This window comes from Phyllobates terribilis, unplaced genomic scaffold (genome assembly GCF_046119375.1).
Source record: "Phyllobates terribilis strain yellow unplaced genomic scaffold, ASM4611937v1 Scaffold_11__3_contigs__length_659146591, whole genome shotgun sequence".
In the NCBI taxonomy this organism is placed as follows: Eukaryota; Metazoa; Chordata; class Amphibia; order Anura; family Dendrobatidae; genus Phyllobates; species Phyllobates terribilis.
This window is the reverse complement of record NW_027362771.1, coordinates 548921566-549209923: the sequence shown is the minus strand read 5'-3', so window position 1 is coordinate 549209923 and position 288358 is coordinate 548921566. Positions and strand designations below refer to the sequence as shown.

The window sequence follows — 288358 nt, the reverse complement described above, 5'->3', positions numbered from 1 at the left end:
AGAGTTAAAGCTATTTAAGAGGAATCACTTTCCCCTTGATCTATTATTTTTATAACGCCTTCCTTTTTTTCCCCTGGTACCTTCTCATTAGGGAATCCTATAGATTCGAAAGGGCTTCTTATAAACGGGTGAAAAAAAGGACAGAAAGCCTTTCTTCCTAGCTGCTGACTTTTCTAATAAGTCATCTAGCATAGCCCCCCCCCAAAAAAAAGAAAGTAGTAGGTCTTAGACGGAAAGTCTCCCATCCAGAGGTTTAGCCAGAAGCACCGTCTTGCAGAATTAGATAAGGCACGCATGTCCAGACAGATAATGTGACTGCATCAATGGAGGCATCAGCTAAATAGTGAGCCTTTCTCAATAGTGGGTAAAGCAGCTAATAACTGTCCTCTTAGGCATTTATTTTGGATCTAGCCCTCTTGACCTAACCAGAGAGTTGACCTAACCAGACAATAAGGGACCAAGCAGTACATGTAGCTGCATTAAGTTTAGAAACAGATGCCAAAGAGTCCTACGATCTCTTGAAAAACCCTTCGGATCTAGGGAATCTTTAGATGAACCCAAGTCATCAAGGGGAAGTGCTGATTTCTTCTATATTTTGCAAGTCTGCAATATTAATTTTAGGGTCTTTTTCCCAGATTTCACAAAATTCTTCTTCCCAAAGGGGTATTTAGATTTAAGCCCACTGGAAATATGACTTATCAGTTGTGGTTTTTCCCCTCTAATAAAGGAGCTAGATGCTTTACTACTCTGTGTCTGTGTTCCTCCATGTGTCTTCCACTGAGAAGCACGGATGACCATTAGCTGAGGAGGAAGATGTAGAAATACTATCTGGTTTACTCATCTCCAAGACATCCTCGTCCTCAAAACTAAACAGATTTGTAGGAATTAGGCTCCTTAGGATCACGCAACTTTCTCAATTTTTTCATAAGAGCTCGGAAGTTTAGATCTCCAATGGCACATTCTACACAGAAGAGAATACTATTAACATACATTTCATGAGAAAAGGTATCTAACCTCTCCTTAGAACATAAAAACTACCATGCTAGGAACAGGGATGGTTTTTTTTGTAGGGTCACTCTTCGGTGTTGAAGGTCCACTACCGCTAAAGTGCTGAGGTCAGCTCCTAAAAACCCTTTGCTGAACTGCACGGTCATTCAAATTTCACGCAACTGAGAAACAAATGCGTCTCCGACCAAAGGTCATTATGTGACCCTGCGCACTACGTGTTTACGTCACCATATGCGACACATCCAATCCCGCGGTTCCAGAAGCGACCAAGAATGGAGTTACCGATGTGTCCATCCCTTTTCTCCAGGCAACTATCCAGGCGTGGCTCAGAGTCACCTCACACTTGGTGCCAGCGTTCCGACACCGGTCACGTACCACTTAAAGAAACTACCTCCAGGTAAGATAGTCTTTAGGATTCACTCCGGCAGCTGCCAGAGACTGTAGGCTTTCCTCCAGAAAAAAAGAAACCACACTGAGGTGTTCGAAGAGGCCTGATTTTTTTTTCCTTATTCTGTAGGTTTCCTGTTCCTGGGGGGTGGATCCTCATCTCTTATGTGGTGCGGTCATGATGTAGGGAAAAATACATCTAATATAAATACCTATTAGTTATTTCCGGATAACACAGTCCCTTTAATTGTAAAATAGTCATGGTCTGGCAGTATTATTTGGGTCTTGAATAGCGGTATTATTGGTGTTTGCATAGCAAATGTGGGTACAGTATATAGTGTGCAATTGTGTTGTTGGTATTAAAAGTTGCCCAGGACTAACCTTTGTATAAAGCCGTCCCAGATGAGGCCATTGTAGCCCTGTCCTTCAGAAATATCTACTAAAGGATCGTAAAGAATGGCAAATATACAGTGTGGTATCTATTGTGCAAAAGGTCCCCTGTAAAATGCCATTGCTTTATTGCACTAGTGATATAGGGTATACCTTGCACAGCAGGTATGCCATCAACTAGTTGTGTGTAGTTGTCAGATGTAATAATACTAGAAGTTAACTAGAGGGTAAAACAAAGTATATGGATAGAAACCAAGAACAAGAAAAATACCCAAATAACAGAAAGTAGATGTATAAATAGCACAGTGCAAAAATAATAAAGGGTATTTAGTTAACATAATTTTGATCAAAATAATGTGAAAGCCATCCCGCTACTTCACGGCAACCCTTATGGGACAGTCCTAACTCTAATATTAAAAACCTTACCATTTGTCAAGTGACATACATATGGACAAGGGCAGAGAGACTGATCCCTAGTGTAAGCATAAAGCCGAAGCAGAATGAGCGTCTCAGCCCAGACAAAGGGCGGCCACACCCTTTTATATGCACTAAAGCATACTGACTGCAAAGAAAAAACCTGAAGGTCTGAACTGAAACGTAAGTTGATGTGCATGCAAAATGTAAATGCATGTTCACACAAGGCCATTAAACAGAGAGAAACCAAGAACAATAAAAATACCCAAATAACCGAAAGTAGATGTATAAATAGCACAGTGCAAAAATAATAATAAATAATAAAGGGTATTTAGTTAACATAATTTTGATCAAAATAATGTGAAAGCCATCCTGCCACTTCACGGCAACCCTTATGGGACAGTCCTAACTCTAATATTAAAAACCTTACCATTTGTCAAGTGATATACATATGGACAAGGGCAGAGAGACTGATCCCTAGTGTAAGCATAAAACGGAGGCAAAATGAGCATCTCAGCCCAGACAAAGGGCGGCCACACCCTTTTATATGCACTAAAGCTAGCTAATTAGTTGGACCAGTCAATGCATAGGTAATCTTTGTGGTTCTCAGGTCTCCTCTGTGGTCGTTTTCTTGAGGACCAAACCCAGTTGACTAATAAGACTACTTTTACTTGTAAGGGAGAGGAGGGTATATCTCAGGAACAAGGCATAGGAATTATTAAAAAATAAAATAAAAAACTTGTAGACTGAGGGTCCTCTCTCCTCCTATAGCAGTCAGTGACTTGTATTGTTCATGATTATTGTACTTGTTTTTTATTAAGTATACTCCCTTTTCACATGTAAAGCACCATGGAATAATAAATAACATTCAGAGCAACAATAATGACACCAGGAAAAACAATTACATATCGCAGGCAAGTGATAGACTTTCTTTAAAGCCAATTTATGACCAAATGATAGTTTAAAAGGTCGTTGGCAGTCACTGGTAATAAACAAAAAATACTAAAAAGTCCACAGCTCACCCAGATCGTGCGCAGTTTGTACTCTCTTGCATCCTCTTGTCAGTCCAACCAGAACACAATTCCATAAAATAATAGGATTTTTAATCAAAATACATTAGTGGATTAAAGGGGTACTCCGGGGAGATAAAGAAAAAATGTATCCTGTTCCTGCACTCACACACTATAAAGATGAGATGATCAGTGCAGGTTTATCATCTTTATAACCCCTGTAATTCTGTGTGACAGGATCTGCTCCCCATGCTCCCCCCTGTAAGGAACAGGCAGCCTGAGGAGAGGGGGCACGGCCACTCCCCCTGTACTCTGCAGAGAAACAGCCATTAGACTGGTTGATAATAGTAGGGAGCTACTTCCAGATAGAGGGGTGAGCAGTGCAGTGAGGAGAAGCTTCTGTCACACCAATCTACCAGGGCTACTAGATGAGAGCAGGCCACGCCCCTCAACTCAGACAGGAGACATTATCAGGGGTCTGCTACTAGATGAGAGCAGGCCACGCCCCTCACCTCAGACTGGAGACAGGAAGACATTATCAGGGGGTTGCTACTTAGCAGGGAGCAGACCGCGCCCCCTCAGAGTACTGCAGACAGGGAGAAATTATCAGCGGCTGGTGTGACAGAAGCTGCTCCTCACTGCTCTGCTCACCCCTCTGTCTGGAACATTGCAGCAGTGTGCAGTTCCCCACTGTTATCAGCCAGCCTAATAGCTGGTTCTCTGGAGATAAGAGGGGGAGTGCCACGCCCCCTCTCCTGGGCTGGCTGTTCTTTACAGGGGGAGCAGCACTTAAGTGTATGATGTAATGACCGAGGGGGGGGGGGGGGGAGTCAGTGAGGAGCAGATCCTGTCAACCGGAATTACAGGGGTTATAAAGATCATACAACTGCACTGATCATCTCATCTTTATAGCGTGTGAGTGCAGGAACAGTACACATTTTTTTTATCTTCCCGGAGTACCCAGTTAAAAACATATGCAAAAATAGACAAAAAACTAGATATAACCACTCTGGGCTGACGCATTTCTCACCGTTCTGGTACTTACTGATAGCCTATGGTTTACGAAATGAACACACACCTAGGAGGGCAAGTTTGTGCCCCCTAGGTGGTGTGTGTATGTGTGTGTGTATATCCGTTTGTTCACAACTGTAAACCGTGGACTATAAGCAAGTACCATAATGGTCAGAAACGCATCAGCCCAAGACAGTTTTCTGCGTTTTTTCGTCTACACAGAGGCTTCAGAAACCAAATGAAGCAAATTTTTCATGAAAGCAAAAAAAAAAAAATGAATTTTCTTTAGCTAAAATACATGTACAAAAAAATGCCCCAAAAGTGTCCGTATCCTCTAAAATATATACTGGAATATAAACCAAATACAAAAAAAACAGATTCATCAAAGCTTTTACACCAGAAAACATGCGTAAAAGCAATAAAAAAAAGTCGCATATTTTTTGTGCAATGGAGAGTTGCGCAAACGATTTTTGAAAATTTTGGAGATATACACCAGTTTGAATCAAAATGGGCGGAGTTGGGGCGTTGCCATGCTACCATCAAATTAATTAAAAAATTTGCATGACATCAATGTTGCATGCCATTAATGCTACAGGGGCCCTCTCAATGAATTTGGCGCCTTGTACTCTATTCAGACTGGTGTGTGTTACGTCAATCTTGATGAATCAGCCATGAAGTGTTTTGGTGGTTTTATATAGGGTCGAAGGGGAAACTGTTCTCCTTATGGAGAGTGACAAGCCAGGCCTGGCATGTCAGAGTGAGGAGACTTATAAGCCATGTATGCTCCTCTGGGAAATTAAATATGCAAATTGTCTCTTCAGAGAGGAAGAGGACTAGAACTCTAGCGCCATCTATTGAAAGTGGCAATCTTAAAAGTCACCATCAACGCTTTAATGAGCTTTGCAATATGACTTCGGTTTTATAGAAAGGACGAAGCATACCTGGTACACGGCGTTTAGCGTTTTTTGGGGACGATTTTTCAATAGGTCTTGAAAACTAATATATAAAAAGCGTTACAGAAGAAAAAAAATGCCACAAAAAAAGTATGTTGTAAAATATGGTATTAAAAACTGCTTTTCAGGAGATACACACAAGTCGGAGATCGAGAAGTTTGATGGATACCAGGTGGTAATGTGAGTTGGATGAAGAATAACGATGACGAGGGTCTTGTAATCCAGGTTTGAGCAATCCCTTCCACTAGAATACGGGTAGTCTTACTGCTACATAGTGCAACAAAATTCTACACATGAGCAGAATTTCAGCTTTGTACCTAAAGTTTGGGCACACAGATGTCTTATTGCACCCAGACCTGGATCTCCCCAAGTTCTTAATGGACAGAAATGCCCTCAGCCCCGCGTCATAGTCTACTGGGTTTCCAGAAAAGAGAAGGCCATTCCTGAAGAAACCAGGAAAAATCTTCGTACTGTTACACGATGCACTTGGCTTACTCATGGGGGAAGTTGTACATCACAGGTCAAGTTTTTCCCTACAAATACTGAATGTGGACCTTCAAGAAAAGAACAGACACCAAATCCTGATCCTTCCATCTGCACGGAGCAGCAGACAAGGAGATTTCTCAGACAGCTTTTGCTAATCTTTAAATGACCACATTTGCCAAGATGAAGTCCACTATAACCCCAGTAAGCCCTCCACTTGGACGAGCAGAGTATTCAGAGATGCCCGTCTGTATGGCCAAGACCAATGATGGTAACTATATGTCTGTAAGGGGAAATCTCTCAGTAGGTTTTTGATATATAATCTGAGCACAGCATGATATAGGGGCAGAGACCCTGATTTCAGGGATATGTCACTTACTGGGCTAGATGTTGCAGTTTCAATAAAATCAGTGTTTTATCAGCAGGAGTTCATCACTAAAGGACTAGGTGTCTCCTGCCAGGAAGTCCTCCTGCTCTGTATAACTCCGCCCCCAACAGTGATTGGAGGCATTCTTCCAATCAGTGGTGTGGGCGGGCTATACACAGCAGAGCATTCAGAGCACTGATAGATCTGCAGCAGAGAAAACCGGGATTTTACTAAGAACTGTAGAAAGAAACTCAGTGAGTGATACATTGCTGGAATCAGGCTCTCTGACCCTACATCATGATCCTGTTAGATAACTTATCAAAAACCTGGTGGCAGATTCCCAGTAAATGTCAGATATACAACTTGGATCATAAAGAGAGACAAAAGTAAAACATACTTTGGTATTTTTATTAAAATAGAGACTTGTGAAGCTCAGGCTCACAGTATTAGACAGTATTTCAGTATACAGATTAAGACATAGAATAAAATAACTATACAGGCATTAGTGGAGAATAAGCCCTGAGCCTGAATCACAAGGATCGCCCATACTGGATCTCCACACAATCAGTTTCTGCTACAGTCTCTGGTGTCAGCCTCCTGTGGGCTCATATGTGATGGAGCAAAGTAACAGTCTATGTGGCAAATATCATGGGCACAGAGATCAGTGCAAAATACAGACAGCTCAGGGTGCAATGAGTAATGTTCCCTTATAGCGTAATCTAGGAGTGTCTGCGCCAGAAGACCTGACCTGTTAGCAGCTCTGCCCCTTTTAAAATGATTGATCAAAATAGTAGCTGTGCAGAGGGCTGCTTTCAACATAAAAGGGGTTGTTTAAGAAAAAAAAAAAAAAAAAAAAGGCTAATCCCTGCCCCAAAATAAATACAAAAAAAAAATCTGCACTGTACTTGTCTATGGGCTATATCTGGTATTGCAGTTTTATCCCATTCGCTTGCATGGGACTCCAATGCAATACCAGCCACAGCCAATGGACAGAAGTGGCGCTGTTCTGCAGACCCTTTTTACTCAAATCTCAAACAACCCCTTTAATGGAGCATTTTGGAGCAACCTGGTTTCTGGAAACTTCCTGTTTTAAAGATATACAGTGGGGAAAAATAGTATTTAGTCAGCCACCAATTGTGCAAGTTCTCCCACTTAAAAAGATGAGGTCGGCCTGTAATTGACATCATAGGTAGACCCCAACTATGAGAGACAAAATGAGAAAACAAATCCTGAAAATCACATTGTCTGATTTGGAAAGAAATTTTTTTCTAAATTTTGGTGAAAAATAAGTATTTGATCAATTAGAAACAAGCAAGATTTCTGGCTCTCACAGACCTGTAACTTCTTCTTTAAGAGGTTCCTCTGTCCTCCACTCATTACCTGTAGTACTGGCACCTGTTTGAACTTGTTATCAGTATAAAAGACACCTGTCCGCAACCTCAAACAGTCACACTCCAAACTCCACTATGGTGAAGACCAAAGAGCTGTCGAAGGACACCAGAAACAAAACTGTAGCCCTGCACCAGGCTGGGAAGACTGAATCTGCAATAGGCAAGCAGCTTGGTGTGAAGAAATCAACTGTGGAAGCAATAATTAGAAAATGGAAGACATACAAGACCACTGAGAATCTCCCTCAATCTGTGGCTCCACACAAGATCTCACCCCGTGGGGTCAAAATGATCTCAAGAACGGTGAGCAAAAATCCCAGAACCACACGGGGGGACCTAGTGAATGACCTGCAGAGAGCTGGGACCAGTGTTACACAGGCTACCATCAGTAACACACTACGCCGTCAGGGACTCAGATCCTGCAGTTCCAGACATGACCCCCTGCTTAAGCCATTACATGTCTGGACCCACCTGAAGTTTGCTAGAGAGCATTTGGATGATCCAGAAGAATATTGGGAGAATGTCATATGGTCAGATGAAACCAAAGTAGAACTGTTTGGTAGAAACACAACTCGTCGTGTTTGGAGGAGAAAGAATGCCGAGTTGCATTCAAAGAACACCATTCCTACTGTGAAGCATGGGGGTGGCAACATCATGCATTGGGCTGTTTCTCTGCCAAGGGACCAGGACGACTGATCCGTGTACATGAAAGAATGAATGGGGCCATGTATCGTGAGATTTGGAGTGCAAACCTCCTTCCATCAGCTAGGGCATTGAAGATGAAACGTGGCTGGGTCTTTCAGCATGACAATGATCCCAAGCACACCGCCAGAGCAACGAAGGAGTGGCTTCATAAGAAGCATTTCAAGGTCCTGGAGAGGCCTAGCCAGTCTCCAGATCTAAACCCTATAGAAAACCTTTGGAGGGAGTTGAAAGTCAGTGTTGCCCAGCGACAGCCCCAAAACATCACTGCTCTAGAGGAGATCTGCATGGAGGAATGGGCCAACATACCAGCCACAGTGTGTGCCAACCTTGTGAAGACTTACAGAAAACGTTTGACCTCTGTCATTGCCAACAAAGGATATATAACAAAGTATTGAGATGAACTTTTGTAGGTGAACAAATACTTATTTTCCAACAAAATTAAAAAAAAAATTCTTTCCAAATCAGACAATGTGATTTTCAGGATTTGTTTTCTCATTTTGTCTCTCATAGTTAAGGTCGACCTATGATGTCAATTACAGGCCGACCTCATCTTTTTAAGTGGGAGAACTTGCACAATTGGGGGCTGACTAAATACTTTTTTCACCCACTGTAATTGCTGAACAGACTTTTTTACATCACAGATTGACTGTAGCAGAGCTAATTTGTCAAAGCTGGCCAATAGTGCACCATGATAAACAAATAGCTGTAACTACAGGCGATCAGCTGTAGAAAATTACAAGCTCTGCTACACGTGTCCTTTTTATTACAGTTGTTGGACTTTTTTTTCTTTTTATCTCAAAAAGTTAAAACTATCATATTTATGAAAGTTTCTGCACTGTCCACAGGAGGCGACAGAGGATAATAACCCAGTGCAGTCTTAGCATAGATACTGGGTGCTGATAATGGACGGAGAGTGATAAATGACTGTATACATAGATAACGTTGGTAAATGGAGCGGAAGGCAAGGTAGCATATATGAGTATATGGGTTATGCTTACGCTGTACGCTCACGGAGCGGAGCAGAATCTTACAAACCCAAATGATCTGGAACATGGAACATCTGAACTAAAGGCTTCAACTTTTCAATTTCTTTTTGTTTCTGTGAACTTAAAAGGGATTTTCTCACCTTCCTTCTTCAGGAGCGCACTGCTCGCCTACCTTCCTGCTTGTTGTGTGCTCCTGAAGACTGACAGCTCAGACCAGCGACCGCTGCTCCTACTAAGTGCACTCTAATTCTGCAGCATCAGAGAAGTGCCGAGATACAGAGGCGGGCCAGGGACCCAGCGATCGGGCCGCGGACCCAGCGATCGGGCCGCGGACCCAGCGATCTAGAATCATCTGGTGAATGAATGGATGCATCATTCCAGCAAGTGAAAGCTGCAGCCAATCAGTGGCCTCAAGTCACATATACATGCATCACTACTAAGGCAAGCAATTGGCAGCAGCGGACACATGTCATTGCCCTAAGAAAAAGGAAAAAGATCTTATGGTGACCACCTATCCTTGTCCGAGCGTTGTTGATGGTGTGAATAGATACATAGATTTTTCCTTCTATGCAGGTAGTTATATATGCGCCTATAATAAGAAGCCATAAAGAATGGATGGAACATGACAAATTGGGTAGTGGGGTGAGATTACCACCTCTCAAGGCCCCTTTATCTAAAAGGACAAGGATAAAATGTAACACCGAAACTCGCTGCGCCCGTCTCCTAGTCATCGGAGACTGAATTATTTCCTGCCAAGTCCTGATGTATTGGAGCAACCTAAGTGGCATCTGAGAAATAATGTGGGGCTTCCGTTCACCCATGCAAATGTGCGCAGCAGACAGTAATGGACAATGCACAATTGGCGTTAGCACACCAGTTATCACTTTCTATCGGAGCATCTAGATATCCGGCAGGAAGAACGGGCCGTGTTATGTGCAGCGATAAGAGGAAAGGAACTCAGCAGACAGAAAGCTAAAATGTGAGAATGTCTGAAGATTATTTCATACAAAGGCACTTTATAGACCGTACTGTCCGGGATGCCCCGCTAGCTTTTATCAAGTGATTAGAGGGTCCAAGCGGGAAGCCACAGAGGGTACTTGAGGACAGAGTATTACTTTCCTGTATGGGTAGTGCGGTCCCAGTCTGTCCCATCACAGACATGCGTATATTCTGGATGCAGTGGTGTAGACATCACCCTAGCCCTGGCCCTTCTGTGTCGTTCGCCATCAGTCATCGGCTACGATGGATAAGGCGCGCAGCTCGGCTAGTTTAGCCTCGTTTTCCTTCTCTCGATCAGCGTCTGACAGCGGCACTTCATCCACTTGCAGAGCCAGCTCTCCAAACACCCGAGACATCTCGGTGTAGTACACCACCTGGGGGAGAGATGACACGAGAAGGATTAGAAGAAAGCCGGCCATACACCTGTCCATGGCGGCCGGCCGAATGGATTCTTCCAGACCTTCCAATACACAAACTATCAGCTGTACATCCATGTATACTCACAGGGTAGAGGGAAATAAGCCGAGGCCATGAAGCTCCTCTGCAAAGGGATAGGATCGACATGCCCAGTAGCTTAAATATCAGTGGGGGCAGAGGTGGCGTCACTCCGGGCCACTCTCACAGTGGGGGCCACCTGAAGAAACCACCACTCTTATCAGTAACGGTGTGTATAGCATACCAATACAGTGGCATGTAAAAGTTTTGGGGCCTCTGGTCAAAATTACTGTTATTGTGAATAGTTAAGCAAGTTGAAGATGACATGATCTCTAAAAGGCCTAAAGTTAAAGACGACACAAGATGATATGTCATTTTTTACATTTTAAAAATTACAAAAAGGAAAATGGGCCGATGCAAAAGTTTGGGCATCCTGCATGGTTAGCAGCTAGTAACGCCCCCTTTTGAAAGTATCACAGCTTGTGCACGCTTTTTGTAGCCAGACAAGTCACTAAATTCTTGTTTGAGGGATTTTCATCCATTCTTCCTTGGAGAATTCTTCCAGTTCTGTGAGATTCCTGGGTCGTCTTACATGCACTGCTATTTTGAGGTTTAGCCACAGATTTTCAATGATGTTCAGATCAGGGGATTGTGAGGGTCATTGTAAAACCTTCAGCTTGCATCTTTTGAGGTTGTCTATTTTGGATTTTGACATGTGTTTAGGATCATTATCCATCTGTAGAAGCCATCCTCTTTTCAACTTCAGCTTTTTTACAGATGGGGTTATGTTTGCATCAAGAATTTGTTGAAATTTCAATGAATCCATTCTTCCCTTTATCCGTGAAATGTTTTTTTGTGCCATTGGCCGCAACAAAACCCCAAGGCATGATTGATCCACCCCCATGCTTAATGGTTGGCGAGATATTCTTTTCCTTAGATTCTGTGCCCTTTTTCTCCACACATACCTTTGATCATTGTGGGCAAAGAGTTCCAGTTTAACCTCATCGGTCCACAGGACTTGTTTCCAAAATGCATCAGGCTTGTTTAGATGCTGTTTTGCTACTTCTGAAGCTGAATTTTATGGTGAGGATACAGGAGAGGTTTTCTTCTGATGACTCTTCCATGAAGGCCATATTTGTGCAGGTGTCTCTGAACAGTAGAATAATGTACCACAACTCCAGAGTTTGCTAAATCTTTCTGAAGATCTTTTGCAGTCAAGCGGGGGATCCGATATGCCTCTCTAGCAATCCTATGAGTAGCTTCTAACTGAAGTTTTGCTTGGTCTTCCAGACCTTGTCTTGACCTCCACTGTTCCTGGTAACTGCCATTTCTTAATTACATTTTGAACTGAGTAATGGGAATTGTAAAAATGCTTTGCTAACTTCTTGTAGCCTTCTCCTGTTTTGTGGGCCTCCACCATTTTCACAGTGCTAGACAGCTTCTTATAAGAACCCATGGCTGCTGTTTTTTGGGACAAAGTTAAAGGAGGCTGGGAAATTTGCATCACCTAACGATGATAGTGAACAAGCCATAACCCTAACAGGCTAATTAAGGTTTGAAACCATGGTCAAAGTTATCTGAGCACACAAATCTCGAAGGGTGCCCAAACTTTTGCATTGGCCCATTTTCCTTATTATAATTTTTAAAATGTAAACAATGAAAATAGATACATTGTTGTTTTTTCCCTAAAATACAAAGGAAATGTGTCATCGTTAACTTGAGGCCTTTTAGAGATCATTTCATCTTCAACTTTCCTAACTGTTCATAATAACAGTAATTTTGACCAGAGGTGCCCAAACTTTTACATGCCACTGTACAGGTAAACTCTGGTGGAGCAGGGAACCATGGTCTCCGTGCTTTACCACTCTGATCTGTAGACCGCTTTATGCCTGAGAGATACAAAATGTACAGGACGTGATGACGTCCCTCCTACATCGGGACGCTGAAAGTGCCAGCTGGACTCGCCAGGCTTCTGGTGAAGGTGAGTATATACATATATGTATTTATTTTTTTCAATATTCTGGTGCATTATTACTTTCTTTTTTTTTTTATTGCTACTGTACGTGGGGTGGCTCAGTGGCCATTATTACTCTACGTGGCGGGCCTCAGGGGCCATTTCTGTATGGAGGGTTCAAGGGACCATTATTACTATATGTGGGTGCCTCAGGGACCATTACTACTGTATGTGGGTGCCTCAGGGACCATTACTACTGTATGTGGGTGCCTCAGGGACCATTACTACTGTATGTGGGTGCCTCAGGGACCATTACTACTGTACCATTATTACCCACCTCTTCAACCTATCACTAACCTCTGGCACCTTCCCTTCTGCCTTCAAACATGCCACAATCACTCATATCTTCAAAAAGCCATCCCTCGACCCAACCGCTATGTCCAGCTAACGCCCCATATCACTGCTCCCATTTGCCTCCAAACTCCTTGAGCAACATGTTCACACTGAGCTTTCTTCCCATCTCTCAAGTAACTTGCTCTTCGACAACCTACAATCTGGTTTACGTCCCCATCATTCCAATGAAACTGCCCTGACCAAAATTACTAACGACCTACTTACAGCCAAAGCTAACAGACAATTCTCTGTACTCCTCCTTCTGGACCTGTCCTCCTGACACAGTTGACCACTGCCTCCTACTACGGATCCTTTAGCGTCAAAGACCTTGTCCTATCCTGGATCTCCTCATATTTTTCCAACTGCACATTTAGCGTCTCCCACTCCCACACTACCTCCTCACCCGCCCCCTCTCTGTTGGAGTCCCTCAAGGCTCTGTATTAGGACCCCTAATCTTCTCCATTTATACCTTTGGCCTGGGACAACTCAAATTCACATGGCTTCCAGTATCACCTATACGCTGATGGCACTCAGATCTACCTCTCTGGCCCAGATGTCACCTCTCTGCTGTCCAGAGTCCCAGCATGTCTATCAGCCATATCCTCCTCCTCCTCTCGCTTCCTCAAGCTCAATGTGAACAAAACTGAACTCATTATCTTTCCCCCATCTTGCATATCTTGCATATCTTCCCCACCTGATTTTTCTATCACAATAAATGACATCACACTTTCCACTGTACCGGCAATCTGCTGCCTTGGAGTAACCCTTGACTCTGCCCTATCCTTCAAACCCCACACCCAATCTCTCGCCACCTCCTGTAGCCTCCAGCTCAAAAATATTTCCAGAATCCATCCTTTCCTCAACCCTCAATCTACTAAACTGCTTGTGCATGCCCTCATCATCTCCCGCCTGGACTACTGCAACATCCTCCTCTGTGGTCTGCCTGCTAACACTCTCGCACTTCTCCAGTCCATTCTTAACTTTGCTGCCCGACTAATTCATCGCTCTCCTCATTACTCCCCCGCTTCTCCCCTCTGCAAATCCCTTCACTGGCTCCCAATTCCCCAGCGTATCCAATTCAAACTACTAACACTGACCTACAAAGCCATCCATAACCTCTCTCCTCCGTACATCTCTGAAATAATCTCCCGATATTTTCCCTTACATAATCTCCGGTCCTCCCACAACCTTCTTCTCTCCTCCACACTTATTCGTTCCTCACCCAATCGTCTCCAAGACTTCTCCCGAATATCTCCCATCCACTGGAATTCTGTGCCTCAACACGTCCGATTATCCATCACATCCGGATCCTTCAGACGGAACCTGAAAACCCATCTCTTCAAGAAAGCTTACAGCCTGCCATGACCTTGCTGCCTCCTCAACACCACCGGACCAGATCCTCATTAACACCGGAGCTACTGCAATCCCCAACCTATTGTCTCCTTCCCTGTCCCTGTAGAATGTAAACCCACAAGGGCAGGGTCCTCCTTCCTCTGTACCAGTCTATCATTGTTAGTTTGTTTACTGTAAGTGATATCTGTATTTGGGATGTAACCCCTTCTCATGTACAGCACCATGGAATCAATGGCGCTATATAAATAAATAAATAATAATGTAAAGTGGGCACTTAAGATACAATACCCTGAGTGCTCCTGTAATGTCACTGTTAAAGGAAGCATTATTTATTTTGACTTTGGAGGGGTGGCGGGGCACTCACAGAGAGAAATAATATTTTCTAAGGGGCAATTTTACCATCTAGGAAGGTCCAAAAGGGAGTTTCACTATGTGAGGGGCACAGTGGTGGCATTACTACCGTTTGGTACAGTCTTCTACACAATCGATGGTTTGGCTGACAGTCATCTAAGGAGTATGGCAAATTTTAGCAGTAATACTTAAAAATGCGTATATGTTACAAAAATGATAAAAAAAAATAAAAATTGTATTTAAAAAAAAAAAGACAAAGTAGAAATGTAAAAGAAGAACAGATCTCATTCATACCTGTGCTCTGATCAATGACTGGAAGCTGGGCTTGAAGAAATCGATACGACTGTTATAAAACTTTGGCATCTCGTCCAACAGCTGGCGGTTCTTCACCTCAAAATCCTCCCGGATGGGGCGCAGCTCTTCCCGAGCCTGTGGGACACAAACATGACACCATGTGAATCTTACAACTTCAGGGAGTTCAGCATCATAACACTAGAGGGCAGTGTTGGGCATCCTACAAAACTAAACTTTCCGATGAGAGGTGTCAAACTCACCGTAATAGGGTTTTCTTTCTATATGAACACCATTACCCTATACACCTCATCATCCATAGCTGTCTCTATCAGCCCATTCAAAATCATATATTTATATATGTATAGAGATATATATATATATCTCTTAACACATCTGTACTGCAGTCCCAATGGATAAAGTCGATATAAAAAATAAAGTCTACACACCCCTGTTAAAATGCCAAGTTTTAGTCATTTAAAAAAAAGTCATATGAAGAATCATTTCAGAACTGTTTCCACCATGTATCTGTACAAATCTATTTTTAAGGGGGAAATAAAAAATAACAAAACTAAAATAATGTGGTTGCGCAAGTGTGAACACTCTCTTATAATTGGGGATGTTGTCATGTTCAGAATTAGTCAGTCACATTTACACTCTTGTTACATAGTAGTCAGTAGACGGCTGCCATCATTTATAGTGATTCTGATTAACCCCATACAAAGTTTCGCTGTTCTAGTCGGATTTTCCTGACATTTTCTTAGCTGCATTTTACAGCTAAAGCCATAAACAGCTGACAACACAGCAAAGAGATCTCATTGTTGAAAGTTATCAGTCAGGAGAAGGGTACAAAAATATTTTCCATTGCGTTAGATATTGTGTAACACTGTGAAGATGGTCATCAAGACGAGGACTAAACTTGGCACAACAATAACATTACCTAAAACTGGACGTCCCCCAAAAATTGATGAATAGTCAAGAAGAAAATTGGTCCGGGAGACTGACAAGAGGAATGCAACAACATTAAAGGCATTGCAGGAATTTCTGTCATGTACTGGTCGTGTACTACATGTGACAACAATCTCCAGTATTCTTCATATATCTGGCTTGTGGGGGTAGGGTGGTAAGACGGAAGCCTTTTCTTACAAAGAAAAACATCCAAACTTGGCTATGTTTTGTCAAAACCTATATCAAGTCTGCCGAAAGCATGTGGGAAAATAGAATTAGACTTACCGGTAATTCGGTTTCTGATAACCCACCACGACAGCACACAGGAGGATGTAACCCCACCCTAATAGGGACAGGAAATACCTAGAGGTTTAAATAGCCCCTCCCACATCCTCCCTCCAGTGATATTACAAAGGACCACAAGAGTATAGATGCTTCAAATAAATTTTTATTTCTACTGATCAAGCTGTCGTAGAAACAATAAGCGAGGGGGGGAGGGGGGTGGGGGGGGATTACCCGTGCTGTCGTGGTGGGTTATTAGAAACCGAATTACCGGTAAGTCTAATTCTATTTTCTCTAATAACCCCCCACGACAGCACACCGGAGGTATACCAAAGATATACTAGGGAGGGACAATAGCCTGAAGAACCTTCCTCCTGAAGGCTAAATCTCCAACAGACATTAGGTCTAGTCTGTAGTGTTTGGAGAAAGTATGAATTGAGGACCATGTGGCAGCTCTGCAAATCTGTTCGATGGATGCGTTGGCTTTTTCAGCCCAGGAGACAGATATCGCCCTTGTAGAATGGGGCTTGAGCTTTGCAGGAGGAGGTAGATCCTGGATCTGGTAAGCCTCCGTAATCGCCCTCTTAATGCAGTTGGCTATTGAGGATTTTGCTGCTTTCTTTCCTCTGTTTGGACCTTGTGTATGGACAAATAGGTTCTGGTCTTTCCTTCCTTCTTCTGTTTCCTGAAGATAGTGCAGTACTATTCTCCGAACGTCCATAGTGTGGAATTCCATCTCTTTTTGTCTTTTGGTTTGTCACAAAAAGATGGAAGGATTATCTCCTGAGATCTGTGGAAATTTGAGACCAACTTAGGTAGAAGTGAAGGGTCAAGTTGGAAAATTAGACGATCTTCCAGGATTCTCAGGTAGGGTTCGTTGACCGAAAGGGCCTGTAGTTCACACACTCTTCTGGCTGTAGTTATTGCCACCAGGAAAGCCGTTTTCCAGGTCAGCCTGTCCAGTCTTATGGTTGATAAGGGCTCAAAGGGAGGAAGGGTTAACCCTTTCAGAACAATGTTAAGGTCCCAGGGGGGAACCAGGTCTCTTACTCTAGGGTGGATGCGGGTGGCTGCTGTCATAAATCTTCTCACCCACTGATGTTCCGCTTGTCTTTGATCGAAGTATGAACTTAACGCCGCTACCTGGACCTTAAGAGTACTAGGTCTGAGACCTCTGTCCAGACCTTCTTGTAAAAAGTCTAGAATCTGGGCCACATCAGCCCTATGAGGGTCTGGGCGAGTGGGTGCACACCACCTTAAGAAGGTTTTCCAGATCTTATGGTAAATGGTGTTCGTTACAGGTTTCCGGCTCTTCTGGAGAGTTTTGATGACTTTCTCTGAGAGGCCTCTTGTTTTTAATATCAGGAATTCAGAAGCCAGGCAGTTAGGTGTAGTCTCTCGGGATCCGGATGGTGAATCGGTCCCTGGAGAAGGAGATCCTTGATGGGAGGAAGGATTAGAAGCGGTAGGGATGCCAAGATGTCCTCTCTGGGGGTGCCTGAAACTAGGTGTTCCTCCAGTTGATCTAGCCAACAAGCCATTGATCGAGCTACGCCCGTAGAGACTGTGTTGGTGCTTAATAGTGTTGCCGAGGTCCCCCAGGATTTTCTGAGTAGTCCCTCCATTTTGCGCTCCAAGGGGTCTTTTAATTGAGAGGAATCTTCAAAGGCCAGTGTGGTTTTCTTTGCTACTCGTTGCAATTTGGATATCCACTCTTGGGACTTCAGACCAGCATTCTGCCGTCTCATTGTCTACAGGAAATCTATCCCTCAACTCTGTAGGGGTATTTAATCGCTTTTCTGGAGATTCCCACTCTTCTAAGACTAAGTCCCTAATACTCTGGTGTATAGGGAACACCAATTTTTTCCTGGAACGTAGCCCCCCAAACATCTGATCCTGTACAGTTTGGGGCACTTTTTCTTCCTCGACCTCCATAGTTCTCCTTACTTCCATGAGGAGTTCCTCCAAACTATCTGATGGAAAATAATATCTCTCTCGTTGGGAGTTATCAGGGGTTGGACTTAGTTCACCTTCCTCTGGAAGATCTTCTTGAGATATATATATCTCCTCTTGAGAGTCTTCCTCCCCTCCCTCGGCCGGGCTAATCTTCCTCTTTTTGGCTGCTGAGGGAGTAGATGTAGAACCCTGACTAGGTGAGGGCGTAGTGAGAGAGACCGAGGCTAAGGAGGATTTGATCTCCTGACGTACAATCCTCTTTATCTCCTCCATTAAGGAAGGTTGTTCCTGCCTGATAATCTTCTCCGTACAGTCCTTGCATAGGGGCTTTCTATGGGAGGACGATAGTTTTTTGTACAGATGGGACATCTGCGTGACGGTTTAACTTTTTCTCCAGATGCAGGTTCCTTGTCCCCCTACAAGAGAGGGGAGAAGGGGAGGGGAGCTATAATCACTATTTCCTGCATCTGGGAGATGGACTACCAGTGCCATACTTACTGGGACCGGATCGGCGCTGGGCTCTACAGATGCAGAGCAAGAAGCTTCAAAAGACATGGTTTTGTCCTACATGTAGATGTCTTACTGTCCAGGGCTCCTTTAATGGGCGACCGGACCAGCGCCTCCCTCTGTTTAGAGGGCTCCTCCCCCGGTGTCCAGGTGAAGATTTCTGATCACCGGCGGCATTCCGCTCTTCTTCCCCCATAGCTTTTCTTTTTGATGCGGTTCACAGTGGAACGCAAACTGCCGGAAGTGACGTCATCATCCACTGCCCGACGTCACTTCCGGCGCCGCGGCGTGCGCTCCACATCCGGAAGCCGGCATCGCCCGCGCATCCAAAGTGGGAGAGGGGGAGGAGATGGACCGGAGAGCTCAGAGAGGCCTCCGGTCAGAAGATCCTGCAGACCTTGCCCGAGAGCGCGGACTGCAGGAGGGGGTCCCGAATCCGGAGGAGAATGGAGCAGTGCCCTGAGAAGGAGAGGTAAAGACCGCTCAATCCTCCGCTGCCCAGCTAGTAGCTTTCCCTCAGTGCCTGTCGCCGGCCCAGCACACCGGGGATGACCTCTTCATCCCTGATAGGGACAGGAAATAACACTGGAGGAAGAATGTGGGAGGGGCTATTTAAACCTCTTCGTATTTCCTGTCCCTATTAGGGTGGGGTTACATCCTCCTGTGTGTTGTCCTGGGGGGTTATTAGAGAAAACGTGTTATGGTCTGATGAAACCGAGGTTGAATTTGTTGGACATAATTCCAAAATGTATGTTTAGCGCAACGCAAATATACTGCGCATCACCAAAAGAACACCATACCCACAGTGAAGCATGTTGGAGGCAGCATTATGCTATGGGGCTGTTTTTTTGGCAGCTGGAACTGGGGCTTTAGTCAAGGGAATTATGAACAGTACCAAATATCAGTCAATTCTGCAACAAAACCTTCAGGTTTCTGCTAAAAAACTGAAGAGGAATTTAACCTTTCAGCACGACAACAACCCTAATTTACCTCCAAATCAACAAAAGAATGGCTTTACTAGAACAAGATCCAGGTTTTGGAATGCCAATTCTAGATGTTCCATGCTGATAGACTCGTTCAAAAAAGACTGAATGCTGTCAGAAATTCAAAGGGTATTTCAACAAAGTATTAGTTTTAGGGTTTGCGCACACTGGTGTAAAATCGGATAAGTGCAATACGAGAAAAAAAAGGGATCAATGTTATTCAAAGAGGCAGTGCGGATCAGCATATTTTCTCTCAGTTGTAATCTGCATTAGAAAAAAAAAAATCACAGCATGTGGCGATTTCACTCCGAAATCAGCACTGTGAGAAAAGAAAAAAGTTGTTGTTTTTCAATGGATCTCTACAGATTATGGGTGATTATGATGATGGAAAAAGTTCTAAAATTATTCTTCTTGGTATGATTTTTTTTTTATTAATATGACAAAAAAAAATGTCATTAACAGGGGTGTGTAGACTTTTTATATCCATTGTATATACTAGCATTCACAGTTTACATAATTCCAAATGGGATTATTTATTTTTACTTTATTTTGTAATCCTTTTAGGAGACTTAAACCTACAGTAATGCAGTATGTACTGTAATTGTGGTTCTCCTATGACGACTAAGGTAACCCATTGGCTCCCCGAGATTGCATAGTCAGGGACCAATGGAAACTCAGTTTTCAATATAGCCCTCCGGTTGTTAAAGGGAATCTGTCAGTAGGTTTGTGCTATGTATATATGATATAGGGACAGAGATCCCGATTCTAGCGATGGGTCACTTACTGAGCTGTGTGCTGCCATTTCAATAAAATCAGTGTTTTACCAGCATGAGATTATCACTACTGGACTAGGTGTCTTGTGCCTGCTGGTCAAACTGATCTGGGTAACCCCGCCCCCATCACCGATTGGCTGCTTTCTGTCAATATACCTTGTACACAGAAAGAGGCCAATCGGTGGTGTGGGTGGGGTTACACAGAGCTCAGCATTTGAGCACTGCTAGATCTGTAGCAGAGAAAACAGGGATTGTATCAAAATGACAGAAAGCAGCCCAGTAAGTGACACATCGCTGGAATCAGGGTCTCAGACCCTACATCATACTGCTCACAAAATCCTGCTGACAGATTCTCTTTATGGGGTTAAGCTACATTCACATAAAACAGATCTTCGCTAAGGGGTTGCTTCCTTGGCAGCACACTTCTGTCGTGTTGTATGCAGGAAAATGTATTTTTCAGCGTCAGGTTGAATTATAGACATGCTCCACATAGAACATATAAAATGGCCATTTTTTTTTTCTTGTTTAAGAAACCGACTTGAGAGTTTTTATACATTTTCTTTATGTGAAAACCCCTTTAAAGTATCTAGTAAACAGCAATTAAACACATATTCAGCACACGGGGAACGGCCAGGGTAGTACCTATTCAAGAATTTAGAGAAATGTGAGAAAGGAGAAAGCATTCAGTGCCCAAGGCCAGCGCTGAAACAGGAAGAAAACAGCCCAGAAAATGCACACCCCCTCCGTGTCCGGTGGCAGACACCAAGCCCACGATCAGTACCTGTCACATGCTGCCGATACTCTCTAGGGAATATTTATAGTCAGTGAAGGGGGGAATGGCTGCTTGAAATAGGCTTGAAAAGGAAGTGGCAGAAACAGAAACTGTAACTACATGTTAGAGATGACAATTTTGTCTAGTGCCGCTACGTCACCCATTACTACTGTGGAACAATACATCTCTGTGAGAGGAACTACATTGGGTGATACACGGCAGGCATGACGACACCATCAACCCCCTCACCTGGTGTAATTTGGCAATCACTTGCCCCGTCCTTTCCTTTTCTTCGTGTTTCTCAACTTTTAACTGAAGTCTCTTGTATTCCTGCAGCGCCTGCTCCCTGCGCTTCACTGCCATGTTCAGAGAGGGGAACACGCTGCTATACCTGTGTGCAACAGATCCGACAAAATTCATGGAGGTTAATCACACAGACTTCCCCTGTACATTGCAATTCTGAGAAATGGAGGATGAAAATACCCCTGCTTAAAGGGAATCTGTCAGCAGGTTTCGTCTTGTAATCCGAGAGCAGCATGATGTAGAAGAGATCCTGATTCCAGCAATGTGTAACTTACTGGGACAAGATTTTGCTGTTTCAATACAATCAGTGTTTTATCAGCAGGAGATTATTACTACAGGACTAGCAGTTTTGCGCCTCTTGGTCAAACCACGCCCCCAGCACTGATTGGCAGCTTTCTGTGTACACTAACAGAAAGCAGCCAATCAGTGGAGTGGGCGGAGTTATACAGAGCTCTGCTAGATTTACAGCAGAGAAAACTGTGATTCTATCACAACTGCTGCAGCCTGTAAATTAGGTAATACATCGCTGGAATCAGGGTCTCTGTCTCTACGTGTCTCAGAATACACAGCAAAAACCTGCTGACAGATTCCCTTTAAAAATCTCCTACCGTTTTGGATCCACAGCTACTATGCCTCCTTTGTGTCTCCAAGGTAAATGTCCCTTTAGACCCCCTGTTTACTACTTCTTGCTATCCACCTGTATATCAGTAGGCAACATATAAAATGGGGAAGGACTACAAGGTCAGACTACAGTGTTTTGTTTGCAGTATGTAACCATAGAGATACATAACTTTGCATTTGAGCTGCAGACAAGGAAGACTTTCCTACTAGCAAAACTGCTTTATATTTTCAACAATTGGTTGTAAGGAGTGAACATGCCCTTTAAGAAAACGCTTACCTCTTCAATGGATCCATCACAGTTTTCTGAATTTGGTTCACCTAAAAAAAACAAAAAAAAAAACAGGAAACCCGCACAAGTAAAGCACCTGGCTGATAGATCTGAAGAAACGCATTCAGCACCCTAAATCTAGTACCTACTTGGGGAAACTTGGTCACTTGAAATACACTACTGGTTTTCCAAAAAAAAAAGTTGGGAGACCACCCTAAGGTTAAACTTAACTAAAAAACAGAGAGAGCAGATCGTGAGGCCTTATGAGGCTGGTGTATTCATTTTGAAAAAAAAACATGAAAATGAATGTAAAATCCTTTGCAATAAAATTCAGGCCTAAGGAAATAAATGAGTATTTTATACAGCCATTCAGATATGGATTTTCAAAGTCAATTCAACAGTCTCAACAGGTCTAAGATCTTTTTAATAATGTATTCGGGCCTAAGAAAATATATGAGAATTTTATACAGCCATTTAGATGTGGATTTTCAAGGTCAATTCACCAGTCTCATCAGGTCTAAGATCTTTTTAATAATGTATTCAGAAATAGGAATATAAATGAGCATTTTATACAGTCATTCAGATATGGATTTTCAAAGTCAATTCACCAGTCTCATCAGGCCTAAGATCTATTTAATAATTTTTACAGTTTACATTGTGATATCTGGGGATGGAAGCACTTTGAAGGCTGCTCATACAGATTAGTGCATTACCTTTTCTTGGTTAAAAGCATCCATACGTTTCATTGCAGTGTCCAATGCCGTCACCATGGCCAAGAAATCCTGGTCCGGCTCACACAGGGGATTGCCAAGAAGGTCAGAGGTGATCCTGACAGCAGACTTAGACATGGCTGAGGGAAGATGTAGAAAAGCAGAAGTATTAGGAGAGGGGTAATATTTTTACTATTAAGAAATCTAACTTCGAACGGAAAAGACAAGACAGTACACCTAGGTCGGCCTCTATACTTTTCTTCATGTCTTTTTGGAGCTTTTTGGTTTGGTCTTCCAATCTGTGGAGAAATGAGGAAAGAGAGACCTGCAATCACTGGACGAGAGCAAAAAAGTGCAGCTGTGAATGAGCTGGGGGGTATCTGGGCACATTACTCACTGCTGGAGCTTGCCACACTCTCGCTCAAAGTCCCGCTCTACCTGGAGAAAAGGAGAAGACTCATGAGCGCCTCACGTCGTACAAAGAAAAACAATATGAATGGGATTATTAGACTAAAAATGCAGTTATCTGGTATTTTGAAGGGATTTATCTTTCCCAATCCTAAAATATTAACTGAACACTAGTGATGAGCGAGCACATTGGAATACTCGGGTGCTCGACCCGAGCAACGAGCCCAATGTAAGTCTATGGGAAACTCGAGCATTTTTCTGGTGGTCCCCCCCGGCGGTCTGCAGAAGATCAAAAATTGGCCAAATCGATGGGAACGGTGCTCAATTAAACGTCAGGCAGGCAGAATATATAGGCAGACAGGCAGGCAAGGTATATAGGAGGGTGCATGAAAAACATAGCAGGGAACTTGGAACACACTAGTGCCCTCCGATTCTCATGCACCCGTCTCTTTAAAAAAGCCGGCAATTCATCAGCGGCATACACCGGTACCCGACAATTTAGAACAGAAAGAATAGAGCATCACACATAGATTAGATAGATATTATATATGTGACTGACCTGTTTCTAAGTACAGCGACAGTGTTGGTTACTGTACTTGTTATTTAGTGTTAAAATAAAGGATTTATTAAAAAAAAAATAGTGTTTTTGTCTCTTTAAAAAAGCCGGCCGGCAATTCATCAGCGGCATACACCGGTACCTGACAATTTAGAACAGAAAGAATAGAGCTTCACACATAGATTAGATAGAAAGAAACATGTAAGTCACATATATAATAAGTACAGTGATAGTGTTGATTAATGTACTTGTCATTTAGTGTTAAAATAAAGGATTTATTTAAAAAAAATAAAATAAATTGGCGTGGGGTTCCCTGTAATTTTAGTCTCTAGCGGAGGTTAAGCAGACGGCTGGGGCAGATGTTTAAAGCCTGGGAAGGGGGTAATACCCACGGAGCTACCCAGGCTACTAATATCAGCCCCCAGCTGAATACCTAGCCTTTACTAGCTATTAAAATGGGGGAACCCCAAAAAAAAAAAAAAAAAAAAAAAAAAAAAAAAAACAGACCTTTCCATGGTTCCCAGGATGGCTCCAGCTCTGCTACATTCATATGACAGGCTGGATCGCAGCTGAAAGCTGCCATCCAGCTAGCCATGCCACAGACACTGAGAAGCGAAGGCATGCTTGCACTCCTCAGTGTCTGGCTGTGACTGCATCCAGATGAGCCGAGTTCATGTCCAATGAACTCAGCTCACCTCATGCACATCACTGACAGCGTGGGAAAATTCTCCTGCGTTTGCCATGAGCGCAGGAGAATCCTCTCACACTCACCGCATGCGCAGGAGAATTCTTAGTGTCACTTAGTGAAAAATAATAGCTTGTTCAACTGATGTCCTATAAAAAGGTGTTTCATTTCCAAGGTGCCACACAAGAAACATCTCATGATGGGTAAAACCAGTGAGCTGTCTCAAGACCTACACAACCTTATTGTTGCAAAACATATTGATGGCATTAGTTACAGAAGAATTTCTAAACTACTGAACGTTCCAGTGAGCACTATTGAGGCCATAACCCGGCCACGACCAGGTGCTCCCCGCAAGTTTTCAGACAGAGGAGTTAAAATAATTATCAGAAGAATTGTCCCAAGAACAAAGGACCATCTGTCGACTGCTACAGAAAGACAGCAGTTACAATTGTTTCAAAGAAAACTATAAGTAATGAACTCAACCTCCATGGCCTGTAAGAACGCTCACCACGCAAGACTCCACTGCTGAACAAAAAGCATTTTCAAGCATGTTTAAAGTTTGCTCAATAACATTTAGACAAGCCTGTGAAATACTGGGAGCATATAGTCTGGTCAGATAAGACCAAAATTGAACTCTTTGGATGCCATAATACACACCATGTTTGGAGGTCAAAGGGCACTACATATCACCCCAAAAACACCATACCAACAGTGAAGTTTAGAGGTGGGAACATCATGGTGTGGGGCTGTTTTTCAGCATATGGCACTGGCAAACTTCAGATAATTGAAGGGTGAATGGATAAATGTACCGAGACATTCTTGATAAATATCTGCTGCCATCTACCAGGATGATGACGATGAAACAAGGGTGAACATTTTAGCAAAACAATGATCCCAAACACACAGCTTCTAGAATGGCCCAGCCAACCACCAGATCTGAATCCAATAGAAAATTTATGGAAGGAACTAAAGCTCAGTGCTCATAGAAAGCGCCCACGAGACTTTCAGGATGTGAAGAGTGTTTGTGTGGAAGAATGGGCCAAAATCACACCTGAGCAATGCCTGCAACTAGTTTCTCCATACAGGAGGCGTCTTGAAGCGGTTATCACCAACAAAGGCTTTTATACGAAGTACTAAATAAATTTCAGTAAGCGTGTTCATTAGTTTTTCCCGGTGTCATTTCTCATTATTACACATAACTTAATTTATGAACATTTATGGTGATTTCTTTGCCTGTGTGGATTGGATGGGTTGTTACCGACATCTGGTGAGAATTTCATGTTAATAGCACATTTAGAAATACAGTTACTTTGAAAATTGGTGACGTGTTCAATACTTATTTCACCCTCTGTACATGTATGTATGTATGTATGCATGCTGTTATGGGTGTGCGTCCAGCCAATTACCACTGATTGGATAGTGTCAGCGTGTGTAAGGACATGCCTCAAAAGTAGTAATATCCAGTTATCAATTTATTCCCCAAATTTGTGGGAGGAATAACAATGCAGAGCTATAAAGAAAAAAAATGCTCTGTTATAATGGGGAATTTGACTCTTTCCTAAAACAGATGACAGCTCCTGTTTACTATGAGCGGTCTTCACTCTCTACTGTCTACATCCGGTCTTAGATATATTTAGGAAATCTGCCAGCGGAACAATACTAGGGATTATTTCACAATCCCCATTGTGTGTTATCTGACCGATTAGTAAATATCTATGTTCCATGACTTTGACCTTCCTCCTGATTCTTACAGCGATGGAAAGCAGAACTCCGTAGTGAACGGCAGTAATGGGAAGTGCCCGGTAATCTCCGTGCCCATGATGTCAGAGCTGCGCCTGCCCACTCTCCAGTGACAGAAAAGCTGGGATGTCTGCAGATGAGGTGGGTGAGAAGGTACACAGTCACACACAAAAGGAGGCTTTGTGGAAGATGGGAGTACAAATCCCAAAACATACAGACGGCATCATCTACCCACTCTGCATGGTAGAAGGGCAAGCGCCCACCAGATCATGGGCATAATGAGCACATTGTCAATGTATGGAAAGGTCCTGGGGGCTTATCACACCTGATAGCATTTCATGTTCAGTAATTACAAACGGCACTAGGTAAAAAAGGACCAACAGAGGAAAAGGCAATAGGGGACATATCACCCCCAAAACACCATACCAACAGTGAAGTTTAGAGATGGGAACATCATGGTGTGGGGCTGTGGGGGGGCAGGTCAGGACCTTATATGGACCTTCTATGTTTAACCAGTTTAAGACTGGGTAATTTTACCCCCATACGTGACCAAGACTATTTTCTATTTTTCATACATGCAGATTTAAAGCACCACTCCATCGTTCTGTTTCTTGTTTTTTTCACCACTGGAGTGGTGCTTGTAATCTATGGTCCCTGACCCTGCTCTTATACTCACCTGCTGCCGTGTTCACATTCTATCACCGCCGCTCCCGTCGGTCTCCAGCAATTTTTGAACTGCCAGATAGTGCCAGTGTTTCCTGGCGTGCGCCGGAGGTCACTCTTCAATGCAAGTCTGTGAGAGCTTCATTCAGGGTCTCATAGACTTGCATTGAGAGCTTGTGATGTAACTTCTGGGCAGTCAGGAATGGAGTGGAGCCGAAAAAAGGTGAAGGAGCCGGAGGGAAAATATAAGACCGGGGGCAGGGACCTTACTTTAGAAGCCCCACTCCAGTGCTAAAAAAAAAAAAAAAAAAACATGCTGGAGTGGCGATTTAAAGGGGTACTCCGGGAGATAAAAGAAGAATTTCTAATGGATATGCCTTCATAAACTATAAAGCTAATATCCATAATGTTGTTTGTAATCCTTACAGCACCTGCAATTCAAGAGGATCTGCTCCTCAGTGCTACCTCTCCCTTCAGGGATGTTACATCACATATCGGGGGCTAGGCCTGCTCCTGGCCGCTACTGACAGACCACCCCACCTGATAACATCTACATCCATGTAGTGTGAAATCAGGGGGCATGTTCATAACAGCCAGCTGTCTGATAATACCACCTTCAAGGCGGTCCGAGACCAGGGGGCATGGCCAGCCTCTGCCAAGCACTGAGCTCTGCCTGCCCTCTCCACTCAAGAACTATGCCTGCTAACTTCACAGCTTCTTTATTACAGTCATAACGCCCTCCATGCTCCTGGACATGTCATAAAGAAGCTGCAAATAAAGGCTGCAATCCACTGCAGAACAAACTCACGACAGTGCGCAATGTGTACTGTCGTGTCAGGCAAGAAGAGGAGGCAGAGCGCTGATCTACATAGGCTTTACATTGGACAAAGAGGAGCACTATACTTGGCTCTGTCAGCTCCACAGGTTTTCAGAGGAGCAGTGCATGTGCGACTGTCATTTCATTCCTGTTTTTGTGGATAAGTGGGAACGACACCAATTTAACCCCCCCCCCCCCCCCCCCCCCCAGCAATGAAACACTTATCCATCCTCAGGTCAGATGATGAACTGCGATTCTGGGGACACTCTTTAAAGGATTAATCTACCAATTGGTAAGCACTACCATGATAAAACTCCTAGAACCTGAGAGTGGGGACAGTATACAGTGCCGGGCATAAAGCTGAAAGGTACACTTAGAAGGCCAAACCCATCTGCACAGACTAGGAAAGGTTGACATGAAACATGTGCCAATTAGATAAACTGAGCATCTCTTGGCTCGTAGGAGACTGAAGACTTCGGTACGACGACTGATCCTCTAATAGTGGAAAAACAATTTGTTGTGCTTCGATACATCTATTATCTCTTATTTACTTACTGCTTTAGGAACAATCTGCCTTTTTGGCCCAACCTTAAAAGGGTTCCTAGAAGACATAAAAACAAAGTATGAAAGCAAAGAAAACATACTGATAAAGTGAGCTCCCCCTAGTGGCGGCTGCAGGTAGCTAGAATCTTAACCACATTACTGTATTTTACAAATCTACACAGAATTTTGGAAGAATAAAAAAAACACGTTTTATCCCGTTATCTACAGTGGGAGGACACTTCTGATTCACCATTACCAAGCCTTTTCTAAACATTTATCCCCACATCAGGCTTCAGACCAGACAGAAAAAAAATATGGTACGCGAGAGACATTCCTTCTTCTCTCATCTTTGGTGCAAAATATACGAAACCTCACAAGCTAAATTAGGTCCCGGCACCTGTACTGCGGGTGCATGCAAGGAAAGACTGTGTATGCCAGGGCTGGAGGTGGCAGGATGGCCCGACTGCCCACTGGACTATGGATCTTGTTGGCAATTCTGAGGCCCCATATTAGAATTAAAGGGGTTTGTCCAGGACTAAGATATTAAAGATGTTTTCTTAAAATAGGTAATCAAAATCAGATTGGTGCAGGCCATACTAGATTATCTAAAAGGGGTTGTCACACCGGATGCAAACCTTGCAAATCCACAGAATATGCCAGAAGGTCTAATATGGCCCCACCTGTAGGATTCACATTTATTTTGAGAATAGGGCCCCGATGCGCCCTGTCGGGAACAAAGAGGTTATGCTATGTTCATACGTTGCATTTTTGCTTTTTTTTTTCTGCAGGAAAATCTGCTCTCTTGGCAGGAAAGAAGCAGCGTCAAAAATGCATGTTTTGGTGCGTTTTTTTGACACGTTTTTGGTGCATTTTTCAGAATCCCAAAGTTCAGCTTTGCTTCCACCACAGAAGAATGAATACAGGTCACCAATGGCAGTGCATTGAGTTTGTAGGACACTATTTACTTTCCCACTTTGAACAATGCCTGAGCAACTCAATGGCAGACCAATTTCACACCTTGGTCGGCCACCAGCATTTTTCAATTTCACACCTTGGTCGGCCAATGTTTATTTTGTACAGTATCTCAGGTGACCAAGACAAGATGGTAAACATAGGAAAATTACAAAAATAAATGGGTATCACATACTGCTGCACTTGCTTTTTCTTAAAAAAAAAAAAAAAAAACACACACAGCAAAACCTGATACCAGCGTTTTTTTTGCAGCATTTTTTTGCACCACCCATTGCTGTCAATGGGTGAAAAACGCTAAAAAACGGTGAAAAGTAGTGACATTCTGCAAAACCCAAGGTTTTGCACAAAATACCGAGGATAATTATAAAAAAAAAACAAAACAACAAGCTGTGTTCATGAGATTTCTGAAATCTCATAGCCTTTGCCGGAGCCATGGACAACCGATGTAGTAGCTGGAACAGGATCCTGTGAATCTTTGTTTTTTTACAAACTCTAGTGAGTGCATGCCCCTCTCTCTTTATTCATTTGTATGAAGCTCCAGTGAAAATCCAAAAAAAAGTGAATGGAGAAAGCAGCCCCCTCCATTCCTGGAGTGTGTGAGAAAAATCCAATTCCCAAGAAAAATTTGGGACCCAAAAGTGAGCTCGCATCTATCCAGACATTTATATTCTGTGAGTGTGCTAATGATGTCTGAGATCAGGAAACACCTTCTAATGCTGCGATTCGATGGGCAGAGAATTGGTGAATGAGAGTCTGTTCACGATTATTGGCTCATGTAAACATGCCAGCGATGTAAGACGGAGAAGCAGATGATTGGACCGTCTATGCCACATGTCAAACTCTAGCCCGCAGGGTGAGTATATTTTGCCGGTGACGCCATATAGTATAGTATAGTATAGTATAGTATATTTGGCCCGCATTTCACGCGGCACCGCACTTTCAACTATATCAGCATCCTAGATGCCGATACAGTTAAAAGCAAAAGGTGGAGGAAGGAGCGACAGCTGACACTCTCTATCCCATCATTCCCCCTCTGCATGTTACGTCTCAGCACAGTGCCCGCAGTACCGAAATATGCACGGGATCTGAAGACACCATGGAGAGACCAGAGCAGCCGGGAATGGGCAGAGGTGAGTATTTATTTTTTTTAATGTGAGGCCCATTATACTGTATGGATGACTATGTGGGGCCCATTATTCTGTATAGAGGACTATGTGGGGCCCATTATTCTGTATGGAGGACTATGTGGGGCCCATTATACTGTATGGAGGACTATGTGGGGCCCATTATTCTGTATGGAGGACTATGTGGAGCCCATTATTCTGTATGGAGGACTATGTGGGGCCCATTATTCTGTATAGAGGACTATGTGGGGCCCATTATACTGTATGGATGACTATGTGGGGCCCATTATACTGTATGGAGGACTATGTGGGGCCCATTATTCTGTATGGAGGACTATGTGGGGCCCATTATACTGCATGGAGGACTATGTGGGGCCCATTATACTGCATGGAGGACTATGTGGGGCCCATTATACTGCATGGAGGACTATGTGGGGCCCATTATTCTGTATGGAGGACTATGTGGGGCCCATTATACTGTATGTTGGGCTGTGTGGGGATTACAGTTAAAGAATCATACTGTGATGGGGTCACCATACTTTGTCGGGGGGAATTGAGGGGTGGGTACAGTAGGTTCACTGTGGGGGTATCATACTGTGTTTAGGGCAGTTTTATTATTTGCATCTTAGGTTATCTGTATTATTTCATGTTTTTTATCCTTTATTATTACATATTTAAATTAGGCCATTGGGCCATATGCTTTTTACTGCTCTTACATAAAATATTATTCCAATATTTTATTCTATGATCTGTTAATTAAAATGTACTTTATTCGTAGGACAACCCCTTTAAGTTTGTTTCCATATGAAAAAAGTTCATTGTTATATTTGATAAGGAAAAATTTCCTCAATTGTAGACATTTTAAAAAAAAAAAAAAAAAATATCAAGGTTAGCCGGTGACTTTGTCCAAGCTTTTAAATTTTGTCCTTGTGTGTATTTGTTTGACATCCCTGGCCTATACAGTCATAAAAATCATCCTTCGCAGCGCACCACCCCGTGTGACCAGGGGAGGTGCTGCCGATAACGTGATTGGCTCGTTGGCTTGTGTAAAGGGGCACCGATCCCATATAGTTGATCGACGCAAGTTAATGGGCTGAGATCAGTTAGTCTAAACTAGAAGCTCCATCACTTTATGCCTTATAGGTATTGTCACTCCACATACCACACTTTGAATTAGGTAGAACTCCAAATCCTTCACCTCTCCCCCCGCCCCCCACCCCCAGGCTGATATTTGCGTGAATTCAGCGTTTTTATATTATTTTATAGGGGATTTCCAGTTGTGACGCTGCATTTATTAATAGATTACATTCTTGTATTAACACATCTCACCTCGAAATCCTCTATAAATATCTAGTAACTAACAATACTTTCTTTTCCATTACACCGATGTTGTAATAAGCTCAGAGTGGAAAAGCAGAGCAAGCGTGGGGAAAAGAGGAAGAGGGGTGCGAGTATGACCGCTCCGATAGCACGCCGTTAACCCTAGCTGCTCTTTTCCTGTCTGCTCTTGCACAGTGGAACAGACCTGTCTGCTTACTTACGATGCAAAAAAATAAAACAAAAAAAAAAACTTTACTAACTGGGATGTGGTTACCGTCTGATGTAAGATTAGACAAAGCAGTCTGAAAAATCACCAAATTCACCGGAGGATAAATGAGAAGATACTTTTGTCTCCCTTTATGCCACCTCTTGGGTGACTGACTTTGCTCCACTTCTGGCACCTACATTTTGGTGACATTGCCACATTTAAGCCTAAACCCTTACCTGTAAGCAACAAGTCATGGCAAAAATTGTAAAAACATGATAAAATTGGACTAAAACTTGAAGTGACTTTACGCACCAAAAAGTGGCAACTGAGGCTATGTTCACACTGCGTTTTAGGCTACGGTCAGGGTTAAGTCTAAAGTTTTTGAAAAAGGGAATCGTACGTTTGAGCTATTGGGGCCATTGACTTTAAGGATGCAGATATTGTTGTTTGTCAGACATAATTTTTGGCAATATCCACCTATTTGGCCATGTCTTGGTGAATGCCTCAAATAGGTGGATGCTGGAGAAAATCACGTCCGATAGAGAACAGTGCGGCTCCGACTACATCTTTAAAGTCAATGGCTCCATCAACGAAAATAGCCAAATCCTGTTTTCCAAAGCTTCAGACGTAAGCCTCGATGGAGCCCCAGACAGTAGCCTAAAATACAATGTGAAAGCCTAATGCACGGATGACAAGTTTGGTCTAGCTCATGCAGAAGGGTCTCCACCAGAAGGACGACATTGTGTCCTAAATTGGCAAGTTCGGTGGTGCCAAAGATTATTTTGTACATTAACATCTGTGTTGGTCGATTCCATTGTTCTGCTCCATAATCGGAACATAACGAAATTGACAATGTGCCGGATCCATGATACAAAATGTAAAAAACACCGGAACACGCAGCAATTTTTATTTCCCGCAAAATTTGATGGACTCTGCAATAAAGACTGCTGACAACGATGTGCGTGAAGTCTCAGCATAATTATTACTTTAATTTCACGACAACCAATTAAAGCTTTCATACAAAAGGACGTTCAAACTGCCGGCCTACAGCCCAAATTTGACCTTCTCCGACAATTGTAAAAAGAGTACAGGGCGCCCACCCAGCTTTGGATCGAAGTGTAGAGGTGCTGCAAAGAGAGGTTCTCCTACTAGAGGACTCAGCGTCATACATGGTCATCTCTAACAATACGTACCAATGTTTGGGAGACGCCTTAAAAAGGGGGAAAATCTGAGAAGAGTTGGCAAATCTCCAACGTGTAGCTCTGAGACCTATATGAATAGGAAACATTTTGGAGGAGCCGATTTTCTGATGCCCCCAAACGAAGCCCTGGCATCAAACAGGGGCGAGAGAGGCCATAGTATAAAAGTTATATCATAATTTAAATGTGTGCTACTGCCAAACAATATGGACGTTGTCCTGATGCCTTCAGACGGGCGGTCACCATTCAACTGCTGTTTTTGGAATAAGCAGCTATCCAATGAAAACATTATTCTTTTTTGGGTGCCCCATGCAGTCTTTGCATTAGTGCAAACTAACATTTACAATATCCTTAGCTAAATATAAAAGGGGATCCTTGAAACAAAATCCACACCAACATCGCCACCATAATGAACTGGACTCAAACCTGTTTAAGGGTCATATTATCTGTGCTAAAATACTTGTAAATGCAAATGTAATAAAATGTGAAAATACAATCCAAAATAAAGAAAAATAAAAAATATCTGTATTGCTTCCCAAAAACAAGATTTGTTACTTTAGAAGTATGGAAATGTGGCACAGGAGAGATTCACTAAAGTCTATGCCAAGCGACATATCCTGAACACATGGGTAACAATGATATAATGTAAAAGTGCTGTAATCTGGAGACAGATGGTCCGGAAATATTACTATACTGCTAATCAAGAACGGAACGAAAAAAAAGAATCCATGTACTAGAGAATAGCCTTAAGGGACCCCAACAAATAAATACGATTGGCTGCAGCAGGTTTATTATTTTTACAACCCAAGAAAATATCTTCCATGGGGCTCTCATCACAGATTAGCTCTTTACTAAGGAAATTGCATCTTGATCAGCCGATTGTCACAAGTCCGGCTGATCTTTCCTGCTCATTTTTCCTGCAGCAGCCGCTACAGGAGGAAAGAGGTATTACATGCCTTCAAGTACAGTGAAGGAACAGTTGTCTCCTTCTCACCCAGCATCTTACTTACGGTTTTGCAGCCCATTCCAGCTTTGTGCAGATCCGTGATCTTGACCCTGACATCCTTAGAAAGATCTTTGGTCTTGCCCATGTTGTAGAGGTTAGAGTCTGACTGATTAATTGAGTCTGTGGACAGGAGTCTTTTATACAGGTGACTATGCAAGACAGCTGTCTTTAATGCAGGTAACGAGTTGATTAGGAGAGTCTAACTGGTCTGTAGGAACCAGAACTCATAATGGTTTGTTGGGGATCAAATATTTATTTCTCACTGCAAAATGCAAAAAAAATTATCTAATTTATACAATGTGATTATCTTGATTTTTTGGGGGATATTCTATCTCTCAATGTTAAAATTAATCTACCCTTAAAATTATAGACAGTTCATGTCTTTGTCAGTGGGCAAACTTACAAAAACAGCAAGGGATCAAATACTTATTTCCTTCACTGTATAGGGACAGATTGGATTCACCAGAGCTAGAGCTTGTCAGCAGTGCTCCTCTCTGAAAGGAGTGAACACTCACCCCTATGACTTCTATAGAGTCATCAAAAAGTGACAACTGCACTGAAGTCTAAGCTCAGGGAGGAGAAGCTAGCTACTTCCCCTCTCATTGCCAGGCATATACATTTCCCCGAATTCTGCGGTACATTAGGCTAAAGTCATGCATGTTTCTAAACTAAGCTTAACAGCCAAGAAAAACTGGAAGTAGCCGATAATCTTTGCCAGCAAATACAGTTTACATTAACATCTATCTGACAACTGGCCGTGACTTGGTAACACATGCTATTTGCTGGGGGTAAGGGAACATTTTACAACCTTACATGCAAAATCTTGGCGTTTATTGGTGCTTAGTAACATTATTAGGGCTAGATCTGTGTGGTGACATATGGACAGGCTCCACACCTACCCATCTACATGGTGGCTTTTCTACATTGATGTGATAGCCCATGGCGGGTGATGGAATTCAAGCAATGCAGAAGTCATTATCCAAAAATGACTTCCAGGACGAGCGTGTGACTTGCTTTTCGGCCATCTTTTCTTTAAATCATGTGCACAACAAAGTAGCAAATCAACTGGACAGACAACATTCCCTTGTGTCAGACTCCTGGCTTGTTCCAGTAGTCACAGCTGCCCTGCCTATTCCCAAGTAACTACATCAGCTCCTTCCCCTCTCTTTCTTAAAGAGTAACTTTCTGTTTTAATTTTTATTTCATAAATCAAGAGTACACATGAAAACAAGCAACTTTGTAATATATGTTATCACAGAAATCTGTTTCTTTCTCCTCCCAAGTTGATCTTACTCTCTCAATTCAGCAGTAAAATAATCTGTGCTCAGTGAAGATAGATTTTCCCACTACTGAGACAGGAGATGACAGTTGGTGCTTTGAAAATTCTATGGAGGAGGAGGAGCTAGAGGAAGACACAGACATTCCGCTGCAAGTTCTCCTGGAATGGCAGGTACAGTTCTCCATAGAACTTTGAGAACCAAAATTGTATCTGTGAATTGAGAATGAAAGAGCAGTCCAGAAGAAAGAAGCAGATTTCTCTAATAAGATTTATTACAAAGCTGCTTAATTTCACATGTACTATTTATTTATGATAAAAAAAACTACAACTATGGTACTCTAACAGTTACAGTGGCACCCACCTCCCCATTAATAAAAAACAACAAAACCCTAGCTTCTAGGATCCTCACAATTAGCTGGAATATCCAAAATAACTCTTTCTGCAAGAAAGCTGGAGCATTACACGGTACTCACTGAAAAACTAGACTAAGACTAGCGATTGTGGATGAATAGCCCAGTTTAGGCTAGTTTTCTGAAGAACATCTGCACCTTTTTTTATCTTAGAAATAGTTTGACAGATCTGTAGAAAAGCTCATCTGGACTTTTTTTGGTCACAAGATGGAAAACTTACAGACGTTGCATGATTCTGCTGTTGGAATGGATTTCCATTGAGGTTTATGATTGCAAAAGTCGTGTGCATTTATTTGTTATGTTTTGCTTATATAGTGCTATCATATTCCGCAACGCTTTACATACCTCATCATCGCTGTCCCCATTGGGGCTCACAATCTAGATTCCCCATCAGTATGTCTTTGGAGTGTGGGAGGAAACCAGAGAACCCGGAGGAAACCCACCCAAACACGGGGAGAACTCCTTACAAATGTTTCCTTGGTGGGATTTGAAGCCAGGACCCCAGCGCTGCAAAGCAACAGTGCTAACCACTGAGTCACCATGCTGCTCCCATGTGACCACAAATGTAGTAGTTTTTAATTTTTTCATGACTGTCACGCGACAGTCTATTCCTCCTTGTTGAGACCTCATCTGAAATACTGTGTCCATGTGCCAGGCACCATATTTTAAAAAAAAAGACGTAGAAAAACTGGAGAAAAGTTAGGAGAAGAACTACCAGGATGGTGAGCGGACTGCAAACTATGTCCTACGAGGAATGGTTTAAGGATCTGGGAATGTTTATCTTGCAAAAAAGAAGACTGAGAGGAGACTTAATATTTGTAAACAACTATCTGAAGGGATGTCACAGTGTAGAGGGATCATCCTTATTCTCATTTGCACATGGTAACAGGAGAAGCAATGGGATGAAACTGAAAGGGAGAAGATACAGATTAGATATTAGAAAAAACTTTCTGACAGTGAGGGTGATCAATGAGTGGAACAGGCGGCCACGAGAGGTGGTGAGTTCTCCTTCAATGGAAGTCTTCAAACAGAGGCTGGACAGACATCTATCTGAGATGGTTTAGTGAATTGAGCAGGGGGTTGGACACGATGACCCTGGAAGTACTTTCCAACTCTAACATTATATGATTCGATTCTATAATTTTAAGTCACAGGTCATCACATCATTAGATGCGATCTCACTGTGCATCACTAGTTTTAGGGTTGTTCCACCATCACTAAAAGTCATGATCGTGCACAAGTGCACTACAGCCCCATTCATTTTCTATGGGACTGCCAGAAAAGGCCAAGTGCTGTACTCGGCACTCTTGAAGAATGAACGGCGTGCTCCATCCTCACAGGGCATTTCTGAGTCGCTTTGGATAAGTGATAATTTCTCAGCAAAACTAGACATCTGCTAAGCGCCTCCTGTCAGACACCATGATAATCGTCCTTTTAACATGACATCAAGGCCACAAGCAAGGTCCGCTGCTGCTGCTGCGTTTGGGCACATATGCCATTGTTTCAGATTTAAAAAAAAATATATATATCAAACTAAGCATGAAGATAGGAGATACCACCCTCAGATTTTACAGAAATATTTTATTACTCACTATATAAGTGGGTCATACATTGCTAAGCTTTTTAATAAGCAGGGCAGAGAAGCTGATCAAGTGATGGTTATACACCCACGGGAAGATGAGACTTCACAATGAACGGCGCTGAATGAGAGGATGAACAGAGCGTCTACGCCCGTGTACAGGGGCATCTCCAGAGATCTGATCGGCAGACATCCGAAATACCATAACAAAATGTAATAAATGGTGAAACACATTGGATTGGGCCAGGTCCTCTGTGTCTACAGTAGGGTGTAGCTTGGAAACACAAGAATGTTACCAAGTGTGAATTTAGCCTAAAGCACACTGGTGACTCCAGACCACACAGAAAGGTGTTTTCTCAAAATTTTACACCCCTGACAAATCTACTGCAAAATGTCTTAAGCTGGTTAGATAGCTGTAGGCTGAATGGTCGTTCGGCCTACAGCTCTCTCTCTCGATTTTCCCATACACAGGGACACTCGGCACGGCCAAACATTTCCGCTTCTCTCTATGAGAGAGCCATTCCCTGAATAATCTTGCATCAGTTTATCTCCCAAAGAATAAAAGGATCAGGCGATTAAAAGGGAATCTGTCAGCAGGTATTTGCTATGTAGTCTGAGAGCAGCATGGTTTAGGGACTGAGAGCCTAATTCCAGGGATGTGTCACTCACATAGCTGCTAGCTGTAGTTTCAATAAAATCAGTGTTTTATCAGCAGGAGATTATCACAACAGGACTAGGTGTCTCCTAATCAACAGCTGTGTAACCCCGCCCCTACCACTGATTGGCTGCTTTCTATGTACACTGCATACTGACTACTAATCAGTGGTGTGGGCGGGGTTATACACAGCTCAGCATTCTGAGCTCTGCAAGATCTGCAGCAGAGAAAACAAGGATTCTATCAAAATGACAGCAAGCAGCCCAGCAAGTGACACATTGCTGGAATCAGGGTCATGCTGCTCTCAGATTACATACAAAAAAAAGTTGCTGACAAATTCCCTTTAAATTCCAACTGCCCGATCTTTATGTCCACCGACATCATCTGTCGAGAGGACAGTCAACAGGCTACCATACACACTAGATGGAGATAATATTTGTTCGTATTATCCAATCCACAGTGTAAAACGTGATGTTTGGGTCCATTAGACCTTCAGACATACACAGGTTCTGGATAGAATAAGGCAGCCATCCCTACAGAATCTCTACCCAGTATGCGTTATTCTAGTAACGTATGCGTTATTCCGTGCAGGTCTGTTGAAGGTCTCAAGGATCGAAATGTCCCATTTTACACTGTGGATTGGATGAGACAAAAATAATAATCATAATTATTTGTATTATTGATTCTACGGGATAGATTGCCCTCTCAGAACACCGAATACAGCAGGAATACAGTATTTCCAAGTGAATATGCATACAGTTGAAACCAGAAGTTTCTATACACTATATAAAAAGACACATCCGCATGCTTTTCTCAATATCTGACATGAAATCAGAATAAACCTTTCCTGTTTTAGGTCAATTAGGATTACCATCATTTTTAATATTTGCCAAATGCCAGAATAATGAGAGAGAATGTTTTAAGGCATTTTTATTACTTACTAAAAAGTCAAAAGTTTACATACATTTCATTAGTATTTGGTACCATTGCCCTTAAACTGAATGACTTGGGTGAAACGTTTGGGATATCCTTCCACAAGCTTCTCACAATAGTTGGTCGGAATTTGGGCCCATTCCTCTTAACAAAACTGGTGTAACTGATCCAGGTTTGTAGGTCATCTTGCTCAGCGCTCGCAGCCTTTTCAGCTTTGCCCATAAATATTCAATAGGATTGAGATCAGGGCTTTGTGATGGCCACTCCAAAATATTGACTTTGTTATCCTTAAAGTACACCCGTCAGCAGGATTGTGCTCAGTAAACTACATATACTGTCAGGTAGGCGACATTACACTGATTAAAATGATACTTGGTTGATGAAATCCATCCTGTGGTTCTTGTGTAATCTTTACTTTCAGTTTGGAGATAATGATATGCTCGTGCTTCGGGGCGCCCTGTGGGGGGCGCTCTATCTGGTGCTCTGCTTACATATTCATCTGTATGTTCTTATGACAGGTCTTATGGCAGGTTCACTGACCTGCTTCCTATTTTACATAATACATCTAGTAGTGCAGGGCTAGGTAAAATAGGAGGCAGGTCAGTGAAGGCACAGTGAGCGGTCATAAAAGAGCATGTATATGAATATGTAAGCACCAGATAGAGTGCCCCCCACAGGCCGCCCAAAGCATGAGCATATCATTAACTCCAAACTGAAAGTAAAGATTACACAAGAACCACAGGAAAGATTTCATCAACCAAGAATCATTTTAATCAGTGTAATGTCGCCCACCTGACAGTGTATGTAGTTTGCTGAGCACAATCCTGCTGACAGGTGCGCTTTAAGCCACTTTGTTACCATTTTGGCAGTATACTTAGGGTCATTGTCCATTTGGAAGACCCATTTCCGCCCAAGCTTTAACATCTTGGCTGACGTCTTGAGATGTTACTTCAGTATTGCCACATAATCTTCTTTTCTCATGATGCCATCTATTTTGTGAAGTGCACCAGTCCCTCCTGCAGCAAAACAACCCCACAACATGATGCTGCCACCCCCGTGTTTCACAGTTGGGATGGTGTTCTCAGGCTTCCAAGCTTCTCCCATTTTCCTCCAAAACGTAAAGATGGTCATTATGCCCAAAAAGTTCAATTTTAGTTTCATCAGACCACAGGACATGTCTCCAAAAATTAAGGTCTTTGTTCCTGTGTGCATTTACAAACATTAATCTAGCTTTTTTATGTTTCTTTTGGAGTAATGGCTTCTTCCTCGCAGAGTGGTCTTTCAGCCCATGTTGATACAGTACTCGTCTCATTGTGGATATTGAAATAATCTTACTAGCTCCCGCCATCATCTTCACAAGGTCTTTTGCTTTTGTCCTTGGGTTGATATCCACATGTCGGACCAAAGCACGTTCATCTCTGGGACACAGAACCAGTCTCCTACCTGAGCGGTATGATGGCTAGACATTCCCATCTTGTTTGTACTTGCGTATAATTGTTTGTACAGATGAACGAGGCACCTTCAGGTATCTTGAAACTGTACCCAAGGATGAGCCAGACTTGTGCAAGTCCACAATTCTCTTCCTGATATCTCGGCTGATTTCTTTAGACTTTCCCATGATGCTACACAAAGAAACAGTGTGTTTCAGGTGTGTCTCTAATTAACTCAGATGTTGCCAAAAAACAGAATCTTCCAAACACATGCCATCATCATATGGACAGTCCAGAATTGTTTAAAGGAATAGTAATCTTAGTGTATGTAAACTTTTGACTTTGCAATAAGTAATAAAAATGTCTTAAAACATTCTCTCTCTCTCATTCTGGCATTTGGCAAATATTAAAATGATGGTAATCCTAATTGACCTAAAACGGGAAAGGTTTATTCTGATTTGATGTCAGATATTGAGAAAAACATGCATATGTGTATTTTTATATAGTGTATGTAAACTTCTGGCGTCAACTATACATACTAGATTGGTCGGCCGATCACACAGAAATACACATGTTTCGTGGACTATTAATTAATGGGTACGGGCTTTACAAGTGGAAAAATTATGTGAAATGGCCAAAGGACAAATTAGCAGCAAAATCCTCAGTAAGAGATGAGGACCCACCTTACAGCACAATCGTAAGGGGTGTAACTATTAGTCCACCTTTTCTGGTGAAATCTGGGATTGGAGGATTCCTGGAAAATCCTTGATGAGTTAATAGGGGTTACTTAGTCTAAAGCTTAGTGGACAAATAATGAAGAAATGGCAAAAATTGTATGCGTTTGACACAGCATTTCTAGTTAGTGCTGATTATACAACTTGGATAACAGATGCTCATGAGAATGACTGCTACTGCTCCCAAACCCCCAAACACATGCACACTCCTCTCGGGTAAGTGTGCATTTCTTCTTAATGTGTAGAAGGAATAAGATACTGCTAGAAACATCTCGTGGTAGTTTATTCCTCTTCAGAACGTGTCACCCGATGATGAAATTCAACATTTCCAATCCTTCTTAGTCGGGACAGGCAGAGTCGGGACAGGCAGAGTCGGGACAGGCAGAGTCGGGACAGGCAGAGTCGGGACACCCCACTCCCCCCTTCACCGTACACATTATCTGAGCCAAAATCAAGGAGAACAAGGGGGTTAAGTTTACACAATGTGTTTAAGAACTTTTGCATAATCTGTATATGTTAAGCAAAGTCACAAAAACCCATCTTGTAGAGATTTGGTGATACAGTCAGAATTCTTCCGTTTGCCTCTAGAATCGGTCAACAAAGATCTAATCTCAGAGAATACAAAACGTGCAATATTCAGCAGCTGCGATCACTGGTGAAGTAGGAAGGCCTCGTATAAGACTGGGGAGTAGAAGACGAGAGGGGACATTGATGTTTCACACATCCGCGATGCACAGACTGGCTGTGGATCTCCTCAACCGGGTGAGTCAGATCTGCGAAGTTCAGGTCTGGAGACCTGCAGTCAGCCCATGCATCGTGGTCAGAGTACAGACTGCTAAACACAGGTGTGTGGAACTGGCCTTAGGGTTGAAGAGTTGCTCCATTACTTTCAATATCAGATCGGTGGGGGTCCGACACCCCTACTGATCAGCTGTTCTCAGTGTCAACACAGCTCCATCAACTGTAGTGGCATCTGCCGTGTACTGCAGATCAGACCCTATTAGAATGAACAGGAATGAATCTGCAGTATCTGGCAGATGATTGGTGGCAGTGTTGGACCACCATCGATCAGATATTGATGATCTATCCCAAAAATAAATGTAGGGGAGCAACCCATTAAGGACTAAAAGGGGTAAGGGAAACCTTGTGATGGGTAGTGCCAGGCCTGCCAGCTCATGGTGGTAGATCCAGGCCAATAGCTACATTTTGTAGCTGGCTTCCAGACCTTGAATAAAGGGAAGCACAGGCAATATGTAATTCCTGTGCTGTAGTAATAGACTTTAGTCTCTGCTCTTAGTATTTACTCCTGCCAGCCATGTAGTAGAATGAGCTCCCGGCAGGCCAAAGACTTCCGATCACTTATTCCTGGCTCGGTCTCACCCTCCTTCCGTCTGTGCCCACAAGTCATACAATTATGGGCAGGTAATCGCTGGCTGCGGCCTGGACTCCTTCCTGTTTATTGTTACAGCACAGGAGGACACAGACCACGTCACTCATGGGGAACGCTAAATAAGATCCCACTTCTGTGTCAGGAGGATTGTCCCCAGATCCTCACACTCCTTCACTGCCAAAATGTCAGGAAAACCTATCAATGCCACTAACTTCTCCACGGCAAGAAACCTAAAAGAGTCTAATGAATGGGAACACATTGCATCATAGCTAAGCCAGCTTGTCTATAGGGGCCCAGCCTGGACCCCAGTTATTCCTGAGCCAGAGAGATACACAATACATCATAAATTACAACTGAACTGACTGAAGACTTAAAGGGGTTCTCCGGGAATAGTTGTCAACAGGAATAAATTCCTAAATACATTTTAAATGACAAATCACGCTCGTTTTGTCTATTCACTATAGTATGGGGGAGGGAAATTAATTTTCCAGAGAGACCATCTGAGAGACGATGACTATTGTAGATGGCTGAACCAGTGGCTGAAATTAAATCTGCTCAATTTTAATATTAACATAAGATCATTATTATTTTATATTAAATATAAATTCTATCAATTAATATTGAGCAGGATTAAGTCTGGTGACTCGCTGCTACTGCTAATACATGTTACGATAGGGCTTAGTATAACCTGTATTCTTACCAGAAGCAGCTAATCAAATCCACAGAATTTACAGCTTTTTATAAAATGAATAAACAAACACCAGTAAATCATCCTGCCACCATTATTCACCTTAATCAACAGCTCCCCACACAGTAAGATGCCCCAAGTCACCCCACAATATGATGCGCCCCCCGCAGTTTGATGTCTCCATAGCATCACAGCCACCCAAACAGTATGATGGCCCCCACAGCCCTCTCACACACACATAATATGATGGCCCCCACAGCCCTCTCACACACACGTAATATGATGGCCCCCACACACGTAATATGATGGCCCCCACAGCCCTCTCACACACAGTATGATGGCCCCCACAGCCCTCTCACACACACATATGATGGCCCCCACAGCCCTCTCACACACACGTAATATGATGGCCCCCACAGCCCTCTCACACACAGTATGATGGCCCCCACAGCCCTCTCTCACACACGTAATATGATGGCCCCCACAGCCCTCTCACACACACACATAATATGATGGCCCCCACAGCCCTCTCACACACAGTATGATGGCCCCCACAGCCCTCTCACACACACGTAATATGATGGCCCCCACAGCCCTCTCACACACAGTATGATGGCCCCCACAGCCCTCTCTCACACACGTAATATGATGGCCCCCACAGCCCTCTCACACACACACATAATATGATGGCCCCCACAGCCCTCTCACACACAGTATGATGGCCCCCACAGCCCTCTCACACACACATAATATGATGGCCCCACAGCCCTCTCACACACACATAATATGATGGCCCCCACAGCCACACACATAATATGATGGCCCCCACAGCCCTCTCTCACACACATAATATGATGGCCCCCACAGCCCTCTCTCACACACATAATATGATGGCCCCCACAGCCCTCTCACACACACATAATATGATGGCCCCCACAGCCCTCTCACACACACATAATATGATGGCCCCCACAGCCCTCTCACACACACATAATATGATGGCCCCCACAGCCCTCTCACACACACATAATATGATGGCCCCCACAGCCCTCTCACACACACATAATATGATGGCCCCCACAGCCCTCTCACACACACATAATATGATGGCCCCCACAGCCCTCTCACACACATAATATGATGGCCCCCACAGCCCTCTCACACACATAATATGATGGCCCCCACAGCATGATGGCCCCCACAGTCAGAGACACTTGATGTTCCACAAGTAGTGACCCAACGATGAAAATGAAAAACAAACAAATACTCACCTAGCCCCATTCCACCAGTGCGCTGCTCTGGTCTATGTTGTGTGCGGACTGAAGGTCCACACAACAGGCACCAACTAGTAACAATATTGAACCTGGTGACATAAGGATTGCTGAGGTAAGAAGAGGCTGCTCACGCTGCTGTTCACCCCGTATCTGATCTAATGCAGGAGATACCAGGCGTGCTGAGGTAAGACGAAGCTGCTCACACTGCTGTCCAGCATGTGTATCGGATATAATACTGGAGATACCAGTGATGCCAAGTAAGACGAGGCTGCTCACACTGCTGTCCACCCCGTCTATTTGAGCTAATACTGGAGATACCAAGGGTGCTGAGGCAAGAAGAGGCAGCTCACACTGCTGTCCTACATGGGTATCTGATCTAATACTGGAGATGCCAGTGGTGCTGAGGCAAGAAGAGACTGCTGTCCAGCATGTGTATCTGACATAATACTAGAGATGCCAAATAAGAAGAGGCTGCTCACACTGCTGTCCACCCTGTCTCTCCCACAAGAAAGCTGTTTTAACTAACTACAGTGTTTAGTACCTTCGACAAAACAAATGCGATTTGCTAATTAAAGGCATTTAAAAAATTAATAACACTTATTTTTTACTTTTTTTTCTTAGTCAGAAATGCAGTGTAAAGTACTTTAGAGCCATGTTTACATGTCGGGGTGAAATCCAAAACTGGCCCATTTATTTCTACTGTACATTCGCATGAAAATTTTCTGATGCACGTGAACCAAATTGTAGCGACCCCATTAACTTTAATGCAATGTAAATATCACAAACTTTGCCGAAAAATAAAAATCAATGTGAAATAAATGTGAACATACTCTAAAGGGAAATCCGGTGAGACAAAAATAAAAATTCTCATGAGTTCCTACCTGAAATCATGATGTCTGAAGCCAGCAAGGCTTCTTCTGTCTTTCTGAATAAGGAGATATCAGCTGGGATATGTTGCATAGCAACAGTCCATAAATGTATCAGGGACATGGCAGCTCCATCATCTTGTGTCCTTGCCACAAAGATCCCTAACATGCCAAGAAATAACGCTGCCCGCTGCTTGTGAAGACTATCGTGGTATCTGCAAGATAAATGCGGCTGGAAGTCGATTACAGCACAGGGAGAACATGGACAAAACTTCAGCCACACAAGTTACTGCCACCTCATTCTGGAATTTAGTTGGGCCCTTGAGAGGAGGCTCCACTTCTTACTTGCCTTAATGGGGTTGTCTAAGTTTGGGATGAAAGTCTGCAGTCACTCTGTGACTGAAGACTAATGAATTCTCACAGCCGAGAGCGGGCGGTCACATACGGACTAGACGTGCGCTGCCTTTTACTCAAGTCACTTACATTGAGTGAGGCCGAGAAAGTCGGATTGTGGAAATCGGAAACTTGCGCTCACTCGCCGCCAGAAAATCCTGACAGTGTGTACAATGTGAAGATTCATTAATCTGCTGACATGCAGACTTTCATCCCAAATCTGGACAAGCCCTTTAATAGAATTAGTCCTAAGATAGAAAGATATCACCTATCCAGCGTTCCCAAGAAAAGTGCTTTGGAATCCAGCTCTGCATAGCCCCGTCTTCAATGGAAACTTCATTGTCTATGGATTAGTGATGAGCGAGTATGTTCTGTGAAACCTTTCGGCGAGCATGCTCGGGTGCTCGCCGAATATCTTCAGAGGTGCTGGGTGTTATGTTTTCGTCACTCAGTGCTCATGATTTGCGACTGTTTAACACCTTTAATACATGTGAGGAATGCCTAAGAAACAGTCATTCCTCACATGTATAAAAGCTGTCAAACAGTCGCAAATCATGCACACGGAGTGACTCAAACATATCACCCGAGCACGCCGAAGATACTGGGGAAACACCCGAGCATGCTCGTAAATCTCGAGTAACGAGCATGCTCGCTCATCACTACTATGGATCTTTTGGAGAAAGGAGCACAGCACACAGTAAATGGAGTAGAGGTTCAGCATGCGCACCTCCACCCCATTTGAGACGGGACCCTGAAGGGCTTTTTCACAGGTTTCAGTGCTCCATCCTGGGGATTGCAAGGGATGATCTTAACCAATCAAAAAGTTATCCCCTACGCTATGGATAATTTACTATCTTGAGATTAACCCTCTGGACAGCATAGACGGACTAGAATACAATGTAAGGGACATCATAATATGCTCTCCTATTAAGCAAAATATATTGTGGAATTTTGGCTAATAAGATTTAATGCAAAAATATTCGTCTCAGAGTTTGTGAGTCCAGTGTATTCTTAAGGAGAGTCCTCACAGTGATTGACAGGCTGTGGTGAATGCACATATGGGAGAGGGGCTGATGGGGAGGAATGGAGAGACTCATTAATTGAGTGTTTGATCGATCCTATTTGCAGAGGAAAAACACATCATAAGATAGAGAAGCTGAAGATAAACGTAATGATAGATGTCCACTACATCCTGTATACACACATTGCACCGCTCATCTGCGCCCCCCCCCCCACTAACCATGGACGTATCACCGCCACCTGGAAATAGACTTTCTATAAACATCGGATCAGCTCACCGTGGATAACAAGCGTATAGTTATAGCAGACAGGAAGGGGAAAGAGATCGAGGAGGAGAACAGGAAGACGTGCGGGTGTCAGGAACAGACTGAGGTCTAACCACTAATGATTACCTATAGACACAGCCAGACCGACACATACACACACACCATGCCCGTCATATCAAGAACTAGCCTCGGGGTATAGAGTCATCCAGCATTTGTATACACCGTCAGTATATAGCGTCTACCTTATCATTACCAACCCTGACCACTATTTGCCAACCATGACACAAGACGGCCATGCCGCAGCAGGCGCTCGGATCACGTCTCTCCTCCACTGCTCACAACTTTAGTCTTCATTCTCCCTCGCCATACTTTTTTTTTGTTCCCCCTCACAGTCGGGATGTGCCCGATTCTGGCACCGTCGGTTATCTGGCAGCAGTGGATAATTAAAAAGATAAAATAATTATAAAGAAAAAAAAAAAACACAGTAGATATGCACATGGCAACCAGCTCCCCATCAGCCAATAGGATGTCAGCGGTGGCTGGACGGCGTTTCGGAGGCTGGCTATGCATCGGTATATTTAGAAGGCCTGACTCACAGCTTGTTTACAGTACAGATCTCCAGATGGACTCGTGGAAAGCACAATCCACTGCAGGGAAAATACACAGATATATTACTGCTTTTTAACATCTAGAGAAGAAGGCTGCGTTAACCCTTCCTACGCTGTCCCGTTAACTCATGCATCGGAATAGTGCACGATAAAATGGGCGCAAAGTGTTAAACGCCTGCACAGACCCCAACCAGGAGAACTGAATCCTGTGCAGGGGTATGTGTGACGGAAGTGGCACTAGTATCAGTCCCGGGCTCCTCAGATCAACCATAGTCTAGGGATGAAAAATCACCACCCCTACAAGTCCATTCAAATAAAAAACCTCTCTCGAAATCCAGGCGCTCAGAGCGGTAACAGAAATGGACGAGTGAGGCTTCTTCCATGGAGATTCTTGGCATGGTGGAGGGCTGCAATCTGTTCTCCGAGCAGAGTAGGATACAGCAGCTTGTGGTAACTTTATAATGTATGGATCATGGCGACATCTCACAACAATAAAAATGCAAGAGCCTAGAAAAATTTACATTTATCTGTTAACGCCAAGGAGTTCCATTACCAAAAGTGCAAGACCTCGGGCTTGGGTAGACGACCTACTCAGCCAGGTCTTAAGTGTCCCGTCTGGAAGCTGGGAACTAGATACCCAATGCTTCCTTCTGCTAAACTAATGGGATGAACATACAAAATAGGCAAAAGTTGGCTCAATTGGTTGTTTTCTGCGGGGCAGGGTAACTCTACTCCTCCCCTACATCCACCATCAGCCAAACCCACAGAGTTCATAGAGCTCCAAACAACTATGTAATGGGAAAGATTTACTAAGACAGGTGTTTTATATGGCAGTCTGAAAAAGATAAAAGTCATTAGAGATAAATGTCTTTTAAATTAATTTGCCCTATTAAACCACTAAAACGTTTGGAAAATTTTGGACTCCCCTTAAATCGGAAAATAAAATCTATAACTTATGAGCAGGTACAGAAATGGGATACATTTAACCACATTTTCTGGCATAAAGTTTCATAAATCTGGCTAAAACTTGTCAACTTCTAGTACATCCCAACCAAAAGTTCGGGTACCCATTGTTTTCAATGGGGTTCAGGTTTTGGTTGAAGTTCGGGTACGGTTCTGCTAGCTGAACCAAACTTTTATATAAAGTTCCAGTTGGGTACCAGAACCCGAACTTCCAACAGGTCCGCCCTTTCCTAGAAATAAAAGACCAACAGAAATGTCTAGCAAACCTTTTTCGGCTTCTTGTTAAGAATAATTGCATGCTCAGCCAAAAGGCATCTATCTAAAGTGCATGGGCACCTTTATGGTGCAGTCAGACGGCCGTATACATCGGACTGACATCGGACTGCAGTGCTCAGACTGGCCATGGCTCTCCCAACTCGAGCGTGACAGCTGCATAGGAATATATGAAGCAGTTATGCTCGGGTCAGAAAAAACACCGGCCAGTCTGTGCCAATCTGAACCTGGTAAGACTGCGCCCTTACAGACTCTCACTTCACAAGAATCAGCCCAGGAGGACCTGGTCAATGACCTAAAGAGAGCTGGGAGCACAGTCTCAAACATTACCGTTAGTAACACACTACACCGTCATGGATTAAAATCCAGCAGGGCACGAAAGGACCCTCTGCTCACACCAGCAGATGTCCAGGCCCGTTTGAAGTTCGCCAATGACCATATGGATGATCCCAAAGCAGCATGGGAGAAGGTCATGTGGTCAGAGGAGAAAAAAAAAAAAAAACAATAGAACTTTTTGGTATCAACTCCACTCGCTGTGTGAGTACAACCCCAAGAACACCGTCCCAACCGTGAAGCATGTTGAGGGAAACATCATCCTTTGGGGGTGCGTTTCAGTAAAGAGGACAGAACGACTGCACCATATTGAAGGGAGGATGGATGAGGTCATGTAGCGTGAGATTTTGGCCAAAAACCTCCTTCCTTCAGTAAGAGCATTGAAGATGGGTCGTGGCTGGGTCTTCCAGCATGGCAATGACCTGAAACACACAGCCAGGGCAAATAAGGTGTGGCTCCGTAAGAAGCATTTCAAGGTCCTGGAGTGGCGTATCCAGTCTCCAGACCTGAACCGAATAGAAAATCTTTGGAGGGAGCTGAAACTCCATGTTGCCCAACGACAGCCCTGAAACCTGAAAGATCTAGAGAAGATCTGTATGGAGGAGGGGGGCCAAAATCCCTGCTGTACTATGTGCAAACCTGGTCAAGAACTACAGGAAACATCTGACCTCTGTAATTGCAAACAAAAATTTCTGTAACAAATATTAAGTTCGGTTTTTCTATTGTATCAAATACTTATTTCATGCAATAAAATGCAAATTAATTGTGTAAAAATCATATAAAATGATTGTTTTTTCTTTTTAGACTGTCTCTCACAGGTGAAGTGTACCTACGATAAAAATTACCGACCTCTTCATTCTTTGTAGGTGGGAAAACTTGCAAAATCGGTAGTGTATCAAATACTTATTTTCCCCACTGTATACAAATTAAATTAATTTGGTGCATTTTACCCAAATTATCTTTTTTTCTTTCTTTTCAGTCTGGTATTTAAAAACACCTGTCTTCGTAAATCTTCCCCATTAAATGGTTGTTCGGAGCCCTAGGACCTTGGTGGGTTTGGCTGATGGAAGAGGTCTATGTTTTTTTCAGATACAGCAAAAGTGATAAAACTAATTAGTAAAATGCTGTATGATAATGCCCTGAGGAGTCAAGTGGGCGTCCTCTGGTGTGCAAGAGTCACACTGTCCGGTGCCAACTAATGCCCCTCCAATGACATCCCTCCCAGCCCCAATAATCACCACCACGCTTATCCAAATCTTCTGCATACCTCTTTGTCATGGACTCATCTAGGGGTACTGCACTCAGGTATGGGTGTTTTTTTTTTTTATTTTCTCTCTTTTGTTGCATTGGAAAAAAACAGACAGGGCATGTTCAAAAGAGTGTCAGGTCATCTATTATGGCATGGTGGAAGTACAAGGCAGTCACGTGAACTGATAAGTCCCCTGTAAAGGAATTTTCATTGCTTTATGAAAAAGTGGCCAAAAAAAACCAACAACCCAAAAAGAATTCTTTGCTGACCCAGTGCTGCCACTTCAGAGGTTGTACATCATTGATGTGACCACTGCAGCCGATCACTGGTCTCTGCTGGTTACATGTCATACATAAGAATATCACTACTGTTATTTAATTAACCTATTCCCTGCTCTTGATCACCTTTTTGATAAATCTTAAAAAAAAAAAAAAAAAACACCATTTTAAAAAGAGTAAAAAGAAACCTGGCTGCATCGCACTAACATCAGCTTGTTTCTTCAGAGTGTTTGTACGGCCATGTAACCCTGTGAAAAAGTAACCAGCCCTCATTCCTTCCAAGGTGACGCTGCCAAAAACGGGGACGTAATGCTGTTGATCCGGTACGGGTGAATGTAGAACTAGGTGAATCAGGGCTCGGAGAAGAACGAGGGAGGAGGGAACTTCACATGGATGCTGTTTGCGGAGCATATTTGGCTACATAAGATATTTTTCTCTAGGAGCTGGAGGGTGGCCAAAAATACCCAAGAATGGGCTGTGCAGAGCGTTCTGCGCTGTCAAAGCTGTGTATCTCTTGTGCTGCCAGAAAACGCACATCTCCAGGCATGTAAAAATGCCCTGCTTATGTAAAGTAACAGCTCTTAAAGGGAATGTCCTACGACAATCTCTTTTTTTAATTTAACTTTTGGGACAACCATTGAGTAAAACAAGGAGCTCTCAGTCCCTATTTTTTGTTTGAAAGCAAGATAAGCATGTGCTGCCCCTCTCAGTAGAATAGGGGGGGTAGAAGAAATAGCATCCTTAGGGTCATATTGTTCCAAAGTATGTCAAAAAAAAGTCCCTTTGGTGCACATTACCGAGGTATTTAAACTGGATGGAATAGCAAATTTGACTATTTAAGACTGAAGCATATAGCAGCCTTTTTTCTATCTTCTACCAAATGGGACCCAGTGGGTGACACTTGCCTCTCTCTGTGCCTCTACGATGGAAAACATGGGAGATATACAGTGGGTACGGAAAGTATTCAGACCCCTTTAAATTTTTCACTCTGTTTCAATGCAGCCATTTGGTAAATTCTTAAAAGTTCATTTTTTTCTCATTAAAGTACACTCTGCACTCCATCTGGACTGAAAAAAAAAAAACAGAAATGTAGAAATTTTTGCAAACTAATTAAAGAAGAAAAACTGAAATATCACATGGTCATAACTATTCAGACCCTTTTGAGCTAGTACAGCCATGAGTCTTCTTGGGAAAGATGCAACAAGTTTTTCACACCTGGATTTGGGGATCCTCTGCCATTCTTCCTTGCAGATCCTCTCCAGTTCCGTCAGGTTGGATGGTGAACGTTGGTGGACAGCCATTTTCAGGTCTCTCCAGAGATGCTCAATTGGGTTTAGGTCAGGACTCTGGCTGGGCCAGTCAAGAATGGTCACAGAGTTGTTATGAAGCCACTTCTTTGTTATTTTAGCTGTGTGTTTAGGGTCATTGTCTTGTTGGAAGATGAACCTTCGGCCAAGTCTGAGGTTCAGAGCTCTCTGGAAGAGGTTTTCATCCAGGATATCTCTGTACTTGGCCGCATTCATGTTTCCTTCAATTGCAACCAGTCGTCCTGTCTCTGCAGCTGAAAAACACCCCCATAGCATGATGCTGCCACCACCATGTTTCACTGTTGGGATTGTATTGGGCAGGTGATGAGAAGTGCCTGGTTTTCTCCACACATACTGCTTAGAATTATCACCAAAAAGTTCTATCTTTGTCTCATCAGACCAGAGAATCTTATTTCTCACAGTCTGGGAGTCCTTCATGTGTTTTTGAGTAAACTCTATGCTGGCTTTCATCTGTCTTGCACTGAGGAGAGGCTTCCGTCGGGCCACTCTGCCATAAAGGCCCGACTGATGGGGGGCTGCAGTGATAGTTGACTTTGTGGAACTTTCTCCCATCTCCCTACTGCATCTCTGGAGCTGAGCCAGAGTTATCTTGGGGTTCTTCTTTACCTCTCTCACCAAGGCTCTTCTCCCACGATTGCTCAGTTTTCCTAGACCTGAACATCCAGCCAGACTTCTGGTGGTCCCAAACTTCTTCCATTTAAGGATTATGGAGGCCACTGTGCTCTTAGGAACCTTGAGTAATGCAGAAATTCTTTTGTAACCTTGGCCAGATCTGTGCCTTGCCACAATTCTGTCACTGAGCTCCTTGGGCAGTTCCTTTGAGCTAATGATTCTCATTTGGTCTGAAATGCACTGTGTGCTGTGAGGCCTTATATAGACAGGTGTGTGCCTCTCCAAATCAAGTCCTATCAGTTTAATTAAACACAGCTGGACTCCAATGAAGGAGTAGAACCATCTCAAGGAGGATCACAAGGAAATGGACAGCATGTGACCTAAATATGAGTGTCTGAGCAAAGGCTCTGAATACTTATGACCAGATCATATTTCAGTTTTTATTTTTTATTTTTTTATAAATTTGCAAAAATTTCTACATTTCTGTTTTTTTTCAGTCAAGATGGGGTGCAGAGTGTACTTTAATGAGAAAAAACAATGAACTTTTTCGAATTTACCAAATGGCTGCAATGAAACAGAGTGAAAAATTTAGAGGGGTCTGAATACTTTCCATACCTACTGTACACGAAGGATGAAGAGAAAAAAAAACTAACTCTGATGAAATGATTTAACATGATGTGAACTGAGCCTTCGCAAAATGTCGCAAAAATCTCAAACTCCCTCAAACAATTAGGAAAGGTTCCCACGATGGCGTAGTTTCTCGTTATTATGAATGCAATTCCTGCTGCTTAGCCACAAAACAGTGCAGCAACTAATTACTCTGATAACTGCACCAACAATTAACACAAGATGTTGGCGAGCTAGAAAGTTCCCGTCCGCATCGTGGCAGCTCCACGTGGCCTTACCCTAACAGACCGAGTCTCGTGGAGATCTTTGTTTCATTCTGAACCGCTGAATCAGATGTGAGGCCCAAACTGACTGGTAATGAGGTCATGTAGCAGATGGACACATACATAGATGGGTAAAAAAAACACATATTATAACAATTATACCAAGCAGTTTTGCTCTCTGCCCTTCATGCCAGGGTACATCCATCGGAAGCCAAATAGATTTTGCACTCAACCTAATTTATCTCTGTGGGTGTAAGAATCACAGACCACTCCACCCGTGCCGACATCTCCACTACCTTCAGTCTGTGCCTAACGGAGAAGCTAGAGAAAAGGGCCTGCGTACTGGCGAAGTGCTGCCAACTAGATATGTATAGTTTCAGTTGACTCCATGAGTGGCAAACCTTAAAGGGTTTTCTGATTTCACAATGAAATCATAGCTAATGCTGATGTTGCCAATATCCTAATGGTGGATCTGGTCGTTAACTGTTTTGTATGAGTTAGTGATCAGACCTGGCTTAGATTTGTGAGTAGGGAGCCATTAGTGATTTTTGGGCAACTCCCCTTGTATCATAATTTTGATTGATTATAGTTTTCTGTTATAGCTGTAAAGTGATCATTGGTAAAATTGGATGGGGTGGGGCCATACTTTAAATCAGCCCCCTATTGCTCCTAAGGTATCTACTGGATAGTTGTTGTAGTGTTTTATACATGATATTTTGGACTGAAATAAAAGATGCATTGCAAAGACCCTTAAAGGTCTACAAGTATAAAGAGGGGACAATTCTCATGAAAACAGAAAAAAGACTAAATGATATCAGCACTGATGGGCTCATCCCATAATGATACGCCAAGTGTATATGTCTGCAACGTCCCCTCTATGAGTACCTGCAACAACAACTCCTACTCTGGTGGATTTCCAGGACTTTAACTCCATCCCGCTTCATGACGTCTTATTGCATAATGGTGCGGGTGTATAAAGTGGGTTCAGGAGCAGAGACGACTCCACTCAGGGCAGGGGCGTTACACAGCCAGCACCTACTGCTAACAGCAGCAACATGAAACAGCGCCAATCACTGCTGTTTAACCAATTTAATGCCAACGGTCAATCTCTGCCAGCAACAATTAAGTCATGAAATGCAAAAAATAAAACTCTCTCAAGCCCAACAAAATAACAGCTGTGGATACCCAGATAAAGAACAAGAGTCAATTTAAAAAAAATAAATAAAATGAACGCTCACAGCAAAAAATACCAAGTCTCTGGGTTGTGAGGATAGAACCCATCAGATCAAAGTAATGAGAAGATGCCGAACTGCAAAAATAGAGCCCAACGTCTGTAGTTGCATATCCTACAAATTGAAGGCAGCCGAACTGTGAATTTACCAGAATATCACCCTAAACTAATGTGCATCATAGAGGTGAAGGTAGGAGAACCAGCCAGGGCTGTAGAGTCATGCAGTCGGTGTCCATTTTGGTGGAGTCGGTATAAAATGGACCAACTCCGACTCCTAACATATATAATAAATTGGGTCCAGTAGTTCAATGCAATTTGTGGGGAATATTTTTTCATAAGAATTTGGGAAAGTTATGAAATGTCCTATAAATGTCTGTCCTATTCCTGATCTAAGGGTCTAGACTTTTAGCTGAGATTATTCTGTGCTACAGTAAATTTATCACTTAAACATGAGCCATGTATGAGGGAGTCGTGGAGTTGGAGTCATGGAAATTGAGGAGTCGGAGGTTTGGCTTACCGACTCCACAGCCCTGGAACCAGCAACCACAATCCTAATAAACTCAATGCATCATAATCTTTAAGAGTTAATAAGAAAATTATATTAATCTAGACCACATCGTCCAAATTAAAGGCATTATTTTTAGTGTGAACTGTCCATTTGAGGCCTCATGATGTCCACTACACTACCCGGACCATGGGGATCACAAGTTGTATCTGTGATACCAAAAAGTAACAATCTAGTTTCAAATGCTGATAAGTATTTTTCTATATAGATACCCTCTTATGTGTGATACAGTAGCAGTTTTAGGGATTTGTAGATGAGTGTCGCTCAATTTTGGTCTCCGGTGTATAAAAAGGACGTGGCTGCGGGTGCACAGGAGAGTGACCAAGGTTTTAAGGGAATGGATGGTCTGTAATAGCAAGACAGGTTATCAGACTTGGGGGTTATTCAGTTTGAAAAACGACTGCTTAGGGGAGATCTTAATACAATGTACAAATATATGAGGGGACCGTACTGTACAGAGACTGTATAATGATCTTTTTACACTTACACAAGGGGCATCCTCTAAGTCTAGAAGAAAGTTTTATTATAACCAGAGGCCAGGGATCCGCTGCCGAAAGGGCGGCGAGGCCAGGGATCCGCAGCCGAAAGGGCGGCGAGGCCAGGGATCCGCAGCCGAAAGGGCGGCGAGGCCAGGGATCCGCAGCCGAAAGGGCGGCGAGGCCAGGGATCCGCAGCCGAAAGGGCGGCGAGGCCAGGGATCCGCAGCCGAAAGGGCGGCGAGGCCAGGGATCCGCAGCCGAAAGGGCGGCGAGGCCAGGGATCCGCAGCCGAAAGGGCGGCGAGGCCAGGGATCCGCAGCCGAAAGGGCGGCGAGGCCAGGGATCCGCAGCCGAAAGGGCGGCGAGGCCAGGGATCCGCAGCCGAAAGGGCAGCGAGGCCAGGGATCCGCAGCCGAAAGGGCGGCGAACTAGTTCGATTGCCGTATGTGGAGTCGGGAAGGACTTTTTCCCCTAATATAGAGCAAATAACATCCGCCTTATGGGGTCTTTACCTTCCTGTGGATGAACATGTTAGTGTATTGGTTGATGGACTTATATCTACCTTCACTCTTAAAAAACTATGAAACGTTTTCTGACAGAAGGAGAAACCTGTTGGCATCCCTATACAGTGTGGCTTTGATGGGTTTCATGCTTTTGTTTATAGCTAACTTGTGATATGGTAGTTTTAGAACATGTTTTGCTTCTGTTAGTAGACTAATAACCTCGCATTATTAACCTTTAACGGGTTATGATGATTACTGAAGCTTACTGCGATTGCGGGTGCAATAGAAACTAGATCTCCCACCTACACAATAAACATTAGGCTGGGGTGATATTAAGGTAAATATAAGGTTTGCCTGAATATTCGAAAGATACTTAATGACCGTACATCAAGCTCAGTTCTGGGAAACTAGTATGCTCTATTTTTTTCTTTTTTTATAATGGTGTATTAAAAGTTCCGTTGTAATGTTAAGGAAAAAAAATGTATTTAACCAAATGCAAACAAAAAGTTGACGTACCCCAAAAGCCTATGTTCTCATGCAGCCAAAACCTGCTCTCTTTGGCATTAAAAATACTGCGTTCTGAAGGCCCATTCTGCAGTATTTCCTCCACTTTTTTTTAAGCTTTTTTTGAGTGCAGATTACATGTGAGCTTTGTGTACAGTATATGTTTAATAAAGTTAGTTTTATTCACCCAAAAAACTTCAAAAACGCAGTGGAATTTACAGAAAAAAAGTTTACATTTTTACTGCGTTTTTTTTTCTCATTCTCTATACAGAAAGTAAAACGGTGAAAAAACGCTGAATGAATTAATATACAACAGATTTTAAAAAAACACAGCAGTTCTCAAATCTAGTCAGGAAAAAAAAAAAAAAAGAGAAGCATGTGCTTGAATTTCTGAAATCTCATAGCTTTTGCTGGTACAGTAAAAAACTGCTTTTAAATTTGCAAAAAAAAGCCGCTGCGTATGAACACAGCCAAATAGTATCATTAAAAAAATAACAGCTCAGCCACGGGCCCTTAGATAGATCCATTGAAGGACACAATTTTTATTCACGTAGGGTGAAAATATATTTTATACACACAAACACTTTTTTTTTTTGCACCATACAAGTGCTATTGCTGTAAATGTGCTGACCTGAAGAATCATACTGTCGGGTCATTTTTCCGCACAACAAACGCCATAAAAACAAACCCCCAAGAAACAATGGCAAACTTTTGGGGTGTTTTTTTTATTGCACTATAAGGTAAAGGAAATGATGTGATTCAAAACCACAACTCATCCCACCTCCCCCCAAAAACTAAAAACTCACACAGCTAAGACGAGAGAAAAAAAAAAAGTTATGTTTCTCAGAAGAATAGTAGAAAAAAAATTAAAACAAAAACTGGCTGTGTCCATAAGGTGTTAATAATGATGATTAGAGATGAGCGAACCCAAACTGTAAGGTTCAGGGTTCATACTGGTGTCCGGTGCTGAACTCCAAACACGGCCTTCTCCTGGAAGTCCGTTTAGAGTCTGGACACGTGAGAGAGAGATTTTTCCAGCTCTACAGTTCGGGTCCCTGTTGATTTCAATGGGGTTCAGGTTGAGGTTTAAGTTCAGGTACAGTTCTGGTACCCGAATCAAACATTGGACTAAAGTTCGGTCGGGTACCAGAACCTGAACTTCTACGGGTCCGCTCATCTCTAATGATAATATATCCTTAAGGAAAGACAATATCAGATCAGTGGGGGTCTCACTCCCAGGAAAGCCATTCCTGAAGTGATGCGACAACTTCAATTAGCTGATCAGTAGTGGCAAAAATTTGACTCCAAGCGATCTATCATCGAGTAGCTTAAGGGGTTGTCCACAACTTTTATATTGTTTATTTGGGGCTAAAAATAATTTTTGCAATTAAAAATGTTGCACCATTTCCTATAGCCTCAGTATTGCACTGTTTAATTTATTGACTGCAGAAAGAGCTAACGGAGAATCGGTCAGCGAACTCACTACGATCTGATAGTATGTAACTCTTTCATCTCTTTCTCTGAGCTCCTCCCAGATGACTTATAACCGCATCAAAGTTGCATTTGTGAGTTATAATGGGGATCATAACAGTTATGAGCTGCATGTCCCAGATATGTGACCTGTTGTATTGTCAGACTGATCAAAGGGGAATTAAAAGGGGTTGGCCATATTTAGTGATAGTCTGGAAATATATAACTATTACAATGTGATGTAGGACTACAAGTCCCAGCACCCTCTGCCCACCTAACAGTCATATATGCTGTACAGATAGCGTGAGACTACACATAAGCACAGTAATAGGCTGCAGACATGTCAATACTCACCAACTCATCTTCCCCTCGGGACTTGAGGACGTTCCCAAGCTCTCCCACTCTTCTTGTTATTATCCTTCTATAACTTCCGGGTTTGTGTCGGTCTCCAGGAAGTTGACATTCCTAGTAACGCCCAAGGCGGATATGACGTCACACAAGGGGCGCGGTTTAGCAGAGTAAAGCAAAGTGAGGCGCAACTTGTAAGCGTTTCCATAGTGACTCTTTAAGATCAGTAGGGCGCATGCGTCCGGCTAAAGGCGGGAAATAGCAGTAGAGGGAGGAAGGCGCAGACAGATCAGTAGTGCGCATGCGTCCGGCTAAAGGCGGGAAATATCAGTAGAGGAAGGAAGGTGCCGACTGTAACTGTCATGGCGTCGTATTTCTAGCTCCCTGTTTTCTTTATCTTGATTTATTATTATTGCTACTAAATTACCCAACTAACATTTAAAAAAGATAATATTTTGTCTGTAGGTGACAGACTGAGGGTTTGGATACATAAATCACAGGTCAGCTGACATCTGTGACAGAATGTGGTAGCACCTGTCCAATTCTTCAGCCCCACCTTTGGGGGAGAGTGAAGGGATTGGCCCAGAGCTATGTTATTTTAAAGCATTTTAGTGCCAAGTCATTTTTTTTGAGTCTTGTGGTATTCCTTCAGATTCAAAATGGCGCTGAAGTTCATGAATTTTGCTAAAAGTTATCTTTATTTTTATCCTTAGCCTTTTTTTATGCAGCTTTTTTTTAGCACAGAAAGTAGCACGTTCCGATAAAACGTTGCAAACAAAATTTTTGATGTAGATAAAATCAGTCCCAGGATAAAAGCCCCGTCTGCTCTGACGACGACGAACGGAAAACAAATTCATATAAAGGCGACTTTAAAGTCTCTTCCTTTCTTTTGATCCTATTTTGTCTCGTAATAGAGTTTAACCCCTTCGATTTTGCATTTTCGTTTTTTCCTCCCCTTCTTCCCAGAGCCATAACTTTTTTATTTTTCCGTCAATTTGGCCATGTGAGGGCTTTTTGTTTGCGGGATGAGTTGTACTTTTGAACGACACCATTGATTTTACAATATAGTGTACTGGAAAATGGGGAACATAAATCCAAGTGCGGTGAAATTGCAAACCAAAAAATTGCAATACCACAATTGTTTTTTTTATTTTATTTATTTACCATGTTTACTAAATGCTAAAACTGACCTGCCATTATGATTCTCCAGGTCATTACGAGTTCACAGATACCAAACATGTATAGGTTCTTTTTTTATTTAATAAAGCGAACCTGTCAGTGGGATTTTGCTAAGTAAACTAGGGGCATTGTCATGTTGGGGCTGCTGCACTAATTAATATGATATCATAAGACCTCTGCGCAGGTCTTTTCTTGCTGATCTGGCCTAGAGCACCAGGATAAGACCCTGCCTACAGTCCTGCCCTGGAGCACGAGCATCTCATTAACTCAAAACTGCAAACACTGATTACACAAGAACCACAAGATGGATTTCATCTCAGATATCATATTAATCAGTGCAGCAGCCTCAACATGACACTGCCTGTAGACACTGCAAACACTTGATATACCTAAACCACAAGACGGATTTCTTCATCTCAGGTATCATATTAATCAGTGTAGCAGCCTCAACATGACACTGCCTGTAGACACTGCAAACACTTGATGTACAAAAACCACAAGATGGATTTCTTCATCTCAGGTATCATATTAATCAGTGTAGCAGCCTCAACATGACACTGCCTGTAGACACTGCAAACACTTGATGTACAAAAACCACAAGATGGATTTCTTCATCTCAGGTATCATATTAATCAGTGTAGCAGCCTCAACATGACACTGCCTGTAGACACTGCAAACACTTGATGTACAAAAACCACAAGATGGATTTCTTCATCTCAGGTATCATATTAATCAGTGCAGCAGCCTCAACATGACACTGCCTGTAGACACTGCAAACACTTGATATACAAAAACCACAAGACAGATTTTTTCATCTCAGGTATCATATTAATCAGTGCAGCAGCCTCAACATGACACTGCCTGTAGACACTGCAAACACTTGATATACAAAAACCACAAGACGGATTTCTTCATCTCAGGTATCATATTAATCAGTGCAGCAGCCTCAACATGACACTGCCTGTAGACACTGCAAACACTTGATATACAAAAACCACAAGACGGATTTCTTCATCTCAGGTATCATATTAATCAGTGCAGCAGCCTCAACATGACACTGCCTGCAGACACTGCAAACACTTGATATACAAAAACCACAAGACGGATTTCTTCATCTCAGGTATCATATTAATCAGTGCAGCAGCCTCAACATGACACTGCCTGCAGACACTGCAAACACTTGATATACAAAAACCACAAGACGGATTTCTTCATCTCAGGTATCATATTAATCAGTGCAGCAGCCTCAACATGACACTGCCTGTAGACACTGCAAACACTTGATATACAAAAACCACAAGACTGATTTCTTCATCTCAGGTATCATATTAATCAGTGCAGCAGCCTCAACATGACACTGCCTGCAGACACTGCAAACACTTGATATACAAAAACCACAAGATGGATTTCTTCATCTCAGGTATCATATTAATCAGTGCAGCAGCCTCAACATGACAGTGCCTGTAGACACTGCAAACACTTGATATACAAAAACCACAAGACGGATTTCTTCATCTCAGGTATCATATTAATCAGTGCAGCAGCCTCAACATGACACTGCCTGCAGACACTGCAAACACTTGATATACAAAAACCACAAGACTCATTTCTTCATCTTAGGTATCATTTTAATCAGTGCAGCAGCCTCAACATGACACTGCCTGTAGACACTGCAAACACTTGATATACAAAAACCACAAGACTGATTTCTTCATCTTAGGTATCATATTAATCAGTGCAGCAGCCTCAACATGACACTGCCGGCAGACACTGCAAACACTTGTTACACAAAAAAACACAAAACGGATTTCTTAACCTCAGGTATCATATTAATTAATATTAACAAGACTCTTCCTGTAGTTTACTTAGCAAAATCCTACTGACAGGTTCACTTTAAGTGGTGAAAAAATAATCCAAAGTTTGAAAGGACAAAAAAATGTTGCCATTTTCTAAGACCCGTAGCGTCTGCATGATCTGGGGCAAAGTGAGGGCTTATTTTTTGTGCGCCGAGCTGACGTTTTTATTGATACCACTTTGGGGTAGATACGATGTTTTGATCGCCCATTATTGCAATGTTGCAGCGGCCAAAAAACATAATTCTGGCTTTTCTTTTTTTTTTCTTGTTATGCCGTTTACCGATTAATTTACTTTATATTTTGATAGATTGGACATTTCTAAACGCAGTGATATCAAATATGTGGGTTTTTTTTTTTTATTATTATTGTTTTATTTTGAATGGGGCAAAAGGGAGGCAATTTGCAGTTGTGTTTTTTTTTTATATTTTTAAAAAAAAAAAATTTACTTTCTACTTGCTGTAATAGTCCCCTTAGGAGATTTAAAGCTGTGATCATCCAGTCACCTGTGCTACACATAGCAGGGTCTCAGCCTTGCTATGTGTAGCAAAAATCACGATCTCCTATGAACGCCAGCTGTCATGACAACCCATCGGCGCTCTGCATTCACGTGACAGGAGTGCTGATGGGCCTGTCTTGTGATGCACTTCCTATTAGGGTGTGTTAAATGCCCCTAGCAGAGATTGACACTGGCCAGCACGGTGGCTCATTATTTAGCACTGCAGCCTTGCAGCGCTGGGGTCCTGGGTTCACATCCCACCAAGGACAACATCTGCAAGAAGTCTGTATGTTCTCCCCGTGTTTGCTTGGGTTTCCCCCAGGTTCTCCAGTTTCCTCCCACACTCCAAAGACATACTGATAGGGAATCTAGATTGTGAGCCCCAATGGGGACAGTGCCCATAACGTCTGAATTGTAAAGCACTGTGGAATATGTTGGCGCTATATAAATAAAAACATTATTATTATTGACAGAATTTAATTTGTTAACAGCCATGGGTGGATCGCGAATGCACCCGTGGCTGTTAGATGCACTTGACAGCTGATGTGCAGGGAAAGATGAAGACTCAGCGCCCGCATTAAAGGCAGGGACATAACCGATGACATGTCTATATGTCATCGGTCATGAAGGGGTTAATCTATTAAGGACCAGGCAAACTTTCAGGCTATGTGCCCACGATGCAGAAATGCTCTGGATTTTTCCTGAGCGTTTCTGCATCTCCCTGGCAGAAAAAACACATGCGGATTGTACATGCGTTTTTTCAGCCAGGGACAAGCGTTTGTCACGCATTTTGCACATGCGATTTCGCATGCGAGTTGTCAAGCGCTTTCCAAGCGATTTTAGCATCACTTGGAAAGTGCTTGACAATTTGGTCACACTATATAAATCCATGCAACCAGCATGAATTTTATATAGTGTGACCAAGTTAGTTAAAAAAAGAATAAAAATGTTTTTTAAAAAAAACATTATACTCACCTTCCGATGGCCCCAGGTCTCCTTCTCCGGTCTCCCCAGTAGCTCACGATAGTCTAAAAGGACCTTCCATGACGTCATTTAATCATGTGACAGGTCACCCGACCGCTGACGGTGGTCACGTGACCTGTCACACGACTAAATGAAGTCATGGAAGGTCCTTTTAGACCATCGCGAGCTGCCGGGAAGCCAGGACGCATCGCTAAGGAGACCGGGGGCCATCAGAAGGTAAGTATAATGTTTATTTTTTTCTATTTTAAAATCTTTTTTTTTTTTTTTTTACAGGTACTATGGTACCCGAGTCTGGAGGAGAGTCTCCTCTTCTCCAAACCTGGGTACCATCCGCACATTGAATCGCTTAATATCCCCATGTGTATGTGTAGTCATGCGGATATTAAGCGATTCAATGCAAGTCAATGGCGGCAAAAACGCCACCCTTACGCAAAATAATTGGTAGTGCTGCGGATTTTTCCCCAATGATTATCATTGGGGAACATGGCAGGCCTTCTACCAAGCATTTTTTAAGCGTTTCTGCTGCGGAATTGACGCTTGAAAAACGCATAGTGGGCACACAGCCTAACTTTTTTTTCGGCCAACATAGCCATATGAGGGCTTGTTTTTTTATCTGGGACAAGTTGTAGTTTTGATTGACATCATTCACTTTAGCATATAATATACTGAAAAATGGGGAGTAATTACCAATATTGAGCGAAAAAAAAAATATAATTCCATCATCGCTATTTAGTTGTTTGTTTTTTTCGGCGTTAAAAATGACAAGGCGATATGATTCTCCTTATCAGTATGATTACGGCGATACTGAACTTGCATAGGTTTTATTTTATTATTTCAGTGGCTTACAAAAAATGTTAATTTTGTAGGACAAAAAAAAAAGGTTTGTTGCCATTTTCTTGGAACTTTTTTATTTTTTTAGTTGATTAAACTGTGTGAGGGCTTGTTTTTTGCCTACCAAGCTGAAGATTTTATTAGTACCATTTTGGGAAATAGCACATGCTATCTATTGTTCACTTTTTTTTTTGCATTTTTTGAAGGCGGTTTGGTGACTAAAAAGAAAAAAAAAAAAAAAAAAAGCAATTTTGCTATTTTAATATATGCTGTTCTTTATGACATTTCCCGTGCAGGATGTTCTATATACTGTATTACCACAGTTTAGCGGGTCGTTTGGGGGGGCAAACAGGCAGAATCGTGCCGTTTAAATGCCCCTGTCAGTGGTTGACAGCTAACAGCAGCGATTGGAGCTCAGCCCTGATTGCTGCTGTTGCAGGCAGATGTTGGCCCTGTAACACAGCTGGCATCTGCCTTGGGTGGAAAGGGCGGTGCGTCCCAGAGGCACTGCGTCCTCACTGTCCTGGATTTGGCAGTTTTTTTAACTGGTTGCAGCAACAGCCTTGGTATGATTACATAAAGATAATGAAGTCTTACCCCCTCTGTCCATTAATATTTGAAAAGAACGCTGATCATTGGGAGATTAACCCCCTTCCGGAAATTTGCCATACATGTACGTTGCAGCGGGACACCCTGCTCTAACGGTTGCAGTCGGTGCTAGCACCAACACTCATGCTGTCACAAAAAAACCCTGCCTGATGGAAAAAATCCGAAAGCATATTTGGATTCAGCACGACAAACTATGAATAAGCTCTTCCAGACCTGTTTCTGGATACTCACCTCCATGTGCCCAAACAGTAGTTGCCAACCACATACTTCATGTGGGTCCATTTTCTACTGTAACTCCTGTGAAAAGTCAAAATTTGAAATTAAACCAATATTTTTGTGTAAAAAAATCATTTTTTTGTCCCAATGTTATAAACTTTTGGAAGCACTTGTGAGTCCAAAAATATCAGTACACCCCTAGATGAATTCCTTGAGGAGTGTAGTTTCTAAAATGGTGCCCCTTGTGGCTGGTTTAAGCTGTTTTGGCACCTCTTGGGGCTTTGCAAATGTGACATGCTGTCCAGAATCAATTGCAGCCAAATTTGAGCTGTAAAAGTGAAATCGCTCTCCGTACCTTCTGTGCCATGCCCCCCCAAACAGTTGATTCTGACCAGTGATGGGGTATCGGCGCATTTAGTAACAGTTGCTTAACAAATTGTTCTATGTATCCTTTCTCATTACAGGTTGTGAGAATGAAAAATTTGAGGCTAAAGCAACATTTTAGTTAAAAGAATGTAATTTTACATTTTTCACTCCACTTTGCATTATTTCCTGTGAAGCACCCGAAGGGTTAACAGACTGCCTGAATGCAGTTTTGAATATTTCGAGGGGTGCAGTTTTTAAAATGGTATCACTTTTAGGGCCTTTTTTTATATAGGCCCCTCAAAGTCAATTCAAAACTGAGCAGGTCCATAAAAAAGAGATTTTGTTAATTTTGTTGAAAACATGAATATTGCTACTAAACTTTTAACTCTTATAGTACCCTAACAAAATATAAAGGATTTTAAAAAATTATGCTGATTTAAAATAGAAAGATGATGAGAAATGTCATTTATTAACTATTTTGTGTAATATGAGTATCTGTTATAAGGCCATGATCATTCAAAGTTAGAAAATTGCTAATTCTACAATTTCTTTGCCAAATTTCCAATATTTTTATAAATAAATACAACAACCTAAATTTACCACAAACATGAAGTACAATGTGTCACGAAAAAAAGAGTCTCAGAATCACTAGGATTGGAAAAAGTATTTCAGAGTTATTACCACATAAAGCAGGGGTGGGGATGACCTTTTCTCTGTCCACCGCGCATCCCAGTGTACCCCCTGATGTATATACTACAACCCACTGTACCCCCTGATGTATATACTGCAACCCACTGTACCCCCTGATATATATACTGCAGCTCAGTGTAACCCCTGATGTATATACTGCAACCCACTGTACCCCCTGATGTATATACTGCAGCTCAGTGTAACCTCTGATGTATATACTGCAGCTCAGTGTATCCCCTGATGTATATACTGCAGCTCAGTGTATCTCCTGATGTATATACTGCAGTCCAGTGTACTCCCTGATGTATATACTGCATCTCAGTGTATCCCCTGATGTATATACTGCTGCTCACTGTACTCCTGATATACATACTGAGGCTCAGTGTATCCCCTGATGTATATACTGCAATCCACTGTACCCCCTGATGTATATACTACAACCCACTGTACCCCCTGATGTATATACTGCAGCTCAGTGTACCCCCTGATGTATATACTACAACCCACTGTACCCCCTGATGTATATACTACAACCCACTGTACCCCCTGATGTATGTACTGCAGCTCAGTGTACCCCCTGATGTATATACTACAACCCACTGTACCCCCTGATGTATATACTGCAGCTCAGTGTACCCCCTGATGTATATACTGCATTCCAGTGTACCCCCTGATGTATATACTTCAGCTCAGTGTATCCCCTGATGTATATACTGCAGCTTAGTGTACCCCCTGATGCATATGCTGCAGCTCAGTGTATCCCTTGATGTATATACTGCAGACCAGTGTACCCCCTGATGTATATACTGCAGCCCAGAGTACCCCCTGATGTATGTACTGCAGCTCACTGTACTCCTGATATACATACTGCAGCTCACTGTACTCCTGATATACATACTGCAGCTCAGTGTATCCCCTGATGTATATACTGCAGCCCACTGTACCCCCTGATATATATACTGCAGCTCAGTGTACCCCCTGATGTATATACTGCGACCCACTGTACCCCCTGATGTATATACTGCAGCCCAGAGTACCCCCTGATGTATATACTTCAGCTCAGTGTATCCCCTAATGTATATACTGCAGCTCAGTGTACCCCCTGATGTATATGCTGCAGTCCAGTGTATCCCCTGATGTATATACTGCAGCCCAGAGTACCCCCTGATGTATATACTTCAGCTCAGTGTATCCCCTAATGTATATACTGCAGCTCAGTGTACCCCCTGATGTATATGCTGCAGCTCAATGTATCCCCTGATGTATATACTGCAGCTCAGTATACCCCCTGATGTATATACTGCAACCCACTGTACCCCCTGATGTATATACTGCAGCTCAGTTTATCCCCTGATGTATATACTGCAACCCACTGTATCCCCTGATGTATATACTGCAGTCCAGTGTATCCCCTGATGTATATACTGCAGTGCAGTGTATCCCCTGATGTATATACTGCAGTGCAGTGTATCCCCTGATGTATATACTGCAGCCCAGCGTACCCCCTGATGTATATACTTCAGCTCAGTGTATCCCTTAATGTATATACTGCAGCTCAGTGTACCCCCTGATGTATATGCTGCAGCTCAGTGTATCCCCTGATGTATATACTGAAGCCCACTGTACCCCCTGATGTATATACTGCAGTCCACTGTACCCCCTGATGTATATACTGCAGCTCAGTGTATCCCTTGATGTATATACTGCAGCTCAGTGTAACCCCTGATGTATATACTGCAACCCACTGTACCCCCTGATGTATATACTGCAGCTCAGTGTAACCTCTGATGTATATACTGCAGCTCAGTGTATCCCCTGATGTATATACTGCAGCTCAGTGTATCTCCTGATGTATATACTGCAGTCCAGTGTACTCCCTGATGTATATACTGCAGCTCAGTGTATCCCCTGATGTATATACTGCTGCTCACTGTACTCCTGATATACATACTGCAGCTCAGTGTATCCCCTGATGTATATACTGCAATCCACTGTACCCCATGATGTATATACTACAACCCACTGTACCCCCTGATGTATATACTGCAGCTCAGTGTACCCCCTGATGTATATACTACAACCCACTGTACCCCCTGATGTATGTACTGCAGCTCAGTGTACGCCCTGATGTATATACTACAACCCACTGTACCCCCTGATGTATATACTGCAGCTCAGTGTACCCCCTGATGTATATACTGCATTCCAGTGTACCCCCTGATGTATATACTTCAGCTCAGTGTATCCCCTGATGTATATACTGCAGCTTAGTGTACCCCCTGATGCATATGCTGCAGCTCAGTGTATCCCTTGATGTATATACTGCAGACCAGTGTACCCCCTGATGTATATACTGCAGCCCAGAGTACCCCCTGATGTATGTACTGCAGCTCACTGTACTCCTGATATACATACTGCAGCTCACTGTACTCCTGATATACATACTGCAGCTCACTGTACTCCTGATATACATACTGCAGCTCAGTGTATCCCCTGATGTATATACTGCAGCCCACTGTACCCCCTGATATATATACTGCAGCTCAGTGTACCCCCTGATGTATATACTGCGACCCACTGTACCCCCTGATGTATATACTGCAGCCCAGAGTACCCCCTGATGTATATACTTCAGCTCAGTGTATCCCCTAATGTATATACTGCAGCTCAGTGTACCCCCTGATGTATATGCTGCAGTCCAGTGTATCCCCTGATGTATATACTGCAGCCCAGAGTACCCCCTGATGTATATACTTCAGCTCAGTGTATCCCCTAATGTATATACTGCAGCTCAGTGTACCCCCTGATGTATATGCTGCAGCTCAATGTATCCCCTGATGTATATACTGCAGCTCAGTATACCCCCTGATGTATATACTGCAACCCACTGTACCCCCTGATGTATATACTGCAGCTCAGTTTACCCCCTGATGTATATACTGCAACCCACTGTATCCCCTGATGTATATACTGCAGTCCAGTGTATCCCCTGATGTATATACTGCAGTGCAGTGTATCCCCTGATGTATATACTGCAGTGCAGTGTATCCCCTGATGTATATACTGCAGCCCAGCGTACCCCCTGATGTATATACTTCAGCTCAGTGTATCCCTTAATGTATATACTGCAGCTCAGTGTACCCCCTGATGTATATGCTGCAGCTCAGTGTATCCCCTGATGTATATACTGAAGCCCACTGTACCCCCTGATGTATATACTGCAGTCCACTGTACCCCCTGATGTATATACTGCAGCTCAGTGTATCCCTTGATGTATATACTGCAGTCCAGTGTACCCCCTGATGTATATACTGTAGCGCAGTGTACCACCTGATGTATATACTGCAGCTCACTGTACTCCTGATATACATACTGCAGTCCACTGTACCCACTGATGCATATACTGCAGCCCAGTATATCCCCTGATGTATATACTGCAGCCCAGTGTATCCCCTGATGTATATACTGCAGCCCAGTGTATCCCCTGATGCATATACTGCAGCCCAGTGTATCTCCTGATGCATATACTGCAGCCCAGTGTGTCCTGTGATGTTAATGCCTAGTGTCCCCTATTATACAGTGGCATGTAAAAGTTTGGGCACCCCTGGTCAAAATTACTGTTATTGTGCACAGTTAAGCAAGGTTAAGATGAAATGATCTCTAAAAGGCCTAAAGTTAAAGACGAAACATTTCCATTGTATTTCAGGCAAAAACAGGCCTGCAGTTCCTGTAAATTCCAGGGCTGTCTAGCATGAACTACGCACTTGAGATCTCCCCAGAGTGGCTCAATGATACTGAGGTCAGGAGACTGAGATGGCCACTCCAGAACCTTCACTTTGTTCTGCTGTAGCCAATGACAGGTCGACTTGGCCTTATGTTTTGGATCGTTGTCATGTTGGAACGTCCAAGTACGTCCCATGCGCAGCTTCCGGGCTGATGAGTGCAAATTTGCCTCCAGTATTTGCTGATAACGTGCTTCTTGACTGCATAAGACCTTCAGAAATATTTAGCAGACTCTGGAGTTGTGGTACATTGTTCTAGTGTTCAGAGACACCTGCATAAATATGGCCTTCATGGAAGAGTCATGAGAAGAAAACATCTCCTGCGTCATCAGCATAAAATGCAGCTTCAGAACTATGCAAAAGAACATCTAAACAAGCCTGATGCATTTTGGAAACAAGTCCTGTGGACCAATGAGGTTAAAATAGAACTCTTTGGCCACAATGATCAAAGGGATGTATGGAGAAAAAGGGCACAGAATTTCAGGAAAAGAACATCTCACCAACCATTAAGCATGTTGGTGGATCAATCATTCTTTGGGGTTGTGTTGCAGCCAATGGCACAAGGAACATTTCACGGATAGAGGGAACAATGGATTCAATGAAATTTCAACAAATTTTTGATGCAAATATAACACCATCTGTAAAAAACTTGAGTTGAAAAGAGGATGGGTTCTACAAATGGATAATGATCTTAAACAGATGAGGGAAAAGGGAAGGATGATCCAGCGTATCAGGCTAATTTCTTAAAATAAAACATAGCTTTTATTGTGCCCCTTAAAACATTGCTCCACACCAATTGTCCATATGGTATGGTGCACTACAAGGATCAGGACCTACACGTTTCGATGTTTAAGTCTTAATCATGGTCTCACTGACCCGAGTGCTGACCGACATATAAACATAGTTAATGAAAGGCATTAATTTGCCACCTGTGTGCACCATGTGCACATAGCCTAATATACAGTACAGACCAAAAGTTTGGACACACCTTCTCATTTAAAGATTTTTTCTGTATTTTCATGACTATGAAAATTGTACATTCACACTGAAGGCATCAAAACTATGAATTAACACATGTGGAATTATATACTTAACAAAAAAGTGTGAAACAACTGAAAATATGTCTTATATTCTAGGTTCTTCAAAGTAGCCACCTTTTGCTTTGATGACTGCTTTGCACACTCTTGGCATTCTCTTGATGAGCTTCAAGAGGTAGTCACCGGAAATGGTTTTCACTTCACAGGTGTGCCCTGTCAGGTTTAATAAGTGGGATTTCTTGCCTTATAAATGGGGTTGGGACCATCAGTTGTATTGTGCAGCAGTCAGGTGGATACACAGCTGATAGTCCTACTGAATACAATGAACAAATAACGTAGCACACTGTAATACTGAGTATGTAAATATGAAATATGAATAGAATAACTGCTGTAAAAAATAGAAATAAATGAAAAAAAATTAGAAAAATTTTTAGCGCATGTAAATATGAAGTATGAAATATGAATAGCATTGCTGCTGTAGAAATAAATGAGAAATCTTAGCGCATAAATTGGCCAATTCATGTCTACCTGACAGCCGCGGTAAGGCGTTTCTTGATGTCAGGACCTACCAATGTGAATACCTCTCTAAGAGACCTCCGTCTGCTTATGTGTGGGAAAGTCAGATCCTGATGCATTTAAAACCACCTGCGGCATGGGGGTGGGGGTGGAGTGCTCAGTCAATGCTAAATCTAGTAACAAAGAAAATGACGGCACTTCCACTTCAAGAACTAGGTGTGAACAGGTGCCTACTAAGAGGAGCTACCTCCATATACAATGAACAAATAACGTAGCACACTGTAATACTGAGTATGTAAATATGAAATATGAATAGCATAACTGCTGTAAAAAATAGAAATAAATGAAAAAATTTTCATTTATTTCTATTTTTTACAGCAGTTATGCTATTCATATTTCATATTTACATACTCAGTATTACAGTGTGCTACGTTATTTGTTCATTGTATATGGAGGTAGCTCCTCTTAGTAGGCACCTGTTCACACCTAGTTCTTGAAGTGGAAGTGCCGTCATTTTCTTTGTAGTCCTACTGAATAGACTGTTAGAATTTGTATTATGGCAAGAAAAAAGCAGCTACGTAAAGAAAAATGAGTGGCCATCATTACTTTAAGAAATGAAGGTCAGTCAGTGCGAAAAATTGGGAAAACTTTGAAAGTGTCCCCAAGTGCAGTTGCAAAAACCATCAAGCGCTACAAAGAAACTGGCTCATATGAGGACCGCCCCAGGAAAGGAAGACCAAGAGTCACCTTTGCTTCTGAGGATAAGTTTATTCGAGTCACCAGTCTCAGAAATCGCAGGTTAACAGCAGCTCAGATTAGAGACCAGGTCAATGCCACACAGAGTTCTAGCAGCAGACACATCTCTTCAACAACTGTTAAGAGGAGACTTTGTGCAGCAGGCCTTCATGGTAAAATAGCTGCTAGAAAACCACTGCTAAGGACAGGCAACAAGCAGAAGAGACTTGTTTGGGCTAAAGAACACAAGGAATGGACATTAGACCAGTGGAAATCTGTGCTTTGGTCTTATGAGTCCAAATTTGAGATCTTTGGTTCCAACCACCGTGTCTTTGTGCGACGCTGAAAAGGTGAACGGATGGACTCTACATGCCTGGTTCCCACCGTGAAGCATGGAGGAGGAGGTGTGATGGTGTGGGGGTGCTTTGCTGGTGACACTGTTGGGGATTTATTCAAAATTGAAGGCATACTGAACCAGCATGGCTACCACAGCATCTTGCAGCGGCATGCTATTCCATCCGGTTTGCGTTTAGTTGAACCATCATTTATTTTTCAACAGGACAATGACCCCAAACACACCTCCAGGCTGTGTAAGGGCTATTTGACCAAGAAGGAGAGTGATGGGGTGCTACGCCAGATGACCTGGCCTCTACAGTCACCAGACCTGAACCCAATCGAGATGGTTTGGGGTGAGCTGGACCGCAGAGTGAAGGCAAAAGGGCCAACAAGTGCTAAGCATCTCTGGTAACTCCTTCAAGATTGTTGGAAGACCATTTCCGGTGCCTACCTCTTGAAGCTCATCAAGAGAATGCCAAGAGTGTGCAAAGCAGTCATGAAAGCAAAAGGTGGCTACTTTGAAGAACCTAGAATATAAGACATATTTTCAGTTGTTTCACTCTTTTTTGTTAAGTATATAATTCCACATATGTTAATTCATAGTTTTGATGCCTTCAGTGTGAATGTACAATTTTCATAGTCATGAAAATACAAAAAAATCTTTAGATGAGAAGGTGTGTCCAAACTTTTGGTCTGTACTGTATATATATAAAAAAATCTGAATATTCTGCTTGTCATGTTACTATCATATTTTATGTTTTTATATTTGTATGTGGTATGTGTAATGTTTGTGATACGTATCATACTAATGGTTTTATTTTGGATGCATACACGCCCATCACAGTGACCTCATGTGCTGGTGAACAGGTGGCACATCAATGCCTCTCATTAACTATGTTTATATGTCGGTCAGCGCGTGGATCAGTGAGACCATGATTAAGACTTAAACATCGAAACGCGTAGGTCCTGATCCTTGTAGTGCACCATATGGACAATTGGTGTGGAGCAATGTTTTAATGGGCACAATAAAAGCTATATTTTATTTTAAGAAATTATCCTGATACGCTGGATCATCCTTCCCTTTTTTCCTCATCTGAGTTACTGCGGCTTCTCTGACCAGATCTGGGTGAGGCAATTTGGCTCCACACTCCAAATGGTGAGAGGATTCAGTTGTGCATTTAATGATCCTAAACACATGTCAAAATCCACAATAGACGACTTCAAAAGGCGCAAGCTGAAGGTTTTACAATGGTCCTCACAGTCCCCTGATCTGAACATCATTGAAAATCTGTGGCTAGACTTCAAAATAGCAGTGCATGCAAGTTGACCCAGGAATCTCACAGAAGTGGAAGAATTTTCCAAGGAAGGATGGATAAAAATCCCTCAAACAAGAATTGAAAGACTCTTGGCTCGCTACAAAAAGCATTTACAAGCTGTGATACTTGCAAAAGGGGTAGTGTAGTCTTCATATGTGTTCGGAACAACTTACTGCTGTGAGTTCTTTACAAAACTTAATAATCACAAAGAGCTGACTGCACTTCAAATCACCACAAATCTGGAAAATAAGTTACTAGTAGTATCATCAATATCACCTAACATCGCACCAAAGAGAAGTAGCTCCAGCCTTCACATTAGGGGTGAGTTAATTGTTTGACCAAATATAGCAGGATCATTTCAAGTTGATAATTTTGTATGGCCCCTGAATGATGGCATAAATATCCAAATGGCCCTTGGCAGAAAAAAGGTTCCCCACGCCTGACATAAAGTGATACTGGTCAGATTTGAAAAATGGGGCTCTGTCAGACTTTCATAGTTAGTGGTTATAGGGGTTTTCCACTTTCAACAAAGTACATTTCAAAGACAGTTATGTAAAATAACAAAACCAGATGGCACTTACCCTCCATGGGTGACGACACAGCTTATAATCTTAATCAGCCAGAAGATTAAATTTGTTAAGCCAAGAGAAATACACTATTGTGCTTGTGTTGACTTGTAAATGTATGTGTATTTCTGTGGCTGGTCAAGAAGGACAGACCAGTATTTGTATAACCCTGAATGTTGTCTTCTATTGGTCTGTGAACAATGATGTTTGTTACTATACTAATTGCATATTATACTAAGATAGCTAGTTTATTTAGAAGAGCCCCCTGCTATACCAACTATGTAAATTGATTAAATGCATAAAAAATGAAACCTGAGCCCTGTGGAATAATATCATCCCTAATCCTTGACCTGTGGATGTGTACTTAAAAGGACATGTGCTTCTGTAGCTGGAAGACTTTAGAAGGAGAATCAAAGGTCAGAGACTCTCTCAGACCAGCAGCTTGGAAGCAAGGCTTTAACCAAAGAGACACAGATTTGGATTCTACATGATTCAAGCCTAAGGGTATATGGCCCTGACTGGAAAGATACAGATCTGCTCCATTGACCATCAGAGAGCCCATGGATACATTTGAGGAGACCAGGTTGGGATGATGAAGTCACTTGGCCCCATTGGTATGTTGTTTGGGGTTGCCAGGTGGGACCCCCCCAGTCGCCTGGAACCCATGGAGACATTCGGAGAAGCCAGATTGGGACCAGCCAGTCATCTGGCCCCATGGAAACTCTCAGAGAGTCCAGGGTGGGACTCTCGGGTCTCCTGGCTTTGTACCTCGATGGACTGCTAGCTTCCTAAGCTTGCCGCTACCTTCTCTCTGTGGGGCCCGCCATAAGCAGGGGGGCACTGGTTGAGGTAGTTGGCCCTGGAAGTCCCAAAGTCTCAGCTATTCTATCCCGGGCGTAGCGGAAGGTGACACTGTGTAATGTCATACGATCTTGGGTATTTGCTGGGACTGTTCTATCTGTTTTTTGTCCATTTGGTGGTTCAATAAAGTATTGCCACACTGTTTTACCATCACCCTGTTTAGCATTGGCGTGTCTGCCTCATGCCGGGCAGAGACGCCGTTCCCCTCACCGCCGCAGTCCCGGTCCAGCGTCTTCCTGCTCCCCTGCTGCTGCTGCTGTGGCGCGCACCGTGCGCAGCTTCCCGGGCACTGTGCTTAGGGCGCGTGTGTGCTCCCTCCTTCTTAGAGGGGCTGCGCGCGCCGTCCTAAAGGGTCGCCGGCCAATGGCCGAAGGACTTCTCCTATATAAGGCACCTCCTCCAAAATGGAGGTGTCTGTGCAAGGTTGTTGTTTGTGTGCTAACACGTTCCTCAGCCCTCAGGTCCCGCTGCCTGTCAGTCCTGCCCGCCAGTCCGTCTGTCAGTCCAGCCCGCCAGTCTGTCTAATAGTTCTGCCCGCCAGTCTGTCTACAGCCGTGCTCGCCAGCCTACTTACTAGGAGCTCCTGCCAGTTACCTGCCGTGCCCGTCAACCTGCCTGCCTGGAACTCCTGCCAGTTACCTGCCATGCCCGTCAACCTGCCTACCTGGAACTCCTGCCAGTTACCTGCTGTGCCCGCCAGCCTGCCTACCCTGAGCACCTGCCAAGTAATCATTCATGTCCGCCAGCCTGCCAACCTGGAGCACCTGCCAGTTACCTGCTGTGCCCACCAGCTTGCCTACCCGGAGCACCTGTCTGGCTATCAGCCGTACCTGCCTGCTTATCTACCCGGACCACCCGCCAGCCTGCCTGCCGTGCTCATCCGCTGTACCGGTCAGCTCCTGTCATCTGACCCATGGGAGTCTCCTGCTCTCACACAAGGTCGGTCCCAAAGTGGCACCTGGTTCACCTGCCCGGTCCCTCCTTGGTTCACGGAGTCGACTAAGCCACCGTGTGACCTGGGTCAGTCTGAGTAGACACTTAGTTATGCCCCTCTGGTCCCTCCTTGCACCGAAGCACAGAGGTTCCACCACCAGGACCCGTAACAGTTTGCATAGGCCATGAAATCCGGTGGCTCCCAGGCTCCTTCGCTCTCTGACCTATACCAGGAGGTCTCATGTCAGAGATCCCAACAGGAAACCATCCTGTCCTATCTGCGGACTGTCAACTAGTGATGAGCGAGCATCCTCGCTACTGCTCGGTGCTCGCCTGAGCATCTCAGTGCTCGAGATGCTCGGCGCTCGCCGAGTATTTCCGGGTTGCTCGGGCGGGAACTCGGGTCCCCTCCCTGCATGTTTGGCGCTCTTTAGAGAGCCAATGAACATGCAGGGATTGCCTGCCATGCACTGTAATGCCGTAGCCATGTTGGTTGTGGGCATTACAGTGATTGGCTGGCCGCACAGCGTCATCAGGTCTATATCAGACCTGGCACCGCCATCCATACTCGTCACAGTCACTCCGGATCAGACAGTCTAGGGAGAGCTGCTGCTGTGTCAGGGAGAGATTTGATCGTGTATTAGGTAGTGTAGGGAGAAAAACCGTACATTACACATATCCATCTTAACAAACAGTCCTTCTGAGGACTAATCCATCTGCAGAGATATCAGGCAGGCAGGGTGTATAGGCAGGCGGTGTGTATAGCAGACTGCAGTGTATATAGCACAAGAGGCTCCATTCCAATTCTGCCTTCTGCTGCTGTTAGATATTTCTATACAAAGGCCCAGGTGTAACATACCTGGTGGCGGGCTTGCATGGTGCACCATCTCCCACTATGCAAGACCGCAAACTTGATCATCAGTCCAGTATGCTAGCCTGGCTTCTTTCCATGCTGTCTGCCTCTGTTCTGGCTGCTTAGGGCGGTGGCCCGGTCACTTCCTGTGTAGCTGCTGTGGGCACACCCCTAATGCGTCCTCAGCCTATTGCTGCTAGTCATTGGATATTTAAACCAGCTCCACATACAAACTGGTGCCTGAGCAACTTTATCATTCAGTGTGCTCCTTGACTCTGAATGTACCAGGTCCTGTTTCTCCTGCCTGTCTGCCTTCCTGGAGGCTGTATTTCCAGGCCTGTCTGAACACGCTCCTTGCCTGTTCGTCCCGCCTTCTAGGGGCCATATACATAGATCTGTTATCTGTGTTTCTTGCCTGTCTGTCCGCCTTCCTGGAGGCTGTATTTCCAGGCCAGTCTGAACACGCTCCTAGCCTGTTCGTTTCTGCCTCTGAGGGCCGTATACCCAGGCTCGTTCCTGTATTTCGCTGCAGTAACAGTTCCTGTCTGAACTGTCTCCTAACCTGTTACTTGTTTTGTTTCTCTGTCCGTTTCCTCCCTTTTGCTGCAGTGTCTGAACCAGCACTTAGCTATACCTAGGCTCGTTCCTGTATTTCATTGCAGTACAGTTCCTGTCTGAACTGTCTCCTAACCTGTTACCTGTTTTGTCCCTATGTCCGTTTCCTTCCTTTTGCTGCAGTGTCTGAACCAGCACTTGGCTATACCTAGGCTCGTTCCTGTATTTCGTTGCAGTACAGTTCCTGTCTGAACTGTCTCCTAACCTGTTACCTGTTTTGTCTCTTTGTCCGTTTCCTCTCTTTTTCTGCAGAGTCTGAACCTGCACCTAACTCCTACTTGTTGTCGCTGTACTTCTGTTTGTGAGTTTGGAGTCCACTCGCTACTTCTTTGCAAGTACCTTGTGTGTATCTGGTTCTGCCTTTCCCTTCCAGTCTGTTCCGTGTGAACAGAGCCCTGTCCCCTCTGCTTTGTCTTTGCTCACCGCGTTGGCGGTTTATCTCTGTTCTGCCTTACTTACCGCTCTGGCGGTTTCTGCCCGCTCTGCTCTGCTTTGTTCACCGCACTTGCGGTCTCGCTCTGCTCAGCCTTGTCCACCGCGCCTGCGGTTTCGCTCTGCTCTGCCTTGTCTACCGCACTTGCGGTTTCGCTCTACTCAGCCCTGTCCACCGCACTTGCGGTTTCGCTCTGCTCAGCCCTGTCCACCGCACTTGCGGTTTCGCTCTGCTCAGCCCTGTCCACCGCACTTGCGGTTTCGCTCTGCTCAGCCCTGTCCACCGCACTTGTGGTTTCGCTCTGCTCAGCCCTGTCCACCGCACTTGCGGTTTCGCTCTGCTCAGCCCTGTCCACCGCACTTGCGGTTTCGCTCTGCTCAGCCCTGTCCACCGCACTTGCGGTTTCGCTCTGCTCAGCCTTGTCCACTTCACCTGCGGTTTTGCTTTACTCTGCTTCATTACCGCGTCTGCGGCTCTGAACCCGTCTCCTAGTCTGTACTGGACCCTACCCAGCCTGTGCTCTAACCTGCCTGTTCCTGTATTCCCCGGTGTGGGTCAACAGCCGTGTCCGGGGTCTGACCTGGAGTCGCACCTGGTCCCTCTGCTCGGTTCCTCCCTGGTGCACTGGCGTCGTTAGCCGTCGTGCGACCTTGGTCGGATCGGGTAGATACTTAGTTACGCCCCTCCAGGCACTCTCCGGTTCATGGTCCAGTGGGATCACTAAACACGCACATGCCAGTCAGTCTGGGCGTGTGCATAACACCAGGTCTCAGGGGCCAGGAATACTTTTCTTTGGATCTTAATCCTCATTATTTGCTTAAAAACCAATCCAGACAACACCGTTTTTCTGTGCCATTTGCTTGTTTTGGGAGAGGTGCTGCTGCGTCAGGGACAGATTTGCTTGTGTATTAGGTAGTGTAGGGAGAAAAACCGTACATTACACCTATCCATCTTAACAAACAGTCCTTCTGAGGACTAATCTATCTGCAGAGATATCAAGCTGGCAGGGTGTATAGGCAGGCAGTGTATATAGCAGACTGCAGTGCATATAGCACAAGAGGCTGCATTCCAATTCTGCCTTCTGCTGCTGTTAGATATTTCTATACAAAGGCCCAGGTCTCAGGGGCCAGGAATAATTTTCTTTGGATCGTAATCCTCATTATTTGCTTAAAAAGCAATCCAGAGAACACCATTTTTTCTGCGCCATTTGCTTGTTGGCACTGCAGAATACAGCCAGGTCCTTTCCATATTAGAGCGCTAGAAATCCAGCTATTTAAAACTGTGTTTTCTCCGTCAAAATACTGCCATTTCTGGCCTCCATTAAAAATTTCCTTTAGTGTGTCATTGGAGCAATTCACAGCAGTTTGCTGTTCAAACTACTTACCTACAGGCCAGGTATTTAAAACTCTGTTTTCTCTGTCACACGGATCACATATACGTTGTCAGAAAATACTACCATTTCTGGCCTCCATTAAAAATTTCCTTAAGGCTGTGTGCCCACGATGCGTTTTTTAAGCGTTTCCTCAGCGGCAAAAACGCTGCAGAAACGCTTAAAAACGTATGGTAGAAGGCCTGCCATGTTCCCGCAATGATAATCCGATTATCATTGCGGAAAAAAACGCAGCACTGCCAATTATTTTGCGGAAGTGCTGCGTTTTCGCCGCCATTGACTTGCATTAGATCGCATGGATTACGCATCACTATATATGTAGATGCGCATTCCATGTGTTCTAATGTGCTTATGGTACCCAGGTCTAGAGAAGAGAAGACTCTCCTCCGGACCCGGGTACCATGGAACCTGTAAAAAAAAAAGAATAAAATAAAAAATAAATATATACTTACCTTCTGGCGGCCCGCTGTGCGCTCCTCCTCTCATGCCAGCAGTTCGCAATGGACTGAAGGACCTGCGCTGACGTCATAGTCATGTGACGGGTCACGCAACGCTGACGTCGGCAGGTCCTTCAGTGTAACGCGATCTGCCGGCAGCCGGGACGGTGAAGCAAGACTCCGGGGGCCATCGGAAGGTAAGTATAGATTTATTTTTTATTTTTTTACATTCTCTCGAGTCACACTATATAAATCCATGCTGTTTGCACGGATTTATATAGTGTGACCAAGTTGTCTAGCACTTTCCAAGTGATGCTAAAATCGCTTGGAAAGCGCTTGTCAACCCGCATGTGGAAATGCATGTGAAGAACGCTTCACTTCCGCATGTCCCATGCAGGAAAAACGCATGTACAATCCGCATGCGCTTTTTCTGCCAGGGGAGATGCAGAAACGCTCAGGAAAAATCCGGAGCATTTCTGCATCGTGGGCACATAGCCTTAGTGTGTCATTGAAGCAATTCACCGCAGTTTGCTGTTCAAACTACTTACCTACAGGCCAGGTATTTAAAACTGTATTTTCTCCGTCAAACGGATCACATATACGTTGTCAGAAAATGCTGCCATTTCTAGCTTCCATTAAAAATTTCCTTTAGTGTGTCATTGAAGCAATTCACACCAGTTTGCTGTTCAAACTAGTTACCTACAGGCCAGGTATTCAAAACTCTGTTTTCTCCGTCACACGGATCACATATACGTTGTCAGAAAATACTGCCATTTCTGGCCTCCATTAAAAATTTCCTTTAGTGTGTCATTGAAGCAATTCACACCAGTTTGCTGTTCAAACTACTTACCTACAGGCCAGGTATTTAAAAATCTGTTTTCTCTATCACACGGATCACATTTAAGTTTGCTCCAAACTCAGTCATTTGTAGTGAGCGTGGAAGATACTGTCCTCCATTTAAAATGGGCAAGGCACGTGGCAAGGGACGGGGAACTGGACGTGATGGTAATGGTGCATGCAGAGACCGACTACAAGGCCGTGGGCATGCCGAAATTGTGCCACAACAAACACCCACATCTTCTCGCCTGACCTTCCTGTCCCAATTTCTAGGGGACCCCAGCACACCACTATTGAACCCACAGCAGTGCCAAAAGGTTGTTTGTTGGACTGCGCTGCAGAGTTGTTGAAAGCTGTAACACAGCAGCCTGATCTGTGGCTCTCACCGCTGAACATACAACCAGGCATCGTCGTGTGTGACAATGGGCGGTACCTGGTGACGGAAAAATGACAGCCGGGGTAGATACAGTTTCCTTCTATGCCAGCCCTTTCACCGAGCTAAAGAATATGGCTGTGGTGAAATACAACTCCCACTGAGAAGCTGTTTCAGATTGAAAAACATTGTGCCCACCAGAGGATTTGATTCTGAGGGCTAACCTTTCTCACCCGCTCAAGAGCCCCATAGCAGCTGCAAAGATAGCGCTATCAATAACTCTCCTGAGGTAGAAGCCAAGGAACACCAGAGGATTCTCTGGTGGGACCGTCCAACCCTGCTGAGAAGCAGTCCTGGCTTAAAAAAGTGTGTGGGAAGGTTCCTGGACACTCTATGGCTGCTTTTTTTCTGAGGAGGAAACACACGCAAACATGGGGAGAACATACAAAGTCCTTGCAGATGTTGTCCTTGCTGGGATTTGAACCCAGGATCCCAGCGCTGCAAGTCTTCAGTGCTAACCACTGATCCAATGTGCTGCCGTTCACCCTCTAATATCTAACAGGCTGGAGAAACTTGCACCTACTGCCACTCTATCTTCAGCTCCTTTGTGAGAAAATGTATTTGGGCAGCCACTCAGTCTACCAAATAAAATTCCTGAGAAGGAAATTGGGGATGGCTTTGCTACTGGTACTGGGGGCAGTGCTAATACCATGGCGTCGTACCATAGTTTGCTGGAAATATTCCAGGCTGGTAAGAGGCAAGCAAATTCCCACAGAAAAGTACCAGCAGTAATGTTCAGGCCACATTTCAAGTGCAAGCAGCTTTAGAGGACTTCCTGTGAGAAATGACACGCAGGGTAGATACCGTTTCCCTCTATGCCAGTCCTTTCACCGAGCTAAATACAACTCTCAGCCAAAAAAGTTGTGGACTGGCTCCGTACCGTCCCTGGCCACATTCACCTGTCCACGTGTTTGTGGTTAGGCGGTCCTTCCCAGTAAGTGCACTGGGGAGGGCACGGGTAATGTTGTGGGACCCGTGCTTGTGGAAGGCGGAGGCGATACCGGGAAATATAGTGGCAGCAGGGGGCCGAGTATGGACAATCGGCCGCCACTGGCATGAGGTTGTGAAAAGCTTCCGCCTCCACGAGCTTAAAAGGTCATATTTCAAGTGCAAAAAGCTGCCCAGAAATCTGGCAGTTTAGTGTTGCGGCCTGTGGGTGGGTGGGTGGCTGGCTGCATACTTACACTAGCATTCCAAGTAACAGAAAACTAAGCAGATGATGGCCTCTGTCATCATCATGGCCTCACCTCGGCACTATGAACTCTCCTGAAGAAGAAGCCAGGGCCCGCCGGAGGAGTCTCCGGTTCTCTGGTGGGCCCGTCCCACCCTGCCAAAAAGAAGCCCTGGCTAAGAATAGTGTGGGAGAAGTTTCCCAGACACTCTATGGCTGCTTTTTTAATGGGGATCGGCCATGCTTATGCATGTTATTTCTCAAAACGCATTACAGATCAGGCCATTGTCCAACTCTGTATTCAAGAAATTAAATGCGCAAAGAAAGATGTGTGTGTGTCAAAGCACCACCGACAAGTGCGAGTTGATGTTGGACTGGCTGCCATTGCTTCTGCAACAAGCTCAATTACAGGACTTCTTGGGAGAAATGACACGCAGGGTAGATACGGTTTGCCTCTATGCCAGTCCTTTCCCCGAGCTAATTACAACTCTTAGAAAAAAAAGTTGTGGACTGGCTCCGTACCGTCCCTGGCCACATTCACCTGTCCACGTGTTTGTGGTTAGGCGGTCCTTCCCAGTAAGTGCACTGGGGAGGGCACGGGTAATGTTGTGGGACCCGTGCTTGTGGAAGGCGGAGGCGATACCGGGAAATATAGTGGCGGCTGGGGACCGAGTATGGACACTCGGCCGCCGCCGGCATGAGGTTGTGAAAAGCTTCCGCCTCCACGAGCCTAAAAGGCCACATTTCAAGTGCAAGCAGCTGTCAAAAATTTGTCAGTATAGTATTGCAGCCTGTGGGTGGGTGGGTGGCTGCCTGCTTACTTGCGCTTGCATTTCAAGGAATGGGGTATGGACAACTGAACGCTTCAGTGGGACAAGGAAGTGGACGATGATTGTTGCAAGTCTGCAACGACAGGTGCATGGCGGTAGGCATCTTTGCATGCGCCAAGGATCACTTATGATGGGCACACTTTTAGGCAGTGACCTGGGAGTCAGAGATGCTTCCAGAGGTCTTCCCCATGCTGTTCCCATGTCTTTTCAGCACTGTATGCATGTGTCTGATGATGTGTCACCCACCACATGGCCAGATAAGGTTGTAAAATGTTAAAATTACATTTCCTGGTGAATGCATTTGTCTTGGTTGAAAGCAATTCAAAAGTGCAAGAACACATCAAAAACGCTACGTGTGAACATAGCCCAAGTTCTGGAGGAGTATTTTTGTTTTTGGTTATTTATTTTACCTTATATACAAGTCATTACCCTGGAAAGGATGTTCCTTAACTTATTTCCCAGGAAAATCCATTTTGGTTTCGTTTTTGTATGTTTTATTGTGAGTCTGTAAAAGTGGTGTAATACTCTGACCACGATGCTGACAGCAGTGATCTGGGAGTCAGAGATGCTTCCAGGGGTCTTCCCCATGCTGTTCCCATGTCACTTGAGCACTGTTCCCATCGATTTGGGCAATTTTCAGGCCCTCTGCAGACCGCCAGGGGGAGCCGCCTGAAAAATGCTCGAGTTTCCCATAGACTTACATTGGGCTCGTTGCTCGGGTCGAGCACCCGAGTATTCCAATTTGCTCGACCCGAGCAACGAGCACCCAAGCATTTTAGTGCTCGCTCATCACTACTGTCAACTCCCGCCTGTCCACCCCGTCTGTGTCTGCCTCTAGCCGAGCCGCACCCGCTCCGGCGGCACCTCAACCCAGTGGCACTGTGGCACCTGGCTTTGGACCCCGGCTCTCTGCGCCTCCACGTTTTGGTGGTGACCTCGTCCTATGTGGAGGCTTCTTAAATCAGTGCACGCTGCACTTTGAACTCCTGGCTCACCAGTTCTCCGACCGGGCCAAGGTGGCGTTCATCATGTCTCACCTCACCGGGGAGGCACTGGCATGGCTAAACACTCTGTGGGAAAGAGGGGATCCCCTGGTGTCCAATCTTCTGGCTTTCCTCGCTGCCTTCCGGAAGGTCCTTGATGAGCCCGGACGAAAATCTTCTACTGCCTCCTCACTTCTCCGTCTCCACCAAGGGAGTCTCACTGTGGGACAGTATGCCATACGTTTCCGAACCCTCTCATCTGAACTTGCCTGGAACAATGAGGCCCTGGTGTCCACCTTTTGGGAGGGTCTTTTCGGACGGATCAAGGATGAGCTAGCCGGTCATGACATCCCTTCCACCCTGGACGACCTGGTGTCATTAGCTACCCGGATTGACATCCGTTTTCTGGAACGTGCTTAGGAGACTACCAAGGGAGAGAAGATTTCCGCGTCTCGCTGCAACATTCCAGAGGCCAGCCTCGCAACCAGCAATTCCCCGGGCGTGTTGGCCTGAGCCTATGCAAATTGACCAAACCAAGATGGTCAAGTCTCGCCTGGAGACACGCCGAGCTGAAGGGAGTTGCTTCTACTGTGGCAGTATAGAGCATCTGATCTGTTCCTGCCTGGTGAGGCCGGGAAACTCCATTGTCTAGGACCGCTTGGAGAGGTGGAGTGGCGCAACTTGCTGGAGGGGGCTCTGCACCCGGGAGTCATCTACACTGACCACAAAAACCTTGCTTATTTGCAGAAAGCCCAAAGACTAAATCTGCGTCAGGGCAGGTGGTCTCTGTTTTTTGCCCGATTCTGCTTCACTCTGCACTACCGCCCAGCGGACAAGAACATTATAGCTGACGCTCTATCCCGCTCATTCCTGTCTTCCGACCAAGAGGAGGAGCCTCTACGTATCATTGATCCCTCGAAAGTAATGACTGTTGCTCCGTTTGACTTATCTCATCTTCCACCCGGTAAGACCTTTGTAGTAGTTCCGGATCGGAAGAGGGTTCTACTCTGGGGCCATTCATCCAAACTAGCCGGTCATGCTGGCCAGAGGAAGACCTTTCTGCTCGTTGCCCAACATTACTGGTGGCCTTCCCTGCGCAAGGATGTTGCAGACTTTCTCGCGGCTTGTTCTTCTTGTGCCCGTAACAAGGTTCCCAGGCACCTTCCTGCCGGCCGTCTTCTTCCTCTTCCCATGCCTTCCGTTCCGTGGCAACACATTGCAATGTACTTCTTCACCGATCTCCCTACTTCTGCCGGTTGTACTGTCATTTGGGTGGTCGCTGACCGCTTTTCTAAGATGGCCCACTTCATCCCTCTGCCTGGTCTTCCGTCTGCATCTGTGCTGGCTAAGGACTTCATCCATCACATCTTCCGTCTCCACGGCCTACCCCTGCACATTGTCTCGGATCGCGGAGTTCAATTCACGTCGCGCTTCTGGAGAGCCACGTGCAAGCTGCTGGATGTCTCTTTGGATTTCTCTTCTGCTTATCATCCTCAGTCCAATGGTCAAGTGGAACATATCAACCAGATCCTTACCAGCTTTCTTTGGCACTTTGTCAACGCTCACCATAGCGATTGGTTTGAGCTCCTGCCCTGGGCCGAGTTTTCCTATAACAACCATGAGAGCGAGTCTTCTACTAAATCCCCGTTTTTTGTGGTCTACGGTCACACCCCCGGATTCCGTTTCCCATCTCTTCTGTGGACAATCCTGCCGCGGAATCTCTCGTCAGCTAATTTTCGGCTATTTGGGAAGACACTAGAGCTGCGCTTCTTCAGTCTACCGAGCGGATGAAGAAACATGGTAAGAGACGTCTGGATCCGCCTCAATTCCGTCCGGGAGACAAGGTCTGGCTTTCCTCCAAATATGTCCGTCTCAAGATACCTTCTTATAAGTTGGGTTCACGGTTCATTGGTTCATTGGTCCGTTCGAGGTTCTGAACCAAATTAATCCCGTGGCTTATAAACTCCCAGTCACCTTACGGATCCCCAACTCCTTTCATGTATCTCTCCTCAAAGCAGTTGTCCTTAATTCTTTCTCTGATCCAGGTACCACCCCAGCTCAAGTCTCCGCGGAGGACGTCTTTGAGGTAGAAAACATTCTGGCCACCAAGAGGGTAAGAGGAAAGACCTTCTTTCTTGTGGATTGGAATGGGTTTGCTCTGGAGGAGAGGTCTTGGGAGCCCAGGGAGAACATTCATGCCCCTCATCTTCTTAAAAAATTTCTTGCGGACCTAACGAAGAGGGGGCGTAAAGGGGGCGGTATTGTAGAATCGGCGTCTCTGCCTCCTGCCGGGCAGAGACACCGTTCCCCTCACCGCCGCGGTCCCGGACCGGCGTCTTCCTGCTTCCCTGCTGCTGCTGTGGAGCGCACCGCGGGCAGCTTCCCGGGCACTGTGCTTAGGGCGCGCACGCTTTCCCTCCCTCTTAAAGGGGCCACGCGCGCCGTCCTAAAGAGTCCCCGTCCAATTCCCGGAGGACTTCTCCTATATAAGGCACCTCCTCCAAAATCGAGGTGCCTGTGCAAGGTTGTTGTTTGTGTGCTAAAACTTTCCTCAGCCTTCAGGTCCCGCTGCCTGTCAGTCCTGCCCGCCAGTCTGTCTGTCAGTCCAGCCCGCCAGTCTGTCTAACAGTTCTGCCTGCCAGTCTGTCAACGGCTGTGCTCACCAGCCTACTTACCAGGAGCACCTGCCAGTTACCTGCCGTGCCCGTCATCCTGCCTACCTGGAGCACCTGCCAGTTACCTGCTGTGCCCGCCAGCTTGCCTACCCGGAGCACCTGTCTGGCCGTACCTGCCTGCTTATCTACCCGGACCACCCGCCAGCCTGCCTGCCGTGCTCATCCGCTGTACCGGTCAGCTCCTGTCATCTGACCCATGGGAGTCGCCTGCTCTCACACAAGGTCGGTCCCAGAGGGCCTGGTTCACCTGCCCGGTCCCTCCCTGGTTCACGGAGTCGACTAAGCCGCCATGTGACCTGGGTCGGTCCGAGTAGGCACTTAGTTACGCCCCTCTGGTCTCTTCTTGCACCGAAGCACAGAGGTTCCACCACCCGGACCCGTAACACCCTGTGTTGTCTGAGTAGTATTACGCCCACGGAAGACCCCGTATCATCACAGATGTCTCGTTTGAGAATCCTTATAAACGAAGTGTCACAGGAAGTAAAGTGAAAAAAAAAACACATGAAAGGATTAGCGGTATAGGGAGAAGAGTAGGGAATTTTAAAATAAATCAAATTATAAAACTGGTTAGGGGTTAAAATACATTTTTATAAAGGGCATTTTAGGTATCAGACAACTCCTTTAATTCCTGAAGAACGCAACCAATTTTCGAATTGCAACTTCATTTTTCCACTCCTTCTTAAAAAAAAGATGGTTATGTGTCACCATTTTCCGAGACTTGTAACTTTTTTATTTTTCCATCAGTGGAGGTGTGTGAGAGGTTGTGTTTTTTTGGTTCTGGGCAGAAGTTTTATTGGTACTATTAGGCCCAGGACAAGATATTTTGGTGCCCTAGGCCGATGAACCCAATGGGCCCCCCTCCCCATCGATGAACCCAAGCAAAGAAATAAGTCAGAAACTAAAGTATCAGGACCTATAACGCACCCCCACATCCCTCCAATGGGTCAACAAGCACTGATACCACTTCCACTAGAATTGTTACCTTTTCACCAAAAAATACCAGCAAAAGTTAAAAAGTGATACTTTAGGCGTGAGGCTCAACAAAGAGTGCAATTTCAAAGTTAGGTATAGATTCATTCATCGTTTGTGGACAATTCAAATAATATCAGGGACAAATAGCTATATTTATCCCTGACATCCCATATTTTAAATGTCAGACACAGGGATAGTCATGGAAACTAATATAGCTTAACTATAATGGGGGCTGTTTGGTTTCAATTAAGGTGCCCAGCATTTGGCAGATGCCCTAATGGAAATTTAACAGACTCCATTATAGATAAAGGGATACATATGATGGTTTTTGCATCTGTCATGCGACAAATACAGTTTGCAACAAAACGGATAGTGGTTCTGGTGCCATATTCTTGTACGGATAGTGGCTCTGGTGGCCTATTCATGTACTGATGGTAGTTCTGGTGTCGTATTCCTGTACTGATGGTGGTTATGGTGCTGTAGTCATGCACTACTCATGGCTCTACTGATGTATTCATGTAGTGATGACTGTTATGGTGCTGTATTCATCATCAAAATTATACATGAATATGAAACCAAAATAATCATCTGAACATAAATAGAACACCAGAGCCATCAATAGTACATAAATACGGCACCAGAACCATCATCAGTAAATAAATATGTCACTAGAACCACCATCAGTACATGAATACATAACCAGAACCATCATCAATACATTAATGTGCCATCAAAATCACCATCAGTACATTAATGCATTACCAGAACCATAATCAGTACATAAATACATCACGAAAACTACCGTCAGTAAATAAATAAACCAGAACACGAATACATGACCAGACCCACCATCGGTACATGACTACATAAGCAAGTTTAGTACAGCAATCAATTGTAATGTCAAGTCAGCCCTATATACATTTGTATCACATGAACCTACAACTCACAGTGTGTCCTTACACAATGGTAAGGAAATGCTGGGAGTTGTTGTTATTAGTCATTTTCAAACTGCGGACCATACATAAACCATAGAACTGATGAGACAAAGTCAGTGTCAAAAAGTAAACATTTACATCCAGGTACCTTATAGGTGCACTCTTCCCTGATTAGAGTTGTTATTTCTTTTCGTCTCCATCTTGTCCAGGCTCCTTGAAGAATTTTCACATCCACGTCTCATCTCTGCATCCCTCTTATCCTGTCTTTTGCAGCACATCTCATCACAGTGCCCTTAAAAATAAACTTGTTATTAAAAACCCTCTCCATAGGAATATCTGTACAAACTATGCCCTAAATAAGCCTTCTATGGTATATAGCCTCCACACTGTCTGCCTTAATGATCTATAACTACCCACCATCTGCCCTTATCAGCTTTAACCACCCCACTGTCTGCCATTATCAGATATAATCATCCACACCTTCTCTATATCTCCACATTGTCCCCCACCATGCTAATCTCTCTCCATTTGTCCCCTATTTAATGCTGCCCTCTCTCCATATCAGTTATGTGTCCCCTTTTCACACTATGCTCTCATACTGCACCACAATGCCCTCTCCAGACTGTACCCCTCCTCACACTGTCCTCCTACACAGTTTGATGGTCACCACAGCTGCCCAAACAATACTATCCACAGAAGCCCACCAATATACACTATGATGTCCACCACAGCACCCCATGCAGTATGATGTCCACCACAGACCCCCATTATATATTGTCACCACCACAGCCCCCTATATATAGTATGATGGCCCCCACAGTACCCCATACAGTATGATGTCCAACACAGACCCCCATTATATAGTGTCACCACCACAACCCCCTATATATAGTATGATGGCCCCACAGCACCCCATACAGTATTATGACCCCAGTCACCAATACAGTGTAATGACCCCCACAGCCCATTATATACAGTATAATTTCCCCCACAACACCCCATACAGTATGATATCCACCACAGCCACCTATACAGAATAATGTCCCCCACAGCACCCTATACAAATTGGTCACAACAGCCCCCAATACAGTATGGTCCTTACAGCCCCCTTTACAGTATGATATCTCCATGGCCCCCAGTATTATGCCTCCTATATCCCCTATACAGTATAAAGGACCCCACAGCCTCCTATATAGTATGATGGCCCACAGCACCCTACATAGTATGATGTCTTCACAGCCAGCCCCCAGTATGATGTCCCCCACAGGCAGCCCCAGTGTATTGTCACCCACAGCCAACCCCCAGTATTTTGTCCCCCACAGCCAGCCCCCAGTATTATGTCCCCCACAGCCAGCCCCGAGTATTATGTCCCCCACAGCCAGCCCCCAGTATAATGTCCCCCATAGCCAGCCCCAATATAATGTCCCCCATAGCCAGCCCCAATATAATGTCCCCCATAGCCAGCCTTCTAATGTCCAGCACAAACAGCCCCACAGCCCAGCCCCCAGTGTGATAGTCACTCACAGCCACCCCCCAGTCTGATAGTCCCCCACAGCCATCCCGAGTATGAGACCCCCACAGGTAGCCCACAGTGTGATAGTCCCCCAAAGCCAGCCCCCAGTATAATGTCCCCCACAGCCAGCCTTCAGTATAATGTTGCCCATAGCCAGCCCCATAATGTTCCCACAACCAGACCCCCCCAGTGTGATGGTCCCCCACAGCCAGCAGTCCCCAGGGTAATGTCCCGCACAGCCAGCAGCCCCCCATATAATGTCCCCGACTGCCAGCAGCCCCCAATATTATGGTCCCCCACAGCCAGCAGCCCCCAGTATTATGGTACCCCACAGCCAGAAGCTCCCAGTATTATGGTCCCTTACAGCCAGCAGCCCCCCGTATTATGGTACTCCACAGCCAGCAATCCCCATTATTATGGTCCCCCACAGACAGCAGCCCCCAGTATTATGGTCCCCCACAGTCAGCAGCGGTGTCAGTGACTAACACTGCTTCCCTGTGTGCCTGCAACCCGGCCGTCAACGTGTTGAATGCCTACGGCTGGAGGAAGGTGCCGGGCAGCTGCAGTCATTCAGCAATGTCAGTTTGATTTTTTCCAAAGTGCTCCCCCCTTGGGGAGGCAGGAGGTAGCACCCTAGGCCGGTGCCTACCCCTTGCCCTGGCTCTAGGTACTATTTTGGGGTACAGATGACTTTTTGATGACTTTTAATTGCATTTTTTGAGGGGAAGTGCGACGATTTTTGCGTTTAGTCGCTCTCATATATGTCAATTGTACAGAAAGACACAACATTTATCATAGTTTTGCTGATTTCTCCTGGTAAGGAGATGCTAGAGCCAGTATGTGCAGATCAATCATGTAAAAAATAAGGGTGGATTTTTTGTGTAACCAGATGTAACCAGATAATTGTCAGGAAGAGTTCATTAAATAAAATGTATTTCTTATATTTGTGTTCTGTAAATACCAGTTTCGGATTTGTGTTCATCATCTCTGATGAAAGCCCAGCCCTATTGTTTGCATACCTGACCCCCTATACTGAGGAACACAGGAAAAAGTCTTAATCAGACCTTTTTTTTCACAGTGGGAGTGAATAGATGAAGTTTGCCACTTTATGCCTATACAGTGAAATATATCAAGAAATACTTACAACATATACCTTCTATGTTGCCAAAAGTGAAATGTGAACAGAGTCTAAGTTTGGCTGTTCATCTTTTACTTCTCAAGGAAATGTTTTAAGAAATTAAAATTTGAATTTTACCATTCCCTTTATCAATAGGATGTGTTCCCCCTACCCTTTGCGAACGCTGAATGGTTAGTATCAGATTCTGTTAGGGACATATCCCTTTGATAAGGAAAATGGCAACACCCAGTTGTCAATTTGTTTCATACATTTCCAAGAGGAATAACAGAAAGATGTCAGAATATAGAGTTCTAAGAAATGTTACTCAAGAATTTCTATCTTATCAAAAATGCAAGTGTTTATTAAGACAGCAATAGTGACAGGTCACCTCTAAATGGAATTTGTCAGCAGGATTTCACCCCCCCCCCCCCACAAAAAAAAACCTATTTATATGCACATGTAGCTCTTTTAAAGACAAGTCCAGCAATGCTTTTACATGTCCAGTCCGTTGCTCGGTTACTGAGAAATCAGCATTTGAATTGATATCCAACTGAAGAGCTATTTGTAGATTTAAGCCTCTGTCACTCCAGCTCTATTCACATCCCAGCACAGCCTTCCCCTGCTTGACTGACGGCTACCCTGTCTGAAGTCACAGAGGATAGAAGCTTTCAGTCAAGCAGGAGGAGACAGCGCTGGGAATGATAATTTTTTGTACTTCCATATACTTTTAGTTTGGTACTGCGCCGTTGTCCATTGACTTCTTCACACTTGAAGAGCTTATGGGGAGGGTTGATTGGCCTAAGCCCTTCACTCACTCTCCTGCAGACCTCCTCTATCAAACCATTTGACAACGCTCATATCAAATGGGCGGCTGGTGACCCTGATCTGTTAGAGGAAGATTGGGGGAAAGTGGAGGACACATTTTACCCTTCAATTGTGAGTGCTAGGGACTTCATGATTCTGTCTAAATTTCTCAATAGGGACCATTACACTTCCGAAAGGCTAAAGGGGATTGGGGCTTATTCGCATGACCTATGCTTTCGGTGCAACACAGCAGTAGATTCTGTTTGGTCATGTCCCTTTTGGTCAGAGGTACTCTTATTTATTCGAATTTCTCTGCTTTTTTTTCCCCTTAATGCGAGTACTAGGTGATATCAATGAAAGTCCTAGGAGATTTTCAGATTCTTGCTCTTCTGTGCTAAAAAGGTGGTCATTATGTCCTGGAATTCCACTGATACTCAAAATACTTCTCATTGGATTTAGTTAGTCAATATCCCAATGTACCAAATGTTATATAGTAGAAGGAAGTGTGGTTATAAATTTAGGAAGGCCTAGGATTGTTTGGCCATGTCTGAGACAGCTCTGTAAGAGTTTTGTAGGGCGTTCTATTATTACAGTATATGCAGGGTTGGACTGGTCTACCAGAGAACCGGGGAATCCTCCGGAGGGCCCTGGCTTCTTCTTCAGGAGAGTTCATAGTGCAAACCTTGCTATTGGGGACTTGAGCGGGGGAGAAAGGTGGGCCCTCAGAATCAACTCCTCTGGTGGGCCCAATGTTCTTCAGTCTGACACTGAGTATATAGATCCTTCCTCTATGGCACCTATATGTGTCAGTATTATACCTGACCAAAGGAACTCATATGCTGATTCCTGACAGATCCCAATGAGCAGTATCTGTCAGCAGCGAAGATTGTATCTCTCTGACAAGATGAATACCTGCCGGATCCGGTGTGGAAATAGAGGTGCACTTTAAATGACCTCTAGTAAGAACTTTATCTTTCCTTTTTTTTTGCATTGATGGGATTTTATTCACATTTTTGCATCATTTGTGTTCTCTCTGTTCCCATAATATACAGGTTTAGTTCTTTTTCAGTGCAGACATTCCCCTTTACAGCCATTCATAGCTACGTACCTGCTTACATTCCCATGCACTAAAATGCATTCACATATATATCCTTCCTTATACACATTCTAGACACAAATGTTAATTACTTGAGCTCTCTTTTTGTGCCTTTTGCTTCTGTTGCCATGGTAACTCTGATCTGTTTACCTCAGTTTCGCTGCACGAGGCCAGCCAATCATAAACCTAGGATCTGCGTCTGGTCCTCCGATCATGTAAATCATTTACCAAACACTGGCAATCTGCAAAAATGTATGTTTTGTTCTAGATATGGAACAATTGTGGATTAAACATGTTTGGTTCCACTGTTTGTAAAAACCACAGCAATCAGGAATTAAGACAAGTATATTACTGTGACTATTAATACTATATGTCTGTATTGCCCAATATATACTGTAGGGGTTTTGCTCACTTGGGTGCGACGGGAGGATAACAGGAAGCGTGTTCCTTTAAAAGTCCATGTCTGTTTATTTCTTCATAAACCAACAAGCAAAAAGAAAAACAAACAGCCTTTAGTTCCGGCAAGCGAAAGTAAAGTGTCCTTTAAGCAGGTCTCTGCTTAGCCAGTCCTGTGGCCACACAGGCTGGGTAGCGCTCAGTATCCTGGCTCGGTCTGGAGACAATCACACACAGGAGACCTTCTCCCTCCAAACACACAGACCATGTGCCAAACAACGGCATCCATTTTATAGGCAGTTAACCACATCCAGAGGTGAGGTATGTGGGTAGTTGGTCCCGCCCATCTCCACAAGCTACCCATAACCCGGTCCCAGGTGCACCAATCAGTCCTCTTAGTGCTTATGTGCACTAGAGAAACACTCCGGGTTACATCACAGAGGACAGTCATCTCTGTGATACATACCTCCCATTGACTATGCAACCATTAGCCACCTTACAATACATACTGATAAAATGAAGAGCAGGTTAATAAGATGAAAGGCTTTATTATGGGACTAAAGACCCCAAGTATCCCGGTGTCACGCGCAAGAAACCTTCATGACACTTTACTTTCCAGGAGTTTTGGGGGAGGCTTCGGCAATGGTGACAACTTTTCCGAAAGTTCTGGAATTCTCCACTTTTCTGAGAGACTTCCGGTTGTTCTTGGAGAGTTGGCAGATATAAACAAGAGCCTTTTACACTTGAGAACTACTATTGTAATAACTACATGTGAATGCCAAGGCAGGATTTCATAAAATGCACTTTAAATAGTAACTAAACTTTTTGCATTATTTTTCATAAATCAATAGTACAAACGAAGATAAGAAATTTTGTAATATCTTTTTTTTTTTAGAGAAGTATGCTTCTTTCCCCCCTTATCTATATATTTTTTTATTTCTTGCACTGATCATTCACTCTCAAAAACTGCTTTATATCTGTCTACAAATCTGTCTGCAGTGAGGGATCAAATTACACCTTCTGCCTATAAGTCAAGGGGGAAAGGGAGAAGCTGAAGGAAGAAAAAGTCTGTGAACACCAAAAGAAACTGCTGAGGTGGTCTCTAGAGCAGGGAGAAAAATTGGAAAAAAAGAATACAAGTCATATAATGGCCAGAAATGGTGTTATTCCTCATATACACTCACATGACAGCTTATTCTTCCCTGAAAGTACAGTCACACTTTTAAGTGAATGCACATCATTGAAAACCATTTTTTAATCTAAATGAATGCTGACTGAATTTCTAATATATCTTTAAAGCTCCAAATCCCCTGCATAGTAGATGGATACAATTCTGAAGTCCTGCAGCCACCACTAAGAATCTCATTGTATACTCTTACACATTGAATTTAAAGCGACCCTTCACCTTGGGAGTGAGAAATTACTATACAATTCACCAGTATAGACACCCAACCTGGTGCCATCTTCTCGGTGCATATTCTGCGAAAATCGACGTTCTGTTCCTCCTTCTTCAAAGATATCTGCTGCAGTGTTATGGAGAACGCAGAGGTAAGTCCAAACCATGCCTACCCTGCCATTCAAAGTCAACAGCGCAGGTTTGGACCTTCTAATGTACTCTTCATTACCCTGCGGTGACCATCATGGAAGCAGGAAGAGTGGAAATAATGAAGAGACAAGACCCCAAAACATTGCCTCCATCAATCATTGCCCTAGTGCAAATCTTAAAAGGGTTGTCCGGTTTAAATCGATAAGTCTACAGTCACTCTGTGTGATTCTTCCCCCCCAGCATATGTGCAGGTTTCTGAGCCAGGAACGGCGGTCATGTATGCTTTATGCATAGTCCCTAGTAGAACCCGTCTAGTGGGCGCGGTCTCGCTCCATACACTTGTATTGAGCAAGGACGCGCCCCGTCTAGTGATGCTGCCATCCAGTGGGCGTGGCCATCTAGTGGGTGTGTCCTCACTCAATACAAGAGTATAGAGAGAGGCCGCGCCCACTAGACGGGCTCTGGCCGGGAAATGTAGAGAAATGTAAAAATTATGGTGCTGTTTATTCAAAATAATATTAGAAGTTTGATAATACTCTTCAGTGTATGTGACCAAGGTTTCATTCTGGCAAATACTTGTATTTGAAGTTATTATGCACTTGTGTCGTTCATGCGATGTTAATGATCAGGTTATATATTGTTTTTTTTGTGATTTTTTTAACCTATGATATTTAATATTTCTGTCCCTATGCAAATATCACTCATCATTCAGCCATCATGTATCACACGGAATAAAAACAACAGGACACAATACATAGAGATGAAAATTTTTACCAGTCTTCAATTGAAATGCTTTTATATATCAGCCTGACACGTCCACGTTACAGAGGGAGAAAAATAAAACGTGGGATCTGGCAGACATATTGGCAGCATAGTATCTCTCTCCCAGACAGAAGGTCCCTCTGCCCAAGATCAAGGTAAGCCACTGGTTCCTGGAAATAGATCTATATATATATATATATTAATCCACCTTATTATAAGGTACATAGAAATCTCTCTGGGAATATAAACAGCCACAAAATATATAGGACATCTGCTTTCACTTTTTTTTTTTTTTTTACAATTTTGTACAAAAAAAAAATAATAATAATAAGCGTATAATAAAACAGCCGCCATTTTGGAAAATATCCCCACAAAAGCAGCAGTTCCCCCTCCCATGATTATGAACATTTAGTGCACACATAAAAGCAGTGGCAAGTATGATCTGTACCATGTGGTCATGTGGGGAGCATAGAGGTACTCAGTGTCATTTATACAATGCAGCGTAGTCATCATCAGTATATAGAGATAGTTGTTATACAATGCAGCGTAGTCATCATCAGTATATAGAGATAGTTGTTATACAATGCAGCGTAGTCATCATCAGTATATTGAGATAGTCGTTATACAATGCAGCATAGTCATCATCAGTATATTGAGATAGTCGTTATACAATGCAGCATATTCTTTATCTGTATACCAGACACCACTATAAAGTGCAACAGCCATGTAACAGCACCAGCTCAATGTCATGATATCTATAAAGGCCAGGAAGGCGAGTGGAAATGCTGCCCCCCCCCCCCCATATCCCATACCTCTTTTGTAGATTATTACATGCATACATAGAAAAGGGACTTTGTACATTACCTTTAACCCCTTCAAAGGTTTCACAAAATATTTTTCCCGACTATACAGTTCACTTCAATATCACATGTATATTTAACCTGTTGCATCTAGAATTATTTGCTGACATGTGTAGTAGCATGGATACCTGTGTGCAAGCATGGCTTAAAGCAGATAGATGTTCATCCATAGCGCTAAAACTCCATGCACACATATGTCCCTTAGGACACTGTATTACGTCACAAGGTCAAAGTGCCCAGTTTTTCCGCTGCTCCCCTGAGTAATTCATTTTATCCGCCATATAGTTCTAGAGATATGGGCTATTTTTTAAGCGGGTTTTCCAGGGGGCATGGCTTATAGGATCCTCAGGGGCGTGTCTTCAGTCTTCTCATTATTATTATTATTATCCAGTAAGCAACGCCCTCTTGGTAAAAATTAAAACTAAGTAAAAAGGCCCATATTTTTGGAACTGAGAAAAACAAAACAAATAAAACAGAATGGAATACTCTGGGGCCAGCAGGAATAAAATCAGAGCAAAAACTCTTCTTTAGTACATGGAAAAATATATTATCCACATGTGTGACTTTTTTACTTCCATACTGCTATTTAATCCAGTGTAAACCTGAGAAGTCACAAAGAGAGCAGGAAGCAAAAGCTAGGCGTATCTTTGAAGCCAGTGTGACTGTGTAACTAAAGGACCCCCAAACCCGCCGGCGGGACCAGCCAACCATTTAATGTGTATGGAGACCTTCAAACAATAGATAATGATGGAGGACAAAAGGATAGGAAAGTTGGAATTTCAGTATCCCATCCTTTTGTTTTTGGGGGAGATAAAAAGAAACATGCACTGTGTACATTTGTATGGAAATGTAGGCTTCTGAGCTGGAGCGGACACAGACAGATATGGGCCCCTGTGCAAGAACAATGTATGGGCCCTTTGCAGTCCAATAACTCATCATAATGCACAATTCCACTAGCTTTGGAGATGGAAGTGGGCCTCCTTACCTCTTGAGCCCCAGGTTGCACCAATGTTGTGTCCGCCCCTGCTTCTGAGATATAACATACCGGCTAAAATGCGATACCGATATATACACTGGCGCAGTGTCGGACTGGGATGCCAATGGCCCACCAGTAGTCAACTCCACTTTTCAACTACATGAAAATGTGACATTATCCTCAATCATAAATTTATATAACAATGAACTGGGTAGATTATTAAGTGAATAAGATGCCGCCTTTGTACATAGTGATTCAAGTATATAGTGCTCAGATAAGAGGGTGGTGGCCCACCGGAGGATTCTCCTGTGGGCCAGTCCAAGCCTATACTGGCGGGGGGACTATGGCCCTGCCAGATGTATGGAGACCTATAGATATGTTTGGTATAAGTACAATGTGAACAGGGCCTTTATAGCTGCCAAACAATAGCTGTTGTTTTTTTCTAAACCCTGCTGAAATAGGTAGAAGTATAACTGGATGACATGGGAAAGAAACAAAGTACCTAGTGATGACTTAACACAGGTAAGGTTTAAAGTTTCACCATAGAACTGCTTTAAGAAAAAAGTGCAGTATACATAGATATGAAGAGCAATCTACTTAATAATTAAAGTGCCTGTGTATGGAAAAGAGCTCCATAGAGTGTTCTTATTTTTGGAAATGTTTGGAGAGATCTACTGTAATACTAAAAATCCTCTTGATTATCCATGTCAGTTCATTACTAAAAATAAGACTATTGTACATGTACAATTTTCTTCAGCTTTACAAGGTGTTTATCAGATGTTTTTTTTTTTCACTTAGGAGTAACAACCTTGTAAGTCTGCCTATTGTGATAGATGACTATCACTGATTAGGACCACCCATAGGACACAGTTTAATGTGATAGGTTTCCTTTAAAGACTTTTTTTTAATCCCCTCCTTTATAATTTATTTTACTTTGTAAAGCACAATAGCCATTGTCCCTTTTTAAAGCTACTAAATGTTCGCTGTTGATAAACTTCTTGCATTACACTTGTCTCTATGCACTATAGGCTTTTCCACAATTTTTGTCTTTGGACTGGCAGCAAAGGGGCAACAAATGTTTTGTTTGTTTGTTTCGTTGTTTGGATTTTTTTTATATATATATATATATATATTATATCTTTACCATTGCAGCAAAAACAAAACAACAAAAAAAATAAAATATTTCATTATTTTTTTTTTTTAGACCTGACTGTCATGCAGAGACATGCAAGAGAAAGGTGGGATGGCTCACCCCCAAACCCTGCCCCTTCCCCCACCGACTCTTCTCAAAGTGACAAACACATGTCATTATATAAAAGGAGAGGGCTGAAGCACAGGCAGGATTATCTGGGAAGGAGGGAGCATGACAGTGAGTGGAGGTAGCACGGGTGACAGGGAGAATACAGGGAGAGAAGAGAAATTAGGAGAGTGAATTAGAGTTGAGTAGCTGACACGGAGAGAAAGTGATCAAGGTTGAGGCTAGAAGGAAGGACCTGTAATCCTACGGGAATGTAAAAGCTTCCCAACGACACAGCGGAGGGCATGTTCCTTCACAGAATCCATAGTCATTAACCACACCATGTGTCAAAAACGCACATGCAATAAGCCATCGGAAGAGTAGGCTCAGCAGCGTAGATTAGCCCTATCTTGCCTCCTGGGCCCCAATGCAAAATTTGTATCGTCCTCCTCCCACTTGTATTGTACAATTTATTTACTGGCCTATGGGCCCCCCACCTAGTGAAAATTTACATAGGACTACCCTTTTCCTCAAAGCATTTCAAGAACCGTCTTCTTCTCTCCTACAAAGGAATAAGAGGATGAACAAAACCTGGTTCCCCTAGAGAAGGGGGTGCACTGGTGTCAACAAGTATAGGATGAGGAACATTTTGATTTATGCAGTGGGATTCAGTTATCCGTATGTAAACCTTATCATGGGTTCTTATCCCCTGCCTGTTCCGAGTCCTCTCAATTTGGCAAAATAAATGGATTTTCTATTTTTAAGTGGATGTAGTACAGTCTGATCAAAGTTACCATTAATGGTGTAACTTGAAGCTTGTAGGCCCCAAAGCTACAGGACCCTCAACTTTTTGGTCTTCTTATATTGGCCAAGAGGACCTTTTGGACCCCCCTTTGGTTTATCAGAGCCCAACTAAGACTACATCCCCCGCACCAGTATAGTTACACTATTATTTACCAGCTGGATGCCATAACCACAGCTTGTGAAGCTCTTACATAGAAGATTTGGATTCAGTCCTTTCCCGACCACACTGGACCCACGTGTGATAAAATGACTTCTAATATATGATCGATCTGCCTGGACCAGTGAGTTAATGCAAGTTTTTTTTTTACAACTGCTGGGTAAGTAACACTTAGAGCACACGTGTCAAACTCCGGCCCATAAAGGCCGGTTTTATTTGGCCCTCGACGCCAGAACCACCACCCCTATGTGAGGGCATTATTCTGTATGGAGGACCATGTGGGGCCATTATTCTGTATGGAGGACTAGGTGGGGCCCATTATTCTGTATGGAGGACTATGTGAGGCCATTATTCTGTATGGAGGACTATGTGGGGCCCATTATTCTGTATGGAGGACTATGTGAGGCCCATTATTCTGTATTGAGGACTATGTGAGGCCCATTATTCTGTATGGAGGACTATGTGGGGCCCATTATTCTGTATGGCAGACTATGTGCGGCCCATTATTCTGTATGGAGGACTATGTGGGGCCCATTATTCTGTATGGAGGACTTTGTGAGGACCATTATACTGTATATTAGTTGGCCCGCGACTTTGTCCAAGTTTTTCATTTTGGCCCTCTGTGTGTTTGAGTTTGACATCCCTGACTTAGATCAATGGACAAAACTGCAGAAAAACACCAAACTGGGCGGCTCTTTGGTCAAAAAGTAATCACTGTGCTCCTGTTCCTCCATCCCTCTGCAGCTGAGGACAATGCCACTTGGAGTAATGATGAAAACTCTATATTATCATGCATACACTGACTCAAGCTGTAGTTGCTTTTTTTTTTCCCCCTGTAATAAAATTGTGTGACAGACGTTGAAAAGAAATAATAGGGGTGGGGGGAATTGTACGAGAGAGTGAAAAATAGAGAGAGCAGAGGGGGGATGGAAAGGAAAGAGAAGGAGAATAGATCTTTAAGGAAGAGATGTGAAATCTGTCAGATGCGATAGTAGAAGGATGATGATAGCAGGATGAGTATGGAAAGAATGACAGATAGAGAAGGAATGAAGCCACGTGACATGGACAACAGGCACGTGAGGATTTAACATTTGGACGTAGCAGCAGAATTATTTTTTTTTCGCCATAGCAGCCTCAAACTTAGGATTTAGTTTCTCTAAATCCTGTGTACCCTGAGACCCTTGTGCCGCCAGATTCTCATCAGTGAGGCTATAAAAGTCAGAGAGGATTGCAGTTCGGGTATAGGGGAGCAGGAACGCACAAGAGAGAGCAGAAGGGATCTACAGTTAGAGTAGACTTACAAAGGAAAGTCATTCTCTGCATATTTATCCCGGTGGGGTAAAGAGGTCTTCAGGAGTGTGATAGGTTAATGCTCCGATAATGGAAGGAGTAAGAATGCAAAGTTCAGTGCTGATCTCTCAATGTGTACCCTTTCCCATAGTCTGCAGAGCATTTAATGACCACCATGAGGATACTGAATCAAGCATTCTCCTTGAGGAAAAGTAATTTGGGTGAGAGATCAAGCGCATGTGGTAACTGCTGGTGCCACCGAGGGAGAGCAGACTGCCTTATCCGCTCCTTTCTTGTCCTTCTGTTTGAGGTGAATCTTGGCATGTCTCTTCCTCTCATCACTACGTGCAAACTTGCGTCCACAGAAGTCACAAGCGAAGGGCTTCTCCCCCGTGTGTGTGCGGATATGTGTTGTCAGGTGATCAGAACGGCTGAAGCTTCTCATGCAAATACGACACTGGAAGGGCTTGTGGCCTGTATGGATTCGAAGATGGCGGGTCAGCTCGTCAGAGCGTGAAAAACGCCGGTCACACCCTTCAGCAGGACAAGCATGAGGTCTCTCATGTAATGGGGTCTTGCTAGGACGGTTGGGGTATTTTCTTGGTCTGATGGGTTTAAGGGTAAGTGGAGGTTGATGGTTCATTCCCCCAAAGCTTGGCAAGACCTGTTTTTCCTTGAAAGCTTTGATGGTTTCCAGTGGAGTGATGGGTGGTGGGTTGACCCGGATTGCTTCCATGTTTTGGAAAGGTTTTTGGTCCACTGTGGGTATCTCTGCATTGTGGTGAAATAAGTTGTAGTCTGGTATCATTGGGAATACACTAGAGTCTAGACTTTGTTTAGTTGATTGGTATTCCTGCGAAGAGTATGGGGTCATACCACCTCCTTGAAAACCCACCTGATCGTGGTACAGGTCCCCACAACTAGAGTAAGGTGGAAGACTGTGGAACATAGACTCCACATCACTTTGTGCCTGGCCCATAATGCCTCCACCGCCGCTCCCGCTGCTTCCGCCTCCACCACCAGTGGGGGCTTGAGAAGTCGGCACACCAAGGATACCAGCGCTCATTAAGCTGATGATGTTTTCTTGGCACCAGTTGGAAGGGGAATCAAAAGAAAACTTTCCCAGATATGTGACAGTCTTGTTGCCTGGCTGGAATGTACTTGTGTAAGACAGATCCTGGGATGTCTTGTCATTTGACAGACCTAAATCCATTACATTATCTGAAGAGAGAGAGAAAGAATATAAGGGGTTCACATATGTAAATGGTCAATGTGGTCACACTATCCTCTCCACAGCCATAATAATATCAGTAAAATACGTCAGCTCCTGAAGAACGATGTTATGATGTGGTGAGCACAATACATATTACAGTGGCGCTGTCATCTCTCCTAATGAATACTTGTATTTCTGGAGCATCTTTTCATCCCCAACCCCCCCCACACACACACACCCCTAACTGGTCACACCCTGTTGTCAATTTATTCTTACATATCTAGGAGGATTAACAGAGGAATGATACGAGTTATAAGAAAGGATGCTCCAGAATTGATATACCATGGGGAATATAGCGATGTTAGCAGAGCAGGTAAGATCTCCTTAAAGGGGTTATTCAGCCTTAAACTACAAGTCTGCAGTCACTCTATATCACTGCAGTCTTGTGAATCATCACATCATGCGCACACTGCAAGCTGTGATGATTATCCCTGCTGGAAACCTGTGGTCATTTGACCTCCAGTATGCAATATGTATACTCCTGGCCACATTCTGACTAGTTGGGCGCGGCATCGCTCAATGCAAGTGTATTGAGCAAACTGGAAACAGTCTAGTTGAAATGTGGCCTGGAGTATGTGGCAGAGAATGTGGCTGGGAGTATGTGGCGAAGAATATGGCTGGGAGTATGTGGTGGAGAATGTAGCGGAGAATGTGGCCGGCAGTATGTGGTGGAGAATGTGGCCGTCAGTATGTGGTGGAGAATGTGGCCGTCAGTATGTGGTGGAGATTGTGGCCGGCAGTATGTAGTGGAGAATGTGGCCAGGAGTATGTGGTGGAGAATGTGGCCGGCGGTATGTGGTGGAGAATGTGGCCGGGAGAATGTGGCCGGGAGTATGTGGTGGAGAATGTGGCTGGGAGTATGTGGTGGAGAATGTGGCCGGGAGTATGTGGCCGGGAGTATGTAGTGGAGAATGTGGCCGGGAGTATGTGGTGGAGAATGTGGCCGGGAGTATGTGGTGGAGAATGTGGCTGCGAGTATGTGGTGGAGAATGTGGCCGGCAGTATGTGGTGGAGAATATGGCCGGGAGTATGTGGTGGAGAATGTGGCCTGGAATATGTGGTGGAGAATGTGGCCGGGAGTATGTGGTGGAGAATGTGGCTGCGAGTATGTGGTGGAGAATGTGGCCGGCAGTATGTGGTGGAGAATGTGGCTGGGAGTATGTGGTGGAGAATGTGGCCGGCAGTGTGTGGTGGAGAATGTGGCCAGCAGTATGTGGTGGAGAATGTGGCCGGCAGTATGTGGTGGAGAATGCGGCCGGGAGTATGTGGTGGAGAATGTGGCCGGGAGTATGTGGTGGAGAATGTGATGGAGAATGTGGTGGAGAATGTGGCCGGGAGTATGTGGCCGGGAGTATCTGGTGGAGAATGTGGCTGGGAGTATGTGGTGGAGTATGTGATGGAGAATGTGGTGGAGAATATGGCCGGAAGTATGCGGTGGAGTATCTGGTGGAGAATGTAGCCGGGAGTATGTGGTGGAAAATGTGGCCGGGAGTATGTGGTGGAGAATGTGGCCAGGAGTATGTGGTGGAGAATGTGGCCAGGAGTATGTGGTGGAGAATGTGGCCGGGAGTATGTCGTGGAGAATGTGGCCGGCAGTATGTGATGGAGAATGTGGCCGGGAGTATGTGGTGGAGAATGTGGCCGGCAGTATGTGATGGAGAATGTGGCCGGGAGTATGTGGTGGAGAATGTGGCCAGCAGTATGTGGTGGAGAATGTGGCCGGGAGTATGTGGTGGAGAATGTGGCCGGCAGTATGTGGTGGAGAATGTGGACGGGAGTATGTGGTGGAGAATGTGGCCCGGGAGTATGTGGTGGAGAATGTGGCCAGGAGTATGTGGTGGAGAATGTGGCCGGGAGTATGTGGTGGAGAATGTGGCCGGGAGTATGTGGTGGAGAATGTGGCCGGCAGTATGTGGTGGAGAATGTGGACGGGAGTATGTGGTGGAGAATGTGGCCGGGAGTATGTGGTGGAGAATGTGGCCGGGAGTATGTGGTGGAGAATGTGGCTGGGAGTATGTGGTGGAGAATGTGGCCGGCACTATGTGGTGGAGAATGTGGCCGGCACTATGTGGTGGAGAATGTGGCCGGGAGTATGTGGTGGAGAATGTGGCAGGGAGTATGTGGTGGAGAATGTGGCAGGGAGTATGTGGTGGAGAATGTGGCCAGGAGTATGTGGTGGAGAATGTGTCCGGGAGTATGTGGTGGAGAATGTAGTGGAGAATGTGGCTGGGAGTATGTGGTGGAGAATGTGATGGAGAATGTGGTGGAGAATGTGGCCGGGAGTATGTGGTGGAGTATCTGGTGGAGGATGTGTCCGGGAGTATGTGGTGGAGTATCTGGTGGAGAATGTGGCCGGCAGTATGTGGTGGAAAATGTGATGGAGTATGTGGTGGAGAATGTAGCCGGGAGTATGTGGTGGAGAATATGGCCGGCAGTATGTGGTGGAGAATGTGGCCGGGAGTATGTGGTGGAGAATGTGGCCGGCAGTATGTGGTGGAGAATGTGGCAGGGAGTATGTGGTGGAGAATGTGGCCAGGAGTATGTGGTGGAGAATGTGGCCGGGAGTATGTGGTGGAGAATGTGGCCAGGAGTATGTGGTGGAAAATGTGGCCGGGAGTATGTGGTGGAGAATGTGATGGAGAATGTGGTGGAGAATGTAGTGGAGAATGTGGCTGGGAGTATGTGGTGGAGAATGTGGCCAGGAGTATGTGGTGGAGAATGTGGCCGGGAGTATGTGGTGGAGAATGTGGCCGGGAGTATGTCGTGGAGAATGTGGCCGGCAGTATGTGATGGAGAATGTGGCCGGGAGTATGTGGTGGAGAATGTGGCCAGCAGTATGTGGTGGAGAATGTGGCCGGGAGTATGTGGTGGAGAATGTGGCCGGCAGTATGTGGTGGAGAATGTGGACGGGAGTATGTGGTGGAGAATGTGGCTACGAGTATGTGGTGGAGAATGTGGCCAGGAGTATGTGGTGGAGAATGTGGCCGGGAGTATGTGGTGGAGAATGTGGCCGGCAGTATGTGGTGGAGAATGTGGACGGGAGTATGTGGTGGAGAATGTGGCCGGGAGTATGTGGTGGAGAATGTGGCCGGGAGTATGTGGTGGAAAATGTAGCCGGGAGTATGTGGTGGAGAATGTGGCTGGGAGTATGTGGTGGAGAATGTGGCCGGCACTATGTGGTGGAGAATGTGGCCGGGGGTATGTGGTGGAGAATGTGGCCGGCAGTATGTGGTGGAGAATGTGGCAGGGAGTATGTGGTGGAGAATGTGGCCAGGAGTATGTGGTGGAGAATGTGTCCGGGAGTATGTGGTGGAGAATGTAGTGGAGAATGTGGCTGGGAGTATGTGGTGGAGAATGTGATGGAGAATGTGGTGGAGAATGTGGCCGGGAGTATGTGGTGGAGAATGTGGCCGGGAGTATGTGGTGGAGAATGTGGCCGGCAGTATGTGGTGGAGAATGTGGCCGGGAGTATGTGGTGGAGAATGTGGCCGGGAGTATGTGGTGGAGAATGTGGCCGGGAGTATGTGGTGGAGAATGTGGCTGGGAGTATGTGGTGGAGAATGTGGCCGGCACTATGTGGTGGAGAATGTGGCCGGCACTATGTGGTGGAGAATGTGGCCGGGAGTATGTGGTGGAGAATGTGGCAGGGAGTATGTGGTGGAGAATGTGGCAGGGAGTATGTGGTGGAGAATGTGGCCAGGAGTATGTGGTGGAGAATGTGTCCGGGAGTATGTGGTGGAGAATGTAGTGGAGAATGTGGCTGGGAGTATGTGGTGGAGAATGTGATGGAGAATGTGGTGGAGAATGTGGCCGGGAGTATGTGGTGGAGTATCTGGTGGAGGATGTGTCCGGGAGTATGTGGTGGAGTATCTGGTGGAGAATGTGGCCGGCAGTATGTGGTGGAAAATGTGATGGAGTATGTGGTGGAGAATGTAGCCGGGAGTATGTGGTGGAGAATATGGCCGGCAGTATGTGGTGGAGAATGTGGCCGGGAGTATGTGGTGGAGAATGTGGCCGGCAGTATGTGGTGGAGAATGTGGCAGGGAGTATGTGGTGGAGAATGTGGCCAGGAGTATGTGGTGGAGAATGTGGCCGGGAGTATGTGGTGGAGAATGTGGCCAGGAGTATGTGGTGGAAAATGTGGCCGGGAGTATGTGGTGGAGAATGTGATGGAGAATGTGGTGGAGAATGTAGTGGAGAATGTGGCTGGGAGTATGTGGTGGAGAATGTGGCCAGGAGTATGTGGTGGAGAATGTGGCCAGGAGTATGTGGTGGAGAATGTGGCCGGGAGTATGTGGTGGAGAATGTGGCCGGGAGTATGTCGTGGAGAATGTGGCCGGCAGTATGTGATGGAGAATGTGGCCGGGAGTATGTGGTGGAGAATGTGGCCAGCAGTATGTGGTGGAGAATGTGGCCGGGAGTATGTGGTGGAGAATGTGGCCGGCAGTATGTGGTGGAGAATGTGGACGGGAGTATGTGGTGGAGAATGTGGCTACGAGTATGTGGTGGAGAATGTGGCCAGGAGTATGTGGTGGAGAATGTGGCCGGGAGTATGTGGTGGAGAATGTGGCCGGCAGTATGTGGTGGAGAATGTGGACGGGAGTATGTGGTGGAGAATGTGGCCGGGAGTATGTGGTGGAGAATGTGGCCGGGAGTATGTGGTGGAGAATGTGGCCGGGAGTATGTGGTGGAAAATGTAGCCGGGAGTATGTGGTGGAGAATGTGGCTGGGAGTATGTGGTGGAGAATGTGGCCGGCACTATGTGGTGGAGAATGTGGCCGGGAGTATGTGGTGGAGAATGTGGCCGGCAGTATGTGGTGGAGAATGTGGCAGGGAGTATGTGGTGGAGAATGTGGCCAGGAGTATGTGGTGGAGAATGTGTCCGGGAGTATGTGGTGGAGAATGTAGTGGAGAATGTGGCTGGGAGTATGTGGTGGAGATTGTGATGGAGAATGTGGTGGAGAATGTGGCCGGGAGTATGTGGTGGAGTATCTGGTGGAGAATGTGTCCGGGAGTATGTGGTGGAGTATCTGGTGGAGAATGTGGCCGGCAGTATGTGGTGGAAAATGTGATGGAGTATGTGGCGGAGAATGTAGCCGGGAGTATGTGGTGGAGAATATGGCCGGCAGTATGTGGTGGAGAATGTGGCCGGGAGTATGTGGTGGAGAATGTGGCCGGCAGTATGTGGTGGAGAATGTGGCAGGGAGTATGTGGTGGAGAATGTGGCCAGGAGTATGTGGTGGAGAATGTGGCCGGGAGTATGTGGTGGAGAATGTGGCCAGGAGTATGTGGTGGAAAATGTGGCCGGGAGTATGTGGTGGAGAATGTGATGGAGAATGTGGTGGAGAATGTAGTGGAGAATGTGGCTGGGAGTATGTGGTGGAGAATGTGGCCGGGAGTATGTAGTGGAGAATGTGGCCGGGAATATGTGGTGGAGAATGTAGGCGGGAGTATGTGGTGGAGAATGTGGCTGGGAGTATGTGGTGGAGAATGTGGCCGGCACTATATGGTGGAGAATGTGGCTGGGAGAATGTGGTGGAGAATGTGGCCGGCAGTATGTGGTGGAGAATGTGGCAGGGAGTATGTGGTGGAGAATGTGGCCAGGAGTATGTGGTGGAGAATGTGACCGGGAGTATGTGGTGGAGAATGTGATGGAGAATGTGATGGAGAATGTGGCCGGGAGTTTGTGGTGGAGTATCTGGTGGAGAATGTGGCCGGCAGTATGTGGTGGAGAATGTGGCCTGCAGTATGTGGTGGAGAATGTGGCCGGGAGTATGTGGTGGAGAATGTGGCCGGGAGTATGTGGTGGAGAATGTGGCCGGGAGTATGTGGTGGAGAATGTGGCCGGGAGTATGTGGTGGAGAATGTGGCCGGGAGTATGTGGTGGAGAATGTGGCCGGGAGTATGTGGTGGAGAATGTGGCCGGGAGTATGTCGTGAAGAATGTGGCTACGAGTATGTGCCGGAGAATCCTCACAGCACGCAGTGTGTGCGATGTGAGGATTTACAAGCCTGCAGTCACATAGAGTGACTTCAGACTTGTAGTTTAAGTCCGGACGACCCCAAGAGCATGCATGCATCCCTTGCAGCAGCTGTGAGCCTACTTCACAAATATGAACCAAGTACCCAGTTAAGGCTGAACCCTTTCCCAATGGGCAATGTGAACTCGTAATGGGGTCTTTCTCTCCATAGTTACAGCATTTCATCAAAATAAGTGAATTCCACAATCCTTTCTTACAACTTGAAGACTAGTAAGGATGTGAAGGAGAAAACAATTCTGCGTTGAATAAGGTCTGGCACTTAATGTGTGACCTTGCTGGGAGTTTGCCACGAGGACCCTTTTCCTTTGTGTGTGCCTGTGTTGTTAATACATTCACACTGAGGGGCTCGTTATTAATACATTCATACTGAGGGGCTCAACAAAGGCTCAATGTCATTCATTTACTTTCCTGTTTTGTCTGCCGTTCCTGTGCACTGTGAAACAATATGATCACCTTTGGACACAATGTCATAATTACAGTTCTGCTCTATGTAAGTCTCTGTACGTGGCCCCCAGCAGCGAGAGAGTTACAGAGGTTTAATATATCTCCATAGCACCAGAAGTCGGAGAAAACGTGCGGGTAATTCAGTGATAAGAGACAGGCAGCTGTACTGGTAAATTGTTACAGTACGGTTCGCTATTTAGCCGCGTGCTAAGTATATCCATGGGGGGGTCTGTATGAATAAAATACGTCTAATGATTGCTTCAGGAAAATATGACAAGATGGCACTTTCCCTTCTCCGGAACATATTCTTGAGCGTTTATGAGTATATAAGTGTGTAGGTAATATACTGCTGAGTGAAGTGGCTGTGATATATAGCAAGTAACACAGTTACAATGGAGCCTAGTGGGCAATTTATTATTTGGTGGCACTAGATGTCAGTATTATGGACAACTGTAGCGTAAAAAGTCACATATATTTTCCTCAAGCCATACTTTGCATAATTTTGTGAAGTTTTGTCCTTTTTATTCTGCCCTTGACACTTAAAATGGAGGAGTTTAGTGGAAGGGTGCAGGGTACCAGCATCATGTCCAATTTATTAGTTTACCCCCAAAATTGGCTTTAATTATAGTGGAAATCTACTCCAGCTCATAGCTGCCATGCCATAGATTTCAGTGACGCACAGACAGCTCTAGATACGCCAGATTTATTTAGAGGTACTCGCTCCTTAATACTTGGCCAGACTGAGTAAAAGTCTCCCATAGTTTGCTGCCATATGGTGCCTCCGTAAGGCATCACAGTCTCCTTAAAGGAGTTGTCCTGTTAGGTCATATGGACATTATTTAGAGGGTTCTCTTCTCAGGACCAGCCTCAATGGGGCTTTTGGACATATTGGGTTATATTGACATTATTTAGAGGGTTCTTTTCTCAGGACCAGCCTCTAAGGGGCTTATGGACATGTTGGGTTATATTGACATTTTTTAGGGGGGGTTCTTTTCTCAGGACCAGCCTCTATGGGGCTTATGGACATGTTGGGGCATATGGACATTATATAGGGGTTCTTTGCTCAGGACCAGCCTCTATGGGGCTTATGGACATGTTGGGGCATATGGACATTATATAGGGGTTCTTTGCTCAGGACCAGCCTCTATGGGGCTTATGGACATGTTGGGGCATATGGGCATTATATAGGGGTTCTTTGCTCAGGACCAGCCTCTATGGGTCTTGTGAACATGTTGGGGCATATGGATATTATTTAGGGGAGTTCTTTGCGCAGGACCAGCCTCTATGGGGATTATCGAGATATTGGGGCATATGGACATTATTTAGGGGGCTCTTTGCTCAGAACTAGCCTCTATGAGGCTTATGGACATGTTGGGGCATATGGACATTATATAGGGGGCTCTTTGCTCAGGACCAGCCTCTATTAGGCTTATGGACATGTTGGGGCATATGGATATTATTTAGGGGGGTTCTTTGCTCAGGACCAGCCTCTATGAGGCTTATGGACATATTGAGTTATATTGGCATTATTTAGGAGGGGTTCTTTGCTCAGGAACAGCCTTATTAGGCTTATGGACATGTTGAGGCATATGGACGTTAATTAGGGGGCTCTTTGCTCAGGACCAGCCTCTACGAGTCACAAAGAGAGTGGCTCTGTAGCTCTTGTTCAGGTGGAATCAAATGGACAGCATGTAAGACTACATTTGCCCTTGAGTTGCTGCTCCAGATAATCTTCTTGGGGGCAAATTTTGAAGGTAGTTGAGACAACCCCTTTAATAAACAATGTTTCTGGAGGAGAATATCTATGTTAAACTGAATGTCAGTACATTTTATGGGGGATGATTTACACGGTAATATGGGATCTTAACTCCAAAATAAGCAAAAGCGACCAGGAGCCACTGAACCCTTCATCCTCAATATGGAGTAATAGAAATGTGAATGCAAATTGTGAATGGGGGGAGGGGGTATAGACAAGTTAAATAGGATCTGTCACCAGATTTCACAGTACAAACTGCATATTTTATAAAAATAGATCTGTTAGACCTGATGAGGCTGGTTTATTTACTTTGAAAATCCATGTCAATATGACTGTATAATCCTAAAATTAAAATGAGCTACAAGCTGGTCTCTTACAGTTAGGTCCATATATATTTGGACAGAGACAACATTTTTCTAATTTTGGTTCTAGACATTACCACAATGAATTTTAAACAAAACAATTCAGATGCAGTTGAAGTTCAGACTTTCAGCTTTCATTTGAGGGTATCCACATTAAAATTGGATGAAGGGTTTAGGAGTTTCAGCTCCTTAACATGTGCCACCCTGTTTTTAAAGGAACCACAAGTAATTGGACAGATTAAATAATTGTAAATAAAATGTTCATTTCTAGTACTTGGTTGAAAACCCTTTGTTGGCAATGACTGCCTGAAGTCTTGAACTCATGGACATCACCAGACGCTGTGTTTCCTCCTTTTTGATGCTCTGTCAGGCCTTCACTGCATTGGATTTCAGTTGCTGTTTGTTTGTGGGCCTTTCTGTCTGAAGTTTAGTCTTTAACAAGTGAAATGCATGCTCAATTGGGTTGAGATCAGGTGACTGACTTGGCCATTCAAGAATATTCCACTTCTTTGCTTTAATAAACTCCTGGGTTGCTTTGGCTTTATGTTTTGGGTCATTGTCCATCTGTAGTATGAAACGACGACCAATCAGTTTGGCTGCATTTGGCTGGATCTGAGCACACAGTATGGCTCTGAATACATCAGAATTCATTCGGCTGCTTCTGTCCTGTGTCACATCATCAATAAACACTAGTGACCCAGTGCCACTGGCAGCCATGCATGCCCAAGCCATCACACTGCCTCCGCCGTGTTTTACAGATGATGTGGTATGCTTTGGATCATGAGCTGTACCACGCCTTCGCCATACTTTTCTCTTTCCATCATTCTGGTAGAAGTTGATCTTGGTTTCATCTGTCCAAAGAATGTTCTTCCAGTACTGTGCTGGCTTTTTTAGATGCTTTTTTAGCAAAGTCCAGTCTAGCCTTTTTATTCTTGATGCTTATGAGTGGCTTGCACCATGCAGTGAACCCTCTGTATTTACTTTCATGCAGTCTTCTCTTTATGGTAGATTTGGATATTGATACGCCTACCTCCTGGAGAGTGTTGTTCACTTGGTTGGCTGTTGTGAAGGGGTTTCTCTTCACCATGGAGATTATTCTGCGATCATCCACCACTGTTGTCTTCCGTGGGCGCCCAGGTCTTTTTGCATTGATGAGTTCACCAGTGCTTTCTTTCTTTCTCAGGATGTACCAAACTGTAGATTTTGCCACTCCTAATATTGTAGCAATTTCTTGGATGGGTTTTTTCTGTTTTTGCAGCTTAAGGATGGCTTGTTTCACCTGCATGGAGAGTTTCTTTGACCGCATGTTTACTTCACAGCAAAACCTTCCAAATGCAAGCACCACACCTCAAATCAACTCCAGGCCTTTTATCTACTTAATTGACAATGACATAACGAAGGGATTGCCCACACCTATCCATGAAATAGCCTTGGAGTCAATTGTCCAATTACTTTTGGTCCCTTTAAAAACAGGGTGGCACATGTTAAGGAGCTGAAACTCCTAAACCCTTCATCCAATTTTAATGTGGATACCCTCAAATGAAAGCTGAAAGTCTGAACTTCAACTGCATCTGAATTGTTTTGTTTAAAATTCATTGTGGTAATGTCTAGAACCAAAATTAGAAAAATGTTGTCTGTGTCCAAATATATATGGACTTAACTGTAGGTAACTTTCCTTTCATTTACATCAAAAGAGGAAACAAATCCAAGGCTACGGCGTCTATTTCTCCTTCTCTCACATCTTTGAGATCCTTTCCAGACTTTCTAAAGAACTAAATAAACTCAACCTTAAAGTTCATGTCCACATTGAATAACACCTTTCCATCAACTGATTGCTAAGACCTGCTACCAGGAAAAGGACCCTTTATAGCAGCCTAAGACTTATGCCTACATAATCCACAGCAATTCTCTCTACCCTCACTATTTTGGTTGCATATGACCCTTGTATTGTCCTATTGCATATGAATCGCTGTATGAGGTCGGTTACCTTTGTAAATCCCATGGGACTACATATAAAAACCAAAGCTCTAGCATCAGTCCTAATACTGTATATACATTATTAATTACACTTCTGCTACATGAGTAGGTAGCGGATATGCCCATTCCATAGATATCTATGCATGGTGCCCTCATCCTGGACAACTAAATAGGCATCTTCTTCCCATCTACTTACAGATTGGGTCTCTGAATGTGGGGACTTCATTCTAAAAAGCACTATATTAAGAAATGGGAACACCCTTTTGAGCAATTTTTCTTCCTGAGATCCCGTATATATAGTATTACTTCCTCACAATGATGACTTATTTACATTGTGTCTTCTTTGAGGCATTTGCAATGTAACAAGTTAGGTCGCATGTAAAGTATTTGTCCCCAATCAGATTAAAATTTTGATAGTCCCAAAATCTTAAAATAATTTACTACGATGAGGGCAGTTTTTTCAGAAAAAGTAATTCTCATCATAGGTAAAAAAAAAAGTCCTACTAATCTCTTATCATGGGGTCCTATGTGTCAGATAAGTCTGGTCTAACTGTAGGAAAAGCCCCGTGCCATACATGTTTAATGATGGGGGTGAAGGACAAACAGTATTTATGAGAACAATCTATAGTGGAAAGATAACTGTAGGGTGAAAATATTCAATTTGGCCGGCTACTTTCCAGACGAAGTTCTCATTTGGCTACACATAGTATCCTTTATCTGTATACACATAGTATCCTCTATCTGTATACATGCAGTATCCTCTATCTGTATACACATAGTATCCTCTATCTGTATACATGCAGTATCCTCTATCTGTATACACATAGTATCCTCTATCTGTATACATGCAGTATCCTCTATCTGTATACACATAGTATCCTCTATCTGTATACATGCGGTATCCTCTATCTGTATACATGCGGTATCCTCTATCTGTATACACGCAGTATCCTCTATCTGTATACACGCAGTATCCTCTATCTGTATACACGCAGTATCCTCTATCTGTATACACGCAGTATCCTCTATCTGTATACATGCAGTATCCTCTATCTGTATACACGCAGTATCCTCTATCTGTATACACGTAGTATTCTCTATCTGTATACACGCAGTATCCTCTATCTGTATACACGCAGTATCCTCTATCTGTATACACGCAGTATCCTCTATCTGTATACACGCAGTATCCTCTATCTGTATACACGTAGTATCCTCTATCTGTATACACATAGTATCCTCTATCTGTATACACGTAGTATCCTCTATCTGTATACATGTAGTATCCTCTATCTGTATACACGCAGTATCCTCTATCTGTATACACGTAGTATTCTCTATCTGTATACACGCAGTATCCTCTATCAGTATACACGCAGTATCCTCTATCAGTATACACGCAGTATCCTCTATCTGTATACACGTAGTATCCTCTATCTGTATACACGCAGTATCCTCTATCTGTATACATGCAGTATCCTCTATCAGTATACACGTAGTATCCTCTATCTGTATACATGCAGTATCCTCTATCTGTATACACGTAGTATCCTCTATCTGTATACACGTAGTATCCTCTATCTGTATACACGCAGTATCCTCTATCTGTATACACGTAGTATCCTCTATCTGTATACATGCAGTATCCTCTATCAGTATACACGCAGTATCCTCTATCTATATACACGTAGTATCCTCTATCTGTATACACGCAGTATCCTCTATCAGTATACACGCAGTATCCTCTATCTGTATACACGTAGTATCCTCTATCTGTATACACTCAGTATCCTCTATCTGTATACACGCAGTATCCTCTATCTGTATACAAGTAGTGTCCTCTATCTGTATACACGCAGTATCCTCTATCTGTATACACGTAGTATCCTCTATCTGTATACACGTAGTATCCTCTATCTGTATACACGCAGTATCCTCTATCAGTATACACGCATCCTCTATCTGTATACACGCAGTATCCTCTATCTGTATACACGTAGTATCCTCTATCTGTATACACGTAGTGTCCTCTATCAGCATACATGTAGTGTCCTGTATACACGTAGTATCCTCTATCTGTATACATGCAGTATCCTGTATACACGTAGTATCCTCCATCTGTATACACGTAGTGTCCTCTATCTGTATACACGTAGTGTTCTCTATCTCTATACACGTGGTATCCTCTATCTGTATACATGTGGTATCCTCTATCTGTATACACGTAGTATCCTCTATCTGTATACACGCAGTATCCTCTATCTGTTTACACACAGTATCCTCTATCTGTATACACGTAGTATTCTCTATCTGTATACACGTAGTATCCTCTATCTGTATACATGCAGTATCCTCTATCTGTATACACGTAGTATCCTCTATCTGTATACACGTAGAATCCTCTATCTGTATACACGTAGAATCCTCTATCTGTATACACGTAGTATCCTCTATCTGTATACACGTAGTATCCTCTATCTGTATACATGCAGTATCCTCTATCTGTATACACGTAGTATCCTCTATCTGTATACATGCAGTATCCTCTATCTGTATACACACAGTATCCTCTATCAGTATACACGCATCCTCTATCTGTATACACGCAGTATCCTCTATCTGTATACACGCAGTATCCTCTATCAGTATACACGCATCCTCTATCTGTATACACGCAGTATCCTCTATCTGTATACACGTAGTATCCTCTATCTGTATACAAGCAGTATCCTCTATCTGTATACACGTAGTGTCCTCTATCAGCATACATGTAGTATCCTGTATACACGTAGTATCCTCTATCTGTATACATGCAGTATCCTGTATACACGTAGTATCCTCTATCTGTATACACGTAGTATCCTCTATCTGTATACACGCAGTATCCTCTATCTGTATACACGTAGTATCCTCTATCTGTATACACGTAGTATCCTCTATCTCTATACACGTAGTATCCTCTATCTGTATACACATAGTATCCTCTATCTGTATACACGTAGTATCCTCTATCTCTATACACTTAGTATCCTCTATCTGTATACACTTAGTATCCTCTATCTGTATACACTTAGTATCCTCTATCTCTATACACGCAGTATCCTCTATCTCTATACACGTAGTATCCTCTATCTGTATACACATAGTATCCTCTATCTGTATATATGCAGTATCCTCTATCTGTGTACACGTAGTATCCTCTATCTGTATACACGTAGTATCCTCTATCTGTATACACGTAGTATCCTCTATCTGTATACACGCAGTATCCTCTGTCTGTATACATGTAGTATCCTCTATCTGTATACACGTAGTATCCTCTATCTGTATACACGTAGTATCCTCTATCTGTATACACTCAGTATCTTCTATCTGTATACACGCAGTATCCCGTATCTGTATACACGTAGTATCCTCTATCTGTATACACGTAGTATCCACTATCTGTATACACGCAGTATCCTCTATCTGTATACACGTTGTATCCTCTATCTGTATACACGTAGTATCCTCTATCTGTATACACGCAGTATCTTCTATCTGTATACACGCAGTATCCCCTATATGTATACATGTAGTATCCTCTATCTGTATACATGCAGTATCCTCTATCTGTATACATGCAGTATCCTCTATCTGTATACACGCAGTATCCTCTATCTGTATACATGTAGTATCCTCTATCTGTATACACGCAGTATCCTCTATCTGTATACACGCAGTATCCTCTATCTGTATACATGTAGTATCCTCTATCTGTATACACGCAGTATCCTCTATCTGTATACACGCAGTATCCTCTATCTGTATACATGTAGTATCCTCTATCTGTATACACGCAGTATCCTCTATCTGTATACATGTAGTATCCTCTATCTGTATACATGCAGTATCCTCTATCTGTATACACGTAGTATCCTGTATACACATAGTATCCTCTATCTGTATACACGTAGTATCCTCTATTTGTATACACGTAGTATCCTCTATCTGTATACACGCAGTATCCTCTATCTGTATACATGTAGTATCCTCTATCTTTATACACGTAGTATCCTCTATCTGTATACACGTAGTATCCTCTATCTATATACACGCAGTATCCTCTATCTGTATACACGTTGTATCCTCTATCTGTATACACGTAGTATCCTCTATCTGTATACACGCAGTATCCCCTATATGTATACACGTAGTATCCTCTATCTGTATACATGCAGTATCCTCTATCTGTATACATGCAGTATCCTCTATCTGTATACACGCAGTATCCTCTATCTGTATACATGTAGTATCCTCTATCTGTATACACGCAGTATCCTCTATCTGTATACACGTAGTATCCTCTATCTGTATACATGCAGTATCCTCTATCTGTATACATGCAGTATCCTCTATCTGTATACACGTAGTATCCTGTATACACGTAGTATCCTCTATCTCTATACACGTAGTATCCTCTATCTGTATATACGCAGTATCCTCTATCTGTATACACGTAGTATCCTCCATCTGTATACACGTAGTGTCCTCTATCTGTATACATGCAGCATCCTCTATCTGTATACACGTAGTATCCTCTATCTGTATACACGCAGTATCCTCTATCTGTATACACGCAGTATCCTCTATCTGTATACACGCAGTATCCTCTATCTGTATACACGCAGTATCCTCTATCTGTATACATGTAGTGTCCTCTATCTGTATACACGCAGTATCCTCTATCTGTATACACGCAGTATCCTCTATCTGTATTCACGTAGTGTCCTCTATCTGTATACACGCAGTATCCTCTATCTGTATACACGTAGTGTCCTCTATCTGTATATACGCAGTATCCTCTATCTGTATACACGCAGTATCCTCTATCTGTATACACGTAGTGTCCTCTATCTGTATACACGTAGTGTCCTCTATCTGTATACACGCAGTATCCTCTATCTGTATACACGCAGTATCCTCTATCTGTATACACGCAGTATCCTCTATCTGTATACACGTAGTGTCCTCTATCTGTATACACGCAGTATCCTCTATCTATGTACATGTATTTGCAAGTACACAAGTCATTATATTGCCTTCATTGGAGTTATATGAAGTTTTCTCCAGATTAACCTTTTATGCTCCTCAAAGTTTTAAAGGTCATCTGCATTTTAAGGAGTTAAACCTGGAAATCCCCCTGCCCCCCACACTACACCTACTCACCCACTATCCTGTGAGCTGTCACCAGCTGCCCCCACGTGTCACCTCCCAACTCAGTCTCCTACCACCCCCACACACCGGGCTGGGAGCTCCCCCACCTCCGCAACCATATTTAAAGATTTCCTTCCCCCACAATGTGACGTTCTCGGTGTTGGGGCATCTGGCTCTGCACATGGGGGGCTCTGCACGTGGGGGCTCTGCACATTGGGAGCTCTGCACATTGGGAGCTCTGCACATAGGGGGCTCTGCACGTGGGGGCACTGCACATTGGGAGCTCTGCACATGGGGGCTCTGCACATGGGGGCTCTGCACATGGGGGGCTCTGCACATAGGGGGCTCTGCACGTGGGGGCACTGCACATTGGGAGCTCTGCACATTGGGAGCTCTGCACATAGGGGCTCTGCACATGGGGGCTCTGCACATGGGGGGCTCTGCACGTGGGGGCACTGCACATTGGGAGCTCTGCACATGGGGGCTCTGCACATGGGGGCTCTGCACATGGGGGGCTCTGCACATAGGGGGCTCTGCACGTGGGGGCACTGCACATTGGGAGCTCTGCACATTGGGAGCTCTGCACATAGGGGCTCTGCACATGGGGGCTCTGCACATGGGGGGCTCTGCACGTGGGGGCACTGCACATTGGGAGCTCTGCACATGGGGGCTCTGCACATGGGGGGCTCTGCACATGGGGGGCTCTGCACAAGGGGGCTCTGCTGCTGGTGGTGAGCCCTCTGGGTAAACAACTTGGCAAATTTGTCTTTGTATATAGTGTGGAGACCAAGACATTGCACCAAACCTTACTGAGGAGCCTGATGCCAGCACTGACCCCAGGCCAGGCACAGCAATGGTGGGCTACTCAATGCCCCTCTACCATACCTGAGCTGAAAACTACAGTAGTTGCCTCTTCCTACAAAGGGAATTACTGAGAGTCTGAATATGTGACATGCGGCAGAGACATCAGCGGAACATTCCTATAGATCCATCACAGGAGGCGACCGAACTTGTAACTGATAATTACATACATCAGCTGCTCGTCTTAGATACAGCATTAGTCCTGCTTGGATACACTTTCACCTCCCTTTTAAGCTATATGGCTAGTAACCCTTATCTACATGGCTACTTTCTCCCTTTTCATAGTAAACCAACCCCATCATCTGCACCTGCTCCCCAAATCTGTCCACTCTCAAGCCAAGCACCCTACTGTACCTCTGTCTATGTGCTAGTACCCCCATGTGTATGCCCACCCTCACCTGCATCCTACCTTCCCTACTGCTAGTGCACCCATGTGTACCCACCCTCACCTGCATACTCCTGCCCTTGTGCTAGTTCCCCCCATGTGTACCCACACTCACCTGCATCATACCTGCCCTTGTGCTAGTGCCCCCATAAGTGTACCCACCCTCACCTGCATCATCCTGTCTTTGTGCTAGTGCCCGCCCCAGGTGTACCCACCCTCACCTGCATTCTGCCTGCTCTTGTGCCCCTAATATGTACCCTCATTCACCTGCATCCTGCTACACCTTTGCCCTAGTGCCCCCATGTGTGTACCCACACTCACCTGTATCATCCTGCCTTTGTGCTAGTGCCCCTCATGTGTACCCACACTCACCTGCATCCTGCCTGCTCTTGTGCCCCTCATGTGTACCCAGTACCCACCCTCACCTGCATCCTGCCTGCTCTTGTGCCCCCCATGTGTACCCTCACTCACCTGCAGACATGGCAGAGTAATGCTGCTCGCTGCCCCCACCAGGGTAGATGGCCAGAGCTCCGCTCAGATCCTGACCATCCTCGGAGTAGAGAGAGTCCGGTAGAAGGGATGTCATATTCACGGGGAGTTTCTCCAGCAGCTTCCCGGTCATAGCACCGTCCAGTGCCCAGGAGTGAAGTGATGCCACCTTGTAGTGCAGGAGCAATCCCACGATCTGATCAGATCGGAGCTGTGCCTCAGTAACGCTGGATTATTTGCAGCCACCCAGTCTGCCCCCGAGAGGAAGAAGAGGGGGGACTAACTGTGTTCCATGGTGAAGATGGGGGTCTCACTTGTGCCCCATGCACAGAGCTGCGCTGATCCAGCACCGAGCCCCTGGCAGAAGCATGTAAATGAGGGAGGGAAGGTTGCTGGTGAGATGGGTATATAATGAGTTAATGGAATGGATGAAAGGAGGATATAAAATGCTACCCCATAAGATGGTGGAATAGGTCTACCCAGAAAAATGCGCTAAGAAGGCGCAAAGAAAGGCTGCACATAGGTGTACTGTATTTGGGGGATGTGAGGATGAGGCATGAGATGGGTAACAGGTGTCCTGGATGGATGATGTGGGCACCTACCCTGGAAAATGGGCAGCTGGAAAGATTATTATGGCATTTATAAGGTGTGGGTATTTCAGATCCCCCCTCTAAGATCAGGTGTAGAAGTGACAGCTAAGGGGTTAATAGACCTCCCTCAGGGAAGATGCTCTACGAATTCTCCCTCCTGTCCTCTCTGAATCCCGATGCTCTGTCCGGGGACTCCGGCTGCTTTTTATCTCCGCCCGGGGAAGCTCCAATGACGTAACTGTCCATATATGGACACACAGTGCCGTGACATCACAATGGAACCTCCTCATAATGGAATCTTGAGAGAATGCAGGAAGTAGCTGCTCACTGAAACCACGTTCTGTTAGAACTATAAACAGAATGGTATGGAGGTATTATACAGAGAGTATACAGGCAGGGTGGGATTATACTCAGTGTATACAGGCAGGATGGTATGGAGGTATTATACAGAGTGTATAGAGGCAGGGTGGGATTATACACAGTGTATACAGGCAGGATGGGATTATACAGAGAGTATACAGACAGGGTGGGATTATACACAGTGTATACAGGCAGTGGGATTATACACAGTGTATACAGGCAGGATGGTATGGAGGTATTATACAGAGAGTATACAGGCAGAGTGGGATTATACACAGTGTATACAGGCAGTGGGATTATACACAGTGTATACAGGCAGGGTGGGATTATACAGAGTGTATACAGGCAGGGTGGGATTATACACAGTGTATACAGGCAGGGTGGGATTATACAGAGTATACAGGCAGGGTGGGATTATACAGAGTATACAGGCAGGGTGGGATTATACACAGTGTATACAGGCAGGATGGGATTATACAGAGTATACAGGCAGGGTGGGATTATACACAGTGTATACAGGCAGGATGGTATGGAGGTATAGTATTATACAGAGAGTATACAGGCAGGGTGGGATTATACACAGTGTATACCAGAAGGATGGTATGGAGGTATTATACAGAGTATACACAGGCAGGGTGGGATTATACAGAGTGTATACAGGCAGGGTGGGATTATACACAGAAGAATACAGACAGAGTGGGATTATACAGTGTACACAGGCAGGGTGGAATTATACTGAGTGTATACAGGCAGGGTGGTATGGAGGTATTATACAGAGAGTATATTGGTAGGGTGGGATTATACAGAGTGTATACAGGCAGGGTGGGATTATACAGAGTTTATACAGTCAGGATGGTATGGAGGTATTATACAGAGAGTATACAGGCAGGGTGGCATTATACAGAGTTTATACAGGCTTGGTGGGATTATACCGAGTGTATAGAGACAGGGTGGGATTATACAGAGTGTAAACAAGCAGAGTGAGATTATACAGTGTACACAGGCAGGGTGGGATTATACTGAGTGTATACTGGCAGGGTGGGATTATACACAGTGTAAACAAGCAGAGTGGGATTATACAGTGTACACAGGCAGGGTGGGATTATACTGAGTGTATACAGTCAGGGTGGTATGGAGGTATTATACAGAGAGTATACAAGCATGGTGGGATTATACAGAGTTTATAGAGGCAGGGTGGTATTATACAGAGTATACAGGCAGGATGGTATGGAGGTATTATACAGAGTGTATAGAGGCAGGGTGGGATTATACAGAGTGTAAAGAGGCAGGGTGGGATTATACAGAGTGTATACAGGCAGGGTGGGATTATACAGAGAGTATACGGGCAGGGTGGGATTACACAGAGTGTATACAGGCAGGATGGGATTATACAGGGTATACACAGGCAGGGTGGGATTATACAGAGTGTGTACAGGCAGGGTGGGATTATATGGAGAATATACAGGCAGGGTGGGATTATACAGAGAATATACAGGCAGAGTGGGATTATACAGAGTATACAGGCAGAGTAGGATTATACAGTGTACACAGGCAGGGTGGGATTATACAGAGTGTATACAGGCAGGGTAGTATGGAGGTATTATACAGAGTGCATACAGGCAGGGTGGTATGGAGGTATTATACAGAGTGTATACAGGCAGGATGGTATGGAAGTATTATACAGAGAGTATACAGGCAGGATGGTATGGAGGTATTATACAGAGTGTATACTGGCAGGGTGGTATGGAGGTATTATACAGAGTGTATACAGCCAGAATGGGATTATACAGAGTGTATGCAGGCAGGGTGGGATTATACAGAGAATATACGGGCAGGGTGGGATTATACAGAGTGTATACAGGCAGGGTGGGATTATACAGAGTGTATACAGGCAGGGTGGGATTATACAGAGTGTATACAGGCAGGATGGTATGGAGGTATTATACAAAGAGTATACAGTCAGGGTGGGATTATACAGAGTTTATACAGGCAGGCTGGGATTATACAGAGTGTATACAGGCAGGATGGTATGGAGGTATTATACAGAGAGTATACAGGCAGGGTGGGATTATGCAGAGTGTATACAGGCAGGATGGTATGGAGGTATTATACAGAGTGTATAGAGGCAGGGTGGGATTATACAGAGCGTATAGAGGCAGGATGGGATCATACAGAGTGTATACAGGCAGGGTGGGATTATACAGAATGTATACAGGCAGGGTGGGATTATACAGAATATACGGGCAGGGTGGGATTATACAGAGTCTATACAGGCAGGATGGGATTATACTGAATGTATATAGGCAGGGTGGGATTATACAGAGTGTATACAGGCAAAGTGGGAGTGTATACAGGCAAAGTGGGATTATACACAGTGTATACAGGCAGGGTGGGATTATACTGAGTGTATACAGGAAGGGTGGGATTACACAGAGAGTATACGGGCGGGGTGGGATTATACAGAGTGTATACAGGCAGGGTGGTATGGAGGTATTATACAGAGTGTATACCGGCAGGGTGGTATTATACAGAGTGTAAACAGGCAGGGTGGGTGGTATTATACAGAGTGTATACAGGCAGGATGGTATGGAGGTAATATACAGAAGGCAGGGTGGCATTATTACTGTATTATTTATTTTACCATTTATTCCATGGTGCTTTACATGTGAAAAGGGGGTATACATAATAAAAACAAGTACAATAATCATGAACAGTGATGGGTGAGGATACAGTAGGTGAGGGTAGAGCTGGTCGTGCAGCAGTATGGTGGAGCGGTGGTTGCTGCTGGTTGTAGGCTTGTCGGAAGAGGTGGGTCTTCAGGTTCCTTTTGAAGATATCCATGGTAGGCGAGAGTCTGATATGTTGGGATAGAGAGTTTCAGAGTAGGGGGATGCATGGGAGAAATCTTGTATACGATTGTGGGAAGAGGAGATAAGAGGGGAGTAGAGAAGGAGATCTTGTGAGGAATGAAGGTTGTGTGCAGGTAAGTACCAGGAGACTAGGTCACAGATGTATGGAGGAGACAGGTTGTGGATGGCTTCGTATGCCATGGTTAGGGTTTTGAACAGAAGTCTCTGGGCAACGGGGAGCCAGTGAAGGGACTGACGGGTGGATTAGTCGGGCAGCGGAGTTTAGGATAGATTGGAGGGGTGCGAGAGTGTTAGAAGGGAGGCCACAGAGCAGGAGGTTGCAGTAGTCGCGGCAGGCGATAATGAGGGCGTGCACTAGTGTTTTTGGAGATTCTTGGTTAAGGAATGTGCTGATCCGGGAGATATTTTTGAGTTGGAGTCAAGAGGAAGTGGAAAGGGCTTGGATATGTGGTTTGAAGAAGAGATCAGAGTCAAGGGTTACCCCGAGGCAGCGAGCTTGTGGGACTGGGGAGAGTGGGCAGCCATTGACTTTGATGGATAGGTCAGATGGGGGGGTTGAGTGAGGTGGGGGAAAGATGATGAATTGAATTCTGTTTTGTCAATGTTAAGTTTTAGAAATCGAGCAGAGAAGAAAGATGAAATAGTGGACAGACATTGTGGGATTTTGGTTAGTAGAGAGGAGATATCAGGTCCAGAGAGGTAGATCTGTGTGTCATCAGCATACAGGATACTGAAAGCCGTGAGACTCACGGAGCTGTCGTATAGGCCGAAGGTGTAGATGGAGAAGAGCAGGGGTCCTAGAACTGAACCTTCATCAACAGATAGGGGGCGAGATGAGGAGGTGGTGTGTGAGTGGGAGACGCTGAATGTCCGGTCTGTTAGGTATGAGGATATCCAGGATAGGGCCAAGGCCGTGATGCCGAGATGAGAGAGTCTGTAGTAAGTGGGAATGGTCCACTGTGTCTAAGGCAGTTGACAGGTCCAGGAGGAGGAGGACAGAGTAGTGTTGCTTAGATTTGGCGGTTAGTAGGTCGTTAGTGACTTTAGTCAGAGCTGTGTCGGTTGAATGATATGGTCAGAAGCCAGATTGTAAACGGTCAGAGAGGGAGCAGGAGGAGAGGTGGGAGGACAGTTCAAGATGGACATATTGTTCCAGTAATTTTCAGGCATAGGGGAGAGGTAATATGGGGAGATAGCTAGACACAGAGGATGGGTCAAGGGAGGGCTTTTTGAGGATGGGTGTGGGAATGTTTAAACCAGTTGTTAGTGACAGGTTGAATAGATCAATTAGGGTTGGGATGAAGACTGTGGAGAGGTTTGGGATGAGGTTTGGCATGGAGGTATTATAGAGAGTGTATACAGGAAGAGTGGCATGGATGTATTGTACTCTGTATACAGGCAGGCTGGCATGAAGGTGTTGTACAGAGTATATACAGTCAGGCTGGCATGGGTGTATTATATAGAGTATACAGGCAGGGTGGCATGGGGGTATTATACAGAGTGTTTACAGGCAGGGTGGCATGGAGGTATTGTACAGATTGTATACAGGCAGGGTGGCATGGAGGTATTGTACAGATTGTATACAGGCAGGGTGGCATGGAGGTATTGTACAGATTGTATATAGGCAGGGTGACATGGAGGTATTGTACAGATTGTATACATGCAGGGTGGCATGGAGGTATTGTACAGATTGTATACAGGCAGGGTGGCATGGAGGTATTGTACAGATTGTATATAGGCAGGGTGGCATGGAGGTATTGTACAGATTGTATATAGGCAGGGTGGCATGGAGGTATTGTACAGATTGTATACAGGCAGGGTGGCATGGAGGTATTGTACAGATTGTATACAGGTAGGGTGGCATGGAGGTATTGTACAGATTGTATATAGGCAGGGTGGCATGGAGGTATTGTACAGATTGTATACAGGCAGGGTGGCATGGAGGTATTGTACAGATTGTATATAGGCAGGGTGGCATGGAGGTATTGTACAGATTGTATACAGGCAGGCTGGCATGGGTGTATTATATAGAGCATACAGGCAGGGTGGCATGGGGGTATTATACAGAGTGTATACAGGCAGGGTGGCATGGGGGTATTATACAGAGTGTATACAGGCAGGGTGGCATGGGGGTATTATATAGAGCATACAGGCAGGGTGGCATGGGGGTATTGTACAGAGTGTATACAGGTAGGGTGGCATGGAGGTATTATACAGATTGTATACAGGCAGGGTGACATGGAGGTATTGTACAGATTGTATACAGGCAGGCTGGCATGGGTGTATTATATAGAGCATACAGGCAGGGTGGCATGGAGGTATTGTACAGATTGTATATAGGCAGGGTGGCATGGAGGTATTGTACAGATTGTATACAGGCAGGCTGGCATGGGTGTATTATATAGAGCATACAGGCAGGGTGGCATGGGGGTATTATACAGAGTGTATACAGGCAGGGTGGCATGGGGGTATTGTACAGAGTGTATACAGGTAGGGTGGCATGGAGGTATTATACAGAGTGTATACAGGTAGGGTGGCATGGAGATATTGTACAGATTGTATACAGGCAGGGTGGCATGGAGGTATTGTACAGATTGTATATAGGCAGGGTGGCATGGAGGTATTGTACAGATTGTATATAGGCAGGGTGGCATGGAGGTATTGTACAGATTGTATATAGGCAGGGTGGCATGGAGGTATTGTACAGATTGTATACAGGCAGGCTGGCATGGGTGTATTATATAGAGCATACAGGCAGGGTGGCATGGGGGTATTATACAGAGTGTATACAGGCAGGGTGGCATGGGGGTATTGTACAGAGTGTATACAGGTAGGGTGGCATGGAGGTATTATACAGAGTGTATACAGGTAGGGTGGCATGGAGATATTGTACAGATTGTATACAGGCAGGGTGGCATGGAGGTATTGTACAGATTGTATATAGGCAGGGTGGCATGGAGGTATTGTACAGATTGTATATAGGCAGGGTGGCATGGAGGTATTGTACAGATTGTATACAGGCAGGGTGGCATGGAGGTATTGTACAGATTGTATATAGGCAGAGTGGCATGGAGGTATTGTACAGATTGTATACAGTCAGGGTGGCATGGGGGTATTATACAGAGTGTATACAGGCAGGGTGGCATGGGGTATTGTACAGAGTGTATACAGGTAGGGTGGCATGGAGGTATTATACAGAGTGTATACAGGTAGGGTGGCATGGAGATATTGTACAGATTGTATACAGGCAGGGTGGCATGGAGGTATTGTACAGATTGTATATAGGCAGGGTGGCATGGAGGTATTGTACAGATTGTATAGAGGCAGGGTGGCATGGAGGTATTGTACAGATTGTATATAGGCAGGGTGACATGGAGGCATTGTACAGATTGTATACATGCAGGGTGGCATGGAGGTATTGTACAGATTGTATATAGGCAGGGTGGCATGGAGGTATTGTACAGATTGTATACAGGCAGGGTGGCATGGAGGTATTGTACAGATTGTATATAGGCAGGGTGGCATGGAGGTATTGTACAGATTGTATACAGGCAGGCTGGCATGGGTGTATTATATAGAGCATACAGGCAGGGTGGCATGGGGGTATTATACAGATTGTATACAGGCAGGGTGGCATGGGTGTATTGTACAGAGTGTATACAGGTAGGGTGGCATGGAGGTATTATACAGAGTGTATACAGGTAGGGTGGCATGGAGATATTGTACAGATTGTATACAGGCAGGGTGGCATGGGGGTATTGTACTCTGTATACAGGCAGGGTGGCATGGAGGTATTGTACAGATTGTATACAGGCAGGGTGGCATGGGGGTATTGTACAGATTGTATACAGATAGGGTGGCATGGGGGTATTGTACAGATTGTATACATGCAGGGTGGCATGGGGGTATTGTACTCTGTATACATGCAGGGTGGCATGGAGGTATTGTACAGATTGTATACAGGCAGGGTGGTATGGAGGTATTGTACTCTGTATACAGGCAGGGTGGCATGGGGGTATTGTACAGATTGTATACAGACAGGGTGGCATGGGGGTATTGTACTCTGTATACAGGCAGGGTGGCATAGGGGTATTGTACTCTGTATACAGACAGGGTGGCATGGGGGTATTGTACTCTGTATACAGGCAGGGTGGCATGGGGGTATTATACAGATTGTATACAGGCAGGGTGGCATGGGGGTATTGTACTCTGTATACATGCAGGGTGGCATGGAGGTATTGTACTCTGTATACAGGCAGGGTGGCATGGAGGTATTGTACTCTGTATACAGGCAGGGTGGCATGGGGGTATTGTACTCTGTATACAGGCAGGGTGGCTGGCTATTACATTGGCGGGCAGGTGTTATACAGAGGACAGACAGGCTGGCAGGTGGATTACACGGGCAGGTAGGTCTTGTACTGACTAGATAGGGGAGGTGACATGCGTATTAAAGCTCCATACACATTAATGATCAAACCCGTCCATTTCAGTGGGACTGACCGGCCAATTAAAATTGAATGGGGGCACTAACAGTAATAATGTCCAGTTATTAGCAAAGCTTCACATGTGTCTCCATCATGGCTGGTCCTGGTTCCCGGTGGCTCCCCCTCCAGATCTGTGCTTGGCACAGGACAGAGTCTCTTGTGTCATCAGATCCAGACCATGCTAATTTAGCTATTGAAATACGTCAGCCAGCCCCCTTTTCATTCAGTTCTGACATGCCTGGCACAAATATATTTCAGAGTGGCGTAGTGTGGGTTGCCAGTGCCCGGAATAAGGCCAGTATTTTGCACCCTCCTAACCAGTGACCGGTTCGCTCTCCCTGAGTCCGTTCCATCAGTCCGGATGTGAACCCTTCATGATCCAAGCACATATATTGTAATTTCAGGAAAATGCTGATTTAATTATAGTTGGCGTTTGATCTTCTAATGATTTTCTATTTTTTTTTGTTGAAATCCGACATAACTTCTTAAAAATAAAGTTATACGTTGTTAGATTTTTTTGTTACAATTTTTTATTATAATTTAGTTTTTATATTTAACAGTTTTCTTAGCCTAACCCTGGCTATAACTCTACCACAATCCTAACCCTAGCCCAAAGCCCCAAGCCTAATCCTATCCTTATGCCTCATTTTAAAGAGAACTTTTCACCAATTTTTTTATGTTGAACTAGACAAACAATACAATAGTGGCTGCAGAGCCTAATAAAAAGTTTTTTTTTTTTTTTTTAACTTTGCCCCTCTGTTGCAGATATATTAGCATTCAAAGTATTTGTCACCTAATGAATAGTGATGAGTGAGTATGTTCTGTTAACCCTTTCGGCGGCATGCTCGGGTGCTCGCCGAGTATCTTCAGCGTGCTCGGCCGTTATGTTTTAGTCACTTTGGGCATATGATTTGCAACTGTTTAACAGCTTTAATACATGTGAGGAATGCCTAAGAAACAGGCATTCCTCACATTTATTAAAGCGGTCAAACAGTCGCAAATCATGCACACGGCGTGACTCAAACATAACGGCCGAGCACGCTGAAGATACTCGGAAAACACCCAAGCATGCTCGTAAATCTTGAGTAACGAGCATGCCCGCTCATCACTACTACTAAATTAATTTTTGTTTAGTCCAAGTGGGTGTTATCGGATATTGGTCACTGGGGCGTGTGTACTTATTCTCCCTGTATGATGCTGACCAATCATAAACAGGCAGAAACACCCTGGACAAAGAACACGCCCTCACCATAGCTTAGGTTTCTCAGTGTGTGATATGTTATGATACAGCTCTGATTTCCTGGTCTAACCTCCTGCATGATCAGAAAGTGCTGGGAGATTAGAGCACAGATGACTCACACCTTTCAGATAAGGTCCTAGGGCAGCACAGCTGAGTTTAGCTGTCTCACATCACAAACCTTTCTATCAACTGCCTCCTCTTATACCACTGTCAGTTCTGCTAGTTTGCCTCTCCTCGCTAACAGTGCTATAAGAGGAGGAGAGCTGATTGAAAATCCTTCCATGTGACACAGCTAAACTCAGCTGCACTTTTTAACCATACAGGAGGTTAGACCAGGAAATCAGCTCTGTATCCTTACATCTCACACACACACTGAGAAACCTAAGCTATGGTGGGGGGGTGTTCTTTTTCTGCTGCGTTGCTGCCAGTTTATGATTGGGTAACTCATACAGGGAGAAGAAGTACACACCCCAAGTGAAAACTATCTGATACCACCCACTTGGACTTAACAAAAGTTAACTCAATAGGTGCCAAATACTTTGATAGCTAATATCTCCACAAAGGAGAGGCAAAATAAAAAAAAAAGTTGTATTCCGCTTTGCAGCCACGATAACATCCTGTGTGCAGTTCAACATGAAAACATTGGTGAAAGGTCCTTTTTAAATCAATCCCTAACCCTAGTAAATATGTAAAAGTAGCTTTTAGTAATGAATGAATACAATATTGAATCATGTGCACAATACTGTCTTCATTAGATGCTCATCTTCAGTTATCTCAGTTATTGTTTATGTACAGTATAACAGTTGAGATGAGTTTGTCATAACCTGCTGCGCTCTCTATAGACAGCAAACGAGAAGACAAAACTTTCTCATTTTGGTTGCTGACTGATAGTTTCACTGAGTGAAGAGTAATTTAATTTCCCAAATTGGCTTAAACATATTTAAAGGGATTGTCCAGGCTCAGAGCTGAAGTCTGCAGTCACTTTATGTGACTGCAGATTTGTTAATCCTCACAGTGCACACACTACACGCTGTCAGCATTCTCTGCTGCCGGGTGTGGGTGCTTGACCACAAGTATTCGATTTGCATACATGCGGTCACGTGCAGACTAGACGTGTGTGGCCTCACTGAATACAAGTGAATTGAGCGAGGCTGGACACGTCTAGTTGGAATGTGGCTGGAAGTATGCAAATCGCTTACTTGCGTTCATATGACCTCCCGGCGCTGACACTGGATAATCCTCACAGCGCACACTGTGCACTATGAGGATTCACTAAAAAGAATGAACTGAAAAGTATAAAGTAAAACAACTGAAAGGGCCAGACTTGTCCTGCAAATATCTTCTACCCTCAGCCTAAGTACCTGCCTTCAGCTGCATTGATATCAGAGCATACTCATTTGGAGTACAGATGATGGCAGTGATGGGTCAGCACTGGTGTCTCACTAACTCTGGGGATAAACTTCTGCAGGAGATTCGTTCTGATAAGCAGAACACCCAGAGGAGGAGACAGGAGCTGACCCATCACTGCCATCATCTGTACTCCAAATGAGTATGTTCTGATATCAATGCAGCTGAAGGCAGAAAAATAGTCAGGGGATAAAAGCAGAGGTTTAGACGTCACTTACATGCAATTTTTTTCCAGGTATGAAGACAAATCCTCTACAATAAAGTGATTTGGAAAGTTTCAAAATGTTATGCTGGCGACAAAATTATTAAAAAAAAAAAGAAAGTCTTTTAATAAGTTGTCTTAGTACACCTGAACATGAAGCCCCGGAGAAATGTGTGTGGCCTTAATAGATCCAACTTCCAAAACTGGTAATTTGCCTTTAAATAATGCAATTCAGATGAGACGGAACCAAATAATGGAATTTCAGGCGCACGCTCGGCCTGCCAGCTGTTAGTGACTATTGTCAGGATCAGACAGTTGTGTAAAAGCTACAGGGTAGGAAAACGGTTACTAGGCAATGGGATTTCACGTGTCCTACCCGTGGTCATGTGTTGTCACTTTGCCGTTCTTGCGTTGCGTATTGTCTTTGTTACCGGAGATGTGAAGTCCCCTGCTGGATTCTCCATGGTCGACCATTCATCAGTGTGAAAAGAACAAGTAAGGGGTAGGGCTGTGTGCACACTGCATTATAGGGCTCCAGTAGCACAGATATGTCTCTCCTTTTGGTCTGCGTTGGAATCGTTTTTTTTTCTGCATTTCCTATACAGGAGGACCACCACAATAAATGTTACACCATGCGATAAACGTATCTTACAATGGGACCCCATAGGCGACATATGTCACTTTGTGCCTATATAGCGGCATATGTTCCAGCACACATTTACATTATTAGCCATTTTTGCTTCAGTGCTAGGCAACAGTTGGCATTTTTGCTTTTTTGCTGTTTTTATTTTTCAGTCATTTGCAGTCAGGAAACGATTATTTTTACAAATAACTACAGAAAGATCGCAGCCGTCAACAGCAGCTCATTCACGGCTTCATAGTGGTAATTTGGGTTTTTTTACACTTATTTTTAAAAGGGTTGTCTTACATTACTAAGCCCTTTATAGGGCCGGTTCACACGAGCGTATGAAAAATGGTTCAGGGTTTCATCTAGGAAACTCGTATAATTTGTCATCCGATCCGTTTTTTTACAGCAGCTATTAATCATTTACACTTTCCTGTGGTCCAGAATTGCAATGAATCCATAAAAAACGGATCCTAGATTGCCTGGACGGCCTCCGATTTTTTTAGCGCACCCATAGACTAGAATGGGTGAATTTCATCCGATTTATGGAAGAAACTAGCTCACGCTGCCATTTTCTTCACACACAGATTCGGTCTGTGAAAAAAAATTGCTCCTCTGCATTGCCCCAGGGAATAATATTGGTCCGAGTGCGGTATGTTTTCCCATGGACCAAAAATACGGTCGTGTGAACGAGCTCCCTGCTTACAGGGATTGTGTCATCAGAAACTGACCTATTGGTTAATCAGGTTTTATTTTAAATACTTTTGAAAACATAATTTTTTTTTTTTTTATAAAAATAGTGATTTGTAAAAATGAAAAAAAAAAAAAAAAAATCAATCTTGCAATTTTCTACTAAGCCTAATATTACAATCCTGTTCTGACTTTTCAGTAGTCTCATTATCATTGCAGGCAGGATTACAATGAAAGGTAACACCTAAATAATACAGGATCCACCATTCACAATAGGTGATGTCACAGCTCACCTCCTCCTTCTCCTGTACAATGACTGATAACACCTTTATACAGTTAGGTCCATATATATTTGGACAGAGACAACATTTTTCTAATTTTGGTTCTAGACATTACCACAATGAATTTTAAACAAAACAATTCAGATGCAGTTGAAGTTCAGACTTTCAGCTTTGATTTGAGGGTATCCACATTAAAATTGGATGAAGGGTTTAGGAGTTTCAGCTCCTTAACATGTGCCACCCTGTTTTTAAAGGGACCAAAAGTAATTGGACAATTGACTTCAAGGCTATTTCATGGACAGGTGTGGGCAATCCCTTCGTTATGTCATTCTCAATTAAGCAGATAAAAGGCCTGGAGTTGATTTGAGGTGTGGTGCTTGTGACTCGCCCCCTGGGCCGTGGGGCACTCGGAGCCGGGCAATAGGGAGACGATGGGGGTAGTAGTGGCAACCCGGTCCGTGGCTCAGGGTGGTCAGACCAGTGGCAGTCCTTTATAAGTTTTAAGTAATGTCCGACTACGCCACCTGTGGATTGCGGTCAGTGCTAACCGCCGCTGCAGTGCAGACCTCTGGGGCAGATGTAAATGTGCAGCTCCGAATAGTACAACTCCCCACAGGAAGAGTAGGGCCCCAGGGCAGTGTATGATGGATGATGGAGGGGATGATTCCGACCGCGTTAGCCAGGAAACGGAGGCCTCTTAAACAGTTCAGGGTCTTTATTAGAACAGGTAAAACGACCCAGAAACAGGTCCGGCTAGGAGGGGGCCTGGATGTCTGAGAGCAAGTGGGAAGCTGGCCCTGGTCAAGGTGAGGGTGTCGGCCTACCGTGCTCTCTGTGCTCCTTCTGGCTATTTCCCTTCTGGTAATGTAACAGCCCACGTTCCTGAGCTCACCGTGTCCTCTCGCCCGTATGGCTTGCAACTCGGGTCTCTTGCTGCTCCAGGCCTGGTACGGCTCTGCTGGTCCCTTCTGGTGTGGCGGAGCCTCCGGGCTTCTTAGGCCAAGGAACATACAGTCCCCTGCGGACTGGTTATCTGCTGTAGGATGTGGAATCCTCACAGCCTCAGACACCAAAGTCTGGTAGATTAGTTTCTTTATCTGCCAGGACAGACTCACTTCGCCTTTTGTCCCTGGCTCGTGGCTCTCCTTCTGCCACACGTCCTCTTAGGCTGCAACACAACTGTCTCTCCCTGCTCTGGGACACCTCTCAATCCAGAGACAGGTCGTCCAGTTCTCCCTAACCCTGCCCCCAGCTCCAGCTTTTATAGGGGCAGCCTGCTCCCCCTACTGGTCTGGGACAGGAGGTGCTGCATGCTAATGGTCCTTGACTAGAGAACCTCCCCCTTGCTCTCAGACACAGCTTTATTACATTTGTAGCATCCAGGCCAGGGTGACACATTCCCCCCTAGTAAAATTTAGTACTCCGAGACTAAACAAGAAACACAAATACAGGTTATAAATTCATGACCATAAAACATTATCAGGCAAGTGACGCACAGATTGAGTTCTTTAGGTCACAGTGTGGTCTGTGACCGGGTGTCCATATCACCAACACAACGGGGAGCCTTAACCAGGTGGGGGTCTGTCCTAGCCCCAAGTCCTTTACAGTCTTAGTTCATTCCTTGGTTAGGCTCCGAACGCAGTCCATACAAAGTCCCGGTGGTTAAAAGTCCATAACCTTTGAGTCCGTACGGTAACTGTAAGAAACTGAAATACACAATTACTAATCATGCATGTAACTTTGCAAACATTTCAACACTTGGCAACAGGGTTATTTACTGTTTTAGTGCACCCTATATTCTCCAGCGAGCGGGTATCTGCCCCTTTGTGCTCCTGGTTGACCTGCGTAACCCACTGTCTGGTGGTGGACCGACCTTGTTTTCTTCACTAGCGTTAGGGATAGAGCTACCAGCTTGGTGTACAGTATAAACAAATCGACCAACATAAATAATATCATGGGTATCCGGTATAGAAGAAAAACAACTTATCCTCCATACCCATGATAAATAGCCAACTCAAAAATAGATACGAAAAAACTGGAGAACATCGAGTATACGGCGTAATTAGAAAAAACTTTATTAAATATTGAAAAGTCACATTAAAAAGTGTAAATTACAAATATATGTAAGTTGCGGAACATATCACAAGATGAAGAGTAGAAAAAGCAGCCAAAGTCATGCTGCATTGAAGGAGAACATACAGACTAGTAGTACAAGGTAATCCAGGACAAAGTCCTAAAATAAATCATCAATAAAAGTGTTCTCCCAGAGTGCAGGTATGATCAGGTTTACATAGATAGTAGTATACTTAGATTGGGAGCAGGGAGTCCATGACTCCAGGGTTCAAAGAGAAACTGGGTACAAAAAAATTACTTACACATACAATCAGCCCAAAGACATAAAGCATTAGAAAGCATCCAGCATATATAATCATTATGTATAAGGATAACTCACCAATAGAAGTATCAGAGGGAAAGAGGACAGGAGGGTAGACTGGCAAGGCAGGAGACGACATGTGTGGAGCCCGCAAGCCTCGACGTGCGTTATGCGTAGATCGCTTTATCAAGAGGCGTCGCTAGTCCATAGACCGGCATCTTTTTAAATAGCGCGCTAAAGTGGTCACGTCGTCGTACCTTATTATATGAACTTTGTTATACATCTCCGGTTCTGATGATGACTCTTATTGATAACAGACATGATATTGTGAGATGGTTGTTCATTAGGGATGCGTAACTATGACTACGGCGGAAGCGGGATGTGACACTCTGAGGTGGTCGGTGCGCATGCGCCGGGCTACTTACCCTCCCGCGGTCCCGTGCGTCTGTCTCCATGGCATTGGCGACGCTCCGGATGTGGTCCTTTTGGCGCTTCCGGGGCGTCGCGTCTGCTTTGACGGACGTTGCGGGGGGCGGGATTTTGTGAGCGGCCCTGGTGCATGCGCCAGACATGCCTTTCGGTCGGTGGCCATCTTCTTCCGGTCACGTGACATCACACGTGACCACTTTAGCGCGCTATTTAAAAAGATGCCGGTCTATGGACTAGCGACGCCTCTTGATAAAGCGATCTACGCGAAACACGCGTCGAGGCTTGCGGGCTCCACACCTGTCGTCTCCTGCCTTGCCAGTCTACCCTCCTGTCCTCCTTCCCTCTGATACTTCTATTGGTGAGTTATCATTATACATAATGATTATATATACTGGATGCTTTCTAATGCTTTATGTCTTTGGGCTGATTGTATGTGTAAGTAATTTTTTTGTACCCAGTTTCTCTTTGAACCCTGGAGTCATGGACTCCCTGCTCCCAATCTAAGTATACTACTATCTATGTAAACCTGGTCATACCTGCACTCTGGGAGAACACTTTTATTGATGATTTATTTTAGGACTTTGTCCTGGATTACCTTGTACTACTAGTCTGTATGTTCTCCTTCAATGCAGCATGACTTTGGCTGCTTTTTCTACTCTTCACCTTGTGATATGTTCCGCAACTTACATATATTTGTAATTTACACTTTTTAATGTGACTTTTCAATATTTAATAAAGTTTTTTCTAATTACACCGTATACTCAATGTTCTCCAGTTTTTTCGCAGCTTGGTGTACAGGTAGGGCAGGCAGCTGTCTACAGGTCCTTTGGCTCACCGCAGGCATGGCAGGCTCACTGTCAGCAGAGGGTTGATTCTCCTGAGCTGCTGGTACCGGCTCTTCTGCCTCTGGAACTGCTTGGTCTTCTTCACCTTCCGGCTCTGGCGTAGGTTGTTGCTGAGCCGGTTGCAGGAAATGCAGGACGGGTACCACTATGGCATCGTTTATTCGAGTCCAGGACTGAGGGAACTCTCCGAGAACGGTGCTGATCATTTCTTCCTTGTCCTCTGCGGGTTCAAGGTCACTTTGATCCTCTTCTGCACTACGGAGTTGTTCGGGGCACATTTTTAGGTGGTCTCTGGAGACGGTACTAGTGGTTTCTCCTCCATCCTTGGTGATCACGCACACCTTCGAGTTGTCGTGATCAGACTGCAGTACGGTGTAGGGTTCCCTTTCCCACTGGTCGTCCAACTTATGTAGCCTTCTCTTTCGCTTCAGGACCTGCTCACCAGGTTCTAGGGGACCAGCAGGGGCGTGTTGGTTGAAGAGTCTTTCTTGCTTTTCTCTCACCTGGGCCAGGCTCTTCTCCACACTCTCCTGTACCTTCTTGTACTGCAGTAGCCTCTCCGTATCCCAGTCCACATCCGGGGAGGTGTCCTCAGGTGTTAGGACTAACATCTCCAGATCTAGGGGCAGCTTACCTGGTCTGGCTCGCATCAGGTAAGCCGGGGTGCAGTTTGTAGCGTTCACCGGGATATGGTTGTATAAGTCTATCAGGTCCGGCAGTTTTTCTGGCCACAGGCTGCGTTCCTCCAGGGGCAACGTCTTCAGGAGATCAATGACTATATTGTTAATTTTCTCACACATCCCGTTGGTTTGTGGGTGGTAAGGCGTTGTCTGAATCTTCTTACAGCCATAGAGGTTGCAGAACTCTTGGAAGATTTCGGCCTCGAACGCTGGACCCTGGTCTGTCAGAACTTGTTCCGGATACCCGTGTGGACAGCAGAAGTATTGCTGAAAGGCTCTGGCCGCCGTTTGGGCTGTCAAGTCTTTTACCGGGACCACCACTAGAAAATGGGAATAGTGGTCCACGATTGTCAGGGCGTAGATGTATCCTGACCGGCTTGGAGCCAATTTGACGTGGTCCAGAGCTACCAGCTCAAGAGGCTGCTGGGTGACGATGGGCTTCAAGGGTGTCTTCTGGCTGGTGCGGTCTTTTCTCCTTAAGTTACAAGGGCCACAGTCCCTGCACCACTTCTTTACAGCCCCTCTCATGCCGACCCAAAAGAACCGTCCTCTTAGCAGGAACTCCAGTTTCTTCCAACCGAAGTGCCCCGCTCTGTCATGGTAAGCCCCCAGGACCATGGCTGCATCCCGCCTTGGAACCACGACTTTCCAGGTCAGCTTGTGTGTCCGGTGGTTGACAAGTCTTCTGCACAGCTTGCCTTCATAGAGGAACAGCTTGCTCTTCTCTTTCCATAGCTGCTTGGCTTCCTCTGGGGCATCCGGATCTAAGCGGGCGTCTTCCTGGGTCAGCAGATCTTTCACCAGGCGGATTGCAGGGTCACTATCTTGGGTCTCGGCCCAGCTGTGGTGAGGTAGGGGATTGATCATAACGGTTGTTAAATCTTCCTCCTTCACGCGGTGGGAGTATTGAGCGGCTCCACACCGGTGAAACGCGGGGAGTTCTACCTCCTCCAGCTCTTCTGGGTCTTCGTCACCTTCAGGTAAGTGAGGCATTCTCGATAGGGTGTCAGCATTGGCATTGGTTTTGCCTGCCCGGTACTTGATCACGAAGTCATAATTGGAGAGACGGGCCATCCACCGCTGTTCCAGGGCACCAAGTCTTGCACTGTCTAGGTGTGTTAACGGGTTGTTGTCCGTGTACACAGTGAACTTTGCGGAGGCCAGGTAATGCTTGAAGCGTTCCGTTACGGCCCACACCACCAAGAATTCTAGCTTGAAGGAGCTGTAATTCTCCGAGTTCCTCTCGGTGGGCCTCAGCTTCCGGCTGGCGTACGCGATCACCCTTTCTCTGCCCTGTTGGTTTTGTGACAGTACGGCTCCCAGTCCCACATTACTGGCATCTGTGTGGAGAATAAAAGGCTGGCCATAATCAGGGTAGGCCAGGATCTCATCCCCTGTGAGGGCTATCTTCAACTGGCGGAAGGACTCCTCTTCCGGTTTATCGCACTTGAAGGGTGGCTTTTGGCTTCTGGACTTAGACTGTCCTATCAGGAGGTCCTGCATAGGAGCTGCCATCTTAGTGAACCCGGGGATGAACCTTCGGTAGTAGCCTACCAACCCGAGGAATTGCCTCACTTCCTTGATGTTCGAAGGGCTTGGCCAGCTCTTGATTGCCGTGACCTTGTCAGGGTCGGGGGCTACTCCTTCCGCACTTACCACTTGCCCTAGGTACTGGACCTTCGGTTTCAACAGGTGACACTTTGATGGTTTCACCTTCAGGCCATAGCCTGCCAGGGCTTCGAACACCTCGGCCAGGTGCTTTAGATGGTCCTCGTAAGTCTTCGAATAGACGATCACGTCGTCCAGGTAAAGGAGGACCGTCTCGAAGTTTCGGTGCCCTAGACAGCATTCCATCAGCCTCTGGAAGGTCCCTGGTGCGTTGCAGAGATCGAAGGGCATACAGTTGAACTCGCTCAGTCCCATCGGGGTGGTGAAGGCGGTCTTCTCCTTGTCAGCCTCTGCCACAGGAACCTGCCAGTACCCGCTAGTAAGGTCCAAAGTAGAAAAGAAGTTAGCTGATTTTAGTGCGGCTAAAGACTCCTCTATTCTAGGCAGCGGATATGCGTCTTTGTGGGTGATACGGTTGATTTGTCTATAGTCCACGCACATTCTCATGGTGCCGTCTTTCTTTTTTACCAGAACCAGGGGGGCTGCCCAGGGGCTACAGCTATCTCTAATGACCCCAGCTTCTTTAATTTCTCTTAGCATGCCCTTGGCGTTCTGATAATGTGCAGGGGGTACAGGCCTGTGTCTCTCTTTTATTGGTGGGTGGCTCCCCGTGGGGATATGGTGTTCTATCCCTTTTACTCTGCCGAAGTCTAGCAGGTGCTTACTAAAAATTCTCTCGTACTCCTGGTCCACTCGGTAGACTCCTTGTTTTTGGTGCAGGGGAGTGGAGTCAGCACCCACATGGAGTTTCTGGCACCAGTCCTCCTTTTGTTTCTGGGAGCCATTACCCTCCGCCTGTGGAGATGGAGGCAAAGGCTCCACGGCCCTGATAGCTTTGTGTTCGACAGCAAACAGTTTGGCAAGTGTAGCGTACCTGGGTAAGTGTACCTCCCTCTCCCCAATGTTGAGAATGCGAACGGGCACCCTCCCATGACGGACATCAACCACCCCCCGGGCTGTCAAAATGGGGGCCTGCTGTCCGAGTACACGGGTTCTACCATGGCTTGGTAGTCTCTACCTCTCAACCCGATTGCAGTCCGACACCAGATCATCATTTCACTTTTGGGAGGCATGGAAATGGGGAATGGGTCACTCAGTCTTACGCTACCGATCTCACCACCAGACAGTTCTACCTGCTGCCGTCTCATCAGGGCTTTTATCTCCTTGTTGAGGACTCTGTTGGCTGGAACTAGCATTCACCGCCACCTGTTGTAGAATTACAATTACCTCTGAAAGACAATTTTCAATCACATTAGTACCCACAGTTATTTTAGGGTGACTTTCACGACGGTCAATGTCCACAATAATCACTCCCTGTGCCGGTAGTTCAACTTTACCAATTTTAATGGTCATCTCCTTGAACCCCATCTGCGGCACGGGCAAGCCATTACTGGCGATGATGCTCAAGTCACTGTCTGGATACCGTGTTATATCAGCATCAGTCCAATACTGCTTAAAAAGTACATAAGGGATAGTAGTTACTTGCGACCCGGTATCCAGCAAGGCGCTCATGGGGATACCGTCCAGTACCACGGGTAAAACCGGGCGCCCCCCAACGTACTTATCACGCCAATTGTAAGGGCCTGGTGATCTTATGCCTGGGGGTTGGCCGTCTGCCCCAGGTTGGACCCGTTTAAATTACAGTACCTGGAAATGTGTCCGGGCTGGTTGCATCGATGGCAAATGGGCTGTCCATCCTCTGCGTAGCGGTCTGTGGGCCTCCGTCGGAACGACGGGGTCCTCCTCTGTCGACGCCACGGGACAACCTCCGGACTTGAAGCCAACTCGATGGGTCTTGACGGGTCCACTTGTAACGCCTGGACGGTCCTCGTCAACGCCGCGACGCTCCTGGTCAGCTCCTGGACTTGGTGATGCAGATCTTTCGACGGGGCTTGGTTCAGGGCCTGTGCATCGGCCCCCACAGAGTCTATAGAGGAGGGTGCCGCCTCCTGGTGGTAGGTGAGAGCAGGGCGCCGGGGGTTTATAGCGCCACTTGTTGCGGGTTCACGGAGCACCCTTATGGCCCTGTCCTTGAATTGGGCAAAGGTCAGATCAGGGTTCTGAAAGAACATGAGGCGCAGCTGGGTCCTATGGGCGCTAGACAGCAGACCTTCTATGAACTGTTCTGTTAGTAGCTTATCCGTATCCTGCACGCTGCCAGGGTCAGCTTGTTTGATGGCTCTCAAGGCTTCCTGTAAATTTAGGGCATAGTCTCTGATGCTGTACTGTGCCCGCTGCTTACATCCATAGAATCGCATTTTAATTTCAGCAGAGGTACGGGTATCAAAGGAACCCTGCAGCCGGGCTAGAATGTCCTTTACGGTCCTTTTCTCCTCAGTGGGCCATGACTTTACCTCCCGCTGGGCTGCGCCAGTTAACTGCCCTGTCAGTATGCTAATCCTCTGTTCCTCTGTCAGGGGGTAAACTTGGAACAAACTGTACAGCCTTTCCTTAAAGTCAGTTAGGGCATGGGGCTCCCCTGAATAGTTAAGCAGCCAGGCCGCTCCAGGGATGTAGGGCAGGGAAAATGGCATCACCGCTGCTGCAGCTGTGCTGGTGGTAGTGGGCGCCTCCATGTCCGACATCTTCCTCCCCCCTAGTTAAGCGTGGCCTACCTTCCGACGATCCTCTTCTGTAGGCCGCGGCTCCACTGGTGCTGCTCCGGACGAGGACCTTGCGTCGCGTCCTGGTGACGTCAGCGTCGCTCTCTCTCCCTTCCAGGACCTTGCGCAGCTTCGGTGCGTGGGGCGGAGCTTCGGGTCTCGCGCGGTTTGGACGTCCACGCCCCTCTTCTTCCCGCGCTGCGTCCTGAAGATGGCGTCCGATGGCGGGAGAACGGCTGAAGATGGCGGGAACCGACGGAAGATGGCGGGAGGCGGCTGAAAATGGCAGGAAACGGCTCCGGATGGCGGGAAAACTCTTCTTCAGGTACGTGTACAGTCTTTTTCAGGCACGCAATACTCGTTTGTGGCGGGTTGGTTACTATCCTGCCGACTACGCCAAAGCTGACTCTCCCCCTGGGCCGTGGGGCACTCGGAGCCGGGCAATAGGGAGACGATGGGGGTAGTAGTGGCAACCCGGTCCGTGGCTCAGGGTGGTCAGACCAGTGGCAGTCCTTTATAAGTTTTAAGTAATGTCCGACTACGCCACCCGTGGATTGCGGTCAGTGCTAACCACCGCTGCAGTGCAGACCTCTGGGGCAGATGTAAATGTGCAGCTCTGAATAGTACAACTCCCTACGGGAAGAGTAGGGCCCCAGGGCAGTGTATGATGGATGATGGAGGGGATGATTCCGACCGCGTTAGCCAGGAAACGGAGGCCTCTTAAACAGTTCAGGGTCTTTATTAGAACAGGTAAAACGACCCAGAAACAGGTCCGGCTAGGAGGGGGCCTGGATGTCTGAGAGCAAGTGGGAAGCTGGCCCTGGTCAAGGTGAGGGTGTCGGCCTACCGTGCTCTCTGTGCTCCTTCTGGCTATTTCCCTTCTGGTAATGTAACAGCCCACGTTCCTGAGCTCACCGTGTCCTCTCGCCCGTATGGCTTGCAACTCGGGTGCCTTGCTACTCCAGGTCTGGTACGGCTCTGCTGGTCCCTTCTGGTGTGGCGGAGCCTCCGGGCTTCTTAGGCCAAGGAACATACAGTCCCCTGCGGACTGGTTATCTGCTGTAGGATGTGGAATCCTCACAGCCTCAGACACCAAAGTCTGGTAGATTAGTTTCTTTATCTGCCAGGACAGACTCACTTCGCCTTTTGTCCCTGGCTCGTGGCTCTCCTTCTGCCACACGTCCTCTTAGGCTGCAACACAACTGTCTCTCCCTGCTCTGGGACACCTCTCAATCCAGAGACAGGTCGTCCAGTTCTCCCTAACCCTGCCCCCAGCTCCAGCTTTTATAGGGGCAGCCTGCTCCCCCTACTGGTCTGGGACAGGAGGTGCTGCATGCTAATGGTCCTTGACTAGAGAACCTCCCCCTTGCTCTCAGACACAGTTTTATTACATTTGTGGCATCCAGGCCAGGGTGACACACTTGCATTTGGAAGGTTTTGCTGTGAAGTAAACAAGCCATCCTTAAGCTGCGAAAACAGAAAAAACCCGTACGGGAAATTGCTACAATATTAGGAGTGGCAAAACCTACAGTTTGGTACATCCTGAGAAAGAAAGAAAGCACTGGTGAACTCATCAATGCAAAAAGACCTGGGCGCCCACGGAAGACAACAGTGGTGGATGATCGCAGAATAATCTCCATGGTGAAGAGAAACCCCTTCACAACAGCCAACCAAGTGAACAACACTCTCCAGGAGGTAGGCGTATCAATATCCAAATCTACCATAAAGAGAAGACTGCATGAAAGTAAATACAGAGGGTTCACTGCACGGTGCAAGCCACTCATAAGCATCAAGAATAAAAAGGCTAGACTGGACTTTGCTAAAAAAAACATCTAAAAAAGCCAGCACAGTTCTGGAAGAACATTCTTTGGACAGATGAAACCAAGATCAACCTCTACCAGAATGATGGAAAGAGAAAAGTATGGCGAAGGCGTGGTACAGCTCATGATCCAAAGCATACCACATCATCTGTAAAACACGGCGGAGGCAGTGTGATGGCTTGGCCATGCATGGCTGCCAGTGGCACTGGGTCACTAGTGTTTATTGATGATGTGACACAGGACAGAAGCAGCCGAATGAATTCTGATGTATTCAGAGCCATACTGTGTGCTCAGATCCAGCCAAATGCAGCCAAACTGATTGGTCGTCGTTTCATACTACAGATGGACAATGACCCAAAACATAAAGCCAAAGCAACCCAGGAGTTTATTAAAGCAAAGAAGTGGAATATTCTTGAATGGCCAAGTCAGTCACCTGATCCAAACCCAATTGAGCATGCATTTCACTAGTTAAAGACTAAACTTCAGACAGAAAGGCCCACAAACAAACAGCAACTGAAAACCACCGCAGTGAAGGCCTGGCAGAGCATCAAAAAGAAGGAAACACAGCGTCTGGTGATGTCCATGAGTTCAACCAAGTACTAGAAATGAACATTTTATTTACAATTATTTAATCTGTCCAATTACTTTTGGTCCCTTTAAAAACAGGGTGGCACATGTCAAGGAGCTGAAACTCCTAAACCCTTCATCCAATTTTAATGTGGATACCCTCAAATGAAAGCTGAAAGTCTGAACTTCAACTGCATCTGAATTGTTTTGTTTAAAATTCATTGTGGTAATGTCGAGAACCAAAATTAGAAAAATGTTGTCTCTGTCCAAATATATATGGACCTAACTGTATACAGTAGATCGCACAGGATCCACTATTCACAATAGGTGATATCACAGCTCACTTCCTCCTCCTCCTGTACAATGACTGATAACACCTTTATATACAGTAGATGTGAATGGTGGATACTGTGCTATCTACAGTATATAAAGGTGTTATCAGTCATTGTACAGGAGCAGGAGGAGGAGGAGGTGAGCTGTGACATCACCTATTGTGAATGGTGGATACTGTGCTATTTACTGTATATAAAGGTGTTATCAGTCATTGTACAGGAGGAGGAGGAGGTTAGCTGTGACATCACCTATTGTGAATGGTGGATACTGTGCTGTCACAGCTCACCTCCTCCTCCTCCTGTACAATGACTGATAACACCTCTATATATAGTAGATAACACAGGATCCAACATTTACAATAGGTGATGTCACAGCTCACTTCCTCCTCCTCCTGTACAATGACTGATAACACCTCTCTATACAGAAGATAATACAGGGTCTACAATTCACAATAGGTGATGTCACAGCTCACCTCCTGCTCCTGTACAATGACATAACATTTCTAAATACAGTAGATAACACCAGATCCACCAATCACAATAGGTGATGTCACAACTCACCTTCTCCCCCTCCCTTCACAATGACCTTTGCACCAATTCAGAGCATGCCTAGGAATCTATCCTATATAAGTCAATGGATCAGAGCCAACTTACAGCTTTTGAGCCCATATCAAAGTCATGGAGCCGGCACGCGACGTGGCTATACCTCATATGTCAGTAAGGGGTTAAAGCTAGAAAACGGTTTTCAACTAGTCCCCCCTTATAATATTCCCCGTGTTATAGAGGAATCTCCATGGGATATAACTGTATCATGTACCTTTTTGGAAAACAATATCACCAGCTTCTTGGCAAAGGGATCTTTGAAGGAGTTATTATACAAAAAAAATGTCTTCCCTATCTAGAGGATAAGTAAAAAATCCATGATAGCTTGGGATTCGATCACTGAGCCCCCCATGAGAATGAGGGCTTGGTGTTCCTGTGTGAATAGAGCAGTAGTACATGTGTGACCATCGCTCCTTTCATTGTCTATGGCAGTGCAAACTACTGCTCCATTCACACAGGACTTTGGCATCAGCATTGTCAGAATCAATGGTGGTCCCAGCGGTTGGACCCCCACCAATCATACATTTATCACATTTGCTGTATATAGAGGTAGCCCTTTAACCTTTTAAAGATTAGGACATGAGAAAAATATTAGTTCCCAGAAAAGCTTAAAAGAGTCCCTTTCTTTTTTTTTCAAAAATTGTGCAACCTATTTTGCTGCCTTAAATGATCTTGCTTCACACGTCATTTCTTTTCCGTCTTAAAGGAAACTGCAATTTTCATAAGATATCTTTTGTCTAGATGTAATCTTCCACAATTCAATTAGCATGGCTGTTCGCCGTGATGGATAAGCGTCTGTCCGACATCCCTCGTGTGGCTGATCTCTGGGGAAAGCAAAGGATCGGGCATGTAAAAATCCATCCTGTCTAATCACCTATTTATCAAATAGGGAGACAGTGGCGGTCAGTCTTCTGTTCCTAATGGAAACGAGACAAAAACTTCTGTCTATTATCTCTTTGCAGGGTTTTCCTGAAAAAAAATGGTTAGTAAATGGTCATCATTGGGTGTTTAGCCATTGCTGGTTAATAAAATTATGGTGGACCACATGTCATTTTTTTTCCGGTCCCCCCTTTTTACTAAACAATAAAGGCTAAGCAAATAGCTGTGAGCTTTTATTAATAGGCTGGGAATCTTTATGGCTATTGGCCCCTTCCCAAAATAATGACAGCCCCCAGATGTCTGCTTTCCCTCAGCTGGTTAGGAGAATTAAGGGGGACCCCGTGCCATTTTTTTTAAATTGAATTAAACGATAAATACAAGTACAGAAAAATAAGCACGCAAAACACTGACTATAAATAACACTGACATTTTTATCTATCTATCATGTTCCTCATTGCTATCTATCTCTATCTTTGAACATCTTTAATACATAAAACTTTTTAATTTCTATGCTGCATTTCATTCCATACGTGTCACACCGACAGCAAACTGAAAGCACAGGGATGGCACACGGATACGGACCACGGATCTTACCAGTACCGGAATCACTATGACATGTGAAGGGGGCCTTAAAGATAGTGTAACACATAAATGAGGAAAAATTACGAGCAAATGGGTGGCCATCCAAAAGTGCCTAATGCTAACAGGTCCCTTACATCTTGGCAGGGAGAACTTGTACACTAACCCTAAATCTTGCATAATTCCAGAAGAGAAACATAACTCCATACTCTGAGCTTTCCAAATAAACAAAATTCATGCGTGCTAAAGCCACAGCTCACTTCCGCTTTTCTAATTTGCTAAGTCACTAAAATTTTTGGAACTCAAAGAGGGACCAAGGCATAGGGGTCTGGGACTGTACTGCTGACCGTAAGACTCTTGGGAGCTTTGCAACCTTTACAGTAAAGTTTTCTCACATCTATCTCCCTGGTAGATGGCTGATTTTTAGGTGACTTTTATTCCCTTAAATGTTCCAGTTCATTGAGGACAAGGCTAGAAGCCAGGAAAAAAATTGTTCCCTCTGTCATGGTCTCCATCTTATTCAAAATGGTATTACTTCCCAAAGTTGTCTATGTATTATTTTAATCCGTATTTATAATGGATTGGAGGCTTTTGGTAAATTAATTCTTTGCTCTTCGCTTTTGGCAAAACCACAGAACCAAAATTATGCGAGGTCATTGGTTGAGGTGACCTGATCTTAAAGGCTATGTAGTATGTGTATGACTAGTGTATTTTCACGCAGCCATTCAGTCATCTGAACAGCCCTACTGAATAACAATTGTCCGAGTGCTGTCATTTTTTTTTTTCACGAACAGTATTCTGACCGAAAATAAGATAATGTGAATGTAGCCTTAAACACAGCAGCACAGGGAGGAGGTTTAACACAGATGTTCAAGAGTGGAGACGAGAGAAAGCATTTACAGTCTCAGTGAGGGCAGAAAAAAATAGGTCTTTCAGGTTTGCAAAACTGCAGAGAAAGGGAGAGCTTCCAGAAGAGTCTTCTGCTTGAAATATGTACGTTTTGACAGCTATAAAAAGATGCAGTGTAAACACAGCCTTAGGACACTTTATGCTCCCTTTTGCTTGATTGTTGCTTTTCAAAGCAAAATGCGGCCCGCGAGCAAAATCCGTACCTCTGGCTGTTCCAGTCCGGCCTGTGGATTCAGACAGCTAGAGGGCTGGAAACAGTGGCCTATGTGCTGCACCATGCGCTCGCCCGCCGAAACGTCCTGATATCACCGCTATCTGCATCCTCAGGGTGTTATGTGGGGGTCTCACACTGTATATAGAGCGGCTATGTGGGAGTCACACAGTATATATGAGGTTACATAGGGGTCTCACACTGTATATAGGAGGCTTTGTGGGGGTCTCACTGTGTATAGTAGTATATGTGGGGGTCTCACACTATTTATGGAGCTACTGCGTGTGAGGGCTCATACTGTATTAAGGGGGCTATGTGAGGACTCATATTGCATATAGACAGGCTATGTGGGGGTCTCACTGTATATATATATATATATATATATATGACAATGTTGGGTTTCACGCTGTATATAGAGAGGCTATGAGGGAGTCTCACACTGTATATAGTGGGCTATGTGGGGGGCTCATACTGTATAAAGGGGGCTGTGTGGGGTCTCATTCTGTATATAGGGAGGCTGATACTGTATTTAGGGGAGCTGATACTATATATATTAGTAGGGTATCAGTTTACTTAATTCTGGTCAATATTAATATAAAATAATTAAAATTAATATGTTAATATTAATATTGAGCAGAATTAATTTCAGCCATTGGTTCAGCCTCCACAACAGTCAGTGTCTCATGTGGACCCATGTGGATCACAGATGTCAGACCCCCACCATTCAGAATGTTATGTCACATCATAGCTGTATGCCATAACATAGCAGTGATGTGAATATCCGATTTTTAAGTCTAAGTTTAATAAAAAAACACAACTATAAGAAGACTGAGGACATTTCATTTTTTCATTTTATTAGCGACGATCTGCTGTAAATGAATAGACCAGAATAAAATTACTCCGTGACCAAGAACAGTAATCTTTTCTGCTGCGGCACAATGCAAGTACATTGATCTGACTACATAATGACATAGCTTTGCAGGGTGACGTGAGCGGTCGGGTGTTACAGGGCGACCTGCACTTTTCAGAAGGACACGGTATCCTTTTGTTGGGAATTCTGGGCCGTAAACTGAGTGGTGGCCACCGGTCTCCCCAAGCTGAAGTGCGATGCAAATTCATCAGCATCAAAGTTACCTGGAACAGAGAATATAAATATTATTATCATGACCTCATGAAATGGGTTGTCTCCTATAGCTCATATGGCTACCACTGGAGGGGGATCACTCCACGAGACCTTCACTCCTGAATTCTGTGAGAGCGGCTGCTGCTGTGGTCGACTCGACCATGTCGGTGAATTACACAGTCAGCCCTTTAAAAAAGAATCTGTCAGGTCAAGGCTGTTTAAGCAGCCTTTTCTGAACATGTAGGCCCAGATTCATCATCGCTTTTGCGCCTGTTTTTTGTTTAGTTTTGTGAATTTTTTTTGTTTGCACCCAATTCATTATTCTATTTGCGCCTTTTTTGAAGTCTATTTCATATGTGATCGCCTATTTTGTTTTTTTTTCTTTTGCTTTGTGTGCAGAGTCTGGCGATTTCAGATGTTTTCGGTTGATCCAACAATTGCGACTTTTGAAAAAAATTGCAAAATTTTGCGCAACTCTACTGTGGATCCCCCAACGCAGTGATTTTCTGCACCTAGATCCTAGGTCTCCTCTTTTTACGACATTTTGAAAAGTCGCTAAAATTATTAGTGACAGGAAATAGACAATATTTGACTTTTTACAAAATTTATGAGCTGCGTGCGCCATTTTGATGAATTTGGCGCAATAAACGTCAAACCGATTCTACTAGACAAAAAAAGTAAAATGACTAAAAAAATAAATAAATAAAAACAAAATAAGCAAATGATGAACTGGGGTGGTAATTTTTATTATTATACTCAGTCTTTCGCGCTATAAGCTGTCACATGTGCTATAACTCCATCCAGGCTCTGACTACTTGAGGTGGAGCTAAGGAAACAACCGAGAGCGGCCATGCTACTCCATGTCCATAACGCCAATAGACACCATAACAGTACAATACTGAGTATTTCTATAACTCCGATTCAGTTATGGAAACAGCGTAGTTTAGCTTCTCTTGGCTGTTTCCATAACTCCACCTCCAGTGATTGGAGCTTGGATGGAGTTATTGCCGATTCAGCCATCAAAGGGGTTGTCCGGCCTTGGGGTACTAATCTCCATTGCAGACGCCAGGACCGGGCGATCATGTGACTGAAAATATGCGAACTGCATACTTCTGGCTACATTCCAACTAGACATGTCTGGCCTTGCTCAATTCACTTGTATTGAGCGAGGCTGCGCACGACTAGTTTGCAAGTGACTGAAGACTTGTGCCCTAAGGCCGGACAACCCCTTTGAGGTTCCCATACGCATTAGTATTACACTTGGACAAACCTGCCAAGTTTGGTGGGTAAACCAGTGCATGCCTGATTATCTCAGGGGAGAAAAAGATTGGACAGTTTGAGGTGTCTGGCAGCCGCTCAATCCTCTCTCCCCATAGAGAACGCATGGACTCTCAGCCGAACCGGGTATTCATGTATGTCAAAAGAGATTGCGGTCAGCTGAAGGACTATACGGCCGACAGCTATCTAAGGTATATGGGCATCTTTTAGTGGAGGTGGTTTGGGCATTCAAGAGGGGGGGACTTAACAATGCAACCCAAAATTGTGCTATCTAGTCATTTTAAATGTAGTACAGAAGTAGAGAAGGGTTAATAATGTTACCTTGGAGGGGAGAGACATAGTGTAGTGGGGATATTACACTTTTTTTTGCCATCCCTGCATTTTTTCAGGAAATTCAATTAATATTATGGCAGGCGTACAAGAGATTAATGGGTCGGCACACCGGTGGGCGTTATTAAAGCCTGGAATGTTTTGTCCCTTCAAGACCCTCCAATTGTCCTGAACATAACTGCTCCATCACCGCTTTATTCTGGGACCGACGCGCAACAACTTTCTTCGGAACGTGGATGCAAAACTTCACCTACAATTCCATGTCTTGTCTAGTACTTTCTTAATGAAGTGGATCAGGTATGGAGGTCTGGTATCCCGCTTTTTCCATCCCATCAAATATTTTGAGCTCCATATCCATCCATCCATCCATCTATAAGCAAGATTACTGGTAACCCAGGCTAGTAGATAAATATAGGCAGTAAGTCTATAAGAAGTATGGGCTCTATGAATGCTGAAGATAACTTTTTGATGGAGTCTTATTTAGGTACTGAGGAGATAACGTACCTCGAGATTTGTCTTCAGAGGATGGGATAGAAGGGAAGGAACCTGAAGGCTGCAGGTACAGAAGGAATTGATATCTGTGGTATCCAGTGTTCGCAGGGGGAGTGGGACCTTTGTAGACTGATTAGAAAAAAGTGCTTTAAGAAAAAATTTCGTCTTAGCATCAGATCATAGACAAACACCAGATCCCCCAAAAATTTGGAGACAGAATAGTTGCTTGCCATATATTACAGACTCCTTTCTGATTCCAGTTCTCTGGCCCCATTGATAGCACTATGTGAGGGAAATGTCCTGGGCATGATTGTTCATCTTAAAGGCTTTGGGCAACTTGGCATATTAATTTTTTATTATTCTTCATTTGCTTCCTAAATGAAAAATTAAGAAATTTTCTTAATAGCTTTCCTTAAAATATTCCACCACTTTAATGTTGCTTCTGTAAGTCCTTTATCTAGATAAGTTCTGTGCAAAAATGTTACAAATCTACGAGAGCACTCTCTCGCTCTGTCCTTCCTCCTCTCTTAGTGTTAGGGCTCCCACAGAAGTATATGAAACTCGGTCTGCAATGCATTGACTGTCCGAGAGTCTCCCAAACCAAACTCCACAGCCTCCTATATGCCTGGGTTTGGGTCAGGAGGCTCGCGGCAAGTCCGTGCTTGGACTATATTTCTGAAGCAGTCCTTAGGGATAACAGCAGGGAGGGAGTTGCACTCAGAATGGTCAGAGGGGAAAGTATCTTTAGTCTCAGGGAGGACAGAGAAAACAGTCTACAGATAAGAAGGAAAGCACATTAAGAATAAATAACTGCAGCATAGAAGCTGTGCTGATATATAAGCTATTGAAGACAGCAGCACCCTGGATATACTCAGATCTCACATCCAGCCTATATTACAGAGACGGACACTCTCGTGAGTAAAACCTGAAACTTGGATCAAGGTGCAAACTGTATATCAGGGTTCTCTAAAATGAATGGAGGAATGAAGATTGCAGACTGAAACTTATTAATTTTATTAACTAAAAAGGTAACCATTAATACAGTGGGGAAAAAAATAGTATTTAGTCAGCCACCAATTGTGCAAGTTCCCCCACTTAAAAAGATGAGAGAGGCCTGTAATTGACATCATAGGTCGACCTCAACTATGAGAGACAAAATGAGAAAAGAAATCCTGAAAATCACATTGTCTGATTTGGAAAGACATTTTTTTCAAATTTTGGTGGAAAATAAGTATTTGGACAATTACAAAAGTTCATCTCAGTACTTTGTTATATATCCTTTGTTGGCAATAACAGAGGTCAAACATTTTCTGTAAGTCTTCACAAGGTTGGCACACACTGTTGCTGGTATGTTGGCCCATTCCTCCATGCAGATCTCCTCTAGAGCAGTGATGTTTCGGGGCTGTCGCTGGGCAACACTGACTTTCAACTCCCTCCAAAGGTTTTCTATAGGGTTTAGATCTGGAGACTGGCTAGGCCACTCCAGGACCTTAAAATGCTTCTTACAAAGCCACTCCTTCGTTGCCCTGGCGGTGTGCTTGGGATCATTGTCATGCTGAAAGACCCAGCCATGTTTCATCTTCAATGCCCTTGCTGATGGAAGGAGGTTTGCACTCAAAATCTCATAATACATGGCCCCATTCATTCTTTCATGTACATGGATCAGTCGTCCTGGTCCCTTGGCAGAGAAACAGCCCCAAAGCATGATGTTGCCACCCCCATGCTTCACAGTAGGTATGGTGTTCTTTGGATGCAACTCAGCATTCTTTCTCCTTCAAACATGACGAGTTGTGTTTCTACCAAACAAACAGTTCTACTTTGGTTTCCTGTGACCATATGACATTCTCCCAATACTCTTCTGGATCATCCAAATGCTCTCTAGCAAACTTCAGATGGGCCCGGACATGTATTGGCTTAAGCAGGGGGACACGTCTGGCACTGCAGGATCTGAGTCCCTGGCGGCGTAGTGTGTTACTGATGGTAGCCTGTGTAACATTGGTCATAAATCTCTGCAGGTCATTGACTAGGTCCCCCCGTGTGGTTCTGGGATTTTTGCTCACCGTTCTTGAGATCATTTTGACCCCACTGGGTGAGATCTTGTGTGGAATCCCAGATCGAGGGAGATTATCAGTGGTCTTTTATGTCTTCCATTTTCTAATTATTGCTCCCACAGTTGATTTCTTCACACCAAGCTGCTCTCCTATTGCAGATTCAGTCTTCCCAGCCTGGTGCAGGGCTACAGTTTTGTTTCTAGGGTTCTTCGACAGCTCTTTGGTCTTCACCATAGTGGAGTTTGGAGTGTGACTGTTTGAGGTTGCGGACAGGTGTCTTTTATACTGATAACAAGTTCAAACAGGTGCTAGTACTACAGGTAATGAGTGGAGGACAGAGGAGCCTCTTAAAGAAGAAGTTACAGGTCTGTGAGAGCCAGAAATCTTGCTTGTTTCTAATTGACCAAATACCGTATATTCCGGCGTATAAGACGACCTGGTGTATAAGACGACCCCCCTACTTTCCTGTTAAAATATAGAGTTTAGGATATATTCACCGTATAAGACTACCCCTTTTCCAACGCATACCAAACACCGGTAAAAATAAAAAAAAAACAGATTTGAATTTAACATGGTCCTTTTTTTAATTTAAATTCTTATGACATGCAGGTATATAGCAGGAAAACTGTCACTCATAAACATATTAAAATAGGGGGGACCCCACGTCATTTTTTGGGGGGGTCCCCCATTCTAATAGCTAGTAAAGGCTAGGTATTCAGCTGGGGGCTGATATTAGTAGCCTGGGAAGCTCCGTGGGTATTACCCCCTTCCCAGACTTCACACATCTGCCCCAGCCGTCTGCTTAACCTCCGCTAGAGACTATAATGATGGTGGATCCCACGCCAATTTTCTTTTTAAAAAATCCTTTATTTTAACACTAAATGACAATTGAGGGGTTAATAAAGATGCAGTCCCTAAATTATTATTAATTTTGTAATTAATTTTTCCCAAAAATGTTGACGTGGGCTTCGCCATATTTTTGTGTCCAGCCAGGTACAGCAGGCAGGAACGGGCTGCCCCCAACCACCAGCTGCCTATTTGTACCTGGCCGGACACAACAATATAGGGAAGCCCTTTTTTTTTTAATTATTTCATGAAATAATTAAAAAAAAAAAGACGTGGGGCTTCGCCCTATTTTTGTGTCCAGCCAGGTACAACTAGGCAGCTGGGGGCTGGAATCTGCAGCGCAGGGAGGCCCAAGCTTTCTGGCCCCCCCCGCTGCAAATTGCAGTCCGCAGCCGCCCCGGAAAATGGCGCGTTCATAGAAGCGCCATCTTCTGGCGCTGTACCCAACTCATCCAGGGCCCTGGTGCGGTGGCTCACTGGGTAATAAAGGGGTTAAGGCCAGCTTGGCATTATCAGCTGGCCCTAAGCCCGAAATTCATGGGGTCACGCCAATATTAGACATAACCGCCATGAATTTCTAGTAAAGTAATTAAAAAAAACACAAACACCCAGAATAAAGTCCTTTAATTGAAATAAAGACACAATTTTTTAATGTTCTAAATTAAACCATACTTACCATCACGCCCATTCCAGCTGAAGCCAACGATCTCCTCCAATAAAAGTAAAATAATAAAGCAACCTCATCCTTACCTCTCCATGGTTCCCAGGACCGGTCCAGCTCTGCTACATTCACATGACAGGCTGCACCGCAGCAGAACGCTGCCGTTCAGCTTGCCATGCGGCAGACACTGAGAAGCGCAGGCATGCTTGTGCTCCTCAGTGTCTGACTGTGACGGCATCCAGATGAGCCGAGATCATGTCCAATGAACTCGGCTCACCTCATGCACGTCACTGACAGCGTGGGAAAATTCTCCTGCTCCCCGCATGCGCAGTAGAAGTTTCCCACGCTGTCAGTGACGGACGTCCAGGAGGTGAGCGGAGTTCATTGTCGGCTCATCTGGATGCCGTCACAGCCAGACACTGCAGAGCGCAAGCATGCCTGCGCTTCTCAGTGTCTGCGGGATGACAGGCTGGATGGCGGCGTTCTGCTGCGGTCCAGCCTGTCATCTCGATGTAGCAGAGCTGGAGCTGTCCTGGGAACCATGGAGAGGTAAGGATGAGGTTGCTTTATTATTTTACTTTTATTGCAGGAGATCGTTGGCTTCAGCTGGAATGGGCGTGATGGTAAGTATGGTTTAATTTAGAACAATAAAGAATTGTGTGTTTATTTCAATTAAAGGACTTTATTCTGGGTGTTTGTGTTTTTTTTAACTTTGACTATGGGGTTAGTAATGGGGGTGTCTTATAGACGCCTCTCCATTACTAACCTGGGCTTGATGTCAGCTGGCATTATAAGCTGACATCAACCCCAGCCCTATTACCCCCTGCCACCGCACCAGGGCAGCGTGGAAGAGCGAGGCTAAGTGCCAGAATTGGCGCATCCTATGGATGCGCCATTTCTGGGGCGGCTGACGGCTGGTGTTTCTAGCCTGGGAGGGGGCCAATATTCATGGCTCCCTTCCTGGGCTATTAATATCAGCCCCCAGCTGTCTGCCTAGCCTTTGCTAGCTATTAAATTAGGGGGGACCCCACGTCATTTTTTTTGGGGGGTCCCCCATTTTAATAGCTAGTAAAGGCTAAGTATTCAGCTGGGGGCTGATATTAGTAGCCTGGGAAGCTCCGTGGGTATTACCCCCTTCCCAGGCTTCAAACATCTGCCCCAGCTGTCTGCTTAACCTCCGCTAGAGACTAAAATTAAGGGGAACCCCACGCCAATTTTTTTTTAAATAAATCCGTTATTTTAACACTAGATGACAAGTACAGTAACCAGCACTGTCACTGTACTTCTTATATATGTGACTGACATGTTTCTATCTATCTAATCTATGTGTGATGCTCTATCTTTCTGTTATAAATTGTCGGGTACAGATGCTGAATTGCCGGCCGGCTTTTTTAAAGAGACGGTGCATGAAAACACTAATATTTGTTTTAATAAATCCTTTACACTAAATGACAAGTACAGTAAGCAATACTGTCACTGTACTTCATATATATGTGACTGACATGTTTCTATCTATCTAATCTATGTGTGATGCTCTATTCTTTCTATTCTAAATTGTCGGGTGCCGGCTTATGCCGCTGCTGAATTGCCGGCTTTTCATATATTGTCACAGAAGCGATGGGAACTTCCCAGCTCCGGACACAGCGCAGCGCTTCTGTGACAAGTGAAAGCTGTCGGCACAGAAGCCCTGCGCTGTGTCCGGAGCTGGGAATACGCAGCGATGTGTCAGTTTCAGCACAGAAGCGCTGACTGTCTGGACCTACCGCCGCCGTATTTTAACTCCCTCCACCTTATATTAACTCCGACATGGCAGGGATACGGCCACGGCAGCTTATTAACACCCCCAGAGTATCCCCGCATGTCAATTTCTGAAAGTTCAAAAGCATTACCGGCGTATAAGACGACCCCAGACTAGACAGAAGATTTTTCAGTCTTCAAAAGTCGTCTTATACGCCGGAATATACGGTACTTATTTTCCACCAAAATTTAAAAAAAATTTCTTTCCAAATCAGACAATGTGATTTTCAGGATTTGTTTTCTCATTTTGTCTCTCATAGTTGAGGTCGACCTATGATGTCAATTACAGGCCGACCTCATCTTTTATAAGTGGGAGAACTTGCACAATTGGTGGCTGGATAAATACTTTTTTCCCCACTGTATGTGTAAAAATCATTTGTACCAAGGTTGCCCATAGCCTTTAATTTAAAGAGTGACATCTTCATTTAAAATTAACATTTTCATACCATGTAAAGACTGGTTACGCTTGAGAACACCCCTAAAATGTACAGAAGTGCTCCACTCTGCTTTTTGGGGGGGCTCAGTGGTTAGCACTGTTGCTTTGCAGCGCTGGGGTCCTGGGTTCAAATCCCACCAAGGACAATATCTGCAAGGAGTTTGTATGTTCTCCCGATCCCATCAAGGTTTTTTTCACATACAGATTTACCTGTTATTTCTCCTCCCTTGGGAGTTTTACCAGATAGAAGATCTCTACCCTGTATGAAAAAAGACATCATGAAGAGATTAATACATTTTGCAGATGTTGGTTTAAAATAGGCGGACAATACAAATGTAATTATGATGTATCTGTCATACAGAGCTAGAGGACCTCAAATCCTCTCGCCATCTTACCCTGTTGTAGCCAAAGCATGGTGTCACATCCATCTACAAACCATCCTACAGCGAAGCCATCGTGTGCAGCTGCAGGAGTCAGTCAACACCATAGCCCTAGCCTACATTTTGCTCTGTTACTCTTCGGAGCCTTTGGATCGCCATGTTCCAGGAGATCAGTCTTGCAACAAGTGAATTACAGTTTATCAGTCATAATATATATATCATCCCAACCCAAAGTGAGGTATATAGGAGCCCTGGGCATATTTGTTAAAATGCATCCCCCTTCTCCACCACATTGTACGGTTGTCCTGTATTACTTCTAATATTGCAAATTTTGGAATGATATCTAAAAAATAATAATAAAAAAAATGACTTTCATTAATACCTATATCCAAAAGAAAACTATAACTAACATTTTGACCGATGTACCCAAATCCTATACATCCATACAGATAAAAGCAGGGGGAATAATTAGAACATACAGAAAACATTTCAACCCCTAAATTAATTCAGAACACATCAGATCCCAGACCTAATTCCAAAATAGAAACCTCAGACCATCCAGTTTTATACTAACCACTCTCCAGACCTTTTCTGCTCCGGATCCCACCACTCTTGGTCTGATGTTGTCTGCACCGTCACACAGTATGTTTCATCATTCGGATGAGATGATTGGACAAAGTTTTTCTACTGGGTAACTGGTGGCTTTAGCAGACTACAATTCTGCATGGCAACAGTCCTTTACAATGTCAAACAGATGACCTCCTGTAACATCCATGTGGATGTGCACCTTTGTTGTGTGAGATGCGGGGTGAAAACACAATAGTGCTATTTAATTCCCTGGTACTTGTTCTGATGTCCAAATTGGGGACATGGGGGTTATTCCTGATTTGGTTGTTGTTACATCCTTCTGTAAGCCTTAGTCGGGGCTGCTCACTATATAAACCCCTGAGTTCCTGTCTCCCATTGCCAGTTATAAGTCCTGCTTTACCAGGTTAACACCCATGTTCACGCTCCTGTGGCCAAGAGATCGTTCCTGTCTCAGACCTTGGCTCATTTACCAACTATTCTCCCGCTTGATGATTTTCTCCCTTAGGTAGGTCAGGAGATATGGATATGACGCGCCCCCTGGGCCTGTGCTGTGCAGGGGGATACCCGGAGCCGGATCGCTGGGGGTTGTAGTCTCAATGTGGCGGTGACCCGGTCCGTGCCCAGGGCGGTCAAACCAGTGGCAGTCTATTGGTATTGTAATTGTCCGACTACGCCACCCGTGGATTGCGGTCAGTGGGGACCGCCGCTGCGCTGCCGACCGCTGAGGTAGATGTTGTTTGCGCAGCCGAGTATGGGATAACTCCCCACGGAAGAAGTATTGCCTCAGGGCAGCTAATGTGGATGATGGGAGTGATGGTGTGAGTGTCCCAGTACTGATGGTGCTGGTGCGGCGATGAAACACAGAGACTTGTAATTGCAGTTTCCAAAGCTTTACTCACGGTTGTTATTCTGGTCACTTGTGCACATGAGGGACTGCCTGAGCCGTGCTGCGTTCACCAGGCAAGGGACTCGACCAACTCCCAGGCAATTCCAGAGCGTGGCACAGGGCTCCCTTCCTTTCCTTTCTCTGGCCGTCCCCACCAGTGACCCACCTTTGTCCAGCTCCCTCGGGCCTTCTCTGGGCACGCTGATCTCTGCGTCCCTAACCCTATATGGTATGCCTTCCTGGTGGATGTAGTGAGGGGTCGCACCAAGATGTGGTAACAACCTCTGGTCTTTGGCTGAGGAATCTGTTGCCTCCACCAATTTGGGTTCCGGTACCCTGTTCTGTCAACCCTTCACCCTGTATCTCCTGGGCATATGGGGTTCCTTCTGTCTTCGTGTCTCTGGGCCTTTCTCTGTGTTCCTTGCTTCCTTTCTCCTTTCCTTTCCGTTCCTTCTCCTCTCTCTTTCTGCTGTTTCTGGCCTCCACTCTAGGCCTGCCTCTGGAGCTGGGCCCAGACTGAGCCACAGCTCCCTGTCAGCCCTCTCTGGCTGAGCTCCTCCTGACTGAACTGACTCCTGTCCTAAGATGGTGCCCACCTTATATACCTCCTTCTGACACCCGAGCCCAGGTGACTAGCAACCAATGGGCTCCTACCTATGCCCAGAAACCCACCCCTATCTGCTCCTACACCACTGGGTTTTCCTCCCCCTCCCCACTCCAGCCAGGAACAGATGCTGTCGTGCCTGCACTTCTGTCTAGTGGGAGCACCATTGAGCTGTCCCTCGGAAATGGGGTGTGTGTGGTGCATGCAGCTAAACAAGTCCTGGTCCACACTCCATCCTTACCCGGGAGTGGAATATCACACCTCTGGATGAGGTGCAATACCCCTGTAGCAGCCGAGCCCTCGGGGTGCTACATTCCCCCCTGGTAAATCACAGCACGTCCTCGGGTTGGAAAAGAATAAAACAATTTAAAACATACAAATTTTTAGAATGCATTCGCATATAAGACATTAACCACAACTCATCCCTTTATGGGAGGTACTCTTTTCTTTTTAACGTTACTGGTACTCTTTTTCTTTTCTTTAACATTCTTCTGTTACTAGCTATGGTCAAAACTACCGGAACTCTTTTAGCATATAAAACATCACATGAAACATTTTCATTATTATTCTAGCAGCATATAAAACTTTTCAATATAAAACATTTTCAAGTAAAACATTCTTGAGCTCTGGCCGCTGTGCAACTTGCGACCAGGTAAAGGTGCAACAGTCCATTTAATTCCGAGGTAGACGTTGCAGTCTTCGTATAAAACCAGTAGGGGGCGCTTTAGGAAGCGCAACTATTTACAGGGGTGGCCGCTCTCAGTCCTCGGCCAGTGGGGATAAGGGAATGGCTGCTCACAGTCCTCAGCCTGGTTAGGGATTAGGGGCACACAGGTAACGTTCACGCAGTCAACAGTTTCACAACAGTTCTTGTACCCTGACGGGTAACTATATACAGTTCCACTTTACCGTTCACTGGTAACGGTGTCCTCCTGATGCTCCTTGCTCTTCCGGGTAATCTTCTGGTCCGCCCGGACCCTCAGTGTACTCAGTGTCTGGGCGGTACTGCAGTTCCTCCTCCGTGAGCCGGTGAACGTGGAGGGCGTACGGTCCCTTTGCACCCTTGTGCCGGGTGAAGGTGACCACATCACCCGGGTAGAGATCGCGTCCGTGGTGTCCCTCCGGCAGGTGGCTCTCTACGTCCCTGCGGGTGACAAAGACGTCGCCGGTGGTTCTATGGTCTCGGATAAAGCCCCAGCCATGCTCCAGCTGGAACTTTATTACGGTCCCGTTGACTCGGGGACCGCGGGCGGCTCGGGGGTCTTGTCTGGCCCTGCGCTTCTGCTCCGCGCTCCCGGCCTGCAGCTGTTCCTCTCGGATCCGCCTCTCCCGCCGTTCCCTCTCAAATACCTCCAGCTGTTGATGGCAGCTCCCCTCACGCCGGGCTGCGTCCACCCGGGTCTCCTGGGTGAACCCCATGAGATTCTCACCGGTGGGATCCCATGCAAATTGAGTGTCCTCCAGCGGGAGCGGAGCGATTTTGGCGGGCTCCGGAGCCGGGATCAGAGGCTCACGCAGGGGTTGTTCTCTCCGGAAACGGGGGTTGACGTACTCCGGTGGCCACACGAACGGCAGCCCGTCCGGGCTGGTATGTTGCGCAAAGAGGTCAGCGCCCAGGGGTGGCACCACAGGCCTCGGTCGGGGAGCAGCGCCCGGGGGCACTCGGCCTTGCGACCAGGCCGGGGAATTTCCGGTTGGGCCTGGGGATGGCACTGTTGAGGAAGAGGGCGCTGGAGGGGCAGCGGCGCCCGGGTTCACCAAGCCTTGCGACCAGGCCGGTGGTACTTCCTCTTTTGCCGCGCCCGGGGTCGAGGGGCGTGGCGCGGAACGGGGCGTGACCGCGGCTCCTGCCGCTTGAGGCCTAGTTGAGAGCAGTGGGGGCGCGGCAACGGGTGTGGTGAGTAGGGCTTCGGGCTCTGCGACGGGAGGCTGGGGCAGGCTTACAGCTGCTGGGCTCGGGGTGGTGACGTCCCCATTACCTGCCTCAGTCCTCGCGGCTCCCTCCGCGGCGTCGTCTCCGGCCTTCGTTCCTCCTGCACCATCCTCAAAGGCAGGCGTGCTCCAGGTTGCGGGTGGCGCCTCCTGCTGGCGGGTTCCAGCCTGCCGGGCCATCTCTCTTCTCCACTCGGCCAGCGCATTCTGCTGCGCCCGGACCATCCTCCGGTCCAAGTCCTCCAGCGCAGCCTGTGCACGCTCCGGGTCTCTGGGGAGCTGCACCAGGATCTCCACCAGGCTGTATGGCGGTGCGGCCTGCAGCAGGCTCCGGACCAAGGTGTTGGCACTGCTGGACGCTTCCTCCATTTCCGGGTGCAGCAGGTCCAGACTGATCCAGGCCGCACCCAGCCCCTCAGTTTTCTTTCCTATCCGCCCCCATGGGGGTTGGTCTTGGGGGCATCTGCTGACAATTACGTTCAGGGGCAGCCCCCCCACGTTGATGGACATCTTCATTGCTGCATTCATGGCTGGTGGGGGCGGGCTCCCTCTTTGGCGCCACTCGGGACCTGGCCCACGATGGGAGGTGGCTTCCTGCTGTCCTTTGGTGCGCACATAATGGCGTCCGCTCTGCCAGGGCGGGAAAAACGGATGAAGATGGCGGGAAACGGTCCAAAATGGCGTCTGATGGCGGGAATCGGCTCCGGATGGCGGGAATCGGCTCCGGACAGCGGGAAACTTCTGGAAATGGCGGGAGACTTCTTTTTAAGGTACATGTGCAGTTTTCTTCAGGCACGCAATACCCGCTTGTGGCGGGTTGGTAATGATCCTGCCGACTACGCCAAAGTTGACGCGCCCCCTGGGCCTGTGCTGTGCAGGGGGATACCCGGAGCCGGATCGCTGGGGGTTGTAGTCTCAATGTGGCGGTGACCCGGTCCGTGCCCAGGGCGGTCAAACCAGTGGCAGTCTATTGGTATTGTAATTGTCCGACTACGCCACCCGTGGATTGCGGTCAGTGGGGACCGCCGCTGCGCTGCCGACCGCTGAGGCAGATGTTGTTTGCGCAGCCGAGTATGGGATAACTCCCCACGGAAGAAGTATTGCCTCAGGGCAGCTAATGTGGATGATGGGAGTGATGGTGTGAGTGTCCCAGTACTGATGGTGCTGGTGCGGCGATGAAACACAGAGACTTGTAATTGCAGTTTCCAAAGCTTTACTCACGGTTGTTATTCTGGTCACTTGTGCACATGAGGGACCGCCTGAGCCGTGCTGCGTTCACCAGGCAAGGGACTCGACCAACTCCCAGGCAATTCCAGAGCGTGGCACAGGGCTCCCTTCCTTTCCTTTCTCTGGCCGTCCCCACCAGTGACCCACCTTTGTCCAGCTCCCTCGGGCCTTCTCTGGGCATGCTGATCTCTGCGTCCCTGACCCTATATGGTATGCCTTCCTGGTGGATGTAGTAAGGGGTCGCACCAAGATGTGGTAACAACCTCCGGTCTTTGGCTGAGGAATCTGTTGCCTCCACCAATTTGGGTTCCGGTACCCTGTTCTGCCAACCCTTCACCCTGTATCTCCTGGGCATATGGGGTTCCTTCTGTCCTCGTGTCTCTGGGCCTTTCTCTGTGTTCCTTGCTTCCTTTCTCCTTTCCTTTCCGTTCCTTCTCCTCTCTCTTTCTGCTGTTTCTGGCCTCCACTCTAGGCCTGCCTCTGGAGCTGGGCCCAGACTGAGCCACAGCTCCCTGTCAGCCCTCTCTGGCTGAGCTCCTCCTGACTGAACTGACTCCTGTCCTAAGATGGTGCCCACCTTATATACCTCCTTCTGACACCCGAGCCCAGGTGACTAGCAACCAATGGGCTCCTACCTATGCCCAGAAACCCACCCCTATCTGCTCCTACACCACTGGGTTTTCCTCCCCCTCCCCACTCCAGCCAGGAACAGATGCTGTCGTGCCTGCACTTCTGTCTAGTGGGAGCACCGTTGAGCTGTCCCTCGGAAATGGGGTGTGTGTGGTGCATGCAGCTAAACGAGTTATGGTCCACACTCCATCCTTACCCGGGAGTGGAATATCACACCTCTGGATGAGGTGCAATACCCCTGTAGCAGCCGAGCCCTCGGGGTGCTACAGATACCTTAAAATTCCTGCCAGCCTGTTCCACTGGTCAGCAACTACTCCGTGGACTCAACCCAGGGCCCCTGCGCAAGTTCACTTTCCTGGACAAGGGTTAAATGGGGGAATTCCACTGTTCCCTTTTTTATATGGAGTAGATAGTGCAAAGCTTGTCTCTTGAAGCCCTATTTAGAGCTGCTTGTTGACCACGTACAGAACCACTTTACATCTGCACATGCCTGTTGCAGGGTTTCACACTAGGCAGTCACCTACCCCTCGTTGCCACACTGTTCAAAATATCATTAATTGTTTAGAGATCTACTTACCTTACAAAGGTTAAGTAATTGTATGCCAGGTCAGAGCTGCAGACTCTGTATTACCATTAATAGTTGAGAAAAGTGGTCTACACAAGGCGTACTACAACTATTCATACATAGAGGAGAGCTTTCCCATTTGGGACCCTCATCTTTAAGCCAGAGTAAATGAAAGAGCTCCAAGGCCCTCAGCACCATGCATTTCACCTACAGCCCATTGATTTCAACAGAAATTGTCTAAAACATAAGCAAGAAATTTCTGTAAATGTTCTTTAAAAGGAGTGCAGCAAATAACCACATAGGTAGGACTTTCTCTGGTTATTACAGTAAAGCACATAGAATAGCATTGCTCCAGGACTCGGCTACAAGTTATATATTATGTGTATGTGGACATGAGATGTGTGAAGCAAATTAGGTGATGTGCATTTGTGTAATGAGGGATTGTGCAGCCTTAATCAAGATGTGCAGAATTATTAGGCAGCTTGTTTTCTTCAGGCACTCTGGAAAGTCAAAAATTGTTAGAAGTCTTACCGAGGATGAAATGACTAAGATATTGGCACGTGATCACAGAACCAATTAGTCAGCTGGGTCACAAAAAAAGTGTTGAGAAAAAAGATTTCAGAAGAATCAAATGTGAGGCGACCAAGAAGCCATTATCCTCCAGTGCTGTCATATTCCATAACTACAACCTCCCTAGAAGCCTAGAAGTACAATGTGTTCAGTACTCAGAGACACGGCCAAGGTAAGGTAGGCTGAAACCCAACCACCACTGAACAAGACACAGAAGTACAGGGTGTTCAGAGCTCAGAGACACGCTCAAGGTAAGGTAGGCTGAAACCCAACCACCACTGAACAAGACACAGAAGTACAGGGTGTTCAGAGCTCAGAGACACGCTCAAGGTAAGGTAGGCTGAAACCCAACCACCACTGAACAAGACACAGAAGTACAGGGTGTTCAGAGCTCAGAGACACGCTCAAGGTAAGGTAGGCTGAAACCCAACCACCACTGAACAAGACACAGAAGTACAGGGTGTTCAGAGCTCAGAGACACGCTCAAGGTAAGGTAGGCTGAAACCCAACCACCACGGAGCAAGACACAGAAGTACAAGGTGTTCAGAGCTCAGAGACACACTCAAGGTAAGGTAGGCTGAAACCCAACCACCACTGAACAAGACACAGAAGTACAGGGTGTTCAGAGCTCAGAGACACGCTAAAGGTAAGGTTGGCTGAAACCCAACCACCACTGAACAAGACACAGAAGTACAGGGTGTTCAGAGCTCAGAGACACGCTCAAGGTAAGGTAGGCTGAAACCCAACCACCACTGAACAAGACACAGAAGTACAGGGTGTTCAGAGCTCAGAGACACGCTCAAGGTAAGGTAGGCTGAAACCCAACCACCACTGAACAAGACACAGAAGTACAGGGTGTTCAGAGCTCAGAGACACGCTCAAGGTAAGGTAGGCTGAAACCCAACCACTACTGAGCAAGACACAGAAGTACAAGGTGTTCAGTGCTCAGAGACACAGCCGAGGTGAGGAAGGCTAAGCCCGACCACCACTGAACAAGACACAGAAGTACAAGGTGTTCAGTGCTCAGAGACACGGCTGAGGCGAGGAAGGCTGAGCCCGACCACCACTGTACAAGACACAGAAGGTGAAACGTCAAGACTGGGCCAAGAAATATCTGAAGACAGATTTTTCAAAGGTTTTATGGATTGATGAGATGAGACCAACTTTTGACGGACCAGATGCATGGGCCTATGGCTGTATCAGTAACTGGCCCAGACCTCCACTTCAAGGTAGATGGGTTGGGTACCGCTATGGGCTGGTATTATTAAAGATGAGCTAGTTGGACCTTTAGGGTTGAAAATTTACTCAAAATCCACTCCGAAACCTACTGCCAATTTTTAGACACTTTCTTCAAGAGGTGATACAACAAAAAGTTTGCATCTTTCAAGAAAACCATTATTTTTCTGCAGGACAATCCTCAATCACAGCATTGAAATCTCTACTGTTCGGCTGTCAGTAAAGGCCTTAATAATGAAATAATAATGACAAGGCCCCTTCCTCACCCAACCTAAACCCTTTTGAGAACTTGTGGCCCTTCTTTAACATAAAAAAAATTATAGAAAAGGAAACAGTCAGCTCTCCTATCAGTGTGGGGGGGGGACTGTGGTTGGTGCTTCCCAAAAAGTTGATAGTCAACAGATATGCAAATTGCCTCTTCAGAGAAAAAGAGGGCTTGAACTCTATAGCGCCACCTATTGGAAGCAGCGATCCTACAAGTCACAATTGACCCTTTAACGAGTCGTGCAATATGACTTAGGATAATAGCCAAATCAGAATCTCAATTTGAAGACACGGTATTTCGAGCTGTTGGCCTGTCAACAGATTAAGAAACTGACAGACTTCAAGGATGGAGCTTATGACTTATTGAAAAGAAGAGCGACTATATTACTATATTGGTCACTGATAGTTTTTTTGGAAATGTTTGAAATACGTTTTTGTACATTTTGAGTTGTTTGGTTATTATTCTCACTTTAATAGATGAAAATAAACATTTGAGATGGAAAATTTACATTTTTCATTTAGTTACATAATAATTATGGACACGAATAGTTAGTTACCCAATAATTCTGCACACATCGATATTCTCCTAAGAAATACATAATCTCACTTTTACTTTCTTAAATATTCAGGTTTATTAACCTTTTTGATTGACCAACAGCATTGGAGTTGTTCAATAATAAATTGAATCAACAATATAAAAATTGTCTAATAATTCTGCACACAGTGTATAACAACTACAGTTGAGAAAATAAGTATTAGGCTGCGTGCCCACGTTGCGTATTACAAGCGCATATGCTGCGGAATTTCCGCAGCGTAAACGCTTGTAAAACGCATGTATATCCGCACCCCATGGTCCCCAATGGCATTCCGCAATGTCAATGCCCATGCTGCGGATTTTTCCGCAGCGTATATGCTGCGGTCAAAAATCCGCAGCATGTTCATTAATTTTGCGGAAGCGCAGCGGAATCAATGTGCAGATGGTACCCAAGTCTGGAGAAGAGGAGACTCTCATCCAGACCTGCGTACCAAAGAACCTGTAAAAAAAAGAATAAAATAAAGTTTATACTTATCTTCCGATATTTTCCCTCCGTCGCGCTGTTGTGTGAAGGACCTGCCACGTCATTGAGTTATGTGACCCATCACATGACTCAATGACTTCACCGCAGGTCCTGCACACAATAGCGTGAGCCGCTCAAGACTCCGGACGGGGCAGAGAATGCATCAGAAGGCGAGTATAAACTTTATTTTTTTATTTTTTACCATTCTGATTCTTTTTTTTTTTTTTTAAGTATTACTTGGTCACACTATATATGCCGGTTGCATGGATTTATATAGTGTGAACAAGTTGTCAAGCACTTTTCCAAGTGATGCTTAAATCACTTGGAGAAGTGCTTGATAACCCGCATTCGGAAATGCATGCAAAGACGCTGCAAAGACGCCTCACAAACGCTTCTACCTGGCGGGAAAACCGCATGTAAAATCCACATGCGATTTTCCCGCGAGGGAAAAGCGTAAAAAATATGCTTCAGTTTCGCAATGTGGGCACTTAGCCTTAGATACTCTGCTGATTTTGTAAGTTTTGCCTCCTACAAAGAATGGAGAGGTCTGTAATTTTTATCGTAGGTGCACTTCACCTGTGAGAGACAGAATCTAATAAGAAAATCGAGAAAATCACATTGTATGATTTTTACATAATTAATTTGCATTTTATGGCATGAAATAAGTATTTGATACTATAGGAAAACAGAACTTAATATTTGGTGCAGAAACCTTTGTTTGCAATTACAGAGGTCATTATGTTTCCTGTAGTTCTTCATCAGGTTTGCACACACTGCAGCAGGGATTTTGGCCCATTCCTCCATACAGATCTCCAGATCTTTCAGGTTTCGGGGCTGTCGTTGGGCAACATTGAGTTTCAGCTCCCTCCAAAGATTTTCTATTGGGTTCAGGTCTGGAGACTGGCTAGGCCACTCCAGGACCTTGAAATGCTTCTTATGGAGCCACTGCTTAGAAGTCCTGGCAGTGTGCTTCGGGTCATTGTCATGCTGGAAGAACCAGCCACAACCCATCTTCAATGCTCTTACTGAGGGAAGGAATTAGTTGGCTAAATTCTAGCACTACATGACCCCATCCATCTTCGTTTCAATACGGTGCAGTCGTCCTGCCCCCCTTGTAGAAAAGCACCCCCAAAGCAAGATGTTTCCTCCACCATGCTTCATGGTTGGGACGATTTTCTTGGGGTTGTACTCACCCTTCTTCTTCCTCCAAACACGGCGAGTGGAGTTGATACCAAAAAGTTCTATTTCGGTCTAATCAGACCACATGACCTTCTCCTATGCCTCCTCTGGATCATCCGGATGGTCATTAGCAAACTTCAAATGGGCCTGGACATGTGCTGGCGTGAGCAGGGGGACCTTGCGTGTCCAGCAGGATTTTAATTCATGACGGCGTAGTGTGTTACTAATGGTAATGAATGAGACTGTGGTCCCAGCTTTCTTCAAGTCATTGATCAGGTCCTCCAATAATGTAGTTCTGGGCTGATTCCTGACCTGTCTCAGAATAATCCTTACCCAACGAGGCGAGATTTTGCATGGAGCCCCAGACCGAGGAAGATTGACAGTCATCTTGTGTTTCTTCCATTTTCTAATAATTGTGCCAACAGTTGTTGCCTTCTCACCAAGCTGCTTGCCTGTTGTTTTGTAGCCTATCCCATCCTTGTGCAGGTCTACAATTTTGTACCTGGTGTCCTTAGACAGCTCTTTGGTCTTGGCTATGGTGGGGAGGTTGGAGTGTGATTGAGTGTGTAGACAGGTGTCTTTTATACAGGTAAAGAGTTCAAACAGGTGCAATTAATACAGGTAATGAGTGCAGAGTAGGAGGGCTTCTTAAAGAAAAGCTAACAGGTCTGTGAGAGCCGGAATTCTTGCTGGTTGATAGGTGATCAAATACGTATTTCATGCAATAAAATGCAATTTAATTATTTCAAAATCCTACAATGTGATTTTCTGGTTTTTCTTTATTAGATTCTGTCTCTCACAGGTGAAGTGTGCCTACGATAAAAACTACAGACCCCTTCATTCTTTGAAGGTGGGAAAACTTGCAAAATCGGCAGTGTATCAAATACTTATTTTCCCCACTGTATATATACTACATATATCGTTTTAATACACTCTATATTTAGTTGAGCTGTTAAAGCAATGAGCAAAAAAAAAAAAAACACAAGAGAAGCAGTGAAAAAGTGATGGAAGTAAAAAATGAGAAGTATAAGGCTGTGTGCCCACGTAGCGTTTTTCAAGCGTATATGCTGCGGAATTTCCGCAGCGTAAACGCTTGTAAAACGCATGTATATCCGCACCCCATGGTCCCCAATGGCATTCCGCAATGTCAATGCCCATGCTGCGGATTTTTCCGCAGCGTATATGCTGCAGTCAAAAATCCGCAGCATGTTCATTAATTTTGCGGAAGCGCTGCGGAATCAATGTGCGGATGGTACCCAAGTCTGGAGGAGAGGAGACTCTCCTCCAGACCTGGGTACCAAAGAACCTGTAAAAAAAAGAATAAAATAAAGTTTATACTTATCTTATGATGTTTTCCCTCCGTCGCGCTGTTGTCTGAAGGACCTGCCACGTCATTGAGTCATGTGACCCACCACATGACTCAATGACGTCACCGCAGGTCCTGCACACAACAGCGTGAGCCGCTCAAGCCTCCGGACGGGGCAGAGAATGCATCAGAAGGTGAGTATAAAGTTTATTTTTTTATTTTTTACCATTCTGAACAAGTTGTCAAGCACTTTTCCAAGTGATGCTTGGAGAAGTGCTTGATAATCCGCATGCGGAAATGCATGCAAAGACGCCTCACAAACGCTTCTACCTGGCGGGAAAACCGCATGTAATATCCGCATGCGATTTTCCCGCCAGGGAGAAGCGTAAAAAATATGCTTCAGGTCCGCAACGTGGGCACATAGCCTAAGTAAGAAGCAAAGGCGACTGGAGAATAGAAAGTATTTAATGCAGGGAGAAAGAAAAAGCAGCATCACTCAGGAAGTGAAGAGGAGTCACAGAAGTGTGGGAGCGAGCCGAGCTGAGGGGGCAGAAGATGCGGCACACAGGGGATCCCTGACACTGGCTGTGTGGGTGGGCTGGTAGGAAAGCCCCTTGATAAAGGCATAGGAAGGTTCCCCATAAATGTTGTGATACAAACTATCTTTGCTACAGAAGAATTGTGTTTCAATTCTTCGATATTATCAAATCTCTTCTTGCGGGGAGTGAATGTAGACATTGTATTCTATTGAAATCCTGATATTTCTCATGTACAGCACCATGGAATCAATGGAGCTATATAAATAAATAATAATAGTATTTTTCTCTCTTTTACCAATTACAAAAAAAAGGAGCCCTCTCCAAAAATATGAAGTGCTCCTGATATTCTTCAATTCTTTGCACCAGAATTACCCCCTTCATCAAAGCTTAGAGAGGTCTTTTGTGTTACACAAGGCTGCGAGAACTGGGTGGCTCCAAGAGAATATTAGTCTTCCAGACAGAATTGTAAAAACTTGCCATATTGAAACCTAGACAGAGGGTCCGGGCTAGAACGGAGGCTGCGGTGCTCAGAATGAAGAAGTACATGGTAAGGTAAACGCTACTCATCAAGAGGGGTTACCAGACCTATTTAGGCACATGTAGAACTTCCCAACTGGGGCTTTACAACTACCTGACCTTGTGGAATCTTCACATTTCTTCAACACCAAGAGCTGAAATCACCCAGGATTCCTTGCTAACCACCAAGAGATAGCTCTTGTGAGAAGTGTAGACTTTACTTCAGGCTTTGTACAATAACCCAGTATGGAAAAAAAGTAACTGTCCTTTTGCCTATATGCTGATCCGTTGAGTTTACTCCGGACAATGGCACCTGTCAAGGATGAGATACATTAGGCAGCGAGTGAGTGGTCAGTTCTTGATGTGTTGGAAGCTGGAAAAATGAGGAAACGTAAGGAATACGACAAAAGCCAAATAGTGATGGTTAGATGCCAAAATGGCAGGTCTTGTAGGGGTTACCTGGCATGCAGTGGTTAGTACCTACCAAAAAAATAGGGAGCCGCCAACAGGGTTAGATGCATAACCCGCTAATAAATCATAGCGTCATTATACGCTAATAAGAACAGAAAAGGAAAACCTGGTCAAACTAAAAAAAAGTCATAAAGTGGTTAAAGGGAATGGGTCAAGTTGTACATGTCGTTTGATCTGTGGACAGCCCGGTGTAGAGAAGGAAAAGCTGAACAGAATAATATATTGGTTTGCTGGAAAAGATTCAGCATAACTTACATTATTTACTGAAATCCTGCTGTTTTTATGTAAGGGTCCAGTGGGCGGTCCTACTAGTGATTAACAGCCAATCACTAGTAGGCCCGCCCTCTGGACTCCTATGTGTACGAACACTAGGGATATCAATGAATAAAATACAAGTTATACTGAAACTTTTCTCAGAAAAATGTCTATCAATCTGATCAGCTCCTCCTGCAGATCAAATACCATTTTCATCATGACAGGTTCCCTTTAAAACTGATAATGGGTATATGGAATAAAGTTTGCAGCGCTGTGTGTCCGGCAGGTTGCGTGTTCCTGAACATTTTCTAATATTAGCGGTGGAGATCGGCCTATATGTAACAATGGATCCGGCTGTTTAGTAATCAGAAGCCACAGCTGGCTCGGCCGGGTTATTAAAGTGTAAGCTGTATAGGACAGAGTGTTAGAATGATGAGCTGGATCTTGGGGAAGCTCTTTCAGTCTCCCACTCCCAGGCCACGTGTGACAAGGAATCTCCCACTCAGACACGTAAGAGAAACAGGAGGAAGACCAGGCGTGGGAGACGGGGAAAGTGGAAAGCAGAACACAGGGGAGAGGGAGAGTGAGGAGAGGCAGGGAGAGGACCGCGGAGAGACAGGAGAACGTGAGGGGTGAGGAGAAGGTGCCCTCTCATGTGCCAAGAACGGGGCAGAGCAAAGTCCTGCAAAACAGATCTACACCTGACCCTACGCCATGTCTATGAAAAACCCACCATAAAGCAAAAACTCCCTACTCTCAGCCCTCCATTACCCTCGGAGGCACTCCCCACCCTCCACATCACTTATCCTGATGGTTCCCTTGGTAACTGCAGTGAGTTCGGCTTTTGGGATGAGTCAGGTTGGTGCTGTGAGATTTGCTCCAGCATATGGGACAGGACAATTCTGTATCATCACCATCAACCTCTAGCTTTTTCCTGCAACGTATGTCCAGAAAGGAGCCCTCAGACATGGGATAGCGTCTCCTCGATAGTGAGCTGCTGTATAGTGTTTATATAATGCACTCCCCTCCCATATATCATACAAGTCGCAGATTTCCATGGCCGCAGAATACAGGGAAAGGAGCTCAGTTTACAGCTCTTTTACAAGACTTCATAATCTTTTACTTCAGGAATGATCCTTTAATTGAGGACAGTAAGGGTCGCCTTTTAAAGGGGTTGTCCACTAGATTTTTTATATTAAAAATGGGCCAATGGGGGGGGCAAAATTTACCAGATACTCACTAGTAGACGTTCAGGTTCGCATGAACTTTAGTCCAAAGTTTGGTTCGGATACCAGAACTCTACCTGAACCCCATAGAAGTATCTCTGTTCTCCCGGAACTCTGAACACTAAACCAGAATTTCGTGAGAAATCCGTGTTCCGAGTTCAGCACCTAGTATCCAGTACGAACCCCAAAACTTACAGTTCGAGTTTGCTCATCTCTAATACTCACCTATGAGTCTCCCATCGCTCCTCTGCAATGCTGCCTGTGTTCCCCTCCAGTCTCTGTGCTTCCTCATGAAGGCTGCAGTAAAGGTGACAGCTGATAGGCTGCAGTTGTCACATGAGGCCCCATACCCCTGCTAAAAAAATAAGGGAGAAGATCGGAGGGGGACACAGGGAGCGGAGTCGGAGGATCAGCGGTTATTTGGTAGGTGAGTATTTGCTCTTTTTTTGTTTTTATGACCCCCATAGGTCGAGTTTTTATATAAAAATATTGAGTAGACAATCCCTTTAATTAGTGGACAACCAGTTTAAAGTGAAACTGACATTGATTCATGCTGCCCGAACTACAGTAGCTCAAGAGCAAACATACTTTAAAAAGCCGGCGAGAGATGATGTGAGTAGGATGACGAGTCCAAGAGGCAGGCAACCCTGGCGGCTTCTCCTCCAGACTTGCAGGTCTCTACATTGTGACAAAGTCACTGGTAAAGTGATAGAGGGAAGATATGTTTCACCGAGGCTATTAGCTTCCGTGAATTGAAACTATGAAGTGTCACGCCGTAAATGGTGAAACCGGGAAATGGCTGCGTGTTGGGACCCGCACTTTCCCTGCCACACTAGGGGGGCCCTGACTTTTGCTTATCTCAGGGGTACCTCTGATGGTGAGGAGGCCTTAGCCTCCAGCGTCTCCTTAACTCCTGCGCAGGCTCTGACGGTGACCCCCTCTCCCCTCAGGGAGGAAGACACTACAAAATTATGATACTGTGACAAGACAGAGAAATACAGACAGTGTAAACAGAAATAGCAGTCACACAAAATGCTCACTCAGCCACAGAGGAAACACAAGGGAGTTAAGGAGGGAAAACCAAAAAGGAGAGAAAGCAGGAATACACGCAGCAAAACAGCAACCACGATAGCTAAGTAAACCTCCAAGCTCCTATACACAACACTCCTCCTTCACTCTCCAAGTCAGGCAGAAGAACTGATCACTGACACTCCAGGAAGTCAGAGCTCTGTCTATATAGAAGGGAAGAGTAGTTAACCCAAATCAGCTGGGAGACCAGAATCTCAGGAAAACACAGAAACCCAGATTAACTCCCGCACTGCTGGCAAAAAGCAGTAAGTTAATAAACTGGAGAGGAACTTCGGGCCAGTGTGTGTGAACTATGCAGTTCTCTGGAACCTCTCTGTCACGGTAACCCCGTGACATGAAGTTTGCTCCAGCATGTTATTTGCTGAGAGGGGTTAAACCTCCATTTTAATAGGGAGTGGTTTTTGTGAATGACCATTGTGAAGGGTGGGAGGTCATTCACCATATCTCCACCTCAGGGTGTAATCTGGGGTTTAAATACAAGGTCTGCTGAGGCATTAGGAGCTCAGTGTATCTGGAGAGGCTAACTCCAGACTAAAGAGCTGCTTGTTGTGCTAACCTGAACCGTGGGTGTTCTGTTAACCCTGTCCTAATGGATTCCCACAAGCCTCTGGACTGTGCTGTTTTCTTTTGTTTACCCTTTTTGCCAAGAAAGGCCTCTTTTTTATGGACTTTACAGTGGTTTATGCCTGCATTAATAAACCACTGAGAAATTTAAAGCAACAGCGTTCCTGTGTTACCTGTGCAGCTGAGTGAGCGATCTACCACACCATACACATAATACACATACACAGAGCGTCAGATGGAATGGTGTAAAGCCGCCACTACTGGACTCTGGAAAAAACGTGTTTTGTGCATTGGCGGGTCACACTTCTCTATCTGCCATAGATGAGGAATAAAGCTATGATGCGGTTTTTTCAGAGGCCCCTTAGTTGTAGAGAAGGGAAATCTTAATTCAGCACAAGACATTTTGGACAATTATGGCTTCCAGCTTTGTGGGAACAGTTTGGACGAGGCCCTTTTCTTTTCCCCATGATTATGCCTAGTGCACAAGGTCCATACAGACATGGTTGGGAGAGTTTAGTTAAAGAACCTGACCAGCCGCACAGAATCCAGACCTCAACCCCATCCAACACCATTGGGATGAACTAGAACAGAGATTATAACCCCGGCCTCTCCCACAACATCAGGGTCTGACCTCACAAATGCTCTTCTGGATGAAGGGGCAAAAATTCACAGACGCCTCCAAAATCTTGGAGAAGAGTGGAAGCTGTTCTAGCTGCAAAGGACGGACTACACATCAATGTCTATGGATGCAGAATTGGAGGTCAAAAAGGCTCCTAGAGGTGTAGATTGTGGGTGTCCCGATACTTGTGTCCATACAGTGTATGATATGAGCACATTTTAGGAGCATTTCAGGTGCCAATTTTAGTTTTACTGCTCTCTCCACAGCCAGGAGCAGGTGTCAAAAACATCAGTGATAATTATGATGGCTGCCTTCTATCCGTGGTGTGAAGATGATTTGCACATAATCAGCTTCTCCTATGTCTTAAAAAAAAGAAAAAAATAGTCGAAATGAAACAATCTTATTTTACCGATGCTTGGACTAATTATTCTAGTAATGTCAACTAGCTAGAATATCTCATTAACCCCCAATGGGAGGAGCAATATCTGTAATTACTGCAGGGAGAGACAATAAGAAGAGGTGGATAACAGGTTGGCACAATTAGAAGCCATTATCTTCTATTGTCACCATTAGTCTGTGTGATAGGAAAATGTAAAAATAATCGGAGTGATCTACTTTTACTCTTCTCCCCACCCTTCCCCCCATTTATTAGTTGTGATCTGAGGGATGTATTATGTCACAGTAGTGTCTATTATTCCACTTGTCTCCTTGCTTTATATACTTTCCGTATTCTAGAGTGTCTTTACACATAATTGTTTATTATGGAGTGAATTATTATTGTTGCAGCGTGAACACCGAATTTAGACTTCATAGGTTTCCTTCACAGATTTGTGTTTTTATTTAAAAAATACCAATTTCATGTTTTCATTCATATGATTTGTGTTTTTTTCTTTATGTCCTATAGAGAAGCAAATGGCAAAAACTCCCAAAAATACCATGCACCAAAGTGAAACAAAAACACCAGAATTGAAAAATTGTGTAGTGCATGTATCATTTACTATTAACTTTCTGCTTACATTTGGAAACAATGGGCCCGATGCATCAAGACTAGGGATGAGCGGACCCGTGGAAGTTTGGGTTCTGGTACTCGACCTTAAGTTTACAGTTTGGTTCAGGTACCAGAACTCGAACCCCTTTGAAAACAATGGGGACCCAAACTTTGGAACTGGAAATGTTTCTCTCTCCTCCCAAACGCCAGACACTGACGAACGGCAAAACAGACTTCCGGCTGAAGTCCGTATTCGGAGTTCAGCACCGGACACTTAGGTATGTTTACGCTCAGCGTTTTTTCCAGCATTTTTTTATGCAAATTTTCACTTGCGTTTTATAGTACCAGCTAAATCTATGAGATTTCATGCACAGTTTGTTTTTTTTGTCCTCAGTATTTTGTGCTTTGCATGTATTTTTGCACAATAGAGCATGTCACTTCTTTCAGCGTTTTGCAGCATTTTTCACCCACTGAAAACAATGGGTAGTGCAAAAATGTGGAAAAAACGCTGCAGGTATCAGGTTTTGCTGTTTTTAGTGAAAAAAAGCAAGTACAGCAGTATGTGAAACATATTTATTCTTGTGATTTTCCCAAGTTTACCATCTTGTCTTGGTCACATGAGATGGCAGTTTGGATTAGCACAGTTTAATTAAATTAGTGATGTGTACAAAGTAAACATTGGCTGACCAAGGTGTGAGATTGAACAATACCTGTGGCCAACCAAGGTGTGAAATTGAACAATTGAACAAAGCCTGAGCAACTCAGTGGCCAACCAAAGCGTGAAAGTAAAGAGTGTCCTACAAACTCAATGCTCTGTGCCAATGTCTTAGGTAAACTATTCCCGACCAATTCACCTCCCCCCACTGTTACATTTGTAATTCTGGTTAATATGGTAATATGGTTCCACATACAGTGAAACCAGAAGTTTACATACACCATATAAAAATACACATATACATGTTTGTCTCAATATCTGACATGAAATCAGAATAAACCTTTCCAGTTTTAAGTAAATTAGGATTACCATAATTTTTAATATTTGCCCAATGCCAGAATAATGAGAGAGAGAGAGAGAATGCTTTAAGGCATTTTTATTACTTACTGCAAAGTCAAAAGTTTACATACATTTCATTAGTATTTGGTACCATTGCCCTTAAACTGAATGACTTGGGTCAAACATTTGGGATATCCTTCCACAAGCTTCTCACAATAGTTGGTCGGAATTTGGGCCCATTTCTCCTGACAAAACTGGTGTAACTGATCCGGTTTGTAGGTCGCCTTGCTGGTACCTGCCTTTTCAGATTTGCTCATAAATTTTCAACAGGATTGAGATCAGGGCTTTGTGATGGCCACTCCAAAACATTGACTTTATTATCCATAAGCCACTTTGTTACCATTTTGGCAGTATGCTTCGGGTCATTGTCCATTTGGAAGACCCATTCCCGCCCAAGCTTTAAATTCCTAGCTGATGTCTTGAGATCCTGCTTCAGTATTGCCACATAATCTTCTTTTCTCATGATGCCATCTATTTTATCAAGTGAACCAGTCCCTCCTGCAGCAAAACAACCCCACAACATGATGCTGCCACCTCTGTGTTTCAGTTGGGATGGTGTTCTCAGGCTTCCAAGCTTCTCCCATTTTCCTCCAAAACGTAAAGATGGTCATTATGCCCAAAAAGTTCAATTTTAGTTTCATCAGACCACAGGACATGTCTCCAAAAATTAAGGTCTTTGTTCCTGTGTGCATTTGCAAACATTAATCTGGATTTTTTATGTTTCTTTTGGAGTAATGGCTTCTTCTTGGTAGAGTGGCCTTTCAGCCCATGTTGATACAGTACTCGTTTCACTGTTGATATTGACACAATCTTACCAGCTTCCACCATCATCTTCACAAGATCTTTTGCTTTTGTCCTTGGGTTCATATGCACATGTCGGACCAAAGCACGTTCATCTCTGGGACACAGAACCTGTCTCCTTCCTGAGCGGTATGATGGCTGGACATTCCCATCTTGATTGTACTTGGATATAATTGTTTGTACAGATGAACGAGGCACCTTCAGGTATCTTGAAATTGTACCCAAGGACGAACCAGGCTTGTGCAAGTCCACAATTCTCTTCCTGACATCTTGGCTGATTTCTTTGGACTTTCCCATGATGCTGCACAAAGAAACAATGTGTTTCAGGTGTGCATTAAAATACATCCACAGGTGTGTCTCTAATTAACTGAGATGTTATCAAAAAAACAGAAGCTTCCAAACACATGACATCATCATATGGGCAGTCCAGAATTGTTTAAAGGAATAGTAATTTTAGTGTATGTAAACTTTTGACTTTGCAGTAAGTAATAGAGAATGTTTTAAGGCATTTTTCTCTCTCATTATTCTGGCATTTGGCAAATATTAAAAATTATGGTAATCCTAATTGACCTAAAACGGGAAAGGTTTATTCTGATTTCATGTCAGATATTGAGAAAAACATGCGGATGTGTCTTTTTATATAGTGTATAGAAACTTCTGGTTTCAACTGTATGTCTTGCATTGGTGACCTGTGTTCATGTTTCTGTGGTGGAAGCAAAACTGAACTTTGGGATCCTGAAAAATGCAGCAAAAATGCACCAAACCCTGCGATTTTGATGCTGCTTCTTTTCTGCCAAGAGTGCAGGTTTTCCTGCAGAAAAAAAACTGCACCAAAAACACCCTGTGTGAACATACCCTAAGGCTGTGTGGACATGTTGCAGATTTGGTGCAGATTTGCCATGCTGCTAACAAAACCTGATGCCAGCAAAGTGAATGAGAAACCTGAAGTGTCATGCACACGTTGACTATTTTTGACTTGCAGATTTGGTGCAAAATATAATCTGCAGCGTGTCAATTCTCTGTGCGTTTTTCACCCATTGAATGCACTGAAAAAAACGTGGCAAAATCGCAACATTTTTTGAGACTGTGTTTTTCTGCCAAGAGATGCAGAAATGGTGCAGAAATTTCTGCACACAAAATACTCAACGTGTGCACTTACCCTAAGTGTCCGATACGAACTCCGAACTTTAAAGTTCGGGTTCGCTCATCTCTAATCAAGACTGGCGTTGTTCACGCCGGTCGTGAGGAGATGGTCTGGAGTCAGACGCCTCTTCATGAATCAGGAGCGCCACACCTCCATGTGCTCCTCGTCACAAATCCTACTCCGGTCACTGCAGGAGTAAGATTTGTGGCATAGCGAACACTGCTGCTCGTCATCAATTTGATGTCCCGCCTCAGCTCCGCCCACGTTGTCGTAGCTGGGTGAAAAAGGTGTGAGAACACCAGAAGTCGAATCATTTTAGTGCAGCTGCGCCAAAATTATGTGACTTTTCAAAGCTTTCTAGTGGTGTAAAAACTTTGATGAATCCAGGCCCAATCATTTTTGGCAAAAAATAAAAATGAAGGAAAACAATGTTTAAGAATGAATCATATCTTTTTTTGCAGCAAAAACATTGTTGACAGATGCGGGCGGTTATAGGCAGGAGATTACAAAACACAAAAGTGCAATTTTTGTGGTGTTTTTACATTTAGCATTTTTCAGTACCCAGGCGTTTTATTTTTATAACCCAAATGCAGCAAGCTATAGGTACTGACTTTTTAAAAGTGTTCTTTCAGGACAGAAGAACTCTGAAGGCGTTATATGCAAAACAAAAAAATGTATATATCTGATATAGCAGCTCAAACTATTGGAGAGATTAGCAGACCACTTCCCAGTCACCTGTATGTCGGCGAGCACCCAGTGTCTCCAGTTCTTGAATTTTGGATTTTGTCTGCTGGGGGCATCTGGATCGACCATTATCAGAGTATAGACCTCATCCTAGAACGAGAGAAGAAGAAGACTAGAAAATTTGCTATTCATTTTACCAAATTAACACTTTAAAAACAAAGCCAATCCCTTTTCTAAAATGATCAGTAAAACAAATTAGAAATCAGAACTTTAAAAGGGGTTTTCCACTACTCGGACAACCCCTTCTCAATCATATGTTTCCCCAAGTAAAATAATAACATTAAGGGCTCACACGAGAGTATATATCGAACGAGTGCTATCCGATGTTTTATCAGATGACATCTGAGTGCAGTCCGATTGCTGCGGACTCAATGGAGAAGATGGAGAAATCTTGTTCTCCATCTTCTCACCTGTGCTACGATTCTCTCATCTGAGAGAATAGGGTCACAGTAAGCTGACACTTGGATCAGAGTATGATCCGAGTGTCACTACGGTCATCGACCCGATTCGCTGACATGAGAGAATTTACTCTTGTGTGACCCCGGCCTTATACTCACCTCTAGTGGGGTGCCGTTTCAACAGTGGCTTTCATGGGATCGCATGACATGATTATCTCAGACCGATCAGCGCTGGCTTCACTCTCCCTTCCATACGACACAATTGAGATCCGTAGGAAGTTACAGCTGCGGTTGCTCTCTCAATTCTTCCAAATGTCTGATTTGTCTGAAGGAGGCGACAGTGAAGGGGCCGCAGAGATCGACCCTGGGAGAACTAGTGTCAAAGCCGCTGGAACAGCGCCAGCACCAGAGGTCAGTATAGGTGGTTTTTTTTGCAAGGGGGAAAACATGGGGATTCCGAACCCTGAAGTGGTTAAAAGAAAGTGACACGAGACGAAAAATGTGCACAAAAATATTGTTTTGACATTGCTGTGCATTATGTTCATTTCATGGGACCCTTTTGCTGCACTTTTTCAGGCCGATTCAGGGCAAAATCCACCTGAAAAAGACCTTGTGCGCACATAGCCATAGAGCAGAAAATGTCCAAATTCTACTCAAAAATTTTGTATTTTCTCCTCAGTTTCTGCTTCAGCAAAAAGATTCAGTGTGCACAGTGCCTTACCTTAAGTTCCCCCAATGAGTTTTTGGAGAATTTGTGAAGCTGCATATTTTCCTTATCTACAGTTTCAGCAAAGTCGTGGAAATTCCAAGTTTTTGAGGAGAATTTTGGAGAGTTTCCACTTTGTTTCGGCTTAAAAAAAAAAAAAAATCAAAGAAAAAAAAAATTAGTACAAAGACTCAGTGTGAACACGTCCTTAGGCTGGATCCACACAAGCGTAAGAAAAATCATCCGGTTTACGTCCAGGAAAAAAATTGCCAATTTCCTTCGGCCTTTCACAGCTTGCTAATTTTCCTACACGAGGACGGGAACACATTGGACCTGATCTTCTCCCGGCTTTGCTCAGTACACGACTTTACTAACTCTCCTCTTCCTCTCTCTGACCACAGCCTTCTTTCATTCTCTGTCAAGAACTGTGACTCTACTCAAGACCTCCCCACTTTCCACACTTATAGAAATATACGGGCCATTAACACCCAGAAATTTATGAAAAAGTTGCAATCATCATTGGCCCCAATCTCCTCCCTCTCATGTCCTGACTCTGCATTGAAGCATTATAATTAAATATTGCTATGCGCCCTGGATGAAGCCGCACCTCCTACACAAAGAACAATTCGGCATAGACGGCGACAACCCTGGCACACACTGCAAACACGTCTTCTCCAGCGGTGTTCCAGGTGCGCTGAAAGGCTGTGGAGAAAATCTAATCTGCCCGAAGATTTCCTCCATTATAAATTTATGCTGAAAACATATAACTCTGCCCTTCACCTCTCCAAACAAACCTACTTTAAGAACCTAATCATCTTACTTTCCAATAATCCTAAACGACTCTTTGACACGTTTCACTCTCTCCTCAATCAAACAGCACAGGCCCTGATCACCGACCTCAGCGCAGACGATCTGGCCAATTATTTCAAAGAAAAAAGTGACCATATCCGACAGGAAATTTTCTCCCAATCCCCAAACGTTATGCATGCTCTCCCCCGCCACATTGTATCTTGCTCACTTTCTGACTTCGAACCAGTCACAGAAGATGAAGTGATCAGGCTCCTTGCATCTTCTCGCCCTACCACCAGCACCAGTGACCCTATTCCCTCACATCTCCTTCAGTCTCTTTCTCCAGCTGTCACCACTCACCTAACTAAAATGTTCAACCTCTCCCTCTCATCTGGTATCTTTCCCTCTTCTTTTAAACACGCCAACATACATCCATTACTTATAAAACCATCCCTTGACCAGAACTGCACGGCCAACTACAGACATGTTTCCAATCTTCCCTTTATCTCTAAACTCCTGGAACGCCTGGTCCACTCCCGTCTCATCCGCTATCTCTCAGACAACTCTCTTCTTGACCCTTTACAATCTGGTTTCCGCTCTTTACATTCTACTGTAACTGCCCTCACTAAAGTCTCTAATGATCTACTAACAGCTAAATCTAATGGTCACTACTCCCTGCTGATTCTCCTGGATCTCTCTGCAGCATTGAACACTGTGGATCACCAGCTACTCCTCACTATGCTCCGCTCTATTGGCCTCAAGGACACTGTTCTCTCCTGGTTCTCCTCCTATCTCTCTGACCGCTCCTTTTCTGTGTCTTTTGCCGGCTCCTCCTCCTCCCTACTTCCCCTTACTGTTGGGGTTCCTCAAGGATCAGTCCTAGGCCCCCTTCTTTTCTCCTTATACACCGCTCCTATTGGACAAACAATCAGCAGATTCGGTTTTCAGTACCATCTCTATGCTGATGACACCCAATTATACACCTCTGCTCCGGACATCACCCCTGCATTACTACAAAAGACCAGTGATTGTCTTTCTGCTGTCTCTAACATTATGTCCTTCCTTAGTCTAAAACAGAATCTGTCAAAAACTGAACTACTCGTCTTTCCTCCCTCCACTAACCTACCTGTGCCCGATATTGCCATTTCCGTTTGTGGCTCAACCATTACTCCCCAGCAACAAGCCCGCTGTCTTGGGGTCATTTTTGACTCAGATCTTTCCTTCACTCCTCACATCAAATCACTCACTCGTTCATGTCATCTACAACTCAAAAACATCTCTAGAATCAGAACTTTTCTCACCTTTGACTCGGCAAAAACTCTTACTGTAGCTCTTATTCATTCTCGTCTGGACTACTGCAACTCTCTACTTATCGGGCTCCCTCTTACTAAACTCTCCCCTCTCCAATCCGTCCTTAACGCAGCAGCCAGGATCATATTCCTCACCAACCTCTACACCGATGCCTCTTCCCTGTTCCAGTCATTGCATTGGTTACCCATCCAATATAGAGTTCAATTTAAACTTATCACGCTTACCCACAAAGTGCTCCATGCTTCAGTACCCCCTACATCTCCTCCCTTGTCTCAGTCTACCACCCTACACGTGCCCTCCGTTCTGCCAATGACTTAAAACTTAAATCCTCCATAATCCGAACTTCCCACTCCCGTCTCAAGATTTCTCGCGTGCTGCGCCAATTCTTTGGAATGCACTACCCAGGACAGTTCGGTTAATTCCCAATACCCACAGTTTTAAGCGGACCCTAAAAACCCATTTCTTTAGACTGGCGTATTGCCTCAACACACTATCTGTCCGTCCCAGTTTTGGCCCATATTAAAATCTTCAATTTCAGGTTCATACCAACCATGTACACTGGCTGGCGACCAGTCCATGTATTATTTATCCTATTTAGTATATCAAGGCTGCATTATACAGTATACGTACATTCTACCTTTTGTGTCTCCCCCATTTCCTCATAGACTGTATGCTTGCAAGCAGGGCCCTCACTCCTTTCGATATGAGATATGCTTATTCTGTATTGTGTGTATAAGTCCCCCCTAAAATTGTAAAGTGCTGTGGAATATGTTGGCGCTATAAAAATAAAAAAATATTATTATTATTATCCTAGTTGACCCTAAATTGATATTCTTCTATCCATAGAGATGTAAATCAACATTAAATTCTAAATCAAATTATATTTTCTATGGATAGAAGAGTCCCTACAAGAATCTGTCTGAAAAAGCGCACGAAAAAGCCGCATACAAACCCTCCTTAAGAAACGGCTTAGTCTAGGAAAACTTGGCCTCTCAAAAAACTCTGTGTGCACATAGCCATTGGCTGTGTATGTGCACACAGTTTCTGCTGTGAAAACTACTCAAAAAACTGAGCAGAACCTTCAAATTTTTGAGGAGTTTTGAATTTTTAAGGAGGATTTGAAGAGTTTCCTCTCAATTTTCGTTTAGTTTCTGCTCTGAAAACTCCTCGAAAAACTGTGCGCATAGCCAGTTTCTGCTCCAAAAACTCAGCGAAAAGCCTTCAATACTCTTTGATGTGTATTTTGAAGCGGATCAGCTTCAAAATCCACATTAAAAAGACCTCGCTAAGGTTCTGTGCAGACCGCGTCTGAGCCTTTAGTTGGAGATCTACCATATACATCTGACAAAAGACTCACTATACCGCTCTATAGTTATAAAGTGCCACATATCGTCCATAGGCCATAATATGAAAAAACGCATACTGCACCATACTCTCTTTCTCTGCTGGCCCTTTGCACAGGAAAAAGCCATCTAGTGCAGATTTTCAATACAGTGTGAAAAAAGCTCTACTGACATATTCCGACCTGTAGGCCAAAAGGACACTCTTTCAACCTAGTGTGATGCGCCCTATGGAGATGTTTGGCCTTCATTATACACCGGCAGCTTTTCCCACCGTATTAACGGCTTTAAGCTCCTAAATTAACTTCTGCTCACTCAACGACTGACGTTTACCTCTGATGGATGGATTCAACGCGTATGTCGCTGTATAGCAAGTCCTTTATATTAAAAAAAATAAATTAATAAAATGTAAACCCCCTGTTTGCATACAATAAAAATAAAGTACCAACTATATTGTTTTATATATATTCATTTTTTACGATTGCAAAAATTAGAAAAAGTCCCCTGCATGTTTTTTGCTTTCACCACAAAATGTGAACAGAAGCCTAAATGTACAAGATGTAACTGCTCACGTGCACACTGACGATCTAGATTAACTGCACTGGAAGATAGCACAGAAATAGTTAACCAGCCATGTTTCTTGTACAGGAAACACTTAATGGTCCTCGTAATAAGGATATAATAGAGGCAAGACGCGGCGGTTAGGCAGCAGAGCAGACGTTCCTTGGAGCTGGGGCGAAGGGGGGGGTATGATGGGTATCGGTCTTTGCGTTCCATGTTCTACAGTAATTACATTATTTAAAGCTGTGTTTCTGTGACAACTGCTCAGCCTGACACATGCAGAGCATGCTGCTCACAGGCAGTGCATGGCAACGCTGCAAAGGATTCTGGGAGGCACTACAGCACGCTTTCCTTTGTCTCCCCGACTAATGCGCTTGCTTGCTTGCTAGCTTAGGAGTAACCGCTTCTGTGCTGGTTGGAAGTAGGTGAGGAATTCAGGAGCAATTCTTTATATTTTGCACATTGTACACTAGGTAAAAGAGCAGGACTTGTAAGGATGTTAACGTGGTGTGCAGGAATCCTCCAAGTCCTGGGTAGGAAAAAGGTTAAAACTCCTCTATGTAATGATTTCATAGCAAAAAAAAAAAAAAGTTTTTAGATCTTTCTTTGATATATACTCAACATAGAAACTGAAACACCAAATAGTAAAACTTGTGGAATTATGGATAGACAGACAAGTTACTGATATGCAATTGCCAGACCACATGTTGCTTGTGCTACTGTGAGCAGTCTGCATGGCTTAACCATTCTCCCTGCATCTCCAGACTTGTCTACCATCCAGCACATCATTGGTTGACATTCTTAAAGGGAGCTGCCAACAGCGGATCTTGATGATTCAGCCAAGAACATTCCTCAGACGACCATTAATAACCTCATTAAAAGCAACCAAGACTGTAAGTGCGGGATTTCTGCATGTGGCGCTCATACTCTATGCTGAATAAATCGAGATTTTTTGAAAATTTTGTTTCCATTTTTTTATCATTTGCAGATTATTAACATGTCTGTCCGTCCTGTGATTTCCAGACCTCCATGACTTTTCCTTCTTGGTGTTGTAATTTAAATGTTGGAGTGTAGTAATATAGTATATATTCCATGGAGGAGGAACCTCTGAAGTTATAGTGTCCTGCCCCCAGCCAGCTAAAACTAGGCTTTATTTTTTATTATGTGTTACGGATCCAGGTGGTGGAACCTCTGTGTTGTGATAGAAGGAGAGACCAGAAGGGCCTGACTAAGTGCCTACCCGGATCAACCCTAGCCACACGGCGGCTTAGTCGACTCCGTGAACCAAGGAGGGACCAGGAAGGTGAACCAGGTGCCACTCTGAGACCGACCTTGTGTGGGAGCAGGCGACTCCCACGGGACTGATGGCTCACAGGCACAGCAGATGAGCACGGCTTGTAGACAGGCAGGTGATGCGGGTAGACAAGCAGGCGGGCACAGCAGACAGACAGGCGTGCGGGCACGGCTGATAGGCAGACAGGTGGGCACTGCAACCTGAGGGCTGGAGAGAGTGTTAGCACACAAACAACAACTTTGCACAGGCACCTCCATTATGGAGGAGGTGCCTTAAGTAGGGGCAGTCCCCCGGCCATTGGCCGGGGACTTTTCAGGACGGCACGCGCGTCTTCTTTAAGAGGAAGGGAGCGCGCGTGCCCGAAGTACAGAGACCGGGGATCTATGCTCGGATCTACCCCGGACAGACGCGGAGATGAGGCCGGGAGGGGGAGCGGGGCACGCTGGACCGGAGCCGCAGTGGTGAGTAGGGCTGGAGGCAGAGACGCCGATGCTACAGTACCCCTCCCTTTATGCCCCCTCTTCTTCAAGCCCGCAAGAAACTTTTCAAGAAGAAGAGGAGCATAAATGTTCTCCCTGGGCTCCCAAGACCTCTCCTCAGGACCAAACCCTTTCCAATCTACAAGAAAAAAGGCTTTTCCTCTTATCCTCTTGGTAGCCAGAATGTTCTCTACCTCAAAAACCTCCTCAGCGCTGACTGGAACGGGAACGGTACCCAGATCATCAGAGAAAGGATTGAGGATAACAGGCTTGAGGAGTGATACATGGAAGGAGTTGGGGATCCGTAATGAGGTAGGATGTTTCAACTTGTACGCCACCAGATTAATTTGGCTCAGAATCTCGAACGGGCCAATGAATCGAGGACCTAACTTGTAAGAAGGCATCTTAAGGCGAACATACTTAGAGGAAAGACAGACCTTGTCTTCCAGACGGAAAAGAGGCGGATCCAGACGTCTCTTATCAGTGTGTTTCTTCATCCGCTCAGAGGACTGTAGAAGCGCAGATCTAGTGTCTTCCCAAATCACCGAAAAGTCACTGACGAGAGACTCTGCGGCAGGATTGTCCACTGAAGAAGAGACGGGAACCGGAATACAGGGGTGTTGACCGTAAACCACAAAAAACGGAGACTTGGCAGAGGACTCACTCACATGGTTGTTATAAGAAAACTGACGCGGATTTAGCCTGAGGGCGGTCTGCAAGTAAGCGAGGTTTTTATGGTCAGTGTAAATGACCACCGAATTCAGGGCCCCTTCAAGCAAGTAGCGCCACTCCTCCAGCGCTAATTTGATGGCCAGCAGTTCTCGATCTCCAATGGAGCTCGGACGGAGAAAAAAGTTTGGAGAAGAAGCCACAAGTCACCATTCGCCCGTTCGAGGATTTCTGGGTGAGCACTGCTCCGGCCCCGGAGGTAGAGGCATCAACCTCCAAGAAGAACTGTTTATTGCAATGATGACGATGTAGCACTGGAGCAGAGGAGAAGGCTTGCTTAAGGGAGACAAAGGCACTTTCCGCCTCGGAAGTCCACTCCCTGGGATTTGCCCTTTTACGGGTGAGAGCAGAGATGGGAGCAGTCCGATAGAAGAGGCGCTAATAGTTAGCTAATCCCAGAAACTGCTGAATAGCCTTCAACCCCTCAGGTCGGGGCCACTTTAAGACAGCAGACACCTTCTCGGGATCCATCCGCAGTCCGGTCTCAGAGATGATATACCCCAAAAATGGTAGGGAGTAGTGTTGAGCGAGTATGTTCTGTCCGAGTACGCTCGGCCGAGCTCCGAGTATTTATAGCTGCTCGGTGATAAGGTTAAATCGCTCCCGTGTGCATGATTTGCAACTGTTTGGCAGCTTTATTACATGTGAGGAATGTGCAAGAAATGGACATTCCTCCCATGTAATAAAATGGTCAGTCGCAAAATCATGCACACGGGAGTGATTCAAGCATATCACCAAGCAGCTATAAATACTCGGTGCTCGGCGAGCGTACTCGGCGAAAGGGTTAACAGAACATACTCGCTCAACACTAGTAGAGAGGTCTGCTCAAAGACGCATTTCTCGTACTTAGCATATAGGCGATTCTTCCGGAGCCTCAGCAGTACCTGACAAACATCCCTCCGATGAGAGGGCAGATCAGGAGAGAACACCAAGATATCGTCCAGGTACACCACCACGCAGGAATACAGGAGACCTCGGAAGATGTCGTTCACCAATTCCTGGAAGACGGCTGGAGCATTACAGAGACCGAAGGGCATCACGCGGTTCTCGTAGTGACCATCCCGAGTGTTGAATGCTGTCTTCCACTCGTCTCCCTGATGAATCCCGACCAGATTGTACGCCCCACGAAGATCGAGCTTAGTGAAGATCTTCGCGCCTTTTAGGCGGTCAAACAGCTCCGAGATGAGAGGCAGGGGGTACTTATTTTTGATGGTAATCTAGTTTAGGCCCCTATAGTCGATATATGGACGCAGAGAGCCATTTTATTTTTGACGACGAAGAATCCTGCTCCAGCCGGAGAGGTGGATTTCTGGATAAATCCCCCAGCCAGATTCTCTTCTATGTACTCCGACATAGCACAGGTCTCGGCCAGCGACAAGGTGTAAATTCGCCCGTGAGGAGGTGAAGCACCAGGTATTAGGTCGATGGGGCAATCATACGACCTATGAGGTGGTAGTGTCTCTTCCTCTTTTTTATCAAAGACATCCGCATATGACCAGTAGGGTGCCGGCAGGCCAGGTAGGTTAGCTGGAGTAGATGGAGGTCGAGCAGAGGAGATTGAGACATTCCTGACTCCAGCGGAGCACCTCACCCGAGCTCCAATTCAGGATGGGCTCGTGTCTCTAACCAAGGCAGGCCAAGCAAGAGGGGATGAGAGAGACCGGACAGCACATAGAAGGAGATCTTCTCCGAATGTAGCATTCCCACCTGAAGAGTTACAGGCTCAGTGACAAACAAGATGGTCTCAGAGAGAAGCTTTCCATCCACGGAGGAAACCGCTAAACGATCAGCCAGACATATGGTAGGAATCTGATATCGCTCCACAACAGCCTGTTGAATTAGGTTCCCGGCGGCTCCGGAATCCAGATAGACAGTCTCGAAGAAGCGGGTCTCGTCACTGGTAACCGAAACGGACAGAGTCAAGGGTGGAGAGGAAGAACATTTGCCTAGGACGACCTCTCCGAGCAGTCCTAGACACTGGAGTTTCCCGGTCTCACCGGACAAGAGCTGATTAGATGCTCTATACTGCCACAGTAGAAGCAACTGCCCTTGGCGCGGAGGGCCTCCTGGCGAGACTTGACCATCTTAACTTGGTCTATTTGCATAGACTCTGAAGAAGAAACCGGAGGGGATGTTGGTTGTGAGACTGGCCTCTGGAAGGTTGGTGCAAGGCGCAGGGATCTCCTCTCAAGGGTCGCCTCCTTAGAACGCTTCTAAAAACGGATGTCGATCTGTGTAGCTAAAGACACCAGGTCATCCAGAGAGGGAGGTATGTCACGACCGGCTAGCTCATCCTTGATCCGTCCGGAAAGGCCCTCTCAAAAGGTGGACACCAGAGCCTCATTGTTCCAGGCAAGTTCAGATGCGAGGGTGCGGAAACACACGGCATACTGACCCACAGAGAGACTCCCTTGGCGGAGTCGGAGAAGAGAGGAGGCAGTTGAAGATTTTCGTCCGGGCTCAAACACCTTCCGGACAGCTGTGAGGAAAGCCTGGAGGTCGGACACCAGAGGATCCCCTCTCTCCCACAGAGGGTTAAGCCACGCCAACGCCTCTCCGATGAGGTGAGACATGATGAATGCCACCTTGGCCTGGTCGGAGGCGAACTGGTGCGCCAGGAGCTCAAAGTGCAGCGTGCACTGATTAATGAAGCCCCGACATAGGGCAGGATCACCACCAAAATGTGGAGGAGCAGATAACCGGGGTCCTAAGCTGGGTGCCACAGCGCCACTGGGTTGAGGTGCTGCCGGAGCGAGTGACGCTTGGTTAGAAGTAGACAGTCGGGGTGGACAGCGCGTCCAAGCGGGAGTTGACTGTCCGCAGATAGGACAGGATAGTATCCTGTAGGGATCTCTCGCGAGAGACCTCTTGGTACAGGTCTGAGAGCGAAGGAGCCTGTGAGCCACCTGATTCCATGGGCTGTGCAAACTGTTACGGATCCCGGGTGGTGGAACCTTTGTGCTGTGATACAAGGATAGACCAGAGGGACGTAACTAAGTGCCTACCCGGACCAACCCTGGCCACACGGCGGCTTAGTCGACTCCGTGAACCAAGGAGGGACCGAGAAGGTGAACCAGGTGCCACTCTGGGACCGAACTTGTGTGAGAGCAGGTGACTCCCATGGGACTGATGGCTGAGGCCGACAGGCACAGCAGATGAGCACGACTGGTAGACAGGCAGGTGATGCGGGTAGACAAGCAGGCAGGCACGGCCGATATACAGGAGGGCGGGCACTGCTGAAAGACAGGGCTGACGGGCAAGACTGATAGACAGACAGGCGGGCACTGGAACCTGAGGGCTGGAGAGAGTGTTAGCACACAAACAACAACTTTGCACAGGCACCTCCATTATGGAGGAGGTGCCTTAAGTAGGGGCAGTCCTCCGGCCATTGGCCGGGGACTTTTTAGGACGGTCCGTGCGTCGCCTTTAAGAGGAAGGGAGCGCGCGTGCCCTAAGTACAGAGGCCGGGGATCTACGCGCAGTGCGCGCACCCCGGACAGACGCTGCGATGAGGCCAGGGGGAGGAGCAGGGAACGTCGGACTGGAGCCACGGTGGTGAGTAGATCGGCGTCTCTGTCGGGCAGGAGGCAGAGACGCCGACGCTACATTATGCTTGTTTATAGAGTGGCAACATATTCGGCAGCGCTGTACAGACATTATGAAAACCAATGGAGACAGTGATGACAATCTAAAGTCCCTATCAGTATGTTTTTGGAGTAAAGGCCCCGTCACACTTAGCGACGCTGCAGCGATCCCGACAACGATACGACCTGTCAGGGATCGTTGCTGCATCGCTATGTGGTCGCTGGTGAGCTGTCAAACAGGCAGGCTCACCAACGATCAGGGGAGCAGCGACATCGTGGAAAGAATCTTTCCACGATGTCCTGCTCCTGGTTACCAGCCTGCTGAAGCAGGAGCAGGCTGGTAACTATGGTAAACATCGGGTTACTAGGGGCACACGCGCTCCTAGTAACCCGCTGTTTATCATGGTTACCACTCCGCTATGGTGAGCGGGAGGTTACCGCTCACCGTAGCAGAGTGGTAACCATGATAAACAGCGGGTTACTAAGTGTGCGTGCGCCCCTAGTAACCCGCTGTTTATCATGGTTACCAGCCTGATCGCTGCTCCCGCTGGTCACACACAGCGATGTGTGCTGACCAGCGGGAGGGCAACGACCAAAAAAAGGTCCAGGACATTCTGCAGCGATCAGCGACCTCACAGCAGGGGCCTGATCGCTGCAAAGTGTCACACATAGCGACATCGCTGGTGAGGTCGCTGTTGCGTCACCAAAACCTTGACTCAGCTGCGATCTCGCTAGCGATCTGATCTCGCTATGTGAGACGGGGGCTTAAGGGAGGAAACCAACGCAAACATACAAACTCCTTCCAGATGTTGTCCTTGGTGGGATTTGAACTGAGACCCCCAGCAGTGTTAACATTGGGGCTAGCAACCATACTTTAGATGGTTTCATACACAGCATTTTTTTTTTTGCAGAAAAATGGTACATTTTGCGTACAGAATTTGATAGCATTCTTTGTGCAGCCAGATATAGATTATACATACATATATAGTATCACAAAAGTGAGTACACCCCTCACATTTTTGTAAGTATTTTACTGTATCTTTTCATGGAACAACACTGAAGATCTGACCCTTTGATACAATGTAAAGTAGTCAGTGTGCAGCTTGTATAACAGTGTAAATTGTGTGTGCCCTCACACAGCCATTAATGTCTAAACCACTGGCAACAAAAGTAAGTACACCCCTAAGTGAAAATGGCCAAATTATGCCCTCTTGGTCTTGGTCACCGTGCTGCCGCACAGTTTCAGGGTGTTGGCAATCTTCTTATAGCCTCGGCCATCTTTATGTATAGCGACAATTCTTTTTTTCAATTTCCTCAGAGAGTTCTTTGCCATGAGGAGCCATGCTGAACTTCCAGTGACCAGTATGAGAGAGTGAGAGCTATAACACCAAATTTACCACACCTGAGACCTTGTAACATTAATAAGTCACATGACATTGGGGAGGGAAAACGGCTAATTTGGAACAATTTGACCATTTTCACTTAGGCGTGTACTCACTTTTTACACTGCTGTACACCATCTAGAGCATACATGTCAAACTCTGGTGCGTGGGCCAAATCTTGCCTGCGGGTTGGTTTTATTTGTCCTGAGACACCACAACCACCACCCCTATACGGGGCTCACTATTCTGTACGGAGGACTCTGTGGGGCCCACTATACTGTACGGAGGACTCTGTGGGGCCCACTATACTGTATGGAGGACTCTGTGGGGCCCACTATACTGTACGGAGGACTATGTGGGGCCCACTATACTGTACGGAGGACTATGTGGGGCCCACTATACTGTATGGAGGACTATGTGGGGCCCACTATACTGTACGGAGGACTATGTGGGGCCCACTATACTGTACGGAGGACTATATGGGGTGTGAGGCAGTGACTGGGATAGTATACGAGGGACGTTATATATCCCCCAGAATGTGTACAGAGACCTATTAAATCCATTGGAGTGCATTGCAGTCACAGACACAGCTGCAATGCAGGAATGAAGGTGAGCATTGACCTGGTCAGGCTATCTGGCTAAGGCAGATTAAGTAAAACCCGGAAGGGCCTTCATTTCTTGGGGGAGGCTACAGGGAGGCAGTGGGGCGGCCTCCTACCTCCAACCCGGGTTTTCCAGTGGCTCTTGCCACAGGTCGTTAAAAATCCCTGCAGTAAGGATTAGTGTTGTTCAGTGTTGGGACCTGCTAGGAGCATAGTGGGAAAGCTCGACGGGCCTGTGTGTAGCTGAACCCCCGCCTGGGAAGGCTCTGCACCCGTCACGGCAACCGTTATTTATGGACTCATGTTAACCCGGCTGCGAACCGGAGGACTTTCTGTTTACCCGTGAGTTGCTGAATAAAAGCTGCTTATGTTGGACTTGCTTGGGTCACTGCCTCAGTTACTGCACAGTGTGAACACCGCCGCCTTACAGGAGCCTATTATTCAGTATGGAGGACTATGTGGAGCCCATTATTCTGTATAGAGGACTATGTGAGGCCCATTATTCTGTATAGAGGACTATGTGAGGCCCATTATTCTGTATGGAGGACTTTGTGGGGCCCATTATTTTGTATGGAGGACTATGTGGGGCCCATTATTCTGTATGGAGGACTATGTGGGGCCCATTATTTTGTAAGTAGGACTTTGTGGGGCACATTATTTTGTATGGAGAACTTTCTGGGGCCTCTCAAGGCTCGGCCAAGGTGTCTACCCCATGCCTGTAGTAGAAAATTTGGTGTGGACTCAGTGTAGTGGGGAGGTGCTGGTTGAATTGGGTGGTATCCCAAGTAGTAGTCGGAAGAAAATCAACGGAAAACACATGAAGACTTAGAACATTTTATAATGTTGAAATTTTATTTGTGCAAACAGCAAAACAGTCTGGTGCTGGAAATGGGGACATAAGCGACTGGTATCAGAGACGTAGGCGTTTTAGTAACTTGGTACAACCTCTTTAACTTTTCATTGTTAAAAGAAAAACGCTGAGCTACCATTTTGGTTCTATACGGGAGAGAAAAATCTGATGCACCTCCACATATGAATTTGTCCGCAAACCTTAGCAGAAGCCTCATACGCACCAGGCAGACCTTCCAGCAGATCATCCATAGAATTAGCCATGGATTTCATCCTTTTATATTAAAAGTTTAATTTCCGTGCAGAAAAATTCCCAGTCTTTTGTCTGAGATCTGTGCTCATAGCCGATCCTGTAATACTCTGTGGATTTTACCTACAGAAATCCACAAGGTAAAGCGACAGCATTTTTATCCCGTGTGGACGTACCATAAAAGGGTTACTGTGCTGCATGTTATTACACAGTTGGTGTCTCCACCATTATCTGATTATGCAAACAGGACGCTGAATGAGCTCTGCGAGTTTATGGAATTAGATTTGACTGTGAGATGTGTGGACAATGTCACCGATGGGTGATGCAACGCCACCTAAAATACTCCAGAGGGATCCTTATTTGTCCTGTAGATGAATTGAACCGTGCTACAAATTAGACCTCAAATCGTCTCACAAACAAAGAAACAAAACTGGCCTTGTTACCCCTTGAAAATAATCCAGTGCAGCTGTCATGGATCAGTCCTATGAGGTGGCACTCTGTAGAGCCAGCTCCGAGGGAGAGGCCACTGTTCTCATCCTCAGAAATCTGGAAAACTCTTATGCACTGAAATCCTCCCCAAAAAAGGGCTCTTTATTCCTATTGCCAGAAATGGTGGCGATGTCCTCCCAAAGACCGGAAGGAGCCTTCATGATGGTTTGGGTTGATGGCTCTGTTATGTGGTCATTGTATGACGGTATTATACAGTATTATCACTTTATGGCAGTACTATGATCACTGTATGGCTGTTTGGTTAGTGTATGGTGGTATTATACTATCACTTTATGGCAGTAGTATTTCATTACTGTACATCTGTTATTTGTTCATTGTATGGCGGTATTATACCATTACTTTATGGCATTACTATTTGATCACTGTAGGCTATTTGGTCATTCTTTAGCAGTATTATGCTATCACTTTATGGTAGTACTATTTGATCACTGTAGGCTATTTGGTTAGTGTATGGCATTATTACACCATCACTTCATGGCAGTACTATTTGATAACAGTATGGCTGTTAAATGCCCATTGTATGGCAGTATTATACAATCACTTTATGCCAGCAGAATGCGATCACCATAGGCCATTTGGTTAGAGTATGGCGGTATTACAGTATCACTTTATGCAGTAGTATCTGATCACTGTAGGCCATTTGGTTATTGTATAGCAGTATTATACTATAACGCTATGGCATTACTATTTGAACACTGTAGGCTATTTGGTTAGTGTCTGGCGGCATTATGCTATCTTTTTATGGCACTATTGTTTGATCAGTGTATGGCTGTTATTTAGTTTATGTATTGCTCTATTATAATATGAATGTAGATTGTGAGCCTCAATGGGGACAGGGCCAATATTGTCTGTGAAGCGCTGTGGAATTAATGGCGCTATATAAGGTGAGTTAAATAAATAATATCACTATATGAACACTGTAGGCCATTTGGTTAGTGTGTGGCGGTATTATACTATCACTTTATGGAAGTAGTATTTGATCACAGCACGGCCATTCCTTGATTAGTGTATGGCGGTATTATACTATCACTGTATGTCAGGATTATTATTTGATCATTGTAGGCTGTTAGTTGGTTAGTGTGTGGCGGTGTTCTAAATTTATGGTACATTTTGATATGTAATTAACACAATGCAATTATTTATACAATAAACAATATAATTCTGTGACTAATAGTCTGGGGGGGAAACAGCTCATACATAAGAAGAGTCTACCACTGTACGGTGCTCCGGGTGATTTCAGATCCTAGCTACGCTTTTTCTTGCACATACAGAAAATAGATGACATATGGCCAATATATGATGACCATGTTACTACTTCGACCTCCCTTCTTTCATCCTTCTATAGTCTAGGTAGCACTAACAGAAATGAATGAAATATATATATATAACACTTTATACTTTTTTTTTTTTGTTACATTGATAAAATAAAAAGCCACTGATAATGAATGTTATCATTAAAGTGCTAGAAAGGGAAAATTAGTAAATGGCATCATTAAGTGTCTGCTGGGCCCCCTGCTGTCACAGTGCCGGTATTACACTGCCTGTCACACCAGTGGCAGCTGCAGCAGCAGGGAGAGATACGGCTTATAAAGGGTGTATTGATTTTTTTTCCCCTTTAGGTGCGCTGTCCGAGTGGAGGCGGAGGGACCCCCATTCCACCCACTGCTCCCTCCCTTCAATTTCATGCTATCTATCCTCCTCTGCAATGGAGAAAAACCATTCGGGCTTCCCCTGCCTGCGGGGGCTGCAGGCAAGATACTAGAGAAGTACGGATGGGAAAGAGGAAGCTATGTTAATACAAGCTTTGTTACACAGAGTCATTTTCATAGTAGAATGCTCTCTGATGTCAGATGATACCAGCTGATGACATCACAACCTGCCAGTGACATCATACTGCAACTGATGGCCCCACAATAACAACTATTCTCCCTCTATCTTTCATATCAGGATCCGCAGACCTAATGTCCCTTTAGATTATCCAAGTTTGCTGAATGTCTGTTGTTCAGCCACTTAAGACTGACTGCAGCGTTTTTTTACATATGTCACATGTCCGCCATTCTCTGCACCCGTATTACGGGCATGACCAAGCTGACGGCTACAAGAGACTTCCCTCCTGAAAAATGACCATGCGTTAATATCACAACACAGTAGAAATGTCACCGGACGCTTCCTCAGTGATGAATGGTCCGATAAGTCGGCACTGACTGCACCTTAAGTTTTTTCCCCATTCTTTTGACCCAGACCGGCCCGGACCATCACTCTCACTCCATTTTCTCCCTTGGCTGCAGATGGATTGTGTCAGTGTCCAGCAAGGAATAAAGTAAACTCAGCAGCAGTGTTAATATGATCCATACATCAGGCAGCGGACGGCGGGAATCGCGGCCATTTATCAGTACTGAGTGGTCGCTGCTGAGCTTGGCAAGGCCGGCAGGATGAACTCATCATTAACCCGTATACTGGAGAGCTGCACCCGAGGAGAAGGGTGGACGGCACCCACTGTGCACAGGAAGGGTGGAAAAAAATCTGCACAATGGCATAAAGGTCACCAAGAAATTGCCCTTCAATTAGGGGGATCTTATTAAAAGACATTAGAATCCCCAAAATACCTTTAAAATTTAGGGAAGAAAAATTTAAAGGGATTGTCTCAACAGGACAATCCCTTCTATGAACAGAGTTACTCCAGTCAATAACTAGGGATGCATATGTTCCTTTGCAAATGAGTTAAGGGGTTGTCCACTTTGGAAAAGTTTTTCCTATAAGCGCCGTTAGTTCTAAAAAAAACAAAACTACAACGGCAAAGCTGAGCGATTGGAAATAAGAAAAACTTTTCTATCAAACAAGGGTGCCCTAGTAGGGTCTAAAGACATTGGTTCAGACAGCCTATTTGAAATTTTGGTACAGTAGCTTGCCAAAGTATTCAACCCCCTTGGCGTTTTTCGTGTTTTGCTACCTCACAACGTGGAATTTCATGTTTTTTTTTTTTTTAGGGTTTTCATCAGTTCATGTAAAGAACATGCCGACAACTGTGAACATTCGACTTTCTTTTTCTTTTTGAAGCAAACAAATAGGTCAAAATAACTGAAAATTCAGTGTGCATAACTATTCACCCCCCCTCCCCCCTAAAGTCAATACTTTGTAGAGCCTCCTTTTGCAGCAATTACTGCTGAAAGTCACTTTGGATAAGTCTCTATGAGCTTTCCACATTTGGTCACTGGGATTTTTACCCATTCCTCAAGGAAAAACTGCTCCAGCTCCTTAAAGTTAGGCTATTTTCACACATTGTGTTTTCTCAGTGTTTTTTTATGTGTTTTTTCTTAATGCAAAGTTTCAGCTGTGTTTTACAGTACCAGTAAAGTCTGAGATTCAGAAATCTCATGCACACAACTTTGTTTTTGTTTGATCAGTATTTTTTTACTTTGCATCTTTTTTTGCAGAATAGAGCATGTCACTTCTTTCAGCGTTTTTTTTCTGAGTTTTTTTACCCATTGAAAGTAATGGGTAGTGAAGAAACGCTGAAAAATGCCTAGTGTGAACATAGCTATCAGGTTTTACTGCGTTTTAAGTGAAAAAAAGCAAGTACAACAGTATGTGAAACGCATTTATTTTTGTGATTTTACCATCTTGTCTTTGTCACTGAGATGGCAGCTTGGATTAGAACAGTTTAATTAAATTAGTGATATGTACAGTGTAAACATTGGCTGAGCTAGGTGTGAGATTGAACAATACCTGTGGCTCAGGTTGGTATGAAATTGAAAAATGCCTGGGCAACTGAATGGCAGACCATAGTGTGAAAATAAATAGTGTCCTACAAACTCAGTGCACTGCCAGTGTATTAGGTAAACTATTCCTGAACAATTCTCCTCCCCCTACTGTTACATTTGAAATTCTGGTTAATATTGTTTCACATATGTCTTGCATTGGTGACCTGTGTTAATGTGTCACGCAAGGTATGGGAAAGACTAAGTGCAACACGAAGGGAAGAGGGGGAGGAAGCCCAAACACTAGGGAAAGGGGGACTGGAGACCCCTAGGCAGATCTAATAACACCCTGCCTAGCCTACTGTCTCTATATAGGTTCCACACCTATCGCCGAGCAAGACCCTAAACCCTGTATGTCCCTAGAGCTTGGCCCTAGGTATGGAGGGGGAGGGATGAGCACTGGTCAGGCCACACTACAAACTAAAGACAACAAGGTAGACAAACAAAGGGGATTAACTTAGCTTGAACAGACACCAGAAGAGTAACGTCAACTGACCTCCAAGGGCACCAGAGAAGAAGCCAGCCAACAGCTAGTGCTCCAAGCATGCACAAAGGTACATATAAGTATCACCGGCGATTGCCTGGAGCAAACTGAGGGTTTTTAACTCCCATACAAGGGTGTGTCGATCAGCAGCAGGAGGGAGGTTGCCGCTGGGTCTTAAAGGAAGAAGGATTAAGAAGGTGTCTGCAATGCCAAGAGCAGTGACCTTCTACAGCCAGATCCAGAGCGACTGTCTATCACACCTGACACATCCGTGACATCATGCTTCTGTGGTGGAAGCAAAGCTGAACTTTGAGATCCTGAAAAACGCATCAAAACCTGCGTTTTTGATGCAGCTTCTTTCCTGCCAAGAGATCAGGTTTTGCTGCTGAAAAAATGCAATGTGTGAACATAGCCTTAGATGGTTTCCTCTGGTGAACAGCAATCTTCAAGTCTGACAACAGAATCTCAATTGCATTAAGGTCAGGGTTTTGACTCGGCCACTCCAAAACATTTACATGTTTCCCCTTAAACCGCTAAAGTGTAGCTCTAGCCGTGTTCTTTGGGTCATTGTCTTGTTGGAAGTTGAACCTCGGTCCCAGTCTCAAATCACTGACAGACTGAAACAGGTTTTGGTCAATAATATCCCCGTATTTCACACCATCCATCTTCCCCTCAACTTGGACCATTTTCCCAGCTGCCAAAAAACATCCCCACAGCATGATGCTGCCACCACCATGTTTCACTGTGGGGATGGTGTTCTTGGGATGATGAGCTGTGTTGGTTTGGTGCCAGACATAGCGTTTACCTATGTGGCCAAAAAAGTTAAATTTTGGTTTCATATGACCACAGCACCTTCCTTCATACATTTGGGGAGTCTCCCAGGCAAACTCAAAATGAGCCTTAGAATTTTTGTGTGTAAGTAAAGGGTTTTCTGCTCACTCTTCCATAAAGGCCACCTCTATGGAGTGTACGGCTTATTGTGGTCATATGGACAGATACTCCAGTCTCTGCTTGGAAAGTCTGTGGCTCCTTCATGGTTACCTTTGGTCTCTGTGCTGCCTCTCTGATTAATGCCCTCCTTGCCTGGGCTGAGAGTTTTTGTGAGCGGCCCTCTCCTGGCAGGTGTTGTAGTACCCTTTGAATTTGATGATAATGGATTTGATGGTGCTCCGGGGGATCATCAGAGGTTGGAATTTTTTTTTTTTTTTTTTTTTTTTTTTTTTTACACAACCCAATCCTGACTTGTACTTCTCAACAACTTTGTCCCTGACTTGTTTGGAGATCTCCTTGTCTTCATGGTGTTGTTTGGAGATCTCCTTGTCTTCATGGTGTTTGGTTAGTGGTGCCTCTTCCTTAATGGTGTTGCAGCCTCTGTGGCCATTCAGAAATGGTAAAGTGTATATACTGACCGACATGTGACACTTAGATGTCTATCACTAAGCATGTGACTTATGAAGGGAATTGCTTACACCAGAAATTTCTACGGGCTTCATACCAAAAGGGGCGAATACACATGACAATTTTTAGTTCTTTGATCCTATAAATTTAATTTATGCCTTTATTTTTCTCACTTCAACTTAGACTATTTAGTGCTGATGCATCGCACACAATCGGATTACAAAAATATTTAAACACAGGTTATAATGTAACAAAATAGGTAAAAAGTCAAGGGGGAGGGGGGGGGTCACAAGACTTGTCAAAAGTTTTGATCAGTGGAGATCCATGTGCCAAGACCTCCACCGATTATGAAAAGTGAAAATCAGCTCTATAGAAAGTGTATTAGGGTATGTGCACGCAACATCTTTACACACAAGGTTTTTCTAGACGAAGATGCTTTGAGAAAAAGCTGGCGGCCCTTTTCCTGTAGAGGCTTCACTGGCAGACTCTCAGCTGTTTTTTGCAGCGGTTCTGCCGCTGGAGTTTTTTTTTCTATACTATAAAACTCTAATTAGTGAGCAGCTTTGCTATGTGTACACGCTACATCTTTTAACCACTTTACTGTATTCGAACCCAGTAGCAGCTAAAAGAGGTAACAAAAGATTGAACATGTGCACCTTTTTTGACGCTGCATATTTTCACCGTCAAAAACGTAGCATCTTACAGTTCCAGCAGAGCAGATGGGATTTAGAGAAACCTCTTGCCCTCTGTCCTTTGTTTTTACTCAGCATAAACTGACCTGCGGTGCGAGTTTCAAATGCGCAGCATATCAATTTTTCTTGGGGGTATCCGATGCGGAAAAACCGCAGGTAAAAAACACACGTTTTTAGTGCGTTTCTGCGGTGAAAAAAAATGCATGTGATTCGCACATGACTAGGAAGTATCAAAAATAAAGCAGCTTTGTTTAAATCATGACACCAAAAAGAGACAAAACGCATTATCAAAAATGAATATAAAAAAAACTTCACTCAAAAATACAATGAAAAAATGCAAGTAGCCTTATAGTCATCGATTTTTTCCTGATCGCAACCATCTTGTTAGGCTATGTTCCCACTTTGAGCTTTTGGTGAGTTTTTGACGTTGCAGATTTTCTGCACCCATTAAGGAACTTAGGTTACTTACGTTTTTCATTGCGTTTGAGTGAATTTTTTTTACATGCATTTTTGATGCTGCATTTTTTTTTGTCTTTTGTTGGCATGTCGTATTTTTTAAACAGACTTCTTTGAGATTTCTATAAATCCCATCCACTTTGCAGGAACTGTAAGACACTGCGCTTTTGATGCAGCGAAAAAACAGAGAAACACTCACCAAAATCTCATGGTGGTCACACAGCCTTAGAGGCCATTTTATTCCTCTACTTACCTTCATTGAACAAAAGAATAAGTCTTAAGCCGGGATCACACGAGCGATAATTCTGTCATGCGAGAGAATAGGGCAGATTGTGCTAATGACACTAGAGTTTGAGCCATCTTACTGTGATCTGATTCTCTTGCATGAGAGAATCGGATCACAAGTGAGAAGATGGATAACTTAATTTCTCCATCTTCTCCATTGTCTTAGCCTGGAGACTTGTATAGGTGTGTGTGATCCAAATTCCGGAGCCACGCTGTGATTTTTTTCTCATCGGCATGAGGAAAAAAAAAAAAAAAAAAAGGCGGATATGCACTGCCCCATAGTATAACATTGGGCCAAGTGCTATCCGATAAAACATATACAGTGGGTGCGGAAAGTATTCAGACCCCTTTAAATTTTTCACTCTTTGTTTCATTGCAGCCATTTGGTAAATTCTAAAAAGTTATTTTCTTTCTCATTAACCCCTTAAGGACCAGAGCATTTTCCGTTTTTGTGTTTTCGTTTTTTGCTCCCCTTGTTCCCAGAGCCATAGCGTTTTTATTTTTTGGTCAATATGGCCATGTGAGGGCTTATTTTTTGCGGGACGAGTTGTACTTTTCAACGCCATTACTAGTTTTACCATACCGTGTATGGGAAAAAAATTCCAAGTGCGGAGAAATTGCAAAAAAAAGTGCAATACCACAGTTGTTTTTTATTTTTTTGCGCGCCGGGCTGACGTTTTTATTGATACCATTTTGGGGTAGATCCGATGTTTTGATCGCCCGTTATTGCAATTTTGCGGCGACCAAAAAACGTAATTCTGGCATTTAGAATTTTTTTTCTCGTTACGCAGTTTACCGTTCGGATTAATTCTTTTTTTATATTGACAGATCGGGCGATTATGAACGCGGCGATATCAAATATGTGTATGTGGGTTGTTTTTTTTAAAAATATTTTATTTTGAATGGGGCGAAAGGGGGGTGACTTAAACTTTTATATTTTTTTAATTTTTTTTATATTTTTAAAAACGTTTTTTTTTTTTTTTTTCACTTTTTGCATGCTTCTATAGTCCATAGGAGACTAGAAGCAGCAACTGTCCGATCGCCTCTGCTACATACAGGGGATCAGCAGATCCCCTGCATATAGCAGAATTGGTCCTGTGCTATGAGCGCCGACCACTAGGTGGCGCTCATAGCGACCAGCTCATGACAACCGCAGGCGTCTGCTGCAGACCCTGGGTTGTCATGCCCACCCATCGGTGACCCGCAATCACGTGACGGGGTCGCCGATGGGCGGGGCTTAGGACGCGCTTCCCGGAAAAGCGCATTAGATGCCACTGTCGGAGATTGACAGCGGCATTTAACATGTTAACAGCCGCGGGTGGATCGCGATTCCACCCGCGGCTGTTGCGGGCACATGTCATCTGTAAGAATCAGCTGACATGTGCTCGGTTCAGTGCGGGCTCAGCGCCGGAGCCCTCACTGAACCGGGGGAGGTAACCTATGACGTACTAAGACGTCATAGGTTGCAAAGGGGTTTTAAAGTACACTCTGCACCCTCTCTTGACTAAAAAAAACAGAAATGTAGAAATTTTTGCAAATTTATTAAAGAAAAACTGAAATATCACATGGTCATAAGTATTCAGCCCCTTTGCTCAGTATTGAGTAGAAGCCCCCTTTTGAGCTAGTACAGCCATGATTCTTCTTGGGAATGATGTAACAAGTTTTTCGCACCTGGATTTGGGGATCCTCTGCCATTCTTCCTTGCAGATCCTCTCCAGTTCCGTCAGGTTGGATGGTGAACGTTGGTGGACAGCCATTTTCAGGTCTCTCCAGAGATGCTCAATTGGGTTTAGGTCAGTGCTGTCGCTGGGCCAGTCAAGAATGGGCACAGAGTTGTTCTGAAGCCACTTCTTTGTTATTTTAGCTGTGTGCTTAGGCGGTGTGCCCACAATGCGCTCTTGGTGCTTATTTGCAGCGCGTAAACGCTCCAGAAACGCATTGCATACATTATCCCATGACTTCCTATGACATTCTGCAAGTTCTGTGCACATGGTCCGTATTTTTTCTGCGCAGATTTTACTCGCAGAAAAAATACGGACATGACCAATTTTTGTGCGTTTCTGCATGCGGATTTGTCTATACAATGCATTGGAAAAACGCATGGCAAATACGCATGTAAAAACCGCATGCATTTTTCTGCCAAGGAGATGCAGAAATGCTCAGGAAAATTTCTGCTTCATTTCTGCATCGTGGGCACTAAGCCTAAGGGTCATTGTCTTGTTGGAAGGTGAACCTTTGGCCAAGTCTGAGGTCCAGAGCACTCTGGAAGAGGTTTTCACCCAGGATATCTCTGTACTTGGCCGCATTCATGTTTCCTTCAATTTAAACCAGTCGTCCTGTCCCTGCAGCTGAAAAACACCCCCATAGCATAATGCTGCCACCACCATGTTTCCCTGTTGGGATTGTATTGGGCAGGTGATGAGCAGTGTCTGCTTTTCTCCACACATACCACTTAGAATTATCACCAAAAAGTTCTATCTTCGTCTCATCAGACCAGAGAACCTTATTTCTCATAGTCTGGGAGTCCTTCATGTGTTTTTGAGCAAACTCTATTCGGGCTTTCATATGTCTTGCACTGAGGAGAGGCTTCTGTTGGGCCACTCTGCCATAAAGGCAGGACTGGTGGAAGGCTGAAGTGATAGTTGACTTTGTGGAACTTTCTCCCATCTCCCTACTGCATCTCTGGAGCTCAGACACAGTGATCTTGGGGTTCTTCTTTGCCTTTCTCACCAAGGCTCTTCTCCCACGATTGCTCAGTTTGGCTGGATGGCCAGGTCTAGGAAGACTTCTGGTGGTCCCAAACTTCTTCCATTTAAGGATTATGGAGGCCACTGGGCTCTTAGGAACCTTGAGTAATGCAGAAATTCTTTTGTAACCTTGGTCAGATCTGTGCCTTGCCACCATTCTGTCTCTGAGCTCCTTGGGCAGTTCCTTTGAGCTCATGATTCTCATTTGGTCTGACATGCACTGTGAGCTGTGAGGTCTTATATAGACAGGTGTGTGCCTTTCCAAATCAAGTCATATCAACACAGCTGGACTCCAATGAAGGAGTAGAACTATCTCAAGGAGGATCACAAGGAAATGGACAGCATGAGACTTAAAAATGAGTGTCTGAGCAAAGGGTCTGAATACTTATGACCATGTGATATTTCAGTTTTTCTTTAATAAATTTGCAAAAATTTCTACATTTCTGGTTTTTTTCAGTCTAGATGGGGTGCAGAGTGCACTTTAATGAGAAAAAAAAATGAACTTTTTAGAATTTACCAAATGGCTGCAATGAAACAGAGTGAAAAATGTAAAGGGGTCTGAATACTTTCCGTAGCCACTGTATAACTTCATTTTCTCCCTGTAGCTGCTGCAGTATGCCAGTCTATTACCGCAGACTACCTCTATATCTGCAGGTAAATAGCATTTCTGGACATAACAGGTTCCCTTTAATGTATGCACCAATATGAGTCTATTGTTGCTATAGTTATTCTCCATTGCTTTATTCCATTATTTCAGTCTGACCTAAGGTTTGAAACGATCTGAAACGGGGTTAGATAGAAAATCTACACCAGCGGCCACATGCCCCCTACATTCTGTATGTAAAACATCAGCGGAACTAAGGGGGGGCAGACTTATCAAAAGTGTCTAAAAGCAAAATGGTGACCCATAGCAATCAATCACAGAGCAGCTTTCGTTTTACCAGATCCATTTATGAAATGAAAGCTGCACTGTGATTGGTTGCTATGAGCAACAAAAGCCAATTTTCCTCTTAGACACTTTTGATAACCGAGGCCTGGATCCTTTATAGCAAAAAACTGTAATTCTGCATCATTGCTGTCCTCTGTATCTGACATAACACTGCCATCTAGTGGACAGAGCTAAGCATTGTTTTTAAAGTGTTCCACTATAACCTACGCAATCTGCACCCTATTCATGGCGGAGGCAAATATTCTGTGGGATCAAGAGAGAGTGAGAACCCACCAGTTACAAAAAAATGGTGAAACACTTCCAGCAACTTTTTATGAAGGTCGGAGGAGTCTGATCGTGACCGGTTTAGCAGCTCAGCTCCATTGAGGTGAATGGGACTTAAGCAAGAGACCAGTAAAACCATGTGTGTGCACAGGTGTGGTGCCATTTTCAGATATAAAAAAAAACTGCAGCAATATTGATCTAACATTTTTCAGTGTATTTAACAGAAAGGTAAATAAGAGGTACCAAACAAAGCTATGTTTGCTACCAAAAGTCAAACAAAGCTCTCCATGCAAATTAGGACAGGTGTGATCCATTAAAGAGGGCTCCCCACTAGGGATGAGTGGACCCCTGGAATCGCTCTCGCTCTCTCTACACGGCTGTCTGAACCTGGCTTAAAAAATCATTCTGCATGCTGTCTACTCTTACAAATGGATTAATTATGTAACCTACCTCCTCTGCGTTAGAGTATCGCAGTGCTGGGGCATCGCTCAGGGCTTGGGTGTAGTTTTCACAGGGTGGGACATGTTTGCAGGACACATCACCTATGCCTTGATATACAACATGGAACTTGTCACTATGAGAAAGAGGAGAATAAAAAGTGTAAAAAAAAAAAAAAAAAAGAAATATTATGCCCATAGTGCCCTACAACCGACAGTGCGTAAAATTGCATAGTATGCCCTGTCCCAACGTGCACGACCTCTGCCTCCTAGAAGCCACAGTGAGAGCAGGAGCAGAACCTGCACAGCCCTCTGACTGTAGCATCATTACATTGTCAGCGAGAGCGCTGTGCAGACTCGTTCCTGTTCTCACTTTGCTAAAAGAAGGCAGAGCGCACAGTAAGATCTCTCAAAGCCTCCCTCCACCGCCCCTCTCCATGTGCCTACCACTGATGCAGCACCTGCACAGCCCTCTGTGGCTCTGGTACCATTGTAATAGCAGCGAGCGTTGTGCAGATTCCACTCCTGCACTCCTATCAATGTGACTGCTAGCAAGCAAAGAGTGCACGTGGTGCCCCTTCTCCCCTAAGTTGGTAGATCCCTATACCAGATAGGTAGTAAGGATTTAAGTAGTTTGTACAGCACATTTTAGCATCTGTTTTCTGAAAAAAAAAAGCAGCAAAATAGTGTAGGTAACCCAATTATAGTGTTTGTACAAATTACATATCAAGAATTAAAAACAGGTATCTTGTTGCAGCAGAGTTGTAGCTATGAATAGTGGCACTATTAGCAGAGATGAGTTTGTTAACAGGTACCTTTTTGCGGGATAGAAAATAATAAGACATCAGGCTGGAGCAGAGCCAAATTGAAGCATAGCTGGAGTCCACGTAGTAGCAGAGTGTGTACTACCTCAATACTCTGGCAGCGCATAGTGGTCTGAGCCTGCATTAAAGGATGGTGACGGGGTGCTTCCCGGGTTACCACAGTAACCCAGTGTGGCCTAGCACAGACATAGCTGGCTGTAAGGAAAAGGAGAAAAGCCTGGCACTTGACAGGCAAGTAACATGAAGCCTACAGTTAAGCATGGTGATGTCTCTGTGATGCCTACAGTAAAGCATGGTGGTAGCTCAGTTATGCCGCTTTGCTTCCTCCAGAACTGCAAACCTGCAATTTATACGAAATTAATTTAATCCAGTATCAGGAAGTCATGAGAAAAAAAAAAAAAAAAAAGTCATGCTTTTTGGGAGGGAACTGAAGCTTGGGCATCATTGGACTTTCAATGATTCCAAGCATACCTCGAAGTCAATCAAGGATTAGTCTCAGAAGAGGTCTTGGAAAATTGTAGAGTGGCAGTCACAGTCACGTGACTTGAACCTTATAGAAGCTCTTTTATGAGATTTGAAGAGGCCACTGCTCATGGGGAGTGGATTAAGATAACTTGGGAACGCTGCAAGAAGCTGGTGTCTGGTTATGCATCATGTTTACAGCAGGTCATAACAGCCAGAGGGGCTCTATTAAGTACCAAAGAAGCTGGTCATGAAGATGTTGAATAATTCTGAGACTGCAGTAGTCAGTAAATATGGCATTGTGTTCTGAATTTTGGAGAAACCATTCGTTATACTGATCTATTTAAAGCTGCTCTAGCCACCCTAAATGGCCACCATGTTTCTTCTCCAGCCCTTTTCTGCACGGTTACATCCTCCTTTTGTGGCTTTGCGAGATCTATATGATTTTAAAATCAAGTGTTATTCTCCAAATTCAGCACAAAACGCCACTTTTTATGACTACAGTAGTCTTAAAATGATTCAGTCCCTTATTGATAAACATCTTCAGTAGTAGAGCTCCCTTGGCTGCCATGATTAGTATTGGTTTGATTGGACTATTGCAAGTTGCAGAAAGAGTGCACATTTTCATACTAAACAGAATTTGCAATGGGGGGAGGGGATGACAATTTTGATAGGAACTGTAGCAACCTTTATACTGCACAATGTTTACTCCGATACAATATTTGTATTAACAGCTGGATGAAAGGGTTGTTCTCACTTGTCATCTTCTGGAGCTATCCACTGCCTCCCGGCTTCCTGTTTTGGGCAGGTTCACTCCTGAAGATTGATAGTTTGGACCAGCGACATGGTAACATTTTGTGTTCTGCATTTCCTAACAGATTTGTAATATCTGGTGTGTCTTGTTCAACTACTCATGGCGAAAACATGAAAGCGCTGTGGGAACCTAATTAACTTAATTTTCATTCCTGAAATAAATTCTTGTTAATTGCTCAAAGGCTATGTGAACTCTTCCCCTTTATTTTGTAGTCATGCATATGTGCCTCTTAAATATAAAATTCAACAATTTCCTAATAGTTTTCCTTTTTGCTATTGTAGAGTCTGTGCAACGCCATCACACAGCTGGCTGTTCAGCTGCTTCTGACATACAGTACAGACCAAAAGTTTGGACACACCTTCTCATTTAAAGATTTTTCTGTATTTTCATGACTATGAAAAATTGTACATTCACACTGAAGGCATCAAAACTATGAATTAACACATGTGGAATTATATACTTAACAAAAAAGTGTGAAACAACTGAAAATATGTCTTATATTCTAGGTTCTTCAAAGTAGCCACCTTTTGCTTTGATGACAGCTTTGCACACTCTTGGCATTCTCTTGATGAGCTTCAAGAGGTAGTCACCGGAAATGGTTTTCACTTCACAGGTGTGCCCTGTCAGGTTTAATAAGTGGGATTTCTTGCCTTATAAATGGGGTTGGGATCATCAGTTGTGTTGTGCAGAAGTCTGGTGGATACACAGCTGATAGTCCTACTGAACAGACTGTTAGCTGAGTTTTTCTTGCCATAATACAAATTCTAAGTAAAGAAAAACGAGTGGCCATCATTACTTTAAGAAATGAAGGTCAGTCAGTGCGAAAAATTGGTAAAACTTTGAAAGTGTCCCCAACTGCAGTTGCAAAAACCATCAAGCGCTACAAAGAAACTGGCGCACATGAGGACCGCCCCAGGAAAGGAAGACCAAGAGTCACCTCTGCTTCTGAGGATAAGTTTATCCGAATCACCAGCCTCAGAAATCGCAGGTTAACAGCAGCTCAGATTAGAGACCAGGTCAATGCCACACAGAGTTCTAGCAGCAGACACATCTCTTCAACAACTGTTAAGAGGAGACTTTGAGCAGCAGGCCTTCATGGTAAAATAGCTGCTAGGAAACCACTGCTAAGGACAGGCAACAAGCAGAAGAGACTTGTTTGGGCTAAAGAACACAAGGAATGGCCATTGGACCAGTGGAAATCTGTGCTTTGGTCTGATGAGTCCAAATTTGAGATCTTTGGTTCCAACCTCCATGTCTTTGTGCGACGCAGAAAAGGTGAACGGATGGACTCTACATGCCTGGTTCCCACCGTGAAGCATGGAGGAGGAGGTGTGATGGTGTGGGGGTGCTTTGCTGGTGACACTGTTGGGGATTTATTCAAAATTGAAGGCATACTGAACCAGCATGGCTACCACAGCATCTTGCAGCGGCATGCTATTCCATTTGCGTTTAGTTGGACCATCATTTATTTTTCAACAGGACAATGACCCCAAACATACCTCCAGACTGTGTAAGGACTATTTGACCAAGACTGAGAGTGATGGGGTGCTACGCCAGATGACCTGGCCTCCACAGTCACCAGACCTGAACCCAATCGAGATGGCTTGGGGTGAGCTGAACCGCAGAGTGAAGGCAAAAGGGCCAACAAGTGCTAAGCATCTCTGGGAACTCCTTCAAGATTGTTGGAAGACCATTTCCGGTGACTACCTCTTGAAGCTCATCAAGACAATGCAAGAGTGCAAAGCATTCATCAAAGCAAAAGGTGGCTACTTTGAAGAACCTAGAATATAAGACATATTTTCAGTTGTTTCACACTTTTTTGTTAAGTATATAATTCCACATGTGTTAATTCATAGATTGGATGGTTTCGGTGTGAATATACAATTTTCATAGTCATGAAAATACAGAAAAATCTTTAAATGAGGTGTGTCCAAACTTTTGGTCTGTACTGTAGATGTGACTGCATACTGCAGCTGGCTGTGTCAGCTCTCCCTTTTCTCAGTGTAGCAGCAGGAAGAAGTACAAGGCAAAGTGGAGATGGGAAAAATAATTTGATTCTTCAGGGAGGGCAGATCACACAAGATAGGGATGAAAAAAAACAAAACCTCAAGGCAATCAGTAAGGGGTGAAAAACATAGGTTGCTTATGTGTGTAAGATGACAAAAAGGCAGATTCTACAGGGGGAGGAAGTATAAAGTACACAATTAGTGTAGGTCATAACAGATAACAGGAGATCCCTCAGACTATAGAAGGGTAAATCAGTCCAGGAATGAAGCTGTGCTGATACATGAGCGCTAATGAAGACAGTAGGTTCCTGGACACACAGACTTCACATCCAGCACGTATTACACAGAGGGACGTGTCCCCATGAGAATACTCCAGAACTAGGAGCAAGTTTAAAACAGCATTTCAAGGGGTCAGAAAAAGCATGATTCTAAATAAAACTTACCTACAAAACTGAGCATCATCACCAGTAATAGGCTGTAGATCGCATGTGGCATGGATCATGGTGAAAAGGCCCACTATTGACAAGTGGCAAATATGAAGAAGTAACGCCTTCCACATTATGCCCTGGAGAAAGCACAGCAGTCACATTACATACTAATAATGCTAGCATCTACATTTCATTTCTCTACAGAACCAGAGTGATTGGTTTATAAACTTTGCCTACTGATATAAAAATCAAATACCAATATAGATATTAAAGGGGTTCTCCCCTACTCGGACAACCCCTTCTCAAATCATTATATTTCCCCCCATGTAAAATAGCAGCCAGTCTAGCAGAGTCGGCACTGGCCCTCCTGGGGCTCACATGACGTTATGTCACGCAAGCACTGCAGCCAATCAGAAGCCATTTCACTCTCTCCTCCTGTGGATGTATCCAACATCCAGAGGATATCAGAGGGCAGCAGCAGCGGTCACTACTTCCAGGTGTCAGTTTAGTTAGAAGGAAGAGGTATACAGGACAGTAGACATGTTTATTTTGGGGTGACTTTTCTGCATCCCAGTATCTACAAATCATGGTTACTCCAGAATAAGGATCACTCACATGTAGGAGGTAGGAATCACTGTACGGCTATGTTCACAGGATTGCATTTTTGGTCCGAGTGCTGTACGTGGAAAAACTGACATCACTCGGACAGCACTAAGACCAAAGCTATTCAGATTACATTTTTTTCATGGACCAAAAGCCTGCGTGAAAAATAAGAAAAAAAATTTGCAACCTTATTTTGGCTGAGACGTGCCTATTCAAATCTAAGGGTGGACAAAAAAAAAAATTGGATCCCATACAGGTCACCCATAAAGCATCTGATTTTTAGGGAAACGTTGCAATTAGTGATGAGCGAGCATGTTCTGTCAACCCTTTTGGCGAGCATGCTTGGGTGCTCGCTGAGTATTTGCGGTGTACTCCAATGTTATGTTTGAGTCACTGTATGTGCATGATTTGCGACTGTTTGACAGCTTTAATACATGTAAAGGATGCCTAAGAAACAGGCATTCCTCACATGTATTAAAGCTGTCAAACAGCTGCAAATCATGCACACGGAGTGACTCAAACATAACACCGAGTACGTAGAAGATACTTGGAAAATACCAGAGCATGCTCGTAAATCTCGAGTAACGAGCATGCTCGCTCATCACTAGTTGCAATTCTTAACATATGAAACTATCGGCCTAGTAAATTTTATTAAATTCTGATTGCAGATGAAAAAAATATATATTTTTTTATGGATGAAAATCAGATGACTTTTTTATGTTAGTGTGAAGTTCAATTAATGGTGCAACCAACACGCTGCACACACCCGAAGCTTGCCGCTGGCCACACAATTGTGCAGCCATTAGCTTGCTGCAGGTGGACGGAGCTCTAGTCGCTCTGCCATCCGCAGAGTGTGGCTACAGAACATAAAGGACGATCAATCAGTATCTAGGAATCAATGTTGCTCAAAATTATAATGTGAGCACCCAGCGTCCTGTAATCACTGCTAATCTAGAATATAAGAAAATTACTCATTATCTGGAAATCACCATTAGGCCACGTTCACACGTTCAGTTTTTTACCAGGAGTGGAACAATCAGAGGAAAAGTATAATAGAAACACGTCACCACTTATGTATTTATCACCCACTCCTGGTTTTAGCTTACAAATACTGATAATAATAATAATAATAATAATAATTTTTATTTATATAGCGCCAACATATTCCGCAGCACTTTACAATTAAGCGGGGACATGTACAAACAATAAATTCAATACAGGTGAGACACTTTAACAGTAACATCAGAAGTGAGGTCCCTGCGATGTAAAATACTGACCAAATACTGAAAGTGTGAACGTGGCCTCAGGGCTCACACTGCCGTATCTTCTCTCATATGAGAGAATCAGGTAGATTATGCTGATACCCGGATCAAATTCTGTCAGAGTTTCAACCAAGGGTCATCTTGCTCTGATCCGATTCCCTCGCATGAGAGAATCGCTGTTATGTTCTGCTACCAGAGCTAAGGAAAGAGAGGAGATCTGTCCCTACGATAGAACTCAGCTGAATCCCTACGATGTAACAGGGGACCTGATCCTGCGATCAGACCTGCTAAAGTCCTAAGCTAGTCTGTACGGAGACCTATAGATGTGGGGAAGGAATCCCTACAAGTACTAAGGACTGGGAGGAATATGGGACACCTCCTAACAGAAATAGTAGCAGACAGACGAACAAACAAAATATATAGAACATAGAGGTCCGTAGACCAAGCAAACTAACAGAGTTAGATACAGAGCACAGGCTAGCTAGAAAGTAGTTATACAATGAAGTCCAGCAAAGCCAGAAGGGCGGAGCAGGATTAAATAGGCCAACAACGTCATGTGACCAGCAAAGGAAAAAACCTAAGAGCAAGGTTCTAACAGTACCCCCCCTTCTAAGAGGATCCTCCGGATCCCCTAGGACCAGGCTTATCAGGAAATCTCCTGTGAAACGCTCTGATAAGTCTGGACGCGGAAACATCATCCGACCTCACCCAAGAGTTATCCTCGGGTCCGAAACCTTTCCAGGCCACAAGATACTGCAAACTACCTGTATACCGTCTAGAGTTAAGGATGCGAGAAATTTCATATTCCCCGTCCTCCACCACCGGAGGAACAGAGGCAGAGGCGTCACCATCCGACACAACAGCTTTTTTTAACAGAGAGACATGAAATACCGGATTAATTCTCCAGGAGGTAGGAACCTCCAACCTAACAGCAGATTGGTTGACAACCTGAAGCACCTTAAAGGGCCCTACAAACTTGGGACCCAATTTCTTAGAAGGAATCCTCAACCGCAGATTCCTAGAGGACAACCAAACCATGTCACCAACAGCGAACAAAACCTCCTGTCGTTTCCTATCAAAGTAGTCTTTAGATTTTCTGTTGGCCTCCTGAAGATTACCACGCACATCCGTCCAAACTCTCTCCAAATCACCGGAAAAATTCTCCTCCTCAGGCACGGCAGATCCCAACTTGGAGAACGACCCAAACGACGGATGTCTCCCAGAACAACAAAAAAAAGGCGAACAACCAGCAGAAGAAGATGTATGATTGTTCAGAGCAAATTCAGCAAGTGGCAGAAACTCAGACCACCCCTCTTGATTGTCTGCCACAAAACAACGCAAGAACTGCTCAACATCCTGGTTTTTCCTTTCTGTGTGGCCATTAGATTCAGGATGATATCCGGACGAGAACGACAAATGAACTCCCAACCTGTCACAAAAGGCACGCCAAAAACGAGCCACGAACTGAGGACCCCTATCAGAAACAATGTCAGTAGGAACGCCATGAAGTCTGACAATTTCCTTGACAAAGGCCTTAGCGAGAGTTTTAGCGCAGGGCAGTTTGACGAAGGGAACCAAGTGACACATCTTGCTAAAACGGTCCACGACCACCCAGATGACAGTAAAACCCTCAGAGGGGGGAAGGTCAGTTATAAAGTCCATAGCCAAATGTGTCCAAGGAGCACTGGGAACCTCCAAAGGACAAAGCAACCCCGCAGCAGGAGTATGTGAGGACTTAGATCTAGCACATATAGTACATTGACGCACCCACTTAATGACCTCCTTCTGCCATCCAGGCCACCAAAAACTGCGACCCACCAGTCTCTTGGTCTCAGAGATTCCGGGATGACCTGCCAACCGAGACTCGTGACACTCAACAAACAAATCTCTCCTAAAGGTCCCAGGCACAAACAACCTCCCATGAGGAGTGTTAGATGGGGCATTCTCCTGTGCTTTAAGAATCTCATCTTCCAAAACGGAGTCCAAAGCAGCTATCACAACACCTTCTTGTAAAATGTTCTCCTCTTTCTCAGCACCGACTATGGGAGAAAAACTGCGAGACAAGGCATCCGCCTTAACATTCTTAGTACCAGGGATGTAAGTAACGGAGAAATTAAACCGCGAGAAAAACAGTGCCCACCTAGCCTGACGGGCATTCAGGCGCTTGGCAGCATCAAGATATATCAGATTTTTATGATCCGTAAGAACCTGAACGGGAAATTCCGCACCTTCCAAGAAGTGGCGCCAGTGTTCAAATGCGAGTTTAATAGCCAATAATTCCCGATTACCAATATCGTAATTCAGTTCAGTCTCCGAAATTTTTTTTGAAAAAAAGGCACAGGGATGTAATCCATCCCCGTTATCCTGAGACAATACTGCGCCAACCCCCACAGAGGAAGCATCAACCTCAACCAAAAACGGCTTAGTCACATCAGGCTGCATAAGGATGGGAGCAGAGGTGAACCTCTCCTTGAGATACACAAAAGCTTCAATGGCCTCAGAAGACCACTGAACCGCATCAGCACCTTTCCTGGTGAGATCGGTCAGAGGTTTGACAATACTAGAAAATTTTTTTATGAATTTTCTGTAATAATTGGCGAAACCTAAAAACCTCTGTATCGATTTCAAACCAATAGGCCTAGGCCATTCCTGTACAGCTTGAACTTTAACCGGGTCCATCTCAAAACCTTCGCTGGAGATAATGTAACCCAAAAAACTAATTCTCTGTACAGCGAACTCACATTTCTCCAGCTTAGCAAAAAGCGAATTGTCCATTAATAACTGTAATACCTCACGTACGCTCCGCCAATGAGACTCCAGATCCGGCGAATAAATTAAAATGTCATCCAAATACACAACCACATTTTTGCCGATCAAAGGTCTAAGGATGTCATTAATCAGATTCTGAAAAAATGCAGGAGCATTAGTAAGACCAAAAGGCATAACCAGATTCTCAAAATGACCCACAGGAGTGTTAAAAGCAGTCTTCCATTCGTCACCCTCCTTCATGCGCAACAGATTGTATGCCCCCTTAAGGTCAATTTTAGAGAACCACTTGGCCCCCATTAACTGGTTAAACAGATCAGGAATCAATGGCAGTGGGTAAGGATTGCGTACAGTAATTTTGTTAATCTCACGAAAATCCAGACAAGGACGTAAACCGCCGTCCTTTTTTTTTTACAAAAAAAAATCCAACCGCCACAGGAGACTTAGAGGGCCTAATGTGACCGGCGGCCAAACTTGTCTGTATGTATTCCTCCAAAGCCTTCCTCTCAGGAATAGTAAGGTTAAATAAACGACTTTTAGGAAGAGTCGCTCCAGGGACAAATTCAATAGAACAATCATAGTCTCTATGGGGAGGCAAAACCTGCGATTCTTTCTCAGAAAAAACTCTCCAAAAATCCTGAATAGGAACAGGCAATTCTCCCCTATCCAAAGCTGCAATACGCCCGTTACAACACTTGTCATAACATTTATGGCTCCAGGATTTAATTTCACTGGTAGACCAATCCAGTACAGGATTGTGAAATTTTAACCAGGGCAATCCCAATATTACTGGAGAAGGCAAGTTATTCAACACTACCAAATCCAATTTCTCATGGTGAACACCATTAATAGTGAGAGGAAATTCACAGACCTTGAGAGTAATATTCTTCAAAGGGGAACCATCCACAGAAACCACAGCAATGGGGGATGATAAAGGTTCGGGTTTTAAATTGAGTCTTTCCAATAATCCCCCATCAATTACATTCAGAGTAGACCCACAATCAACAAACACCCGAAATTCCATTAATTTTTCCTGAGCAATCGTGGAAGCAGCTAAAAATACACCCTTGGAATTTAAATAGGCAATACGGGCATGACTGACCATTTTTTTTTCTTTCTTCATACGAAGCTCACAGCCTTTAATCAAATGACCAGATTTTCCGCAATAGAAACACAAGCCTTCAGAAAATCTACGGTCTTTTTCTTGAGAGCGAGGTGCCACCGATCCAATCTCCATCGGTTCACCACTGTTAGTACACACATTCTCATAACCAGAAACTGACATAGCAGAGGATTTGCTCTCATTAACCCTTGCACGCAGTCTCCTATCCACCCGTATAGCTAATTGCATAGCCTGTTGCAAATCTTCAGGTGTAGGATAAGCAATTAGCAGGTCTTTAACCCTTTCATTGAGCCCAGCAAGAAATAGACTTTTCAGAGCAGAATCGTTCCACCCTGTTTGAGTAGACCAACGACGGAAATGAGTACAATATTTTTCCACATTACCTGATCCCTGTTTCAAACGTCTCAACTCAGTCTCAGCTGATGCGACACGGTCAGGATCATCATATAATAGTCCCAAAGCAGAAAAAAAACTATCCACTGATCTGAAGCATGTATCACTAGGTTGCAAAGAAAAGGCCCACTCCTGAGTCTCTTTGCGCAAAAGTGACATTATGAACCCTATGCGCTGGGATTCATCCCCAGAGGACTTGGGTCTCAAACGAAAATACAATAAGCAAGCATTTTTAAATGAAAAAAATTCTCGGTGTTCACCAAAAAATAAATCCGGCAAACATACCTTAGGCTCCAAGAAATGTGCTCCAGGACAGTTACTCACGTGCTGACAGAGCTCGGCCACCTCCAGAGAGTCCCTGCAGGCGATGAGCCAAATCCTGAACCGACACCATGATGGAACAGAAAAATCTTTCCTTAGAGAATTTGCAGGCTGGACTTACTGTTATGTTCTGCTACCAGAGCTAAGGAAAGAGAGGAGATCTGTCCCTACGATAGAACTCAGCTGAATCCCTACGATGTAACAGGGAACCTGATCCTGCGATCAGACCTGCTAAAGTCCTAAGCTAGTCTGTACGGAGACCTATAGATGTGGGGAAGGAATCCCTACAAGTACTAAGGACTGGGAGGAAAATGGGACACCTCCTAACAGAAATAGTAGCAGACAGACGAACAAACAAAATATATAGAACATAGAGGTCCGTAGACCAAGCAAACTAACAGAGTTAGATACAGAGCACAGGCTAGCTAGAAAGTAGTTATACAATGAAGTCCAGCAAAGCCAGAAGGGCGGAGCAGGATTAAATAGGCCAACAAGGTCATGTGACCAGCAAAGGAAAAAACCTAAGAGCAAGGTTCTAACAATCGCAGCACAGGTGTGGAGAAGATGGAGAATGTAATTTCTCCTCCATTCTCTGAGTCTGCGGATGTCGGACTGCACTTGGATGACATCTGGGTGCAGTCCGATGTTTCACACGCACCATACACTTGTATGGGTGCGCGTGATCCGATTATCAGAGCCACTCGCAGCATACTGTGATCGATTCGACATGAGAAAATAATCGCAGATCTGCACTGCCCCATAGTATAACATTGGGCTAAGTGCTATCTGATAAAACATCAGATAGAACTTGGTCATATTATACACTCGGGTGAGCGAGCCCTAAGTCTAGGATAGACCTGGGCAAACTATGACTGGAAGCAGTTGCCCACAGGATGCCCTCCCCACCTCCATCTAATGTCTCGATTTTACAAGTATCTGCATCCTCACTCACTTTTTGAATCCCTTCTTCCTCTGGTAGATATAGGTTTCTTACACAATGCAGATGCTGCCGCCGCTTTACATGACACCACAGCAGTTGTAGCTATTAAATCAGTCTCCCCCCACCTCACAAAAGTCAAAGCTCGCACAATCAACAGTCAACCCTGGCACACCAGCCTGATTAAAGAACTGAAATGGGCTTTCAGGATTGCTGAGTGGAGATGGAAAAGACCTATTCCAATGAATGCTTCATCACATACAAACAGTCCCTCACCAATTTCAAGTCCAAACTCACTGCAGCAAAACAAACCTACTTCTCATCTCTCATATCCTCCCTGTCTCACAACCCAAGTAGCTGTTCAACACTTTCAATTCTCTCCTCCATCCCCCAGCGCCTCCTCCCTCTCCTCTCAGCTGAAGACTTTGCCTTATTCTTCAAGCAGAAGATTGATAACATCAGAGAGAGCTTTGGCCTGCAGTCCCCAAAGCCCCTCCTCATAGCTAATCAGCCCTCTTCCTCCCAAACCAGCTTTTTCCACCATTACAGAAGATAAATTTTCCTCTCTACTCTCGAGATCACATCTCACAATCTGAGTACTTGACCCGATCCCATCCCACCTCATCCCAAACCTCACCACAGTGTTCATCCCAACTCTAACCTATCTCTTCAATTTATCACTAATAACTGATGTCTTCCCCTCGTGCTTTAAATATGCCTCAAACACACCCATCCTAAAAAAGCCGTCTCTTGACCCATGCTCTGTGTCTAGCTATCGCCCCATATCACCTCTCCCCTATGCCTCAAAACTACTGGAACAGCATGTCCATCTTGAACTGTCCTCCAACCTCTCCTCGTGTTCCCTCTTTGACCGCTTACAATCTGGCTTCAGACAGCATCATTCAACTGAAACTGCTCTGACTAAAGTCACCAACGTCCTACTAACCGCCAAATCCAAGAGACACTACTCTGTCCTCCTGGACCTGTTCTCTGCCTTCAACACAGTGGACCATTCCCTCTCACTACAGATTCTCTTATCTCTCAGCATCACAGACTTGACCCCATCATGAATTTCTTCATACCTAACAGACAGGACATTCAGGCTATGTGCCCACGATGCAGAAATACTGTATATTTTTCCGCTTCTCCCTGGCAGGAAAAACGCATGCGGATTTTACATGTATTTTTCCTGCCAGGTAGAAGCGTTTGTGAAGCGTCTTTGCATGCATTTCTGCATGCCGGTTATCAAGCACTTTTCCAAGCGATTTTAGCATCACTTGGAAAAGTGCTTGACAACTTGGTCACACTATATAAATCCATGCAACCAGCAAAGATTTATATAGTGTGACTAAGTAATAGTTAAAAAAAAAAAAAAAAATGAATAAGAATGGTAAAAAATGAAGATTATACTTACCTTCCGATGTCCCCCGGTATTTTCTCCGCTCCGTCTGGTCTGTTGTATGGGTCGCGGTGGTGTGAAGGACCTGCGATGACGTCATTGAGTCATGTGACAGGTCACGCGACCACCGACGTCAACGATCGCGTGACCTGTCACATGACTAAATTACGTCATGGCAGGTCCTCACACCACCGCGACCCATACAACAGACCGGACGCATCGCTGAGGAGACCCGGGGCCATCAGAAGGGAAGTATAATCTTTATTTTTTATTTTAAATTCCTTTTTAACAGGTTCTATGGTACCCGGGTCTAGAGGAGAGTCTCCTCTTCTCCAGACCCGGCTACCATCCGCACATAGAATCGCTTAATATCCGTGTGTGCAAGTGAGCTGACACGGATAATAAGCGTTTCAAGGCAAGTCAATGGCGGCAATTACGCTGCGTGTCCGCAAAATTAATAGACATGCTGCATATTTTTTTCGCAATGATAATCCGCAGCGGAAATTTGAGGATCATCATTGGGGACCATGAGGCATGTATTACCAAGCGTTTAAGCGTTTTCGTTGCGCAAATTCCACGGCAAAAACGCTTGAAAAAACGCATAGTGGACACGCAGCCTCAGAGTCTCCCACTCGCACACCACCTCCTCATCTCGCCCCCCATCTTTCAGTGTCTCCCAAGGTTCAGTTCTAGGACCTCTGCTCTTCTACATCTATACCTTTGGCCTGGGACAGCTCAGAGTCCCACGGCTTACAATATCCTCTCTATGCTGAAGACACACAGATCTACTTCTCTGGACCTGATATCACCTCCTTACTAACCAGAATCCCACACTGCCTGTAAGCTATTTCATCCCTCTTCTCTGCTCGAATTCTAAACCTTAACATAGACAAGACAGAATTCATCATGTTTCCCCCCATCTCACTCAACCCACCCCCATCTGACCTATCCATCAAAGTCAATGGTTGCTCACTCTCCATAGCCCTACTAGCTTACTTACCTGCACGCAACCTCCGATCCTCACAAGATCTCCTTCTCTACTCCCCTCTTATCTCCTCTTCCCACAATCACATACAAGATTTCTCCCGTGCATCCCCCCCTTCTCTTTAACTCTCTTCCTCACCATATCAGACTCTCGCCTACCGTGGAAACCTTCAAAAGGAACCTGAAGACCTACCTCTTCTAACAAGCCTGCAACCTACAGTAACCACCTCTCCACCACATTACTGCATGACCTCCTCTACCCTCACCTACTGTATCCTCACCCATTCCTTGTAGACTGTGCGCTCTTGCAGGCAGGGTCCTCTCTCCTCCTGTACCAGTCGCCGACTTGTATTGTTCACGATTATTGTACTTGTTGTTTGCCATGTACACCCCTTTATCACATGTAAAGCGCTACGGAATAAATGGCGCTATAATAAATAATTATCCTCAGGTCACCCATATTCAGAAATTCACAGCATATACCCAGATATTTAAAGAATGCATACAGTTGTGATACAGGAATCTGAGGCTACGTTCCCACGATGAGCATTTGATGCGTTTTGGACGCTGCATATTTCTGCAAGTCAAAAACTCAAAAAGACTTCCATCAAAGTGGATGGGATTTATAGAGATCTCCTGCCCACTGTGCTGCTTTTAAATGCTGCGTAAATTCACCTGCGGTGCGTGTTTCCAATCCGCAGCATGTCAATTGCTCTTGACGGGATCCTGGGTTTTCTGTGCAGAATTTCAACTTGCAATAGGTATGGAAATTCCGCAGGTAAAAAATGCCCCTGCATTTTTAGTGCTTTTCTGCAGCGGAAATGCATAAAAAAAACAAATGTAATCTGCACCTAAGTGTATCAATAAAGTTTTGCCAAATACCAGGAAGTATCAAAAACAGAGCAGTTTTATTTAAAGCATGACACACCAACAAAAGACAAAAACTACATGTTAAAAAACCACACACAAAAACGCAATAAAAAAATGTGATGTGAAAAATGAAAAGCTACAAAGCTTATATTGGCACTTTATAAATAAAAAATACTATTATATTATTAAATCGACAGGACAAGACACACAAAAAAGCAGAGTAAACCTACTTTGAAAAGACGCCTGGGGATTATATTTCTTGAATTCTTAGTCCTAGAGGCCGGTTCCCCGCAGATTCTTCCCAGCCTGCTCTGGCTGACTGACAGGTCTCTCCCTATGTGCACACAGAGAGACACCTGTCAATCAAAAGGGATCAGGGCAAGAATAAATCTCCCGGGACTGGCCTCACTAATAATGCAAGAAATACAAGGGGGAGATTCATCAAGATGAGTGATTCTCTCGCCGGTCTCCATGAGGGGGCTTTGGAGTAGACGCTCCTGATTCGTTAAGATGCTCATGCCTCTTAATGAATCAGGCGAGGCATGACACGCGTCAGTATGTGCATCTCATCACAAATCTTAAGTAAAATTTGTGGCATAGCATGAATTTGGCGAGCGGTGGGATCAACGTGGCCCCCAGCTCCACCCACTTGGTTGAGAATGTTCACACCAAAAGTATTTATTCATTTTTTTTGCACAACCTTGTGTTCACGCAAATGATTGCAACATTTCAAAACTTTTTTCAGCAGAAATATAGCGACAAAGCTTTGATGAATCGCCTCCATTTTTTAAAAAAGTAGGTTTACTGTGGAACGCTGGGGCATTTTAGAGTAAAACATCGCACAGGCTGTGATTTATATAGCCCGGGCTTCGGGCAGCATACATCTGATGACCGATTCCCTTTAAAGACACAGCTCTGATTACTGTACTGTAACAACTCCTGCACCTGTGTGGGAGAACAGTTTCACCCCCTCAATAGATACAATGCGGATACGTCCACACCGGACCCCTTTGCTATGGATTTAGTTGCAGTAGTGCTGAGGATCTGCAGCAGATTAAATTGCTAAGGACAGAATCCGAAGTGAAAATCTGCAGCGTAATATCACGTGTGCACAGGGACGTCCAGTTAGGTCCATATATATTTGGACAGAGACAACAATTTTCTAATTTTGGTTCTAGACATTACCACAATGAATTTTAAACAAAACAATTCAGATGCAGTTGAAGTTCAGACTTTCAGCTTTCATTTGAGGGTATCCACATTTAAATTGGATGAAGGGTTTAGGAGTTTCAGCTCCTTAACATGTGCCACCCTGTTTTTAAAGGGACCAAAAGTAATTGGACAATTGACTCCAAGGCTATTTCATGGACAGGTGTGGGCAATCCCTTCGTTATGTCATTCTCAATTAAGCAGATAAAAGGCCTGGAGTTGATTTGAGGTGTGGTGCTTGCATTTGGAAGGTTTTGCTGTGAAGTAAACATGCGGTCAAAGGAGCTCTCCATGCATGTGAAATAAAGCCATCCTTAAGCTGCAAAAACAGAAAAAACCAATCCGAGAAATTGCTACAATATTAGGAGTGGCAAAATCTACAGTTTGGTACATCCTGAGAAAGAAAGAAAGCACTGGTGAACTCATCAATGCAAAAAGACCTGGGCACCCACGGAAGACAACAGTGGTGGATGATCGCAGAATAATCTCCATGGTGAAGAGAAACCCCTTCACAACAGCCAACCAAGTGAACAACACTCTCCAGGAGGTAGGCGTATCAATATCCAAATCTACCATAAAGAGAAGACTGCATGAAAGTAAATACATAGGGTTCACTGCATGGTGCAAGCCACTCATAAGCATCAAGAATAAAAAGGCTAGACTGGACTTTGCTAAAAAACATCTAAAAAAGCCAGCACATTTCTAGAAGAACATTCTTTGGACAGATGAAACCAAGATCAACTTCTACCAGAATGATGGAAAGAGAAAAGTATGGTGAAGGTGTGGTACAGCTCATGATCCAAAGCATACCACATCATCTGTAAAACACGGCGGAGGCAGTGTGATGGCTTGGGCATGCATGGCTGCCAGTGGCACTGGGTCACTAGTGTTTATTGATGATGTGACACAGGACAGAAGCAGCCGAATGAATTCTGATGTATTCAGAGCCATACTGTGTGCTCAGATCCAGCCAAATGCAGCCAAACTGATTGGTCGTCGTTTCATACTACAGATGGACAATGACCCAAAACATAAAACCAAAGCAACCCAGGAGTTTATTAAACCAAAGAAGTGGGATGTTCTTGAATGGCCAAGTCAGTCACCTGATCTTGACAAAATTGAGCATGAATTTCACTAGTTAAAGACTAAACTTCAGACAGAAAGGCCCACAAACAAACAGCAACTGAAAACCACCGCAGTGAAGGCCTGGCAGAGCATCAAAAAGGAGGAAACACAGCGTCTGGTGATGTCCATGAGTTCACGACTTCAGGCAGTCATTGCCAACAAAGGGTTTTCAACCAAGTACTAGAAATGAACATTTTATTTACAATTATTTCATCTGTCCAATTACTTTTGGTCCCTTTAAAAACAGGGTGGCACATGTTATGGAGCTGAAACTCCTAAACCCTTCATCCAATTTTAATGTGGATACCCTCAAATGAAAGCTGAAAGTCTGAACTTGCATCTGAATTGTTTTGTTTAAAATTCATTGTGGTAATGTCACTGTAACATACCTGGCGGTGCCCTTGCATGGTGGTCCATCTCCCACTGTACAAGAGCGCGCACTTGATCTCCAGTCCAGAATGTCTCTCTGGCTTCCCTCCATGCTGTCTGTTTGTGTCTGTTTCTGCTGCTTAAGGGCGGCGCCCGATCACTTCCTGCTTTTTGTACCTGCTGTGGGTCACACCCCTTGTGCGTCCTCAGCCTATTGCTGTCTGTCACCTGGTATATAACCCAGCTGCTCCAATCAATCCCTGCCTGAGCATTGTGTTTCATTCAGTGTGTGCTTGCACTCTGAAGGTGCCAGGTCCCGTTCTGTGTTTCTCTTGTCTGCCTATCCTGGAGGCTGTATTTCCAGGCCTGTCTGAACACGCTCCTAGCCTGTTCCTCCCGCCTTCTAGGAGCCGATTACCTAGACCCGCTCCTGTATCTTGTCTGTCCTGTCTGAACACGCTCCTAGGCTGTTCCTCCCGCCTTCTAGGGGCCGATTACCTAGACCCGCTCCTGTATCCCGCTGCAGTGTCGGTCTCTTCCGTACACTCAGTTCCAGTCTGAACTCTCTCCTATCCTTTACCTGTTTTGCCTCTATGTCCGTTCCTTTCCTTTTTCTGCAGAGTCTGAACTCGTACCTAACTCCTGCTTGTTGTCTCTGTACTCCCGTTTGTGAGTTTGTGGTCCACTCGCTACTTCACTGCAAGTACCCTGTGGGTATCTGGCTCTGCCTTTCCCTTCCTGTCTGTTCCGTGTGAACAGAGCCCCGTCTCGTCCTGCTCTGCTCTTGCTCACCGCTCCAGGCGGTCTCGCCCTGCTCTGCTCTTGCTCACCGCTCCAGGCGGTCTCGCCCTGCTCTGCTCTTGCTCACCGCTCCAGGCGGTCTCGCCCTGCTCTGCTCTTGCTCACCGCTCCAGGCGGTCTCGCCCTGCTCTGCTCTTGCTCACCGCTCCAGGCGGTCTCGCCCTGCTCTGCTCTTGCTCACCGCTCCAGGCGGTCTCGCCCTGCTCTGCTCTTGCTCACCGCTCCAGGCGGTCTCGCCCTGCTCTGCTCTTGCTCACCGCTCCAGGCGGTCTCGCCCTGCTCTGCTCTTGCTCACCGCTCCAGGCGGTCTCGCCCTGCTCTGCTCTTGCTCACCGCTCCTGGCGGTCTCGTCCTGCTCTGCTCTTGCTCACCGCTCCTGGCGGTCTCGTCCTGCTCTGCTCTTGCTCACCGCTCCTGGCGGTCTCGTCCTGCTCTGCTCTTGCTCACCGCTCCAGGCGGCCTCGTCCTGCTCTGCTCTTGCTCACCGCTCCAGGCGGCCTCGTCCTGCTCTGCTCTTGCTCACCGCTCCAGGCGGCCTCGTCCTGCTCTGCTCTTGCTCACCGCTCCAGGCGGTCTCGTCCTGCTCTGCCCTTGCTCACCGCTCCAGGCGGCCTCGTCCTGCTCTGCTCTTGCTCACCGCTCCAGGCGGTCTCGTCCTGCCCTGCTCTCGCTCACCTCTCTGGGCGGCCTCACTCTGCTGTGTTTGTCCGCCACATCTGTGGTTCTGTTCCTGAGTCCCAGTGTGTACTGGGTCCTATCCCGCCTGTGTTCCTACCTGCTAGTGCCTTCCTGTCTGCACTCTAGCTGTGCTTGCCTGTACCTCCCTGCCTGCATACCCACCTGCCTGCATACCAGTCGTGCCTGCCTATTCCCACCAGTCTGTGTGCCAGCCTAACCAGTCTGTTCCTGTATTCCCCTGTGTGGGTCAACAGCCGTGTCCGGGGTCTGTCCTGGAGTAGCACCTGGTCCCTCTGCTCGGTTCCTCCTTGGTGCACTGGCGTCGTATGCCGTCGTGCAACCCTGGTCGGATCGGGTGAATACCTAGTTACGCCCCTCCAGGCATTCAGTCTCCGGCACGGTCCAGTGGAATCACACGCACACGCCGCTCAGCCCGGGCGTGTGCATTACAGCATGCTCAGGCCATGGTTCCCGTTGAGCCCCACGGCCTTCGCTCTCTGAGACGTTTTCCAGCGAATACATGCATTAAAAATAAATAAATACAATTTTTTTTTTCTCTAGCTGAGTTCCTGGCTAATTACGCACCCGTCCAGATGGATCTATCTGCTCTCGTTCCTGCGGATCCGCCACGTTACTATGGGGATCCAAGACAAAGTCGTGCATTTGTGGAGCAATGCATGCTACACTTTAAGTTCTACCCTCTATGTTTTCCCACCGATCGGGTTAAGGTGGCATTCATTATGTCTAACCTAGCGGGTGATGCCTTGGAATGGATCAACCCCCTATGGGAAACACAGGATCCTATCGTCCTGGACATAATGGCCTTCCTGGTGGCCTTTCTAATGGTCTTCGATGATCCTAACCCGGAGGCTCCAGCTGAAGCTTCACTTCCCAATATCCCGGAGCAGCCCCGATGGGTAAGGTGTGTGGGTAGCGCAATAGTCCTCCAGCCCAATGAGACTACTGCCCACCCAGAATCCTCACAGGGTGACTACGCTCTCCGGAATACTTCTCCCAACCTCAAGAGGCAGTCAGGACGTGCTAGACGTAGAGGCAAGCCGTCACGCCAGGGTCTGTCCTCCCTGAGACCTCCTGACCCCAACCTTGAAGTCCCTACTGAAGCTTCATCTCCCTGTATCCCGGAGAAGCCCCAACGGGTAATGTGCGTGGGTAGTGCACCAGTTCTCCTGCCCGAAGAGACTACTGCCCATCCAGACTCCACACAGGAGAACTTCCTGCACCCGGCATCAGATGCTTCACCCACTTTAACCGGTGTGCATGTCCAAGGATGCTCCGAAGCTGTGATTACCTCAGAGTCTGTGCACCTCTACTACCTGGCGGAGGACCCCCAGTTGCCTCCTGAATCCTCCGGGATACCACTCGATGACAAATGGAGGGAGACTTCTCTACACCTGGTACTCGATACTTTGTCCGCTCCGTCCTGTGAGCCTGACAATGGGTACCCCAAAGTGGTAGTTACCCCCGAGTCTCTACACCCCTCCGACCAGGCGGAAGACCTCCAGTTGTCTCCAGAACCCTTCGGGGTGCTACCTGGTAGCGAAAGGACAGAGACTCTCCTATACTCTGTACCTGATACCTCGCTCGCTTCGTCCAGTGAGTCCAATCTAGTGTACTCTGAAGCAGAGGTTACCCATGAGTCTCTACACCCCTCTGACCAGGCGGAGGACCTCCAGTTGTCTCCAGAACCCTCCGGGGTGCCACCGGGTGGTGAATGGACAGAGACTTTCCTATACTCGGTACCCGATACCTCGCCTGCTTCGTCCAGTGAGTCCGACCTAGTGTACTCTGAAGCAGATGTTTTCTCCGAGCCTCTGCACTCTTCTGACCCGGCGGAGGACTTCCAGTTGATTCCTGAATCCTCCGGGGTACCACCAGATAACAAAGAGACAGTGATTTTTCCTCATCCTGTACCTGATAACCCGTCTATTTCTTCCTGTGAGCTTGACAAGATGTACCTCGAAGCAGAGTTTACCCCCAAGTCTCTGCTCCCCTCCATCCCGGTGGAGGACTTCCAGTTGTCTCCTGTACCCTCTGGGGTGCCACCTGAAAATATGTGGAGAGAGACTTCCTTGTGTGCTGTTCCTGGTACTCCACCCGTTTCGTCTGTTGCTGAGGATGGCTGCATAGGAGGTAGCATCCTAGCTAACCAGATGAGACCAGTTTTTCCTGTGGACAGTGGGAGTGATCTCCTTGAAGTGAAGGATTGGCCCTCGAATTCCCTGCGGAAGATTCTGGCAGGGCTGAAGAAGAGGGGGCGTAAGGGGGGGGGGTACTCTAACATACCTGGCGGCGCCCTTGCATGGTGGTCCATCTCCCACTGTGCAAGAGCGCGCACTTGATCTCCAGTCCAGAATGTCTCTCTGGCTTCCCTCCATGCTGTCTGTTTGTGTCTGTTTCTGCTGCTTAAGGGCGGCGCCCGATCACTTCCTGCTTTTTGTACCTGCTGTGGGTCACACCCCTTGTGCGTCCTCAGCCTATTGCTGTCTGTCACTTGGTATATAACCCAGCTGCTCCAATCAATCCCTGCCTGAGCATTGTGTTTCATTCAGTGTGTGCTTGCACTCTGAAGGTGCCAGGTCCCGTTCTGTGTTTCTCTTGTCTGCCTATCCTGGAGGCTGTATTTCCAGGCCTGTCTGAACACGCTCCTAGCCTGTTCCTCCCGCCTTCTAGGGGCCGATTACCTAGACCCGCTCCTGTATCTTGTCTGTCCTGTCTGAACACGCTCCTAGCCTGTTCCTCCCGCCTTCTAGGGGCCGATTACCTAGAGCCGCTCCTGTATCTTGTCTGTCCTGTCTGAACACGCTCCTAGCCTGTTCCTCCCGCCTTCTAGGGGCCGATTACCTAGACCCGCTCCTGTATCTTGTCTGTCCTGTCTGAACACGCTCCTTGCCTGTTCGTCCCGCCTCTCTGGGGGCCGTATTCCCAGACCCGCTCCTGTATCCCGCTGCAGTGTCGGTCTCTTCCGTACACTCAGTTCCAGTCTGAACTCTCTCCTCTCCTTTACCTGTTTTGCCTCTATGTCCGTTCCTTTACTTTTTCTGCAGTCTGAACTCGTACCTAACTCCTGCTTGTTGTCTCTGTACTCCCTGTTTGTGAGTTTGTGGTCCACTCGCTACTTCACTGCAAGTACCCTGTGGGTATCTGGCTCTGCCTTTCCCTTCCTGTCTGTTCCGTGTGAACAGAGCCCTGTCTCGTCCTGCTCTGCTCTTGCTCACCGCTCCAGGCGGTCTCGTCCTGCTCTGCTCTTGCTCACCGCTCCAGGCGGTCTCGTCCTGCTCTGCTCTTGCTCACCGCTCCAGGCGGTCTCGTCCTGCTCTGCTCTTGCTCACCGCTCCAGGCGGTCTCGTCCTGCTCTGCTCTTGCTCACCGCTCCAGGCGGTCTCGCCCTGCTCTGCTCTTGCTCACCGCTCCAGGCGGTCTCGCCCTGCTCTGCTCTTGCTCACCGCTCCTGGCGGTCTCGTCCTGCTCTGCTCTTGCTCACCGCTCCTGGCGGTCTCGTCCTGCTCTGCTCTTGCTCACCGTTCCTGGCGGTCTCGTCCTGCTCTGCTCTTGCTCACCGCTCCTGGCGGTCTCGTCCTGCTCTGCTCTTGCTCACCGCTCCTGGCGGCCTCGTCCTGCTCTGCTCTTGCTCACCGCTCCAGGCGGCCTCGTCCTGCTCTGCTCTTGCTCACCGCTCCAGGCGGCCTCGTCCTGCTCTGCTCTTGCTCACCGCTCCAGGCGGCCTCGTCCTGCTCTGCTCTTGCTCACCGCTCCAGGCGGTCTCGCCCTGCTCTGCTCTTGCTCACCGCTCCAGGCGGTCTCGCCCTGCTCTGCTCTTGCTCACCGCTCCAGGCGGTCTCGTCCTGCTCTGCTCTTGCTCACCGCTCCAGGCGGTCTCGTCCTGCTCTGCTCTTGCTCACCGCTCCAGGCGGTCTCGTCCTGCTCTGCTCTTGCTCACCGCTCCTGGCGGCCTCGTCCTGCTCTGCTCTTGCTCACCGCTCCTGGCGGCCTCGTCCTGCTCTGCTCTTGCTCACCGCTCCAGGCGGCCTCGTCCTGCTCTGCTCTTGCTCACCGCTCCAGGCGGCCTCGTCCTGCTCTGCTCTTGCTCACCGCTCCAGGCGGCCTCGTCCTGCTCTGCTCTTTGTCACCGCTCCAGGCGGCCTCGTCCTGCTCTGCTCTTGCTCACCGCTCCAGGCGGCCTCGTCCTGCTCTGCTCTTGCTCACCGCTCCAGGCGGCCTCGTCCTGCTCTGCTCTTGCTCACCGCTCCAGGCGGCCTCGTCCTGCTCTGCTCTTGCTCACCGCTCCAGGCGGTCTCGTCCTGCCCTGCTCTCGCTCACCTCTCTGGGCGGCCTCACTCTGCTGTGTTTGTCCGCCACATCTGTGGTTCTGTTCCTGAGTCCCAGTGTGTACTGGGTCCTATCCCGCCTGTGTTCCTACCTGCTAGTGCCTTCCTGTCTGCACTCTAGCCGTGCTTGCCTGTACCCCCCTGCCTGCATACCCACCTGCGTGCATACCAGTCGTGCCTGCCTATTCCCACCAGTCTGTGTGCCAGCCTAACCAGTCTGTTCCTGTATTCCCCTGTGTGGGTCAACAGCCGTGTCCGGGGTCTGTCCTGGAGTAGCACCTGGTCCCTCTGCTCGGTTCCTCCTTGGTGCACTGGCGTCGTATGCCGTCGTGCGACCCTGGTCGGATCGGGTGAATACCTAGTTACGCCCCTCCAGGCATTCACTCTCCGGCACAGTCCAGTGGAATCACACGCACACGCCGCTCAGCCCGGGCGTGTGCATTACAGTCTAGAACCAAAATTAGAAAAATATTGTCTCTGTCCAAATATATATGGACCTACTGTAACTGTACATGCAGATTTTTGGAAAGTCTGCCACATATCATAGATGTAATTCTACAAATCTTACACATGCAATTTTCCCTGCAGGAGATTTGTAGAGAAAGTTCCCTGTGTGCACAAGGCCTTAAAATCTGCACCGCATGAGAATTTTTACTGTACATTTTTTTTTCCCGTATTGTGCGATTGATATTTGATAAATGTTACCCACTTTGCTGATACTGTCTGCAATACGTTGCAGATTTACCCCCAGCACTGGAAAACCACAGCTGGAGAGTAGAAGTTTGCAGAACTTTCTTCCAACCAAGAATAAGTCTGGGATATGTTCACACCGTCACATGCTCTGTTTCCGCAGCAGAAAAGTATCTTAGAAATTATATTCACTTTGCTGTTCCTGTAAAACATTTTGTTCATACATGGACAAAAAGAGTTCAAAAACCGCAGCGTGTGAATATAGCCTTCATCAACTGTCCGATTCTGCTTACTAGGCGGTGCCGTCTAGGGGAGAGGGCGCTCTCAGTGCCCATTAAGTTCCCCATTTGTCTTGTGGTGCCCCCCTGGCTGCACTTACATAACTATTTGATGCTATTTTGGAACATGCATTACTATTTAGCCCCCCTAGCTATGCCCTTATACAAAAACTATGTGACATGCACAGTTACATGGCATAATACCAGTCCCCCCACATAGAACAGACAGCCAGAGACCCCCTAATGTGTCAGCTGCAGTAAACAAGTCCCATAGAGGGGTCTCTGACCTGCGACTGTCTGCAGCAACACCTCCTGCTCCTCCGGCCGTCACCCGGGCTCTGCACGCCCCTCCAGCTCAGCTGATCTGTTATTTTGATGGTTGCCCCGCCCCCTCCACGTGGCTAGCAGCTGATTGGCTGTAAGGCTCTTCTCTCTGGTTGGCCGCTCCTGCTGTCAATCACGGTCGGTGTAGCACAGAGTGTAGTCCTGCTGCAGTCAAGGTGCTTGTATGATGGGGGTGGTAGTCTTATTTATAGGGTCTTCTACATACATAGGTTCACATTTTACTGCAAGCAATCTTTTTTTTTTCAAAGTTTTCCAATTTTTGCAATTAATAATTTTACAATATCAGGACATATATTGTGTTATTCCTCTACCTCCGGTGGGGGGCATTTATTATTATTATTTTTTTTTTATGTCTGCGACAAGGATCACCGAGAAACTACCTGTAAATCTTCTTAAACATTTCTATTATTATTATTATATTTATTTTTTTACCACTAAAAAGTTGGGAAAAACAGTGGAAATAATAAAAGAAAAGTTTTCTAAGGAGTTTTTAGAAAATGAAAAAATCCAACAGAATTCACAATATGCTTTTGTCTAGATCAGATGTGGGTTTAATGCTTCTTATTTTCAGCCTTTTTTTTGCAGCCTGAAGCTTGGAGCAGAGTCCTGGGGGAATCCGCAAGGAAAAAAAGTAACATAATTTATTTCTTTTCTTTAAAACTTCATAAAAGTTTAAAACTTGTTGATTTTCCTTTGTAGGAAGCTTCTTCTAAGAGGCTAGACTATGGTCCAGGACCTCCCAAAAATAATGGCGATACCCAGGACTACTAGCAGAGTGGGCAGCAACTCTTCTGCACTGTCTGGGGCATGTTCACACGGATCAGACAGGTAATGTAAACTGAGGCTTTTCTCCCATAATATTTACTGCCCCCAAGTGGTGAATTATATTAAGTCCACATTTTTCTCAGGTTTTATAGAGAATTGTCATCAATCACAGCTTTGGCGACTATGGTGCTGTATTCCAAAATTTAAAACCGGGGTGAGTGAAAAAAAAAGTTGGTGGCAGTAATGGTAAAAAAAAAACCAAACCCTACAGAGATGTCCAGGTTTGTAATGAAAGTCTGCAAACACTTCATGTGACTTGTGAATCCTCACAGTATGCACACTGTCAAGATTTTCTAGCCGGTGGTCATGTGACTGCAAGTATGCAATTTACATACTTCCGGCCACATTCCAACTAGACGTGTGTGGACTCGCTCAATACAAGCGAATTGAGTGAGGCCGCACACGTCTAGTTGGAATGTGGCCGGAAGTATGTAAATCGATTACTTGCAATTACATAACGTGTATATAGAAAAGCACAGTGTGCCATTATATACCGCCCTGAGAGAGGCTCTAAAAAGACTCTTTTGCATCAATAGACATAAATTAGGAGCTTTCCTGGCTTATACGGTAAATGTGTCCACGTGTTGTCCATTCAAAAACGCTTACAAACAAAAAAAACAGCAGTGTGAATAAGGACTTATACCACATTCACACATTCGTGTGTCATGGTCCAATACAGACCGCGATGCACGGACCGGACGCAGGTCTCCTAACCCAAACTTGACAACCTGATAGACATACAGTACAGACCAAAAGTTTGGACACACCTTCTCATTTTAAGATTTTTCTGTATTTTCATGATTTGAAAATTGTACATTCACACTGAAGGCATCAAAACTATGAATTAACACATGTGGAATTATATACTTAACAAAAAAGTGTGAAACAACTGAAAATATGTCTTCTATTCTAGGTTCTTCAAAGTAGCCACCTTTTGCTTTGATGACTGCTTTGCACATTCTTGGCATTCTCTTGATGAGCTTCAAGAGGTAGTCACCGAAAATGGTTTTCACTTCACAGGTAGGCCCTGTCAGGTTTAATAAGTGGGATTTCTTGCCTTATAAATGAGGTTGGGACCATCAGTTGTGTTGTGCAGAAGTCAGGTGGATATACAGCTAATAGTCCTACTGAATAGACTGTTAGAATTTGTATTATGGCAAGAAAAAAGCAGCTAAGTAAAGAAAAACGAGTGGCCATCATTACTTTAAGAAATGAAGGTCAGTCAGTCCGAAAAATTGGGCAAACTTTGAAAGTGTCCCCAACTGCAGTTGCAAAAACCATCAAGCGCTACAAAGAAACTGGCTCACATGAGGACCGCCCCAGGAAAGGAAGACCTAGAGTCACCTCTGCTTCTGAGGATAAGTTTATCTGAGTCACCAGCCTCAGAAATCGCAGGTTAACAGCAGCTCAGATTAGAGACCAGGTCAATGCCACACAGAGTTCTAGCAGCAGACACATCTCTACAACAACTGTTAAGAGGAGACTTTGTGCAGCATGGTAAAATAGCTGCTAGGAAACCACTGCTAAAGACAGGCAACAAGCAGAAGAGACTTGTTTGGGCTAAAGAACACAAGGAATGGACATTAGACCAGTGGAAATCTGTGCTTTGGTCTGATGAGTCCAAATTTGAGATCTTTGGTTCCAACCACCGTGTCTTTGTGCGATGCAGAAAAGGTGAACGGATGGACTCCACATGCCTGGTTCCCACCGTGAAGCATGGAGGAGCAGGTGTGATGGTGTGGGGGTGCTTTGCTGGTGACCCTGTTGGGGATTTATTCAAAATTGAAGGCATACTGACCCAGCATGGCTACCACAGCATCTTGTTGCGGCATGCTACTCCATCCGGCTTGCGTTTAGTTGGACCATCATTTATTTTTCAACAGGACAATGACCCTAAACACACCTCCAGGCTGTGTAAGGGCTATTTGACCAAGGAAGGAGAGTGATGGGGTGCTACGCCAGATGACCTGTCCTCCACAGTCACCAGACCTGAACCCAATTGAGAGCTGGACCGCAGAGTGAAGGCAAAAGGGCCAACAAGTGCTAAGCATCTCTGGGAACTCAAGATTGTTGGAAGACCATTTCTGGTGACTACCTCTTGAAACTCATCAAGAGAATGCCAAGAGTGTGCAAAGCAGTCATCAAAGCAAAAGGTGGCTACTTTGAAGAACCTAGAATATAAGACATATTTTCATTTGTTTCACGCTTTTTTGTTAAGTATATAATTCCACATGTGTTAATTCATAGTTTTGATGCCTTCAGTGTGAATGTACAATTTTCATAGTCATGAAAATACAGAAAAATCTTTAAATGAAAAGGTGTGTCCAAACTTTTGGTCTGTACTGTACATGAGGCTGTCAAGTGTGATCAGGAGAGCCAGGGCCGCTTCATGCATCTCAGTCAGTACAAACGGATGTGTGAATGCAGCTTTTACACACAATAATGTGCTGCCGAGAACGACTAATTTTTATGTAGCACAAAAGATCATTTCACCCGACAAACGAGCATTTTGTTTTTTTGTCAGGTGACCGGCAGCCTGCAAAATGATTGGGAAATGAGCAACTGTTTATGATAATGGTGCAGTATAAATGGAGGTTTTACCAAGTCACAGCAATACGCTATGGCGGGCGGCTGTGGTAGCCGACCCTGAGACTAAGCAGCCACTGTGATACTGGTCACAACATATGTCCTTAATTTTTCATTAAAAATAACTTTAATGTTATGAAATGTGTGTAAAGATAAGAAGATAGCGGGGGAATGCAGGGCGCTGAATTCTGCATTGAACTGTCTGCCAAAGGATTGTTCTTCATGAGGTATACGCTCATACAGGACGCCGCCCGCTCTCTACACTACACAGTATGAGCCTTAGACGTCAGGGGTTTTTAAGTATGAGAAAAACGTACTTTGTAAAATCAACTCGCTGTGCACATGTTCAGGTTTCTAAAAACGCTAAACTGTTAAAAGAAGAGACCCGACCATTCTTCTAGTGCATACATGGCAAACTCTGACCTGCAGGGTGATTATATTTGGCCCTCGACACCAGAACCACCACCCCTATGTGTAGCCATTATACTGTATGGAGGACTATGTGGGGCCCATTATACTGTATGGAGGACTATGTGGGGCCATTATTCTGTATGGAGGACTATGTGGGGCCATTATTCTGTATGGAGGACTATGTGGGGCCCATTATTCTGTATGGAGGACTATGTGGGGCCCATTATTCTGTATGGAGGACTATGTGGGGCCCATTATTCTGTATGGAGGACTATGTGGGGCCCATTATTCTGTATGGAGGACTATGTGGGGCCCATTATTCTGTATGGAGGACTATGTGGGGCCCATTATACTGTATGGAGGACTATGTGGGGCCATTATTCTGTATGGAGGACTATGTGGGGCCATTATTCTGTATGGAGGACTATGTGGGGCCCATTATTCTGTATGGAGGACTACGTGGGGCCCATTATTCTGTATGGAGGACTATGTGGGGCCCATTATACTGTATGGAGGACTATGTGGGGCCCATTATACTGTATGGAGGACTATGTGGGGCCCATTATACTGTATGGAGGACTATGTGGGGCCCATTATACTGTATGGAGGACTATGTGGGGCCATTATACTGTATGGAGGACTATGTGGGGCCCATTATTCTGTATGGAGGACTATGTGGGGCCCATTATTCTGTATGGAGGGCTACGTGGGGCCCATTATTCTGTATGGAGGGCTATGTGGGGCCCATTATTCTGTATGGAGGGCTATGTGGGGCCCATTATTCTGTATGGAGGGCTATGTGGGGCCCATTATTCTGTATGGAGGGCTATGTGGGGCCCATTATTCTGTATGGAGGACTATGTGGGGCCCATTATTCTGTATGGAGGACTATGTGGGACCTATTATTCTGTATGGAGGACTATGTGGGGCCCATTATCCTGTATACTGGTTGGCCTGCGACTTTGTCCAAGTTTTTCATTTTGACCCTCTGTGTGTTTTGAGTATGACATCCCTGCTCTAGTGTTTTCCTCTCGGAAGACTCTCTGTACTTTACAATACAAGCTCAAAAATGCCTTAATGTTTTTGGAGCATTTTGGCAGCATTTTTGCTTAAAAAACACGCTTGCGTTTTCTTCATTTTTCAATGGAGTGGAAAAAAAAAACGCCCGAAAAACCACAGTAAAAAAGACTTCACAAAATTAAATAAAAAAACACCGGCAGCTAAAACTGTGAGGAAAACGCTCAGGAAACGTCTGAAAATGACATAAAAAGACACTTAAAAAAAACTAAACAAAACTCTAGAGTTTCCTGAAGTGTCTTCTGCTTGAAAAACTCGGCGAGTTCATCTGAGTTTAAAAGATGCAGTGTGCACAGAGCCCGAGGCAGATATACGTGCCGCCAGCGTCTGTGCTGGTTACTTTGCATTGCTAATGCTTTTGAATTAAGTTGCCCTTTGGCTCGGTATGGTGCCGTGTCTCAGTTACTGGCTTATACCGGTACATGTGAATTCATCTATGTACTAAATGAGGAAATCCTGTCGGGAGTTTAATAAGAAAGGTGATGGAAAAAAACCTGCTCCTGCATGGTTGTGCGCTGCGGAGAATTGTAGTAGATCAGGTTAGATATCAGTGTGGCTCACACCCACTCCAGTCCATTGGTCACACTGCCCAACTCCCACCTGCGTGACGTCTGGAGGAATGGGGGGTGTACAAGATACCTGTCATTCTCCTCGCTCCACTACACACCTGTCTACATCTGTAGAGTGACTAAACAAGGCAGCGGAGTTCTGCAGAGGTGACAACTTTTTTTTTGCCGGAAAAGTCCAACAGTCACCTTGGAATCCTCAGCGCAGAAAAACAGGTAACAATCCGGACTCCAAGGGGGAAACTGAGACCTATGGTGGACCGAGCTCATACTAGTCTTTTTTGTTTTTCTGCACAGACCACCCTGAAAATGGAGGAAGGGGTGAGAGAGTTGATGCAGTTGACGGACTTTGATTATGAAGAGTGAGTATTTTATTGCATTTTCAATGGTAACCAAAGACTTCTTGTGGATGAGTATGTGAGTCTACGCCAATGTCAGAGATACTTGTAGCCTCAGTAAATGTCAAAATTTGACAATTGGACAGCCATGTTATAGGGGATATCAAACCTGTCACTTATGATTATGAGGAGGGAACAAACTGCTGGAGGGAACAATCCTGCATTGTGCAGGGGGTTGGACACGATGACCCTGGAGGTCCTTTCCAACTCTAACATTCCAGGATTCTATTTGCAACTACTAGGTGCCCACCTTAGGTTGGAACGTGGATATCTCTCCCAAATTGCCCATGCATTCAAAACTTTGACTTGTTCAAGTGTCCGTGTGTTTTCAAGGGGTAGAGCGATACCTTTGGCAGCAGCGTATCCCTAAAATTCAACCAACCCAATCCTTCTTCAACTAGAAGGTCTCCATACACAGATGGTCGACTTTTTCTCCAATGTGTACGGGAAGCCTTTGGCTATTAGGAGCCAGTCGGACAACTCCTGGTCTTAACCTGAGTTTTTCAGTGGCTTGAAAATAACATAAACCTCATAGTTTATGGGCAGTGTGGTGGCTCAGTAGTTAGCACTGTATCTTTGCAGCACTGGGGTCCTGGGTTCAAATCCCACCAAGGACAACATCTGCAAGGAGTCTGTATGTTCTCCCCATCTTGGTTTTCCTCTGGTTTTCTCCCACACTCCACTTCAAAGATAGGGAATCTAGATTGTCTTAATGGGGACAGTGATGATAATGTCTGTATAGCACTGTGGCATATGATGGCACTATGTAAGCAAAGCATAATACTAGTTTATAGTCATAAAGCTCAATGGAAACTAGTTGGACACCAGTAGGAAACTACTATGTGTGGCCACCTGGATGCCACCCTTTGACTAGCCCTGGAAAAATGCCACTTTACTGTAGTTGGTATTTGTGCTGTGTTATTTGTAATAGTTTGGTTATATTCATATGACCGTATTTTCAATCCGAGTACTGTCCTTTAAGAGCTCCTGCAGGCGAACGTATGAAAAACTGTCCAATTTTTCATCCAGAAAGCTCGGACAATTTTTTCTCAAATTTTCATCATATTTTCATCCATGTATCCATTTTTTACGTCCGTGTGCGATCCGTTTTCATACAACCATGTACTTGATCACATACAGTTTCCTAGTTTTATAATAGAATTCAATCTGTAAAAATCGGATGCTGCTCTGATGGTCCGCGTGGGATCCGATTTTTCCATTAATGTGTGAGACCTGGATGAAATTAGTGTATGCTGCGATATTTTTTCTCACCGACACTCGGACTGAGGAAATAGCACTATTGTATAACATGGGTCAGTGTGATACCCGATAAAAATCGGATAGCACCCGTCCAAGTTATACGCTCGTCTGCAGAAGCCCTAAAAAAAACCTGACCTCACACGGACCAGTACTATTCCTTTGGGCTGATCAGATGTCTATTTTTTTTTTTTTTTAACAAGGATCGCATTAAAAAAAATTGCAGCATGCACATGTCTCTTAATCAAACGTACGGTGCCCAATTTTTGCTGATACATTGCAGTTCTCAACACAGGAAGCTGTTTTTGGTCTGGTAAGTTTTATTTATTGCTGATGTAGGAAAAAGGATGAAAAATCGTCAGTTTTTACTCGAAGTTTTTTTTATAGGGTCGTGTGAACTAAGCCTGAGGGCTCGTGCACATGACCGTATTATCGGTGATCCGACAAAACAGCAGATTGCATTCGGACCAATTCTATGGGGCCGTGCACATGTTTGATTTTTTCCTCGGACAGAGCCGGTTTGGGGAAAAAATGACAGCATGCGCAGGTTGCATCTGATACTCGGATCGCATTCGGACATGCAAGTCAATGAGTACGTGGAAACCATCGGACTGCACTCGGATGACATCTGAGTGCCATCCAATTTCCACAGATTGAAACAATGGAGAAGATGGAGAAATTATTTTCTCCATCTTCTCCTCATCCAAGAGAATCGCATACACTATGATCCCACTCTGATCAAACTCTGTTCAGAGTGTGATTAGCCTAACGGGCCTGATTCTCTCGGATGAGAGAAACTACAGTCGTGCGACCCTGACCAAATATGATATTTTATCATGCCCCCCATCAATGCATTGCCTTATGATTTGTAAATCATCATTCTGTAATGTTTTTTTGCGGCAGACAGGAGTGACTCTCTTAGCTTGCACCTGTTCACATTTGTCTTTCTGTTGGGAAGTGACCGTCAGTCTTTTGATATTTGCGGATGATGCTTGACTGACGTTAATATATTAACTACCATATCCACCCATACAACCCATGGCACTATGACTCTCCATCCAGGTCCTTGGTTGAATATTGATGAGTATTAGGACATGTAATAGATTTGAGTCTGGTTCTGCTTCACATCAATGTTGGTTGTGACCCACAAGATGGCATTACGGCAATGCTAAGTGGCTACATAACAAAAGTGAATATCGTTCTTTCATGAAAATGACCTGAAAGGTGTCCAATAATGTACACAATGGGTGGATTTTGTGCATCTTCATAAAGGAACTTAGATAGAAGTTCAATGTGCCGATGAAGTAGGAGGGTATACTGGGAAACGTAATGCAGAGTGCCAACAACCTTGAGATTTTACTTATTTTTCTCACTTATATAGCACCATTATTTCCACAGCGATTTACAGACATCATCATCACTGTCCCCACTGGGGCTCACAATATCAATTTTCTATCATTATGTCTTTGGAGTGTGGGAAGAAACCAAAGTACCCAGAGGAAACCCACGTCAGCTTCTATTCAACCCTGAGTTTCGCCTGTCGTCTTCTTCTGGGGAAAGCCAATATGCAAAACTCAGGTTCTTGGAGAAACATGGGGAGAACATACAAACTCCTTGCAGATGTTTTCTTGGGTGGGATTTGAACCCAGGACCCCGGCGCTAACCCCTGAGCGGTGCCGTCTAGGGGAGAGGGCGCTCTCAGTGCCCATTAAGTTCCCCATTTGTCTTGTGGTGCCCCCCTGGCTGCACTTACATAACTATTTGATGCTATTTTGGAACATGCATTACTATTTAGCCCCCCTAGCTATGCCCTTATACAAAAACTATGTGACATGCACAGTTACATGGCATAATACCAGTCCCCCCACATAGAACAGACAGCCAGAGACCCCCTAATGTGTCAGCTGCAGTAAACAAGTCCCATAGAGGGGTCTCTGACCTGCGACTGTCTGCAGCAACACCTCCTGCTCCTCCGGCCGTCACCCGGGCTCTGCACGCCCCTCCAGCTCAGCTGATCTGTTATTTTGATGGTTGCCCCGCCCCCTCCACGTGGCTAGCAGCTGATTGGCTGTAAGGCTCTTCTCTCTGGTTGGCCGCTCCTGCTGTCAATCACGGTCGGTGTAGCACAGAGTGTAGTCCTGCTGCAGTCAAGGTGCTTGTATGATGGGGGTGGTAGTCTTATTTATAGGGTCTTCTACATACATAGGTTCACATTTTACTGCAAGCAATCTTTTTTTTTTCAAAGTTTTCCAATTTTTGCAATTAATAATTTTACAATATCAGGACATATATTGTGTTATTCCTCTACCTCCGGTGGGGGGCATTTATTATTATTATTTTTTTTTTATGTCTGCGACAAGGATCACCGAGAAACTACCTGTAAATCTTCTTAAACATTTCTATTATTATTATTATATTTATTTTTTTACCACTAAAAAGTTGGGAAAAACAGTGGAAATAATAAAAGAAAAGTTTTCTAAGGAGTTTTTAGAAAATGAAAAAATCCAACAGAATTCACAATATGATTTTGTCTAGATCAGATGTGGGTTTAATGCTTCTTATTTTCAGCCTTTTTTTTGCAGCCTGAAGCTTGGAGCAGAGTCCTGGGGGAATCCGCAAGGAAAAAAAGTAACATAATTTATTTCTTTTCTTTAAAACTTCATAAAAGTTTAAAACTTGTTGATTTTCCTTTGTAGGAAGCTTCTTCTAAGAGGCTAGACTATGGTCCAGGACCTCCCAAAAATAATGGCGATACCCAGGACTACTAGCAGAGTGGGCAGCAACTCTTCTGCACTGTCTGGGGCATGTTCACACGGATCAGACAGGTAATGTAAACTGAGGCTTTTCTCCCATAATATTTACTGCCCCCAAGTGGTGAATTATATTAAGTCCACATTTTTCTCAGGTTTTATAGAGAATTGTCATCAATCACAGCTTTGGCGACTATGGTGCTGTATTCCAAAATTTAAAACCGGGGTGAGTGAAAAAAAAAGTTGGTGGCAGTAATGGTAAAAAAAAAACCAAACCCTACAGAGATGTCCAGGTTTGTAATGAAAGTCTGCAAACACTTCATGTGACTTGTGAATCCTCACAGTATGCACACTGTCAAGATTTTCTAGCCGGTGGTCATGTGACCGCAAGTATGCAATTTACTTACTTCCGGCCACATTCCAACTAGACGTGTGTGGACTCGCTCAATACAAGCGAATTGAGTGAGGCCGCACACGTCTAGTTGGAATGTGGCCGGAAGTATGTAAATCGATTACTTGCAATTACATAACGTGTATATAGAAAAGCACTGTGTGCCATTATATACCGCCCTGAGAGAGGCTCTAAAAAGACTCTTTTGCATCAATAGACATAAATTAGGAGCTTTCCTGGCTTATACGGTAAATGTGTCCACGTGTTGTCCATTCAAAAACGCTTACAAACAAAAAAAACGGCAGTGTGAATAAGGACTTATACCACATTCACACATTCGTGTGTCATGGTCCAATACAGACCGCGATGCACGGACCGGACGCAGGTCTCCTAACCCAAACTTGACAACCTGATAGACATACATGAGGCTGTCAAGTGTGATCAGGAGAGCCAGGGCCGCTTCATGCATCTCAGTCAGTACAAACGGATGTGTGAATGCAGCTTTTACACACAATAATGTGCTGCCGAGAACGACTAATTTTTATGTAGCACAAAAGATCATTTCACCCGACAAACGAGCATTTTGTTTTTTTGTCAGGTGACCGGCAGCCTGCAAAATGATTGGGAAATGAGCAACTGTTTATGATAATGGTGCAGTATAAATGGAGGTTTTACCAAGTCACAGCAATACGCTATGGCGGGCGGCTGTGGTAGCCGACCCTGAGACTAAGCAGCCACTGTGATACTGGTCACAACATATGTCCTTAATTTTTCATTAAAAATAACTTTAATGTTATGAAATGTGTGTAAAGATAAGAAGATAGCGGGGGAATGCAGGGCGCTGAATTCTGCATTGAACTGTCTGCCAAAGGATTGTTCTTCATGAGGTATACGCTCATACAGGACGCCGCCCGCTCTCTACACTACACAGTATGAGCCTTAGACGTCAGGGGTTTTTAAGTATGAGAAAAACGTACTTTGTAAAATCAACTCGCTGTGCACATGTTCAGGTTTCTAAAAACGCTAAACTGTTAAAAGAAGAGACCCGACCATTCTTCTAGTGCATACATGGCAAACTCTGACCTGCAGGGTGATTATATTTGGCCCTCGACACCAGAACCACCACCCCTATGTGGGGCCCATTATAGTGTATGGAGGACTATGTGGGGCCCATTATACTGTATGGAGGACTATGTGGGGCCCATTATACTGTATGGAGGACTATGTGGGGCCCATTATACTGTATGGAGGACTATGTGGGGCCCATTATTCTATATGGAGGACTATGTGGAGCCCATTATTCTGTATGGAGGACTATGTGGGGCCTATTATTCTGTATGGAGGACTATGTGGGGCCCATTATACTGTATGGAGGACTATGTGGGGCCCATTATTCTGTATGGAGGACTATGTGGGGCCCATTATACTGTATGGAGGACTATGTGGGGCCCATTATTCTATATGGAGGACTATGTGGAGCCCATTATTCTGTATGGAGGACTATGTGGGGCCTATTATTCTGTATGGAGGACTATGTGGGGCCCATTATTCTGTATGGAGGACTATGTGGGGCCCATTATTCTGTATGGAGGACTATGTGGGGCCCATTATTCTGTATGGAGGACTATGTGGGGCCTATTATTCTGTATGGAGGACTATGTGGGGCCAATTATACTGTATGGGGGACTATGTGGGGCCCATTATACTGTATGGAGGACTATGTGGGGCCCATTATTCTGTATGGAGGACTATGTGGGGCCTATTATTCTGTATGGGGGACTATGTGGGGCCCATTATACTGTATGGATGACTATGTGGGGCCATTATACTGTATGGATGACTATGTGGGGCCCATTATTCTGTATGGAGGACTATGTGGGGCCCATTATACTGTATGGAGGACTATGTGGGGCCAGTTATCCTGTATACTGGTTGGCCTGCGACTTTGTCCAAGTTTTTCATTTTGACCCTCTGTGTGTTTTGAGTATGACATCCCTGCTCTAGTGTTTTCCTCTCGGAAGACTCTCTGTACTTTACAATACAAGCTCAAAAATGCCTTAATGTTTTTGGAGCATTTTGGCAGCATTTTTGCTTAAAAAACACGCTTGCGTTTTCTTCATTTTTCAATGGAGAGGAAAAAAAAAACGCCCGAAAAACCACAGTAAAAAAGACTTCACAAAATTAAATAAAAAAACACCGGCAGCTAAAACTGTGAGGAAAACGCTCAGGAAACGTCTGAAAATGACATAAAAAGACACTTAAAAAAAACTAAACAAAACTCTAGAGTTTCCTGAAGTGTCTTCTGCTTGAAAAACTCGGCGAGTTCACCTGAGTTTAAAAGATGCAGTGTGCACAGAGCCCGAGGCAGATATACGTGCCGCCAGCGTCTGTGCTGGTTACTTTGCATTGCTAATGCTTTTGAATTAAGTTGCCCTTTGGCTCGGTACGGTGCCGTGTCTCAGTTACTGGCTTATACCGGTACATGTGAATTCATCTATGTACTAAATGAGGAAATCCTGTCGGGAGTTTAATAAGAAAGGTGATGGAAAAAAACCTGCTCCTGCATGGTTGTGCGCTGCGGAGAATTGTAGTAGATCAGGTTAGATATCAGTGTGGCTCACACCCACTCCAGTCCATTGGTCACACTGCCCAACTCCCACCTGCGTGACGTCTGGAGGAATGGGGGGTGTACAAGATACCTGTCATTCTCCTCGCTCCACTACACACCTGTCTACATCTGTAGAGTGACTAAACAAGGCAGCGGAGTTCTGCAGAGGTGACAACTTTTTTTTTGCCGGAAAAGTCCAACAGTCACCTTGGAATCCTCAGCGCAGAAAAACAGGTAACAATCCGGACTCCAAGGGGGAAACTGAGACCTATGGTGGACCGAGCTCATACTAGTCTTTTTTGTTTTTCTGCACAGACCACCCTGAAAATGGAGGAAGGGGTGAGAGAGTTGATGCAGTTGACGGACTTTGATTATGAAGAGTGAGTATTTTATTGCATTTTCAATGGTAACCAAAGACTTTTTGTGGATGAGTATGTGAGTCTACGCCAATGTCAGAGATACTTGTAGCCTCAGTAAATGTCAAAATTTGACAATTGGACAGCCATGTTATAGGGGATATCAAACCTGTCACTTATGATTATGAGGAGGGAACAAACTGCTGGAGGGAACAATCCTGCATTGTGCAGGGGGTTGGACACGATGACCCTGGAGGTCCTTTCCAACTCTAACATTCCAGGATTCTATTTGCAACTACTAGGTGCCCACCTTAGGTTGGAACGTGGATATCTCTCCCAAATTGCCCATGCATTCAAAACTTTGACTTGTTCAAGTGTCCGTGTGTTTTCAAGGGGTAGAGCGATACCTTTGGCAGCAGCGTATCCCTAAAATTCAACCAACCCAATCCTTCTTCAACTAGAAGGTCTCCATACACAGATGGTCGACTTTTTCTCCAATGTGTACGTGAAGCCTTTGGCTATTAGGAGCCAGTCGGACAACTCCTGGTCTTAACCTGAGTTTTTCAGTGGCTTGAAAATAACATAAACCTCATAGTTTATGGGCAGTGTGGTGGCTCAGTAGTTAGCACTGTATCTTTGCAGCACTGGGGTCCTGGGTTCAAATCCCACCAAGGACAACATCTGCAAGGAGTCTGTATGTTCTCCCCATCTTGGTTTTCCTCTGGTTTTCTCCCACACTCCACTTCAAAGATAGGGAATCTAGATTGTCTTAATGGGGACAGTGATAATGTCTGTATAGCACTGTGGCATATGATGGCACTATGTAAGCAAAGCATAATACTAGTTTATAGTCATAAAGCTCAATGGAAACTAGTTGGACACCAGTAGGAAACTACTATGTGTGGCCACCTGGATGCCACCCTTTGACTAGCCCTGGAAAAATGCCACTTTACTGTAGTTGGTATTTGTGCTGTGTTATTTGTAATAGTTTGGTTATATTCATATGACCGTATTTTCAATCCGAGTACTGTCCTTTAAGAGCTCCTGCAGGCGAACGTATGAAAAACTGTCCAATTTTTCATCCAGAAAGCTCGGACAATTTTTTCTCAAATTTTCATCATATTTTCATCCATGTATCCATTTTTTACGTCCGTGTGCGATCCGTTTTCATACAACCATGTACTTGATCACATACAGTTTCCTAGTTTTATAATAGAATTCAATCTGTAAAAATCGGATGCTGCTCTGATGGTCCGCGTGGGATCCGATTTTTCCATTAATGTGTGAGACCTGGATGAAATTAGTGTATGCTGCGATATTTTTTCTCACCGACACTCGGACTGAGGAAATAGCACTATTGTATAACATGGGTCAGTGTGATACCCGATAAAAATCGGATAGCACCCGTCCAAGTTATACGCTCGTCTGCAGAAGCCCTAAAAAAAACCTGACCTCACACGGACCAGTACTATTCCTTTGGGCTGATCAGATGTCTATTTTTTTTTTTTTTTAACAAGGATCGCATTAAAAAAAATTGCAGCATGCACATGTCTCTTAATCAAACGTACGGTGCCCAATTTTTGCTGATACATTGCAGTTCTCAACACAGGAAGCTGTTTTTGGTCTGGTAAGTTTTATTTATTGCTGATGTAGGAAAAAGGATGAAAAATCGTCAGTTTTTACTCGAAGTTTTTTTTATAGGGTCGTGTGAACTAAGCCTGAGGGCTCGTGCACATGACCGTATTATCGGTGATCCGACAAAACAGCAGATTGCATTCGGACCAATTCTATGGGGCCGTGCACATGTTTGATTTTTTCCTCGGACAGAGCCGGTTTGGGGAAAAAATGACAGCATGCGCAGGTTGCATCTGATACTCGGATCGCATTCGGACATGCAAGTCAATGAGTACGTGGAAACCATCGGACTGCACTCGGATGACATCTGAGTGCCATCCAATTTCCACAGATTGAAACAATGGAGAAATTATTTTCTCCATCTTCTCCTCATCCAAGAGAATCGCATACACTATGATCCCACTCTGATCAAACTCTGTTCAGAGTGTGATTAGCCTAACGGGCCTGATTCTCTCGGATGAGAGAAACTACAGTCGTGCGACCCTGACCAAATATGATATTTTATCATGCCCCCATCAATGCATTGCCTTATGATTTGTAAATCATCATTCTGTAATGGTTTTTTGCGGCAGACAGGAGTGACTCTCTTAGCTTGCACCTGTTCACATGTCTTTCTGTTGGGAAGTGACCGTCAGTCTTTTGATATTTGCGGATGATGCTTGACTGACGTTAATATATTAACTACCATATCCACCCATACAACCCATGGCACTATGACTCTCCATCCAGGTCCTTGGTTGAATATTGATGAGTATTAGGACATGTAATAGATTTGAGTCTGGTTCTGCTTCACATCAATGTTGGTTGTGACCCACAAGATGGCATTACGGCAATGCTAAGTGGCTACATAACAAAAGTGAATATCGTTCTTTCATGAAAATGACCTGAAAGGTGTCCAATAATGTACACAATGGGTGGATTTTGTGCATCTTCATAAAGGAACTTAGATAGAAGTTCAATGTGCCGATGAAGTAGGAGGGTATACTGGGAAACGTAATGCAGAGTGCCAACAACCTTGAGATTTTACTTATTTTTCTCACTTATATAGCACCATTATTTCCACAGCGATTTACAGACATCATCATCACTGTCCCCATTGGGGCTCACAATATCAATTTTCTATCATTATGTCTTTGGAGTGTGGGAAGAAACCAAAGTACCCAGAGGAAACCCACGTCAGCTTCTATTCAACCCTGAGTTTCGCCTGTCGTCTTCTTCTGGGGAAAGCCAATATGCAAAACTCAGGTTCTTGGAGAAACATGGGGAGAACATACAAACTCCTTGCAGATGTTTTCTTGGGTGGGATTAGAACCCAGGACCCCGGCGCTAACCCCTGAGCCAACATGCTGGCCTGCATGTCATTAAATACTTAATAGTTTACTGATAGAGTGAAGGTCATGATAATCAATTCTGTCCATCTGATATGAACAGCAGGACAATAAGGCTTCTGTTCACATCACATTATAGCTCTTCTCTTGGCAAATGTGCCAGGAAAACCTTGCATCGTATACGCTAAGCATATCCGTAAAGCTTATTTTACCAAAAAGAGGCTAAAAGCGTGACCATTTGGACCCCGTCAGACCAGTATATAGGTACAACTTTATTTTTGCAATATGGAGTAACATATTAAATAACAATATTTCATACAAAGATATTTAGTAAAAAAAAGTATACCATGCGCTATATGAGACTTGACAGTTGACAGGCGAAACCTATGGTCAAGTAGAAGTTGGCGTGCCACATGTGTGATTTTTCTATGGGTTTTAAACTGTTTTGTGAGTTTAATAAAGATCGAAAGTAAACTGTGCTTTTCCATCTTGCTGGTACTCATTGTTACACAAGAGATCCAACACTTTTGTCATGAGCTTCCTCTAAAGAACAACTGGACATAGAGCAGCACTGCTGGGCCGTTTACTTCTGGGGTTATGCTAACAAAAGTGAAATATTGTAAAATGCATAAAGAATTACACATAAAGCAAGGCATCCTCTGGGATTTACCGAACCTGGATTTTGCATATTGGCTTTCCCCAGAAGAAGATTATAGGCGAAACCCAGGGTTGAATAGAAGCTGACGTGCCACTTGTCTGAATTTTTTGTGCATTTAAACTCTTTTGTGAGTATAATTTTGTGACAATCTGCTCTCCTGTTCTACATTTTCTGGTAATTCCTCCTTTCATTTAAAATAAGCTCTGGAGGCAGATTCTCGGGGAGATCTATCTCCGGCCCATAGATCTTAACAGCTCATTTACATATTAAGAAAAACATGGATTTCTCGGGAATAAGACATCGGATCACAAATATCAAGATATCATTTTTTTCACCTTCCTATGATCTACATGCCCATATAGGCGACTTAGGAGAGTAGATATTACCGACAGATTCCCTTTAAGGGAAACATGTGACAGTAATGTTAGCGACGATCGCTTGTGGACCTGCTGGTCTCAGCCGGACAGAGAACAACATTATCAGATGGGACACACCAATGCTCAAAGGGTGATGAAGGAAAAGGATTCTGGATGATGTGTATTCTGCTCAAAAAGATTTTTTTGTACAAAAAAGTGGTATTTTATCTGTTTTTCATATTGATAAGCATGTAGGACTGCTTTACTGGACTTTGCTCCGGTCTTCTCGGTGTCTATACGTTGAGGAAAGTGGTATAGTTATGGGTGACGTATCCCAGTATGCCTGCACATTCAGGTATGTCGCTTCCGTTGGAGGTGTATGTATCTTAGGGGTTATTTTTACCATATACATCTAATAGTGGCTCAAAATGTAATGTGATCTTATGTCAACTCATTGGGAACTTTAATGTTTTCTAGTTTCATGCAACCTTGCGAAAATCACAAAAAAAAAAATCCAACCAACTTTTTCCATTGTAGTTAAATTAAAGTTTAATATCACAGCTTTTTATTTTCAAATCGCAAACGCCGCCGCGCTGCAGCGGAAACCTTCGTCTAGATACACGAGATTACATAGGGAAGCGGATCATCAGGAGAACAAAAATGATGTGATAAATGGAGTCTGTGGTTCTGGAAAGCGGCAGCTGAGATGTGCCATTATTAATGCCGCTGCCATTCGTACTAGTATGAGTGTATTAGCAATGATTAGCAGAAGAGGATTCACACAGAGGATAATCCTGGCATCTTAATTACGGGATCTGCTGGAAGTCTGGAGACATAAAGCTGCCCTGTCAACCAGATAATGTACATACAGGAAGGTATACAGCAGCACTCCGTACACCGTACAGCCAGATTAGCGACAAATGTGCCCGCTGCTGATCTACCCGTCATCACTGGCCGGGAAACAGAGACCGGCGGGGAAACATTGCGAGCATATCCATGGGATTGGTAATGTGAGCATATTCCTTTTTTTTATGATCAGTTTTTCCGCAATGACAAATCTGTAAATTCCAAATTATTTTTTCTTTAAAATATAGAGTAGGAAGATTGCTGCAGATTATACCATAATTTATCTGCCGCAAAATCCCCATGTATTACATTTGGCTGATTTTAGGGCGGATTAGGTGCAGATTTCACCCTTTGCTGAAATCTGCAATAAATTTCCACGCAAAGGATGCAGATTTTTATGTATAGAAATTTTCAGCTGTGGAGATGAGAATTATTGAAATTTCAGCTACTTATTTACTAAATCTGTGCAGAAAATTCACAGCAAATCTGCATTGTGTGAGAATATGTGTGGTATGCGATTTGCATACTTCCGGTCCCCCTCCAACTAGATGTGTCCAAGCGGGGCCAGACACGTCTAGTTGATATGTGACTGCATGTATGCAAATCATATACTTGTGGTCACGTGCCTGCCTGCTACAGACACCGGAGAATCCTTACAGGTCACAGTGTGCGCACGATGTGAGGATTCACAAGTCTGCAGTCACATAGAGTGATTGCAGACTAGTAGCCTATGGCCGGACGACCCTTTTAAGGAGCTGATTCTTCTTGGTGTTGCTCATTCCAATATGAACCAGTCTAGATAAAGCCCCTTCTACCTATATCAGCACCATATACTGACTCCTACCCTGTGAGTATTATGAAGGGAGCTCACAGATAGACCCAGATATGGTGGACGGACAGTGTGAATATGGCTCAGCCGCTGTATTATTGATCAGTGACAGATATGGGACGTAGCGCACTGTAATAAGGGGCAGAAGTATCAGACATGCCGTTCTCTTCCAAGTATGTTAGGAATATGTGAATACCTCCATCATGTCCCGGTCACGGCACTATACACATCTGTCAGATCATAAACAATGTGTAACACCAATGTCACCTCTTACAATGCCAGACATTTCCACAATGTGTGCCGCATCTTGGCAATGATGGGGAAAAAGATATCTTGACTGGTCCTAAGGGCTCGTGTATGTGACCGTAAAAATGATACGAGCGCCATCCTTCCTTTTGACGGATCACATGTTATTCTATGGGGCCGTGCACCTGTCTGATTTTTTCCTCAGACCGACTCAGTCCAGATCGCAGTGCGCTCGAGTTGTGTCCGATTATCAGATAGCACTCGGCCATTCATGTCATGGGTTCGTGGAAAAAATCAGACCCCACTCGGATGATATGTGAGTGCAGTCTGATTTTCACGGAGAGACAGAATGGAGAAGATGGAGAAATTTTTATTTTTTTTTCTTCTTCACATCCGAGAAAATCAGATCACACACTGATCAAACTTATAGGACCGTTTTTCTCGGATGGAGAACATATACGGTCGTGTGACCCCCGGCCTACAGAGGATCAATCAGACACATGACAGATGCATTCAGTGAGCATGGACCTCCGTGACCTCCATGACGGGAGAGCTCTTATATTAAGGGTAAAGGCCATGGCTGGGAATATGCACCAGACGTCTCCCTGACAATTATTTAATTGGCCAGACTCTCAGGTCGATCTTGTAAGATATTAATGGCCGACGGAAGTAATGTCATCCCTCCCTGACATGCCGTCTGTAAGGTTAGGCCGCTCAGTACTTCGGTTTTTTTCTGTAGGTAAGAGAGATTACTAGTTTTTTTTCCCATATGGAAAATGATTCCTCATGAGTTTTTCACAAGCTGCAGGCGTCACCTTGCAAGCTGAACCTGAAAGCAGATCGATCACAAGATTTAATTGTAAAACTGCTTGTATTATTAAAAGGGTTGTCCAGGACTTTTAAAAATCTGCCAATGTGTTTTAATGATAAATAGAAGCTTCTTTCTAATTACCTACTGGTGCTGTTTCTTCCTGTGAGCGGCGCTATCGGTGGCCGCTCACAGGCAGCACGTGATTCCCGGCTGCAGCCGGCTCGGACATCCGCTGATGTCACAACAAGTCCAGGCTGCAGCCGAGGGTCCCTCTTCCATGTTCCACCGGTGGCGGCTGGGTTGTGGGCGGGCTTACCCCCGCATCACACCCGGCATCCACCGCGCACTCTCCCTGTCCCCATTCATTGGGAAAGCGCGCGGTGGATGCTGGGTGTGACGCGGGGAATAACCCCGCCCACAACTTAGCAGCCACCGCGGGGACCCCAGCGCTGAGTCACACCTCACTTGACGTGACGTCAGGGGAGGGGGTCACGTGCTGCCTGTGAGCGGCCACCGATAGTGCCGCTCACAGGCAGAAACCGCACCAGGAGGTAATTAGAAAGAAGCTTCTATTTATCATTAAAACACATTGCCATATTTTTAAAAGTCCTGGACAACCCTTTTAAGTAGATCTCTTAAACCTGATGAGGCTGGTATGCTTACTTAGATAATCCATAGCAAAATGGCTGTACAATTAATTTTGAAAGTTTAAATTCGTGTCGTCCACCTGGTCTGATTGACAGCTCCTCTGTGTCCCCCTCTCTGCTGAATCTCTGTCCACCTTGCCAGATTCACAACTTTCATCCTCTCTGCCCAATTTTGTGTCCACCTAGCCGGATTAACACCTCCTGATCTTCCCTCCTCTCTGCTGAATCTCTGCCCACCTAGTCTGATTAACAGCTCCTCTGTGTCCCTCCTCTCTGCTGAATCTCTGCCCACCTAGTCTGATTGACAGCTCCTCTGTGTCCCTCCTCTCTGCTGAATCTCTGCCCACCTAGTCGGATTAACATCTCCCGAGTGTCCTTCCTCTCTGCTGACTCCGCACCCACCTAACCGGATTGACAGCTCCTCAGTGTCCCTGCTCCCTGTTGCTGCTGAAATCTCACACTACTCAGTACAAGCTGCAGCTGCCAGTCAGCCTGGATGGGCAGAGACTAAATACACTTTGTATCATGAGTTCTTTCACTCTTTAGCTGGACTCATCTTAATAGCAGGATTATCCAGCTATTCTGACATGCATTTTCAGAACAAGTATACCAACCTCATTGGGTCTGGGAAATATATCTAAAGAGATTCAACATTTTACGTAGGATGAAGTTGCATTTACACTAATGGATTTCTGCCCATAACGATCGGTGATTGGTGATATAATGAGTCGATCGGCGCTCATTTAAAAGCCCCCTTATACTGGCCGATGCAAAATGTATGGGGTCGAGTGATGGCTACTGATGAGTTTCATGGGCACATGATTGTGTTTTGTAAATTGTACCGATCATATATAATAACCCTTTGTGCAAGCAGCTCATAGTGACCATGTAGAGGAGCCTCCCGGGAGGGAGAGACGGCCATTAGTGACAGGCGGTCTGAACAGGTTGTGAGTTCAGCAGGTAACAGAATGTCACTGAGCGACTTCTGCAGCTGATAAGATCAGACGATACAGAGAAAACAGTGTAAAAATGGACCAGTCATCTGCACATAGTGGAATCCGCCATGCTGTCATCTGATGCAATATCCAGCCTGTCAGTCACCGTGAACTTGCAAAACACTGAGGTATGAGGCATGCTGAGGACGGCCATGTCGTATGTGGGCTCTAGATTATTGGTAAATGGATGCTAGGAAAGGATGCAAAATAAAAGTCGGGTTTTAGGACGGAGAACATAAAGATTTTCTTCAATTTCAATGTAGAGTGGAATAGCAGTAGGGATCCGTAGCAGACAGGGCATGCCGGGGATTTGGAAATCTTCAGTTTTTCAGTTTCAAATTCATGTGGATTTATGGGTAAGAGCGATATATGGCTTGTACTTTTTAAGGCTTCATTCACATGTCCTTGTAATTAAGGACCGCAATGGTCGGATCGGCCACAGGTCTCCTGACCTGAACCTGACAGCATCAAATATGCCTATGAGATGGTGAAGTTCAGGTCAGGAGAGCCACAGCAGGTCCATACTTGGAAAACATCCGAATCACAATTCGATTTGTGCTGCTCCGGTCCACCGTCCAGTCTGGACCAATCAGTCTTCACTTCTGTGCCTCGTCATTATCAGCCTGGCATCCTGGGCAACACCACGTCAAGATGTCACAGTGCCAGGCACATCACAACGTTGCAGGAGAACTGGTGACAAGGACTCATGCACCATCATGGTCAGAGGTGCCCAGGATGCCAGGCACAGAAGTAAAAACCGAATGCCATGGAGGACCGGACCCCCGGACTAGAACAACGCGATTCTAATTACTTTCTAACTCTAAGGGCTTGTGCAAACGACCATAAGTTTCGGTCCGAGTTCAATCCGTCAAACCATCGGATGGCACTTGGACCAAAGGTTTTCAGTGAGGCCGTGCACGTGTCCGATTTTTTTCCTCGAAATGAGTGGTCCGAGGAAAAAAAACACAGCATGCACGATTTGCAAAGAGATCGCACTCGACCATTCAACAATCATCCGAGTGTGGTCTGATTTTCACGGACTGGCACAATGGCGGATCCCACTCTGATCAGAACGGACCGTTTTTCTCGGATGGCGAACACATGGTGGAGTAACCCTACGCTAAATGCGATGAGGACAGGGTACTTGCCATGGATCATCTCCATTATGACCTTCAAGAAATCCATCACTGGAAATATATTGAACAGATGGGAAGCCGTTATTATTTTTGTAAGGTATCGGTGGTCCCATTGATTACAGGGTCCACATGCTTGAGGGGAATGATATCATCTGCAAGTCCTGAATGAACTTTCTATGGGCACCCAATTTATATTCTCATCGGTCAGCTGTAAAAAAAATAACCCCTGGCACGAATACACAAGTACCGCACCCCTGTATACAGAGATCTCCGTGTCCTGATTGATGGTCATTACCCAGAAACGTCACGGTCTCTGTTCCTCAGGATGTTTTTCTGTTCTCAGCATCTCTTTGTCCCTTTTCCATGTGACACAAGACAGGACTGGCATTTTCTGGATGGAGCAAGATAAGGGCGTGTGCGGAGCTCACGTCTCGTACAATTACACATACGTAACCGGAGAAGAAGCCTGGGTGCAAACACAAGGAGGGACAGGTTTACTAAATGTGTAATAGTGAAAGTGGTGAAAGTGCAAAATTCCAGATGTAGTGATCTGTGCTTAGTGATGTGCAGTACTTTAGGGTGTTCTCAGTACGTAGAAAAGTGTTTCAAGAAAAGACAATAGGTGAACCGAGGTCAGGGTCATGGACGCCCAAGGGTCATTGATGCACGTGGGTAGGGAAGGCAAGCCGTCTGGGCCGATCCCACAGAAGGAGTCCGGACAGTCACAGACCGGTCAGAGAGCCCATGCTGACCCCTGGCCACCATCGAAAGCCCCTACTATGGTCACAAACTGGATCATGGAGCATTAGAAGGTGTCTGGTCTGATGAATCACATGAACCCTGTGGACGGTTGGGTACGTGTGCATCCCTTATCTGAAAAAGAGATGGCAGGATACGCTATGGGAAGAAGACAGAGTGATAGGGAATGTCTGCTGGGAAACCATGTGTCCTGGCATCATGTGGAAGTTACTTTGACAAATACCCCATACATTTATGCAGACAAGGTCCTCCAGGATGATTCATGGGGGGTCTGGAGGAGAAGACATCCCCTCTAAGGCAGGTCATCCGATCAAAAACTTTCCAAACCATCAGTCGGCCAGTTTCCCCATACACATTCAACAGTTGGCTGAACCTATCGATATCGGCAGGTTCAGCCGACATTAGTGTAATGTGTATGGGTTCCCTAAGACATCTATATGTACCATTTTATGAATTATTTCCATGATATATGGTTATAATGAGTTGTTTCAGCTTGGGGCACTTAGACTAAAGATTCACACCACTTGAGTCTGCGTTTCGCCAACATGTGTGCAGCTGAGTGAGAAGTACTATGGCTCCTCCTGGATTGCTTGTGATCTGACGCGCCCCCACTTAAAACAATAAGAGAATTAAAGAATTGTGAAACTAAGGCCTCATTCAGACAATCGATTATTTTTGCGTACGAGAAAATCAGACTGATTATTCTGATCCGAGGTTGATCAGAGTCTGGTCCGAGTGTCATCCGATTTTATCATACTTGGAGAAATTACAAAAAAAAAGTTTCTTCGCCGAAAGGGGAGGTTTATCAAAACTAGTGGTGCAAAGGAAAAGCGGCTGAAAAACCCCGGAACGAATTTCCAATGTGGAATTTCTCCACATTTATGTCTGCTCTATGAAATTATAGCTGTAGGGTTAGTGGTTGTATTACCGTCATACTCCTGGTGGTCTAGCGTGGTTTAGAAAGTAAAAACATATAATCGAAAACTAGAATGGGGACCATTGTCCTGTTCTTTCGCAGTCTGAGCCTAGGAGGAGCTTTAATGGAGTGGTAGGTCCCCCATCCTAGCCATCAATGGTGGTCCCAGGAGTTTATAACATAACATTTATCACCCATCCAATGCATATATAATAAATGCTTTTTATTAGAATAACTCTCGCAAGTGATGAAATCCTGATATTGATATACATTGTGTTTTGCATCGGAAGTTCAATCTGGATTGGTGGGTAACACTTAAAGTGGCCCTCCAGTCTGACATATAAGCTTAGCATTTTCAAGGGAGTGATTGATAAACTCACCTAGCACACTCCTTTTTTTTATTCTGACACAGAACAGCTAATTCCTGGGCTCTTCTTCTTTCCCCCAACATGGCAGATCACCCAGTGCATAGGATGTGCTTGGGTAGTCTGAGACACGCCTCCTGCTCTAGGATTGGCTGGCGCTCCTCCACTAAGAAGAGGGGGCGTGTCTGTCAGTCAATGCATAGTATGTACAGCGGGAAGTCTATGGAGCAGTGTGAGAAGAACATTTCCTCCTATTAGAAAACCACCTGATATTAGGTAACTGCTTGTTAAACTTTTATTCAATGGTTCCTTGGCTATATCTGTTTTATTCCTACTTAAATGGGTTGTCCAGAACTTATATATTTATGACCTATACCTAGGTTAGGTCATCAATATCAGATGGGTGGGGGTCCAACACTTGGCACCCCCAAAATCAGCAGATTTGAACGATGTTGAGAGCTGAAACAGCACAGCGTAGTGGCCGTTTTCAGGTACTGCGGCTCAGATCACATTCACTTCAATGGGCACCGGCCTGGACTATACGGCTCTGTATACCGCTTATATCTGGCGGCTGTCAAATGTTCAGTCCCTCACCGATCTGATACTGATGACTTATCCCAAGTATATCTAAGTCTTGGACAGCCCCTTTAAATCTCCCTTTGCTGACATCCAGCTCTTCAGTGCCACCTATAGGTAGTGACCCTGTGTTAATCGCTAGACTTTGAGGTTCTTCAAGGCTGTGCAGTACCTATAGAGAGCTCTCTCAAGGAGAGTTGACGTGCATAGCCCTTTAAGAAATGACAACCGTTAGCAATAACAATTACAGCTCCTGCAGGGGTTGTCACAGTATAAGTGATGGGCATGTGTATCATAGTCTGCTATTCCGGAAGTTGGGAAAGCTGGATCACTACTGAGGACATTATCTCTTTAAATTAGATGTAATTAAAGGGGGTGTCCACTTTTGTGTATAATTTTTTGCCATTTTGTTTTATTATAAACTTTGCACCGTTTTGTTTCCCTTCACATTCAACTTTAATGTGGTCTGTGGTCATAAATCAGCTGAGAGGAGCTCCGAAAAAAAGAGGTACAAACTACCATTGGACCTTCAGAATGAGCTCACTGACAGATTCTCAGTTAACTCATTCTGCAGTCAGCAATAGACAGAGCAACACAGGAGGCTGTAGATGACAAACGGTGCAGAATTTTTAATGAAACCCAATTACAAAAATGATTTTTCGCCAAAAATACATGCATTTATGTAAGAAAAAAAATAAATTATCCCTAAAGGTGGACGATTTAAGGAGTTTTATTTACGGACGATGTTTTATAGGAAGTGTCAGATTCTCCCGTTGCTTTGTTCTAGCACAACACGCTGCCTGGCATTACCTTATGTGAACCGTACGTGGTGTTATATAACGTCCCACGTCACGTCTCCTGCCTTCTCCTCCAGCCCTGCCTCTCTCACATGCTCTCCCTTTCCTCATCTCCTTCCAAGCCTGTACGTTCCTAAGCAACTTAATGTTGTAAATGCGACTCCCAGCATGCACTGCCTGCTAATATTTGCATACCATGAATATTCAAATCTAACAACCCTAAACCCAGTCTTCTCATATGGCCAAGAAATCATCACATGGTCGGGGGTGTAAATATTTAACCTGCGCCTTTTGTTCTGGACTCCTGCATTTACTATAATTAGATGTAATAAGAGTCCACTAAACTTTAATAAGGATTAACCGGGGGAATTACTGCCAGGTTTTATGCTAATTTCCTTGTTTTCCATGGTAAATTGACCCCTAATTACACAGTAGAGTTTTGTTCTAGAGATTTTGCTATGGGAGAAAAGTGCAAAATGCTCCAAAATCCACTGCAAAAACCCGAGGATAAACCATAAAGTATTTATGCATTTTTTTTCTATTCTTTTGATTAAAGGACTTGACGGGGAAAAAAAGAGGTTGCTGTGTTTGCAGAAATAGCGCCACTCTTGTACATAGGCTGTGTGCGGTACTGCAGCTCATCCTCAGCTGAAAGCAGCTCAACTTGATGCAATACCAAATGCCGCCTGATCAAGAGTGGCGCTGTTTTAGGAAAAAAAGTTTGTTTTTACTGTTGATCAACCCCTTTAAGAGTTTTATTATGTCAAGTGCTCTTTATGCATTGCTACGTTGTTGTTGTTTTTTATCTACATAACCTATATGACCTGGACAGAATTAATGGATCATTTAGGAAACACCCAAATGTCAAACATACAATTATATCCAAAAGTGTAGGGTTGGGTAAGAGAGTAAAGCAGAATGTAGTTCTCCCAGGAATGAATCCCGACGATCCAAGGTGGGAGCTGAAAGTGACGGACAGAATGGATTTGTAAGTGATAGGAGGAGGGCATTTTCTGTGGCACCGCGTAAGTATGTGACACGCACAGAGTCCGCGCAGAAAAACAATATCGTAGCTTGCCCTCGTCTGGTCTGATTTACGTGGACGAGCGCACGGCACACACAGAGACGGTCAGGTCCACAATTTGAGGCCTGTGTGAATGTAGCCTTGGGGTGGTAGTCTTGGCGTTTAAACTTAAAGGGATTTTCCCACAAACAGAGAACATTCTAATTGATAGATCTTGGAATAAAAATAATTTCCACTATTGAATGTGTTTAAAAATAATGTTCCTGTGCCGAGATATTCTTATAAATGTGTCCCTGCTGTGTACTGTGTAATGGCTGTGTCTGACCGTACAGGGACATGGTCTGATCATACCACATCTCCTGGGCAGGGAGGGGAGGAAGGAAAAGAAAGTATACAGACATTACAGCAGGGGATCACAGCTGATTCTTTCTGTGAGATAAAACATTTCACTGCCTGTTTTTAAGCAATGTTTTACCTGAAAGAAATGACAGCATAGGATCGCAAATGATTCTATCTATAGCCTCTCTTTTGTCTCCTCCCTCCCCAGGAGCTGTGGTATGATCAGACCATGTTCCTGTACGGTCAGACACAGCCATTACACAGTACACAGCAGGGGCACATTTATAAAATTATCTCAGCATAGGGACATTTTTTTTAAACACTTCCAATTGTGGAAATTATTATTATTCCAAGATCTATTGATTAAAATGTTGATTAAAATTAACTTTGTTCGTGGGAAAACCCCTTTAAGTAATCTGTGGCAGCAGGACGGGAGCACTGAGGGCCACCTTTGACCTGGCTCTTCTTTTGATTAGCCGACCTGGAATGACATCAGATGTGTGTCACGCTGCACTGATGACGTCATGCCAAGCTGGCTAATCAAAAGAAAAGCCATGGATGCCGACAGGTCAGAGGCGGTCCTCAAGGCTCCCGTCCAGAGGCCATAGAATACAGACTCAGCTGATGGACTCGTTTCAGCAAATCAATTCACACTAATTCTAGTGTCTACCTATGTGGCAAAATAAGGGCCTGTACACATTGTTGCAGATTCATTGCATTTTTTTCTGTGCAGATTTGTCACAAAACATGAAGGGTTTCCTGATGCCAGCAAAGTGATTGAGAATCCCGAAAGTTGCTTATTTTTACCTTGCAGATTTCAATCTGCAGCATGTCAAATATGACTGTGTGCGCACACTGCGTTTTCGCTGCGTTTTTTCAGTGCAGATTTGTCACAAAACCTGAAAGGTTTCCTGATGCCAGCAAAGTGAATGAGAATCCCAAATGCTGCTTATTTTTTTCCTTCCAGATTTAAATCTGTTGCTTGTCAAATGTTTCAGCGTTTTAGCTGCTGATTTCACTCATACTAATAAATGGGGAAAAATCTGCACCAAAAACACATGTAAAAAACGCATCAAAAATGCGCCTATTTTACCAGCGTTTTTCCTGCCAAGAGATCCAGAAATGGTGCAGAAATTTCTGCACCAAATACTTAAGGTGTGCACATACCCTAACTCCCGGATGCGACTGCTACCTCTGTGCCCTCTGCTGGCAGCTGCGTTTCTGATCCGGATTTCTCTACGGATGAGCGTAGACTTCGGAGATGTGATCGCCGCTCCGGTTCACCGTGTTCTGAGCAGCCACTTCTTTTCCATTGATGTCAGCAGATTAAATAAAGAACATCCTGATCATTTGCAGCAGCTGCATCTGGATTTATTCCCAAAATGTCTATAACGCCACGGCGCCTGCAGATGGCGCCCAAGACTTTCCTATCCAGTTACAATAGAATTCCTCCCCTTGGTTAGAAAGACATCTTCTCATACATATACACACACACCTCCTGACTGGAAATGAGGAATCGCAACCTGCGCCCATCACAGCTCCAGACACTTGCATCATGACACAGGGCTGCAGTATACGGATATATAGACACAGCTGCCCACACTGATATCCAGGCTGCACCGCACACACTGATACATAATGCATACTAACACGGCACTGATAACGTGACATAACAAGCATACGCTCGTGCGTATACAGTGCCATCCCATAGGCACAGGATCTATTCTCAGATCTGCAAGGGCACACCATCGGGCATACACACAGCGTGCAGCGTGGACGTGTGTGCCCTGTGCTGGCATAGATGGATACATGCACACACCAGCGCTATACATGTGCAGTTATAGCTAGGCACATACACCCATAGCCGTGGCCTGACGATTTCCGGACTGCAGAGAGGATGCGCGGGTGACAACATGGCTGCCATGTATGGGACAAGCCTTACTGGGACTGGGTTTAGTATCATCTGTGTGTGTGATGTCGGTGGATGATGACTTATTATTATGGGGTCTTGTGATTTATATTACATGCTATGATTGGGGGGGGGGGTACTGTTTATGTGATTTTACAATAGTATGTGACCCCCCGTCCTGTGATTTTCCAGCGATGGTTTCTTTCGCTCCCGAACTTTGATCCTCAGTCGTAAGAATGTGACCTGATTCTCGGCATAATCTAAAAGGAGAGAGAAAGTTATTGTTTTTTAACCAGGCACGGTGCCCTGGAGACGCCGTATTCTGCAGCGTATTATGACCTGGATTTCAATAGTCTTCATTCTTAGAAATGCTGAGCTGGAAGTTATGCGATTTTTAATCCGATCAGTGGCATAATTCAAATATACTTGCCGTACAGAACAGTGTCGGACAAGCTTGGCAAAGGCTCACTGATAATATTGATTCTTGGGACCCATTGTTCAGCTACATACAAAAATATCCCGACCCCAGTACACAAATTTACTTTTGCTTCTATGTAATATTAATTTAGCTAGCTTGTTTAATGAATGATTAGATTATACCTTTTTCTGCAAATTGTGTAATAGCACTACTTATTAGCACTCCTTTACAGGGGCGGCCTACCGGAGGATTCTCCGCTTCTCCAATGGGCCAGTCCGAGCCTGTCTGTCACTGTCATACAGTGCAGATATAGCAGGCTGAAATGGTCTGGGTACGGCAATGGGCTGCATTATTGCTCATTCTTTACCCAATTTAACCTGCAGTCTTATGTAAATCATTGTTATATCCAGGGAACCAATGCGGAGTCTAAAAAAGACTCCCTCCAACTATTCTGTACCTTATAGTATTGGTCTCCTAATATGGGGAGGCAGAAGTTTTTGGAGCTCTGCAGGATTCTGGGTGAGACGCAATCTCTGCACCCCAATAATAGAAGGGGTTATCTCTCACTTCTGCATGAACAAGTGAAAGGTGCTAAAGTGGCATCCATTGTCTTTTGCAAGGTATTACCAGGTATTGTGCCCCCTCTGATGTAGTCTAAGCAATAGGACAGGCGCATGATATATATGCCAGCCATGCATGAGACCTGGCAGGTGGCTGATAGACATCACATCCCTGTGTGGAAGTGAGAAGTGCTACCTGCTTGAGTCGTGCCATGTCACAATGCGGGCCGGCTACATGTAATATATGCAGCCCTGCTACATCCGTATATAGAATTATTTTTTTATCATGTCATTATAGATATATAGGTGAGTGTATTGCATTCTGAGACTTGTAGTTTGTATCATCTAGACATGCGCAGGTTATCCGGATATCACTGGAACATCAGATCTGCTTGTGTGAACAGTAGTATACAGCTCGCACATTCAACATATCCCTAGGGCTCTTATGGGGCCAAAAAAGTGTCCTTTTGGCTTCCATCTGGGCGCTATAGGTTGGTATATTTTTTTGTTTTCAGACTTCGCTTTCTGTGTACTCCGCACAGTATGTGTGTTTCTGTTTTTTACAATGGGCCCCTATGGGTAATGTATATACTGTATGTACCCCGGAGCCTTACATCAGACGAATATATAGGTGAAACTTCCCAACAAGCCTCAGACGCAGCGTGCACTGAGCCTGAGGCTGGTTTTGTGCATATGAGTTTCACGGTCAATGTATAGACTATTATTGCCTGACCAGTCATGGGTTTCTTGACCCGAATTCAACAGTCTTATATACAGTATGTTTATGAGAGCTTTTAATTCGGGTCAGGAGACCCACAGCCGATCTGGAAGTCACAGTCCATACACAGACCGTGAAACTCACATGTGTCTTAGGCCAGTTTGCAAATTGCACCTTCAAACAGAAAGAGGACTTGAACTATAGCACCACCTATTGGAAGTAGCAATCCTACAAGTCAATATCGACCCTTGCCATATGATTTAGGATAAAAGCCAAACTAGAATCTCCATTTGTAGACACGTTGTTTCGGGGTGTTTTCCCCTCCTCAGTGCAAAGCATGAGATCTGATTTGGCTAGGTGCGAGGCTTCTGACTGGGATCTAAGCAATAATGCTTCTCCATGTGGCGAGTGACATGCCAGCGTAAGGAGACTTATAGGCCATGCGATGCTCCTCTGGGCTCCTCCTTTTAGGCAGTTTTACACATCTTTTATGGATGCAGTAGATCTGTGAAGTGGCCGGTAAACTCACAATCAGGCCAGACTTGTGGTCATAATACAGATGTTAAATCTGGCCTGCATTATGGTTGCATTGCTTTATGGGCTGTACCTAGTGTGGCCCGGCCGTACAAGTAATACAGGTCACTTAATGTCCTTATTGAGGGATTAGTGGCCATTTTGTTGTAAGAAACATAACAAAATCCTTGTTGGATTATCCCTTGGCAGCTGAATAATAAATCAGCGTGCCCAGCATGGCAGAACTATGCCGTGATAACAATCAGTGTCCATTATATTATTGCAAGTTACCAACTGGCTACAAAGCAGTCACATCAGTGAGACACATTAGATCCTTTCCATTCCTTGGCTGCAAGCAGAGATCTTGTAAGCCATGAGAGATTTGTAAAAGGTTGCAGGCTAATGCATATAACATGGGGAAAACCACATAAAGTGCTAAATGTAATGAAACTTTAGAGACATGTGAAGGGGAGTTTAAAATGCCAAAAGTTAGAAGCTTATGCAGGAGCTGTGGGTCCCATGAGAAAAGGGGCTATCTCAGGCTGGCCCTGTGCCCTTCTCTAGGTTATATGAACCTCTATCCAAAATCAGGGCAACAAGTAAGATCAGTTTTACACATCTGACATGTTGTTTTTTTTGCTGCTATTTTTACATTTGCAAATGTGTATTTTTTCATGAATTTTTTTTGTTCAGAATAATCACTATTTTTCAGACATAAGAAAACTTTTTCCCTTAAAAAATTTGATCAAATTGCCCTTTTTTTTCCCAAAAAATGTTTTATGGTGTCACATACATCTTGCATTGGTGGCCTAGCGCCTTGTATTGTTCATGCTTGTATGGTAGAAGCAAAGCTGAACTTTGGGATCCTGAAAAATGCAGGAAAAAAACGGAGCAAGAAAAACAGCAAAAAACCCAGCAAAACCTACTTTTTGTCTGCAGCTTTTTCACTGCCAAGTGATCAGGTTTTTGCCTGTAGGAAAAAAGCAGCAAAAAAGCAACGTGTGAGCATAGCCTAACAATCTGAGCACGGATTGATATGTCCGGACTGGCCGTGGGTCCCCTGATTATATTTATATATGAGGCCATGGAATTTGGATCAGGGGACCTGCGGCCGGTCCGGACATCTCATTCCGTACTTGGAACATGATTGTCGAAATTGCCTATCGGGGGAAAATGGCCAGAGGGCAACAAGTTCTGGGTCCAACCCTGATGTGATGGCAATAAATAGGCAACAGAACTCATTTTAAAGGGGTTCTCCACTTTGGACAGTCCCTACATGACAATCAGCTGATCACAAAGTTTTCTCCTAATGGGACCCCAGTGCGGAAACCTTGCAGTAAAGGCCCCATACACATTAGATAACATGATGCTGTCCTACCAGCCGAAAAATAATCAAATATGCCCAATTTAATTTCATACGATGGCGGTGTGTAATCGATCGGCTAAAACCATTGTTCGTTCTTAAGTTTTCATCTGATGAATTATTGTTTTGGTTGAAATCGTTCACTTTCATCAACTTTTATCGAATGCTGAACTTTTCTAAAGCGCCACCTCAGGGATAATTAAGCATTACACAGTGACTTTTTAAAGGGGTTGTCCACAGGATAGGTGATGATGTGTTGATGGGTGACTGTCCGACCTCTGGGACCTGCCAGTGAGGAATTTTTGTCCCACCTTTTATCACCGTTACAAAATGGAAAAATACGGTCTCTCCATTTTGGTCCGACACTTCATTCATTCTTTATGGGGCTGCCGGAAAAAGCTGAGCACAGGGCACGGCAGCCCCATAAGAAATGAATGGAGTGGCAATCAAGCATATGTGGTGTCGGTGTGTGTCCCACTGATGATTGGTCAGACACCCACCGTGTCCCATGGATAGGTTATAACTTGTTTTGAACAACCCCTTTAAATCATTGGGCTCTCTAGTGTAATATAAGATAGGACATGTTCTCAAGAGGGAGCAATACTCTTAATTACTGCTCTCCACACAGGGATCCTAATCTGAGGACCCCTCTATTATCTCCGGACCCCAAACAGGGTGTATAAAATTTGATTTTCTAAACCAGACAACCCCTTTATGATAAAGGTTCTGTCCCCGTGTCCTAAACAAACAAGGCCTTAGCTAAGCAACAATCATCTAATAGAAAAACCGGACAGTTGCCCATAGCAACCAATCAGAACTCAGCTTTTATTTTTAAAACCGTTCTGGTAAAATGAAAACTGCGCTGTGATTGGTCGTTATGGACAACAAAGACTGCTTTTCTTTTAGACAGTTTTGATAAATCTGCCCCATTGTGTGTTTTTATTGTGGTTGAATGTGACATTTATTTTGCAGTTTGCACCACGTGAGTGGATGATAGTAAGGATCCCATATCAATCCGCCTGCCAACCTCATTTTGTCTTTCTTCCTTCCTCCATTTTACAGATCCCAGCTGCTGGACACTGATATGGATTATGAGCGTCCCAATGTTGAGACGATAAAATGTGTGGTGGTCGGAGACAACGCCGTCGGGAAGACTCGTCTGATCTGTGCTCGGGCATGTAATGCCACCCTGACACAATACCAGCTTCTTGCCACACATGTGCCAACTGTCTGGGCCATAGATCAGTATCGTGTGTGCCAAGAGGTAACTATTCAGTATTGGGGGTAGTCCCTGCATAAGTGGGTATAATGATTGGTGGTTTTAAAGGGGATCACATTTTTTTTTTACTTAAAAGCGTGTATTTCATGCTAAAAAATCAATAATTTTTGCACTTTGGTTTCATTAAAAATTTTGCACCGTTTTGCTTTTCCAGGCTCGTTGTTTCCTGGCACCTTCAACTTTGATGTGATCATATAACAGCTGAGAGGAGCTAAAATAAAAACAAATAAAAATATTTGATTGTCAGAAAGAGCTTACTGATAGATCCTCGGTTATCTCATTCTGCAGCCAACTATAGACAGTGCAACACAGGGACCTTTGAGGTCAAGTGGTTAATTACATTTTTAATGAAACCCAATTGAAAATATTCATTTTTAGACAAAATACATACATTTAAAGGGGTTTCCAAGCTTAGGGTCCGAGTCTGCAGTCACTCTATGTGACTGCAGACTTGTGAATCGTCATAGTGGATTCTCCAATTCCGGGAGTGGGCGGACATGTGAGTATGCAATTTGCATACTTCTGGCCACATCCCAACTAGACGTGTCTAGCCTCGCTCAATATACTTGTATTGAGCGAGGCCGCACATGTCTAGTCGGTATGTGACCGCATGTATGCAAATCATGCTTTCACGCACCTTCCCGCACCCAGCATTGGAGAATCCTTACAGCGCTCACAATGAGGATTCATAAGTCTGCAGTCGTGTACAGTGACTGCAGACTTGAACCTCAAGCCTGGACAACCCCTTTAAGTTAAAAAAAAAGTCCTGAAAGCTGTACAACCCCTTTAAATCCACAAAACCGAGCTAACATCTTCATGGAGACCATTCTACTAGGTTTTACTGGTTTCTTCTTATACCATGCTCACTGATCCCAGAAGGTGAATCCTTGAAACTTATGTGCAGAGTTAATTATGGGACATGAATACCTTCCCCTATAACGAGGGAAGTAATCAGGGACTTATGACGTTCTCTTGAGATATCCTTACCGTCTTTCTCTTCCTCCGTGCGGTAGGTGCTAGAGCGCTCCCGAGATGTCGTTGATGATGTCAGTGTGTCATTAAGGCTTTGGGACACTTTTGGAGACCACCATAAAGACAGACGATTCGCATATGGAAGGTATGATAAGGTCAATGTATTTAACCCCCTATCGCAAAATCACACTGCTCTGTCTATGGAAAAATAAAAAAAAAGTTATGGGCCTCAGAATATTGCGGCCAAGAAAAAAAAAATCAAAAGTGTTTTTTCTTGTGTGCAAAAGTAGTTAAACCCCAAAATATATGTATACATGGGGTATCATCATATCGGTTTTGACCTGCAGAATAAATATAACACTTATGGCCCCAATTCGTCGTCAAACAGTTTTCAACAAAATTCTGATATAAAACTGTAGGATAAATATTACAACTTTTTTGTGCAATGCATAGTAGTTCAAAAGTTCAAGTTCCAACCCGCTTCGCCAACTTTTTAAAAAGTGGCCTGAGCTTAGCTGAAAAGGGTGTAACGAGGCATGGCCGAGCCATATTTTAGTCCGGGGTCCCACTAGCATATGGTATCCGATGTGACATACTAGTGACATTCGCTCTTGCTGTGCTGCGAGCAGAAGTCGAATGTCAGTGCTCCGATCCTCTCGCACAGGGAGGATCGCAGCACAGCTGCGGAGGGAATGGAGAAATCAATTTCTCCATCTCCTCTGTTGCTGGCATCAGCGGGAATCGTACTGCACTTGGGTGATATCCGAGTGCAGTTCGATGTTTCACACGCACCCATAGGCTTATATGGGTGCGTGCGATCTGAATGCAGCATGCAATCGAGCATGCTGCAATTTTTTTCCAGCCAGATCGGAGCTGGAAAAACAAACGCCACTGAGCACAAAATCATAGGATTAAATTGGTCCGATGTAATCCAATTTTTTATCGTATTGCATTCGTCCAATTTAATCGCAAGTGAGAGCGAGGCCTTAGGCTGAGTAATCTATACCATATTTCCTTCAAAGGTGTCGCTCGGCATCCAATGTCTCATTTCTTGGATCCAATTGTAAAATCTGTAATTACTTCACCAATTATCACATGCACTTTATTACACTGGTGTCTTTTTTGTGCCAGATGAGTGTTTGGACCTTCTTAAGCACAGACCTGGGTTTCGGCACCTTCTATAGGTCCATGCCCACCCTTGTTGGATCCTATGCTCATGATCCCTTTCTGTTGTCTTTTATAGGTCAGATGTGGTTGTTCTCTGTTTTTCCATTGCAAACCCCAACTCCCTACAGCATGTCCAAACTATGTGGTACCCTGAGATAAAGCACTTCTGCCCACGAGCACCTGTCATTCTGGTTGGCTGCCAATTGGACCTTCGCTATGCTGATCTGGAAGCAGTGAACCGCGCCCGACGCCCACTGGCCAGGTTGTCTTTTTATTTTGTATGCTTACATGTTATAAGGTTTGTAGGTAATTAAATTAATAATATCTTTCTCATATCAGTGCCAATCCATCAGCGAGCTGGCATGACGCTGAAATGAGTGAACAACTCTCGAACACTGGCCGTCAGCTCTTGCCTTACACCTGTCCGATCCTAAATGTCAGTGCGTTGGTGCCACTCTGAGCCAAGAATGTGAAGCTACTTGGCACTGCTCAAGGGTCGTCCTTCCTCAGCTTAGCTGCTCACCCGCTGGATCCTTAGTGTAATGCCTCACAGTGTGATAACAATGCACAAAACTACCATTTAGGCTCCAATTTTTGTAGTTTTGAGTTTCCACAAAAAAAAACAAAAAAACACCCATTATAATGGGTGAAAAATGCTGCAAAAACTCTGAAAGTATTGATATGCTGCAGATTTCAAAGCACGTAGGAGCCAAAAAAACACATGGAAAAAAAAACAAGTGTGTGCTTGAGATTTTTGAAATCTCATTCACTTTGCTGGTATTGTAAAACGCAGCAAAAAAAAAAAAACGTTGCGAAAACGCCACGTGTGAACATAGCCTTAGGCCCCTATTCACCTTTTCTCTTATTCCGCATCTAGTCTTCTTTTTTCTTTAGAGTGCTGGATCCATTTATTTTATCTCGGCGTCCATTTTTATCAGTCATATATTATCTGTTTTTCCTGTTTGAAAAGAAAAAATGGAAGTTTTCCCATTTTCTCTGAGCAGTGAACAAGGGAAAGCACATGGATGCATTCAGATAACATCCTTGTGCTGTCCCTTTTTTGGAGAATCCATTCACTTCAATGGGCCACTTTGGTACGAAGATCAGACCAAAGTAGGCCATTTTTTATCTGGACCAGTAGTCAGTAATCAGCCATGTGAACAGCCCCATACAACGTAATGTGGTTGTGCGCAATCTATTGAAAAAAACTGACAACCCGCAATCAACAAACGCTGAAGAAAGAATGAAGTCTAAGCAGAGGCCAAGACACTGTCCTTTTGGTCTTCATCAGGCTGGAATGTGACGGGATACCTTCTTTCCTGCTGTATGGTGTAGCTCAGGTTGTTGTGCTATTCCATTATTATACTTTTTTACACTTTCTTCTAACATTGCCTTCGTCAGAGATATACATCAATGAATCCCTCAGGATTATGCCTCCAAACAGCCTGTGAAATGCAGTGTGAAAATGGTGGTACTCCCAACAAATAGGAGGACTGTGTAGCAGGACACCATCAGAAAAATTCTGCCCTATTAATAGTGTACTTATGGTTTCATAAAACTTTTTGTCATAGTTACATGTCAGAAGTTCTGATTTGGTGGCGGATCAAGTGCTAGCTGACGATCGCTAGAAAAATGAGGCAGAAGAGCTCAGCTACTGGGTTGGAGTTAGTCCAAGGATTTGGGTGGAATTTGGTTACATATGGTTTCTCACATGTTCTGATCGCTGTTCTTCTTTTTTCTTTAAGGCCAATTCGACCCCAAGAGATTCTTCCACCAGAGAAAGGTCGGGAAGTAGCCAAAGAGCTTGGCATCCCCTATTACGAAACCAGCGTGGTGGCGCAATGTGGCATTAAGGAAGTTTTCGATAACGCCATCCGTTCGGCACTCATATCTCGCCGCCACTTACAGTTTTGGAAGTCGCACTTGAGAAGTGTACGCAAACCTCTACCACAAGCCCCCTTTCTTCCTCCCCGCCCCCCTCCGCCTGTTATCATAGTGCCTGATCCTCCTGCTCAAAGTGAAGATTATCCTGGACACCTTTTAGAGGAAGCCTCCTGTGCCGACGTGGTGCTGGTGGTCCAAGAAAGAATTCGTATCTACGCCCACCGCATCTACCTCTCCACCGCTTCCTCGAAATTCTGTGACCTTTTCCTAATGGAGGACGGAGATCCACCATCTCAAGCCAGGGACCCCCTTCTACGTGCCTCTAGCTTTGATGCTTGTGAGGGTTCAGGGGACACGGAGGGAGGAGGAATGAGAACCTCAGCCAGTGATGGGACTTTGGGTAGAGAGGGAGATAGAGATTTGTCAGAGTGGAGCAGAGCTTTTGAAAGCATACGAAGTGGAGTTCTGGAGGAGCCACCTGGCTACCGGGCCAGAAGGGTAACTGTGGTAAAGATGGACAGCTCGGTGAGGTCTGGACCATTCAGAGCTGTGCTGAAATATTTGTACACTGGCCGACTGGACGAAAGAGAGCCCGAGCTGATGGAGGTGGCACACATTGCTGAGCTTTTGGAAGTGTTTGACTTGCGTATGATGGTGGCAAATATCTTGAACCGAGAGGCCTTCATGAACCAAGAGATCACTAGAGCTTTCCATGTCAGAAGGAGCAATCGTATCAAGGAGTGTCTGACAAAAGGGATCTTCTCTGGTGAGAATTGTCTGGTGGAACCATGAAAAGATAAAGGATATATATATATTATGGCATTTACGTATTCATATATTGTGTTTCCAAATGCGACACACATTTTAGGACTTATTTACTTGTTGCCATAAAAAAAATAAAATTACCATTTACATCTGTAGGAGAGATTCGTGACTTAGATTTGCGTTTTTGCCGCAGTTTTGCTATGGATGTGCGGCAGAACCACCCGATGTCATTCACCGTGACTAATTCTTAGCTTTCCCATATGGATTCTGCGGATATAAGTAATATACATTTTCACAGCTGCCAGATTTTATTCTATGTGTATAAATGGTCTCCCAGAAACCTTATTCACATGTATGGGATGTGAGCTGTCAAATCTATGTGAATGGCATAATACTTTATTTCCAGTATTTTTTACACCGAGTAGTAGAGTATTGTCTGCAATACTAATTTTGCTGTAAAAAAATACTGAATCAATTCCAATTACAATCTGTCGTACCTTATAAGTTAATAGGATTTGTCCGAAATTTTCCCTTTTCTACTTCTCCCCTTTAGATGTCACTTTTGTTCTGGACGACGGGAGCATAAATGCCCATAAACCACTTCTCATCTCTGGTTGCGACTGGATGGCCGCCATGTTTGGGGGACCCTTTTTGGAAAGCAGCACCTCTGAGGTAAGGAACATGAAATCATTTGTGGCTACTGTTATGGTGTCTTCTCCAATTCATGTCGTTGAATAAATTCCCGGGTATTTTTGACTAATTTATGCGGAGACATAGATGATATTACATACTTAGATTATATAATCGTCTCCCAATAGTTTGTCCCCCAGGAAATTACTAGAGAGTCCATTACTTCTAGTCGGCAGCCAGCTCGTTTTGGCGTGGCATCATCCTGCCTATGAGTCAGGTCTAGTGTGGCCAAAGAATCCATCTACATCCGTATATAGCATTCATGTATATAAACAGTGATGTATCACCTCCCGCTCTTCTGGAAGAATTCCTACAACAATTTGGAGGAGTCTGTGGAAATTGTTGCCCCTTCATCCAGACCTTCATCCAGAAGAGCAATTGTGAGGTCAGACTCTGACCTGACGGAGACAATCTTCGTTCTTGTTCATCCCAAAAGTGTTGGATGGGGTTGAGGTTCTGGCTCTGTGGGGCCGGTCAGGTTCTTCTCACTGTAACCTTACGGGGTCTCTACTTCGTGGCTGAGTTGCTGCGGTTCCTTCCACTTCTCAGTAATATCACTCACAGGTGATGGGGGAAGATTTAGGAGGAAGAAATGTCATGAACGGACTTGTTAGCCCGGCGGCTCCTATTACAGGACGGCGCTGGTATAAGTGAGATCTTTAACACTAGCCATTTTGTCACATGTTAGTAAAGGCAGATGGCATGACGGGGAGCGGATGTTAAACACCAAGGGTAAGAGGTCAAGGTTATACACTGGGGACGAGGGGCCGGAGGATATACACTGGGGTCGAGGGGGAGGAGGTTACACACTGGAGGCAAAGGGCCCGGATGTTATACACTGATGTCGAGGGGCCAGATGTTATACACTGGGGGTGGGGGGCCGGAGGTTATACACCAGGGTCGAGGGGCCGGATGTTATACACCGGATGTTATACACCGGAGGCAAAGGGGCCGGATGTTATACACCTGAGGCAAAGGGGCCGGAGGTTATACACAGGGGACAGGAGGTTATACACTGGGGGCGGGGGGCTGGATGTTATACACCGGAGGCAAAGGAACTGGATGTTATAAACTGGGGTCTAGGGGCCGGATGTTATACACCGGGGTCGAGGGGGCAGAAGTTACACATCGGAGGCAAAGGGACCGAATATTAAACACCAAGGGCGAGGGGCTAGATGTAATACACCGGGGGGCGAAGAGATGGATGTAATACACCAGGGGGCAAGGGGCCAGCTGTTATAAACTGCGGGGTGAGGGGCCGGATGTTATACACCAGGGGGGCGAGGATCCGGCTGTTATAAACTGGTGGGCAAGTGGCCGGATATTATACCCCATGGGTGAGGGGCTCGATATTATACACTGAGGGCCAGGGGTCAGAGGTAATACACCGGGAGGGCGAGGAGACGGATGTTATACACCGGGGGGTGACGGACCGGCTGTTATAAATCGGGGGGGATGTTATACACCGTAGGCAAGAGGCCATATATTATATAGCGTGGGTGAAGGGCTCGATATTATACACCGGGGCCTAGGGGCCGGATGTAATACACCGGGGGGGGGGGAGGAGATGAATGTTATACACTGGGGGGCGAAGGACTGGCTGTTATAAACTGGGGGGGGGGCGAGGGTGCCTAATGTTATACACCAGGGGGGCGATGATCCGGCTGTTATAAACTGGTGGGCAAGGGGCCGGATATTATACACCATGGCTGAGGGGCTCGATATTACTGTATACACCAGGGGTCAGAGGTAATACTCCGGGGGAGCAAGTAGACAGATGTTATACACTGGAGGCAAAGGGGCCGGAGGTTATACACTGGGGGCGGGGGGGCCGGAGGTTATACACTGGGGGCGGGGGGGCCGGAGGTTATACACTGGGGTTGAGGGGCTGGATGTTATACACTGGAGGCAAAGGGGCTGGATGTTATACACCGGGGTCGAGGGGGCAGAGGTTACACATCGGAGGCAAAGGGGCCGGATATTAAATACCGAGGGCGAGGGGCCAGATGTAATACACCGGGGGGCAAAGAGATGGATGTAATACACCGGGGGCAAGGGGTCAGCTGATATAAACTGGGGGGTGAGGGGCCGGATGTTATACACCAGGGATGAGTGGCCAGATGTTATACATCGTAGGCAAAAGGGCCAGATATTATATACCGTGGGTGAGGGACTCAATATTATACACCGGGGGCTAGGGCACAGATGTAATACACCAGTGGGGGTGAGGAGATGAATGTTATACATCGAAGGCGAAGGACTGGCTGTTATAAACCGGGGGGGAGAGGGTGCCGAATCTTATACACCAGGGGGGGCGAGGATCCGGCTGTTATAAACTGGTGGGCAAGGGGCCGGATATTATACACCATGGGTGAGGGACTTGATATTATACACCGGGGGCCAGAGGTCAGAGGTAATACACCGGGGGGACGAGGAGACGGATGTTATACACCGAGGGGCGATGGACCGGCTGTTATAAACCGGGGGGGATGAGGGCCGGATGTTATACACCGAGGGCAAGGAGCCAGATATTATACACCGGGGGTGAGGGGCCGCATGTTACACACCAGGGGGCGAGGAGCCAGCTGTGATAAACTGGGGAGGAAATGAGCTGGATATTATACACTGGGGGTGCGAGGAGACGGATGTAATATACCGGGGAGCAAGGGGCCGGCTGTTATAAACCAGGGGGTGAGGGGCCAGATATTATGTGGACAATGGCAATGAATTAAAAACCTGAATTCATTAATTACGACATGTTTGCCAATATTTTGAGTGTATATAGATGGAAAAAATAGAGAGACAGATTGGCCAAAACATTACAACCACTGACAGTGATTATCGTGAGGATCCAAGTGACCAAGGGCCAAATTACGATGGCTGGATGACACCGAGCATCTATAAATGACAGGCCTTTTGTGGTGTTCGTAGTAAAGGGTTAGCACCTACCAGGAGTGATTCCTCTACCCAGGAGAGAGCTCGGGTGCCGATACATGAGTGGATTGTGTATGACGGGGGCAGCATCATCCATGTGACATAAGGGACCTGGTGATAATTCTGAAGGACACTTGGACGTTCCACATACTCGATTGTTGATGGCTGTGGTTTCAGATCACGGCTGATGTACATAATATTTTCAATACAGCAGTAATTCTAGTCATCATAGGTATCTCCATATTGACTTTTATGGCATGAGATTACAATTGGACATGTTGTTAGTGATGGTTCTGGTTGCTTGGATCCCTACCAACCCCAAGAACAAGGAGAACTTCACACTCAGTGATTGTTAGGTCAGTTTCACATGTCCGACATTCATGATCCGAGAACGGAGCGGCCTCAGGTCTCCTGAGCAGAACTCAACAGGCTCATGTATGAGTATGAGGCTCCTGAGTTTGGGTCAGGAGACCCACGGCCGGTCAGATCATAGCGATCTATTGTCGGATCATGAATGTTGAACGCGGCCTCAATGGGAAGCACCGTAACAATTCAGTGAGCTATGCCTTCTACTTGGATTGGTACGACCACCCTTTCGCTGAGAAAAAGCAAACATTCTTGGGTCGTCGGGGTCTGACAATGGGACCCCAGGAATCTCACCTTGATAACTTAATGGTCTGAAAATAAACCGCATATTGGATTATTAATAAAGAAATAAATAATTGAATGGTTTACATAATGCATATCAATAATAGTAGTGTCGTATCTAATCTTTTCTGTGTCCAGGTAGTTCTTCCGTACACCTCTAGAGGCAGTATGCGTGCGGTGCTAGAGTATCTGTATACTGGACAGTTCACCGCTGGACTCGACCTTGACCCCTTGGACCTCATTATACTGGCGAACCGACTCTGCCTGCCACATCTGGTAGCACTGACAGGTAAGGGATGAGTAGGTTCTCACCATTAATTTCCAATAAAGAGTGTTCAGACCCCTTTGCTCTGAGATTTCTGTTACCAATAGGGCTCGTGCACGTGGCCGTATTTCCGGTCCGAGTGTGATCCGACTGAACATCGGATTGCACTTGGACCAATGTTATTCTATGGGGCCATGCACATCTGATTTTTTTCCTCTACCTGAGTCTGTCAAATTCCCGAGTTTGATCTGATTTTCGGATCGCACTCAGCCATGCAACTCAATAAGTGCGTGGAAAACATCAGACTGCACTCGGATGACATCTGAGCAGAATTGGATGGTTTGAAGGTAACTTTTTCAATATAGAAGTCAGGAGTCGACCATGAATCACTATATAAATGGTAAAACACTGACATGAAAGTCTTCATTGAACATAGAGTTATATACAGTGCCTACAAGTAGTATTCAACCCCCTGCAGATTTAGCTGGTTGACACATGCGGAATTAACTTGGCATTGTGACATTTGTACTGTAGATCAGCCTGGAAGTGGGAAATGCACTGCAGCAAATTTTGTTTTTTGTTTTTTTTTTTTTGTTTTTTTAAAAACGTTAAAAGTTAATTCAGAGTGTCATTTATTATTCAACCCCTCAAACCACAAGAATTCTGTTTGGTCCCCCTAAAGTATTAAGAAGTAGTTCAGGCACCAAGAATAATGAGCTTCACATGTGTGGATTAAAGATCTCTTTTGCCAGCCTTTTCTGACTATTTAAGACCCTCCCCAAACTTGTGAACAGCACTCAGACATGGTCAACATGGGAAAGACAAAGGAGCATTCCAAGGCCATCAGAGACAAGATCGTGGAGGGTCACAAGGCTGGCAAGGGGTACAAAACCCTTTCCAAGGAGTTGGGCCTACCTGTCTCCACTGTTGGGAGCATCATCCGTAAGTGGAAGGCTTATGGAACTACTGTTAGCCTTCTACGGCCTGGACAGCCTTTGAAAGTGTCCTCCCGTGCCGAGGCCAGGCTTGTCCGAAGAGTCAAGGCTAACCCAAGGACAACAAGGAAGGAGCTCCGGGAAGATCTCATGGCAGTGGGGACATTGGTTTCAGTCAATACCATAAGTAACGTACTCCACCGCAATGGTCTCCGTTCCAGACGAGCCTGTATGGTACCTTTACTTTCAAAGCGTCATGTCAAGGCTCGTCTACAGTTTGCTCATGATCACTTGGAGGACTCTGAGACAGACTGGTTCAAGGTTCTATGGTCTGATGAGACCAAGATCGAGATCTTTGGTGCCAACCACACACGTGACGTTTGGAGACTGGATGGCACTGCATACGACCCCAAGAATACCATCCCTACAGTCAAGCATGGTGGTGGCAGCATCATGCTGTGGGGCTGTTTCTCAGCCAAGGGGCCTGGCCATCTGGTCCACATCCATGGGAAGATGGATAGCACGGCCTACCTGGAGATTTTGGCCAAGAACCTCCGCTCCTCCATCAAGGATCTTAAGATGGGTCGTAATTTCATCTTCCAACAAGACAACGACCCAAAGCACACAGCCAAGAAAACCAAGGCCTGGTTCAAGAGGGAAAAAGTCAAGGTGTTGGAGTGGCCTAGTCAGTCTCCTGACCTTAACCCAATTGAAAACTTATGGAAGGAGCTCAAGAATAAAGTCCACATGAGACACCCAAAGAACCTAGATAACTTGGAGAAGATCTGCATGGAGGAGTGGGCCAAGATAACTCCACAGACCTGTGCCGGCCTGATCAGGTCTTATAAAAGACGATTATTAGCTGTAATTGCAAACAAGGGTTATTCCACAAAATATTAAACATAGGGATTGTATAATAATTGACCCACACTTTTATGTTTAAAATTTAATAAAATTCAACTCAGCAACATAACTTTTTGGTTTGTAAGATTTATGCTTCTGTTCATAAAACCTACTCTCGTTTGCAGTTTGAAGGCTCTAACTTATTTGCATCTTATCAAACCAGCTAAATCTGCAGGGGGTTGAATACTACTTGTAGGCACTGTATGTACATTGCTTAAAGGGAGACTGACATTTAATTCATGCTGCCCAATTAGCAGGCAGCATGAATTGGAGACCGACTCCCTCATTGCAAACATGTATGGTTTACGCTGACATGCTGCGGAGGTTTAGAGAAAAACTCTAATAAAAGGGCTGGGGGGGAGGAGAGGATAAGTCACATGTATGTCTCCGCAGACTTCTCCCTGCCCACTGTGTATAGGGAGAAGTCTGACAATCTAGCTGTAATGAGGTAGCCAGTCTGTTATCAACCTCCCCTGTTCTACCGCCGCAAATCGTAGAAATCGTACCAAGATGAGACCGCAATGCACGGACTGGCCGGCGGCTCTCCTGACCTGAGCGTGGCGGCTTCATATATTTCTATACCGCTGTCACGCTCGGGTAGGGAGAGCTGCCGGCCAGTCCGTGCATTGGGGTCATATCTCGGTCCGGTTTATATGGCCGTCTGACTGCACCCATTCTGTGGCTAGGTGATAACTTGTTTATCTCAACAATCCCTTTAACCCTCCCTCCTACTGTACTCGACCAGCCGGGCTGTCAGGAGGGGGCGCTGTTGTAATCACAGCTGCACTCGGTGCACAATAAAAGAACATTTTATTTTCATTCAATCCGCTGCTCTTTTAGACAATTATTTTAGCAAATGCTCTGAAACGGCTGGATTTACGCAACATCTATATATCTTTGAAACATAAATAAAATATCCACATTAAAAAATCGCTGTTTGAAAACTTTTTGCCATTTTAATGTTATTCTTAGGGGGTTAAACGCCAAATGACTCCCTAAAAAAGTTTCCTAATCAGATCTGGGACTCATCACTTTATGGAAATCCAGCATACCTACGTGTCGTGGTAGTTTTTAACCATATGACAACATGAGCGGACTCTTCTCCCTTCATGTCATGTCAGATTCTAAGGCATTGATTACCATAAAGTGTTAAAGGAGACGATATCCGCCATTGTGGGGTGAATGTGCAGATGTAGCACTGATGATAATTAATATTGATTTTTTTTTTTACAGACATAATTAGCATCTCATTCTGTTTTCCCAGAGAAACACACCGTGTCGGTCATGATGGACGCGTCTCTGAATAATAAGGATATTGACGGGGAAGCACTAATGTTACTGGAAGCTGCTCAGGTAACCACCCTGCCGCCTCTCTGCTTACCTGGGCGTAAAATCAGATGGTCCTTCTATTATACATCTTTTATCCCCCCTCGTACCTACTGTACAAGATGCCCTGAACATCTGTAGCAAGGTCACATTAGCCATGGTGCCAACCCATTGTCTCCAGAGCCAAAGCCATAACCCCAACCATCTTCGTCAAGTCTGCACATGCCAATGTCCTGGCACACAGTCTGCGGAGTATCCTATTCCAGAGGTTCCTATATACATTGCTTTGTGTTTTTCAGTTTCATGGCGCTCAGCAGCTGGCCGCCTGGTGTTTACATCACATCTCCACAAATTATAACCGCGCGTGCAGGAAATTCCCCCGGGACATCAAGCTGGTGTCACCAGGTGAGTATGGCAGTATAGTAATGGCACTAAATCACTTTATCCTACAATCGCACAATGCATTAGGAGTAAATAGTACCCGCCTCTACGTTCCCTGGAAGTGGAAGCATGCTAAGTGTCCCTTGAGTGTGTTTCCCCCAAAAAACTGTCCTCTCATCTCCAAAATCCTGTCCCAATATGTAGTAGGTGTAATAATAAAATTATTAGCAAATACCTCCAATTAGAAATGTAGTATAGTTCTTCTGATTTACTATGTCTCTTTCCTCATGTGCAGGGTATTGCAGGACCTTATGTATCCATGGTTAGCTAGTTGCTAGTGGTCGTAACCATGGATACTTAAGCTACTGCAATGCCCTGCACATGGGGTAAGCGATATAGCGAATCAGAAGAACTATACTACATTTCTAATTGGAGGTATTTGCTAATAATATTATTATTACACCTACTACATATTGGGACAGGATCTTGGAGATGGGAATACCCCTTTAATAAACTCCAACAGACCTTGTCTTCCCATAGAGAAAACATTTTGTGCGAACTGGCTGCGGGTCTCCTGACGGGAACTCAATGGCTTCATATGTGACTATAAAGAATAAAGGACACCCTCGGCCAGTCCGGTCATTACTGCGACTGAACTTCAGACATGTGAAACCATCTATAGACCCTTGTAGACTTGGACTAATCCCTGTAGATGTAGCGATCACTCATCTTCTCTGACGTAAGGTGGTTTTATCCTGCAGAGAATCAGCAGACCTTAGAGGCGCAGCGTTGGCCCCCCGTCTGGTACCTGAAAGAAGAAGACCATTTCCAAAGAGCACAGAGGGAACGTGAGAAAGAGACGGCCCTACACCAGAAGAGACAGCCCAAGAGACGCTGGTTGTTCTGGAACAGCTCTAGTGCGGCTTCTCCGGCGTCTTCTACAACCTCTTCCTCTGCTGTGGGCTAAGACACGGTACCACATCTGCGTAATCTCCCTCCGGCAGCTATAAGTGCATGCAAGGATATGAGAGGCTACGTGTGTCTTGTGTTCCTGCATTCTCTGAATGAATGTGCACTACTGTTTTGCCTATTGTCTACTGAACTGTACAAAATGACAAATCATATCTAGATTTTGGTGCAATAAGCCACTATCTATAGGTACAACCCGCCTCAGCAATGCAACCTCCGAAAACTTTCCCAGGAACTTTTTACCACTGTGCACAGAGTTCTTTGATATGTAGAAAATCTCCGTTCGCTATCACCGGTTGGAGCGCAGCCGGTTCTGTCTTGCTGAAACACTTAGTAGCATCTGGTACTGTTAAAGGGGCATTTTGTCATTTAAGTTCAGATGTTGGGGCATTGTTTATATCCATTCTTAAATCTAATGTTATTTATGGAATCGTTCTCTTCCATCAGAGACAATCGCTAAAAAATGCAGCAATCAGCCGATCGCTCTTGGTCACCCTTTTATCACCCATGGAAAATGGCTACCTTTGTTTGGGAAAGCCAAGTATTTCCATGGCGGTAGAAACTAGAATTTCATCTTAGAGATGAGCGAATCGATTCGTAAGCTCCACTTTTGATTAGCTGGCTAATTAGCGTGACGTATACCAAGGCTGGCTAATCAAAAAGGAGACGGGGATGTTGGAAGGTAGGAGGAGGTTTGCAGGGCCGTACGGTGGCCACAGAGTGCCGACATGACCTCTAGACTGGGGTCCAACCGAACTAATTCGCTCATCTCCACCTCCTAATACAGTTGATTGTGCGCCATTTTGTTACTCCCATCTGCTTTACACAGTAGCACATCATGGATGAGCGTACAATCTGGAATATTAGTTGATGATGTGGTTATCATTAATGATGCTTCTATGTGAGTCTACTCTCAGGAAGAATCAATCATAAGTCGGCCACACGTGGTGCAATTTTTGGATAGAGGTGCCTGTTTGGGGGTAAGTGATTGGGTATCTGTTACTTCTGATATTGCGCAAAAGCTTTTACTAGGTCTTAAACAATCTTGGCCAATATGGACAATCTCCCTCCTGGATGCTTGAACAGTAAAGTATATTATGACCATTGACATCCATATCAGTTAGCGGAGTCACGTGGTTAGCCAGTGCTCGGAGAAAGGTGAGTTTTGCGCTCCAAAAACTCTGTAATAGTGACCCCTGAGCACTCACTAAAACAAATAATGTTCCCTGAGTCCCCCCTTTTAGAGAAGCACTAAGGAGGAATTAATACTCTCCCTAAAGCTATGATCCAATAAAAGTAATAATGCCACCTTAAAAAAAACTCACCTAACCTGAGCTTCCGGGTCTTCTTCTCCTCTGCACACAGAATGGGTCGGCACAGTGACGTCATAATGGCATCTGCAGGGATCCTTTGGACAAAAAGTGGTGGGGCCGACTATGGTACCCTGCTCCACCGCAGGATCCAACTGTATTGGTGTCATGTTGATGTCGATAAAGTACAGCGGGGCTCAACTGGAGATCCACGGGTACCCAGCTAGAAGACCGGGGCATGAGCACTGTCCTGGATCTTCAGCTCTAGTGATACCACTAGTACTTTCTTTTGAAATTTTGCTTTAAGAATTTAGCATCCAAGTCAACCGACCCCGGTATCCCCATCACACTACGCCACTGATGCCCAGCGATCCTCCAGAACAAGGGGCACTTAGCTGCTGCTCTATTTTCTCTAATGGTCAGTATTTTTTCTCAGGAGTGGGACCAAAACCAGATGAAGAACAATCAAGAAAAAATGGTATAATAGAAACAAGTCACCAAATCTGCATTTATCACCCACTCCTGGTTTTGGCTCCCACTCCTGAGAAAAAATACTGACCGAATACTGACCAAATACTGATGGTGAGGCCATGCCCTTAGAGCGAGGTCTCTGCAAAGTAACCCTCTAACCCTCTATTCACTCGAGAGCAGCCAATATGCTTGTCAGGGAAGGAGCAGAGTCTCTTTACTAGCGGGGTAATGTAGCAAGAAGGAACCAGAGTGTTAGCTGCCAGAGGGGGAAGGAGACTGGTTTTATCTACAGCCTGTTTCTTTTTAGGTTCTGTTCACTCAAGTGCTATTTGGTTTATAACAAAGCCGCGACAGCTAAAACAGATCGCTTTCCAATAGACATAGGTAAATCCTGAGAGACTCCACTAATTTTTATGGTTAGCCTGAGTGGTATTTTTCATGGCAAGGGCAGTGCATGCTGTAAAAATTACAGTCAGCTCCAATGACAGCAGTGTGAACATTGGCTGAGGATCTCATGGACATTTCCATCATATAGATCCTTGTAGGCAGTGACAATAATTGGCTCCTCTACATATACAGTGCCTACAAGTAGTATTCAACCCCCTGCAGATTTAGCTGGTTTGATAAGATGCAAATAAGTTAGAGCCTTCAAACTGCAAACGAGAGTAGGATTTATGAACAGAAGCATAAATCTTACAAATCAAAAAGTTATGTTGCTCAGTTGAATTTTATTAAATTTTAAACATAAAAGTGTGGGTCAATTATTATTCAACCCCTATGTTTAATATTTTGTGGAATAACCCTTGTTTGCAATTACAGCTAATAATCGTCTTTTATAAGACCTGATCAGGCCGGCACAGGTCTGTGGAGTTATCTTGGCCCACTCCTCCATGCAGATCTTCTCCAAGTTATCTAGGTTCTTTGGGTGTCTCATGTGGACTTTATTCTTGAGCTCCTTCCACAAGTTTTCAATTGGATTAAGGTCAGGAGACTGACTAGGCCACTCCAACACCTTGACTTTTTCCCTCTTGAACCAGGCCTTGGTTTTCTTGGCTGTGTGCTTTGGGTCGTTGTCTTGTTGGAAGATGAAATTACGACCCATCTTAAGATCCTTGATGGAGGAGCGGAGGTTCTTGGCCAAAATCTCCAGGTAGGCCGTGCTATCCATCTTCCCATGGATGCGGACCAGATGGCCAGGCCCCTTGGCTGAGAAACAGCCCCACAGCATGATGCTGCCACCACCATGCTTGACTGTAGGGATGGTATTCTTGGGGTCGTATGCAGTGCCATCCAGTCTCCAAACGTCACGTGTGTGGTTGGCACCAAAGATCTCGATCTTGGTCTCATCAGACCATAGAACCTTGAACCAGTCTGTCTCAGAGTCCTCCAAGTGATCATGAGCAAACTGTAGACGAGCCTTGACATGACGCTTTGAAAGTAAAGGTACCTTACGGGCTCGTCTGGAACGGAGACCATTGCGGTGGAGTACGTTACTTATGGTATTGACTGAAACCAATGTCCCCACTGCCATGAGATCTTCCCGGAGCTCCTTCCTTGTTGTCCTTGGGTTAGCCTTGACTCTTCGGACAAGCCTGGCCTCGGCACGGGAGGACACTTTCAAAGGCTGTCCAGGCCGTGGAAGGCTAACAGTAGTTCCATAAGCCTTCCACTTACGGATGATGCTCCCAACAGTGGAGACAGGTAGGCCCAACTCCTTGGAAAGGGTTTTGTACCCCTTGCCAGCCTTGTGACCCTCCACGATCTTGTCTCTGATGGCCTTGGAATGCTCCTTTGTCTTTCCCATGTTGACCATGTCTGAGTGCTGTTCACAAGTTTGGGGAGGGTCTTAAATAGTCAGAAAAGGCTGGCAAAAGAGATCTTTAATCCACACATGTGAAGCTCATTATTCTTGGTGCCTGAACTACTTCTTAATACTTTAGGGGGACCAAACAGAATTCTTGTGGTTTGAGGGGTTGAATAATAAATGACACTCTGAATTAACTTTTAACGTTTTAAAAAAAAAAACACAAAAACAAAATTTGCTGCAGTGCATTTCCCACTTCCAGGCTGATCTGCAGTACAAATGTCACAATGCCAAGTTAATTCCGCATGTGTCAACCAGCTAAATCTGCAGGGGGTTGAATACTACTTGTAGGCACTGTACATTGGTGTATAAGGTTTCCATAGGTTTGAATTATTTTTTCCCTTTCTGTCCTTCACATTGGAGTAAAGTTTCTGTTCATTAACAATATACATCTCATCTTCCAAAAAAAATAGCACCAGGTCTGGCCGGACTTACTGTTGATCTCAATCTCGGGGAAATATCTAGATGAACTGGAGGCGTCTCCTGGACGGTTCATCTGGACGGACTGAATTTGAGCTCTCCAAAGTGACCCTTTATTAAGCGCTCCTACCCCATAACATCCGCCGTGCAGGAGGCAGCGCATGCAGTATATAGGATTCTGTGCACCGCCGTCCTTTCATTGAGTTGTCTCTTCGGAGTTTTCCTTTACCAACCAGATAGATGACGATTAGTTCCCATCTTAACTGTTTTAGAAATAAACTTTTATAAATTTACATTAAAACTTTAATAAGAAATACAAACGCCAAAAAAAAAAAACAAACCTCCAGAACTATCTACTTCTATGGCACTGATAATTATACTCCATGCCTACAGAGATGTATCTGTCTTGGTATACTCTATAATTGGGGGGTTGGATGTCAGAGTGGGGTCTCCAGCATGCTCCTCATCATAATTGTGGGCATAGTTAGCTCATATATTTCCTGAGTACCTAACCTCTGAGAACTACAGGGTGTTTTGTGCGCTCCCATCATAGGGGCACATCAGTGTATATATGGGTATGTGTGTGAATTGGAGAAGAGGATATGTGACTGCTGCATACTGACAGGGCTCACACCACATTGGTCTACGAGTAGGAGACAATAATTTACCCAATATCAGGCTGCCCAGTATCATCCTCTCATAATAGATTGTGAAAAATATATTGCCTAGATGACTTATGGGTTAGTTTATAGGCTTTTGTTGCCCGCAGAGATCTATAAGGTCCCCACCGATCCCAAGAAATGAATAGAGCGGAGGTTGATCACATTCACTGCCGCTCCATTCATTCTAATGGGAGTGCCCAATATGAGCCGAGCGTTCGGCTATCTGCACCGGCCCCATTGAGAACGGACGGAGCGACAATGCGCATGATCGACCTCCGCTCCATTCAGCCAGGGCTCTTCAGATCACTGATTCTTGGGATCGGTGATGGCCTTATCGGTCAGACCCGCAGTGATCTACTAACCCATGGATAGGGGATAACTTTCAAACTTGAGAATACTCCTTTAATTTCAGAAGTTTCTTTAAAAAAAAATATTTTGGTTTGTGTCGCCATCTTCTGACAAGCGTAACGTTTTTATTTTTCCATCTTTGGAGCTGTGTGAGGGCTTGTTTTTTGCGCGATAAGCTGTAGTTTTAATTAATACCATCATGGAGTACATACAAGATTTTGATTGCATTTCTTTGGATAAGGACAGAGGGTGAAAAATTGCAATTCTGGAGGTTACATTTTTTTTTTCTGGGGAGGGGGGCGAGTTGAAGGGGTTATCCACTACTTGGACAATCCGTTCTTAAATATTATATTCTTCAGAATCAACTAAAATTAACAGATACATCATACACGCAGTATATTTGGGTCTTAAGGAACCACTAAATATGATGGTACAGATCATAAAGAGGTACAATATCCCGCAATTCCTGATGGCGTCTTATAAAGAGTTAGGCGGACCATGATTTTAATACATTTTCCTTAAATCAAGTCCTATCGGTATGTAGCAGTCTACATATTAAACTCATTACGTGTGGCTTATATACAGAATGTGTATATATTGATCAGGGCGTGGGTGCGGGCGATTGTGTAGGTACTACAGTTTATATGCCTCCCCTTGGATCTATGGCTGCTGTTTTCATGGAGGGGAGGCTTCTATATAAATGCTCTCTGTATATTTTGGGCTAAATGGACCGACCATTCTGTTTACGGACAATTCATGTTTCTTGTTTTTTAATAAAATTATTAAAATATTAAGTGTGTCGCATACAGTCTTCTATATATCAGCGGAATGGTGACCAAGGTCATCTCTTACACAGGTAAATGATCTCATTGTATTCATAAAGAAAAAAAACAGTATATAAAGGGCAACTTTACCCCAGTCTTTTGTAGTCCCATCTCTGTACTTCCTGCAAAGCTATTTTCTCTGAAACGCCCTTCAGACTCTTTGGGACAACTGGAAGAATGATTATCCAGAGAAGAAAAGGTGAGTCCTATGTCATGCCAACAGTAAAGCATGCTGAGACCATCCATGTGTGGGGGCTTTTAATCCATGGAGGGGGCTTACTCATAATTTTACCTAAGACCGTGAATGAAGAATGGGATCTAACCATCCTCCAAGAGCAGCTTCTCTCAACAATCCAGGACCAATTTAGTGATGATGCTCTTTGCAGCATGATGGAGACCATGCTGAAAGGAATGAGTGATAACTAACTAAGGCTCGGTGAACAAAACATTAAAATTTTTGGGTCCATGGTAAGGATACTCTCCAAATCTCAAACCCATTGAGAACCCGTGGTTAATCCTAAAACAAACGGGGTGCACAAACAAAAACACAAATTGTGGTTAACTCCAAGCACTATATGTATTGAGTCTTTACATAAACTTAAAAGGGTTGTCCACTACTTTGACATTGATGCCGTATCCATAGGATAGGGCATCAATGTATGATCGGCCGGTGTCCCACACGCGCCACCCCCGCCGATCAGCTGTTATCTGTGCTGGCGGCTGCCACTGGCCGGAAGTCCTTGCCTTCGGTGCTTGGTTGTCAAGTTATAGTGGCCGTCGCTTGTTACTGCACATCCACCTCCCATTCAAATGAATGGGAGGCGGATGTGCAGTACCCTGTGGCAGCCACTACAGATGGACGGCCAAGCACCACAGGCCTATTCCTATTTCCTATTTAGCTGACTGAATCGCCTTTCCTCCACTCGTAAGAATTGAAAAGTTAAGATATATCACATTAGCCACATTACTAACATTCAGATTTGTACTTAGCTCCTCATAGAACCCCAACATGTTGGTCAGACATGACCTATCCTTCATGAATCTATGCTGGTCATCCTTATTATATTATTCTCTGTGATATAACTCTGGAGGTCATCTCTTATGATGCCCTCAAAAACTTTGCATACTTCTGATGTCCGACTTACTGGGCGGTAGTTGCTTAGATCCACCTTCTTACTTTTATTAAATATTGGTACCACATGAGCCATTCTCCAATCCTGTGGCTCTACCCCTGTTACAAGAGAGTCTAAGAAGATGAGATACAGCGGTCTGTCAATTACTGAGCTTAACTCCCTCAATATCTGTGGATGAATGCCGTTTGGCCCCAGGGGATTTGTCAATGTTTAATTCGCTCAGATGCAATGTACGTCTTCGTTTGTTAAATTAGTTATATCAGGTGATGAACTGTGATTTCTGTCTTGCTGAATGATCTCTGGCACTGGAAGTTCATTGGTGAACACTGATAAAAAGTGCAGATGGAGCGGCCGTAAGGGCCTAGGGTACTCGGTAGCTGGGCCGGCAGTCTTCCAGGGAGGTTACGGTGGCAGTGGCCCAGCTCCGTGGCCTGGCCGAGCAGATGAAGGGAGTATTTACAGGGGATTTGTAGTCTTTATGTGACGCCACCTGTGGTGCCTGGTCAGGGATGACCAGCGCTACTGTGTGGACCCTGGGGGATAGATGATATAGCAGCTGAGATGAAACACTTCCCACGGGTGAAGCGGGCCCCCAGGGATTGAGAAAATTTATATGAAGGATGCGACATGGGAAACAGGGTGCAGAGAGCAGGGTGGCAGCAGTGATGATAGTCTCGGTGGTAGCACAGCTGCGAGGAGGCGCAGAAGAAGAAGACAGACACGAGGAATGCAGTCCGGTTACCTTTACTGCAGAGAAAGCTGTGGAGTCCGGGGCACTGGTCACTAGGTCCAGGAGGGTCCGGTCAGCCTGGAAGTAATCGGAGTCCACCCCGTCAGGTGGGTTTGGAGGCCTGCCTGCTGCGCTTCTCCGTTGCGAGCCCCGCTGCCTGTGAGCTATCATGCAGTCCCTTTTCTTCACTCCTATCCTAAGCTCCGTACTAGCAGGCGGTGCGAACCTATAACGTGTACTGCCGTCTTTGGTGCAGCTCTGGGCTCTAGTTACGCCGCTGTGCTGCCGGGCCTCTGCTTGTGGCCAGGAAACTTGCAGTCTCCTGTCCCCCAGATTCGGTTGCCGGGACGTGCAATGCCCGTACAACCCAGGACTCTGGCGTCCTCTGCTCCGCTGCCTGGGGTGAGCTCTTCACTTGCTCTGCTCCCCAGAACTTTCTCCTTCTCCCTCTGCTGCTTTCTCCCCCTCTACCTTTCCTCTCACACTTACTGACTAACTCCTCCCCCCTGCCGGAAAAGGCAGCTCCCCAAAATAGGGTGTAGAGCTCCCTCTTCAGGTCAGGGATCAGAACCTGTTAGTGCATGTGGGGTTTACCTGACGTGGGGAGCTCCTCCTGCTTCCAAGCGTAATATCACCTCCGGTGAAGGAGGCAACACTACTGTGGCAACTGGCCCATGGGGCGCCACACAGACTTAATATCTCAGCGTTTTCTTTGTCCTCTATATTATCTTGCTATGATTGTCATTTAAGGATTCAATGTCATCAGATTGTTTTCCATTTTTGCCATTAATGTATTTATAAAAAAATTGGGATTTATTTTAATGTTGTTGGCGATTTGTGCCTCTGTAGATAACTTTGTAGTTGATTTCTTTTTTATATTTCCTATTGAGATCTTTACACTCCTGGATGCCATTTCTGATTTCTCGGCCTTCAAGGTTTTAAATGCCCTTTGTTTTATTACACTTTTTTCTTCCCTATGTATCCATAATGTGTTTTTTTTTATTCCTTTACATTTTATTATCAGAAAGTATAAACTGGATTCTAGTAGTATTTCCTTAAACATGCCTCATTTATATTCAGTCCCCAGTTGCCATGACAATGTCCCAGTCTCCAAGACTAAGCTCTTTCCTTATTTGATTGAATTTGGTTTTCCTAAAGTTCCAGGTTTTTACATTTTCCCTGTGAAATGTTTTATTGAATATTAAATTGAAACTTACCATATTGTGGTCACTGCATCCCAAGTGCTCCCGAACCTGTAGATCTGATACTGTATCTAATCTATTTGACAGGACTAGATTCAGCAAATTATCTCCTTTGGTTGGTTCGTCAATCAACTTCTAGTTCAGTAACCATAGAAACATCTGACTAAAAGATCTAAAAACACTGAAGTATCAAACTGTAAAAAGCAAAATTTGTGTCCCTGTCCCTGCTGTCGAAAACCATCCCCACAGCATTATGCTGCCACCACGTTTCACTGTGGGAATGGTGTTCTTGGGGTGATGAGCTGTGTTGGTTTGGCGTCAGACATAGTGACGCGCCCCTGGGCCTGTGTCGCGCTGCGTTGCGCACGCGGGAGCTTACCCGGAGCCGGATCTGTTTAGGGTTGTAGTCTCGTGGCGGTGACCCGGTCCGTGCCCAGGGAGTCAAACTGGACGGCAGTCTGTTAGCGGTAGAAAATGGTTGATGACTACGCCACCCGTTGAATGCAGCCAGGGGGCTGCTGCTGCAGGGCAGACCGCTGAGGCCGGTGGAAGGATGGTGCAGCGTGATAGTATAACCCCCAACGGGAGGGGTATGGCCTCAGGGCAGCCGACGTGGATGATGGGGGTAGCAGGAACCACTCAGAGACGGTATGGTAGCGTTCAGGGTCTTTACTGGTAACAACGATAGACCCTCCCGGAGTACTTGCTAGCGAACGGGGCCTGGTCAGTCCTTGAGCAGATGGGATCTCCCCTGGCCAGGCGTAGTTGTAGGCCTCCCAAGCTGACTGTACTCTTCTGGCTACCTTGCTAGAAGCTGATGTAAGTAGCCCACGTCCCTGAGTGTACCGTGTGGTGCTCACCCGTATGGCCGGTGACTCGGGGCCTTCTAATGGCTTCCGCTCCACGATGGCGGTGCTGGTCCCACGCGTGCGACCGGGCCTTCGGGCTTCTGGGCCAGGGAACCTGAAATCCCCTGCCTGACGGATTCTGCTGCTGGGTAGAAGTTAGTCCCCACAGCCTCGGACTCCGGGTCCGGTAAAGAATCTTCTTAGTCAGGGCGAGCTCTTTAGCTGCCAGCCCCTGACTCCTTGTGACTCTGCTGCTTCCTATGCTGCTCTTGTCTCTACTCTTCCTGGACTCACTAACCCTGCCTCAGCCCCGGGTTTATACAGGGGAAGTTCTTCCCCTCCCAAGGCTGGGCAGGAGGTGTGGCATGCACAGGATCCCTGACCAAAGGACCTCCCACCTGCTCTCAGACGTAATATCTCTATCACTGTGACAACCAGACCCCTGGGGTGTCACACTCCCCCCTAGTG

General features: G+C 45.0%; 4 protein-coding genes across 15 annotated transcripts; 1 reads left to right on the top strand and 3 right to left on the bottom strand.

Moving 5' to 3' along the window:
• Positions 1-8678: 8678 nt before the first annotated feature.
• Positions 8679-58954, bottom strand: BIN3 (bridging integrator 3). Of its 3 annotated transcripts, XM_073654031.1 has the most exons (10): positions 58800-58925; positions 45496-45695; positions 28426-28471; positions 23399-23439; positions 23239-23300; positions 23005-23141; positions 22301-22341; positions 21349-21490; positions 14882-15016; positions 8679-10475 (listed from the first exon to the last, which is right to left on the bottom strand). In XM_073654031.1, the coding sequence occupies exons 5-10, from the start codon at positions 23264-23266 to the stop codon at positions 10329-10331; spliced, it is 630 nt and encodes a 209-aa protein (XP_073510132.1). In that variant the 5' UTR covers positions 23267-23300; positions 23399-23439; positions 28426-28471; positions 45496-45695; positions 58800-58925; the 3' UTR covers positions 8679-10328. The 3 variants fall into 3 exon arrangements, with proteins under 3 accessions (XP_073510132.1, XP_073510131.1, XP_073510133.1); XM_073654030.1 differs by lacking the exon at positions 45496-45695 and having other exon boundaries at positions 58800-58954; XM_073654032.1 differs by lacking the exons at positions 28426-28471; positions 45496-45695 and having other exon boundaries at positions 58800-58920.
• A 36939-nt stretch (positions 58955-95893) lies between these two features.
• EGR3 (early growth response 3) lies at positions 95894-120804 on the bottom strand. The gene is made up of 2 exons (XM_073654028.1): positions 119990-120804; positions 95894-102445 (listed from the first exon to the last, which is right to left on the bottom strand). Exons 1-2 carry the CDS (start codon positions 120138-120140, stop codon positions 101454-101456), a joined length of 1143 nt encoding a protein of 380 aa, XP_073510129.1. The 5' UTR covers positions 120141-120804; the 3' UTR covers positions 95894-101453.
• A 27284-nt stretch (positions 120805-148088) lies between these two features.
• PEBP4 (phosphatidylethanolamine binding protein 4) lies at positions 148089-258844 on the bottom strand. 7 transcript variants are annotated; one of them, XM_073654026.1, is made up of 7 exons: positions 229934-230075; positions 209508-209629; positions 204972-205095; positions 178696-178794; positions 156480-156528; positions 150491-150607; positions 148089-148389 (listed from the first exon to the last, which is right to left on the bottom strand). In XM_073654026.1, exons 2-7 carry the CDS (start codon positions 209621-209623, stop codon positions 148280-148282), a joined length of 615 nt encoding a protein of 204 aa, XP_073510127.1. In that variant the 5' UTR covers positions 209624-209629; positions 229934-230075; the 3' UTR covers positions 148089-148279. The 7 variants fall into 7 exon arrangements, with proteins under 7 accessions (XP_073510127.1, XP_073510124.1, XP_073510123.1 ...); XM_073654023.1 differs by lacking the exons at positions 150491-150607; positions 156480-156528 and adding exons at positions 219956-220090; positions 229388-229570 and having other exon boundaries at positions 229934-230030; XM_073654022.1 differs by lacking the exons at positions 150491-150607; positions 156480-156528 and adding an exon at positions 219956-220090 and having other exon boundaries at positions 229934-230054.
• On the top strand, positions 235549-283947 carry RHOBTB2 (Rho related BTB domain containing 2). 4 transcript variants are annotated; one of them, XM_073654017.1, is made up of 14 exons: positions 235549-235672; positions 235754-235818; positions 239808-239936; positions 240017-240087; positions 243176-243240; positions 264023-264224; positions 265253-265356; positions 266455-266640; positions 268124-269028; positions 269581-269699; positions 273438-273588; positions 276667-276755; positions 277028-277133; positions 277871-283947. In XM_073654017.1, exons 5-14 carry the CDS (start codon positions 243188-243190, stop codon positions 278074-278076), a joined length of 2121 nt encoding a protein of 706 aa, XP_073510118.1. In that variant the 5' UTR covers positions 235549-235672; positions 235754-235818; positions 239808-239936; positions 240017-240087; positions 243176-243187; the 3' UTR covers positions 278077-283947. The 4 variants fall into 4 exon arrangements, with proteins under 4 accessions (XP_073510118.1, XP_073510119.1, XP_073510120.1 ...); XM_073654018.1 differs by lacking the exons at positions 235549-235672; positions 235754-235818; positions 239808-239936; positions 240017-240087 and adding an exon at positions 242954-243094; XM_073654019.1 differs by lacking the exons at positions 235549-235672; positions 235754-235818; positions 239808-239936; positions 240017-240087; positions 243176-243240 and adding an exon at positions 258927-259403.
• Positions 283948-288358: the final 4411 nt, after the last annotated feature.

Bases quoted from the DNA above. Each gene is read 5' to 3' on its own strand.
- BIN3 (XM_073654030.1), bottom strand. The intron at 23,301-23,398 runs GTGAGTAATGTG...ATTTCTCCACAG, and splicing joins GAGTGTGGCAAGCTCCAGCA to ATTGGAAGACCAAACCAAAA. The intron at 21,491-22,300 runs GTAAGCGTTTTC...TGTTGCACACAG, and splicing joins GTGATGGATCCATTGAAGAG to GTATAGCAGCGTGTTCCCCT.
- EGR3 (XM_073654028.1), bottom strand. From the start codon at position 120,140: ATGACCGGGAAGCTGCTGGAGAAACTCCCCGTGAATATGACATCCCTT. The intron at 102,446-119,989 runs GTGAGTGAGGGT...CTCTCTCTTCAG, and splicing joins TTACTCTGCCATGTCTGCAG to ATAATGTAATGGATTTAGGT.
- PEBP4 (XM_073654025.1), bottom strand. From the start codon at position 209,623: ATGTGGAAGGCGTTACTTCTTCATATTTGCCACTTGTCAATAGTGGGC. The intron at 205,096-209,507 runs GTAAGTTTTATT...TCTTTCTCATAG, and splicing joins GATGATGCTCAGTTTTGTAG to TGACAAGTTCCATGTTGTAT. The intron at 148,390-178,695 runs GTGACTGGGAAG...TCTCTGTTCCAG, and splicing joins GGGTGCTCGCCGACATACAG to GTAACTTTGATGCTGATGAA.
- RHOBTB2 (XM_073654017.1), top strand. From the start codon at position 243,188: ATGGAGGAAGGGGTGAGAGAGTTGATGCAGTTGACGGACTTTGATTAT. The intron at 264,225-265,252 runs GTAACTATTCAG...TCCGTGCGGTAG, and splicing joins AGTATCGTGTGTGCCAAGAG to GTGCTAGAGCGCTCCCGAGA. The intron at 277,134-277,870 runs GTGAGTATGGCA...TTTATCCTGCAG, and splicing joins CATCAAGCTGGTGTCACCAG to AGAATCAGCAGACCTTAGAG.